At 49.4% G+C, this 246,333-nt stretch overlaps 17 protein-coding genes and 1 long non-coding RNA gene across 26 annotated transcripts; 3 read left to right on the top strand and 15 right to left on the bottom strand.

Annotated features, from left to right (window-relative positions):
• The first annotated feature begins 575 nt into the window (after positions 1 to 575).
• RARA (retinoic acid receptor alpha) lies at positions 576 to 8,692 on the top strand. The gene is given in 9 exon segments (XM_074849631.1): positions 576 to 609; positions 612 to 731; positions 5,232 to 5,380; positions 5,500 to 5,641; positions 6,549 to 6,709; positions 6,795 to 6,971; positions 7,065 to 7,269; positions 7,534 to 7,692; positions 8,027 to 8,692. Coding segments are annotated over 9 exon segments (1,359 nt in total). The 3' UTR covers positions 8,239 to 8,692.
• GJD3 (gap junction protein delta 3) lies at positions 8,569 to 10,771 on the bottom strand. Of its 2 annotated transcripts, none has more exons than XM_074849633.1 (2): positions 10,687 to 10,771; positions 8,569 to 10,301 (listed from the first exon to the last, which is right to left on the bottom strand). In XM_074849633.1, exon 2 carries the CDS (start codon positions 10,287 to 10,289, stop codon positions 9,615 to 9,617), a length of 675 nt encoding a protein of 224 aa, XP_074705734.1. In that variant the 5' UTR covers positions 10,290 to 10,301; positions 10,687 to 10,771; the 3' UTR covers positions 8,569 to 9,614. The 2 variants fall into 2 exon arrangements, with proteins under 2 accessions (XP_074705734.1, XP_074705733.1); XM_074849632.1 differs by having other exon boundaries at positions 8,569 to 10,353; positions 10,687 to 10,767.
• A 1,769-nt stretch (positions 10,772 to 12,540) lies between these two features.
• TOP2A (DNA topoisomerase II alpha) lies at positions 12,541 to 32,827 on the bottom strand. The gene is made up of 35 exons (XM_074849611.1): positions 32,751 to 32,827; positions 32,255 to 32,395; positions 32,009 to 32,099; positions 31,464 to 31,527; positions 30,839 to 30,984; positions 30,362 to 30,459; positions 29,831 to 30,043; positions 29,456 to 29,629; positions 29,147 to 29,248; positions 28,518 to 28,655; positions 28,208 to 28,346; positions 27,794 to 27,951; positions 27,255 to 27,380; positions 26,676 to 26,786; positions 26,477 to 26,582; positions 25,705 to 25,814; positions 24,864 to 24,956; positions 24,304 to 24,418; positions 23,863 to 23,984; positions 23,170 to 23,318; positions 22,434 to 22,665; positions 22,170 to 22,304; positions 21,845 to 22,045; positions 21,065 to 21,260; positions 19,670 to 19,761; positions 18,945 to 19,094; positions 18,759 to 18,842; positions 17,939 to 18,136; positions 16,876 to 16,981; positions 16,446 to 16,586; positions 15,884 to 16,034; positions 15,680 to 15,741; positions 15,288 to 15,413; positions 13,992 to 14,227; positions 12,541 to 13,745 (listed from the first exon to the last, which is right to left on the bottom strand). The coding sequence occupies exons 1-35, from the start codon at positions 32,781 to 32,783 to the stop codon at positions 13,596 to 13,598; spliced, it is 4,689 nt and encodes a 1,562-aa protein (XP_074705712.1). The 5' UTR covers positions 32,784 to 32,827; the 3' UTR covers positions 12,541 to 13,595.
• Positions 32,828 to 33,835: 1,008 nt separating this feature from the next.
• Positions 33,836 to 37,905, bottom strand: LOC141934260 (collagen alpha-1(XV) chain-like). Its single transcript, XM_074849609.1, has 16 exons — positions 37,841 to 37,905; positions 37,708 to 37,761; positions 37,481 to 37,507; positions 37,115 to 37,216; positions 36,862 to 36,906; positions 36,639 to 36,710; positions 36,491 to 36,532; positions 36,355 to 36,382; positions 36,094 to 36,143; positions 35,879 to 36,013; positions 35,652 to 35,714; positions 35,474 to 35,542; positions 35,231 to 35,299; positions 34,844 to 35,038; positions 34,506 to 34,618; positions 33,836 to 34,333 (listed from the first exon to the last, which is right to left on the bottom strand). The coding sequence occupies exons 1-16, from the start codon at positions 37,883 to 37,885 to the stop codon at positions 34,123 to 34,125; spliced, it is 1,320 nt and encodes a 439-aa protein (XP_074705710.1). The 5' UTR covers positions 37,886 to 37,905; the 3' UTR covers positions 33,836 to 34,122.
• Positions 37,906 to 43,356: 5,451 nt separating this feature from the next.
• Positions 43,357 to 52,737, top strand: IGFBP4 (insulin like growth factor binding protein 4). The gene is made up of 4 exons (XM_074849610.1): positions 43,357 to 43,720; positions 49,513 to 49,667; positions 49,795 to 49,929; positions 50,201 to 52,737. Exons 1-4 carry the CDS (start codon positions 43,357 to 43,359, stop codon positions 50,327 to 50,329), a joined length of 783 nt encoding a protein of 260 aa, XP_074705711.1. The 3' UTR covers positions 50,330 to 52,737.
• Positions 52,738 to 57,531: 4,794 nt separating this feature from the next.
• Positions 57,532 to 69,009, bottom strand: TNS4 (tensin 4). Its single transcript, XM_074849699.1, has 12 exons — positions 68,499 to 69,009; positions 63,837 to 64,272; positions 63,200 to 63,624; positions 62,240 to 62,326; positions 61,586 to 61,705; positions 61,198 to 61,290; positions 60,748 to 60,825; positions 60,260 to 60,331; positions 58,924 to 59,092; positions 58,445 to 58,513; positions 58,241 to 58,267; positions 57,532 to 57,677 (listed from the first exon to the last, which is right to left on the bottom strand). Exons 1-12 carry the CDS (start codon positions 69,007 to 69,009, stop codon positions 57,548 to 57,550), a joined length of 2,217 nt encoding a protein of 738 aa, XP_074705800.1. The 3' UTR covers positions 57,532 to 57,547.
• Positions 69,010 to 87,385: 18,376 nt separating this feature from the next.
• LOC141934340 (uncharacterized) lies at positions 87,386 to 105,788 on the top strand. The gene is made up of 3 exons (XR_012626303.1): positions 87,386 to 87,431; positions 88,553 to 88,646; positions 104,714 to 105,788. It is a non-coding gene; the product is annotated as an uncharacterized LOC141934340 (long non-coding RNA).
• Positions 99,778 to 110,521, bottom strand: CCR7 (C-C motif chemokine receptor 7). The gene is made up of 4 exons (XM_074849705.1): positions 110,303 to 110,521; positions 109,900 to 110,045; positions 103,576 to 103,625; positions 99,778 to 101,936 (listed from the first exon to the last, which is right to left on the bottom strand). Exons 2-4 carry the CDS (start codon positions 109,907 to 109,909, stop codon positions 100,872 to 100,874), a joined length of 1,125 nt encoding a protein of 374 aa, XP_074705806.1. The 5' UTR covers positions 109,910 to 110,045; positions 110,303 to 110,521; the 3' UTR covers positions 99,778 to 100,871.
• Positions 110,522 to 122,520: 11,999 nt separating this feature from the next.
• On the bottom strand, positions 122,521 to 138,364 carry SMARCE1 (SWI/SNF related BAF chromatin remodeling complex subunit E1). 6 transcript variants are annotated; one of them, XM_074849330.1, is made up of 12 exons: positions 138,164 to 138,361; positions 137,125 to 137,175; positions 136,568 to 136,611; positions 134,997 to 135,085; positions 133,343 to 133,510; positions 131,045 to 131,125; positions 129,787 to 129,918; positions 128,058 to 128,229; positions 125,376 to 125,548; positions 124,294 to 124,395; positions 123,575 to 123,785; positions 122,521 to 122,748 (listed from the first exon to the last, which is right to left on the bottom strand). In XM_074849330.1, the coding sequence occupies exons 4-12, from the start codon at positions 134,997 to 134,999 to the stop codon at positions 122,537 to 122,539; spliced, it is 1,254 nt and encodes a 417-aa protein (XP_074705431.1). In that variant the 5' UTR covers positions 135,000 to 135,085; positions 136,568 to 136,611; positions 137,125 to 137,175; positions 138,164 to 138,361; the 3' UTR covers positions 122,521 to 122,536. The 6 variants fall into 6 exon arrangements, with proteins under 6 accessions (XP_074705431.1, XP_074705433.1, XP_074705429.1 ...); XM_074849332.1 differs by having other exon boundaries at positions 133,406 to 133,510; positions 138,164 to 138,340; XM_074849328.1 differs by lacking the exon at positions 134,997 to 135,085 and having other exon boundaries at positions 138,164 to 138,364.
• Positions 138,365 to 141,423: 3,059 nt separating this feature from the next.
• On the bottom strand, positions 141,424 to 149,335 carry KRT222 (keratin 222). Of its 2 annotated transcripts, none has more exons than XM_074849629.1 (6): positions 149,219 to 149,335; positions 147,015 to 147,143; positions 146,069 to 146,289; positions 144,999 to 145,075; positions 144,710 to 144,815; positions 141,424 to 143,358 (listed from the first exon to the last, which is right to left on the bottom strand). In XM_074849629.1, exons 1-6 carry the CDS (start codon positions 149,312 to 149,314, stop codon positions 143,145 to 143,147), a joined length of 843 nt encoding a protein of 280 aa, XP_074705730.1. In that variant the 5' UTR covers positions 149,315 to 149,335; the 3' UTR covers positions 141,424 to 143,144. The 2 variants fall into 2 exon arrangements, with proteins under 2 accessions (XP_074705730.1, XP_074705731.1); XM_074849630.1 differs by having other exon boundaries at positions 149,139 to 149,334.
• Positions 149,336 to 153,326: 3,991 nt separating this feature from the next.
• On the bottom strand, positions 153,327 to 156,987 carry KRT12 (keratin 12). Its single transcript, XM_074849628.1, has 9 exons — positions 156,591 to 156,987; positions 156,307 to 156,554; positions 155,624 to 155,706; positions 155,238 to 155,394; positions 154,800 to 154,961; positions 154,578 to 154,703; positions 153,989 to 154,206; positions 153,636 to 153,718; positions 153,327 to 153,424 (listed from the first exon to the last, which is right to left on the bottom strand). The coding sequence occupies exons 1-9, from the start codon at positions 156,985 to 156,987 to the stop codon at positions 153,327 to 153,329; spliced, it is 1,572 nt and encodes a 523-aa protein (XP_074705729.1).
• Positions 156,988 to 158,424: 1,437 nt separating this feature from the next.
• On the bottom strand, positions 158,425 to 164,824 carry LOC141934038 (keratin, type I cytoskeletal 20-like). Its single transcript, XM_074849192.1, has 8 exons — positions 164,402 to 164,824; positions 163,572 to 163,654; positions 163,200 to 163,356; positions 161,907 to 162,068; positions 161,696 to 161,821; positions 161,322 to 161,542; positions 160,330 to 160,370; positions 158,425 to 159,510 (listed from the first exon to the last, which is right to left on the bottom strand). The coding sequence occupies exons 1-8, from the start codon at positions 164,822 to 164,824 to the stop codon at positions 159,413 to 159,415; spliced, it is 1,311 nt and encodes a 436-aa protein (XP_074705293.1). The 3' UTR covers positions 158,425 to 159,412.
• A 10,818-nt stretch (positions 164,825 to 175,642) lies between these two features.
• On the bottom strand, positions 175,643 to 185,917 carry KRT23 (keratin 23). Its single transcript, XM_074849559.1, has 8 exons — positions 185,504 to 185,917; positions 181,896 to 181,978; positions 180,308 to 180,464; positions 178,528 to 178,689; positions 178,315 to 178,440; positions 177,363 to 177,583; positions 176,407 to 176,438; positions 175,643 to 175,746 (listed from the first exon to the last, which is right to left on the bottom strand). Exons 1-8 carry the CDS (start codon positions 185,915 to 185,917, stop codon positions 175,643 to 175,645), a joined length of 1,299 nt encoding a protein of 432 aa, XP_074705660.1.
• A 3,656-nt stretch (positions 185,918 to 189,573) lies between these two features.
• On the bottom strand, positions 189,574 to 195,005 carry LOC141934220 (keratin, type I cytoskeletal 19-like). Its single transcript, XM_074849558.1, has 8 exons — positions 194,466 to 195,005; positions 193,698 to 193,780; positions 192,589 to 192,745; positions 191,946 to 192,107; positions 191,668 to 191,793; positions 191,307 to 191,527; positions 190,443 to 190,468; positions 189,574 to 189,941 (listed from the first exon to the last, which is right to left on the bottom strand). The coding sequence occupies exons 1-8, from the start codon at positions 195,003 to 195,005 to the stop codon at positions 189,856 to 189,858; spliced, it is 1,401 nt and encodes a 466-aa protein (XP_074705659.1). The 3' UTR covers positions 189,574 to 189,855.
• A 4,474-nt stretch (positions 195,006 to 199,479) lies between these two features.
• LOC141933945 (keratin, type I cytoskeletal 19) lies at positions 199,480 to 204,965 on the bottom strand. The gene is made up of 8 exons (XM_074849090.1): positions 204,442 to 204,965; positions 202,630 to 202,712; positions 202,147 to 202,303; positions 201,729 to 201,890; positions 201,451 to 201,576; positions 201,104 to 201,324; positions 200,297 to 200,325; positions 199,480 to 199,777 (listed from the first exon to the last, which is right to left on the bottom strand). Exons 1-8 carry the CDS (start codon positions 204,889 to 204,891, stop codon positions 199,746 to 199,748), a joined length of 1,260 nt encoding a protein of 419 aa, XP_074705191.1. The 5' UTR covers positions 204,892 to 204,965; the 3' UTR covers positions 199,480 to 199,745.
• Positions 204,966 to 214,710: 9,745 nt separating this feature from the next.
• LOC141934003 (keratin, type I cytoskeletal 19-like) lies at positions 214,711 to 218,591 on the bottom strand. The gene is made up of 8 exons (XM_074849149.1): positions 218,097 to 218,591; positions 217,208 to 217,290; positions 216,900 to 217,056; positions 216,545 to 216,706; positions 216,053 to 216,178; positions 215,734 to 215,960; positions 215,080 to 215,171; positions 214,711 to 214,753 (listed from the first exon to the last, which is right to left on the bottom strand). Exons 1-8 carry the CDS (start codon positions 218,589 to 218,591, stop codon positions 214,734 to 214,736), a joined length of 1,362 nt encoding a protein of 453 aa, XP_074705250.1. The 3' UTR covers positions 214,711 to 214,733.
• A 5,403-nt stretch (positions 218,592 to 223,994) lies between these two features.
• LOC141933996 (keratin, type I cytoskeletal 19-like) lies at positions 223,995 to 227,300 on the bottom strand. The gene is made up of 8 exons (XM_074849144.1): positions 226,806 to 227,300; positions 226,171 to 226,253; positions 225,823 to 225,979; positions 225,468 to 225,629; positions 224,976 to 225,101; positions 224,657 to 224,883; positions 224,410 to 224,498; positions 223,995 to 224,014 (listed from the first exon to the last, which is right to left on the bottom strand). The coding sequence occupies exons 1-8, from the start codon at positions 227,298 to 227,300 to the stop codon at positions 223,995 to 223,997; spliced, it is 1,359 nt and encodes a 452-aa protein (XP_074705245.1).
• Positions 227,301 to 232,633: 5,333 nt separating this feature from the next.
• LOC141934032 (uncharacterized) lies at positions 232,634 to 238,487 on the bottom strand. 2 transcript variants are annotated; one of them, XM_074849187.1, is made up of 9 exons: positions 237,747 to 238,487; positions 236,895 to 236,977; positions 236,282 to 236,438; positions 235,476 to 235,637; positions 234,990 to 235,115; positions 234,533 to 234,759; positions 233,732 to 233,745; positions 233,345 to 233,695; positions 232,634 to 232,911 (listed from the first exon to the last, which is right to left on the bottom strand). In XM_074849187.1, the coding sequence occupies exons 1-9, from the start codon at positions 238,485 to 238,487 to the stop codon at positions 232,886 to 232,888; spliced, it is 1,887 nt and encodes a 628-aa protein (XP_074705288.1). In that variant the 3' UTR covers positions 232,634 to 232,885. The 2 variants fall into 2 exon arrangements, with proteins under 2 accessions (XP_074705288.1, XP_074705287.1); XM_074849186.1 differs by having other exon boundaries at positions 233,345 to 233,745.
• Between the last annotated feature and the right edge of the window lie 7,846 nt (positions 238,488 to 246,333).

Raw genomic sequence — 246,333 nt, forward strand, 5'->3', positions numbered from 1 at the left:
GGGGGTCAGGCCGAGGTGAGCCCTTCCCGCCGGGTTCACCCGCAGTTCACCCGCATCCCATTAGGCAAATGAGCCCCCCCCCCCCCAATCACCCTGAGACCCCCCCCCTCAGCCCGCTCTCGCGTGGGGGTGTCCGCCCCCGTCCGCCCCGCGCGTCCGTGACCGGGGAGGGGATGGGGGGGTCCGGAGGCGGCCCCGCGGCGCGGAGCGGGTTAAGGCTGCGGGGAGGCGGCTGGTGTCGGGAGGGACCGGGGCTGCGGAGCCGGCGGGGCTGCGCCTTCCTCCCCTCCCCCTCCCCCCTCTCCTCCTCCCTCTCCTCCTCCTCCTCCCTCTCCTCCTCCTCCTCCTCCTCCTCCTCCTCCCGCCTGCCCGGGCGCGGAGCGGAGCGGCGGGGCCCCGCTCCCCCGGCTGAGCCGCGGCGGGGCCATGGCAGCGCGGCGCGGGCGCCCCGGGGGCCCGGTTGCCGCGGGGGGGGGCTACTGACCGCCCGGGGCCGCCCCCACCGCCGGAGCGGGGTTTGACGGGGGGGTGGGGGGGTGGGGGGGCGGGGAGCCGCCCCCCCGCGGCCCCGGGCCATGTACGAGGGCGCGGCGGTGGCGGGGCTGCCCCCCGCCCCTTCCTCCGGATGGATTTCTACGGGCCGGGCCGGGGCTGTTTGCTGCCGGAGCGCGGCCCCCCCGCGCCCCGCGGGGGCCCCCCGCCGCCCCCGCCCTGGAGCAGCTCCGGCCGCTGTAGGTACCTGCGCCCCGGGGGCGGCCGGGCCCTCACCCCGCCTCGGGCCGGGAGGGGCGGCCTCGGAACGAGGGGGGGGGGCTGCGGGGAGGGGTGCGGAGAGATTGGGGGGGGGGGGGGGGGGGGCGCGCCTGAGCTGGGGGATGGGTGCTGGGTGCTGCTGCCGGGGGGGTGCTGGGGACTGCTCGGCCGTAAACAACCCCCGTCCTATTTCGGCGAGAGATTGGGGGGGGGGTGTCGGGGCTCGGCGGGGGGCCCCTCGCACCCCCTTCCCGCGGGTGGGGGCCGCAGCAGCGCCAGCTCCGCCGGGAATTTCGCTCCCTCCTGATAAGGGCTCCGAGAAAATCCAATTAACTCCGGAGCCGCGGCTGCTGCTCGGGCGGAGGGGGAGCGCCAGCGTGTGCCCCCCCCCCCCCGAAAACGGCCGTGTCCCCCTGCGCCGGGGGGCTGGGGGCTGAGGTGGGGCCCGGCCAGACCCGCTGGCCGCATCCTGCCTTGTGTCCCTGGGGGGTCACAGCCCGGGGTCCCCCGCGGGTCCCCCCGCCGTCCTTGGGGACGGGCAGGCCCCGTGCTCTGTGCAGGGGGGGTGCGGGCAGCGCACCCCGAGCCACCGGCCGGCCGGGGGGCTGCCACCCCCCAGACGAGGGGGTCTGGGTAGGCTGGAGGGGATCCCATGCCCCCCCCTCGCCTTGCAGTGGGCAACCGGCCGGCCTGGCCCTGTGCCCAGGGGCCACGGGCGACGGTAACGGCCCAGGGAAAGTCCTGCCCGGCTCTGCCGGACTTTCACCCCCCCCCCGATAACGGCTGCGGGGCCCTCCCGTGGGGTGCAGCGAGGCTGGGGGGGGGGGGCACCTCATCCCCGGGGGGCTGGCGAGCCCCTCTCCCTGCCGTCCGTTCGCCCTTCCCGTGGTGATGCCCGGTGCTGCGGGGGGAGGGGGGGGGGTCCGGCCGTGGCCCCCACGGTCTCGCTCCCCCCCATTGTCTTGGGGCTGCTCGACCTTTCCGCCGGCACCGAGCGCGGCGCGAGGGGCCTTTGTCTGCAGCTGGGGACGGTGCGGGGCTGCCACGGGGGCTCCCCCCGCCGTTGCGGGGTGGGGGGTGCTGCTTTTGGAGCCCCGGAGCAGGGGGGGGTTTGCTGCCTTTGAGGCCCCAGCGCAGGCAGGGTGCAGGCAGGGCCTGGCAGGAGCTGTGTGTCCCAGGCTCCAGTGCCACCCCCTTAGCGCAGCCCCCCCCCCCCCCCCAATCCCACTGGGGCTGTGCTGTCCTGAGTGGGGTAGCTGGGGGCCATTGTCCCCCCCAAGTCCTGCGGGAGAGGGGTCCTGCTGGCCAGAGCCCCCTCCCCATGGGCTGCAGCCAGGCGGGCAGCTCTGAGGGGGGGGGGGCCCAGGCAGGGCCAGGGCACCTCCAGCCTCTGGTCACGGTGACCGTGACCTGGCGGGTGTGTAGGCGGCGGGTGCTGCCGGGACTCCCTGGCTGGGTGCCCCGTTCCCTACGTCACGCCGAGGTGCCGTGTCTCCCTGGCCCGGGGGGGGGCCAGCCCGCGGCACGGCTCGGGGGTGGCTGTGCTGTGCCTCAGTTTCCCCAGAGACAGCTGGGGCTGGGCTGTGCCCGGCGGGGCTGGCCACGAGCTGCTGGCTGCTGGCCCGGCACTGCCCGGCCCGGCGGGACGCCGACTCGCTGGCGCAGGGGCAAGAGCCGCTTCTCGGGGTGCAGGGGGGGGCCTGGGCACGTTGCTGTGCGGCGGTTGGGGAAACTGAGGCACCAGGTGGTTCCTGAGGGTGGCCGAGGGGCTTGCAGGAGCCCACCGAGGCATCCTGTGCCAGTGCGGGGCCATGCGCTGCAGGGGGGTTTGTGGGGGTCTCGGGGAGGGGGTGTGTGGGGTTGGGGTGCGCGCGGGCACCCCCCCACTGGGCACAGGGTGGCCCCGCCATTGTCTCGCATGAGCCGCGCTCCGTCCCCCCCTGCCCGCCAGCGGCGCGTGGCAGATGGGTGAGTCGGGGTGGGGGGGGACCCTCACGGTGCTGGTGGGGGGCAGGACCCCGGGGTCTGCTGGGCAGGATGCCCTGTGGGGACCAGGAGGGGGGGTGGCAGTGCCCGGCGACATGTGGACAGGACCGGGCACCCCATGGTGGGGTCACCTCATGGTTTGGGGCTCCCGGGACCCCCCTTCCCCTCCTCCTTGTGGCGGGTACCAGGGGGGGCCCTGCTGCGGCCCCCGGCTGGGCTTTGCTCCTCGTCCCCCCACTCCACCAGCCCCCGGGGGTTGGTGACAGCCTGGACTCCTGGGTGTCCCCCCTCATCCCCCCCCGGGTCCTGGCCTGCAGCGTGGCCCCGTGGGTGCTTTCCCACGCCGGGGTGGGGGTGACGGGTGTCGGGGTGCCCTGGGGTCCCTGGTGTGGGCAGGAAGCGGCCGGCGGGGCCGCAGGCGGGGGCGGCGCGTTCACCCGGGGATGCTGGCGGGGCCGCAGCATCTGGTCTGCAGCTGGGCTCCGCTTCCTGCGAACGGTGCGGGGGGGCAGGACGCCTGCGCCCCTCCTGCTCCAGGGGGGAGATGGGGCTGGAGGTGGGGAGGGAGCCTGGATGCCGGGGGGGTGGTGTCCCCCATGGTCCAGCCGGCCCTTCCTGCACCCAGCCCCGCGGGAGCAGGGGAGGTTTGCACCCATCCTGCCCGCTCAGCACCTCTGGATGCTGCTTTGTGCCCTCCCCCTGCCCCACAGGGGTGTGAGGGGCACCCCCAGGCCTGATGCCACCACAAGGGGCTCATGGGGAGCTGGCCAGGCTGGTGGCTGTACCCTTGGCCCTCTCCGGCCCCCCCCCACGGGTGGCACGGGGGTCCCTTGGCTGGTGGCTGTGGTGACGGGGTTCCCGTGTGCTGGCACAGTCGTGTCTGCCCGGGGACGGACGCTGGCGGGGGGGGGAGCCGGGTCCCCTTCCCCCTCCGCACCCAGCACATCAAAACCTTGTCAGATCTGCATTTGGTGAGTGCAGCTCTCCACGAGGAAGTTCTTAAATTATATAAAAGAGGCGATAAATTATAGACGACGTTCGCTCAGTCACTTTAATGGCTCCGCTCCCTCGAGTGGCAGCCGTGATTTATGCAGTGCCGCCCGGGAAGCGCTGCCCGGCTCGCTCGCCTCCGCGCCCCGCACGCTCCATCCCACCCGCACGCTCCATCCCACCCGCACGCTCCATCCCACCCTCTCACTCCATCCCATCCCGCCCCGCACGCTCCATCCCACCCTCACACTCGCCTCCGTGCCCGCACACTCGCCCGTCCCCGTTGCCCAAGCGTCGTGGGTGGCTTCGTCCCCGTTGTCCCCCCTCCCAGGCCCCATCTGCACCCACCACCCTCAGTGAGTGGCTGGTGGCACAGTCCAGCTGGGGACCCCCCCCACCCCTCATCCATCACCCCCCAGACCCCCCCCACCCGCAGTGGGACCCCTCCTCAGCTCAGCTCAGCTCTAGGGTGGGTGCCCCTGGCCAGGGCCTCTCCCTGCTTCCCCAGGGCCCATTTCAGGGGCCTTTTTTGGGGCGCAGGGGCCGGTGGGGCAGGGGGGGGGCCGGGCCGGGCCTTTAATATCCTGTTTGACTGGTTCGCTTGGCTCAGCTGCAGAAAAACATTCGCAAACATCCCGGAGGAGCTGGGGAGCGCTTAACCCCTGCCTGGCTGCACCCCGCGCTGGGGGCTGCACCCCAGCTGCACTGCACCCCCCCCGCCCCATGGCTGGGGCTGCGCCAGGGCAGGGGGTCGGGGCTTGTCCTGGGGGGCTCAGGCACTTCCCGGGTGCTCCTGGGGGGTGAGACGGAGCTGGCATGTGCCATGGGATTTTGGGGTGCAGGAGGGGAGGGGGTCAGACATGTCCCATGAGGTTTTGGGGGGCAGGAGGGGGGCAGGCACGTCCCCCGAGGTTTCGGGGTGCAGGGGGCACCGGCTGCGTCCCCCGGGCTGGCGGGGCCGTGGTGGCCGGGTGCTGCTTGTCGTGGGCCCGCCGGGGGCCCATGGGGTGCAGGCTGGGTGCCCCCGTCCCCTCCCAGGGGGGCCGTGCTGTCACCTCTGGGGCGATGGGGGCAGCGGGCGGCCCCCCGGGATATGCACACGTGTGTGTGCCCGCGCGTGTGAGCACCGGCCCCGCAGCCGCCATCGGTGCTGCCCGCGCGGGGGGGCGCTCCTGGGATCCCAGTTATTTTTCTGTTCTCTTTTTATTATTATTTTTTTAAATTTTTTTTTTCTGTCTGTCTGCCTGAATTCCACATCGTCTCTGTGGCCTGGAAATGTCAAGTTGCATCTTCCCAGCTCGCGTCCTCTCCCCGCCGGCCCCGCACGACCCGGGCAGGGCTGGGGTGGGCAGCGCAGGGTGGGCGGGGGGGGGGGGACTGGCAGGACCACCAGACCCGGGGCCAACCCTGGCGCTGTCAGGGGGTGCGGGGTTGTGTATGGGGGGTTCAGCCCTGCCTGGAGGGGGTTCTCCATTCCCTGAGTGCTGTCACCTTCCCCGCAGCCGTCGAGACGCAGAGCACCAGCTCGGAGGAGATCGTGCCCAGCCCCCCCTCGCCCCCACCCCTGCCCCGCATCTACAAGCCCTGTTTCGTCTGCCAGGACAAGTCCTCGGGGTACCACTACGGGGTGAGCGCCTGCGAGGGCTGCAAGGTGAGAGAGCTGCCGGGCCACCGTGGCCAACTCTGTGTCCCTGTGGCCACCTTTCCCCTTGGCCACCCTCCCCGGGGTCCCCGCGCCCGGGCGCTGACCGGGGCTTGCGGCGTCCCCAGGGCTTCTTCCGCCGCAGCATCCAGAAGAACATGGTGTACACGTGTCACCGGGACAAGAACTGCATCATCAACAAGGTGACGCGCAACCGGTGCCAGTACTGCCGCCTCCAGAAGTGCTTCGAAGTCGGCATGTCCAAGGAGTGTGAGTGCGGACGGGGACGGACGGGATGGGGACGGGATGGGGACACCCTGCCCGGGTGCAGCTGGGGGTCCAGGCGCCGTCACCCATCCCGGCAGCCCCCACCATGTGCCCAGCGAGGCCCTTGGGGGGGGGGGGGAGAAGTTTGGGGGGCCCCCCCTGGGTTTGTGCCACAGCCCGGCCGTTGCCCAGGCAACGCGTGATTGATGATGTCAGAGATAAATGATGCTGACGAGGCTGCCTGGCGCCTGCGTGCCAGTTGTCATGGTGCCCGGCTGTGCCCTCCCCCTCTCTACCCCGTGCGCAGCATCGCTGGGGGTGGGGGACGGGGGGGCGATGGCTGCTGGGGTGCAGCTGCCTCCCCTCTCTGTGGGGCCCCTGATCCCCGGAGGGGCTGGTGGATGCTGGGGGGGTTGGGGTCAGGCACTGCCGGGGGTGTTCAGCATCCCAAGGGCTGCAGCTCACCCTGCACCAAAGGGGGGGGGTCCAGGCCCCCGCCCCCGGCCCGCAGAGGGATCTGGGCCCCCCCCCAAGTTGCCACCTCGAGGGCACGTTCCCCCCGCACACCCCCGTGGTGAGCGCGGTGGCTCAGCTGCCATTTTCTCTCCCTGGTGGTTTTCTCCACTCTATCGACTTTGCTGAGCGCTGTCCCCATGGCCAGAGGTGTCCTGTGTCCCCCCCTCCGGGTGCGGTGTCACCCCTAATTACCTCCTAATGACTTGGGGGGGGTATTTCAAGGAAAACTGTGCGGCACTGGTGGCTCGTCTGTCACCGCGGTTGATCCCGGCGCTGGCGGTGGGGTTCTCCTGCTGCCGGGGGGGGCAGAGCGTGGTGGGGCCGATCCCCCCCAGCCCGGGCAGGGGCTGGGTGGCCGCAGGGCCGGGTGACGCTGACCCTGCCGTCCCCGCAGCCGTCCGTAACGACCGGAACAAGAAGAAGAAGGACGTGCCCAAGCCGGAGTGCTCGGAGAGCTACATCATCACGCCCGAGGTGGAGGAGCTCATCGAGAAGGTGCGCAAAGCTCACCAGGAGACCTTCCCTGCCCTCTGCCAGCTCGGCAAATACACTACGGTGAGTGTCGGGGGGTCCGGGGGGGCTGGGGAGGGGTCCCTGGCCTCTCACCTCCCCACCCTCCTTCCCCGGCTTCCCGCTGCAGAACAACAGCTCGGAGCAGCGGGTGTCCCTGGACATCGACCTGTGGGACAAGTTCAGCGAGTTGTCCACCAAGTGCATCATCAAGACGGTGGAGTTTGCCAAGCAGCTCCCCGGCTTCACCACGCTCACCATCGCCGACCAGATCACCCTCCTCAAAGCCGCCTGCCTCGACATCCTGGTGAGAGCGGGGACGGGGATGGGGATGGGGACAGGGGAGGGGGCACCAGGCTGAGCCCCCCCTTCCCCGTCCCGGCCTCGCCGCCCCCCCCAGATCCTGCGGATCTGCACGCGCTACACGCCGGAGCAGGACACCATGACCTTCTCGGACGGGCTGACGCTGAACCGCACGCAGATGCACAACGCCGGCTTCGGGCCCCTCACCGACCTGGTTTTCGCCTTCGCCAACCAGCTGCTGCCGCTGGAGATGGACGATGCCGAGACGGGGCTGCTCAGCGCCATTTGCCTCATCTGCGGAGGTGGGCGCCCAACGGGGCGGGGGGTGCAGGGGTGGACACCCTGCCCGGTGCCCCGGCAGACCCCCGGTGTCAGCCCGGCTGGTCTCCCCAAAGGGCTGACCAAGAAGACCCCAAATGGGGCCCTTGGCCATGGCACGGCCACCCCGGTGACCCCCGCGGGGCCCGGGACAGGGAGCTGGGCCATACCCCCTCCCCCCAGGGGGGCAAAGGAGGAACGACAGGATGTGTGCTGCCCCCCCGTAACCACTGCTCCCCCCTCCCCAGACCGCCAGGACCTGGAGCAGCCTGATAAAGTGGACAAACTGCAGGAGCCGCTGCTGGAGGCGCTGAAGATCTACGTGAGGAAGAGGAGGCCCAACAAGCCCCACATGTTCCCCAAGATGCTGATGAAGATCACGGATCTCCGCAGCATCAGCGCCAAGGGTGAGCGCTGGGGAGGGGGTGGCCGCCCTCCTGCCGCTCGGTGTCTGGGGGAACATCCCGGGGGAGCGTCCCTTGGGCTCGGTGTCGTCCCAGGGGGGTGTGTGTGAGTGGGGGGGGGTCCAGGCCCCTCACCCTTCCCCGGGGCACCACACCCGCCCGAGGGGATGAGGGAGGGGGGTACCCACAGCACCGCATCCTCCAGGGACACTGATACGGGGCCGTGTCCCTTGTCCTCGGCACCCAGGGAGGAGCAGAGCTGGGGGTGCCGGTTTGGGGGTGCCAGTTTGGGGGTTCTGGCAGTGCCCTGCCCCGCTGACCCCCACCCTTCCCGCAGGCGCCGAGCGGGTGATCACGCTGAAGATGGAGATCCCGGGGTCGATGCCGCCCCTCATCCAGGAGATGCTGGAGAACTCGGAGGGCATGGACACGCTGGGGGGGCAACCGGGTGGCCCCCGCGCGGGCAGCCTGGGGCCCCCCCCGGGCAGCTGCAGCCCCAGCCTTTCGCCCAGCTCCAACCGCAGCAGCCCGGCCACGCACTCGCCATGACCCGCGCCCGGCGCGCACCAGGACAGAGCCCGGCACACGCCGGGGGGGGGGGAGCCTGAGCCTCGGGCCTGGCTGCAGCCCCCCACCCTGGGGCGGACTCCTCGGCAGCCCCCCACCCCCCCCAGCCTCCACGCCGGACGCCTCCGCCGGAGCGGACCCCGCGGGGAGCCCCAAAGCCCCCGGCCCCCCCCCACCTCCCACAAGCCCCGGGCGAAGCGCGTTGGTTGAGTCACATTTCAGGGGCGCGGGGGCCCCCTCGGCCGCGTCCCCGGGGACGCCCCGGCCCCACCAGCACCAGCACAGACGGGATCGCGCCCACCGAGACACCCCCCGCCCCGGCCGTCCGGCGGGGAGGACCCGGCCAGACCCCGCCCGCTGAGGAAGCAGAGTCATTTAAAAGAGAAAAGAAAGCAAAGTATATATATATAAATATCTATAAATATCTATAAATACGTTTTAAAACCTTTGTAAAAGTTTGGAGGGGTTTTTAGGCCTGTGCAGGTGGAGGGGGCACGGTGGGTGCTGCTGGGGCGGGGGGTGGGGGGGGGCACACGATTTATTATTATTAAATTTTTTTTTTTTGTTGTTGTTGAGATTTTAGTGGTTTTAGAGTCGGGGGGCGCCGGGCGGGCCCTGCCCCGGCCCCCCCAGGCGGGGTGGGGGCTGTGGGGGTGCGCGGCGGTGCCAGCCCCGACCTTGTGGGGAGCGGGGCCCGGCCCTGCCGGCACGGGGAGGACGGGAGGGGGGGAACGGGGATGGGAGGGGGGGGCTGGCTCCAGAATAAAGTTTATTTATTCTAGTGCCCGGCTCGTTCTTGCTGTGGGGGCACCCGGAGGGGAGGGAGGTGCCCAGGGAGTGGGGGGGCGCACGGTCAGGGCTGCAGCACCCTGAGTCCTGGGGGGGTCTTTGCTGCAGGGTCTGGCTGTCCCCAAAGGCTGAGCTGGGGAGAACCCTTTGGGGCCCCCCCGCACCCCCAAAGCTCTGCCCTTCCCAGCCCTGATGCTGCGGTTGTGTCCCCCTACACCAGGGGCCAGTCCCGGCCCGCAGAGCCCCAACACGTTCGTGACATCCCCAGCACAGGGTGTGGGGGCAGCCCTGGCCCTCCCCATGCCAGGCTGGGGGGGCAGTGGGAGGGGTCAGGGGTGTCCCTGCCGCTGCGCAGGGATGGGCCCTGTTTGTTTTCCTTTTGTCCATATTTTTTTTCCAGCAGCTGCCGGGTGAGGCCCATCCGCTGCCCACAACAGGAACCGAGGGCACCGGGGCACGGCCCAAACCGCTTCCCCGGCACAGCGAGGGCTGGGGCGGGGAGACCCGCAGCCGCCTGCTGGGCACCAACCAGGCTGAGAACGGCCACAGCTCATGCCAGCAATGGCAACCTACACGGTCAGGTCCCCCCGCGGCGGTGAGGAGGCATTGGGGTGACACAGCTCTGCCACGGCCCCCGCCGGCTGCCCGGGGGCCGGTCCCCGCTCCTGTGGCCGGTGGCAGCAGCCGGGCCGGGGCGGGGGGCCCTTGCGCAGGAGGTGGGCGAGCTCGGCCAGGCTGAGCAGCGCCGAGACCAGCCCCACCACGAAGTAGAAGTGGATGAAGACGGTTTTCTCGGTGGGGCGGGAGACGAAGCAGTCGACGCGGTGCGGGCAGGGCCGCCGGCGGCAGACGAAGAGCGGCTGCACCCTGAAGCCGTAGAGCAGCGCCTGCCCCAGCAGGAAGCCCAGCTCGGCCGCGATGCGTGCCACCACGCTGCCCACGTAGAAGGGCTGGAGGCGGCGGCCGCGCTGGCCGGGGGCCCCCCCGCGCCCCGGCTTGGCCGCCTGGTGCACGGCGAAGATGACGAAGAGGGCGGCGGGAGCTGAGAGCACGACGACGTGGAAGACGAGGAAGCGGTAGTGGGAGATGGGGAAGGCGGCGTCGTAGCACACGGGTTTGCAGCCCGGCTGCTGCGTGTTGCAGACGAACTCCTCCTGCTCGTCCTCGAAGACGTCGCTGCCCACGGTGGCCAGGACCAGGATGCGGAAGAGGAGCATCACCACCAGCCAGAACCGCCCCACCATGGGCGAGTGCTCCTGCACCGCGTCCAGCAGCGAGCTCAGGAAGCCCCACTCGCCCATGGCCGCGCTGCGGGAGCGGGGTCAGCGCTGGGGGGGGGACACGCTGCGGCCGCCAGGATGGAGCCCAGCGGGCAGCACGGCCCCTCTGGCTCCTCGCCCTCCACACCCCTCCCAACCCATCGCTCCAGCCCCACTCCCAGGAGGGTGCCTGGGCAGTGCCAGCCCAGCTCACCCCTGTCACGAGTGTCCCCAGGCGTCTGCTCTGCCCCGGGACTCGCTCCCCCAGAGATGGGTCCAAGGACACCAGCTGGGGCAGGACAGGCAGGTTCCCCAGCCCTTGTTCCCCCCCTCAGACCCCTCGAGCCCCCCCAGCCCAGCCCGGCGGGGTGTCCCCTGGTACCTGCGGAGGCTGCGGTCACGGTGTGCCAGCGCGGCTGGCGCCGGCTGTCCTGGGCTGTGCGGGACTGTCCGGTCCCTTGTCCGGCTGGGATGGGATGACGGTCCCGCAGCCACGCCTGGAGTCCTTTTAAAGAGACAGAGCAGCCGCAGGGGCGCCTGGAGGGGAGGGGAGGGCTCAGCTCTGCCGGGGGGGGGCTCAAGGGCGAACACAGCCCTGGGGCCAGCAACTGCCCGGGCCACAGGTTGGTGCTGGGGGCTGTGACCGCCCCATGCAGAAACACCCCCGTGCCTCGGCCTCCCCAAACCCCTCAGGGTCCCAGGCCACAGCACTCAGCCCCCAAAAGGCCCCCCCAGCACTGGTGTCACCTCCCTGGCCCCAGCACATCGGCCGCATTCGACTGTGCCACGACAGCTCCTGCCCTGCAGGACCGGGGTGCTGTGCCCGGGGGATGCTCAGGGCAGGCCCCAGCCCTCCCTGCTCCGTGCCGGGGCTGTGGGGGCCACGGGGGCTCCCGCTGACCATCCCGGGCTGCCCCCAGCCCTGGCAGGTGCTGGCAGATGGAGCCGCGGTGGCCGGCAAGTGGCTGTGCTGTCCGGCTGCCGCTTCCCAACGCACCGCGGGGCTCGGAGGGAAATCCTCAGCGGCACGGCCAAGGCTGCCCCCAGCCCCTGCCCGTGGCCTTTGCTGGTGCCTGAGTCACTTTGTGGTGACGAGAGCAGAGTCTTGGCCACCATGGGCCACCCTCAGGCCCTCCTCGCCCCTCGGGGGACGCGCGATGCCCACGCTGGGTCAGTGCCCTGCACCCCCCCAGCCCTCGGCTTCCCCAAGGCCCCGCTCAGGGACATTTTGTGATGGAGAAAATCCCAGCGTGCCGCCCTCTGCGTGCGCAGTGCGGCTCTGGAGACGCGTTTGGGGGTTACAACGCAGCAGCGCGGCCGCGGCCTCGCCCTTCGCCGTGCGAGTCGTGACAAGGGATTCCGCGGGCGCGCTCGCGGCGAGGAGCCGTAAATAGCGGGGCCCCTCGGCAGGGCCGTGCTGGAGACGCTCTCCAGAGCCCGGCAGTGGAAAATCTGACAGCGCTTTCCACACTTGACCGGGTTCCAGCAAAGCACCTCGGTGGCACCGATAGCGCCAGGGGACAGGGAGGGGGGGCCCCGGGGTTTGCCCGTCGTTCCTGCGGCTCCCCGGGTGCGGGGGGCACCAGGCTGGGACATGGGACAGGGGAGCTCTGTCCCGGGAGCTTTGTTAGGGACCCCAATCCCTTGTGCTGTGGGGACCCAACACCCTGAACCCCCATTTCTGCCCGCAGCAGAGGCGGTCACGTGCTCCCCCGCAGCCAGGCAGCCCCCCAGGGCTGCGACTTAGGCCCAGCTCAGCACAAACCCAGCACTGGGAGAAAAAAACTCTCTGGGCTGATTGAAACTTCAGGCCCTGCTCACCTGCGGCTGCAGAAGCAGAAGTTGGGGCTGGGGGGGGACGGGTGCAGGCGCCGGGGCCTTCACAGGAATTGGGAAAGCTGGGCTGAGGGCACGGGTCCAGGCAGGGGCTTTGCAAAGCCCCGCTGAGGGCAAGGAACATCCGGGCAGCACCTGAGCCGGCGCCTCGGGCAGCTCCACCAGCCCCACGGTGAGCAGGGCCTGAGCCAGTTTCCATAACAAACCCCAAATTGGCTAAATCTGCGCTGGAAACCACCTCAGAAGTGGGAGAGGAGCCCTCGGGCCCAGTCTGGCTGCGCAGGGTGGGAGCAGAGGCCTCTCGCCCCTGGGAAAGTCGGAGTTTCAGGTACTTACCATGAAGAGAGAGAGACACCCCCCTCCAGAGAGCTGGCGCAAGGGAAAAGCGAGGGCACAGGCAGCTGAGAATTCCTTTTTATTGACAAAAACTTGAGTAAAACCACTTTTTGTTATTATTATATAAATATTAAAAAGGACAGAAACTCAGGACAACAAGAAAAACACAAAAACATGTTGACAGACAGTGAAGAAATAGTGGTAGAGAAAGAGCTCTAGGAAAAGCAGAGCACAACCAGATAAACTCTGCAGGGAAGGGATGGGGACGCGGCCCTGCTGCTGCCCGGGGGCTGCCCACCCCCCCCCACCCGGCAGGGGACAGCACCGGGCACGGGGGAACCGGCCGCCCGCCCAAATCACCGGCAGATCAGGGAGCTCTGGCCAGCAAAGGTCTGTCCTGGCCACCAGCTGCCGGGTGCTGCCGGCCACCTCTCACCTGGAGGTGACCTCGGGGCTGACCCAGCCCAGCACGGGGTTTCTTGGCAGCCAGACAGAAGATAAAACTGCCAACGCCGAGCACAGAGAGGAGACAAGTCTGCGCAAACCTCCGTCGCTAAATCTGGCTTTTAAAAAACCCGACAGGGTAAAACTCAACATGGCGGAGGCTGAAGAGGGGCCTGCACGGGTGTAAAGGGCTGCAAAAGAGAAAGAAAAACACGAGCGTGGAGTTCTGAACACCAACGCCTCACGCTATTTCCCCAGGGTTGTGGAGTTCAAAGCTTACCTATTTTATTATTTTTTTAAGATATCTAAGGAGGAAGGTGTCTATGTGAGAGGGTATGTTAAAGGATTTGATATGTTCTAAAGTCTACTCTATGATGTTAAAATGACCAAAGGGTGGAAAGATTCCATCTAGCTAATGGTAAGAGGGAAGTGCATCAGCACTGGCTGGGCACATGGCTCCAGTGTTCACAAGAAAGGAGGGGGGTTCTGTTTAAACAAATTTAAGTTATTTAAAACCAAGAAAAATAGAACTGTAGTCAGTTCTAACAAACATTTCTGGACTAGCTTAAATTCAGTAAAAAGATTTCCCAGTCTGAGATGTTCTTTGGCGAGAGCACTGCGGAAGGTCAGTTTGTAGATGGGTTTGGATCAGCAGTTTAAAATCTTCATAAAAATTCAAAACAGATCGTCCTCGTCGGACTCCTCCAAGTACCGGACGGGTTTTTTGAGACGTCCAGGCCTGGCGTGGGGCACGGCTGCTACGGGGCTGTCGGCACGAGCGGTTGAGTCAACGGTGAAGGCATCGTCGTCTTCCAGCTTGGATTTCTGGAGGGGAAGCAGAGTCGGGAGGCAAATCGTGAATCCGAGCGTAAGCTGGGAACACTCAACTCGCAGCAAACGCCCCACGGTGTCACGGGGGAGGTGGCTGCTGGGCCCGACCCCCCTTCCCCACACCCAGCGACGCAGCAGACGGGTGTCGCAGGGGAGGTGCTGCCTCCGCCGCGCCGCTTCTGCCAGCACCACCGACACCACGCTCTGTGGCACCCCCTCGGCTCTTCGCAGAGTACAAACCTTTGCTGCAACCGATTTGGAAGGTTTCGAGCCAAAATCCGAATCTGAATCTGAATCCGAAACGAAAGCCCTCGGCTGCTTTCGGGTAACTTTCCGCCCCTTGGTCTGGCCGGGCTTCTTGTCCCCCGCGGCTCCTCCAGCCTTGGCGTCCAGGGATCCCTCCTTCCCCGCCGTCTTGCTGGATTTAGGCGCAGCCTTTTTCTTGGCCAGAAGATCCATGATGGACGGCTGGTTATCTGAAACAGAGCTCTGCGTTTAGTTGAAGCCCTTGTTTTGCTGCTCCCTTCTCATTCGCCGTTTGCTGACAACTTCCAACACAAACAGGGCCCTGCGCTGTGCCGCGGGGTCGGGCCGTCCCGTTTGGAATCACGCGTCTCTAGAAAGATTGCTCGTTACCAAGATGAGGAGGAACGAGGTTGTTTATCGGCTTAGTTCCACGACGTTTAGAGGATCAAATTAAAACGTACCCGAAGCAATTTACAGACTATTTCAGATGGAAAAGTCCTGAACTCTCAAGGCTGTGTGACCATCTTATACCTTCCAGACTCTTGCACAGGGAAGGAATGAATTTACCACCTAAAGGGTTACTTGTGGAGTTCGTTCTTACCTATATTTTGGCATCTTTTTTAACAGCATCTTGAAGCGTGTCTCCAAGTTAAGCTGAAATGAGCAGGCCATTTCTGAATGATAATAGGCTTTCTCAATTTAGAAGTGGAAGAAACAGCTATTTTGCTGTGAAGTAACACTATTTTACTGCTGGGATCAAAACCAGCTAGTGATGGAATATGCAAAACAGCTTTCAAAGTTTGACAAAGACTCTGGGCGGTTAAGTTTAAAAAAACCTGAGTCAAATGCCGTAGATTTACGAGGTCGAGCTAGCACTAAGTAAGATCAAGCTACCCCAAAGCAGCTTTTCTTCTTCCTGGGAAGCAAGCTACCAAGTAGCTTTCTTCCCAAAAAGACACGAAGTAGAACATTGACTGCAAGACACAAATTCCACTCGGATTATTTCTGCCAAGTATTACATAGCACTGTAGGAAGCATTCACTTTTCCTGTTCCCAAACTAAAATTCACTCCCTTCAAGCATGTCTGAGATGAACTAGAACATGATATGTTTGGAAACAAGACTGCTTTAAAAATGACAACTAGGCAACCTTTGCCACAAACCTCAGATCTTTTCTGAAACAAAAACCCAAGTTATTCAGACCTCTGCCTAGAAAAATCACTCAGACTTGTTTCCCACAGGAATAATAATAATAATTATCTAAAAATGATTTTACTAGACTTTGCCTTACCTGTAGTGGCACTGGCCTTCTTAGCTGCAGCAGTTTTTTTAGGTGCGGCCTTAGTGTGAGGCACAAAGGCAGAAGGAGCTGCAGGAGCTTGACTCACATTTCCATTAGCAACATCTTGGTCTTGAACTGAATAAAGAAAGCAGAAATAGTCAAATTATCTACTCTGGCTATAAACATTAGAGCAGAAGGAAGTAATTTTGATCCACTTTATAAAAAGAACAACTATTAAAACTGGATTAAATCACAAATTCAAGTTAGAAACAGACAAAAAAAGTCTGGTGCACTGAAACCAGCTGGTATCCCCAGCATCAGAGTTTCTTTGCAAGATCTTGTGATGAACGTGTCAGAATGCCCAGCGTGCTCTCGGGAGGTCAAGAAGGTCTCGTACTCACCAGGGGCAGCACTTTGCACTGGCTTTTGCTTGGGAGCTTTAGCTGCTTTTTCAGTGGTTTCCCTAGAATACAAAACCCCAAGTATTTTTTCAACTTACGACGCACTGAAGAGGTACACTGAAGAAAAAGAGCTATTAGCTTCTATACAGCATCAACACCAGAAGCACAACTGATTTCCAGTGACTTATGTGGAGAAATACTCACTTTGGAGCAGCTTTGGGCTTGGAAGATGGTTTTTTAGCGGGGGGTGTATCTGATTCATTGTTGCCTTCACTGTTGACCTGAAATTCAGACTCCTCATCCGAGCTGGAGAGATTTGCATCCGAGTCCGAACTGATGATGGTCTTGGCTTTGGCTGATGACATGACACAGATGCATTATTTTACACATTTGACAATATGCAGCTCAGTTTCTCTTTCAATATTTTAGCTGCAGTTATTAAAAAATAAAGATCTGACTAAACCCAAGCAGATATTGAGACTGCCAGTGAGAAGGCTCCACATCACAGCCGTGTTCTGCACTCACTTCCCAACAATGCATTTGGTTTGCCAAGACAGTTGTGCAAATAAAGCCAATAACCTTATTTCTCTAGTTCCCCATTTCTGCTTTTCCTTGAAAAGCATTGTGAAGATCTGCTCAAATGGCAGAAATATTTAGTTACATACAGTAAAACAAGAATTATTTCTGACTGAGATCTCAGACTAAGTGGCCTGTTCCGTTTTCTCCTCCACAGACCGTCCCTCTTCCGCATTGTGTCCTCACCCACCTGCTGCTTGGCGAACCACTCTCTCTCTTCGAAGAGGCGCCTCAAAATCAGACTCTGAACCGGACCCCGAGTCTGACCAAGGGTTTCGTTTCTTCATTTTCTTTAATGGCTTAAAAGGTAGAGTGGCCTGTCTCTTACCACCTGCAAAATATGGGGAGACAGGATGAACCAGCAAACTTCCATCTGTACTTCGGGCTCAGCAGTCCAAGCTCAACTTGGAAATACATCACTAAATTCAGACGATTCTGACTTAAACATCAAAGAGAAATAGTAATCTATCCTGCTTAACTGTTACTCAGAATCGCTTTCCCTCACCTAGTTTTTCCAAAGGTACTGATCCTCGATGTTACTTCAGGAAAAGGTCAGATAACCAAATTTACAGCCCTTCCCCTCACTTTCCACTGGTGGAATAACACATAAAAGCATTTACCTCGCTCAGCATTTGTCTTCAGTGTTAATCTCTGCTTAAGATCTGAAGACTCTTTGTCTCCTGATGTATTTTCTTCTTGATTCTCATCAAACTCATTTTTTTCAGTCTGAAGATACAAGCAGATATCAAATAGATAGCGAGTCAGCTCACACAATTAGAAGTGGCACACAGAGTAATGCAGAAGGGAGCTGCTTATTTTAGACGTATGAAAGTCAGTGATACAAGAAATCTGAGTCTGTGAAACAAACTGTGTGTAAAATTGATTACAGCCAAGTAAATCAGACATGATCTGTCCCCAGATCAGGTGACTTAAAACACAAAATCCAACATTAACAAAAACAGGAACTTTGTCTCCACTCCTGAGAGCGCTTTGGTGCCGCCTTTGTGTGCTGATGGGATGGCTCCAGGGTGTGTTGAGGATGCACAACTGAACTGGGTGGGTTAAAAACAACAGTGCAAGTTATTTGGAAAAACTGTTAGATGGAACCATCTGTAGGAAAGGAGCAACGTCTGGCTTACAGGTCAAAACAGGTGAGGGGATATTTTAATCATCTATGTTGCAAATGGCTGAATGGCCTGATTTCAGCTAGCCCTATCAAAAAAAAAGAGTTAAATCTTCTTTCTCTCCTTGATATCGAGAACAATAACGGCATTGAGGGGCTGAAAGCGTTACTGGAAATGCGAAGGCTGTTCTAGAGAAGTGAATTCACCAGCTGTACTTCCTGCCTGCTAGAGGATTTATAAAATCCCCAAGACACCTAGAACAACCTTACTTGCATCTGTCTTTTCATTGCTAAGCTACCAAACCATCTCTGACACTGTGATATATGCTCTTGCCAAAAGATTTCCCTCCAAGCCAACTCCTGATACATTAGTGAATCTGTTCTCCCTCAGACTGAGCAGTGTGAACATTTCCAGTGTTTCCCAGACCCTCAGACTCCGTCCTTCTCCCTGCGTAGCTGCTTCATTGGGACAAGTTCAGCTGGCAAGAACTTGCATTTCTTTAGGACCTTATTGAAGAGGACGTAAAGAAAGATTGAGCATTCCGAGTGCTTCTTTTTACCTTTATTTTCCTTTTAGTTCTCTTCTCTGCCTCTGCCTTCATCTCTGCAGTTATCCGAGGAACGACCCTTACGCCATGAGGTGATGGTAATACTTCTGACAGTTGCTCCTTCTTCACCTTCGTTTTCCCTCCTTTCATCTTTAGAGGTTTACCACCACACCCTGCCTTCTCATCCTCAATTTGCTTGGCTTCCACTGCCTGTAGAGGTGAGCATAAGAAAATACAACCATGAGAATACAAAAGAGAGTGGACTGCTGAAAAAACCCCACCATCACAGCCCTTTGCGGTAAAGCACTCTATACTTGCTGATAGATTTCCTACCATCAGGTTAAATGAAGCTTCCCACTCTCCTACACATTTGCACATGTTCAAGCAATGATCTAAGCCAGAGCTGTAGTTTGGTTACGTGGGGAGTAAGAAGAGACACGGGCAGGGACCAGGTGTGACGGTGCAGACACCTGCCCACAGTCTGGGCTCTGTTTGGTAAAGTACAGCTCCTCCCTCACCTTTTCAGTGTCCAAAAAGTCCTTTGATCTACAACTCCTCAGACTACATCCTAGTACTAGTTTTCTCTCAAGCCCTCCTAAAACCCCACTACTCAGACTGGTAGTTGACCACCTTCCAAGAGCCACCCTGTTTGGACTCCCTGGCCCAAAGCAGCACTACTCCTGTGCAAGCTGGGAAGGTGAAGGAAGCTTTCGTTCTCCTTGAGGAGTGGCAGACATAGGAGCTATCATTTTTAGTTTCCTTGTTATGACAAAAAAGAGCTGGTGGATAAGATTGCAAGGGAGTCAGTCATCTGCACTGAACTCTGACATACATCAAGTTCTTCAACAAAGACAGCAAGGTCTTCCTTCCACAGATCAGAGGCACTCTTGCACTTAAGGTCTTCCAGCTCCTTTTCCTAAAGGGAATCACAGTTGATAATTATCAGTCACATATTTTAATCCACCATCAAAAAAATATATTATAAACAATGCTTTTATAAGAAAAGGAAGGAACATACTTTGTTATCTCTCTGCTTACAGAGCTCATCTTTCTTCTCTTTAGTCAGATACCAAAGGGGCATGTTCAGCAGATAGTTGAAGTCAGGTCCGGTATCTGCAGCTGCGTCTCTGTCACCCTCCTCCTCCTCCTCCTTCTCCTCCTCCTCTTCCTGAATGTAAATTTAAAACAAACATTGTCAACAAATACATTGACATACAAGGGTAGGGGTGTTGATCAAATTTGGACGCTTCGCAGGCACTCCATGTGCTTATGGTGTCCTAGACTCTTCGAGAACGATTCGGAACTGGATAAAGTGACGCTTCGTAAAGCCTCAGCTGCTATCGCACAGAGGAATCCCTCTGCAAAAACAATTCTCCAGATCTCTTCTGCTCTCTCTATTTAGCCTCTCTGTCTCAATACTCCAGATTCTCTCCTCAGGCTACTTAAAACTGTCGCCTTCCTCACAGCCCTTCCACAACTGCGTCCCATGGGCGGAAGGAAACCCTTAAGGAAGGGCAGGAATTGGTGTGGCAGGAGGACTCAAACCCGTATGAGCAGGTCTCGGTGCCTTCTGAACACGAGACTGAATTTCTGCTTGCCTGCTCCCTACCACAGACATACCAGACACGCAAGATCTTGAATCCTACAAACTGAAAAGCAACTTGGGCTTCTTCATACGAATTATGAAGCTTCAGAGATAGGGGCGGATTTGGATCTCTTTGGAGAGGATGACTGAAGCATTACCTTGTTTTGCGATTCCTTCCAAGCCTTCACTGGGTCAGATTCATACCCTCTCTTGATAAGAACTTGAATCAGCTCTTTCTTGGGTTTGTTTTCTGTAAACAGACATTTCAGGATTGTCAGTTAGCAACCACTACCAATCACTGTTGGGAAAGTCAGATGAGCTTTAAATTTTGGATCCCATAGTTCTAGCAGCTCAGCATCCTTTTGGGCTCTAAAACAGCCTTTCCTCATCAGAGGTGGGACACGTGGAAGAGCCTGAAATAACACCTAAAAAGTTCCCTCTTAGCAGGCGATTTGTCGGGTCAGCATTGCTCCTACGCTGCCAGGAGTCCCTGCCAGAGCACTGTAAATATTTTTTTTTCTTCATTTCCATATATGCGTTTCCCCACCCAAAGTAGTTTTTGAACTTTGAAAAAAAAAAGACCTGATGGTATCAAAAGGGTTTCACAATAATAGGCAGGTGGACTGAAAAAACTCCTGATAGCGCTTAGACTTTGGTAGAGCTCGCACCTCATTAGACGTCACCTGGGAAATTTATGCTATTAACTGCCCCGACCAATGGAAATGCTTCAGCTGGAATTTGTTCCTTTTTAAGATATCAGAAGCAATCAACCGTGAGACAAATACAAATGAAACCAGCTCTGTCAGCCTTGGAACTACTTATTACAAAAACCCAAGAAAATGTGTTTCAAGGGAATTATTTCTCTTCCCAAGTCAAGTCAAACACGGAGGCTGTTGGGATTATGGGGCTGCCTCCAGACACAGACCACAAAGCATCTTATGACACTTTGTCTAGCTGCATCCTCCAGGAGTGGAAGTGAAAGACAGACTGCCTTTGAGTCCGAGGTGGAAAAGTTGAGTGAAAAATTGGAATGCTGGGAACAAAGACCTGTTTCTTTTTCCAGCTCATGATTCTCAGATGCTGTTAACTCGAGTATCTTCTAAGTTTGAAACCCCAATCCACTGAGAAGATGATTTGGAATATTTCTGCAGAGGTTCACAAAGATAATGGGGAGATACAGGTTTATGCGTTTGAACAGAAAACACTACCCCTTTCTAACCCCACCAGCACTTAACTCCTATTCCTACCAAGTCAAAAATAGATAGGAACGATTGCTAAACTATTAAAAAGAAATTTTTACTCTCAAAATAGTGTCAGACACACAGTAGGAAAGCTGTATGAGTATCCTGTTTTAATTAATACGTGCATAATGCTCTGTAGACCAAGGATACTCGGGGAAGCGTTTTCCTCTTGTGTGTTACTGGAACAGAAAGATAAGCTCTGGTGTAGTTCGTTAAGAGCCAGCCGGGGCTGAGGGGGTGCTGACAGAACTCCAGGGAGCACCTAGTTCTGCTCCCAGTTTTATAAACCAAGTACCCAAGAACAACGCATACCGATCACAATTTTGCCATCTATTTTCTCCAGGATGAAACGAGCCTGGTTGCTCAGTTTTGCAGACTCGGCACCCAGCATTCCAATGAGCCATTCTTTTCGCAAATTGTAATAGCGGAGCCTGAGTTCAAAGAACTCTTTAAGAATATCCTGGGGAGAGTCGTACTTCTTGAGAAAGCCGACATGGTCAAAAAGAACCTAGATGAAAGAACACAGGCGTTATGATGATAAAACTCATTTCCAAAACCACTGAAAATTACCTATAACACAGGTGTGGTAGTACAATGGAATTATTAGGCCAACAAATTATAAAACCTTAGTGCTGTTTTTAGAATTTTAGAATTTTAGAAATTACTTCAGTTTGCAAGCACAGCAGCAGAGACACTTTCAGAATTTCAAAGTTCTTGAAAACACATAGTGGGGTTAAGGTTACTTGAATCTTAAAGCTATCTGTAGGATAAACATCTTGCATCAAGCCTGCACACAGTCAGACTCCGAGGTTCTATGGCAGTGCTGTTGCACAACAAAGGTCTCTGTAAACTGTGTGATTTCAGATCACTTTGACTCCTCCAGGCACAGCCATAGCCCTCCAGGCCCATTCCCAAGCCAGTCTCCTGACCTTTTGAAGCATATTTCAAAAGCTGATTTAAAACCAGTAACAGCAGAAAAATCAAAGCGAATAGGTTACTGCAAGAGTATTTTTGTTACACGCAGCAGCTGCAGCTGTCCACACAGTCTTTGAGTGAAAGCAAGAACTTTCTTCAGTAAAATCTATTACATACCATGGAGTTGCATGTTAAACTCGTTTGGAGTTTGAAGACTTTATGCAGCCCCACTGCTTGAGCTTCAGCTAGTTTTTCTTCAGTCATCTTCACTATAAACTTCACTGTCGTGTCTGTGTGATATTCTTTGTAGTCTGTGATCAGTGGGGGTGTCTTCTCAGTCCCATTTAACATTGGCTCCAGAACTTGCTCTTTATAAGGCTGAGGAAAGAATCAAAGTCAGACCCATGTTTGCCATGGAGCTGAGAAGCTCCAAAATCCACCTGTCACTTTTTGCTTTACAGGGCAAACTATACATTCCTGGGGCAAATTCACCGTTTGTTACCTGTGTCCATGTTCTGACAGGCAGCTCGGTGATCTCGATGGTTGTAGAATCGAGAATAGACACTTCACCACTTATCACATACTGGTTAGGTCCCAGCTCATGTATTGTGCCTTTGAAATTCTTGTAACTAGGAAGCTAAGCAGAAGAGAACACTGCGTTCAGCTTTGTGTGGATGCTTCTGTTTTTAAGCCCTTGCATGAAATGCTCCAATATGTGCTGAATAAACTAACAAGGGAGACATTGTTTTTTAAATACATTCCTTACCATTGGCAAGGGCTCTTCTCCATCCATCAGACGACGGATATTATTCACGACTTCCCTGGTATCAAAGTTGGGGATCTTACAGGACCAGCCGGTGCCGATCCCTTCTGCCCCGTTTATCAGCACCATCGGGATGATAGGCATGTACCACTCCGGCTCCACACGCTGGTTGTCGTCGTAGAGGAACTTCAGGATATTGTCATCCATTGGTGGGAACAGCAGCCGTGCTAGTGGGCTAGAACAGGAAAGAAAATTTAAGCCCAAATTCTTGTTACAGAAGAGTGACCACCAAGCACGTGCTTTAAGTACATATATATCAGATGTTTAATGTCTGGGAAGGCTCCAGCTCTCGATGTACCTCGCTTTGGTACAACCATGCACGTGCTCAAGTAACCCATTTGATCAAGTTCAACCTGAGCGGCCGCTGGACTTTCAGATACTAGAACTTCATTCTCCCCACTCAAGTTCATTTTTTCTTATCCTACCCAAATTTTTCCCTTTGTTTTCGCTCCCATTTCCATATTCTGTGCTATGCCTTTCTGTTCTCTGGGATGATAACCAAGTTTACATATCTGAATCTCAGATCCAAATCACACTTCATTTGTTGCTATGCTGAGTATGCAAGTAGTCCAAAGTTTTAAAGGGAAAAAGTAAATTCATTTTCATTTTAAACGCTGTCAAATTGAGCCCTGTAACACGCTAAGAATATTTAAGACAGTAAGAAAACTTTAATGCTGACCTGAGCATTGTAAAGATGTATCGAGGGCTGGCAGAGTCCTTCCCACCATGCAGCCTTGTGCCGAACTGACCAATAGGCTGCAGCAAGTTGAGGTTGTTACTGCCCACAAAGTTCTGAGCTAAGTTAATAATAGTCATCATCAGCGATGCCTGCAAGAAAGGAACGTTTAAAGCTAAAAAGGCGGAATTCTTCACTGAATGGACAAAGTTAAAGGCAAAATTCACACCAAGAACATAACTGATAGAGGATAAACTAATAAAATACCGGAGGAAACTCTCACTCGTGGATGACTAGACATATTCCAGTGACCCACCAGATATTGCTAACAACCTGTTCTTGAAACCTCCAGTGAAAGACTCTATCAGTCTCCCAAGAGAAGCTTGTTTTAGTGCTTAACTTCTCCTTACCAAGGTAGAAAGACTATTAACATCTGCCTGAATCTATCACAAATAAAGTGGGTTTTTCCCCATTCTACTTTTTGAAGGAAATATATTCCCATAAAGTCTAGGTAGGACAGGCAGACTGACCATTAAATAAATACTGAAGGATTAACAGCAGATATACAGCCACTTTGTTTGGCTTTTATACTCAAACATCTGATCCTGCTTTAGAGGCATCTTAACTGTCGAGTCAACAGAAGAGCTTTTTGTCTTTCATTTAAAAAGCATTTTGTACAACAGGCCAGGTTCTTACTTCACCATGATGGTATGAGGACATCTCAGCTACAGAACCAGCCAGCTGAGCAACCTTCACCTCCCGCTTATCGTTTCGTTTGAAACATGTGAACAGAACTTTTCTTTGACCTGGCTTCAAACCTGTATAAAAAAGAAAAGACCGTGTGATTAGAACACACAACATGTTTCACTTTGCTTCTGCTCTCTACAGACTAAGAACCACTTACACACCTGAAGATTCTACACCGGGAGAGTAAGGTAATGCCATAATATACTACAAAATGGACGAGACGTTTAAACCAAAGATTAAAAAACTTGGACATCAGAAAACAGCCTTCAGAACACTGACCCTGAAAACTCAGCAGGTTCCCCGATTCTGATGATGCTGTGACATACAAACACCCAGTTATGAAGTTCTGGGGAATGCACTATGTGGAATCACTACCTCGAAATAACTTACCATCAACCAGGGACGGGATTGATCTTTCATTATCTGAGTTTGAGAACAGCACTAACTCCTTGTTGATGAAGTCGTTGTATGTCAGGTAATGAGTGTTTTTCCCATATAGGTATTCCTAAGAAAAACAGGTACAAGACTGCCTTAGTTTTAACAAGGTCTAAGCTGTTTCTTAGCTCGTACTTGGCTAGTTTCAGGAAAATGGAAGCTCCCTGTAAGACTAGCTAAACCCAGCGCAAGTGCTGGCGTTCTTAGCATGGCAAAGTGCTAAGCCCATTTTTTGAGAAATAAAGTCTTCATACAGTCCTGCTCGAGTTATCATTTCCCTGTTGATAAAGTAATTTGAAAGATAAGAGTTGAAAATTAAATGAACTGTTGGACAATTGACAATGATGTTACACTGACGAGAGAAGCTGCTCTGCAGAATCCTGAAACATTTTTAACATCCCGTAACCCGGTGACGGCCTGACTGAGCTGCGGGCAGCTCCAGTGTGCCAGACTGAAGCTGAGAGCAGACCAGGGAGACAGGAAACCAGTTTCCTTCACATACATAAAGCTTTTACCTCTGGCAGACCATGCAGCTTCCGTTGTCTTCTATCCTCCATGAAATTAGTCAGCCACTCCTTTCGCTCTTCTACCTTCTTCTTGCTAAAGGCCTGTATATTACAAAACAAAAAGTAACTCAATTCTAGGACATTTTGTGGTGCGCCTTATTGGATCCCTTGAGAAAAAGAAAGCATACCCAAAGAGTTTACCCGGGAGAATAACGTGCTAAACAGGCTGACTTAATAGCCCAAGAAGTGCAATTTTATTGGAGCTAAACATCTTAAGAGCATAATTTCCACCAGTCTTTAGGAGACATGGCAGTTAGATTTAAATGTATGAATTTTTAACACAACAACAGAAAACTAAAGCAGATTTGATGGGAAATTAATGTTTTGGGAAAAAAATTGGGTTTTTGGCATGGCCTAATAGCGCAGAATACTTAAGAGTCAATGGCTACTGGAGGTGATGAAGTTCACAGAAACAAGGACTGTTTTAATCCACTGCTGAACCATTTTGCAAGAAAGTCTGGGGGAGAAAGGGAAGGTCTGACTTGGAGAAAACTGCAGCAGAACATGCAGAAAAACGTTAAAGGAATGTTTACTGTTGTGTCTGAAAATGTCAATTGCTTTGTAGTGATTAGTTTGTTCTGAGCTATATTTAAAAGCCATCATTAAAAGGGTACTCTTGGCCTGAGGTCTGTGGCCAGATTTGCTTCTGCTGGTTGGACTAAAGCCGTAGCCTTGGTAACAAAGAGATTGTCTCAGGCCCAAAGACCTCTAAGAGCATTTTAAGAGAAAATACACAGCACCAAGCAGTGGAATACCAAAGGTAGTAAGTCAGCAATTAAATGTTAGTTACCAGGGTGATCGCAGCATCATCTTCAGGACCAGAATATTTGAAGCCAATTCGATGCTTTGCCATATCTGCAAAGTATTCTTTAGCCTCCTTCGATGTGCTGGTACCCAAACCTGCAGAGACAGTCCTAGTTAATCCTAATAACTTCCTGCTTAAATTAAGTTGCAGTTCAAGGAAGTGTTTTGCTATGTCTAGTTTCTGTGATGCATGCTATAAATGCACAGCATGAAGACGACTTACTAAATATTTAGGTTACTTTACAATGAGATGTGAGGTATCCCAAAAATCCCAAGGACTACAGATAAGTGAGCAGTTGCATGTTGTACTTTTGGATTTTGTCTGTAACTTCTGTAGATATCTGACATGATTAACTGCAAATTGGAAATGATTCCCCAGCATCCAGCCATTGTTCTGCAGTTGGCAACTTTCTTATTGGTATTAAGCAATCCTGGAATAAGTACTTAGCTTACAGCGCTGACAGTACACGAGGACTGTACTATGGAAAACAGCACATAAAACCGAGCATAACTGCCTAAGAGGGCACATATCGTAGTTCAATTTTGAGAGATTTTATTATTTTATCTAGTTAGAGGTTATTGTTTCCTTACTCTTCTATTTTATGTCGCATGTATTTGCAATCAGAATATCTTAGGAGGGAAGAGACTTGGAGGACACTCGTCCCAAAGCCCTTCTGCAAAAGCAGGGCTAACTGAATTTAATCACGAATGCTCTTACTTGGATCATTTACCTTCACCATATTAAGTTTCCTACAAACCTTTATAGTACTTGATTTTCCATGAATTGTAGTTCTGTGTACTGTTTTTCCATTCTTCAAATTCAGGAATGCTGTAGAATGCAATTTCTTCTTTCTTTTTAGAGACCTACGACGAACAAATATTTGAACTGTGAAATGAGAGGCAGATCTGGACCAATGGATCCTTACTCATTCACCTCACCAGCCTCCCAACCCTTGCCTTTATGATGGGAGTAATAAATTCCTCCAGAAAGTTGTGCCTTAGAAGAGATGGCCAGTTGTGATGGATGAAGTTAATCAGCAAACCTTTGATATGCGAGCCATCTTGATCCTGGTTTAAAAAGAAAAAAAAAAAGCCACATGTTTAATCAGGGACATGATGGAATTGGCAATTGCTCAATAGCAAATGATTCTGTAATTCCAACTAACTGACACTATTAACCATCACCTCTAAAAGGTGACCATGCATTGTTTAGCTACTGAAAATTAAGAGAAACGGAAAAGGCACATTCTTGGTGAAAAAAATGTATCAAGGACTGGTCCAAGGACCTTGAACCAGCAGATGGGAAAGATGGTATTGAGCTATTTTGGTGATGCTACTCCCCCCTCTACTTTATCTGTTTTGTTCTGTGGCTGACAAGACATAATGACCCACTAAAACATAGAATGATAGAAAGAAACAAATACAGAGAATTAGGTACAAAAATGGCAGTGGGAGAAGAGTAGTGTTTTCTTCTTTCCTCTGTATTCAAGTGTTGGTTTTCTTCCTCTCCCAGTTTTCAGTTTTAGTGAACCTAACCTGATCTGTCATAATCATAATCTTTCCATAGCGAAGACTCTTTAAAGATTCTTGATCTTCATAGTTCTTTTTATACTGTAAGCCCACAATCTTGATGATGTTGTTGATTTCAGCATTTTCCATAATCTGGAAGAGATCACACAGAATAAAAACTTGTCTCTCGGACTTAAAATGTATCTCAAAATAGTCTAAAACTATCCATAAGTATACCATTGACTGAGCTTTGTCTTTCTCAGTGGTTTTTTGCTGTTTAGAAATTTATCATTTCTAAACTGAAGTCTAATGCTTAAATTATTCTAGATCATTCCGAACGTTTTCTAGTCCACAACACAAACACCATCCCTTCAGCACTGACTATCCCAACAGGACTTAAGGAACATTCCCACTTAACCAGCAAGGCGGGCTGACAAGGACACCAGCCTCGGGTGTTTAAGACACTACTCCTGTGAGGTGGGTCCAGGTGCAGCTGTACTGACTCAGTTAAAACACACGGCATCACCCGAAGCACACACGTAGCCTGTAACGAGTTTCCCACTAACCTGCTTATGAGAAGCTTCTCTGACGTTGAGCATTTTCCCACGAAGGGGAAATACTCCATATTTGTCTCTACCAACCACTCCTAGACCAGAGACAGCCAGTGTTTTGGCTGAATCTCCCTCAGTCAGGATAAGTGTACAATCTAAAGAATGCTTGCTGCCTAAAAAGGAAAAAAAAAAGTTAATTTTCTAATTAAGAAGTGAAATCAAAGCCTGCATACTCACAAATGGAATAACTATCTTCTAACACATGCAGGCTTTGTTGCACTGTGCATAGTAAATGGGACTGTAAAATGGGGATAAACTATAAATACAGGTTTTCTTGTTTTTCCTTAGGAGACAATTCTTCCATTTGTCTAATGAACAAGTTTTAACTGTTTTTGAATGAATTGGTTACAAAGGATGTAAAACACTTACCAGCATCATTGGCATCATCCAGCTTAGGAACACCCTTAATCTTCGTGTGCTTCACAGCCGAACATTTCTTATTCAGCTGGCTCTGAGCTTTAAATTTCACCCAGTTTAGGACACTTTCAACAATACCACAGGTAAGTGCCTGCAATACAAAAAATAACCCCAAATAACTGTGAGAAAAGCCTTACCAATGACAGAATTTTAAGTTACATACTTTAGTTCATGACACTACTTCAAAAGTATACATTTTCCACGTTAAACGTAAGATGCAGTTTTACAGACATCTTGATTATCTGCGTATATCAATACTTACGCCCTTAATAAATTTTTCACTCAGTTTACAGGTTGAGCCAAAGCTCTTTGCCTGCAGAGTCATGTTCTCCTTGGTCTGAGAGTCAAAGGTTGGATTTTCAATTAAGGAATTCACGAAAATCCACATGTGGTTCTTCACCTGTAGTTAAAGACAAGAAGCATCACACATTACACAGGCTCCTCTCGGCAACAGCAGCGTGTTCTGACGTTCACCCGTCAGATTCGCAGTGAGGAAAAACTCAGTTATCACTATATGGTTTTGAGTTTTCCTAGATGACTTGGAAGAATTTAGGACAGCTAATGAACATGCATGAACAATGTTCTATGATTTGGGATGTCAAGGATCAGCAGCTCTCAGCCTAAATAGGTATTATCTAACAGATACTGAGTTTTAGTTCATCTTCACTGACTTACAGTGCTCTGACTGCAAAGTACATCAGCCAGACAAAGAGAAGATTGTTAGTTGGCTTAAAGTGGAAAATACAAGACTTCTATAATTAGCAATTTTATGTGTAGTCTGTATAATGGACATAGGTATTATTAATTAATGTAGTAATGCATTAAGCTGTAGTTACAGTTTGCGATAATGCTAGAGTTGTGTTTCCCACTAGGGGAATTCTGACATTGTACCTGAAAAGGCTTCACTCCAACTCCATTTTTGTTCTTCTTTTTCACAACATCAATGAGTTTAGTCACAAGCTGGTCAGCTACGTAGTCAACGTGCCTGCCACCCTAAGGGAAAACAGGACCAAAGACCTGGTGGTGATTCCATTTAAAAAAAAAAAAAATATTATGTGTATCTATTGCAAAACTTTAAGCACAGTCTTTGCCACATTAAGCAATCAAGTATTTTTCCCTAACGCACGTACATTTGAAAATAGCTAAGAATATTAATGATGAAGACTATGGCATTAGCTTGACTAAATAAAGAAGTGTTACCTTTGTAGTGGCAATGCTGTTGACAAAGCTAACTTGCTGGAAGCCCTTTTCGCTCAAAGTCAGACACACTTCCCACCGAGAGTTTACTTCCTCATGCACCACCTTAAGCGCGTTACCAGTTTCATCTACTTTGTCCTTCAGGTAGAGGTCCACGTAACTGCGGAATCCCTTCACCTGCATACAGATGAAAGCAGACAACTCGTCTATGACAGCTCCTATAAATACTTAATTCATGTCCTGCTGAAAAGCGGGTAGAAAAATCACTCAGGCAAATTTTCCCTTTACTACATGTAATGACATAAATTGTTTCAACAAAATCTGTTTAAATGGCATGAGAAATACAGGTATTGCTGTTTCTTTTAAATGTTCACTTACAGGCAGCCTCTGTCCATTTAGGAAAACTTTGACATCCTTTGTGGATCCAGCAATATCATATGCTCTTCGAGACATTAGTGCTACAATGTCTTTATCGAGAATTGTCATCTTGAATTTTGACAGATCAGGTTGGAAAGTAACACACGTGTAATCTTCTCCATCAAAATATTTCAGCTGCATTTCACCGGCCTTTCCCATGTTGTCAGTCCAGGTCTAAGAAAAGGAGGTTTTGTGAGCTGCCAGTCTAATGCACACAAGCAGCTAGCTTAGTTTTTAAAAGCAGTAAGCTGATCTACGAGTTTGAAATACTTTCAGATTAAAAAACCCATCTGGTTAAAAACTAGATTCTGATTGTGTCTGCTCACTTCATTATTCATTTGAATTATATTTTGCGGTACAATAACTGTGAGCCAAATTTATTGTAATCATGGTGCACTGAATGCAAGTTACACCTAGACCTTTGGATCAAAACCTGAGGGTCTTAGTTGAAAATCTCAGGTATAACCTTACTGAAATGAGAAGTGTTCATACCTGCTTGAATAATTTCTTGTATTCACGACATGCAGTTTCCACAGTAAATTTTGTGCTAAATATGTTGCACAGTTTGGCTCCATAACCATTTCGCCCACCTGGAATTAGAAGGAAAGCAGAGCTGTGCTACTACGTTTGTTCAAAACCATCTAAAAGAATTCCAGACTAACAGGAGCTGTTGAGCCACTTCAGCACAATCAAAGTACAACTGTCAATAAGCAACAATATCCTACAAACTCCGTACGTGACTATAAACCCACATTTAATTGGGATTAGTGTTCAAAGAGAGTTTTTCCTGTTCTCCATGTTTGTACCGTGATTACTGTAAAACAGAGCACGGAGACCTCTCTGATGGCCTCAGAACGCCGTTTTCATGTCGTGTTGAGGACTTCCTTCCTCCCATTTTGGTTCCGTTCACACGTTTAAACAGGTCAGGCTGCTCAGCAATATCAGTGTGTATTTGAAAGTCTTCCCTACCTGTGACTTTCTTTTCATTGTCATCGTAGTTGCTGGACGTTAGTAGCTGCCCAAAGATAAGAGCAGGCACAAAGACCTTCTCCACCTTGTGTTCAACAACTGGAATACCTTTCCCATTGTTCCATATGCTGATTGTGTTATTCTCTCTAGGGGGAAAACATACATGTGTTTTTAAGGCTGCAAATGACTGAGTTATGAAACAAGTATTATGCAAAAGCTCTGGGGAAAGGCGACCATTTCATAAAGAGCAAATCTGTGTTCAGCAAGTGCAGAAACAGCCAGCAGAGGGAGGACAAGTCAACAACAAAATTCTCAAATCTGCAGCTCTCCTCTATGAAATGGACAACCACACATAAAAACCCTCTATCTGTGCTCAATGACAGAATGAAGAAGTTGAGAGGAGGAAGAGGAAAACAGCCAGAATGGAGAACACCAACAGAGCAGTCATTTCACAAGTCAGCACTCCCTAAGAGACCCAGGGACTAAGCAAAGCAAAAGGCTTTCACAACTGGGGAATTACCCTCGGTCTAACTCGGATCGGCCGCCTGGCAGAGCCCTCCAGCACTACACCAGCCCCACGCACTTGAGTTGGGAAGGCAAGGAACAGAAATTAAATAAAACTTACACGTCAATTGTAATTTTAATGCATGACATGTTTTTATCCCTCTGCTTGTTGTCTGCAGCGTTGACTAGAATGGAAAGATTATTGTTATTAATATTACATTCTCAACCAAGACCAAACTATTAAAGTGTCTTCAGTGGAACGAATGCAAAAATTCAACACACTGTTACTAGTAACCATCTTGGTGTGCAAATATTTTGCAAGTTACAAAGACGAGTACAAGTTAACACAAAAGGGAGAATTCTGGGCTGAATGAGATTGGTTCTGTAATGGAGTCCTCTGCCATCCCATGAATGGCTTACTATTAAACAGCACTAACAGAAGGACATTCGTATCCAGTATTTCCAAGCACAATCAACAATGAACGTTCACTGCCAACACCATCCATCAAATTACGCACTAGACCACTTGGTCGACAATGTGACTAGATAAAAATACTTTTACCTTTATCTTTTATTTGTTAACTTCTTACATTTAGTTCCAGTTTTTCAGACATTCAGCACCCGTTAATAACTCATCAATCACTGACTCAACACACATCACCTTACCCAGAATCTCATCAAAGATTTTGTATAAGCCAGGCACAAAGGTCACTTCTCTGCAGTTAAGGCCCAGGTCCTCATCAAAAACCCACATTTGCTGAAAAGAAGGCAAGAAATATGTTAAGTGCCCAGGTATACCTCCTCTTCTGCACCATCAGTCTGTAAAGCAGATGTTTGGCGCTTTATAAACAGATGTGAATGAGCTCCCGCCTGCACCGACCACCCTCCCTTGGCCCGGGCCTCCCCCCGCACCTGGGTGACCAGCTCCACGGAGCCGATGTAGGTGTCGGGCCGGAGCAGGATGTGCTCCAGCTGCGTCTTCTTCTGGTAGATGTGCTCCACCGAGAGCAGCTTCTTGGCGTCATCGCCCTTGGGCACGCGGGGGTTCGCGGGCTGCTCGGGGGAGAGACGGCGGCAGTGAGGGGCAGCGGGGTGAGGGCGGCGAACTGGGGGGGCCCGGAGGGGGTCAGGTCGGGGGAAGGGGGGAGTCGGAGCGGGCCCGGGCGGCGGGGGACCCCGACACGGTACCAGGGGAGAGGATGCCGCGGGGGGTCCCGAGGAGAACGTGGATGGGGGAAATCTCGGAGGAACGGGGGATCGGAGGAGACCGGGAGGAGGAGGAGGCCGCGAGAGGGGCCCGGGGAGGCCCCGAAGGGGCCCGGCGGGAGCTGAGGGGGGCCCGGGACGCCGAGGGGACCCGGGGGCGCGGGGCGTGGGACGGGAGAGGGTGGCGGGGTGCCGCACGCACGCGGAGAGGCGACGGGGACTCCAGGAGCTCCATGGCGGCGGCGGATGCTGGTGAGCGGCGGCGATGGCGGCACCAACGGCCCGGGGCCTTTCAAACCTCCGCTCAGCCCGCCGAAACCGTCCGCCAATCCCCGCCCGCGGGCCCCAGCGCGCCGCCAATCGCAGAGGGAGGGCGGGGACACGGGTCGCGGCCCTCCTCTCCTTCTGACCAATCAGAGGGCCCTCTGCGCATTCAAACTAGCCACTCAGAAGGGACAGTTGCGTGACGGGCGGCGAAATCGACCAATAGAAGAGTGGAGGCGTTGTGAGGCGGGGTTATACGGCTGCCTGGTTGCCGTTGGGGGTGTGATGTACTGGGACGCGCTGGGCAGGCACTGGGGACACACTGGGGACACTGGGGCACAGTGCTGCCTCTTCAACAGACACCGGGCCCTGGAGCGTGCCCCTGTGCGCCTACCCCAGAGCTACCAGCCCGGGGGGCTGCCGCCATGGGCAGGCAGAGACCTCAACCCCGCTGCTGCTGCCCCAACCCGCTGCTGCTGCTGCCCCAACCCGCTGCTGCTGCTGCCCCAACCCGCTGCTGCTGCTGCCCCAACCCGCTGCTGCTGCTGCCCCAACCCGCTGCTGCTGCTGCCCCAACCCGCTGCTGCTGCCCCAACCCGCTGCTGCTGCCCCAGCCCCGCGCCCCAGCTCTGCCCGCACACCTCTGCCTGCCTGCTCCTGTGCGGAGAGGGGGACGATGCCTGCTTCTTGAGGATTTTGCCCCTGCCTGCTGCTGGCGCTTTGGGAGGGGCAAACTCCGCTGCCTGCACCTCGAGAGAGTCACACTCTGGTTCCCGAGGGCCGGGAGAGGTGAAGCCCCGCTGCCCACAGTGCAGCAGCAGCTCAGTCTCTGCCCAAACGCCAGGTCAGGCCAAGCCTGGTGCTGCCTGTGCCCTGGCAGAGGCTGCTTGGTTGACGCAGCCCCTCCATGGCTCCAGACCCCCTCCCCAGCTCCCAGGCTGGCTGCAGCGTGCCCCCCCACGCCCCTCGCTGTGGCAGGCCATGGCCTGGTTAGGGGCCCCCGTAACAGAGCGCTGCGTGTCATCCAAAACACCAACTTTTTGTATCTTTATTTCTGGGGCAGTGACAGCATTTGCTTCACTGGAGGTGCAGGGAGGCAGCTGGGCACAGTCTGGCACCACCCAGCCACCCCCCGGCCTGGGGAGCTGCGGGGTCGGTGTCCCCTCGGTGCCCTCGCACAGCTCTGGCGCTGCCATTCTCCCCCTGCGCTGCCCACGGGGGTCCCGGGGCTGTTTCCTCGGCCCCGCAGGACGGTGGAGGGGGCTGCCTGGGGCATGTGGCTGGGGGTCCCTGGTGCCGCAGTGCCGGGGTCACCACATGTGCCGGTAGGGAAAAGCCACCTCCACGCAGAGCACAACCAGCGCCGCCGAGCAGTTGTGCCGCTGCCCCGCCAGCAGCCTGCCCTCGCCCAGGGGGGCGGCCAGGCCCTCCCCGGGGCCGGAGCTGCGCCAGCCCTGGCAATCCCGCCTGCGGGCTTGGCCACCGCGTGGCGTGGATCCGTGCCACGCCAGCCGTCGGGGCCTGCGGATGGGGATGAGGGTGAGAGGGGCTGGGTGACACCCCCCAGGGCACCGCTGGCCCTTTGCACCAGCTTCTGCAGGGATAAGGCGGGGGGGACCCACTGCAGACCCCCCAGCCTGGTTCCTGGTGCGGGTGCGTTTGTTCAGGGATGCTCTGCTGGTGCTGGACTCACCAGAGGGGATCCGTCAGGACGTTGCGCCCGTTGAAGGAGTAGATGGGGCCCCGCGGGGCGGCACCGGCCTGGCCCTCGAAGAGGGAGCTCCAGGATTTGGCCAGCAGCTGGCCCTGTGGGCACAAGCAGTGGTGCTGAGCCGGGGGCTGGGGCGATGCCCTTGTCCTGACCATGTGTGGGCAATAACTTGCTCTGGGTCCCCCTCAGCTCCCCAAAACACAAGTGCCGAGCACGGCTGGGAGCGCGGCAGCCCCAGTGCGGGACTGGGCCAGCCGAGGCTCACTGGGGGCTGCGGGGCTTTGCTGCCAGCAGCCCCCACAGGGGACGGGGGTACCTGCCTTCAGGTTGACAACAGGGAGGGTCCTGTCTGTCCTCTTGACGATGGAGACCAGATCCTGGGTGGGGGCCGACAGGAACGCCCGGAAAGTGCCGTAGAGCTGAGCCTCCTGGGACTGCCGGTAGCACTGCAGGTCGGCGCCCCGGATCCCGCTCATGTCACCGGCGAGGGGCACGTTCAGGGCAGCCAGGCGGAGCTGTGGGGGGGAGGCAGGGCAACGGGGGGGCTTGGGCATGGCCAGGCGTCGAGGGCCCTGCTCCCTCCTGCCTGGGAGGCTGTGAGCCTCCGGCGGTGCTGGCCAGGCACGGAGGGGTCCCCCAGGCACCTCTCCCCCCTCTCCCATGGTTGGGCCACTTGACTCCCACCCCCGGGGCCGGGCACTGCTCACTGATGGGATCCGTGGGGCCATGGTGGTTGGCAGGATCTGGGGCAGCTCTTGTCCTTCCTCCTTCTGGACCTGGAATCATGGCTCAGGTCAGCCCAGGGACACCCATCCCTGTGCCATGGGTGCCATGGGTGCAGCACCCTCCCTGTCCCAACGTGACCCCCAGCTCTGCGTGTGCCAGGCTGGTGCTGCCCTGTCCCCACGGCACGTCCCTCCTGGCGTGGCTGGACCTGCGGTGGGGCTCACCAGCGAGTCCGTCGGGGCCAGCGTGGGCGGCCCCGTGACAGGACCTCTCGTCTTCACCCGCTTCGCCTCCTGGATGGAAAGGAAAGGACGGTCCCACAGGGGCTTGTCCCCCCGCAAAGGAGGGCTCTGTCCCCTTCCTGGGACATGAGCGGACCCGGCGGCTGCCCACACCCCTCACCTGGTACCGTGGGGTGGAGGCGGAGGGGTCGTCCCCAGCGAAGAGCGACTCCGAATCCTCCAGCTGCTCAATGCAACGAGCAGAGCGATGGGTGAGGGGGGAACCGGCTCCTTCCCCGGGCTCTGCTGCTCCAGCGCCAAATCCAGCCCAGTGCCGGCTGCCAGGGCTGGAGCCCGGACCCCCCCACCCTGTGAGGGTCCCCGAGGGGTGTCCTCGGTGCACGGTACCAGGAGACGGCTCCAGCCGGTGGGGGTCCGGAGGAAGGCGCTGCTCCCTTCCCGCACGTAGACCAGGCTCCCCTCGGGCACGGCGCTGCCCGACTTCAGCATCAGCTCCTTGGACCTGAAGACCCAGGTCTGGCGCTGGGGGGGGGATGGAGAGGTTCAGGGCCCGGCTGTGGGGCAGCCTGGGGGACTTGCCCACAGTCGCAGCCACAACGCACCCGGAGATCGGTGTGGGAGTCCGGCAGCTCCGTCCGAGGGATGTCGGCATCTGGAGAGCCCAGAGAGGGTGAGGGGGTCACAAGGCGCCCCCCGGCACAGGGCCAAATGCTCCCGCGGGAGCCGGGTGGGAGAAGCCAGCTGCGGTGCTGGGGACCTGTGCAGGGTGTCACGGCCCCGGTGCCCGGGGAGGGAGGCAAGACTTCACAAAAAGCATTTCCAAGGAGGCTGGAGCCCCCAAAACACCTGAGAAATGTCCTTACCTGCTGCCCAGCCTGCGTCGGTGGCTGCCTGCGAAGGCAAGCGGGGCCCATTACTGCTGCTGGGCACAGGGACGCGTTTCGCGGGGCATGGGGAGGGGACAGGGTCTCTCTCGGGGACAGCGAGACCGCGGCTTACCGGCTGCTTGCAGGGCGGCTGGGCACGGACGGGGTAAACTCTCTGGAAGCAAAGACAGGCGGGTTTGCGGGGAGCCCCTGGCGCTGGGCACGCTCACACGTGTGTGTGCTCTGGCACAGGCGCCTGCACAGCCCGTGCTGGGCCTTACGTTGAGGTAGAGGAGACCTGGTGCTCCGGGGGGGCCAGGGGGCCCGGGGGGGCCAGGGGGACCTCGAAGACCCTGCAGTAGAGCAGTGTGGAGATTGGACCAGGCTAGTTTGGTGCTGCCTTTTGAGGGGACAGCTATAGAACACCCCATCGCTCTCCCTCAGCCTCCCCACTCTGTTCCCCTCCCCAGACTGAGCTCCCCGCGCCGGGGCAGCGCCTCTCACGTGGGGGATGATCGCTCCGTAAACCTCCGGCTCCTCTTTGCCACCCTGCAGAGAAAGAGAGAGAAGATGGTGATCTCCATCCTCTCCCTCTCCATCCTCCATCGAAGCGGGGGCTGTGAGCCCTGTGGGGCTGCCGGTGGGGTGAGCTGCAGCGTGGGGCACCCCGAGCTCTGGCAGCAGGGTCCCCAAGGCCAGGCTGGGGTCCCCGGGCACGCCTCACTGTGATGGGGCCCCACGAGCCCTGAGGACTCACCGTTTGGTACCCGCTGATGGGCACCCAGGCTCCGGGCTGGCTGCCGGTGCTGGGGAAGGGGAAGTGGCCTGGTTTGCACCCGTGTTCCCCGTAGCAGCACCCCTGGGTGAGCCGAGAGAGAGGCACGATTAGAGCCTGGGCTGGGGGTGTGTGCGTTGTGTGTGTGCACGTGTGTGTGCACCTGCCCAGGGGATGGTGTGACTCGCTGTGTCCCCCCCAGCCGTGTCCCAGCCCGTTTGGGGACTCTGGCTGTGCCACCAGGGCGAGGCGGAGGCTGGCACGGAGGGCTCAGGGGTTCACGCTCAGGGTGTGGGTATGGGACCCCCCCAGCCAGCTCCCCCCACGCTGGTGCCCACGGCTACAAACCCGCTCTCCGGGGTCGCCCTTTTCTCCCTGGAAGGAAAGCAGCAAGGTCCTGTCAGTGCCCCAGTGCGGGGGGTCCCTGGGCACTCCCGGGCCCCCCAGCACAGCCACGTGCGTCGCTCCACGGGGTGACACCCGCCACGGAGCTCTTTGGTCTTGGCACCGGCACCGGGGAGTGGCCGCAGTCGGTGCCATCCCCGTGCCCTTGCTGCCTGCTCCCCCCGGCTCACCTTGGGGCCCGGCGGCCCGGCCGATCCGCGGTGCCCTGCGTGGCGTGGGTCACACTGGAAAGAGAGGATGTGTTGGGGTGAGCCGGGGCTGCCCCCACCCCTGAACACCCCCAACCCCAGCCCCACGACTCACCCTGTAGTCCCCTGGCGGCCCTGGTGGCCCCATGGGACCGGGCATGCCCGGGGAGCCCGTGTCCCCTGTCCGGCCAGGGCTCCCTGGCATGCCCGGCAGTCCGCGGTCGCCCTTCTCACCCTGCCAGCACACGGTGCGTGGGGGCTCAGCACCCTGCATCCCCCCCGGGCCCCGCAGCGACAGGGCTGGGGCAGCCCAGAGCTGTCGGTGCTGGGGGCTGCTCCCCACTGGGGCAGAGCGAGGGGCTGGTGAGCCCGGCTGCTCTGTCCCCACCCCGCCAGCTCTGCTCTGGCCCTACAGGTGGGCTGGGCTGGGCCCCCCTCACCTTCAGTCCGGGGAATCCCGGCTCCCCGCGGAGCCCTGGTTTGCCAGGGAGCGACGCAGGTCCTGCGGGACCGGGGGGTCCTTCGTGCCCAGGCACCCCGGAGGGACCCTGTGGCCCTGGGAGCCCTGGTGCCCCCGGGGGTCCCTCTGGCCCAGCTGAGCCTGGAGACCCTGGAGGTCCTTCAGCCCCGGGGAAGCCAGGTGTTCCCACAGCTCCGGGCGGGCCGGGGGGTCCCGGCTGCCCCTCCCGCCCAGGGACCCCCGGGGGGCCTTCGTGGCCTGGGTAGCCTGGAGGTCCAGGCAGGCCGGGCAGCCCGGGGGGGCCCGGGGGTCCTGGGTTTCCCGCAGGGCTGGATGCTCCCACCTGCTTGTTGGGTTGGAGGGAGGGAGGAAAGAGAGAGCAGAGTGGGTAAGCGGCCGCGTCCCATCCCCTGGTCACCCTCCCTTGGGTCACCCACTCCCACAACCACGCACCCCCACCCTCCCCATCCCTGCTGGTCCAGCCGGGGACAGACACTGCACCGGCATCGCCTGCCCGTGCCCCCACCCCAGCGCTCACCTCATTCTCTGATCCCTTGGGCAGGGTGGCGGGTGCGGGGGGGCTCCTGGCTCCCCATGTGCCTGGTGGTCCCGGGGGCCCCGGTGGTCCTGGAGGACCTGGGGGGCCCCGGGGACCCTGGTGACCTGGCTGCCCCGGGCTGCCGGATTTCCCTCTCTCCCCAGAGAATCCGGGCTGGCCTTTCTCTCCTGGGGACCCCCGGTCACCTTTCTCTCCCTGTCAGGGAAAGACAGAGCCTGGCTCCTGGCGCTTTCCTCCGCTGATGCCCACCACAGGGACCTGCTGCCCCCCTGCCGGGGTCACCTGAGTCGCCCCCAAAACCAGACCCCGAAGCGAGAGTCCAAATCCTGAGCAGAAAAGGTTTTGCACGGCCAAAAGAGCTGCGGGATTTCTCCCAGTAGGTCTCTGTGGGTCCCCAAGCCCCCCCTGCTCCTCCCTGGGGACGACCACCGCACCTTTGGGCCGGGAGGGCCGGGAGGGCCAGGGTGCACGGGGCAGACACAGTCGGAGCCGTTGTGCATCTGGAGAGGGAGAGAGCGGTGAGCTGCAGGCCAGGAGCCCCGACCGCAGGGTCCAGCACGGGTGCCCTGCGCCCACCTCTCACCTGGAGGGCAGGGTCCGTCTCTGGGGCTGGGGGCACTGGCCGGGGCAGCCCCTTCGCCGTTGACTGTGCGGAGGAGAGGAGGGGCTGAGTGCGAGACCCCCGAGCACCATCCCTGTCCCCTGAGCACTGTCCCCATCCCACCCTACCAGCCCATGTCCCCGGGTGCCCACCCCAGGCTGCCCCTTGCACCCCCCCGGGCACCAGGACCCCTCCACCACCTTGATCTGCAGGAACTCCTCTTCCTCCGCGCTCCCCTCGAAGATCTCCGGGGCGGCCGTGGGTCGGTGCTGCTAGGATGGACGGGGAGAGCTCAGTGTGGGGCTCGGGGGGATCCTGGGGGGCAGCTCAGAGTGGGAGCCTGGGATGGGGGGCTGAGCTGTGCGGGGGGACGCCGGGAGCTGCCTCGGCTCCTTCCCACGTGGGCAGAGGTTGAGCCGTGGCTCAGGGCCAGAGCGGGACACGCTGCCCTGCCCCGGGGCAGATAAGGGGAAGGACGCAGTGAGGGGCCCGGCAGCGCTGGGGAGTTTTGGGAGGGCTGGGGGAGCTGGGGAGGGGGACGCTGCCCAGGGAAAGGCACCTGGCCTCGTGTGCGTGGCGGGGCATGGCCCGGACCCTTCGCTGCCCCCCTGGCGAGGGGCTCCCGGCGTCTGGGGGCCGTGGCCAGTGGGGGTTTGCTCAGCAGCACCTTCCGCGGGGGCTCCACGCTGCCGGCTTCTGCGTCTGTGGGAGCAAAGGAGTGATGGGGGGGAGGTGGCAGGGCTGGCGGCGGGGGGGCCAGGGTGGCACAGTACTCCCAGCCCGGACCCCAGCACCCCACACCTCCTCCTCCAGCCGTAAGGTGCCCCCTCCTTGCTGGGGCGCAGGAGCTGGGGGTGCTGGGGATGCCGTGCCCCACCCCACCTTGCCTACCTTCCTCCCTGTCCAGGGTGGGCGCCGTGGGGGCCGTGGGGCTGGTGCCTGGATCTGCCGTGGTGTCCTCCGAGCCCAGGGGGTAAAACCACTGGGCTGTGGTGGGGGGCAGGCGCCCGGCCAGCACCGAGAGGATGCAGAGCGTGCGGAGGAGGCACGGGGGGCCGCTGGACCCCATGCTGCTGCCTCGGGGTGAGGGTGCCCAGGCTGGGGGGGCTTGGCTCATCCTGCTCACCCTCGCCGTCTGCTCCCGTGGCCCCGGCACGGCTCCCGCTGTTATCACGGCGGCCCCCGCGCTGCCCGACACGCCCCTCGCCTCCCCCGACACCCTCACCCCACGGGCCGCATCCGGCGGGGGCTGAGCACCCAGGTCACCCTCTGCCCCACCAGCCGACCAGGGGCGTGGAGGGCAGCCAGGAACCGCGGGGAAGGGAGCCAGGGCCAGGAGCTGCTGGAACCAAGGCGAGGGAGGGCTGGGGGGCGAGATGCTGCCTCGAAATGGGGAGTAAAACCAGCGAGGAGGGGAGTGGAGGATGGGGCATTGACCCTGGGTGCTCTGCGGGGTCTGCCCGGCCACTGGTGCCTGGTGCTGGGAGGGGACGGGGACCAGCTCAGGGGTCAGCAGGGCTGAGTTCTGGGGAAGGGGCTGCAAGAGCCCGGGGGGGCGTGGGGGTGCTGCAGTGGGCACGATCCCGTGCCCTGCAGTGTGCGCAGCCACCGTGTCTCACAGCAAAGGGTCCTGCGTCTCCCCAGCTGTCAGGGCCACCCTTGGCTGGGGGTCTCCATCCCCCACTGACCCCCAGCCCCTCTTCTGTCCCTGCTCTGCGCTGCCCTGCAGCCCCTCCCCAGGGCTGGGGTCTCTCTAAACCCTGCTTGGGGGAGTTGCGGGGAAACAGCCTGACCCCCCCCCCCTAGCCTCGGGAACCCCAAATTGCTGCCGAGGTTGAGAAAGACGTTCTGGGAGGGGCTGGGGGCACGGGACTGCCCTGTCCCAGGCGGGGGAGCTGGGCTGCACCCAGCAGCGCGCCCCGAGCCCCCTCCTTGGCAGCAGGGCCGTGGTTGGGGTGGGGGGCGGCGTGGCAGGGGGGTGCACTGGCCCAGCCCCTCAGCATCTCGCAGGATGGTGCTGGGACGGATGGGGACCCCGAGGAGCTGTGCCTGGCCAGAGGGGGGGGATGGCCCCCGGGGCTGTGCTGCCTCTGCCCGCAGACACAACAGTCTCCCCCGCCGGCGCTCGGCGCTGCCAAGGCCTGATAAGGTGCCACGTCCTGAGCGGGGGTGGGCACCTGTTTGGGTTTGGCCCCCCCTTGGACACCGTGTCAAGGCTGGCGCCTCTGCCCCGAGTCACGGCCACGGCGCAGCCGTGCCAGGCAGGGCAGGGGCTCTGGAGCAGCCCTGGCAGGGCCCCTGCGCCAGCCGGGAGGGGAAAAGGGGGGGGACAGGGGAGTGTGGGGGACACAGACCCTGCCTGCCCCCCTCTACACCCCCCCTGCCTGCCCGTGCCCTGCCTGCACACTTGGCGCTGCCCGACCCACCTGCACAGGAGAGAGAAGATGGTCCTGGGAGCCCCCGTGGCCAGTGCCACCAGTGCCGGCACTCCGGCCGCAAAACGCCGGTTTGAGCACTACCTGTACTCACCTATGAGATGAGTTTGGGGTTCTCAGCCCAGCTCTGCATTACTGGCTGGCTCTGCTCCTCTCGTCCCACCTGCTACACCCAGCCCCACAGCAGGCCCCCGCAGCGAGGCCCAATGTCCGGGTGTTTAATGACCGTTAATTGCCGTGAGTGTGGTGGGGGGCGCAGTCACAAACCCTGCGCGATGTGGCTGTTCCCTGCACATTGTGCTCGCCCCACGGTGCCACACCGGGCCGAGCCGGCTCCCCATGTCCCGCGGGGTGACTGTCACCCTCCTGACGGGCTGCACCGTCTCTCCGTTGGTGGTTTTGCCAGCGTTGGTCAGGGCCAGCGTGGTGATGCGGCCAGCACCCAGGTGCTGCTGTGCCCCTGTGTCCCTGGGCACGCGGGACCAAGCTCCCCACAGCGCCCAGCGGCTCCTCGACCCATGGCACGAGTTCAGCAGGTCTCTCTGCCTTACCCCTGGCCACCGGGGACGGGGACAGGGGCTCTCTGCGCCCTTGCCACCCCCCGCAGCGAGCCGGGAGCGTGGGGGACAGCTCGTATGAGGCCACTCCAGGCGCCGCAGCATCTCCCGCAGGGCAGGGGCAGCTTGTGCCCGAGCTCACCCCACCCCGGGCTGTGCCCAAGACCCCCCTGCCAAGTCCAGGAGGGTCCCCCCCGCCTGCCCCGAGCCCGGCGCTGGCCGAGAGGCCCCTGGGCGCAGCTCACGGGTCACCAGGCCCCCGGGTGATGCTGGGTGGGGGGGACGGGGGCTGGTCCCTGCCGCCTCCCGGGGCCTCCGCCCTCCCCCGGGGACTGCGGGGCCTGGCGGGGCCGGAGCGGGGGGATGCTCGGCCCCCCCGCCTGCCCGTTTTCCGAAATAGCCACTAGATGCCGGCACCTTTCAACTTATCCCGGGCCGGTGCGGGGCCGGGGGGGCGCGGGGACCCGGCGGGGCCGCCCCAGGGCGTCCCTGGCAGACCGGGGCTGAGCTGCCCGTGATACCGGTGTTACCGGCAGCGCTTCTGCTCCCGCCGGAGACCCCCGCGCCCGGGGCCCGGAGCCCACCCCGGGCTGCCCCACGCTGGGGTGTCTCAGCCCCAACCCCCGCGATGCAGCCCCGGATGCTTCCCACCCTCTCCCAGTACACCCCAGTTGCTCTCCGGACCGGGCGGGCAGGGTGTCGGGGCGGCTGCCGGGGGCTGCGAGGGGACGGCGGGTGGGGTCCGGTGGGTTGGGGGGGGGGGGGCGGGCGCGCAGGGCCGGGGGTCTCCGCGCTACCGGGCGCCGGAGCTGCCCCGCCGGTGGCCCCGGTGCTGGAGCCGCCGGTGGCCCCGTCGGCGGGGAGCGGTGGCTTCCCGGGGGCGGCGGGGGCGGCCCCGCCGGTGGCCCCGGTGCCGGCGGCGGGAGGTGTGGCCAGGGGCCCGCATAAAGCCGCCGCCGCCGCCGCCAGCCCAGCGCCGCCAGCCGCGGAGGGGGCGCGGAGGGGGGCGCGGAGCCGCCATGCGCGGGGCGACCGGGCGAGCGCTGCCGCTGGCCCTTCTGCTGCTGCTGGCGGCGGCGGCGGGGCCGGGGGGCGGCGAGGAGGCGATCCAGTGCCCGCCGTGCTCGGAGGAGCGGCTGGCGCGCTGCAAGGCCCCGCAGGGCTGCGCGGAGCTGGTGCGGGAACCGGGCTGCGGCTGCTGCGCAACCTGCGCGCTCGGCCGCGGGACCGCCTGCGGCGTCTACACCGCCCGCTGCGGCGCCGGGCTGCGGTGCTACCCCCCCCGCGGCGTGCCGCGGCCCCTCCACACCCTCATGCACGGCCAGGGCATCTGCACCGACCTGGCCGACGTCGAGGCCATCCAGGAGAGCCTCCAGCCCCCAGGTAAGGGCGGCCCCGGAGCGGCGGAGGGGCGAGGGGGGGGTTGCCCGGGGGGGGGGCCCTCGCCCCTCGCCAGGTTGGTGACGTGACCCCCCCCGTTTGCGCCCGCCGCTGGCTTGGCACCAGTTGAGGCTGGAGGGACCCAGCAGTGGGACGGGACGGGGCACCCCGGGGATGGGCACGCACGGAGCGGAGCTGTGTGAGCGCCCGCCACTGGGTACCAGCGGGTCACTTTGGTGCCACCCTTAGCCACGGCGGTGCCACGGCTGGTGTCACCGCGGGGTGCTCCGCAGGGGCTCGGTGGCCTGGATGGCACCCACGGCCCCTGGGGACAGGTCCCAGCTGCCAGGGACGCTCCCGTCGCATGGTGACCCCTGCGCTGCCCCTTGCCCGGGATGCTGCCGGCAGCTCTGCCTGCACCGCCGGGAGGAAACAAGAAAGAGGCCTCGGGGCACCTGCTTCCCTCGCAGGCAGGTCGGGCTGGGCTCTGGGCTGGGGCTCTGCCGGGAGCTGTGTCCTTCCCGCAGCCGGACGGGGCAGGGGGGTGCAGGCAGGGCCAGGCCGGAGAAGCCGGCTGCCTGTAGGCTCTGCCTACCTGTGTCTGCCCCAGGACCCTCTCGCAGGTGTTGATGGTGGCCCCTTGCCACCCCCCTGGTGCTTGGGGAGGGTCTGGGGGCCGGGAGCGGAGCTGGAGCCCAGCCCAGAGCTGCACAGGTCGCACCGTGGCTTTGACAGTGGGAACGGAGCCGCTCCCGGGGGCAGTGCCTGGAGACCCGGCCCGTGGGGCTGGATGCTGCGCTCCCCCGTCCCCGCCCTGTGGGCTGCGATGGGGACCACGGCCCCTGGGGCTGGGGAGCAGCGTCCTGCCATGGGACAGTCCGTGAGCAGCCCTGGCCCTGTGTCCCCACCGGGGTCACCTGAAGCTCCCCATGGGGCAGAAGGGGCCGGATCCCAGCTCTGTTCCCGCCTCGCACAGCTGCTCCGTGGCAGCTCCACCGGTGTCCCGGTGGTGAGGAGTGCCTGTCACGTCTGGGCCCCCCCGGCTGCCCCTCTCCGGGGCCGGGAGTTTGCTGCGAGTGCTTGGCACGGGGTCCGCTGTGGAGACCCCCTGCCCTGCCTGTCTGTCCTCAGCCCACATCCTGCAGGAGCTGTCTGGGCTCCTTGGCCCGGGGCTGCGTCGGGCTGCCAAGGCCTGTTGGTTTTGGCTGTGCCCTGTGTAACGCAGCATTTTTTCCCAGAGCCTTTAGGAAACAGACTTGCAGTTTTTTCCCTTCCTTCCCGCAGTGTTTTGGCCTTGCTGGGGACGAGTGGGTGGCCGTGGGAGCTGGGCTTGCCCGCCGGGCACTGCGCCTGCCTGCCGCGGCGCAGGTGGCAGGACAGGGGAGCGGGCAGCGGGAAGCCCCTTCGCCCCGGACACCCCGCAGCACTTTGCTCGGTGCAGCCCCGGCGGGAAGGTCCCGGTGGAACGTCCGAGCTGTGGGTCCCTGTCCCGCTCCGGCAGCCCAGAGCCGGTGGGAGCGTGGGGGCTGCAGCCTCCATCGCTCCCACAACAGCCCTGCCCGGCACAGCGCGGGCACCCGACACGGCTGGTGCATCCGACGGGTCCCCTCCGAGGAAGCAGAAGGGAATTAAATACCAATTTAAGGGCAGGGGCGTACGGAGCAGGTGCCCCCCGGCTGTGCCCGTGTTCCCTGGGTGCCGGGCGAGCGGAGGCTGCGGCGGGCGGGCGGCTGGGAAGCGGTTAACTCGTACAGTAAACACTTTGTCTGGGGGCTCGGCCCGGGGGGCTCCGCATTCCAGGGAAGAGGCTGGGATGGCGGGGGGGCTGGGCTGAGGCTGGGCTTGCCGAGGGGTTGGCCGATGGCTCCTGGCTCCATCGCTGGGAAAGAGCCTCTCTGCTCGCCCAGGCCTTGGGGCACCCGCGGGATGGGACTTTCTAAGAAGCGAGGGTGCAGGCGGCCGCTCTCCTGACCCAGGACCCTCTCCCATGGCTGTGGGTCTGTGCAGGACCCTGGTCCGTGTCCCACTCCCAGCCCTGCCAGCTCTGGGCTGGCTCCCGGGACACCCCACTGCTTGGCCAGAGCCCGGCGACGGGGCTGGCCCCGGGAGCTTCCAGCCACGGGTTTTGGGCACAGCCTGCGGGTGCCTGGGGGAGGCGGTGGCTGAGCCCGTGTGTGGCAGCCGGGAAGAGGTGAGGACGTTTTTCCCCAGCACACATGATGAGTGATTTCACACCGGGTAAATAATTACGTCTGGGAAAAACTGACCCCATGGGAGTTGCATTCATCCCGCGTGGTTGCTGTAGCAGCGGCTGGGATGGATCCTGTTCCCTTCCCATGTCAGGGACCAGGAGGGATGGTGGTTGTGCCGCACACGGGCAGTGAGGACGGGCTGGGTTCAGCCCCCACCCCACGTGCATCCATCACTGCCCCTTTCCACCCGCTCCGGGGACCAGGCGAGGCTGTTGTCGTGTCCCATCTGTCCCCAGGATGGGGTCTGGCCTTTGCCCATGCTTGGGTGTCTCCGGGCTGGGTGCTGCTCCCAGCGAGGCTCAGGTCCCTACGGGGAATCAGCTGCACCCCTCGCTCCCTCTCCTGCAGCCTGACCTCTCCTCCGTCGGGCTCACGCCGGGCGCTGAGCCGGGAGGTGCAGATGTGCTGGAGCACGGTGAGGCTCAGCAGCGTGTCCCCACAGGATGGGGACGCGCCAGGCTTGCCATTCCTGGCCAAGGGGCAGTAGGTACCTGTGCCCCATCCACCCCCGCTCCCTGCACTGCACTGGAGCCAGCGCTCGGTGGGACGAGCACAGACTTCCCCGCGCCGGTGCCAGCCATGTCGAGAGCCCCGGCAGCCCAGAGAGCCGGTGCTGGGCTGCGGCCCTGCCAGGACCACCCGCAGGCCACACCAGGGCTGCCAGACGGGGCAGCGGAGCGTGCTGGGACTCACCGCGGCTCATGTGCTGTGTCAGCCCTGGACACATGGACGTGTCCCCTCTGGCTGTGGCGCACGTGGGGTCCTTCACACCTGGGCTGGTGGAGTGGGGGGGAGCGGGGCTGGAGCTGGGGGAGCCCCTGACACTTGTCCCTCTTCCACGGACACACACACGGTCCCGGGGCTTCACTCGCTGCCCCGGGGCTTCCTCCCACGGGAGCCGGGAGCCGCGCGGTGGAGCCCGGAGCCCTTCGCTGCTTCCTCAGGCTCGGCGCCGTGAATCACAAGTTCGGCATGTGACCACCCTCATTTGCAGCTCCCGTTAATTGAAGGTGACGCTGAATGACTCGTTTGTCTCCTGTCTGCGGGCCAAGCAGAAGGCCGGGCAGAAACCCTGCTCCTGCCGGGACGGGGCGGCTGGTCTGCGTGGTGGGCGAGGGCAGCACCCGCTCCCATCCCAAACCGAGCAGAGGGGCTTCTCCCCGCTCCGCTCTGCCCCTCGGAGACCGACCTCTTGCTGGCACAGCCCCAACCGCAACCGGCAGCACGGGGCGGGTGGTGGCCGGTTCTTGGGCTGCCCAAGGCTTCCAGGCAGAGTGGGGCTGGGGGAGAGGTGAGGGGGGGCTTGGGGGCACCCTGCTGGTGCTGCCGGGCTGGCATCCAGGTTGTGCTTCCCAAGGGGTTGGGACACCGTGGGCTGCACCGGGAGTGGTGCAGGGGGCTGGTGGGTCCCCCCAGGCTGCTCTTTCCATGTCTCTGTGTGTGAGTGCGAGGAGTTTCTTCGTCCTGGAGTTTTGCTGAGGGAGGCGGGAGGCTCCTCCAGCTGCCGCACGTCGCTCAGCGGGTGGGAAAATCACCCAAGGGCTGCAGCGATCCCCGTCGTGGGGAGGGAGCCCGGAGCTGGCGTGTGAGTCGGGGGACCCCGGTTCCAGAGCCCTGTCCCCAGAGCCGAGCGCCGGCAAGAGCCGCCTCACTGCCCGGAGGCACCGATGTTTCATGTGACCTTATGAAAATGTTATTGGCATCTGGTTTTATTTAAGCCGAGATTTGACGCTCTGAAGGCAGCTGGCGGGGGGAGGAGGGGTGTTTGTCCATGCCGGGGCTGGGTGAGGGCTTCCCCTGGGCAGAGCAGGCAGCGGCCGGTGCCCCCCGGTCCTGCCTTTCCATGGTGCGGGAGCAGCACGTGGAGGTGCTGGGACTTCGGTGTGGTGGTCCCTGTGGTGCCACATCTCCTGCCGGGCTCTTCCTGCCGTTTCACCCCGATGAGGTGCAGGGCGGAGGCAGGGGAGGGAGGGAGCATCCCTGCCCGAGCCCCCTGAGCCCCCGCCTGGGCTCTGCTGCCAGTGCCCGCCTCGTGCCAGGGCCCCGTGGTTGGTGCTGCCGGGGCTGGCATCGCTCTGTGCGGGGTCCTGGAGACTTTGGGTTTGTGTGTTTCAAATTTCAAGGGCATGAGCCATTTCCTGGAAAAAAACTGACAGATTAAACAAAAAGCAAATAACACGAATGAAGGAGAAGGCTTTGATCGGGGCTTCGCTGTGAACTTTAACCGGGCTGCTGGGAGCTGGTCCAGGAGCCCTTCGCTGCAGGGGAGCTGCCGCGTGAGGAGCCGATGGGAGACCGGGGCCGGGATCCCGTGGGGATGCGGCGGGCAGGAGCCTCCGGCTCCGCTCCTGCTGCCTGCGGCCTGCCTGCTGCCTGCCTGCTGCCTGCCTGCTGCCCGCTGCCTGCCTGCTGCCTGCCTGCGGGAAGGGCCAGTGCCGGGCATCACCCCGGCAGCCTCCGTCCCTGGTGCTGTGAGCCCCTGGGTGCTTCCAGCCACGCTGCGCCGTCCCCGCCCCTCGCCTGCTTTGGGAAGGTTCTTCCCGTTGCCGGCTGCGATATCAGTTAGTCTAAGCCCAACTGCAGGATAAGCCGGGCAGGGAGCCCTGGCAGCTTTCCTCACCCAGCCCAGGCGCGTTGGGAGTCAAAACTCTGCTCGGGGCTGTGCCTGATGCGAGCGCGGGCGGGACCCCGGCTCCCCGGGGCGTCGCCCCTCTGCAGGGTGTTAACGGGCCCCAAACTGGAGGGACTGGCAGCTTTTTCAAAACTAAAGTTGCACCGAGAGCTCAGGTCTCATGATGCTCCGTCCAGCTGCCAACATCTGGGATCGCAGTTTGGCTGCGCTCCTGGCGCAGGCGAGGATGCCAAGCGCCGCCTTTCGGGATTGGCCCCGCGGGAGATTAACTTTCTTATTCCAGGAATTTCTTCTTTCATGTCTTCGCGGGGGCTGTACCCCACAGCAGAGCACGGCTCCACTCCTGGCGGCGGCGCCCGGTGCTGCCCCGGGCCTGGCGGGTGCTCAGCACCACCCCGCTGCAGCCCCGCTGCCCCCGTTCCCGCTGCAGCTCCTCAGAGGCAGCTTTTTGGGGGCACCGGGGTCTTCCTGGGGCTCCCTGGCTCTGTGTCCGGGGGTCACCTTCCAGCCCCGTGGGCGAGCACCCGGTGCCTGGTGGCACGTGGCTGCCCGGGGCACAGCCAGACCCTCGTGCCGCACAGCACACTGGAGCAACTGCCCGGCGCTCTCGCAGCGTGCGTTTGCAACCCTACAATAACAGACGTGTGGCAACAAGCCCGTGAATCGTGGCTAATGAGTTGTTAAAACTCCAAGGAGCCTCTCCCGGTGCTGCGGGGGGAGCTCAGCCCAGCGTGGTGACAGGGGGGGACCTGGGGGCTGGGGGGTGACGCCTGTGGGGATTGGGGAGCGGGGTGTGGGGATCCAGCAGCACCGGCTGCACGTTGTGCTTGGGGGTGCGAGTCGCTCCGGCGCACCGCGGGGGCCCCGCTGTCCCCAGGGCGCTGAGTCCCCTCCGGCCTGTGTCCTTGCAGAGAAGGAGGAGATCGAGCACCCCAACAACAGCTTCAACCCCTGCAGCATCCACGACCGCAAGTGCCTGCAGAAGCAGCAGGCGAAGCGGGTCAACAACGGCAACAAGATGCGCAACAGCGGGAGCCCGTATCACCGCGAGGAGACGCGGCCCATAGTGAGCAACCGCGGGGCTGGGGAGGGCAGGGTGGGTGCTGAGCACCCCGGAGCCGTGCTCCAGGGTGGGGGTCCTGGGGTGCTGGGGGTGGCGGCTGCTGGCTCAGCCCCCTCCTCCATTCCCGCAGGCACAGGGCTCGTGCCAGAGCGAGCTGCACCGGGCGCTGGAGCGGCTGGCCGCCTCGCAGACCCGCACGCACGAGGACCTGTACGTCATCCCCATCCCCAACTGCGACCGCAATGGCAACTTCCACCCCAAGCAGGTAGGACGGGCTCTCGCCCAGCACGGGGGGCCGGGGGGGGGGCTGCGGGGAGAGGGCGGCGGGCAGACGGGCTGGTGCCGGGGCATGGCAGAGCTCCTGCCTCCGGTGGGAATCACCCTTCGGGTGCTCTGGGGCCCTTTGCAAAAGCCCCGGGGTGGGATGGGGGTGGCAAAAGCCCCCGTGAGAGCTCCTGGTCGCCCCAACTGGGCAGCCCGTGGGGATGGGGCCGTGGGGGCCAGGCTGGGCCCCACTCACCAACCTGTCCCCTCAGTGTCACCCGGCGCTGGACGGGCAGCGAGGCAAGTGCTGGTGCGTGGACCGCAAGACGGGGGTGAAGCTGCCGGGCTTCCTGGAGCTGAAAGGGGACTTGGACTGTCACCAGCTGGCGGACAGCATGTGAGCGCGACTGTGGCGGCCCCGCGCCGTGCCGCGGCCAGGACACCCGCCGGGGCCGCGTAGGAGAGGAGGAGGGGGGACACGACTGCCGAACAGCTCCCCGGTGCCGGGGGACCCTGGCACGTGCCCCGGATCGCCGCTGTGCTCCGCGCCACGGGCTGCCCACGGGGCACGGCACCGCGCCCTGTGCCATGACCACTAGCCGCCACCGCCGAACGGTCCCCGGCACTCGCCAGCGGCTCCTCCATCCTGCCCGGACACTTGCTGGGACAGATGTGGGGCTGGTGCCAGGCTGCCGGGGTGGAGAGCACCCACGATGCTGCCGCCCCTCGGTGCTGCCGCCCACCTGCCCCGTGGTGCCCCCCCAGCTTTCGCCCTGGTCCCTCCGTGCTGCGGCATGACCAGGGGACCTGGAGCCTGGTGGCTGTGGCAGGGGCTCGGCTGCTCCCTGGCCCAGCCTGGCCCCGCAGGCAGACACGGACACGCCGGCACCTCGTGGGGTGCTGTGGCGGCACCCCTGCCCGCAGTGCCTTGCCGTCCATGCCGGACCTCTGTGTGCGGCAGCAGAAGTGCCTCATCCCACGGGAGGCTGCCCAACCAAGGACTGGGGGTGCCCGGAGAGACCCCCCCACTACTACCCTGGGGCCTGGGACCCTACCTGCCACCATCTCACCCAAAGCGTGTGTGTGCGATGGGCATCGCAGCCGCACGGAGCAATAAGAGACCTTCCCCCTCCCCACTGCGACCCCCCAGCCCCACGGCCCAGCCCCGTCCCGCTCCCTGTGCAGGGACGAAGCGTTTTCCTCCCACCCATCCTGTCTCCCCCTGCCCCATCCCTGGGGCTCGGGGCTCAGGCACCCCCAGGCGTGCAGGGCTGCATCCCCGCGGGCACTGGCTCCAAGGGGAGGGTCGGGGGATGAGGGAGGCCCAGGAAATGCCTCCCAGCAGGAAGGGCTTCTTTTGTTTGTTTTTATTTTTCTTCCCCAAAGATTTTTAATATTTAAAAAATGTCGTTGGTGGGATCTTAAAATTGACTGTGTGGCCCCTGAGGCTGAAATCCTCCATCTCAATGGAGCGGGGCACTGCCGGCGATGGTTTCTGTCTTCTCTTCTTCCAACTTGGCCAACATAACAAAACCGGGACGAATTTCTGGAACGTCTCAGTGACGGGATCTGCAGATTTCGCCAGCACAAAGTTCTTAACTGAGAAATTGTCACTATTTTTGTAGGGTGGTTTTTTTCTTTCTCTTTTTTTTTTTGAATCTCTTCTGTGGGAGCCAGCTGGATTGGAAATTTTTCACCTAAATGTCTTTTAGGTGAGAAATGGCCATACTGGGTGCCGTGGCAAGCATGCCAAAGACAGAGGGGATTTTGCCAATCACCGCCCGCCCCGCCCCACCCTCTGGCTCCGTGGCCACAGTGGGAGGTTTTGGTTTTCCGCGTGGATTTGCCCTGACCATGCCGGTGGGTGCCGAGGCCCCCGATGGGAACAAAATGTTTCAGTTTTAGTGAAACACTCTTCTGCCCCCCTGGACCCCAGCAGCTCCCCAGCATGGTGCCGGTGCGGATGTCCCTGCGTGTCTCGGTGAGGGCAGGGGTGGGGATGGGGATTGGCGAGTGCCGCCATCCTGCCAGCCAGGGCTGGTGAGGGCAGAGCGAGCCGGGATGTGTCCCCTGTCACATCCCCTGTCCCCAGGTGCGCGTGTCCCAGCGCGGCCGCAGCACCTTCCATCATGTGTCCCGTGGGGCTGCGCCCCTGCCCCTGCCCCGCTGCCGACCGCCAGCCCTGGCGGGGTCCTGTGGAGCTGCCGAGCCGCTGGCTGCATCCCCGCTCACTGCCTCCTGCCAGACCCCCTGCCTGCCCTGGACACGGACCCCTGCCTGCGCTTGTGCCCTGCCTGCCCTGCTGCCCGCCCGGCTGCACGTGGCCCCGCTCCGAGGAGGCTGCGCCCAACTTCTAAACCGAGTCAGTTTGCCAGGCTGGGGGTCAGCGAGGATGGGGGTCCTCATCCTGCCGGAGCCCCCGGTCCCCCACTACAAGGATGGGTTTCCCGGGGCGGGGCACCCTCCCTGCACACAGCCCGGGCAGCGCCGGCAGATCCAGCGGAGCCTCTCCCGGTTTTGGGGTGGCTGGGGGGTGACTGGGGACACCCGCGCATTTGTGTCTGGCTCAGAGGGCTCCAGCATTTTATATCGTCTCTCCTGTAGTTTAAGGCCGTATTTACACACGATCATATACCAGCATAAGGGTCCCCAACCCCAGCGGTGTTTTTTCACGCCAGTGTGATTCTTGTCAGTCCCTCCTGGGCCAAGCCCACCCCTTCGGAATCCTGTGTAGCACCGACCCTCTTTTACAGTAAACTTGAACCTTTGTATCGTCAAAAAGAAAAAAAAAAGGTAATTACTGTATTTAATTTTCCCTGTTATTTAATGTGTTTCTATCGAGTGCATTTTATCTTCGCATTGCTTTGAAGAAAAGGGGTGGGGGGGAAGCAAAGCAGAGGAGTGAGGGGTCCAGGGGGAGCCCACGTGGCTGGACACTGGTTCCTGCGGTGCCGGGGTGTGCTGTGTGGAAACACTCCCCTTCCAAATGAGCTGAATTAAACCAGAAACCACCGGTGACCGCAGCACCCTCCCGCCGCTGTCTCGAGCCCTGGCAGAGGGTGCAGGAGCAGCACTCGCAGCCCCGACCCCGGCAAACCGCATCCCTGGGGATCACCAGCGGGTCCAGCCTTGGCCCCAAGAAGTGCCGGTGCCGGCGGTGGGGGCAGAACATGCCCAGGACGAGGGGGTCAGGGCGTGCGCCCACGAAAGCCTGGCCAGGGACTTTGCTGTAGCTACGGGGGCTGGTGGCCGAGCGGCTGTGGGTGGCTCTGGCTCCGATCCCCCAGCAAAAATATTTGATTTTTTTTTTCCTCCCGCTGCTGGCGACAGGCACAGGGGAGAGCAGCGTGGCTGCACCGGCTGCCGGCGGGACGAGCTGGGAGGGATCCTCGGTGGCAGCGAGGGACATCGCCCAGGAGTGCTGGGTGGTCCCTGCTCCCCAGGAGCCCCCCTGCTCCCCTCCCCGAGCTCCCCCGGGTGCAGCTCAGTGCAGGCTGGGCCCTGGGCGGCTCCTCACACCCCGCCGGGCAGGGACCTGCTTTGGGCACCTCCGTAGGCACCTGCCAGGGGCTGCGGGGCTGGGTAAGGGAGGCTGGGGGGAGCTGGGGAGGGTGGGGGGCTGGATTTGTGGTGGCTTGGAAGGGGAAAATATCCCTGAGCTGAGAGTGTTTGGTTTGTAGATCCCGGGACTGGGCTGCGGGAGCGTGGCCAGCGCGGGGCTGGGGACTGGCGCTGGGCGTCCCACCGGTGCGGGGACAGGCTCAGCTGCGCTGTCCCTGCCTGGGCACCTGGTCCCCCCCCTCCTGGGGGATACTGCGCCTGGTTCGGGGTTCAGCAGCCCCAAAAGTCCAGACACCCACAAAGCCTCAGGAAGAGCTACACCGAGCAGGGATGGGGCGGGAAGCAGATGATTTCGTGCCTCCTCGTGAGTCCCAGCTCAGCCTCCGCTCGGTGCCGTGGTGAGGACAGTGAGGGTCGTCACCGCTGGCCCTGCACCGCGGCACGGAGCAGCGCCGGAGCCTGGAGAAGGTGCCAGGCTGGGACGAGACGCTGGATGGGCTTCAAAGTTCAGGGGAGGACAGGGACAGGCACCGGCTGGTGCCAGGGCGACGTGCTGGTGGCCAGGCAGTGCCAGCGGCCTCGCAGAGCCGCAGCCCACGGCACACGTACGCGTGCGCGCCGGTGCCATACGCACCGAGCATCGCTGGCTCCGCTCCGTGGTTTGGAAGGGTGTCCCGGGACGCAGCTGGGAGATGCCCAGGTGTGGGAATGCCGGCGGCCACACGCCTCCTGGCTGCCCGGTGCTCCCGGCCACGGCTCGGCTTTCTCACGGTGTTTGCGGCAAATGGTGGCTGGGAGGTGGCGTTGCCAGCGGTCACACCACAAGAGGACAGTTCGGTCCCCGGGGTCGCAGCTCCCTGGGGCTGGAGGTGTCGCCTGGGGCCAGCGCCAGCGGCCGGCGGTGCTTGGGGTTGTGCAAACACGCCGGCGGAGCTGGGCCGAAGGCAGCCGCCTGCAGCCAATGTAGACAAGAGCTGTAATTTGCTGGCGCAGCAGCTCAGCAGCCGGACCAGGGAAGACGCCAGCTCTCCTGGAGCCCGGCCCAGCACCCTGGCCCCGCACCGACGGCTGCCCAGGGCTGGGGCTCCCCGGGCTCTCCTTTGGGGTCCCCGCTTTGGCTGCCCCCAGTCCTGGCAGCTGCAGGGGCACCGGGCTGGGCTTCGGAACCGATTTGGCTGGAGAAACGTGCGTGTGTGCATTTGGCAGAGCCGCTGCCAGGCTGCCGGGAACGTGGGGGCTGGTGCCGCGGGACCAGGGGGGCCGATGCCCCTTCCATGACACTTGCAAACTGGGGGCACCCGCCTCCCCCCAGCTCCCTTGCTGGTGAAGGGAGGGTTGTGGCCCTTTCCCTCTTCTGGAGGTCACCATGAAGCTGGTGACAGGAGGAAACCGACCCCCCCACACACCCTCTGTGTGTCCGGAGGCGCTGGCTGGGACCCCCGGGCAGGGCTGTGCGGGACAGCGGTGATGGGACCCCGCTGTGTTGGGCTGACCCCCCCCCCCCGGCACTGTCTGGCAGCAGCTCTGAGTCCCAGGTGAGCTGGTCCACGTCTCTCCGGGGAGCGAAGCTCTGCACGCTCTCCACCGCGACACCTGCGCAGGGTGAGGACGTTTCTGTGCAGAAACCCCTGTGGCCACCACGCTGCCACCCGCCCTGCGGCTGCCATGGCTCGGCCCATCACCCACACAAGGGCACACGTGTCTGTGCACCCACACGTGCAGTGGGTGCTCAGTGGGGTGATCCGTGTCCCCCTCACCAGGGACAGCTCGGCCACACGCTGCAGCGTTGGTGGCTTTTGGGGTCTTGTGGTGTTTGGGGACATGGGGCATCACCCGCCGGCGGCAGAGGCTGCTGGGAGCGGACCCATGAACCCGGCCAGGACAGGGGCTGGGTTTGTTACAAAAGGGCTGGAACCGGACCCAGGAACCAAAACCAAGAGCCGCACTTCCAGGAAGCCTGGGACAAACTTTGGAAGCCACGAGGAGCTCAGAGAATTGTTTGTTTTTTCCTGAATCCAGGTGGTTTTGGCTGAACTGTCCCTGCGGCGTCTGGGCCCGTGCTCCAGCTACACTGCGCTGGAGAAGGGTTTTCAGTGAACTAAAAATTCCACGTGCGGAAGACGGCGCTTGGCGATGGGCCTGCGCCCCGTCCCAGAGTGGTCCCTCAGCGGGGGAAAGCAGCCATGGCCCCGCTGCCCAGAGGATGAACCCTCCCAGTTGCGCCTGGAGTTCTGCAAAAAGGAGCTGGATTTGACGGCGCAGGGGAGCAGCGTGCGGGGGCCCGGGCTCGGGGGCGGCAGCGCGATCCCCCCCAAAGCACCGTTTGGAGCCGAAGCCTTTGAATGTTCATGTTCCCCCTGCGCTCATTGCTGCTGCCTCAACAGCATCGTGGGCTGAGCATCCCGTGGGGTCCCCGGGCCGGGGTCCCGCCGCTGGCGCAGCGCTAACGAAGGGTTGGTTAATGGAATCAGCTCTGCGCGCACCAGCGGCTCTGCCCTTCTTTACAGCTGCCCGCAGGCAGGGTGCAGGCAGGGTGCAGGCAGGGCCGGGCAGTGTGCTGGGGCCCCTTGCTGCCTGCAGGTCGCATCCTGCACCCCCCGCAGGGGGCTTTGGGGGTCCCTGTGGGGCCGAGGCTGCACAAGGCCGGGGCGTTGGGGCTGAGCCGCGTCCCCCCGCGCTGCCCATGACCCTGGGGCGCCGCGACCCCCCGGGGCTTCGCAGCACGGCCCAGGCTGGGTGTGGGGTTTCGGCTGAGCAGAGCTTCGGGCAGACTGGGGGGGCACAAAGCCGTTAGTTTCTCCTCCTGGAGCCGGGTGCTCCCCCCCCACCCCTGCAGCAACTCCAGTATCTGTTTTTATCGTTGCCGGGCTGTCGCTGGCTGCCGCTCCACAGCCTGGCTGCAGCACAGCGGCTTTTTCTTCATGTGCAACGCACGCGCTTGGCGGGCCGGGAGAGCAGAGCGACGTGTTTCAGTCGCTAACGACTCTGCAGCGTTCGTGGCGAGAGAAACGATCCTCAGCTTTATTGGAAATACACCTAAGCAGGGTTTGTTAGCACAGGGTCCAAACTTAAAACAACGCAGAGGCACGAGGTAAGCGAGCGCTAAGGGAGGCGACTGTGCGGACTCGGAGCCGCTCTACTCCGAGATTACGGCAAGAGCTGAATCTTCAGCTGGTGTAAATCAGGGCAGCGCTGACTTCCACGAGGCTGCGCCAATTGACGTCATCTGAGGATCTGGCCCAAATTCATGCAAGTCATTTCCAAAAACCCAACATTTTACTGTCATGAAAATGTCAACATTTATTTCTCAGCTTGCCGCGGTGCCTGGAGGTTGAGCTAGCCTGTAACCCCGCTTTGCAAAAACGGGCAGGAGAATTTACCAGCACCAGGCAAAAATACGCTGCTCTGCCATTTCTGCCTTTGGATGTGTCCTGCCCTTTGAGGGAAGCAGGATTTTTCAGCAGGGCCTGGTCATTTTATACGCTTTGATTTGCAAAACTGCCTCCTGATGCCGGTCAGGGAGGTGAGTCCCCCCCTGCCCTCACCAGACCTCCCCTCGCGTGGCGCTGAGGGGGGGGTTAGGACCGAGTCCCTGAAGGCGGGAGCTGAGCTCCACCGAACGCGCCTCAGCTTGGGCGCCCCGAGCGCCGGCATCATCCCCCGCTGCCGGCAGAAACCTCAGGCAGAGTTTCTCGGTCCTGCAGAGCAAAGGGAAGGGTGCTGGCGAGGCGAGGGGGGCAGCAGCTCCGTACAGTGAGCGCAGCTCCCGGCTGCAGCTCCGCTCCGGGCCTGGCACAACTGCTCGGGGACAGCTGGCCCGTGCCGGCCACCGCGGCGAGCGCTGCCCTGTGATGCCCCGCGGAGGGTCTCAGAGAAATGTCTCATCCCACCACAGCATGAAATCTTTAACTGAGACTCTTGACGTGACGGTACGTAACAAAAAAATATAAATATGAGCTGTTGCCAAAATGCAACCCAGAAGCAGGAAAGGGTGAGCAGTAAAAGCTCGCAGCGGGTGGGCAGCTGCCAGCCCTGAGCTGTCCCGGGGTTTCTGTCCTCTACGGGCCTGGCAGGAGCTTGCAGAGAAGGTCGATGACAGGCGACGCTGACTGCACGGTGTCGTATTCTGCAAACAGGTGACAGAGGTTCTCCGAATCTGTCTGGCTTTTGGCCACGAACCCAAAGATTCTTTGAAAAAGGAGAGAGACTTATTCAGTTTGCATCCAGGAAGCCAAAGGATCCAAAGGATACGCTGAAACTAGCCCCAGCCACAAAGCAAAATCCCGGTTCCAGCAATTCCACCTTGGCCCGCTCCCCAATCACGTTTACTTGGAAGCGAAGCAGCCGGGAGGAGTGTTTCTGGCAAGGCCTCCCAGCTGTGAAAAGCTTCTTGAACGCAAGGTAGAGCCAGATAGAAACTCGTCTCCTGAGCCCAGAGCAGGCGAGTCCCTGGGAAGGCTGATGGATTTGGGTGGGGGCTTCCCACCGGAGGGGATGCGGGGAACGGGCCTTAGCCGAGCCTCTCATCAAACCCACAGAGCAAAACCCCCCGTAAAGCTTCACCCATCTGTCCCACATCTCATCCTGCCACCACGTTAACTTTTCTTGCATCCCCTCTTTATTTTTAGGCTTCAATTCTTTGCGGCTCTGCAAAGCTTTGCAGGGCACCCGCTGCAGAGGCGAGTCTGGGCCAAAGCAGCATCTCCCCGCTCCGCAGCTTGGGCTGCGGGAGCTCCCCGCGCGGGTCTTACCTCGAAGACTTGCAGTACTTCTGCCACCTGAGGGAAGAACAGAATTGGATTTGCTCAAAGACTGGTATTTACCTCATTCTATCAGCTGCAAAGCCAAGGTTTATATTTAGCTAAACCCCAGCACATTAAGCCTGGGGTAGGGGCTGCACAGCTGGGGTTTGGGATTTGAAGTGGTGGGGAAGCAGGAGCCCGCCCATAACTCACTTTCTGTTCTGAGGGTCCGTCCCGCAAAACCTGATGGCAGCCAAGGGGTAGTGTCGCCTGAAAAACACCCTGGGGAGGGAGGAGGAGAGTGTGGCGTTAGAGGAGGGACGTTCCCGGGCAGAGCTGGTGGCAGAAACAGGCGTTTGCAAATTCAAGCCCCACTCGAACTGTTGTGGCTGCTGGGGATGGGGGGGTCCCGCTCCCCGGGGCTGCCCCCGCACCGGCAGCTCTTGGGTTCAGCTCCCGTCTCCCCCCCTTGAGATGCTGCCACTGGCTTCAGCAGCGTCGTGCCCTGCGCTGTACCAGGAGGGGTCAAGCCCATCCCTGGATTACGACACGATCCGTCCCAGCAGGCCGGTTTTCCCTGACGCGCTGCAGATCAGCAGCGTTTCCCTGAGCTCTGCCCTGCTCCTCACACCGGCCCGTGGCCGCGGCACCAGCCCAGCAGCCCCGTCCTGACCCTCCCGGGTGGCTCTTACTTTCTCTGGACGTCCGTCAGCGTGACGCCCTGCTCGGTCACTCTGAAGTGCACGAGGGTGGGAGTGGGCAGTGTCTCCAGCTCGAAGGTGGAGGAGATGGCTTTCTGGATGGCCGGGGCTCCCGTGAGCGTCTCCATGTTCACCGAGTTGAGGTACAAGACGTTGCACACTGCAGGGACAGCACAGAGCCCGGCTCAGCGCGGGCCGCGGCACGCCGGCGTCTCGTGGCGCGGAGCACGTGCAGCGCCGAGCGCGGCGGGGCTGGGCCCGGGGCCGGGTCCCAGGCACCACCCTGCAGAACCGGACGCATGTACGTGGGTCAGATTTGTTTTGATGAAAATTAAAGATTGGGTGACTCAGAAACTCTTCACAAATTTATTTTGGTTTATTTTAATTCTCTGCACTAATTGTTTTAAAAGTCAAAGGATTTAATTTCCGGTTTCTAAATGTCACATTTGGAATTTTTTCTGTTTATTACATATTTCCTTTAATGAAAAGCAGAAATACCCCAAGCCGACTAACAGCTGAAGGCCAACCTAAAACATGACATTTCAGGCTGATCGAGCTGTTTAAAGGGCTGTTCTGGGTCAAACGAAACTTTTCAGCTTGCCAACTTATTTTTCAGAATTTCCACCAAAACAAAGCGGTTCCTGACTCCCCTGACTGCGCCGTGTGGTCTCCTGCCCATCGCTCTCTGCTCTCACCTGGAGCCCACCCACCACATCACCCAGGCTGGGGGCACCCGGGTGTGGGGGGGAAGCAAAGACCCTTCCCCGTCCTGCCGGGCAGTTTCCTTGTGTCTCCCGTAAGGTCCCTCAGCAATTTAAGGTCCCTCTCCTAGAAACTCCAGGTGTTCGTTACCCATCAGTTCAATATCGATCGAAGCCGCTCGGGAGAGAGGCTCAAAACCCAGGGGCTATTTAAGACTTTGGGTCTTTTGGGTCTTTTATCACCCTTGTGACCTCAAGAACTGTCTTTTCAAGCTTTCCTTCACCATCATGAGGACCAAAAGTCTCATTTCTTTAAAAATATCAGGTTCCCTTGCAGGTCCGTGATCTGAGGATGGGAAGAAAACCTGCGGGTACCTCCAGGCTGGGCTAAAGCCAGGAGGGGGCCGTTGCAGCGGCGCCGCAGCGGGGTGACCTGCTGCTGTGCACAGGGACAGCGCTGGCACCTCAGCTTCTGCTGCCAGCGCTGTCAGAACGGGAGGTGTGAGAAATAGAGCCTGGTCTTTGATAGGGAAGGACTAAAACTCAAAGCACGGGTCCGTGCCCAGAGCTGGAGCTGCTGCCAGCTCGGCGGTCCCCCCGCGGGAGCAGCCTGCTCCTCTCCTCACCAGCAGTTCTCCTCAGCGGGGACAGCGCGGCTTCGGGGGCGCAGTCAGGGCTGTCTTCTCCGTCAGCAAGATCTGCACAAACGACAAGCAGCAGCACCGCCGCCGCAGGTCAGGCTGCGCTGGGTCACCACTTTGCCTTGGGTGGTGATTCCTTATCTCACACGAGGCCCAAAGACCCGGGACTTAAACGGCAGAGGTTTAGAGCAGCAATTAATTTAAGTGTCCTCCACCTCCCTCTCCTGGCTCTGCTCACCTCTGATCTCCCCACTCCTCCTTTCCCTGCCCACCCCAGCTCACCGCTGCTCTGCTGACCACCCTCCCTCCCCGGCAGAACCTCGGCACCACTGTCCTGCTCTCAAGTCAGCTCTGGCGGGTCCCTGCTCCGCGTCGGCCCCGCTGCAGCGGCCCCCGGGCAGCGCAGCCCCCTCCCCGCTGCAGGACCACCCCCACCTCCCCGCTCGGAGCGTCCCTCCTGCCCCGGCACCTACCCCGGGTGGGGATGCTCAGCTTGCAGGGCAGTGCCAGCGCGGTGATGGAGTGCTGATACACGAAGGCAGAGAGGCTCCCTGCAACACAGAACGGCGGGTCGGGGGGGGCCTGGTGCCTCAAACCTCCCACCCCCACACCTTTGGCCCCGCAACAGCGTCCCGGGGAGCTCAGGAGGAGGAAAGGGGGAGGCTAAGATGGGCTATTTGGGGCCTCACGGTGACAAACGGGGGTTTTCCAGCCTCCACCCCATGTTCCTGTTTTGGAGACTACAACCACAGCCCCCCTGGCAGAGCAGCGCGGGCAGGGCGGGGGGCGGGAGGGGCCCGTGCCAGCGGGTGTGCAGCACGGTCACTGCAGAGCAGCCCCGGTCCCGGCTGCAGCTTCGAGGGGCTTCTGGAACCAGCTCCTGGGGCTGCCAGGGCTGCTGCGGGCGATGGCACCGTCCTTACCGAAATACAGCTCCTCGCTGGCTCCTTTCAAGTGCACCCCTTTGGCAGACGACTCGATGAGGAAGTGCCGGACGAGGTCACTGGTCTCGTCACCTGCAAGCGGGACTGAAACAGCGTCAGCACCGGCACGAGCACCGTTATCTCACCCCTGCCCACCCCTGCCCGTCCCTGCCCGCCCCGGGGCCCCATCCCAGGGCACCCACCAGAGCTTCTGCTCTGTGTGGCGAGCGTGGTGCCAGCCCCCATGCTGGGGTGGGATGGGCACACACAGACCCCGCTGCCAGCATCCCTCACAAGCAGAGTCTGCGGCTCCTCGGCTTGTTTTAGTTTGCCTGGTTTCAGTTAAACCCTTGAAGCAAACCCCACCTTTCCGAGTGAGCCCCTGTACCTGTCTGGCTGCTGGATGGAGAGACGGGAACCTTCATTGCCAGCCCAAAAGACCCCCGGTACGACGTGCTGTCCCGCACAACGAACGTGCCTGGCTCCTTGTCCTTCAGCAGCTGGATTGCTGTCAAAGCACAGGCAGAGGCTCAGCCAAGCAAAACAGGTGGAACCTCCCCACACTGCGTTTCGTGTCCGGCTGATGCTCTCGCGGGGAGTTGTTCCTTGGCAGCAGCGAGAAAAACGCAGGAGCGTTTGCTAAGGACACGCACGTCCCTCGTGCGGGTACCGGCTGCGGTGGCCCTGCAGACTGAGGGGCCCGTGGGTCCCTGCGGTCCCCAGGACAGAGCCAGCCCTGCCCGGGCCGTGCTGAGCAGCCGCACAGTCAGAGGCAGGAGGAGCTTTGCTGGACTTGAGCGGGGGACAGAGGGGCTGTGGCACAGCCTGTGGTTCTGAGCCTTCCCCCTAGACCTGTGAGGGGCTCTCTGCGCCTGGCAGCCCCCAGTATGCTAGTATGCTTTGAATTGCCATCATCGAGTCCCCCCAGGACCTCAGCACGGGCAAGAGCTGGACTGAGGTGCTGCGAGGAAGCAAACTCCAGCCTGGAAACAAGTCTGAGCAGCAGATGGGGTTACCCCAGCAGAGACAGTCCCTGCCTTACCTTGGTCCCGGGTTATGCTCGGCTTGAACCAGTACTTCGATGTGTCCATCACAAACTTCATGGTGGGCTGCCCAGCCCTGAGGGGACCTGCAAGAGACCTTATGGCGTCAAGGCCGGCAGGGGACCTGGAAGACCTTCACAGCAGACATCACTGAGCAGGCCACAGTCCTAGCAAAGAGATTTCTCTTTCAGGCTGGCCAGGGTTTTTTTTTCAGTCCTTTTGAACAGAGCTTCCTCCCTGCTCCTCAGAATAATTCATTCTCCATGTAATTATCTCTCTTGGCAGGCTGCGGTGGAGCGCAGAGGCAGCACGTGGAATCCCCCGGCAGTGCCAGTCTGCCCAACCCTGCACAAGTCCACCAGACCATGGGGATTTACACCAGCTGAGGATCTGACCCACAAAGCCCTCCTGCTATTCCCATAAGAATCCCAATTAAAACCCTCTGCCCCGAGAGCTGCCTCTGCTAATCTCCTCCAGAGAACAACAGCCCCATTGTTTACCCTTGAATGAGGGACCTTATAAACTCTGGTACCTTTAGACGTCCTCCGGAGCAAACTGGAACCCTGACCCCTCCTCCCCACCCGTTCTGTGTCCACAAACAAGCATGAAACGACAGAACGATGGTTCTTGTTCTCAGGTACTCTAAATACGTGTATCTGCATCTCCCTGAGGGGCCCGGAGCGTTTCTGCCTGCTGAGCAGGTGTCCCAGGACCCCGGTGGGCGAAACGCCGTGGCCAGAGCAGGGCCATCGGCAACGGGCTGGAGCCCACCGCGAGCCCCGCAACCCTGAGGGGATACAGCGAGGATTTCTGGCTCCAGCAAGGACCTCCTGTCCCTCACGCCTGTAACCCGCAGATAAACCAGAGTAAAGGGCTGTTTGCTCTCCCCTTCCGGGCAGCTGTTGGGGTCTACAGCTCCTTCCCCCCAAGCCCGGCCCTGCAGCAGGGAGGTGACTTACTGTCCGAGAGGCAGGAGAGCGCCGGTGCCGACAGCGCGTTGTTCAGGCCACCGAGCCTCGAGGCCGGGCTGCAGCTGGGAAGGGGGGTCTGTGTGACAGAGGTGGGGGGCACTTTGGCCAGCCCGGAAGACACATCTCCTTGTTCCAGGCACCCGTTGACCAGCAGCACAGGGATGTCGGCTGCGGAGTTGAGGATGGAGGGGGGGCAGCTGCTGGCCTGGCCCTTCTGGGATGGTGAGGTGTTGGCTTTGGCGGGGCAGCCTGCCCTGGGCTGGGGGGGACTCAGCCCAAAAGCTTCTCCAGAGTGAGACCTCGGGGAAGGTGGGCAGGGGCTGCCCAGGGGGCTGGCAGGGGATGGGCAGTCAGCAGAGCAGCAGGCAGCCGCGTGAGCATCCGCGTCGTCGGTGTGAAGCGAGTGGGTGCTGCTGCAAGAGGGAGACAGAGAGCAGGAGGGGATCAGGGGGGTTGTTTACCCGGGAGGTGAAGCACAGCCCACCCCAGAGACTGTGCCAGCCCCGCGGGGCATCGACTGCCAGCCTGGGGAAGGAGCTCTTGGACAGCGGGACTTGGGGTAACCGCCCTGTGCCCCTTCCATCCCCAGCATCAGCCCGAGATGGGGACCCAAGGTGACATTTACCTTCCAAGGATGTAACTGGTGTCCGAGCCGGGGCTCGTGGAGAGCAGGGAGACCCAGCTGCTCCTCTGCTGGGCCCTCACCATGTGCATGGGCTTCAGTAAATTGTCGAAGCCCGGGGAGGTGCCGAGGGCGCTGGGGCCGTAGGAGATGCTGTCTGCCCGGCACTGCGGGGGCACAGCGATGCACTCCGAGGCTTTGCTGCAGGGCGGGGAGGCAGCGCAGCTCAGGGCGCCTGGGCGGGGGCTCGGGGGTCCAGGAGGGCTCGAGAAAACCACGCTGCCACTGGTGCTGTAGTTGCCTCTGAGAAGCCCTTTTTGGGGCAGGAAGCCATTGCCCTGGGGTGACCTTGAGAACGGCGTGGCCGAAGGGCTGGGGGAGCCCTGCAGCAGCTCTGGACACGGGGCTCTGCCCGGCGTCATCTCTATGTATTTAATGTCTGCAGGAGGAAAGAGCAGGACGTTACCGATGGAGCGTTCGAGGCGGGTTCGATAGCTAAGCTCTGCGGGGCACACGTGTCTCTGTTCTTTTGCTATCAATTTTGGCTCTGGTTTGGATGCCCTGCAGGGCTGCTGGGCCCAGGAGAGGACCCCCGGCTCTGCAGGGAGATCCCATGGCCCAACGCTGCCCTTCGTTAGACTCAATAAGGGCTGATTGCTCCACAGCCACCAAGCCAGTGACCCACGGCAGTGCTGGCGGGCTCCCAGGGAAGAGGAGTTACTCGCGGTCACGTCTGAGTGCACAGACCCCCCCGCCGGCATCGCAGCGCCGGTGCTTGCCGAGACCTGCGGCGAGCGGCGAGTGTTTCCTCCAGCAGCCGCTCTGTTTGTACCTGACTCAAGAGAAAAACATCTGGCTGCTCCCCCCGGGGATGACATCAGGCTCCGAGGGTGCCCACAGCCGCGTGGCCCTGCACACTCCCTGAGCTGGCTGGGGGGGCAGCACGGGGGACGGCACCCAGCCCCCAGGCACGGCCGGACATCCGCACCTCCGGCAACGCTCACACCACCTGCAACACCTGCAACACCCGCTCTGTGGCTGCGGGCGGGAGGCAGAGGGAAGCCACGGGGGACACGGGCAGTTGCAAGGCCCCAGGTCAGCCACAGGACTGGCCACGCCAGCCACAAGCGCATGGCCCAGGGCAGGGACTGGCTGCTCTCCCTTCCCCTCTCCCACCCTGCACAAGCCTCTTTAGAGAAATAATTTCCAAGGCAGTTTCTGTGTCCGTGCCCTGCTCAGGGTTTCTCCCTGCTCTCCCTTTCACGCTTGGGGCAGGCAAGGCATCTCCTAACCCCTGTGCTTGACATTATTTATATGGTAACACATCACTTGTTCCAAGACCTTCAGTGATCAAGGACAAGGGGGTGCCCGGCTCCCCAGGTGCCTGCTGCACGTCAGTCACTGCGTTCCTTGAACAAGGCCATAAATTCTGGCTGAGCTAGAAGATGCCTTTTAACAAGAGACACTCAGACTTGATTTAAGGGCTCGCAGCAATGGCGAATCCATCACCTCCCCAGAGAAGCTGTTCCCGTGGTTAATCACCTCTGCTGGTAGGAGCCTGGGCTTCCTTTCTAGTCTGAACGTGCCCAGCTTTGTTTGCAGCTCCTGGTTCTCGCCCTGCCATGGAGTTCAGGAAAGTTCCCCTTCTGAAAGGTGTTTCTTGGAGAGAGAAAAACCTTTTTGCTGCAGCAATGAACAACTGCTCCTAACAGCCCTGGCTCCCCGGCTGTTGATGTGATGTGGCTCGGTCCTGCCCCGGGTCCTGCCGGTGAGGGCAGTCGGCCGGGGCAGAGCCGCTGGCTCCAGACTTGCCAAGCGCTGCAGACCCTGTTTACTGCAAAGAACAACCAGACCTCTGGGGCATAGAGCCTGACGAGCAGGAAAAGCACAAGTCTGTACAAAAGTTACTCTCTGAGCCCCTTCTCTGTGCCGATCCCAGCGCGGGACGGGATCGGCACGGCCAGCGGAGAGCCGCCGAGGAGGCGCCGGGTAAGCCAGAAGGGCTGGTCCCCAGCGGGGCCGCAGCTGGACCACGCACGGGAGGGAGCCAGAACCGCAGCCTTCCCCCTCCACACCCCGGCTGCCGCGGGCAGCCAGCGGCAGCTCCGCCAAAGCCTGTCCTCGGGAAGGCTCTGGGGCCACGTGGTGCTGGTATCAGCGTGCAAACCCTTACAGCAAGCTCTGGGCCAGATGCTTTTTGTCAATGTCTCTCTCAAAAGGGGAGAAGAAATGGGGATTTTAATTGCCCTTTAAAGAAAAAATAACCAAAAAGCATCTGCACACTGAGCTAACGAGGCCTTTTGCCTCTCTGCCTTTGCTCCTGCTTATCAGGTGCGGTTAAACCTCAAATATTTGCTTAAGACCTTGGCAAGTTTTTCAGCATCAAGGAGCGGCAAAAGTGCCTCAAACACAGAGCCCAGCTGTCATACACGCTGAGACCCTCTCCTCTCCTCTCCTCTCCTCTCCTCTCCTCTCCTCTCCTCTCCTCTCCTCTCCTCTCCTCTCCTCTCCTCTCCTCTCCTCTCCTCTCCTCTCCTCTCCTCTCCTCTCCTCTCCTCTCCTCTCCTCTCCTCTCCTCTCCTCTCCTCTCCTCTCCTCTCCTCTCCTCTCCTCTCCTCTCCTCTCCTCTCCTCTCCTCTCCTCTCCTCTCCTCTCCTCTCCTCTCCTCTCCTCTCCTCTCCCATCAATGTGTCCCCTATTGCTGCAGCATCTGTCACATTAAATCCCCCCACGTGGTTTCCACCAGACACGAACGAGCCCCTCACACAGACTCTGGGCACATCAGTCTCCTGCCAGCCCTCACATCAGGTGACCAGCTCGCAGGGAGCTTACACCTCGGGCAAAAAGGAGGGGCATGGAAATTATCCAGAAAGCACAGCGAGGCCCTGTGCAGCCCTGCTCAGCGTGGCTGGGGAGGGAAGGGAGGCAGGAGCCCAACGGCAGCGGTGCCACGGGGCCGGCTGGTCGCACGGCTGGAGCAGGGGGAGGTGGGTGAGCAGGGATGCTGTGAGCAGTAGGAAGTTTGTGTGAAAAAGAAGAGCTGCTGAAAGAAAATGAAAGCTGAAGTGAGGCTTTTCCCACTGAATTCAGGGCCAGATTTCCAGATGTTCAGTTCCACACTTGGAGCCAGATTTTCAAAACCACCAGCACGAGCTACCTGCTGAGCTGCTCGGGACTCCAGCCCTCGAGCGATGCCTGAAGAGGCGGCATCTGAGCACTAGTCTGGGGAGCCAAGAGCTGAACTTGCACTTTGTCACGGTACTTTATCTGCAAGGCCACCCACCTCCATCCTAGCGGCTGCAGGGGCGCCGTCTGCTCCAGAACCGCCCGAGCCCTGCGTGCGCTCGCTCCGCTCCTGACTCGGGCTCAGCTGCTCCCCGGCTCGTGCGCCGGGACCCCCCAACCTGCCGGGCTGCAGCTCAGAGCACTCGCAGACACGTGCCTTGTCCTCCTCCAACCCCACGGTCCTCAGGGGAACGTTTGCACGAGGGCTCAGGGAGAACAGAATTTTTGTCATGCTTTAACATCCTCTTGTTTGACCTTCCTCTGGAAAGAGGCCTAGGGACAGATTTTCAAGGTATTTCTGTGTCTGAAGACACAGATAGGCAACAAGGCTCTTCAGAAGCAGTGGGGCTGTACCTTCAGGCACCTAAACACGTCACAGATCTGTCCCCCAGCGCACCAGAATGCTTGTGGCAGCGTGCAACGCGCTGCCTGCTTGTGTTGCCCTTGCACAGTGTGTCGGGCGGCAAACACACTGCAGAGGAGCCACAGGCAAGAGTGTTTGGCTCAGAAGCAGCACACGCAGCAGAGCCCGGATCACAGGGATGACAGAGGAGTGTTGCAAAAGGGTTCACGTAAGGCACCCAGGCATGAGAGCAGAAAGAGGGGGTTGGTATGTGCCGCTGATGTTCTGCCTTGTGTATGCCAGGTATGCTGCCGGAGGAGTGCACAAGCCCTGGAAGAAGAATTTCCCTGGCAAAATGATTGGGAACATTTAAATGGGATGGTTGTGTAACAATCGGTACCTTAGCCCAGGGCTTTGGAAATCTGGCTACAAATCCTTGTGCTTCCACAGGTCAAGTATGACCCTGGGAAAGGCTCCACTGCCCTGTGGTAGAGCGGGGCTCTGCTGTGGGGGTGAGCACGCTCCAGCCATCGCAGCCAGAGGTCAGCGCCTGTCCTGAGTCCTTGACGGTAATAACTTGGATCAGGCATTTTCTGAGAGCTACAAGCCCCATTTCTAACGAGAAATGTTTTCTCCAAACACAGGGAAACAAACATCAGGTTGAATTAAGGCTGTTCTCCCTGTTTTCTTTTGGCTCCTGTTGAGCTAGCTGGACACGAGATGTTTCAAAAGTGGTCAGACTGGGGCCACTTCAGCACGTGAGTTAGGTAGAGCCTGGATACACCGTTTGTTCTGCTGCTTTACGTGAAGCCCCAGTGTCAGCAGACACACCCCACACTGGTCCCACTGGGAACGCTGGGGGATGTCACCGATGCCCCTCTCCAGCCCTCCCCAGGCACACAGGACCCCATCCTGCCCACTGGGGCTGGAGTGTGGCCGGCGGCTCTGCCCCGCACCTCCCTCTGCCTCTTGCAAAGGGTTTTCACCAGGGCTGAGCTGCGCTGGCTCCACCGCACCACCAGCACCTTTTGCCTCACCTATTGCCTCTGGACCTTGTTTCTTGGTGGCGGCAGCATCGCCCTGGGAAAGAGGTTGAACCACATCCTTCACCGGCTTGCACGTGAGCGGCTGAAAGGTCGGATCGATTTCTAGGATCAGCTGGTTGAGACTCTCTATTGATATGTCCAAGGTAGGAGACACCACGTGAACCTCGGGGTCCGTGCCGGTGTCCTCCTCCTCCTTCAGCTGATACGGGGCAGCGGGTCTCTCTGATGAGGGGTCCTGCTGCCCCTTCCCCTGCGCATGAGCAGCCACACGCTCGAGCACGGGGTGGGGCCCGTACAGCCCTGCGCCGGGAAGCAGGCGTGCGTTGGTGTGCACCACCGCGGACGGGGCAGCCCAGCCCTCCGTCGAGTAGTAGGCGTACTTCATCGGCAGCGTGGAGCAGCCCGGGTACCCCGCCGGGTGCAAGCTCTTGCTTTCCTCCTGCGAGGAAACACACACAGTCTGTCCAACACGCAACACATGGTTTTGTATGACCTGTGACATGGTTTGGTTTTCTGGTTTGACGGCTTAGAGTCCAAGGGAAACCTCCTCCTCCTCCTCCTCCTCGCCTCCCTTTCTCCACCAGGGACCTCAGACCCCTTCTTCGATCCAGCGGCTCAAGCGGGAGAAGAATCTAAGGAATGCAGAGAGAGGAGCGGTTACACAGGCATGCCCCGGGCAGGAGCAGACTTCAGCGGAAAAGTCTATAAAAACGGGGATTTGGAGTGCAAAGCTGGAATTCAGCTCATAAGAAAACAAATCATCCCGTATTGCTTTTCCACCCCACTCCAGCCCCGGCTCCTGGTGCCACAGTGCATCTGGGCAAGTGCAGGGACGATTAGTCTGCAACAGCTTTTCAGGATTCAAAGGCCTAAAAATGACATTCTGCTTTATTTGCATAGTGCTTATTTTCTTCGTTAGGAATGAAACGAAGTATCACTCCAACAACGTTCACACGGGACCCTGACCCTCGGAAGGCACCCGGAGAGGCAAGCGAGCCCGGAGCCACGCAGGGCAGACCTGCAGTGGGCCAGCGCGAGGGAGCTGCCTGCCAGAGCAATGTTCTGCGAGCGGGTGTACATTTAATCTGAGGCTTTATTTCGCTGGTACGATGTGAGCTGAGCCCTGGAAGCCTGGGTATGCAGCTGCTTTCTCAGTCAAGGCGCTGCTCTAGGAATCTGAGTGCTATTAAATTCTGAATACTCTCTGGCTTTGCTTTAGATAGAAAGTATTTTTTAGTTCACCATTAAAAAATGCACGGCAGAAGGTCGGCTTCCCTTGAGAGGCTCTAGGCACAAGGTCCCACGGCACTGTTTGGAGGTGGGGAACTTGTCCAACTCCATCAGCAAACAAGTGGGGTCCCCCTTGGCTGCTGCTCTCCCTCAGGTTGTCTGCACAGAGCTGCAGCTCAGAGAAACTCACTGCCACCACACGGACCGGGGGAACCGCGCTCATTTGTTTCCGGATGAGGAAAATCAGCCCGTCCCTCTCTGTACCCACCGGCGCAGCCAAAACCCAACGCAGGGGACATCAAAGCCAAGCACCTTCCCCACGCCCGTTCTGCGCTGGCTGCATGGGAGCATGCCCGTCCTCTCCGGTCCTGGGGGAGGGCAGCACCGGCGGGGACCACGGGCTGGGGACCATGGGATGTCCCGGGAGTCAGAGCCGAAGGCTACAGCTCCCTCCTCCATATCCTGCGTGGATCTGGTGTGTAATACATGCAAACAGTGGGCTACACTTATTAAAACATTTGTCCTTTCCTGCATCAGTCTTGAATGACTGACTTATTTACTTGCCTATCTCAGATTGATTAACTATGGAGTCACAGGATGAAGAAAGAGCCACGTTGCCCTGGGGCAGCCGGTCCACAGCCCGCCGTGGGCGAGGGCAGGGGTGCTGGGCTGGCGCGGTACGTCATGTCTGGTGAGCGGTGACTAATTGCCGTGCTGGGTGTTGAGAGCCGTTACAGAGGTGGCTCAGAACAGGCCAGCTTTGCCCTCGGTGAATTATATAACCCTGGAGAAACCTCCTCTTGCTGGAGAGACACCCAGAATAGCACAGACTCATGAAGATTAGTGAATTAGAAGCAAAACATTGCTGCTGCCTGCTGCTGCTCAGAGCGTAGGGCACTCGGCGTGGCTGCGGAGCATGAGTCACACCGTTAACGCTCTCGAAAGAGCTCGGTGAGGTTTTTAAGGGCTGCAGAAGTGAATGAATACTTCAAACCCATTCAGCTTCCTCCCAGCCCTGACCCCACCGTGTCTCCTGAGCCTCTGATAGATTTTATTTACAGGACCGGCAGGCTGGTCCCTAAGGAAGGCTCAGGAGCAAGGACATGTCCTGCACCAAGACCTGCGCTGCGGAAAGGAAAGCGCCTCTGGGAGGCAGCTGCTGTGCCTTTAGCTGCAAATTAGAGACACGCAGCATCTCCGAATTGTAACAAACTGATTAATACACAAACTGATTAAGACACGCAGCCTCCAGGCCTTGGGGCCCATGCTCTGCCCCAGCCCTGCCGGGAGAGGGACAGAGTCGGGAGCAGGTTGTCCCTGCGGAGGGCTGGCTGAGAGGGGATCTATCAGAAAACGGGAAAAAGGGAAGAGCTGGAGCTGCGGGTGGCTGCTGCCCAGGCTCGGGGGCGGGCAGGAGAGAGGCACAGGCTGCTGTGGTGGGGTCCCTGCTGCGCTGCTCTGCCTTGGCACTTCTGGACCCAAACCCCAAGGTGCAGAGGGTGCAGAAGCAGGCTGGGGCCCAAATTCCCCTTCCCCCGGGCCAGCCGGGCTGGCCGTGCCGGGGCTCTGCCCACCTCTGGGCTCCTGCCTTGGAGCACGACTGGGCCGTGACGCCGCAGGCACCGCCGCGAGAAGCTCAGCGCAGTACAAGGCTTGGAGGGAGCGTTTGTTAAATATAAAAAGAAGAGTCATTCCAGGTCAAAGACACAAGCTAGATGGAGTGAAAATTGGATTCTCCCCTGGGGAGAAGAACTGCCTGGCTCCAGTCAGCGTCCACAAGACAAGGCTGGTTTTAATTTAAGTAGGTACAGAAATAACGTGCAGTATGCATGAACCAGGACTGTCAGGGGGTTCCAGGAGCATGCACGCAACAGCTTCCCTCCTCTCTTGTACTCCTGCCCTGAGTTTTTGATCTTTCTCATGCCTGATGCTGCCAGAATTAGCCTCCAAACCTCATTTCTCCTCCCTTCCCTTCTCTGGGTTAAAGTGAGAGGTCTCCCAGACTCCTCACAAGAATTTTGAGCCTCAGCTGCAGGCTCTTCTGCTCAGAGGAAGGAAGGAGGAGAAGGGCTCGGGTGAAGGAGGTTAATCACAAGGTGGCCTTTAGCACTAGCACGGTGCAGCCATGAGAAAGACAAACGCTGCCCACAGACACTGGGACTTTCCAAGAGCAACCAGAAATAGCAGCACCGTCGAGCGCAGCCCCGGCGAAGGCTGGGCAGTGTCCAGCTGTGCCCCCCGCGCAGGGAAAGGGGCTGGGCTGGCACGACAGGATGGCGAGTGCTGGCAGGGAGCCTGTGTCGCACGGCGAAGCCGACGGCACCTCCGTGCTGTGCCATGAGGCGCGATGCCCTTCGTGCCAGCGGCAGCAGCAGCGCGAGCTCTGCGACAGAAGCGTCGCAGCCCTGGCAGAGGTGACCCCGGCGCTGCAGACGGGCCGCACAGGGCTTGGCTGGGCGGCTGCACCGGGGCTGGGAGGGTTTGCTGGCTGTGCAGAAACACTGGGGGAAGGAGCACTGTTGTTTGAGCTAAGACAAGGCTAGCACAAGAAGAAATGGAAATAAGCTGGCCACAAACACAACTAAACTGGAAATTACAGATTTTCTGCTTCTGGAAACAGACTGTGGAACTGAATTCCCCCTAAAACAAAGGACCCCAGTCCTCCCCTCCGCCTCCAGCCCAGCTTGGCAGGCAGCCCCCTGACATGAAAAGGAGCTGGGCTCGGGGGTCGGAGCTAGAGCACTCGTGTGGGGCTGTGGAGTGCCGAGGCGGGAGGTGGGGTGCTGGGTTTGGAGGGCTGCAGGGTGCCTCCTGGGCGGCGGCGGGAGAAGCAGGGTGCCCTTGGGCCAGGGCTGCACCAGACACACCCCGGCGGTTAGATAACCGCCTGCACACCCTCCCCAGAGCCGCCAGGCACAGCCCAGCCAGGCTGGAACAGCCACATGGACCGGGCCCCGCTGATCCCGCGTGGAGCAAAGTCCCTCTGGGCAGGGCCCTGTCCCGGCTTTGTCCGCTGGGGCCCGGCGAGCTCAGCGCAGACCCCCAGCTCCCCCTCCGCCGTGCTGGCTCTCCCCCAGGCTTCGGCAGATCAGGCAAGGCGGCGGCGATGCCGAAAGCTGCTGCTGGGTTTTGCCTGGCAGCTGCACACGTGGAGCCCTGGGCGTCCCAGTGCGGTTATTTGGAGCAAAGACATACGAGCCGGGACACAGGCTCGTTCCCCGTCTGCACAGAGACCCCAGAACAGCAGAGCCAGCTGCCAAGTCTGGGTTGTTTTTCCCTGCAACGTGAGCCCTGGGAGCCTCCCCATGACGAGTTGGTTACACATCCCCTCACCAGGAAGAGCAGATGGAACTGCTGGGACACCCAAGATTTCCAGAGCTCACTACACCCAGTTTAATCACTGCAAGGGCTGCGGGGTGACTCGCCTAGATTAGCAGGGCGTGCTGATGAGGTTGAGGAAGAAAGTTCCCATGGTTATGGTGTGTTTTGCCTGCTGAGCGGGGAGCGCAGCGCTATCACACAGCTAATGTTAATATACCCCCAGCTGAGGGGGGGGCCAGCACCTGGAGCATGAGGCAGCTGGTGCCTGAGGAGGGGCAGCCCTCCCAGCGGCCGGGGGGAGAGGGGGGACTGACAAAGCTGCCTCCCTCCTTGCTCAAACAAGAATAATTAGTTCAGCAGCAAAAAGAAGCCTTTATGACACCCCAGGCAGCACTGCTAACTCTGGGTATTTGACCAGCCCCAGGAGCCCCGTGGCAGGGCAGTGGCCGTGTGACGGCTGCCGAAGGACGACTGCTGGGGCGGCAAGAAGCTCTCCAACGCCAGCCAGCAGCAGAAGCTGTCGTCCCGCAGCGATCCCCCTGCCAACAGCCCCAGTGCTTTGCCTTTTGAGCAATGTTTCAGGCTTCTGAAAGGGTCTCCTGGGGTTTTGGATGAGGAGGGTTATTAGTAATGTCGAAATTGCTACTCAGATAACTCCCCCTCCCAGTGCCATGCTCCCTTTTCTCTCCCAGGACGTCTCTCTCCCCTTTGGCAAGAGCTTCTCTGGGTACAAGATGAGCAGCAGAGCCCGGTGCCCCGTTCCAGGAGAGGTCCTGGCGTGGCCAGGAGGGTTTTCCCTCCAGCTCTGTGCAAGGGTGAGCAGTGGACACAGGAAGCTCAGGGAGGGGGCAGCAAGCAGAGCACCTTTAGAAAAGGGTGTCTGTCCAAAACCAGACTAAATGAGCTAATCCTGAGAATGTTTCAGATGAGCTGCAGGAATGTCAGACTTTCTAGACACACTAAGAAGCTCCTCAGAGCACCAGCCTAGACGTTTCCCTTCTGAGACCACAGGCACGTCCCACCTCCAGCCCCTTGGGGGCCTGCACTGGGCAGTGTTATTATGATGAAGATGCAGCACAAGAGGCCGTTTCCCTGCGTTTCAGAGGTGCCAAGGGGAGGGAGAGGATGGGAGCTGCTGCACAGAGGGTTCTGCAGACCTTTAGGCATTCCAGAGGGACACTGTACACCTGCACTCTCCCGTGCGTGTTCCCTTGAGCGTACAGCACCGCATCCCAGGGCTTGAAGCCTTCTGAAGCAGCAGATGGTGCTCCATGCTCTTCTCTTGGGTCCAAGGGACAAACAGCACAAGGTGGGACTAGATACTCTTCCTCCCCTCATCAGACCTCCATCTTCCTGCCATGCATCTGCCCATGCAGGCAGTGTATCTGCAGGGCTCTGTGGAGCTTCCACGCTCTCATCCCAATGCTCTGCTCTGCTCTTACACAAGGACAGACCCTCAGGACCCTGGTTTTGGTTTCGCAGCATCTCTTGATGCTGACCTGAGTCACGATGCTTCGACCTTGCTGACTGTCAGTGGCTTAAGAAAGTACCATGGTACCACAGAACCTCGACTAACGTGCAGCCAGCCGATCGTCCTCCCGAGCCCTCCGCAAAGCACTGCCTCCACCTAGTCACACTTCTTGCTACCACGTGGCGTTTTTATTGCCTTGAACTCTCATCGCTTCGCCCCAGCGAGCCTCCCACTGAAAAGCAGGGTGCACACACGCAGACACACCGTCACCGCCTCATTTCTACCGGCTGAATTCACTCCAGGCAGAGTGAACGGAGCATCTCGCACCACTTGTACGGATGCACAGTCAACAAACATCACTGGAAATCTTAAATAGGCTTCAAACTCTGGGTGAATAAGAAAGGTAATTGCTAATAAAATAAACCCCACAGACTACTGAGAAAAGTCCAAACCCTTAGCCTGAGCAATAAGAATAATCCCATGCCGTTTCTCACAGAACATCCAGCAGCCTTCCCCACCCAGGATAAACACCCCTGGGTCTCTGCCAGCCAGCAGCATTGTTCAGGCAGGAACAACCATGTCTTGGCTTATTTGAGATCTCTGCAGCAGATTTCTCCCAAGGCACAAGAATAATCACCAGGTAAATGCAAAGCAGCAGCAGAAGACAGAGAAGCGATGGGAGAGAGGAACTGACACAAACTGCAAATAACATTAACATGGAGGGTTGAAGGAAAAAAAGGACTTGAAAGACACAGAAAAGGCAGCGATGGCCCTTGAAATCAGCACTCAGCAGGTACCTGAGCTGCAGCGGCTCGTCCCCTCTCCTGCACACCGCTCTTGCTGCAACACCTCCAACGGCACCTTGAGCTCCTAAAATCAGCACAAGGGTGAGTCTGTGCAAGGACTCAGTCCTCTGGGAGCCTTGGATTTAACGGGAGCCCAGTCCCTCCCACCTGGGCTGAGCTCTGCTCGCCGCCCCTCCGTGCGCAGGGTGCAGCCCTGCTCAGGCCAGGTGTGATGCAAGAGGGAAGGCCCAGACGCCGGGATACAACCCGGAGCAGCGCGGTGCTGGCAAGAGGCCCGGCTGCCTCCAAAACACGCTGGCACAGGAGGGCTGAGGGCAGGGAGCTGCTCACGGAGCAGCTCGGGAGGATGACTTTCAGCTGGTGCGGAGCAAGGTAACGTTGCTGGGAGCAGCTGAGGATTTGATGCTCCAGCCGCTGAGGGCCAGGGCTGCGCTCTGCCCCTGCAACCCCCCGCGGGTCAGCAGGAGCCCAAACCCAGCACTCAGCCTCGGCACGGGCCCCCGCACAGCTCGGGGAGGGAGAACGGACGGGGACCGTGCTTCAGCCTCGTCGGCTGTAGGCTGGGAAAATAAATGAAGAGGGAACAAAAAGCACAGGGCTCCCTCCTCTCCAGCTGGGGTGACAGACTCGTGGTTTCTCTCTGCTCTTCTCCAGAGGTATCTGTGGCTCCCTGGCACAGAGGGCACCGACAGACCCGGGGTGGGGAGGAGCCCTTACGAGGTCACAGCCTGGCCCGCTGGCACTGCCTCGGTGGCAAAGGTGCTGCCTTAACGCATGAGATTGGCCCAATTCAGTGCAAAGGGAAAGAACTGATCTCCCACGTGTCTGGCTGAAGGGTGGCTGTAGAGTGCCGAGGCTGCTCTGGCCTGAGCTAAAAAAAGATGCAGTCTGCCCACACCCTCAGCACAATTACCTGACTGGTGTATGACATGGAGCAGATTAAAAAATATATCTAAAGGCAACCGTGCCTCTAACTTGTGTTTGCAGAGTGTCCAGCCTGGAGCAGCCAGGCCTGACTGCTGTGTTTAGCTTTGGGAATGGATGATAATAAATAATCCCCCAACGTCTTTTTGGATTGCTGTACATTTTGGCTCAAGGGTTTCTTCCAGTTTCAGTGGGCACGGAGCCACGTAGCAACCTCTAAAATCATATATCTGAAATGCCCTTTTTCAAAGGAACAGCCTATTCTGCTGCCCATAAATGCTTCTGGCTTACCGCAACATTGCCACACCGCTAAGGGACGCTTTGAAATATCCGATTTTGTCAGGAAATACACCAGATAAACTCCTTTCCTTTAAATTCCTTGATCTCACTTTACAATCTTTCCAACGTTTTATTTATTATCAGCGGCTGTTTTTTCCTTTCCTTACATCCCTGGGTAAACAGTGTTTCACACTGCCAGCCCAGCCCCTGTCCTGTAACGGCCGTGAGATTGCAGTGGGGGGTGAATTCCCAGCAGCTTCCCTTTTCCCTGGCTGGTACAATTCACCCCTGATGTGGTGCTCGAGAGGGAGCCCTGAGAACCCGGAGGACGTTCAGTATCGCGGTTACTGCACACCCATCACCAGCGTGAGACACGAGCTGGAGGGAGGAGATGGGGAGTAACGCTGGGGAACCACGAGCTGCGTTCGGTCCCTCGTGCTGAGCATCTTCTCTCTGGCAGGATGCTCGGGCAGTTACAGAGGGCTGCGGCGTTCGCAGCAGCGACAGGCAGCGTGGGAAGGAAAACGTGGGGGCTGAGGGGGAGAGGAAGGGTTTTGGTGGTAGAACAAGGTGCCTCTACGCTCTGGTCCCGTCGTTTGCAGCCTGCGCTCAGAGCACACCCGGCTTTGACGATGTTGTTCTGCGGGGTTTGCAGCCCAGTAAGCTCAACCCTGCGTCAGCGGGATAAAATGTGTTGTTCAGGGCTAAGCACCTCCTTTGGAACAACGGCACATGGGGTGCACGTCCAGAGCGACTGGCTGGACCCCCCAGTCCCGCTGCCCCGGCTCCGGCCAGCAGCTGGGTCATGTCTCGTTTGAAGGAAGGTGGTGACCAGCCCGGACCTGGCCGCCGTGCTGGGCTGGCGTCCACAGAAGAAGGCGCTTCCATCGCGCTGACACCTTTCACTAACATTAACTTGCTCAGCAGAACATAAATAAATGCAAAGCTGTTTGCTGTGTTTTAACACCCATCCAGTTTTCCCCAGGCCCGAAGAGGCCTCCCTGTCCCAGAGTGATGCGGTTCTTTTTCAGTGGGTATTGGATTGTTGCTGCTATTGGCACTTATAAAGCCAAATTGAAATCCTGTGTTGCTTTTTAAATGTTGCTTTAAATCTGCAGCACAGACATTCACGTCTCAGTGCTTTTCCATTTGCATTGTGTAAGGCGCTGGGAGATGCCCTGGAGGGGCCAGTTGCTATAGAAAAAGGCTTGTTTTGCAGCACTGTCAAACTCCTCCCCAAACGCTGAAGCAAACAGGAGTGTGGAGATATTGCAGGACCCCTCAGAAAAAAACCAACCATTTTCCTTTGGCTTTGACTTTGCTGGTTTTGCAGTGAAGCCAAGATGTTCAGTGGCTCCTTCGCCAAGCCATTACATCTTCTTTGCGCTCTCCGTATGCATGGAAGATTAACGGGAAAAAATTAATGAGGTGCACAGAGGGCTTGTCAACACAGCAGGGTATTTTGCCCTGCCCCAGTGGATCACTAACCACCTCCTGCGTTGCACAGGTGTAGAAGTCTGATTGCATTAGGGCTCTGTTCTCCCAATTACAGGCCGGGTTAAGCTGAATTTACTGAGGATGTTTTGTATTTAAGCAGCAGTGCCTGCGAGAACCACACGCCCGTCAGCTGTGCGGGTGTACTTACACTGAAGTGAAAAATCCCACCGCGAACAAGCCTCTGCGTCATCCTGGATTTTCCCACCCTGAAGGCTCCAAACATTATTAGCAAACAACACACCTCTGTACTCCAGCAAACAACGTATCCCCAGACTCTGTCAATAGTTGTTAAGTTGTGCAGGTGGGTAGGACCATGGTAATGCGACTCCTCCAAGGTGGAATGGGGTAAGTGGTTACCTGCCAGTAAATGCCACTTTTTTATCCCCGGATTGCAGAGGGAAATTGGGAGGAGTGGGAGACTGGCTGGGGGAAGGCACTCTGGGCACAGCTGGAGATAGCCAAGGACAACCCCAGCGGCGCAGGGCTGGCTGGAGGAGAGCCTTCCTCCCGGGGCCCCGTCTCTGCGTGGCTGCTGGCTCGGGGCAGGATCACTGGCCAGTAACAGCAAGGTGTGCGGGGGCTGCCTGCACAGCAGATTGGCCTTCCCAGCACAAGCAGGCTGCAGAAATAAAGAATGAAAATTTATTTCAAGAACAAGAGAGGCAGATAGCCACAGAGCCAGGATCATGTAGGTTTTGTAAATGCACGATACTTGTTTCTGGAATTTGAGCAAAATAAACACATGGATACCAATGAGCTGACCCAACATCAAAGAGCGTTTTCAGAGGAACAAATATTGGTTATGAATAAGACTTGGGAGTGCTTCCCTGGAATGCACCTGTGCAAATGAGGAGAAAAGGTTAAAAAATCTATTTGTCACCTCTGCTTGGAACCAAAGAGTTGTTTCCTGCATAACTGGAGCAAACTGCTCTGCAGCTCTGAGGGCCACAGGCCAGGGCAGGGGGCAGGGGGGAGGCCTTGGGCTGAAGTGTTGAGGCCATGCAGAAGGGCTGGGACAAGGGATGGTCCTCCAGGTCCCTCTTCACCCTGGGGACAGCCCTCGGCAGCACCAGTGGCAGAATCCGCTGTTACCACCTCTGCTGGGAGCTGCTCTGACTCTTCTTTTCTTAACTAAAATGGACCTGTCTGCGCAGAGCAGATTTCTCTGAGCATGGCCCTACCCAGGATGTGCTCATAAAAGACAAAGTATTAATCTGACAGCTCAAAAAGAGCAAATAAAATCTGTGAGCTGGCCCAAGCAGCTGCTCTGCCCAGTTGTTCTTGGGGGGTGCTCTGCCCTGTGTCCTGCATTATGCACTGAGACCACCTCCCTCACCCACCAGCTCCAGAAAACCTTCCAGAAATCCGACACACGAGAAGAGAAGTGGCACCATGTGAAACACATCAGAAGTGACATGGGAAGTCAACCGAGCAGTGAAGCTGGGCAGGAAGTGGACTGCTGCTATCTTCCTCCCTCCTCCTCTTCACCTTTCCGGTCTTCCTCCCTCCTCTGCGGCCTCCAAAAATGAAGAAAACATGGTAAGCACTGAAACAGCTACCTGAAAAAGCCACAGAGGGCTGTGACCTCCCTGGGATTGATGGCACAACGGTTACAAACAGAGCAAGCCCAGGCAGCTCCCAGGGAAACCTCTGAGGGATGCCTGACCTGCTTTGTACTTGACTGGACCTTGACCAGGCTGCCAAGCAGCGCGGGGCAGGGGGGAGACCACGAGCACCCACCGAGGTCTGGAGCTGCGTCCTGCTGTCACCTCCGGACACCCCCTGAGACACCCCGAGCCGAGCCAGCCCCTTCTTTTGGCGTGGGAGCACGCAGGCCCAGCGTCTAGCACTGAGCCCGAAGCGTTCAGCGACATTCGTGGTGGTGTGGGCTGCCTGGGGAGGGGACGCGAGGCCGGGCTGATGCTGGGACAGGCTGGGGCAGGAGGCAGCCCCTCGCACCCCCGCTGAACCCCGCTACCGCGGGGCTGCTGTTAACAGCCACGTGCCTGCTGCAGACACCTCCCCGCTTCCGAAGCCTCCACCAGGTGAGTCACCGTTTTTCCTGGAACAGCAAAACTCATTTACTCAGAACAGTGATGAGGCCCTCTGGTTCCCCCGAGGGAACGTTAATCAGTCTCGTCTTACTGAAAAAGGACCTTTTGTTTTCTAGACCTTACAGTTAAGGTTTTCGTAGACTGAAAGCGCAAGCGGCTGTGGAAGCCACGCCGTGCCCGGGAGCGTCCGTGAGAGTCAGAGGCCACGAGCGGGGCGAGGGAAGGGACCAGCTCCCTCCGTCCTGCCCACGCGGCCGCACGCTCCGCGGTGGGGGCTGGCCGGGCTGCCCCGAGCCGACAGATGTGTCTGTGCAGGAGGGAATTGAAAAGCAACCGCTATGGCCCCGAGCGTGCCAGAGGCGCGGGCTGGGCTGCAGCAGAGCTCCACACGCCTGTCTGCACACGCCGGGTGGTGTGAGGGCTTCGGCAGCCAGCGAGGGGAAAACCACTGACGTCAACGGAATAGGATGAGGTCCTGCTGTTGCCCTGCACGGGCAAAGCCGAGGTGGCAGCACCCGGTGGTTCCTACAGCCTCCCTCAAGGAATCACCTTGCTGTGCAGGTGGAGCACTGAGAAAAAGCCTTTTCTGGCCAGTGTTGTGTGACACTGGCAGTTTACTATGTGCAAACAGGCTACAGAGAAGCCCAAAAGAAGACTGGCATCTAGAGACTCCCTGCCCCAAAGGGCACTGGGGATGTTGTACAGACGTTGTCAGCACATAACACCATCTCCCGAGCCGCTGCCACCCAGGATGCACATCTTGGATTTCTCTGGGGTGTTTTCTCAGAGATCGGGGACATTAAAGCCAGCAAAAGAGCAGAGAACAGCTCTCTGCAGCACGCATCTGCAGCTTGCATTTTGCTTTCAAAATTGCAAAGAGTTAGAGACTGGCTTCTTCTTTTCCTGAGGCAACGGATCATTTCCAGTGAGGAAACCTCGTGTGGGGAATAAATGCCTCCATGCTGCTGCGGTGTGTGATGCTGCAGGAGGGCGGCAGCAGGCAGCACCCGCTGTGCCACGTGGTAGCACCCATCTGTCAGAAGCTGAGACCTCAGGGTCCAAAACTTTGCTTAGAAAGATGCTTCTAGGACCCGCCCCGGATACAGCCGTGAACAATCCCACATTGATGTAAGACACCGAATGAATCATGGAGCCACCTGGCTCCATGTATCCAGACGTATTTTAGCCTGTGCCAAGTAACACCATCGCCCTGCAGCTAGTCATCACAGGCTTGTGGTGGCCCTGGAGGCCATCTCTGCCAGCAGAGCCTTTGGGGACCCTCAGCTGGGTTGTTCAAGGGGTTCTGCTCACTGGGGTTCTTGGGTGCCACAGGATCTTTCCAGTGCCTGCGCCAGACACCTCCCAATCAAGGACAGCCTGGCGCAAAGGCACGTGACCACGGGCTAAGAGAAGACCTTCCAGTCAGGGTGTGGAACCATAACTTGGTGTTTCCAAGGAGCAGCGATGCTCCCTCCTCTCTTGCTGCTGCAGCCGGGTCTCTGGGAGTCAGGCGGCGGCTGGGCCTACGGCACGGGTGCGCTGTGCACAAAGCCTGCAGACAGTGCGCGGAGCCGAGATGGAGGCATCCCACCTCCGGACGTGCAGGCTTGTTTGTGCTCCAGTGACCTCCCGGCAGAAGCATTTCTGCACACGCTGGTGGCACTGCAAGAGGAGAGACATTAACCTCTGAGCTCCAGCTGCTGACAGCTTTCAACTAAATAACCATGGAAAAGTTTTCTCCTCCAGGGTAAGCCTGAGGTTTCATGGTGGGTGGAAGAAGAAAAGGAAATTAAACCCAGCTCTTCCTGCTCTGCCTGACCAGTGGACTATCCTTCCCACCTCAGAACTGCATTTTAAACTAATACCACCAGTTTCCCCTTTTCCAGGAATGTGACTCCTGCAACCCCAGGGCACGGAACCATGAAACGGCTTTTTGTCTTGGAGCTGGCGTCTTTGTTATCAAGGTGAAGCCAACGAGAACAATTGCTTTCCACACTTGCTTTTCCTCTTCATAATCAGCATTGTTTGCTCATGCTGCAGTGCCCCACGCCAGCAACTGATAGGGATTGGCCGTTCAGGTGAATTGCACCCATATTTGTTCAACGGAAAAACCTGTAAACCCTACTGCAACCAGGGTAGGGAGAGGATTCTGGGCACAGCCAGAAGTGTTAATTACTGCTCTTATTGCTAATAGCACGGGTGAGTGGGAATGAAAGAAGGGACAGCACAGGAAGGGGAAAGGTAGAGCCAAAGTGTATGGAGGGCCTCCGGATGGGTGCAGCAGCAAAGGGCTAGAGAAGAATAGGCTGATTATTGTGGGTTTACTGGGATAAAGTGGGCAAGGATGGTGAGACAGGTGAGAATCATTGGGTGCTGGAGGGCTGCCAGGGGCTGTGAGCGGGACTGGGCAGTGCTGAGGGTGCGCAGCTACCTCCCTGCAGCTGTGCATGGACAGACAGCGCGCGTTTCTGTCTTAGGGTGGCTGAAATCCCCCGACATCTGTAGCAGCCTTTGGGGGACTGAGGATCAGGCACTGTCTCAGCAGCTGCTCCCAGACCTCCCCTGGCAGAAGAGTCAGGATGTGCTCCTGGGATCCGTTTTCCACGTGGAGCCACACACTGGCCACGCACAAAGTGCTCAGAGAGTGGCACCTTCCCCTCGGATCCTTGTAGCCTGGGCACACATTGGGACTCCACAAGGTGCTCACTTTGCCTTTGTCTGCAGCCCAGGGAAGCAGCCGGACTGTGGGGTGGGCTTCTGCGCAGCTCCCGTTCCCGGGGACCCAGAGACAATGACACCACGGTTCGTCTGACGGGCGGCATTGCGAAGGGCTGACTCACAGCTGCTGACACTTGTCACGCCGAAAGCATTCTGATATTTATGGAGGGCTGTTCACATCCGCAGCGTGGGGTATCGCAGGGCCAAATGCTCCGCGTGCCTTCTCCATGCCTCAGGCCTGGCCTGCAGTGCCCTTGCCTGACCGCTGCCGAGGCCGCGGGGCTCCCGGGCGGGAAAGGCACCTGCCCTGCTCTGCCCACGCTCCCCCCATGGGGCCGGGCCTTTTCTCGGTGGAAGAGGCATCTCTTTGTCCTGGCCACAGGCCTGTCCATTCCTGTCCCACGCGGTCCTGCAATACTTTCATTTCAGGCTTTGCCCTTGACTCAGGGATGCCAAGGGGTCTCCGACAGGGATGGCCAGGCCATGGTGGGAACAACCCACTAGCACAGAGCTCACAGCAAAGCATTAGCAGCCCTGAAGCCCCCTCCACAAGGCAAATGCCCATCACACACCACTTTATTAAAAAACTCTTGGTTTTGATGTGGGGAAACCCATCGCTCCTTCTCTTTCAAGTCCTTGCCCCTGCTATTGTCCAAGCCTGCAGGAAAAGGAAGGAGAAGAGGCCGTCGCGGTTCCTTCCTGCACAGACACGGCTGCCTGCGGGCAGGGAGGCTCGGTGGGGCTGCTCCGTGCGCGCCTGGCTCCTCTCCACGCCGGAGCCGAGCTGTGAGCGGGCTCCAGCCTCTGGGACTGCCACGCCAACACCTTTCACCAGGGCAAAATTCACTTCAAGGCTAAAGGAAAGGAAGCTGCTAATGGACTCTAATGGAGTTGTGGTGACTCTCCTGGGAGGCAGACAAGCTGTCCTGAAGAGAGAAAAAGCAGCAAACAGATCAGTAGCGCTTCCATGGTTGTTCTGGCTGTCACTCGCAGACATCCCTTGGGGTCGCAGCTTCAACAAATTATAATGGGGGAAGATTTGCAGCTCCGGGTGTGACCACCGAGGCAGGCAGGATGGGAAATCCGGGTGTCGGTGCCACCACTTTGGAGGACTTTGGGTACCTCATGTTCTGTCTCACCAGCATCCCGATTCTGCCAGATAACACCGGCATCCTCCCCTGGAGAGGAGCTCTTTGGTCAGCTGTCCTGCTGGAGATGGAGCCTGACCCATGCCTCAGGCATGACGTGCTGGCCTCTTTAAGTTTTATTTTGCCACTAGGAATTTTCAGCGCTTTTCTTATGACACTGACGAAAATGTGCCACGGGAAAACAGAACAAACCAAGAAGAGATGCTCAGCGTTTACAAGAACAAGATGGTTTGCCTCTGGTTTTGTTTCCCTGCATGTTTGTGAATTAGCGCTTGCCCGTGGCCCCCCCCTCCCTCCCTTATCCCCGAGCTGTGGATAACCCCTGATGCTACAGCTCCCCGCCCGCAGCACAAGGAAAGGATCAGCTCCTAGACCTTGGCCAAGAAACAAACGGCTCCAAACTACAGAGCCCTTTGAGAGCACTGCATGCAGGTCACGGTTTATTTATTGATTCGTTTGAACAGCAGAAGTGCTGCATTACTGCTTCCTCCCCTCTTAAGTGCCGCGGTTCTGTGCTGCAGCTCTGGGCCAGCAAAACCGGCACGAGAATGAGCTCATGACACTGGAAGCGCACGCTCAGCTCCAGGCTCGGCTCACACGTCCAAGCGTCACCTCGGAGCTCCTTCTCTCCCTCGGTAACACGCCCTTGGAGCTTGGTGCTTGTTTCCAGAGGCCCCGGGATCCTCCCGAGGTACCAGCACAGCGCAAAGCGTGGCTCTCCCACCTTGTCTCCTTGCTGGGCTTTCCCACCGCCGTGTTCACGGTTTGCAGAAGTGGGAATCGTGCCTCAGTGGCCACTGACAGGCCACAGGGAGCCAGGATTTCTATGGTGCAAGTTTGTGTTTCAAAGGGAAGACGCCAACCGCTCCCAAGAATGTGCTGTTTCTGGATTTCTTGGGCATTCTCTGACCCCCAGCAGCAGCAGCGAGAGGGGAGGTTGGAAAAGCACCCGCCTGTGAGGCGTGAGGACATTCAAGCATCAAACTGAGCTTTTAGCCCCTTTAAAAAATTAATAAAGGGCACCATGCTGTTCCACTTAAACCAGAATAACATGACGCACAGCTCGGAGGAAGATTTAGAAACTTTTTTTGGGAAATAACACAGGGAAGAAAACCCATAAAAGCCTAATTAGGGCTTGATCTGTCGGCACGCTGCAGCTCCCTCATCTTCCCGCAGGACTCGGCTTCCCAGCAGAGCTCTTCTGCAACACGGACCGATTTCATCCGCTCTTTGTGCTCGTTTTAGTTCTGCCGCAGGTTCGGGGGTGCGAGAAATCCGGTGGTCTGCTGTTGCCCTCCAGTGGCAGCGGCTCACGGCGCTTCCCTCCTGCCCGGCCCGCAGCAGCCGCTCGTTTCCCCCTGGTGTTTAATAGGCGGCTAATGAGCATGTGGCTAATGAGCAGGCGGCCAACCCACCCCAAGCGAGTGCAGATGCTGATGCACTAGAGGCAAAGCGGAGGGAAGCGTTCCCGCCCTGCTCCGCCGGCCTTTCCCAGGACGGGAGGAGGCTGAAGCCGTGTCGATGCCGCCCGACTCCGCGCCCTCGCACCCGCAGCACCCGCAGCACCCGCCTGTTCCTGCAGCTCCGCGGAAACCGCTCCGGGACGCGCCCATCGCCCGTTCCAACTGTGAAATGGGAATGGCCTGATTTTTAAACCTTTTTCTTCTATTTCTCTTTCAGATTCTTTCTAGGCTGGGCCGGGAGACCAGTCCACAGCAGTTCCAGGACAGCGACGTTTTTCCCCGTTTAGCAGAGCTTTGCGTTTGTGCTGCCTCCCTCGGAACGCCCCTTGCTCCGAGGGGTGATGGCAGCACAAATAACCAGGTGCAATTCTTCCAGCTGACGCTTCCCTCAGCACTGACGAAGCCCAGTTTAGGGCTTCCCTTTAACACACCAGGTCACACCACTTTATTTTCTGTTTTTCTGACTAAGTCTCTCCTGTGTTTTCTCAGAGATGATAAAGACCTCCTAGATTAAATCTTCCTTGGCAGCCCTGCTTTCTAAAGCATTGATCCCTGTGACCTGATACACAGATAATCACATTACTACAAATCCAATACTGCGTTATCCAGCCCATCACAGGAGATAAGCTCAGAGCACAGCTCTCACCACTTGGGTCTGGTCATGCGGCAGGTGCCCTCCGTGACCTCCCCAGCATCGCTGCAGGCAGCACGTTCTCATCGCCAACCCCATTTTCCTTCACAATGCTCCTTTTGAAGCATTTTTGTAGTTCCCTCCCCCTGTGACCATGCTGCTTACAGGGCTGTGCACCACTTCACAACCCAAGTTGTGAGGGAGGGCAGCGCTGTTTGTCACCCGTGTGTCCGCCGGGCGCCCAGCACCCTCCGTGCGGAAGGGCAGCCCCCAGGCTGGGCGGCAGCAGCACTGGCAGCCCCGAGGCCCTGAGCAGGGACAGGCCCCCACGACCTCGATGAGTGGGTTCAGTTTTGGGCCCCTCACTCCAAAAAGGCCATTGAATGACTCGAGCGTGTCCAGAGAAGGGCAACGGAGCTGGTGCAGGGTCTGGAGCACAGGTCTGATGGGGAGCGGCTGAGGGAACTGGGGGGGTTTAGTCTGGAGAAGAGGAGGCTGAGGGGAGACCTCCTGGCCCTCTGCAACTCCCTGAAAGGAGGGTGCAGAGAGGGGGGATGAGTCTCTTGAGCCAAGGAACCAGCACCAGGCCAAGAGGGAATGGCCTCAAGCTGCGCCAGGGCAGGGTCAGACTGGCTCTTAGGAAGGATTTCTTTGCAGAAGGGGCTGTTGGGCGTTGGAATGGGCTGCCCAGGGCAGGGGGGAGTCCCCATCCCTGGAGGGGTTGAAGAGTCGGGTTGACCCAGCGCTGAGGGATCTGGTGGAGTTGGGAATGGTCAGGGTGAGGTTCGTGGTTGGGCTGGAGGAGCTTCAAGGGCTTTTCCAACCGAGATGATTCTGTGACCCCCAAAGGCCCCACCACAGCCACTGTGCTGCACCCATGGGCAGCCATGGCGGGGGCCGGCCGGGCCCCTCAGGCAGCGCGGGGGGCAGCGGACATGCCTCCTCAGCAAGGCGGGCCAGGCCCCGCACCCCGCTGCCCTCATCCCCCTTCCCGCCATTTCCCCTCAGCCCCCGGGCCCGCCCCGCCTCCCCGGGCCGCTCCAAGGCGCGGGGGGGCCGCAGCCCCTCGGCCCGCTCCGACCGCGGCCGGATGGCGCCGCCTCCCCCCGGCCCCCCCCCGCCCGGGAATGGGCCGCGCTGGTCACGTGGCCCGGCGGAGCCGCCTGCCCGCCCGGGGCCGCCAGGGGGCGCTGCGGCGGGTGCGTGTGGGGCTGTGGGGAGCGTCAGCGGGGGCCGTCCCCTTCCCCTTCCCCTTCCCCTTCCCCTTCCCTCTGTTCCCCTTCCCCTTCCCCTCCTCTCCCCATGTTTTGGCTACCCCGGCCTTCACGTGGGGACCCGACGCCAAGCTCGGCTGGGCCACGTTGCACCACGGCCCTCCCCGGGTGGGTTCAGCGATCCCTCGAGGTGTTCATCGGCGTCGCGGGGTGGTGTCTTTGCTGGGCCCCCGACGCTCTGCCCCGGGCACACGCGCTCGTCCCTCGTGGTCAGGCTCTGCCGCGCTGTGGCAAAGCCACCTCCTGCGGACTCGGTGGCAGGGAATGGTTCGGTGTGTTTTTGTGGCTCAAAAAGGGGGTGAAATCCCGCAGCCGCCTCTCGCGGCAGGAGCGATGCGGCCTCGCTGGGCCGGGCTCCCCTCAGCTCGGCTCCCGTGGCAATGGGGGTGCCGTGACAGCAAAGCTTCGTGTGCCCGTCGCCTGAGGTGCTGCGGGGAGGGTGCAGGGAGGGGACGGTGCTGCTCCGGCGTTAATGGGATCGTGTCCTGCCCGCTGGTATTCGATGTGGTGGCCCGGCCTGGGGGTTTGCGAGCCCTTCCCAGAAAAGCAGTGAGAAACCTTGCACCACGGAGCTCAGCGGCCTCCTCGCTGCCTGGAGGGTGTTTATTTTTGTCATTAAAAGGCAAGCATGTGTTTCTCTTCTCTCCTGCTACGTCTACAACTGCCTGCTGGGGATTTTAAATTATTTTTATTATTTTATATTTCATTTATGTCTGGAGGCTCTTTCATGATAGAGTCTGTACAAACACAGAGTCTTTCCTACTGAGTTTACAATCTAGGCAGACAATGGATGGGAGAAATTAAGTGTTAATGGCCCAGTTTTATAGCTTGGGAATTGAGACCTGCTGTTCCTCAGTGCCTGGTCTCAGATCATGTGGAGAATGTGTAGGCAAGCTGGGAAGGGAACCAGATCCCAAGCTTCCCTTTGCGCTGAGGCGTTCAGGCTGCTGTTTCTTCAGAGCCTGAGATGAAGAAGTGAGCAGGACTCACTGAAACGGGGAGGAACTGGTTCACAAAGCCACCCCACGCCAAGCGCTCTGCTCAGGAAAGCAAGTCCCGAGGGTGGAGGCAGAGCACGGGGTAGGAAAGTTCAGGAAAGCACCAAAGTGCCTGGAAAGCTGGTGCCAGGTCAGGGGTGGTTGACAGAAGCCCTGGTACAGTTTGGCTTCGCGCTGCTGTCCAGAGCCTGCCAAACCTGGAACCAACGCTTTTAAATGTTTATTTTGCAGGGAAAGCTGGTGGATGCGCTTTGTCCAGAAGCGCTGCAGCAGCCGAGAGTGCTTCACCTAGGAGAGGAGACTCCAGAGGACGGGAGTGTGGCAGGTAAGAGACGGGATGACCTTCTGCTCAAGTCCTTCAGCATTTGCTGACGCTGTCAGGAATCGCTGAAGGATTACCTTCACTGAAACAAAGCTGCAGGAGCAGGTCAGGGTCTCTCTGCAGCTGGAGGAAGAGCAGAGCAGAGACAAACAGGGTCACGCCACTCCCTGCTGCCGACCCACTCCAGTCCTGTTGTCTCAACAGCTTACCCACACCTGGGTGCTTGACTGATGGCAGTGAGAAAATCCACATTTTCTGAGCAGCGGTAGGACTCAGGCTCAAAGCGTGACCTTGGCTACTCTCCGGGCAGACCTAGTGTAACCCTTAAAGGATGCCGCTGGTCCATCCTACCGTAGCAGAGCCTGGTGCACAAACAAGCTATCGTTCTATTTATCATTGTATCACTAATTTTTTTGGTGTCTGCTTGGACAGTTTTCAGAAAATTGCAGGAATTCCTTGCTGCTTGCACGTATCCTAGTTTTTAATGGTCTCGGAAAACGTCTAGCAAAACATCTTTAAGGCCAAAAAGGCATGTCTGATTCCTTATCTGTTGCACACATTCTGGTTTGCGGGGGAGAAGCGGGTTGGCAGCATCTCAGAGAACAAAATATTGAAGTGTTTTTGTAGGGGGGTGTGGGGAAACTTTCCTTGATAACAGATTTTATGTCACTGTATGTTTATTTCTTTAAGGTTTGGGTGGGTGGGGTGTGGGCTGTGGGCTGTATCCCTTTCAGGTAAAAGCCATGTGCATAGGTGGAGCAATCTTTGTTGTTTTTGTTCATTTAACTTCTGCAGAAAGCCACAAAGAAAGGACTTCTTTTCTATGCAAACAGGGGAAAGAGGCATTGCCGGAGCCAACCCACATGGAGCCAGGGAGGTTTCAGTTTGCAATAAGTGTGTTTGAAGGTGAAATGGAGGCAGTGACTTCTGCTCCCAATTACGTTTCGTAGCCCTGCGTTGCACCCTCCTGGCTGTTTGGCTGGGGGAGCCCCCACAGATGAGGAGGATGGTGTGTCGCAGGGCCTCTGCTGGGAGCGAGCACTGGCAGCGTGTCAGGAGTTTTGAAGAACATGTTGAGAGCAGCAATTGCCCCCGCGTCAGCCTCCGTTAAGAAAAAAGCGTGCAACGTTAAATTACACCTCACGCATTTTAGAGGGCACAGAAGTGTCGGCTTCGCAGGAAGAGCATCTAAGGGGTTTGGCAACCCCCCCTGAAATTACTGGCTGAAATAATCCTGTTTCTCCACTATGTGAGAAATAATCTAATTCTGTAAGTTTTCACGTGCCATGTTGCGGACAAATATAGGAATTGCTCCGTAACATAACACCAGCAAGTTTTTAATATGCTGGGTTTTAGGGAAATAGAAACACTCTAGCAGTAAGCACAGATACCGTCTGCTGTGGCAATTTCTGTTCTAACTTCTGCCAGCTGTGGCTTTCCTACTGTGCAAAATTTACACCTTTGCTAAGTTTGTTCTCACCTGCATAGCAGTGACTAATGAGTCATCAAGCCAGGCCTTGGCTGAAATGACAGGGTTTTTGCTTGGTTCATCTACAAAAGCTTGGAAGCTAAAGCTGTCCACTATTTTGTAGTGACCAGGGAGCAGCACAGGGCTTGAGCAATTTGGCTCGTTGTGGGATCTGGTAGAAGTTGTGGTTGTGCTCAAGCAACTGGTTTTCACAGGGCTGCTGCCGAAGTGCAGGTTCCGGCGCTGCACGTGACAGCAGAAATTGAGCTCTCCACAGATCGGGGAGTGATTAAAAATCAGAATGAGGCCTCGTGGGGAAAAATGCACGTTTGTGAAATTCACTTTAAAAGAGCTTCTTTCTTCAGCTGCCTGAAAAATCGCAGCTCCTCTCTCGGGAAGGGGCTGCTCTCTGCTCACGCCGCGGCTCATGCCGCTGAACTCTTCAGCAGCTGCAGCGGAGTTTTCCGCAGGGTCGTGAGTGGTAGGAGGGGACTGGAAAAGGCCATTTATGGTTTTCAGAGTTGTCTAGGAAATTTGAGTATGAAGCTGGTGGAAGGTGATACATAGAAGGTGTCATTTTTGTGGGAAGATGCGAGAAACATTATGAAGTTTAGCATTCAAAATAGAGTATTGAAATCACATGGAAAAGGCACGGGCAGTCTGATTCAGAGGTGAAAATAAAGTGAATCAAAGCCATTTTAACATTGCTTCCAGTATATTTAAATTAAACCAAACTAAAATTTAGACTACTTTCCAGCCTGCTTGCCCACAGGGGACTTTAATATGATCCAAGGAATACTGTTTGAATCCACACCTTTATTTCAGGGGTGCGTTTTCCTGGGTTTTTGCCGGAGTGCCGGCTCGGTGTGCGCAGCGTGGAGTGTCTGCGGTGGAGCATTTCTCAGCCTTTCCCGCATGGTGTCAGCAGCTCTCAACGAGAGGGCTGCGGTTGGTCCTGTTTGCTGCGGATCTGCAGGGGCTGTAACCACAGATGAGTTCGGTTGGGAGCCTTCTCCCCCGAAGAGTGTCCTCTTCACCTCCTGGTGACTGAAGGCAAGAAGAGAGGAGAGCAGGTGGGAGGGAGCAGCTGCTCTCTTAAGAAATCACAGCTTTCTGTCTCAGCTCTCCGCTGGTCACCGGTGCTGTGTGATGACCGTGGCCAAAAGGGGACTGTGACCGTGGATTTGGTTTAGATGTGCTGTGGGTCACTTGGAGCCTGGCTGGGCTGTTGTGTCTTCCCAGAGGTCATCACCTGGGGCCTGGGGAGGTTGCCAGGGCGTTGTGAGAGTGCCTTTTGTTACCTGTCTTTGCATATAATCTGTAGTTTTTGTCCAGATAGCTTCCCCTTGCAGGAAGGAGAAGGAAGTGTTTTCATTTTGGTTACTAGTCACTGAAGCTTCATTTCGTAGTGTATTTCAGGCCATGTGCTGTGACCGACAAACTCGATGCGTGTGCAGGAGGAAATGCCTTGTGAGGAAGGACTCTCTGTATTGCTGATTATAAAGGGAATTCATTTCTGAGCTGAAGATCACTGTCACTGCTTGGCAAGGAGACACCTCCCTCCTTCCCAGAGCGCCGTATGGGATCTGTAAGGCATGGCCAGTTGTTGGAGCCGGGAGGTGTCTCGGACACATCCAGGCTCCCCTCTTCCCACCGCACGTGTTCTGCGTGGCCGGAGGGAAGGTTTGGTGTTACTCATGTGCAACACATCTGAGACACAGCTGGGCTTTCACTGCTCCTGACAGGCTGGCTCGACCGTGATTCTGTGGAGAGCGACTAAACCTCCCCAGGGAGACCACGGTGTTGGTCAGTGGGCCGTGGGGCAGGGAGCTGCTTGCTCAGGGTGAGCTGGCGCACACCAGGTTGTGATGCCCTCAGGAGCAGCTCTCTGGGGTGGGCATGTACCAGAAGTCCCCTGAGAGGAGCAGCTCTGGTCTTTCACTAGTGCATCATCTTCGTGCCCTCTCGTGCAGGAGCGGCCGCAGAGCTGCGCGGCATGGCCGCGGTGCTGCGGGACGGGGCTCCACCATCTCCCCGGGCACAGGGCGAGCCGGCGTGGCAGCTGCGTGTCCAACGGCTGCAGCCCATGGCACGCCCCAGACGGGATGCCTGGCTGAAGAGGCAGGCTCTGGCAGCCTTTCTTGTGATGGTGCGGAGACCTTTTCTGTTGTTTATCTGCAGCACGCTTCAAAACAGTCTCTGCGTCTCCGCTGCATGCCTCTCGGCTGTTTGTTGGGTTGTGCAGGCAGCGCTGGCACGTGAGAAGTTGCTCGTTTGTAGGTGGGTGTGGAGGGCGGCCAGAAGCTGCTGGCAATAAAGACATTTTGGTGTGTTGTAAGGATCAGGTTACTTGCCAGGTCTGCTGCAATCCCACCTAAGGCCTGGTGGAAGGCGCGTCTGTTGGGGTACAGCTCGGTGACGTTCAGTGACCTTCACCCTCTGCATGTGGTCGGGTCATGAAGTTGGAGCAGAAGCATTGTAGCTACCTGTGACCCTCTGGCAAAGCAGATGAGAACTGACTGCGAACGTGTTAACCTCTTCAAAGGAGCTTTGTGCAACTCCCGGTTGAAGACCGGGGCTGAGCTGCAGAGTGGCAATTGCTGCTGGCTGTGTTAGTCATCCAGAAAGAGACTTGTTTTTCCTTCTCCCCCTCCCCGCCCTGGCACAGGGGTAAAGATTCTTTCTCACTGTTTGGTGTGGCCAAAACTTAGAAGAAGAAACGTGTTATCTCCGAGAGAATCGGTCAACTCTGCCCTAAAAACATGAACTTCTATTTGTGCAGCTCCGGCGGTGAGATTTTGCTCTGGTGGTGTTGAATTTTGCTGTGATAGCCCCCAGAGTCTGAAACCAGTTCTGCTGGGAGACGTATGCAAACGTGAACGTGTGTGTGGGTTCACACCTCCTTCCACGTTAACGTTCGCATGTAGACGGGTGATTCCCTGATAATAAGATGCAAAGCAGTGGGTATACTATAGACCTGAGAGGTTGTGCTAGTTACGACAATAAACTGGAGAGAGCGGAGGCCTTTGTACCCACGAGTCACCATCTGCGGTGGGGTAGTGTGCTGCTGCAGAGGGGAATATTTACTTTACTTTTCTTGTAATTAAAATTGGTAAACCAGAATGCCTAGATTTCTACACCACAGGCAGGCCCGCGGGATCAGGATCTGAGGAAGTCACTAGTGATACCTTGGTGAGACAAAGGTTTTTTGGATGTCCGACTCAGCACCTTCATTTTCAGACAGTTGGGTGGGAAATAGGTTGCCTTTGTTGGGTGTGTGAAATGTAAAAGCTCTGGTGTCTCTTGGAAATTAAGGCTTGAAGGAGTCTTTGGAAAAGGCACTTTGACTTGTGAGTCACTTCTCTTGCAAAGATTTTACTTTTTACTACCTGGTTAGTTAAGAGCATTTTAAGAGCACCTTTTTCTTTCTCTGGAGCATTCAGCCACTTGGAGTTTGGTCGTTATATGAGTATAAACCAGGACATCGTCCCAGAGGAGTGCAGCTTTGAGTTGTGCGCTGGTGCGTGGCCTCCGGAGCTGGGGACTGAAAAGTAGCTGTGTTTGCCACTGTCCTGTCACTGCACGGGGCTTCTGCAGCAGGTCTGGGGTTCTTCAAGCCTTAAGAGACACCTACATGAAATCCATCTGCTCTTGTTGCAAATCCAGTAAAACTCTCAGTGCCTGGGGGAGAACGTACTAAGTGGTTTCTCTTTCCTGTGTTTTTTCCAAGTACACGTGGTTGCATGTGTGTAACCATTCGGATTTTACCTCCTCTCCTCTCTCAAGTTGCATAACATGAAAAATTGATACCTGCTCCCCAGGAAGCTTTTCATGAAAAGTCCTGTTGCTTTCAGGGGATTTTAGACCATGCTCCTAGTTAAAGAAGAAAGAACTAGAATCGATGGGAGAAGTTCTGATTTTGGTACAGTGTGTGCAGACTCTGAACTCTGGAAGGCCTTTGGACTACTTATGGCACCGGATACTATTTGGTCTTTTCCTCTCCTGCAGGGTGGTTCTAGGCATTACAATTGTCCTTCAGTCACAGAAATTTCCCAATAAAGCACATAAGCATTCAAGAATTAAGGTTTTGTGCAACAGTGCTCATCAGCAGAGAAAGGAAAGTAAATATCTGCTTGCTATCTTATTTTAGACAATTGAATTAAAAAACCAAAGCAGCGGGAAGGGAAGTTAGAGTTTCGGTTCCTGCAAGCTGAAGATTTGCATGGGTTCAGCAATGACAAATACATGAGATCATGCCTAGATTGGCTCTGCATCTGCCATGCATGTGGTAAAGGTGAACTGAAAGTCTCTCTACTTGTTAAGACCTGAATAAGATTTTTGCAGCGAGCTGTGGCAGTGACAGGTGTTTGTTTAATCAAGAAGATTTGACTCCATGCTCAGGTAATACTCTTAGCTCTGCGAAGAACTGGGGTCTTATTGAAAGATGAAAGTGAAAAACAACTTTCAATGCAGCTTGAAGACAGATTAGCCTGCAGCCAGAGCTGTGCGTGTGCATACTTGAAGACTTGCAATTTCTGCAAAATCTGAACACGAAGACCTCTTCTTTGTTTCAGGGTGAGGGCTCCCATCTGTGGGACTAGTAACAGAGCTAGGGTACTCCTGTTACTACTGCTGCAAAGTGGCATTTTATCTCTGTTGTAGTGCTTGGGGAAGAAGTGCAGGATTGACTCACGACACCGAGGAGCAGAACTAGGGATATGACCCATATTTTCTAAGTTGTGCCCAAAGTTTTATCCATTGGATCAGACCGAGCTTCCTTTCCCCTTGCAGTATCACTACTGGAAACGTGCAAACGTTGAAGCTACCTTGGCCATGTATCCCTCAGGTGGAACTGTGCAGTTCCAGTGTGAGGTTCCTGCCAGCACAACGGGGCAGTCAAGAAGGAAAGGCCTGGTAGAGAGCAAATATTGCTAAGAAATCTTTTTTTCTCTAGTGAGTCACCTTCTTTTTTCAGCTTCTTCCATCTTTCTCATTCTTACCTTTTTGTACTGTGCATTCAGCTGTTAATACAGATCACCACAAGGAATAAACTGCCCAATTTGGGAAGCGTGTCTAAGAAGAACTCAGCAAAACCCTGTTGAGATCCCATCCCTTTGTGTATCTTCTGTGTTTATGAGCAGCCACATGTGGGGCTGGAGAGTTATTCATTATGTTACATGCCCATTCTCTTTCCCAGTCCCCCGAGGCATACTCCCACCACACTAGGGGCCGTCAGGTGGGTAAGGTGCTCTAGCAGTGGGTTATTCTGCTGTCATTAAATATGGCATGATGCTGTTTATCTGGTTATTTTTCCATATATTCCAGCTGCATGTTCTTGTTGTGTCCTTTGTGCCAGCAGTGCTCAGACCAGCTCTGAGCTGGTCCTGCCTTCTAATCCCTCAAAAGTCTCTGCTTTCCAGTCTGGTCAGGCCCTTTGATCTACTTGCTTTGAGGTTGCGAAGCTGCCTGTGATGATACAAACAAGGGGCAGCTGAAGTCTCAGCTGACTTAAGTTTCCCCAGATCCACCTTTGGGTGGTTCAGGTAGGAGGGGAGAAATTCCCTGGGGTGGGGAGAAAACCCACCACTGGCCACTTTGGGGGAGGTGGCCCCCAGGCGAGGCAGCTGTGCCAGCAAGCTGGGGGGGAGGTAGTTGACCGTGCAAGTTCTCCCCCGAGATCTGACACCTCCACCCCCAAGACAGGAGTTTGGGTTATTTTTCCATATGAAAGAAGATGTGGGGAGAGGAAACCATAGCTCGCTCTGAGCTATTCTGATTGTTGCAGCATGCCACCACCCTTCCTCATCACCCACGTGCATTATTTTTAGGGTTTGTTTGCCTCACTTAACTCCAGTTTATTCTTTCTTGGGGTGACAAGGACTTCCCTCCCACAGCTGCCCCGGTGGCACATCAGAGACCACAGCCGTGCCTGGAGAAGCTTCCTCTTCACATTAACCAGCTCATTCAGCAAGAGGTGGGCAGCAGTGCCTGGGACAGCACGAGAAGGGAGAGGACAAACCAGCACCTGCTCCGAGATGAATGGGAGCAACTGCAATTAGTGAGGCCTCATTCCAGTCTCACTCCCCCTAATTCCAGTTTACCTCCCACCCAGCCCAGATCTGTTTGGCACTGAGGGCTTTTAAGCCATAACTTAAAAATACACACTAGCACATGTGCATAGATAAAGAACTGGTAGGGAAGGAGAAATAATTAGCAGTGATACTTCATTTGGAGCAGTGAGGAGTCCAGGGCTTCTGAGCCACAATGGCTTGGAGAAGGGATTGCAGGAACACCTGGAGTCCAGGTGACTCTGACTAGGTGGTGGATGTCTCTCCTGCTTTTGAAGTAGTTTATTGCAGAACAGTGACCTCTTTCTGTAACGAGGGCCAGGCTTTTTTAATTTACTTTTTAAAGATTTAAAACTGAGATTGGTCCCAGTCCCCCAGTGAACTGTAAAAGGAAACTTCTTTCTCTGTCTTGCTGGTGAAAGGTACTAAAATGTGTTAAATCCAACCTGGAAATACACCTTTTTTTCTGTACTGGGTTCTGTGTGATTTGGCTGGGATATTTGTAGCCTAAGGTGTGACCTTGGATGGTTGCTTGGTGGGCTGAATTTTACTGATTTAAATTAGGGTTGTAGGTTGGAGTCTCTGTTTTCTTAACACCTGGGAACTTTCCTGTTTAAAAGCCTGGTTTACAGTCACCTCTGAGAAGCAGCAGGAATTGTTAAAAGCCCGGTGGCTTTCTGCAGATCCCCAGTTCTGTGTCACGCTTTACGTGCTCTAGTTCAGCGCTCCTGGTTCAGCGGGCTGTGCCTCTTGCACGGGTGAGCTCCTTGGACTCAGGGCAGTTGAGACTTCTGACCTAGTTGTGGTAAGCGAGACCTAATGTTTATTTAAGGAACCTCGGGTTTAGGCTGTTACTGTCTAGAGTTGTATTGTGGTGCCATGGTCTCGAGACGCTCCTTATTACTGCGTGAACCTCTGGGCCGGATGCTGAAACTCGCCTAATACTTTCTCTCTAGGGAGAAACCATGAGAGACCTGAATGGTTTAGTGAAAGCAGAAATGCTCCTTAGTTTTGGCGCTCAAATGTCAATTTTGTCTTCTGGTTTTCTTTGAGATTTCTTCCTCTTTGATTCCATGGTTGCAATTATAAGATGCTGTTTATAAAGGATATTGATCATCCCTGTGTGCCTTGAGGCAGCAATTAACTGGGAAGGTCAGGAAGAAGTGTTCTGTGCACATTAATTGTGCCACACTGGCCTGTTTGAGTTGCAGAGCTGGATTAGATGGACAGCTCATCGCGACTAGCGTGGCAGTTACTGCTCTTACCTTGCACGTAGGTGTTCTAGCCACCAGCGCTGTGGTCACTGCCTCCCACTGCGAGCAATTTGCACAGCATTACAGGATTTCTTTACTGACTTTAATTTAAAAGTGAACAATAAAATGTTACAACATAAAGGCTTTTCACATAAGCATTGATAAGTAGCCATCAGGTATATCCAGTAGTGGAGCGGTGTTAAGGCAGTTGGGTTAATGGTTAAAATAAAAACTACTACTTAATCTGTTGGCGACTTGTTTACTGTGTAATTCATCAATGGATGAAGTAAACCTACTTTTTTCTACTTCGTTTATTTTACGCACTTGTTTTCCTGCAGGGCAGCGCTGATATGAAGGTAGGTTGATCAACAAACAGCTCTTGACAGGACCAGAAGGGTATGATATGGACTGTTATGATACATACAAGGTACATCCTGTGCAGGAAATACAATGGAAAAACAAAGGTTTTTTTCTTTTAAACTGTTATAATTTATTTTCCACAAATAGCAAAATACAGTCAGTTTTCAGATCTCAGTGGGGAATCTCAAGTTTGGATCTTAGGCCAATGTTAACATGATTCATCTAAATAAGTGGCAAATTTGTTCTATCTGTTAAATGAAAAAAGAAAAAGCACCATGCACTCTGAAGTCACTGCTGTCTTGTTGAGGAGGCACCAGATGCAGCTGTCCCAGATGATGCTTTTAGTATCTCATTTGTATAGAAGCAGCTGCATGTTTTCCTATTTAGAATGCATCTAGTTGATACAGCCCTGAAAACTTCTCCGTTTGTGGAAGGGGAGTGGTTTTATCAAACAGGAGACAAGTACAATTGCATGTTTTGGTGGAGCAGTTCTCCTTGCTAGAATAAGTTAGGTGAATGTATTTTGCATAAAGAGTTTTAGTTAAAGCAGTGTATCTTCAGGGTACAATCATGTACATATTTAACTTTTTCTATGTAAAGCAGCTTTACATATATGAATATACATAAGAATATATTGTTACCGATGAAGAAAACTAAAAAGACCCTGTATTATGGGTATTCCTTGCTCTGACACAGTTCTTGTTAGCTGAGTGTCTTGCCCGAGTAAGGACTAGAGGAGCAAGTGACTATTCAGTGTCAGTCGTAACCCCCCATTTCATCAGACAGAGAAGCAGCACTTCTGTACATGTCATGTGGGCATCATAAAAGAAACTGTGTTAATGGTTGGCTGGGATTGTGCTTCAGCATAGACAGGTCGTGCGGAGCAGAAGGTGCTTTCTTCCTGAATCCCAGCGCTTGGCAAAATCCCATCCCCCAGAGCCAAATGGTTTATGAAGAAGAATTTATTTAATTCTGATGGCAGCCAGCTATATCACTGTCCCAAAACCAGCTAACTGAATTATTTCCTTGGAAGGTTGATTTTAGTTCTTGTGTCTCTAAAGCATGTTTTTTGACCTGTGGTCCAGAGAGTTCCCTGTATCACTCCTGATGGATCTACATGTGTATTGAAAACAGTATAAATGGCTCTTTAGGTGTGTTTTGCTCTGTATGTCCACGGGAACATGCCTGACCCTTTCCACAGACCGGCCCAGCCGCTGCTCGGGAGGGTGAGGCTGTTCACTGCCGCCAGTTACCCTGCTCCAGCCTGGCACAGGAGGGGTTCCTGGCCAGGGCCTTTCGCCCCCGGCGCCTGGCTCTGGGCTGAGCCCTGCGCTGGGGGTTGGAGCCTGCCAGGCAGTAACAGATGCACAAACAATTGCAGCAACTCCTCCCCAGTTGACATTCAGGCGTCCCACGACAGCAGTTCCCAGGGTGTTCATCTGTCGTCAGGCATCTTCGCTCTTCCAGTAAATGCACCAACTGGCATTACATTCTGGGCTGCTTCTCAGGGTCTTATTTTACATGACAATAATTTGTTGCTCAGCTGCCATGTTTTTTTCAAGTACGTGACCCTGGCAGTAATCTTCAACGCGTGACTGTCCTCTGCATTTAACTCAAACCACAGTGAATGGCATCTTTATTAGCACTGGCAGTATGAATGCAAAACACGTTTTCAATAGCTTATAAGTGAAATACATATCTGACTCAAAAGCCAGCTGCTGAAGTCCTAGAAAGACACGTTGATTGGGAAGGGAGAAGAAAACCCACATTCTTCTTTATCTGTTGAGGTCAGCAAGCAATAGCACAGGAGGCCCCCACGCGTATGTGAAAATCAGCAGACTGTGTCCGCAGCAGCTGATAAAGCGAGGTACAAGCGAGCTTCGGATACTGGCGGGCTGAAGTGGTTGGGCCAAGGGCACAACTATATCCTGAATTTGGGCGTTTTGCCTTAAGAAATGCACGTGGATTTGCCCTGGGCTTGAATCTTTAAAATGATGAGCATTCTGGCACCAGTCCACTAAAGCACATGCTTTATATCAAACGAGTGAGTAAACAGTCCCTCAGCTCCTCAGGAGTAAGGATGGCATTGGGCAGGCTGGATGGCTGGGTGATAAAAGTGTGTGTCAGCACCTGGCTGAATTGGTGCAGAAGTATCTGTTTCTTAGTGCGAGTTTGTGTGTTTGGTGATTGGAAAGACCTTGGTTATTTGGAGCTTGTAACTAGTTTGTGCAAAAAGTTTGAATCTAAACCGTGCTAGCTACCCCTGCGTCAGCCTTGTGCAGGCAGCTGCCCTTTCAGAAGCTAAAGGAGAGATGCAATAACTTGTGCTCCTTAGGATGCACCTTCTTCGTAGGTGAAACACCAGGTACAGGCAGAAGTGGAATTTGTACTTTTCCTGACGAACGTGTGAGTTGACACAGTAATATATGAAGTTATTGAAATGATGTATATAATATGTATGGATTTACTATTAGTTATGGAAATTTCTCACTTTTCATGGGGGAAGGCAGAGCAGAGAGTTGCGTGCTGGGATACTTCACAGCTTATATTGTGTTCTGGATTAAGCTTGGAGCATCAGGCTGCTGGTGGTGTTTTGTCTTGAAGACCAAATCAGTGCAACAGGCATCATTTTTGTAGGCTTGGAAGAGCAATAGGTAGTCTTGTTAAAAGCAACAGTCAAGGCAAGAATGGTGCTTCTGGAAGTTCAGCCCTAAAAGAAGCAATTCTGTTGCAAAAATGTCTGTTTCTCTTGGTATTTGTCGCTTTTAGGGAAAATGTTCTATTTTGAGAATTTCTCATTTTGACTAGGAAAGACTAAAATAAAGGTGAAACAACATGATAAACTCTAGACTCATCGATCTCCCTCTCCCTTGCTTTGCTATTAGTCACAGCTTTACTAAATCTCTCCATGGGAGTATTGGCTAGCAGTGCTTGTTGCCTGAAATATGGGGAGGCTCCTGGGTTTCCTCTTACAGCTGCCTTTGCTACAGCAGTGGCAGGTCCCGCTCTACCAGTAATTCAGAATAGAGGAAGTGTAGGAAACTCCTCCACCTTGCTCAAAGGCTGGCTGGAGCTGAGCTCATGGGGAGAAGGTGGTGGTTGTCTCTGTCTCCATGGCAAAGGAAAACCTCTTGCTCTCGCGGCATGTGGACAGCTGCCAGAGGCGCTCCTGGCTCAGGCAGCCCAGCTCCTTCAGAAGCTTGAAGAGGTCGTTGCGGAATTTGACACCAATGAAGGCGTAGAGGAAGGGATTGAGGCAGCATCGGAAGCAGGCCAGAGTGTAGGTCACGTCATCTGCCACGTCGAGCTTCTTGCTCTCCTCACACGAGCTGGTTTGGTTGAAGGCTGAGATGGTCTTGGCCAGCATGACACCATTGTAGGGCAGCTGGAAGACAACGAAGACAATTACCACGGCGATGATGACCTTGATGGCTTTATTCTTCTCAAAGTTGCGGGCCTGGAGTAATGTTTTGATGATGATGAGGTAGCAGACAGACATGACTAGGAGGGGAAATAAGAAACCAAAAACCATTTGGGACACTTTGATGCCAGTGTTGAAGGTCTGCAAGTCATTAGCGATGATGGAACAACGGGGATGGCTGTCTGAGTTATTTACACCACTGTGAACCAGCTCAGGGATTGAGAGGATGAAAGCCAGGAGCCAAATGAGGATACACGTGACCTTGCTAATGAATATCATCCGGGGACGGAAGCGGTGGGCTGAGGCAGCCTGAACGATGGCGAAGTACCTGTCGATGCTGATGGACAGGAGGAGCAGCATCCCGCTGAAGAAACTCATTTTGCAGATGCAATAGACGGCTTTGCAGGCGAACTCCCCAAAAAGCCAGTGCATGGCTGCACTGGTGGCCCAGAAGGGGAGGGTCAGCAGGAAGAGGATGTCTGCCAGAGCCAGATTCAGCAAATAGATGTCCGTCATGGTCTTGAGCCTCTTGAAGTAGATGTAGGTGAGCATCACCAGCCCGTTGCCCAGCAGCCCCGTGAAGCAGATGAGGGAGTACATGGCTGGGAGGAAGGCAGCGCGGAAGTTACGGACTTCCTCCTTCTCGCACAGGATCTCGAACATGGTGTAGTCAATGGTGGTGTTGGAGTCATAGTCATCAGTGACGTTGTTCCCGGCACAGAACTAGAACAGGGAAGAAAAGAGGAGTGTATTGGGGCAGATTCTGTGGCCGTGCCAGGAAGGGAGCGTGGTGCTGGCCTGGGAAGCAGGTGGGAGAATCTGGACGCAGAGAAGTCCCAGGGAGTTCCCAAGCATTGGCTCATGCCAACATCACAAACAGAGTTGACAAGGTCTCGTGGCTGAAAACGTTTCCCATAAGTATGTGGGGTTTGGGGTTTTTGGGGGCTCAGAGTGGGAATTCCACAAGAAATGTTTAGTGCTCAGCCAAAATAACACCTGCAAACTCTCAAATGCGTGGCTGCCTTCCAGAATGTTTCAGGGCCCCCATACAGCTGTGTGTACATAGTCAGCTGTCGGATAAAATGGGAAAAATAATACATCCTTCAGTGTTCTCCTTCTCTCAGCAGGGATAACATTTCCTTTTGACTGACTCTACTCCTCAGGCTTTTTCAAACTTCAGTATTCCCTCCCTCCTCCCATCTGAGATACTCCTGTCGCTCACGTCCCCTTCTCACTTGTGCCCGTGCTGGAAGGGGGCTGCAGGGGCTGTCCCGAGCCCACGGAGCCGCGCTGTGAGCAAAGGGCTCCACGGAGACAAAGCCGGAGCCTCCCTGGGCTGTTTTCTCTGCTCAATTAACAAAGGTGTCAATGAGACCGGGAGGAAACGCAGTGTGTGAAGCAGGAAACTGTTACCGTGCTGGTGCGGACACGTTGCTGGTGTCTCATTCAGGCCCCTGCCCCTGATTTAAGTTCTGATTATTCTTATTTCATCCTCCTACACTGCCGTAACCTACAGGGCAGAGTGAGCCTGTGGTATCTGTGCCCTGCTTTTTTGTGACTTATTAGTCTCCAGTACCTTCCCTCCGTTGCACAGAGATGAAAGGTTTCCCCTGGATACCTCTGCCTGTTATCACTGAGTATCTTAGCGCGCTCTCCATCTCAGGCAGGCTTGGCTTTCACCACATCCTGCCTGCTATCTGGAGGCATGCCACCAGAAGTGAAAGGGAAAAGAAACAGCCTGCAAAACTCTCCCTGCTCTGCTGAGCCTCTCGGAGAGCCTGAGCTGGGGGCCATGGTGTGGCTGAGGCTGCTCCTGTGGTTGTGGGAGTGCGAGCGCCGGGGCCAGGAGCAGGTCACAGCACAGCTTGGCACTTCGCGTTCTCCTTCCTGCTTCAGGTTTACTCTGAGCAGGAATAGGCAGAGGAGGGTGCTGAACTCTTCCTGCTTGGGCATGTCAGCTCTTCAACACTGGCCTCAGTGAAAGCCCAGCCCTCTGACCAGGTATTTGCAGAGAGCAACGAGCTGGCTCTTCACGAGTGCTCAGCGTAGGATGCTCTGGTCTTTCCTGTTAGACTCGGTTCTAACAGTCTGGGCCCTCTTAAAATCACAGTGTATGTCACTGTTTCTGTTCTCTCTTTGTTTTCGTTCCTCTTGTTTGTTTTTCCTCTGGCTTCTAGCACTGCTCTGCTGTCTCACCACCCACCTCCATACGGGCTGGATCCTTCGTGTGAGCAGCCGTGTCCCCACACAGCTCTGCAGGGCTGTGGGTGGCTGTTTTCTGCCTGTCAGAGTTTTCAAGGTTTCTCTTTACCCACAACACAAATGCAGCGGGATTTCAACAATGTTGTTTTTAACGTCTTACCTGAAAAATTAGAGGAAGGCTGAAAACAAGGGCGACCTTTAACTGCTTGCCTACAGAAAAAGGAGACAGTGTTAGTGTTGGCAGTTAAGTGGGGGTTTCCATATGATGCTCACTTTGACAAAGCAGTGGTGGTGGTGTACTTGACCATGGCATTCTCAACCCTGCAAAGCTGCCCATGGCTGGGTAAGCTAAAACCCAAAGATGCTAACAGGACAACCCAAGGTCATATAACAAGTTACTGTCAGAGCACAGATTAAGTCTCAGGAGTCTGGCCCCTCCAGTTTCATCTGTAAAGGCCGATAGCTAGGGACAGTTAACTCATGCACAGCATACCCATTTCTATTTTATACATTTTTTTTTTTTCCTACAGCCAGTCAGCATCCTGTCTCCTGTGCCTTGTTCTGGCCTGTGAGGGTGTAGCATACTCAACCCATGTAAAAACATACAGCTGTGAGTGCAATAAATCTGGCCCAGCTGTTCCCTGACAGTGTGGTGATGGGCCGGCAGAACAGGAAAGCTCTGCTCCCTGCAGGATATACGTGACTAAAGCTGGCTGAAATTTATTGCTTGTCTCTAAATGTCAGAGTTGGCTTCTGCTGCCTTTGGATGTGGAGATACAGGATGCTGACAGCTGGGAGGAAAACTTAACTTCAGAGCCAGATGTGATAATGGTGAGAGCAATCTCAGACAAACAGCTCTTCCTGCTGTGGTTAGCAGAGGCACAGAGGCCAGTGAAAGCTTTCTCTGCGCTCTATTTAAAGCATGTGCCAGCTTCTACCTGAAAGTTGCTCAAGCTAGAAGGTGACCTGGCAACTGTGAGAAAGCCCTGGCCTCTGCTCTGGCATGAGCAGATGATGTGTCCTTGCTTGAGGGAGAGTTGGCATCAGCTGTTCTGAGCATCACGCTGCTCATCCTAGGATGTCTCTCTAGGCACTGGCTAGTTTCCCGTGCCGCCCTGCCGATTAGCTGGTCCAGGATCACTGGGGCAGAGGCAGGAGATGCCTTTGGCTTTCAGCTGCCTGTGTCTTCTAGGGCGTATGGCTTTCTCCTCCTGGCCTGTTCATAAATTTGACTGATTCCTTTGCCCTCCTTGTGCTCGGCAGTCTGTTGTACACAGCTCTGTTCTGTTTCTTTGCAGAGCTCCTTTGCACCCTTCCCTGCTCTGCCGGTCTCCTGCTCGGGTATTGCACTGGACCAGGACAATGAACTCCCAGTACTCCAGGTAACTGCAGCCGTTGTGCCAGTATCCCCTTTGTCACGTGAATAGCATCGTTAATAGCAGAAATAGTTACTTTGGTATCTGTGATTGGAGATGCTTGTCTCTATGTGAGCGGTGATGTGTGGGTGAGAGATCCTCAGCCACATGTGAGAACACTCATACTTCTCTCCCCCAGAGCCTGATGGCAGCTTCCCACTGCATCCCGCAGAAGTTTGTGCCTCACCTTCTCCCCTTGTTTTCATCTTTTATGTTTATGCAGCTGGGTGCTTGGTTTGGTTCACACACCCCTGACCTTCTCTGAATCCTCCTGGGGGAGTCTGAAGGGTGTAATAGTGCCTTGTTAGTGCGGTTCATGGTCAGGAGAGGCGTATGCCAAGGCTGGGCTTGAGGGGTAAGGGGGGAGGCTTGGCTAAATGCTTCTCTCTCTATTTTCTGTGTGTCCGCTGGCTTTCACTCTGACCAGTCCCAGACTGCAGGAAGAGGTTTGGTGAGCATCTGGTGTAGTTGTCTCTCCCCTCAGGCTGCTGATATGACTTTTGCATATTACACACAGGAAATACACTGAAAACCCAAACCACTTAAACCTGCCGGGTGAGTTTAAGCAAGCCTAGACTGTAATTGCCCTCCCTGCCTGGGACACAGGTGTGGGGTCCTTGACCTCTGCAAAAACCCCCAGCCAGCCATTGCAGTCTCTAGTCTTCTGTTCCACCTTAGCAGCCTGGTTTCCAGGGGACTCCTGGCGTTGGTGCTTATGCCTGCAGATGGGCCAACAGGTCATTCTCCATCTCAAGCACCCTGGGCAGGGGCTGAGGCCTCGAAGGCAGCTAACTGCCTAGAAGCTGTATGAAAAGGGGGCAGAGGAGAAGAGCCACTCCCAGTGCACTGAGGAAAGGCACCCACCTAAACCTGACTCCAGCAGTTCACTGCTCTCGGCATCGCTGGGTTTGCGTTTGCCAGTCGTCCCACGCAAAGGACACGCTGCTGCCTAGTGCTGGGCTGACGTGCGGCCACCAGGGTGGCCACCAGCACAGCCACCACAATTGCCCCCTAAGCACTGTGCCATCTTCCTCAGCTTTTTTTTCCATCTCCCTTTCAAGCCTCAGGACCAGCCCTTAATCTGAAGAGTCACAAGTGCATGGCCCTGGTGAGTTGCTGGTCCTTTTTTTTTTTTTTTTTTTCTTAACACACTGCAAGTGTCTAACGAAATAGGGCTGATAAGGTGACTCAATTAACGATCCTTAAACAGTTCAGCTAAGTATCATTCCTTTGAAGATCTTCACACTTTTTTTTTCCCTCTCAGTTACTGCTTCAACTGTTTTTAAATGTCAAATGATTTAGGATAATAAAAGCTTGCCCTGTTTCTTCCCCTCTTTCTGTCCCCCCACCTCAGCTTATGCATTTGCAAAGGCACAACCAGAGAGGGGATGCAGCCTTGTGCTCCTCCCGCATGAGTCCGTTGAGTGAGTCCCTGTGTCACCGCTTTCAGGCAGACTAGATGGGACTCGCTTCTCCCTGCAGTGCTCTGAGGGGTCCAGGGCAGCGGTGGGGAGGGAGCAGGAAAGAGATGAGTTGCAGAGAGAAAATGAGACCTGCTCTGGAGTTTAATAGGCAATTTTAAGTAGCTTTCTTTACTTTTTCTTTCTTTTTTTTTTTTTTCCCCTCCGGCAGTTCTCTGCTGTGGGTATTTTCCTAAAGTTTTGTTCCTCAAAATATTAAGAAAAAACCCCCTCAAAAGTCCCCGTGAACAGTTGAACTAGAAACCTCATTTATAAAAAGACAGCGAAAACCCATCACAGCAAATGAGTCAGACATGTCATAAAGCCCCGTGTCACCCCCCCGTGGCCCTCAGCTGGCCACATGCTGCTTCACTGCACTTTGCTCCTGTCCTGCAGGACCTGGGAAAAGCCGCAGAGGAGAATTACTCATGCGAGTGGAGGAGGGAAGGGGTCTGCTCCTGGTGGCAGGGCAGGGAGGGGCAGTGACCCATCAGGTTTGAAAATCTTCCTCTGTAGAGTAAGCACGAGGGGTGGAATTGATCCCACTGGACTCTAGCCCTTGACATCTGGCTGGTTGTTTAGGCTCCCCTGATAGCAATGGGAAAGAAACGGGTGTTTTTAAGGCCTGGTTCAGCTGCCATGGGGTAGGCATCTGGGGTGCACTTCAGGCCGTGCTATGGCAGAAGGGTTGGTGGGTTTGGACAGATGAATCTCATCCAGTTTATCTCAATCTCCTTCAGCAGCAGCAGTGAATCCCCCCAGGTAAGCCCAGAAAATCTTCCGACAGTAAGAAATACGTGGTAGCAGAAAGTGTCCCCAGAGGAGGAAGGAGCAGAAACACAACCACGTAGGATGGTTAAAAGGGACTGGACAAGCAGAAGGAAGCACTACCCGGGCAGGTCAGGCTCTAAGCAGGGTGGGCACGGAGGACACTGCTCAACTCCGCTGGTGCTGAGGAACGCACAAAGCAAAAGGCAAGAGTTGGGGATGCTTTAGGGAGTATTGGCAAAGCCAAGCAAACCTGCTCTGGCTAAACCCTCGTGCTGAAAGTGTATTTTTCTGTTGGCAGAACTGCAAAGCAGAAGTTTCAGTTTCAAGCACCTTGGCACATGTGTAGGCAGTGAGTAACTTACTGTTTATATCTTTAAACATGTCTCGGTTTCTAAGTGCCTCTTCACTATCAGTGTAGTAGGCTTTTGGGGAAAGAACCAGATACTTCTGAGAAAAAATTAATCATACTTAAATGATATAATGACTATTGGCAGTTAACAGCTCTGTGCCTGTTCTCCCTCAACATCTCACAACCGCCAGAGGAAAGATACATTTCAGGAGTGAACAGACCCAATGAAACCAAGTCATACTTTTATTTCATGTGTTCATAGATCTGTTACAGAAGAAAGTTAATAATTGACTGTCTAAGGGTGGCACTTTTAGGAAATGGTGAATCAAAAGACAAGATAAGGAGAGATAAGCAAGTTAAGAATGAATTTTTAAAGTGAGCCAATCATGTTTCCTACATAACTGGGTTTTTTAGCAATAAGGCCGTGCATCTTCCAGTGCTGTGAAATACTTATTTTGGAATATTCCTCTGAAATGCAACAGTAGGACAAAAAACCCAAAGCAGGAAAACTGTCACTCTTCTTGTCAGGTTCTCACTAATTCTTTCTTTTTCCTGTCATAATTAACCTTTACCAATTAGCTACAGTCAGAGTAACAGAATACTGAATATATTCAGAGTACATGATGTTGCAGATGCCAAAAGTTTGAATGAGAGAAGAGTGATGTGCAGTGAACTGGTCCAGCTGGTTACCATGGGTTGCTCTGGAGTCAGGGATTCCAAAATTCTGCAATAGCCTAAGCTGTTGATTGCCAGAAGCTGCGAGGAGGCATCCCTGAGAAAATTCCCTCTGCCCTTTCCCTGCTTCTGCCTGCTGGGGCCCGAGGGACCCAGTACCCCCAGTGTGCACCAGTGGAGCATTCTGCATCCCCGCTGCTTTTCCCCAGTGTCACTGCAGAGACTGGGAGAGCCTGAGCTCCCCCCTCCTGACTCAGCGCAGGGTTCAGCACCGCTGCGCTGAACACGGCTTCACGTTCAGGTGCTGCACGTGGAACCCCCTGCTGCTTAATCCAGAAATCCCTGCCTGGAAAATGAGGACTAGTCTGGGGGCTGAAACAGTGGTTATTTTCCCAGCTGTACTAGACTAGCTCTCTGTGTGATTTTACATGAGTCACTTTAAGTTTTTGCATCTTAATTTTTTCAGAAAAGGAGAGGGCAATAGTCCCTGTTCTTGTGCTGCAGTCTAGGGCACCCGTAGGGAACCGGGTGCTCAATTCTCGGTGTGGTCCCAGACTGTCTCTAGCCCTGTCTGCAGCACTTCACACAGGACACTGCACCTCCCTGCTGCAGTGCTGGGAGGCACAGGGACCTCTCTCACATCCCAGTTAACTTAAAGCTCTGATTTGAAAATGCCACAGAGAAAAGGCAGTGACACCTCCCTTTTCATCCTGTTATAAAGCTGAATTCACTACACTCTCAACAGGGCTTTCCTGGGATGAACCCCCCGGTCCTGTCCCAGCCCTCTCGCCATCGTTACCACAGCTCTGACCATGTTCTCTGGCACACAGGGGGAGTGGTTGTATTATAACTAGTGGTAATAACCCAGTTATAAACCCTGGTTATAACCAAACTTACACACCTGAGCTATTGCATTGGTCCCTCTTCCCTGCATTCCCTCAGTCACACTGGAATTAGTGTTTGCAAATATTTGAGCAATTAAAAAATGAAAACAAGTAAAACAGGAATAAATCATAGAGTCTTAGAAGAAAGAAGAGCCTGCATCTTATCTGCCACATCTCCAACCCCCGGTGCTGTTCCCCTCCTGCAGCCACCCAGCTACTCAAGCTCCTGGAAGTTGGTGCCTGCAGAGCACTGGGTGTGAAAGAACAGGAACAAATGGCAAAAGAAAGTTTGAAACTTTCATCAGGAAAGAGAAACAAACTGTCATGTGCCTCCTGAGCTAACGGGATGTCCTGTCTGAAGGGCAGAGGCTGCTCTCGCTCTTCTCTGCGTGCTCCGCCATGGGGGATCCGTGGCAACACGGGCCCATCCACGTGCACCGACTCTGGGCTGTTGTTGCAGCAGTGAAGATGCTCATTAATAGAAACAATTTGCAAAAGACTGGACAGACTGAGCCAACAGTAAACTCGGATATGCTTTGCTCCTAATTCCTTGATTTATTCACTGAATTAAAATGTTGCCGAAGAGACAGTATTCTCTTTTTAATTTTTTATTAAGAACATAGAAGAAAAGGTACAAATTCTGTGAGAAGAGCTCATTTGTTTTGGGACAAAACAGCCCCTTGAAATTGCCTCCAAGCCTATTTTTTGTGTGTGTTTGTTTCTGAAGTAATTGATTTGAGTTTTTTGAGCTTGTAAGAGAGACTTTGCCTTTTTTTTTTTTTTTTAATAGTAAATATGAGGAAGATGAAAGTCTTTTATATTGTTTAAATACTCTGTTAAAAGTGCCTCATCCCTGTGCCATAGGGCATGAATTTGGGCATTATTAGTAAAGCTGCAGGCAAAGCCAGAGGCTGCAGAACAGGTACTCACCACCATCCATGCTCTCGTTTGGAGATGAATCACAAGGTTTGCAAGAGCATCGTATGTTCCAGCACAGCCTCGACGCGCCGCAGCTCCTGCCAGAGACCCTCTTTGGGAAATGCCGTCCTTTATACTTCCTGCACCTCTGCAAGAAGCTGATGACACACCCCAGTGTCACTGACATTTAGTAGACCCTCCTTCTCCTCGTGCTGTCACCAGTACAGGAAAGCCGTGCTGTGAGCCACGCTGCCTTCAGACGCTCGGGGCGTTCAGGCGCTTCCTCGGCGCGTGCAGCCAAGGGCTTCACACACACTTTTTACTGAGACTCCACAAAATGAAGTGGGTTCTGCTTTTACACGGACACATGAGAAACTGTACGTGGTGAAGGGACAAGAGGAAAGAGTCTCCTTACCTGTTACCTCTCCTCTCCACAGCAGATCCTGCTTCACCTGCCAGAGCACCCACCAGAACCCAGTGCTGTAGGAAACTGGGAGGATCCCACCTCCCCCGCCAGACCCTTTCTGGGGAAGGTGTTCAACCACCACATGAAAAACCTCCGTGTGCAGGAGTGCCAGTGGCCAGCATCCTGCACCCCTTTGCCTCCTCCCACATGCTTGCAGGATCCTTTCTAGATTATCAGCAGCTCAAGCGAGTAAGTGGACTTCCCCCCCACCCCTTTCTGCTTTTGGGTGTTTTTTTGTTACCATCTGCTGAGTATCAGCACGCATCTTCCTCAAAAGGTTTTGCGCTTTTGTGGTCACACGCCTTCCCCACCATCACGTTACTGCAGAAGTCTCAGACCTCATGATGTATCCCTGGGAGGACCTGCAGTGCTGTCAGCTCTGGTCCCCACCTTGACAGGGCATCACTTCATCCAATCCTGCTCCTAAATGGAGCAGGTTCCATACAGATCCGTGGCTTTTGTTTCATAGCTGTCCAAGGTGCACCCCTGCTCTTGGAACAGGCTCCTCTAACAGGTAGAAACATCACCAGCTCCTCATGGACTCACTTTCCTTCCAAGGTGACAAGTATTTGCTTTAGCATCTTGTCCTCTGCATCATCTTCTTACAATATGGTGATGCTGTTACTGCAGCCAGGACCGATGGAAAAATAAAGCATCCCAGGACGGCTCCCAGAGTTCACAACCCCTGACAGGTTCCAAAGCACCCGGCACCGTGGGGCTCATCCTGGAGCTCCGCACGCAGGTCACCTGCTCGCTGCCGGGGGAAGGTGAAGCAGCTCAGGATGGACCCAAACGAGCCACTTCACTGAGCAGGGACCTTCCAGAACCAGCCAGAGAGACCAGTCTGGGAGAGAGAACGTGAGGGGCAGGGAGACACCTGAAAAGGCACCATGATGCTTCAGCAAATTGAAGCAAATGAAAACCGATGTGATCTATACAGCATTTAGGCTAATTTAGAGGTAGTACATTTACTCTGCATCAGACAAATAACTGTAGTTAAATAGTTATTACAAAAGGCATCTGTGGCAGGCAGCCACTGTCTGGCTGTCATGAATCACTGTCCTTTCCAGGGTAATCTGATCAGTGTCTTACTCAATTATCTGGCCATTATACGGGATACATGTTACAAGGAGCACATAAGTTGTTAAATGAGTTGATGAGTCACATCAACACCAGCACCTCAGTCCTGCTGCTCATATCACCCTCAGAGGGGTGATCCAGCTCGCTACAGGTCCCTTCAGCCAGCATCCCAGCAGAAATCATTTTGTGAACGATGCCTTTTCTGAACGTTAAAACACTACAACCGGTGGATGTTCAGTAGTCCGTGGCTCTTGGAAAAAGCAAACACTTTTCAGTGCTGGGGAAAGCTGATTTATTTCCCTCTAGCATAGTTTAGCACTGGAAGGTCTAAAGATTCTGTGTTGTTAAAAAAACCCAACGTTACAGTGGGATGTTGCTGTTTAATTTATTTTAAGATAACATAATAGCTAACTGCAGCCAAAATAGGTCTTCAGTAGAATTTGAGTACATATAAGAGTCTGATCCTAAAACTCCTGATCACTTGCTGCCTTGCCTTTAACACCAACTACTTCAACCTGAAGCCAAAAGTTTCACTCCCTAGCTCTCTCAAACCCAAATTAAATCTCTCTGGAGTCAAGGATCCTGTGGATGGTCTCAGATCCTGTGTAAACACCCAGCCACAGTTTCAGACCCTCCTTAGACATTGTGCCACTGAAAAACCTTCTCAGTGTTTCCCTCTCAGCAGGCCAGTGCCACTGTGGTTCCGATCCCATTCTGGGGTACTTAACGTGCAGGAAGCCGGGGCTCGAAGTCCATCGATGTTTCTATCTGGCGTCGCAGAAGGTGACCCACACTTAGCACACAGCACTGGCTTTTCAGCACAATCACTTTGGACTTATCCCAGCAGGCAGGTGCAGTTTCACATCTCTGCAACTATTTATTGCTCTACTTTCCTTTCGCTCATCGATTATCCAAGCAGGCACGCTGCCTTTGAGAGTTTTATCTTTTAACCACTTCCGCCAAGAAGAAGTAGAGATGAAAGACTTCTCTCAGGTACAGGCAGAATACTTAGAAATGGTGGGTGTAAAGCCTTTAAAGGTAGTGACGGGGCTGCCTGGGGGAGTGATGGGTTCGCAGAGCATGGCGTGAGCGCCCAGCTTTGCTCTGTACTCGCAGTGCTACCGGAGAGGCAGCGCCTGGGTGACTCCATCCCCAGCTCCACGGTGGCTGAAGCCCAAGACAACGAGAGAAAGGAGGCAGGCACATGCTTTGCAGTTTCTTTTCTGCACGTACTCCCAAGCTTTAATGTCACAGTTTTGGTACATGCCAAGTTATGTGTTGTCAGGGCCAATTAAAGCAAATTGTTTTCCTTTAAAATGAATGGGAATATTTTAAAATAAACAATTTACTATGTCTTTATGACACAGAATCTTCTTGTCAGTCCTGTATTATACCTAGGGAGTTCTCAAAACATTTATTAAAGCTTTGCTTAATTTGACTGTGTATATTTGCAGTCTATTTCATGCCTTAGTGATTCTGTCTCTTTGACATATTCTTTTTAACACATGTGCTAATCTTTTACAAAAATGTGATCCTGCATGAACAAACACACCGCTCTCCTCAGAGCCAGGCCTGATCTATGCCCAGGAAAGCCACACTGTGCTGTTTGCTCACTAGAATGCATTTGTTACCCTAAAGCTAAATTAGCTGTATGTAAAAAAAAAAAAAAATAAAAATCACCCAACCAACAAACCAACAAGTTACCAAGTATTTTCAGTCTTATGTTAGAACCTAGGTTACTCTTTTCATCTCCACTGCAAGAAGAGCGGAAATCAGTGATTAAAATTTGTTTTCCAGGTCACAGTACTAGAGCTAGATGGCAGTTGTTCATCAATACAGCTTCTCAAAAGTAAATGCAGTTCCTAATAAATTCCACAGGAAGTTAGGTCAGAAGGAAAGATTTCAGTTCAGGTTGGTTCCACTTGAACTGAAACATTGAATTTACTGAAGTGAATTGAAACATGTCATCTTGAACTGAACTGACGTTAAATTGCCGCTCATTCAGCAATGAAATCTCTCATGGGAATTTTGTTCCTGTATTTCTGATCTAGGTCCTGTGTGTAGAACTGGACTCCTTGCAGTCTGTCCTTCCACTCAGTCTCACGGACATCCCAAGGCAGAGAGGATCCCCGGGCCTGGCCAGCACGCACAGGCTGTGTGACCTTAGAAAGCAGAACTCATGAGGCTCTACTGCACTTCAAGGCGTAATTCATCCTGAGGAAAGCACAACACAAGGTGTTTTTACATCCTGAATTCAAAGCCTTTGTGTATTTTCCACTAATCTTGCTTTAAGTGAATTGAGATGAAAACAGACTTTGAAACGCCGCTTTCCCAGCAGGCGGAGAGTCCGTGCAGCTGCAGGCAGCTCTGCCCGTGGCCGCACAGGAACCCACCGCACCGCTGCGGGGATCTCAGGGGGCACCGGGCCAGTGGCACGAGCAGTTTCAGGTGGACAAACTGGTCTTACTGTAGTCCAGCTTCAGGCTGAGCACTGAGGAAGGTTTTGCACACAAATAAAAGCATCGCAGTTCAAACCCAGGTATCGTAGGTCCCTTGCAACCTGCTGACCCGTCCTCCTCTTTCCCTGCCCCAGGACAAGCCAGCACGGAGCTGCGAAGGGAGCCCCAGCCACATCCCCCTGCTCGAGCTCTGCTCTTCTGCTCCTTCGCGACCCAAAGCGCCAGGAAGGGCTTCTCCCTGCGCTGCGGGAAGCCAGAGCCACGCAGCAGCAGCACTGGTGAGTTAAAGGCGAACCTCACTCAACTGTCCACTTCCCAGGAACGTCCCTCCTCTCACGTCAGGGAGGGACTCTGACGTCTCCTCTGCTGTTTTGCTTTGCCCGGCAATGCCGAACCAAGAACTTTGGGATTTCCCGCCTCCAGTTTTGCCTCCTGCCCAAACACCCATCTCAGCTCTGGAGCTCCCGAGCTGGCGTCGGAAGGGCCTGCAGGGAAAGTTCGTGTGCTGAAGTCAGTAGGTTTACTCGAGGAAGGGGTGAGGGGGCTTTGGCACAGTCCTTCCTCAAGCAAACGAAATAGCAGAAGTGAAATTGTGAGTAAATTCCTGACATTAAGAGCATTACTGAGCTGGGACTCCTCACCAAGAGGAGTTCTTAGAGTGGTTGTAGGGGATGCCCTGAAAAAAATATCTCATGATTGTGATCTCACCATGAGGTTATTAAAAGATCCTTATCCTGCCGGCAGAGGAAGCAATCTGTGCAGCAGGCAGGCTCCTATCAGGGGGTGCAGTTGCCCACGGTGCCTGCTGGTCAGCCACAGGAGGGAAGGGCCACGCTTGGCGTCGCTGGGAATTCACCTCCCTCATGCCTGCATTGTGTCACAGGTGACGGACCTTCTCTTGAGTTCTTTTTTGGAGAAGAAAAAGCAGTTTTAGCAGACTGGCATCTGCTCTGCACTAAAGCAATTTCCTCAACCTGCAGTGCAGGAATTGAACTGTGACGAGGGAAACATACCCAGAGATGCTGGTGGGGAGAGCTCAGGCTGGCAGAGACACAGACTCTCTGCTTGCCAGCACCGAGGGGCAGAGGATGAGCTGGGTAATTGGCCACTGGCCACAGGAGCTGCTGCTCCTCTGTCCCCTCAGCCCCCCACCAGGGCTGACGGCTTCCCCCCAGATCTGCTGCCTTTTGTGGCCCACACTACCAGGGCTGTTTGTATTTGGAGGGGCCTGTGATGAACAAACGGATCCTTTTTGGCCTGAGCTAACACATAAGAGACAGTGGACACTCCACTGACAGGTAGGGAAAGGAAAGCCGATAAAAAAATAGGAAGAAAACCTCCTGGGATGTTAGAGAAACTGTGCTGGGGAGGAGGCATGAGCACTGGTTACGGCTAGAGAGGGTTTTGGAGTCTTCCCTGGGCTTCATTCCCACACAGGTGGGGAAACTGCTGGGAAGTTCCCACAGGATATCAACCAGCAGTGAACAATGAGCTGTTCAGGGAGATAGAGAGCGAGCATTATGGCTCCTAGACAGAACTGAGGGTTGAAGTGTCTGCTGGCCCCATGGCAAGCATCCTCCCTGCCAGTCTGTTACCGCGTTCAAAAGGTATAAAAGACACCGCAGGAGATTGGTGTTGTATTTGAAACAAAACTGGATATAGAAACAGCGAATAATCCCCTCAGTGATTTCTCCAGAAGAGCTCATCCAGTCCTCTCTATCACAGATTTGGCATTCTTCATGCCTGGGCTTAAAAGATAATAATAATAAAAAAAAAAATCATACTGTGATTTTTCACGCTGTTTCCATTGTTACTGTCACTCTTTCTGGTTTGGCTTTCCACACCGCCCACTGCCCCCAAATTGGTGTCAGGATTAAAAGGGCTTTTTCTTGCCTTTTTAATAGAATTAGTGAAAAAAAAGCAAATTGAAGCTAGCTGTTTACAGAAATTATAGACTTTTATAAGTCACAAGTGAAACTGTACGTGATAAATTTACAACAAAATAAGACATCAGCCTGATAACTGCAAAACCACTTCAAAAAGCCCCTTGAAGACCGTGAAAAAAAGCGTCAAAGTGAAAGAAGGGAACTGAGAACAAAAACAGTGAGACAGACCTAAACCCGAGCAGGATCCGTGCTTTCAAGCCTGTGGTCTAGTAGCTGATCTCCACTTGGCTGTTGGTACAAGTCCCACCAGGGAGAGAATTGCAATGGTCACTGTCAGCAAGACTCTGCGTACACAGGGGAGACTTCAAACCAGGGATCAAAGCACTTGGTTAAGCCTTCAAAACCGTGCTCAAGTGTCACAGGCTCCTTCGAGGCACCAACAGTTGTGCAAGAACTGAAGGAAAGGTGTGGGGCCTTAAACCCAGTTCAGTGGAGAAGCCACCGCGAGGCAAAACACTATTTCTGCTCAAGGTGAGATCCAGAACCGTAACAAACCCACGTTCGGGCTCACAGCGAGGTCACCCGTGAGCACAAAACCTGCAGTGGACTGAGAGCAATTTGCAGTTCGTGCTTCCAGGGCGACAGGTTACCAGGGGGGACCCCGAAGCCGGCAGGAAGCTTTGCTGCTCACGAGGGGCTGCAGGTCACTCGCACCCGGCTGCTCTCACGGTAAAATCCTAGAAGGGCCCCGCTCTGTAGTTTCTAACACACTACAGGTAAGAGGTAACAAAACTTTGTGCTAACTATTGCACCTGCACTGCTCGAGCCAAAACACTGGTGCGTCCTCGTTACTCTACTGAGATCCTGCCCTTCCTCAGCACCGACAGTTCGTGGTACAAAGCATTGATAGTAAGTGAAAGTTATTTAACACACTCAAAAATCCCAGAAACCATTACTAACAAACTTTGTCCTCTGGATTAATTTTTTTTTTTCATTACCTGAACAAGGATATACTGATAAATTAACATACATGGACTGAAGTGGATTGGTTAAACTGCATTAAACCCACACAAAGACACTCTTATTCAGAATTAACATGATCTTAATTCAATTTCTCTTAAGTCACATTGAAAGTTAAATTAAGGCAACTATAAATTACCCTTATTGACTAATTGAATCAACTGCGGCAGGTTTACTGAGCAGGGTTGTATCAAGTTACCCGAGGGCAAAGCAGCAGTGACGCGGGTTTCCCTGGGAGAGGAGTGACCCGCGGGGGAGCCCCAGCGTTTCCCGCCCCGAGCCAGGGGGAGGGAATTCTGTGTGGAGCTTTTCCTGGGATCAGCCCATACACACCTGGGCTGCTGCAAGAGCGGTTTTACACTCTTCAATTTGGTCACATTTATCCGAGAGCAACTTAAAGATAAAACTTAGGGCTAATATTTGAATTTCTGCCGTTTGTGCAGGGACGTGGCTTCAGCTTGGTTCCGTCCTTGGGTACAAGACATGGAGAGACTCAAGCCACCACCCAGCAGCGCTTTCACGAAGCCAGTGCTGGAAGCCAGAGCCTCCCCCTTGGCATACACCACCTAAAGCCTCACCTACACTCCAGTAAAGCACTTCTCTCCCCTTCCTCACGAGGTATCTTGTCTGGGAACAGCCTTTCTCCTTGCCCTACGCACAGGATTCTTCCAAAGGATCCCTTTGGCACAGATGAAGCATTTCCCACTACAGCTCACGCTTGTTAGAAAGTTGGGAAAGGGAGAAGATAAATTCCAAGTGTTTGAATGCTTTTAATTCCTATTTGCCATAATCTCTGTGAAGCTGGAAGCCCCTAACTGCCGCTCACAGGCCCGAGCGGAGGCGCACAAGCCCCTCATTCACACGTGTCGCACGATGCGCTGGGAGAACCCGCAGCCTCCCGCGGTGGGGAGTTACAGTCACAGCCTGGATGATTGTGTAGTTCGAAGCCCTGATCGCAGCCATGACAACATAAACCTGTGCTACAGCAAATACTGCGGCTGCTCACCAACACCCCCTCTCCTCTCCGCAGCTCCCTCACTCCCCCTGTGTGTGTCTCCAGGTTAACCCCCCCCCCAGGCTCTGGAGCTGCTCCCCCCGACCCCCCCAGGCGAAGGGGGAAACAGATGGATCTCCCCCCCTCCCCGCTCCAAGGTGCTGCGTGTCGCTGCTCTATGAGCTTTGAGGGGCAGCAACTATCTCCTTACGTGCAGCAAGCAGCCCTGGCCTCCCATCCGTGCCAGCCTTTGGTTTTACTTTGATATTTGATCCCTCTAAAGCTCTATTAATCTGTTTTATTTCTTTCCATCATAGGAATAATCCTTTATGTAAGCACAGCTTCTACAGTTGAAGTCCTCATTTTGCTTGAAGCAGATCAGCTTTGCAAGACTATCCCATGTGATGCACAGGTGAGGGTTTTTTTTTTTTTAAATCCTTGTTTGATTTCTCTAGATGATTTTTTTTTTTCCTGAAGTTTAGCTGCTGCACAAACAACAGGAGACTTTTGCCTTTCACAGGAAGCTGACCTCAATCACCTATGTAAGTTAGTGCTTTGAAAGGGCATTTAGGTGCATAAAGCTCTTAAGAGGCCAAATCCTCTGGGTTTCACTAGGAGTGAAGCGTTTTGCCCCTTGAATTGCTTCTGAACAATCTAAATACATTTCAATATTTATCCTTTGGGGCCTGGTCCATGCTATGTACCTGCTATTATATTTCAGTTTTGTAGGTCAGAAGGTTTTCGGGGTGATAAAATCTAATAATCACATCAATGCAAAAAAAAAATCCAAAAACTTTAAGAGCAGTTTTTTTTAACCTGAGCTTCTTCAGAACTTCTCCTAAGTATATTTTTGTGGTGAGATAAAAGCATATTTTTGAGAACTACCCAATACAGAAGAGAACCTTTGCCTGCTTGATTTTACCTGCAGAACAAACCCAACACAGAGCTGTGGTGATGTCAGAGGTCACAAAGCATGAGTCAGACTCTCAAAAAAAGCCTGTTTTTTCTTGAAGAGAAAAACAACCAAAGAAAACAACTCCCTCACCATGATACAGTGTTTTGGATTTGCCTCTTCATTTCCTTGTCAGCCCCCGTGGGTGTGAAAGGCTCACCAGCTCTCAGGGACCCTGCAGGAGACCACTCAGCCCCCCCCGAGGGGACCCCAGCAGCACAGGGGCCCTCAGGGGTCCCCACACCACCCCCCTTCACCAGCCTGCACCCACATCTACCCCCCCAAGGAGCTGGGGACACTCACCACGGCTGGAGGAGCCCCAGGAGCCTGCACCCACTTACCAAACAACACCCAGAGGAAGCAGAGAGCTGACTCCAGCAGCAAAGGCACAGCAAGCTGGGGGCTTTATCTGCTGCATCTTCCCCGTGGGAGGGTTTCGGGTCCTGCTGAGAACCCCCAGGTGGGCGCAGGGACGCGCCAGCAGCTCCCACCAGCTGCTCCCCATCAGCGGCTGGAGGCCTCGAGTGGGCTCTGGGCTCCTGGCCCCAGCGGCAGCGGAAGGAGCCGGGGGCTGAGCAGGGCCTGGGGCAGGAACACGGCAAAGGGGCTGCGTTTCTGGCGAGGCTGGTCCCTCGAGGAGGTTCCTTTCCTGGTCCCTGGTGCTCGTGTTCCCTGTGGGCACCACGGGGTTGGGCAGTGTTCAAGCACTACCCACTGGGCGTTTGTTCCAGAGGTTTCCATGTGCTCGGAGAAGTTATTTTACCCTTGAAGATGACACCCACTCCTCCGGGTACACACCCCGAGCTGCAACACACCCGTCTTTGCCAATAATTACTGTTATTTACATATACCTTGAGAATATGTAGCAGATGAAAAGCACAAAGGGCCTTCAAAACCCACAGCTGATGCACAGATAAAAGCTGTTGCACAACAGGAGTTTGCAGCACCTGAGGTGTGAAGTCTCCTCCTGCTCCCGCACCAACCGATTGCACCTGAGCCCCTGGTCCAGGCAGCAGCTGGTATCATTTAAGAAATCAAAGCTTTATGTTGGCAGCAACAATCATTCAAGAAAATTATTTTTTAGAAGAGCAAAATGCAGTAAATAAATCTTCAGAGGTGTAGCTTAAGATGTAAAGCAATCTCTATAAAATGCTTCATTAAAGGGAGCTCAGCTGGTGGGAACAACCCACGCATGATCTGGAGCACCAACAGTCCAGGATGGAATTAAGGGAACAGAACAGACAGGAATGAGTGACCCCATTTGTTCTTTGAAATCTGAATTACCTTTCTGAACATGCCACATGATAAACAGAACTTCAGCTTTAAACATAAGGGCAGCAGCCTTGTCTTTGGATGGACTTCTGTGGTTAGAATAACGTGATTTTAACACAGAACTCACAATTTCAACACGAGGGCTCCTGGTTTCTCAGTTATAGAGTCACACCACGGCCTCTGCAAACAAGTTGTTTGAACAAACAGGCTGAAATTAAAGTAAAATAAATCCCTTCAGTCCTGACTGGGGTTATTGCACGGATGTGAAGAGGCCAGGCCGCGGTCGAGATCAGTGAGCGCAGAGTTTTTAGGCATAAGCATCTGTGCTCGAGTAGGAGAAACCAGAAGGGCAGAAGCTCGTCGGGCATCCACGATGCTGGTGGTTCTGCAGCGTGGGGGGAGGTTTTAGGACAAGTGGTAACTGGGATCTTTCCGGGAAGGAGAGGCTGGGCAAGCTGTCCTACGCTTTGCCTTCAGTCTGGAAAATCTGAAAGCGTTAATTATTGGCGAGAGCTGCCTTGTTCCATGAAGCAAGTGTGTATCTGATGTCTGCTTAATGGGTTTATTTTTTACCCAAAGCAAGAGAGTATCTAGCTGAAGGTACATGTATATTGGAATTTTCGCACATTTCAACCAGCGTCATTTTTTTGTGATGAAGTTTCCTCATATTAATGAGTTAAATAACCCTCCTCTCGGAATTACCACCTTTTGGCACAGTTAGTTATGAAATGTAAAACCAAAATGGGTCACGAGGTAACTCCCCCCTTCTTGTAAGTGCCTCAAGGTGCATTTTTCTAAAAGCAATCCTTTTAATTGCTGGAAACAGAAACTCCTCAAATGCATTTTAACTAGTACAGCTGCAAGTGCTTAAAAATAACAGCAGAAATAATCAGCAGGAAAAAAATAGCATCAGGTATAAGTATTTGGACCCCAATTGCATCTTCCTCATTGTGTCTTTTTGTGAATTCATACCTCAGCCCTTTAGGTAGGAAATTGTACTTGGTTTAAACAGGAAAATTATTTCTGATAGTGGTTAAAAGCTTACAGGCAGAGACTACAAGTTCACTAATACTTGTATCATTTCCTCTACAAATTCCCTTCATTGGCTTTTAAAGTCAAGAGCCGCCATGCGAGACCCCTCTAGACACAGCCAGCGTCTGTACCACAGCCTGGAGCAACTCGGGAATTTTTACTTTGTTTGTCAAAGTGCTTTTGCAGGAAAACCTTCTGTACGTAGTGTTTCAGTAATGAATTCTGTGGTTTTATTCTCCTCTGGGTTTAAGATGGAGAACAGCTGACGAAAGCCCTAAATCAAATACAGGCATTACCTTAGAAGACAAGAACCAGACCACTCTTAAGTTTAAAAAAAACCAAACAGGTTGGACTTTATTATTTTTAGACCATTAAAAAAAAAAGACCAAAAGGGTTTAAAAAACATTGCCATCTGATATACCCACTATTCCATACAAACATCCTAGTTCTGAAGGTGTCATGTGTTCTCTCATGGAGCGGCTTCTACCTGTTGTTGCAATTAAGTGTATTTTTTTTTTTTCTTCAGTACGGCTTCTGCTTATACAGGGCAAAATGTGGCATTTTCAGTACAGTCGTAGAGTTCCCAGAGGTTCTGAAGGCTCACGGCAAGCGAAGCTGTTTGACCCTTTGTGCCGTGTTAGTGACCATCTGCCCAGAGAACCAGCACGTCCAAACCCCTCCTGCTCCGGCCTCTGCCACGGCTCCGGCCGAGGCCACAGCGGGAGGGCGCAGCAGCCAATAAAGCGGTTGCACAGAAAAGCCAAGACTGGGCTGGAAAGAATCCGGCATCACAGAAAAAAACCAACCCTAAGGTAGATCATTTACTTCAACTATCCTCGGCCCTTGGGAAGTGGCTCTCCCGCGGCGCTGCGTGGAGCAGGAGCTGTGGGGCAGCTGCCCTGAGACAGCCACAGTTACACCAGAGCCCGCGACGCTGCCCGGATGGGGCTTTGGCAGAGCGTGTGCGGGGCAGCGGCGGCCGCGGCGCTGCTGGGGGGTTCCTGGTTGTTACCAGCTGCCGGCTCCCGGGCGCCCGCTGGCCGCTCTGGGACACGAGCGCCGTCAAGGCCGTTTCTCAGCCGCGCTGCTCCCTCGGCCTCCGTGACCACGGCGGCTGTCACCGCGGCCACCCATGGCCACAGGCCCCTGGGGACAGATGGCAGCTTCCCCGGGGTCACGGCGCCGGGAGGAGGGGAGTGCCCTGATCTCTGCTGTGAGCCCCAAAGCCAGAACTACCTTTGAGGGAAGAAATCACCTCTCCTCGTTGTTACAGCTGCGTTCAGACACTCAGAGTTTGCTTTTCTGTCTGCGAGACACCCCCGGCCTCTCAGAGCCCCTTTAAGCCGCTACTGCCGATACCTGACGATACTAAAGCCAGTATCCTCTGGAGAGGAGAGATACAGGCAGGGAAGATACAAAAGCCGCGTAGCACATTTTGAAATCAAAACAGTACTTCATTAAAAAGAGACATATGAAACGAGTCAATATTTATTCTTTCTTCTCACTATCTTCAGCGATGGGGTCTGCGGGAGGCTCCTCGACCGTCGCGCTGTTGCTCTCTGACCCCGTGTTGCTGTCGCTGGTTCCCTCCTCGGCAGTGCTGTCGACCCCTTCTTGGCCGCTCTCCTTATCATCCAGGGTGGACGTTCCTTCTTCACCATTCTGCTGGTTTTCTGTGCTCTCCTCTGGGTGAGGCTCTTCTGTAAGGAGATATTTCCCAGTGTCATTTACATGCCAATACATTTACTTGGGTTGTACAATTACAATTTAGGAAGAAACAGAATCTGTGTAAGATCCGAGTACTCCAGAGCAGTTATTTCTGTCACTCCGAACGTGCAGCAAGAGGCTCTGACAGGCCTCTGGGTGCTCTGGATGTGCCTGGTCCTGCTGCGCAGGGACCCGAGTCCCCGGGCGCTGCCTGCCCTCTGCAGTCCAGCCACAAGAAATCAATGTGCCTTCTCAAACCCAAATTCACTCCAATTCTAACACCTCGGTCCCCTTTCCCTTACACTCGGGCTGTCACGGTAATGCCTCACGGAGGTATTAGCCCCTGATACTCTGAGATACAACAGTATTTTCTAACACTAAGGCAGAAACACCTGCACATCAGCTCCTAAGAGCAGCACTGAGAAGTGCTGCTCTCTCGTCCTTGCTCAACGCTGACACCAGCCCAAGGGGACGCTCTCAGCTGCTCCCCTCTGACCGATGCCTAAAGGGGAGTTCGCTTTAGAAGGCATTTTTTTCCCTTGGGTACATTTCAGACAAAGCAGTACATGGGGCTTTGTGGTATCTCACCCTTCTCCCCTTTTAAAAAGGAGTAATTTAAGGAGAAGAAAGCAAACACCTGCATTCAGGATGAAGTTAACTATTCTGAGTGTTTTTCTTCTGAAGCCTTTGTGCCAACTAACAGCACAACTGCAGGGCACCGCTGGCTCAGCCGAGCCCTATGGAGACACTTCGGACCCTCAGAGACCCTTCAGTGCTGATCCTTTGAGGATTCTGCAGCTGGTCGTCAAACGCAGTTACCTGTCTCCATTGGAGCACTCTCCTCTTCTTTCTTCTCCTCTATCTTGTTGGCTGCCTGTTCCTCCTCAGCTGCCATGTTATTCTGACTGCGCTCGGCTTGCTCAGCTGCTTCTTTTTCCCTCTCCTCCTGCCTCTTGCGAGCCTGTTCCTCAGCTTGAGCAATTTCAGCTGCAATTTTTTCCATATCCACTTCCACCTTCAAACTGCATAACTAGCATTTAAAAAAAAAAAAAGGAAAGCTCTTTTACTACCTCAGTTACACATTGAAAACCAAAACATCAGTAAAACCCAATTATGAGTTCAGTATTTCTACATGCTGCATAATTCTTCTGATTTGACAAAGCTTAGATTAAAAGCTTCAGGAACTAGGGAGGGAGATAGAGGCATATTACACACACACAAAACGGGGATAAACAAACAACTAAACCTCATTAGAACGCAGCCAAGGACAGAGCAGGATGTTCTCGAGTGGCTTTAGGCCGCCTGCGAGCTGCTCCCCAGCCAGCCCAGCCTGCGGGCGCGTCCAACCTGCACTGGCTGAACGGCACCACTGAAGGTCACTGACGGAGCATGAAACGCCCCAAACACGGCGCTCGCTCCCCCCCAGGACCCCGCCGTGTGTCTGCAGGATCCAACACAGAACTGAGTGGGCAGAGCACTCGCACAAGTGGGTAACTAGCAGATTCCTCACAGTCAGAGGAGAAAAGGGAGAGCTGTACCCTTTTAAGTTCGTTGTTAAAGGATTCTGTGCTTTCCAAAAACTTCCTCTTCTTTTCCTGGTGACGCTCTTCAATCTGCAGAAGCTCAGCTTCCAGTTTACGCTGCAAATGAAATAGATGGGAAGAACCTTACTGTGTAGTCACCTGAAGAACTGGGCAAAGTTTACAGCTACGTACAAAAATATTTAGACTAGTATTTTAGAATATACCCATATAACACCCTTATGCCTTCCTTGATCTAATACCCAATAGCTAAGAAGTTCATATGGAAAAGTATGTACAGTAACTGGGTCTCTGCAGTAATTCAGGGTTGGCCAGGCATATTATAAATGAAAAACAGTATGTACTTGAGGTGACTTCCAGCATAAAATGTACGTGTTTTCTTTCATATTATGCACCCCACAGGTGTATACACACCCCCCCAGTTACATCTGCTAATGCAGAAAGACCACAGTTCCAAGGAAAGCAGGGTAGCACCCTCCTCCCCCCTCCAAATCCTCTTTTGTTCATTAAAAAAAGGCAACAAATCCCTATCTAATTCTGGTCTCTGTTTTCTTCACCGACACTGACTATACTGACAGGGTTCTTTTGTTAACACACATTTGAAAAATACAGGCGTGCGTCCAGTCAGAGCCAGGTGACACGGGCAAGTGTGACCTCACTAGATTGCCTTGTGTGCATTGAACTTCCAACAAAAAATGGTACAATAGGGAGGATTTACTGTAATAAAATATCGTTACAAACAAGATTATGAGTCATAAGCTACCCAGAAGTCACAATTCTACCAGTACCTATTAAACAGAAGACTTACACTACATGCAGAAGGGTTATGTATAAAGATGAAGAGCGATGGAATTAATACTTAAGTTATCCTAAAGAACACACAGTGCTCAGCGTGATTCTCCACACAAGACAGCACAGAAGGTGAAGCCTCCCATCCTGCAGCTCCCAAGCCGGAGATCAGCTGTTCGAGCACCCCGACACCCAGCAAGAATTGTCATGCAGACCATCAAATGATCCGAGACCTGGAGTGCAGCCCAACACCATTATGTTTTAGCTGCCTTCACATCATTTTTCTTTACCTGATGAACCATCAAAGACTGAACCTGGCGTTTAAGAACTTGCATTCTAGCTGTAGTGACAACAGAGCGGACATCAGGCACCACACTTTCACTCAGAATCTCACTGATGAGACGATGGTTTCTCTGGAAACGAGCTGTGGCTGTGTGCTTCATAGAAAATCCATCGTCGTAATCTGAAACAAGAGTTTTTGGTGTAACTGCTTTAATTCCACAAAATGAGTACCAATCTAATGACACTGTACCCACATTATCACAAAACCAAAAAAACCCCAAACGCTGGCTGCTGTCATGTCAAAGTTCATACTAACAAATATAGAACACCAGGTAATCAGAAAAAAGACAGCATGAGGACAGAACTCTACCCTGGCACAGCTCTAACAGCGATGAGATGAGTCTCCACACATTTCCCACATGTCTGAAATTTGTATTGACTCAGTTATTTACTGTGTTGCTTTCCACGTTTCCAGAGTAAGAGGGACTATTAATACACCAAATAAAAAACCCCATTCCTGATTAATCATGTTACCAGAACAACACCCAGTGCAAAATACCAGCAGGAGAGTGACTCCTCTATAAATAACCTTTGCAGCACAGATTGAAAAGACTTATTCTTTTGAAACACTGAGGAATGAAATAATGAAGCAGTGCTACATGTTTACTCATCAGTGAAAACTCTTAGTGCTGTATTAAGAGTATTCAATTATTTATGTTAGTAAATGCCGTTCTCTAAAGAACAGTTACCCAAAAAAAACACACTTCAGGAGAAAGAGTACCGAAGCACACAGGTCAAGTGCTGGCTTCCTTATAAGCTTCTTGCAGAGAAAAATTAAAGGAAGCCCAACAGGAACTAAACTGTCTTGTCTGACACGCGTCTAGAGGATTAACTACAAAGATCTAACAATATTTCAGGTCAAGGGTCTTTTTTTCTCTCTAATCAAATTAAAAGAGCTTCCAATTTATGGCAAGATACTGAACTTTGACACTTACGATCTAGTCACTGAATTTAACATGAACTACAGAATTGTGGTTTGTACTAGGCACTCAAAAGTAAAATTCAGTTTGATGCTACAAAGCAGAACGAATCCATGTGTTTTCCTGTATCTAGCAGCACTCAAAAGCTTCCAGCCCACAGAATTCTTCCTATTTTTTCTATATTTCTTCAAGGAAAGCAGACAAAGCCTCTCAACACAATAAAAATCAAAACGCAATCTGCAGTTTTGGTATTAAGAACCTACCTACAGAACAGACAAAAAAATTCAAATCAAACTGATTAGAAATTAAAGCACAGTAATTAAATAGCATTAAGTATTGGTGAGAAAATAAACTTAGAAGAAACTTCTGAGTATAATTCATATTTGGCTATTAAAATCAGTGAAGCAACAAGTATGAATTATCTTCCAGAATAATGTCATGTAGGAAAGTCCTGAAGTTGAGTTTATTTTACATCAAGTTTTCCTTATGGAGATTACTCTCCAACTATTCACATCGATCTTGAGAATCCTAACATACCATACCAGCAAGTATTACCAAAGATAACTAGTTTAACGAACGTTTCCATCTCCTTTATTTCAAAGTGTTATGTTCAATTTCTGATTGAGGTATCTGATTAAATGAAGCAAAAAGAAAAATAGTGGGAAGACAACAGATTTGCAAGAGACAAATAAGTATTAAGCAAATTGGTCTCCTTGAAGTTGTGCCTTTGTCCTCTTAATAAGATTCCTTTTATGCTAAAAGTTCTTGACCCTAGTGACACTCAGGATGGGACAGAAGTAACACTTCTGTCACAGAAAATAACTTGCTGCTCTGTCCCAGATGTAAACAGATGGAACTCGGGGCCTCGTGCAGCTGGTTCTGGTCGAGTTCACTTGGCCCCAATAGCACAGAGCAGAACTGAAGTCCCCAAATGCCAACTACAGGAGTACTAAATCTCTTTACATACGTTTTGCAGTTACCTCACACTGGGGAAGGTGCTGTTTGCCATGAGCTTTATCTCAAGGGTGTGCTTTTACAAGGGGGAATGGCAAAAAAAAAAAAAAGGGTGTAACTGACTGAGTACATTTTTCACCCTCAGGTTTCAACAAGTATTTGGTCATGAAAAGTAGACATGAGGTGTATGAGGGAGTTTTCCCACTGGGTGGGGTGCATTTCCTTGCAGTCAAATAAACTTTCAGAATCTTCTCACCAACTTGTCAACAGCAAGGGTAACTTATTTGCTAAACAATCTCAAATGACAGTTGTTGAACACAGTCAAAGTTCAGGTGCTCTTAATCAGACCAGAACTCTGCCTGTCAGAATTATTTGCTTCTGGTAATAAAGCACAAAATTCTACTCAAGCTGGATTAAATCAGGCATCTAAGCCTTTTATAACGCATGTGTTAAAGCCATTACAGAGCTCTAAGCAGACTTATTTGATTGGAACTGTAAGCAATACTTCACACATAATTAAGGGTTGGAATAACTTTCGCCACTGGCTTGCCACCTTAGTTTTTGGAAACAAGACAAAGTCAGCTGTTCACTGTATGAAATAAAACGTGATAATGAAAATCAGTACTGAAGGTACCAAAACAGAAAGGAAGTGAAAGTTGTACACGGGAGTTTTCTGTATCGGCATCTACTTCTCTACACTGTCGGTCTGCAACGAGACCGTCTCCCTGGACGGGCACACAAACCCTTTCTGCTTACCATCGGGGTCTTCTGCTGGCTGAATGCTCATGTAGGGTTCACCCTTCTCCATGCGTGACTGCCTCTGCCGGCTCTCTTCTTCCAGCGCAGCCTCAGCACGACTCTTTGCGTTGATGTAGGCGAGGTACGCAGGGGAGTTGTGGTAGGCCTTCATGGACTCGTTGTACTCTATCTGAAACGTGACCAATAGTGTTTGATTGCACCAGCGGACGATTTCAGACTTGACATAACTGTAGTCTGTAACTCAAACTGTAGTTACACACACAAAGCTATTCTGAATCATCTGGCTGATACACAAATGACCATATTCTCTCAGTCTTCTGACAAATTAGAACTTCTTCCATAGTCATTCATGTTTTAAAAACACTAGCTGGGCTTTTAGGTACATTTCAGTTTTATTACCTGAGAAGTCTCACAATAGCTTTGGTTTTTGAGATTTAAAAATCAAACGCCTCAGAACAAGGCATTTACCATCAGACACACACTGGTAAGATTTAAAAAATGAATTAACCTAAGATAGTCTCAATAATTCTCTGACGTTCTAACTAGATCTTTGATTCTGATTTCTTCTCTTTCCTTATTCCAGTATGTCATGAACCAGTTTTCAAAGTACCTGATGATTTTCCCGTTCTTTGATCCATCCCTGCACTGGGATGATACAGAATGCTGCAGCCAGACTACTGCCTCCTCCTGGTAGCAGGACTGCATCACTATTTTCACCTTCTTTGAAGTATTTTTCTCTTTGAATTGCTTTGACTTTTAAAATTTGCCAAGTCTAGATTTCATACAGTGATTTGAGATATTTCCAATGAAAAATGAGATATAATCTACAATACTGTTAAAAGTACCTAAACATCTTGGGTTTTTTATGATCAGGACTGAAATCCTTCTACCTAGGCACTGTAAAAATATAAACAAGTTGGCCCCTGCCCCAAGGAGCTTACAATCTAAACATCATTATGAAGTTAAAAAAATAGAATTCCTTGATTTTTTTTTTTTTTAAAAACTAGAAGCATCCAGCTTTGAAGGACTTCTCTACTGACCTGGAATAAAACCAGCTTAGATTTGACCAGGTTACACACAGCCTCAGATGCCTACCAGATTTAAGTACAACACAGCAGCTGGACAAGTTTCCCTTTGTACCTTAGGAGCACAGTAACAGTCTTGTAAAGGTCCTCAACACTTACCAACCTAGACACGAGGTAGCTGGCATCTTTTGTCATTAAGATCAATAAAACCAAAACAAAACCACAAGAAAATCCTAAAAGTGGTACCATTGGTCTATTAAGAAACAAACCACTACACAGCATGGAGTTACACCAGATTACACCATGAAAACCAAGCCCTACGTGACTGGAAGTCTTTTACGAACACGTTCATGGCAATAGCAGTAGTTGCAGAGCACCAGTTTTGAAAGAGGATTTTGGTGTTGAGACAATCTTTTCAATACTGATGTTGTACAATCAAATCCATTCATTAAACAGTTAAAATCGACACTCAATTATAAATACTTCATTTTGAATTAGGTCTAAAAACTGACCAGTCACAGTTGATGTACAGTTATTTAAAAAAATCTAAAAGACGTGTCAGGACATACTTCCATTTAAGTTACATACAGGGGTCTCGTGAACGCCTCATACACCACTGCATGGGTAAGATGAATTTTTCTTCTCAGACCAGTTCCTAGAAGAATCAGCTGTAATAAACATCCCAGATTTCTTCCATTTACCTTTTCAGCTTCATATTCATTCAAATACTCTTGCTTCTCTTCATCAGTGAGATCTCGCCACATTCCTCCAATAATCTTGCCAATTTCCCATAACTTCAAATCAGGATTGGACGCCTTCACTTGGTCCCAGACCTTAACAGAAACAGCTGGAGCTTTACTAATGATATCTAAATACTTCCAAATTAAACATTTTATATTGTCATCTCAGTGTTCTTTCTGGAATCACCATGAAAAACAGGATTAAGTTAGGAATGAGTCTGGCTAAACTATCTCGATTATTTTCTGGGGCAGGAAGTCAGTAGGAAGCCATCTACTGAAACAGGCAATTGCTGAAATGGCTTTGGTTTCATGGGAATATTGCCTTTAACCCTCTTAATTCTCTTCTTAAATGCACATCGCTGCATCTCTGGGAAAAAAAAAATGCTACTGAGTAAACACATCCAGCAGTAGATTATGATAAAGAGCACTGAGCTTTTCAGATCAGAATGTAACATTTCAAAATATTTTTCAGTCTTGCTGATCAATTTGAGTTCCAACAAGTTCTGACTCCACCAAAAAAGTTTCTAACTTTATAGGGAAAAAAAAAAAAAAAAGAGGAGAGAGCTGCCAGTGTTATTTCTTGCTGCGCCACTTGACTTTTTTTATTTTTTGTTGATGGTTTTTTGCCTAAGACAGACATGCTGGTAAAGATACTTTACCAGAAGTGGAAGAAATTCCTTCTGGCTCACCCGCTTCAGACAGGCTGACATGCCCTCCCCATGCCCCATCAGATTTCAGACTCCACAAGAGTCTCTCTCCTACTTTCAAACAGTTCATAGAACAGCGAAGTAAGCGTTGCCACAGGCTAGGTTGGTGAAGGAGAACATGCAAAGTCCACTCATTGCTACTCTTCAGTCCAGCTACAGCACTGTACCAAGCCCAGTATACCGCAAGGAATACTTCCTTTATATAAAAAAGTTCTGTCAGTAAGTCACAGGAACTTCTGAATGTGGCAGGGTGGATCCTTGTCAGCAGAGACAGTGGTAGTAATTAGCATTTTAGAGAAAACCTTTCCCCCCAGAAATTGGCAACTGTCTGAACAGACTACTGCTGCCTTTATTCTGAAGGGCAACGCATCTGTACTTTACAATTCCCTTAAAAGAATGTGCAGGCTGTTAGAAGTAAAAGTTTAGAAGCTGAAACTAAGATAATAGCAATTAATTGTTAGCACATATGAACACTAGTTTTTATTATGACTTGTTTGACACTGTATACCCACCTTCCGGCTGTACCTCATGTAGGGCATCAGGGGCTTGTCTGGGGGTTTGGGGGGCTTTGGAATGGTAATACCAGAGGAAGCCTATAAAAGAACCGAACAAATCCATTCGTTAACGTGAACACTGAACAGTTTCTATACACACCACTGTTGGAAAACACCCGTTCTTGTGCAGTTAACACAAACAAACCGCACACCCCCCACCAAGAGAAGCAAGGAACAGCACCAAAAAAAGGACCCAAACTGAACAGGTACTAACTAGAGCTGGTCCTCACAGTAAGAGTTTTCCCATTTAAATTTGCCCTTTTATCTGTAACTTTACATAGTAACTAGACAAATGTTCAGAAGGGCTCCATCTTCTTAAAACTGAAATACAGAGCTTAGAAAAGTACATGGAAACATCAATCCCAGCAGGTTGTTTTTCTCACTTCTAATGAGCAATTTATTTTACCTGTTTCGACAAATCTAATGTGGCTACTGTACAGGTGAAAAAACTAAGGAGAAAGTTTCTGATCATGAAGTTAGAGATGTATTTTATTTTTCAAATCATTTTAGCAATATATTTGTCTGCAAAATTTGTCAGTGGTAATTTGGAGCCAGTTCAACTACCCAATGTAAAAACAAAAACCCCTACGCAACTGAGCTGTCAACACGTGCATTATCTGTACCCAGCTGTACTTAACTGTCCAGACCAGCCTGCACTAGCCTGTGCTCTCACCTTCCTCGAGGTGCGCACGCTGTCAGGCACATTGCTCGCGCTGAACAAAAGGACACTGAGCACTGACTGCTGCTGCTGAGAAGCTGCTCATCCCCTCCTGTCCCCCCGACCTACAGAACACCTGACAGGGCCTTCTCCTGAAGTAGTGCAGGAACGTTACAGTCCCCATCGACTGCAGGTTCTGAAAACCTCCACGCTTCAAGCACTTACACATGCAAGTTCTGTTAAGTTGCAGCATTTTCATAAAAATATAAAGCAGTTCCAAGATTTTTCAGGACTACAGCTATAGATAAGCAAATACTTGTATTTGGCCAAGAAGGCTCATGTTCAGTATTCAGCCTTCAAATTTTTTCCTCTTGGTATTTTTTGTTTTGCTGAATTTATGGAGCTCTATGAAACAATGCATACAGAACCGTGTATAAATAATGTACATGAGGCATATGCATTACCAAAATGTATACATATATACACATACAGATGGATTTGAAAAACATTAACGGAACTTGTTTAATGCTTTTAAATTAACAGGGATTTAAAGACACCATACATATATTGGTATATGCATGGCAGAGGAGGCTGTATATGCTTATGACATACAGAAACAATGGAAGTTCTCAGACAAAACCTAACTTATTCTTGTACAAGGAAAAAGTACATGTTCCGACAGTACGCTCAGTCAAGTTCCAGCTTGTTTGGGGAAGGTCTTTTCTGTAAACGTTTTAATAAACCAGATGAACTTCATATATGAAGTCTGAAAGATGGTTTATAGGAGAGGCATAACAAGAGTACACTTCATTAAAAGCACCATATATTTGTTCCTTGAGAAACTGTGATATCATGTTCCAAACTAATCAGATGTTTTGGGGTAGAAAGTTTTACATGAAAAACCTTAAAGTTATGAGAATTACAGAAACTTTTTTTAAAAAAATCAGGTATTTATTCTATTTCTGTTGTGTTAGTTATGAAAATGTTACATTTCCACAGTCTATTCGTTTCCTAACTGCATCCAATGCTCAGGACTTTATCTGTATTTGAAAGAAGCTGTCACCTCCCTCATCACTTGACTCCATGGAAAATGAACATAACATCCATTTTCCACACACTGACAGAGTACATGAGATCTGATTCCATTTTATTATAATCACACTTTGGTTGAAAAAATAATTTGTAAACTTGGGACTCTGCAGTTATCACCAGACTAAGACTGGAAAGAAAAATAAAGGCTTGCATCTCTTGCATGGCTCAACAGTATGATGCAATTACTATCAATGATCTCCAGTTTGCACACTGTTCTTATTTTTGTGCCAATAAACCTCAATAAATGAGCAGTTCCCTCCCTCCAACAATTTGTACCCACACTACAGATCACTCCAGTGGTCAGTGAAGACCACAAAGTCTGTCTTTTTGGAGTTCTGCATCATACACAATTACCACATTTTTTTCTCTGCTGAGTAGAAGTCCATTTTCCTGCAAAAGGTTTCAGCGTGAAAGGGAAGGGGGGGTAGAGGTGGGGAATAAGAATCAGAAGTAATTTTTTGTTTTTATAAAGAAGTGGCAGCAGCCAAGACTCAGAAGGACCTAACTCTAAAGCCATTTCTGGTCAATTCCTGTTGTTTGCCGGATGATGTAATAGTTGATTCTCCTACCGTGACCCGGCTGTTGGTGCCCGGGTTCCCTCCCAGCCTGTAGTTGTTGTAGGCCAGATGGCTGTATGGATTGTATCCCACAAACCCTGGTGTGCTGGGCATTTGCTGATGGAAACAAATGAGACAAAAACACGAATGAGAAATGAGCTCAAACGAGGAAAACACAGAAATGAAAGTGAACTGCAATATGGCATGCAAAAGCAACCAGATTTAAACAAGCAAATGAGGTGTAGCAGTTGGTATCTTCTCAACACAAAACTTACTCCAGTATAAACCTATTAAGGAAACAGGATTTTAAAGCAAATGAGTCACTACAAACTTCTGTCTGAAGTTGGTGATTTTATTTCTATTAAGTGTGTAACTCATTTAAACAAGTATTCTATAAATCCAGCTCATGCCTAATAAAATTTTTCAACATAAGCCACCAAGTAATTCAGAAATACTCTTATATCCAAAGGGTCAAGCTTACAAGGCAACACAGCACAGTCATCGGGCAGAAATCCCCAGTATCAACATTTACTACACCAATGAAAATCCCTGCTTTTCTTCCCATTATTCTGCCTTTCTGACAAACATTATACTGTCAGTAAACAGGGGTAAAAAAAAAAAAAATCTCTCAAAGCACCATCTGTGCACCACTACCCGTATCTGAAGACTTTCCTGGTGGTTTGCAAAATTTAAGTATTTTGGGGAACTGGGATTAGAAAGCTGGGAGAGAAGACAATTCAGAGAGATATCCTTCTGTAATGAGTAGGCTGCAGACTGACAGAGTTGAGGAACCACTGCAGTAAGATCTACAGGTCAGAAATACAAACTAGTCTTAACAGATCACTGAATCCAAGTCAATCAATACATCTTCATTCATTCTTGAAGTGGATCAATTTGTTCTCACCTTGGTAACAGAGAGAAAAATCTAATTTCTTTACAACCCCTTCTTACCTGTCATTTACATACAATCAAGTAGCAGAAGGTTCACTGTATTCCCCTCTTCACAAAAATCACTCTGCTGACTTTTTCCATTATCCCCCACTTCCCAATCAAATTTTGTTGGAAAAAAATAGATCAACTATTTATAACAGTAACTGTGATCAGGTCCTGACTGTGGTGGTCCTATCACTCCATGAGGATTCTCAATGCCCTGTAGTGTTTCTAGATATTAAATGTCATCCACAGTGTCCCACTCTTCAGTAGCACTTGGGCCCTAATAAGAAACACAGATTCCAACAGTCTTTTAAAGTGATTTGCTGACTGGACCCATTCTAGATTACAGTTACAAAAATTCTACAAATAGGTTCAGGACTCCAAGAACCAAGGTGTGACAAATACAAACACTGAACAAAAACAACCTGTAATGAGCTAAACTACATTATCTTGAGAAGTTTGAGTATACGTAGACACACTGTAATTAGTTTATTTCTAAACATACAAATACAGAGTAAAATTACCCTTTAACAGTCAGCCTTCAAATACTTTATTGCCAAACTTTAACTCAGTCACAGCAGTTGACATTTACTCAATTTGTATGCCTGTGATCATGACATACACATTCACTATTTATAAGACGCCATTTTACTATAGTTTTCTGTATTACCATAATAACAGGTTTTGAGTATGTTGAACTACACCTCTTCAATAAAATCAGATGACAATTGTAATCTCCGTCTGCTTAATTCTTTATTTCTGCAAGACAGGATTTAAACGTTACAAGGGAACTACCTCGCATTACATGGAGAATTTTTACTTCAGCTATAATACTGTAGTTATGAGAACTACTGATATTTTGTTGACTGTAGTAACTGGAACTGGCTGTGGAAGAATAAACAAGGTTATTTGTCTACTTTTATGACTTTCATTAACAGAACACAGACTATCATCTCAAGGACTGTCTAAAATATATAACAGAAGATGCTTGTAAGACAGGTAATGCATGTCACTAGTTGCAGTTTGTTTCTGAAGACTTCTAACTTGACTAAAGAACGCACCACGTCAGTGTACAGGGTTTCACAACGTCTGTACCCCGGCTGGTCCCAGCGGAACCACGCGTGTACACGCACAGCTCCCGACGCAGGAGCCCAGCGGCAAGAGCTGGTGCCATCGTGTTCCTTCTGATACTGGCACAAACCTGCCCAGTTGTGTGCAAACGAAAACTCTGAACCAACTACATAAGTGAAGTTTTATTTATGTAAATTTATAAGAACGTAACTTGTATTTATGCATTATGTAATTTTCAAGCTTCTTTAGATGTAAGGTAGAGCACAATAAATGTGAAGGATCCCATTTCATCTAAATCCCACCCTGCAGTTTTCATCCCAGATGCAGAGATCAGGGACACTCTATTGGATAACAGTTTTCAAGAAATTTTCTTTGGTAAAAAAAAAATTTCACTATAGCATCTTCGCTCATTCTTCTGTGCAAGAGATTTTACTTTCTCATGTAAGTTACTCCTAAAACACACACTGTTTAGAAACACGGACACTACAGAAGAGCTGCATTTGCTTTCGAACGCTTTCCTGAGCGCCGCGTGCTGGTGCTTCAGAGCCTCTTTACAGATGCGTGAATGCAACTGGACATAATTCAAAACTACTGTTCAGGTTTGCCTCAGTGCCATTCCACACCATTTGAGTAGAAAGTAAAATATTTCTCATGCCATAGACTCCAAAATATCAGTGATTTCAGGAAATTCAAACAAGACTGGCATCATGGGTGTTTTATTACTCTGACCCAACATAACAGAATTTCACAATCCTGCATGCCACTGAAAATCAGTCTAGGTACAGCATGAAAGAAATGCACAATTTGCCCATGATTTGGGCACAAGTTGAGTGGGAAGTTTTAGAATTAAATAGATCAGTTTCTTCTTAAATGTTCCAGTATACTGTTGCAACCTCTGTGAATAATTTTAAGCCAACTGACTGCTTACATAAAATTAACTATCTGCAGAATCTAGCCTTAAAAGTGAAACAATTTTATTCAGCTTCTCTTTCACAAACTGCTTTAAAAAGTGAGATTAATTTAAACAATGCATAGCATATTAATAATGGAATACAACTAGTCTGTGTTTCCAATACAGAAAGGTGATGCAACTCCATAATTATTGCTCTGGTAAGTTATTAAAGGCTGTATTACCAGCTCTGTGTTAATGAGAAAAATCACTATACTTACGGTTGCAGGAGCTGGGGTAGGAGGTGGGGCATAAGATGGCCTTTCTGTTAAGATATAAATGTAAGCAAATGTTTTTTCTTGAGAATTTGAATTAATTCTTTGTAAGGCATCTGCTGCGACAAACATTTTAAAGCAATTTACAAAAGCAAGACAGAAATCCTACTCTCAAAGATTCTGTATTTTGCCAGTGAAGAGCGTAAAGCACACAGGGGAAAGAAAAAATTTAAGATCACACCACTGCTATATTGCTAGCCTTTTATTTAGGTGTAAGACTGAAGAATATGAAATCCATTTATATGCACATCAGTTAAAAAGAGTGTAAGCAAAAATGCTGTGAAACAAGATTTAGGAGGAGCTATGATATCTGGATTTCCTATGAACACAATATGCCAGAAATCAGCCACAGCAAGATTTAAGGCCAAGAGTTTGGTCAGAAATGACTACACTTCATATCGTTCCTTTTAATGCAAGGAATAATAGGTTTATCTCACAAACAGGTTCTGCTGAACCAGATCTTTAATTCATCAAGTTAAAGGAAGAAAAATCTGGAAACTTACTTGACATTTTGATAAGCAAATTTTCAGCCACCTGACATTATATTTGTACTTCTGAAAGACAAAAGAATATCATGCTATTAAGTATTATGCCTTTGCTTCCCCAAATCTTTGAAACTTCAATTATTATAGTTACCATTGACTAGCAAAAAGTTTGCCAATTTTGAAATAAAGACAAAAGGGTTTCTAAAAACTAAGCTGTTACCTCTTTGAAAAATGAATGTACTTTCCAAGGAATCTGGCCTTAAATAGCTGTGAAACAACACTCAGGTTTACGTCAGCTTCATATTAAAAGGTTTTAAGTACAGATATTTTTTCCCCCTTAAGAAATAGAAAGAATATATCTAATTATTTTACACTGTTTCAGAAAACTGGGTATTAATGGAAAAAGGACCAAACTAAATAGTATCTCCTTTACACGGTACAAAAAAAAAGTCATCACCGATGGCCAGCAGCAGCCCGCAGGATGGGAGCGCACTTAACCCTTCCGCCACGAGCCCACCCGTGTGCGTGGAAAAAGCGCCATAACAGCGCACTGTGTTTTTCGGCCTTTCTCTTCCCACAACTCCACCGGAGTCGCACCAGAAGCCGAACCTCCTCCCGAAATTCCCGGCTCATAACGTGCTCAGCTCGGGACTCGCACAAACTCCGACAGGGGATCGCTCCTGAAGCGGGGCCGGGGGGGCCGCAGCGAGGGCACCTCCAGCACCGCGCTCCCCCCTCGCGGCCTTCGCCAGGAAAACGCTGCGTGCTGCGGGGGGAGGCCCAGCCCCACCGGGCCCCCTGCCCGTGCTGCACGGCCGGGCCCGAGCCCACCCCGCTCCGCCGTGACCGGCTGTGGGGGGCGCAGCCCCCCGCCACCCCGGCGGCCGATAACGGGAAGGAGGCCGGAGCCTGGGCCTGCCCCATCCTCCCACTCCGGCCAGGCTGCGGCCCCGCGCCCGCCCCCCCGCAGCCGCCAGGCCAGGCCAGGCTGGGCCGGGCCGGGCCGGGCCGGGCCGGGCCAAGGGACGCTCGGTCCGGCCGGGCCGCCCCCACTCACCCGCTCCTCCGCCGGCCGCGCTCCCTTTGTTCCCACCAGGCCGGGGCGGCGGCGAGAACGGCGCCTGCGCGCTCTGCCCCGCACTTTCGACACGCCGCCCCCGCCCTCCCGCCAGCGGCTGGTCGGGCTGCTAAGGGGGGGGGGCTTTTTGCCCCCCCGGTTCTCCCCGGAGCCCCCGCCGGGCCGAGGCCTTTCCCACACCCCTCGGGGACGGTGGAGGCCGGGAGGGGTTGTGGCGAATCTGCGGGACGCAGAGGGCAAAGGCTATAGGGGCGCGGCCCGCCGCTACCGGGAAGGAGGCGCCGCCTCCCCCGCGGCCGGGGGGTGTTACCGGTGCTCCCGAAGCATCGTGCGGGCCCGGCTGCCTCCACCCGGCCTCGCTGTCTCCGGCACCGGGCTCGTCCCCTCCGCCCCGCGGCAGCGAGGGGATTATGCGGGCGGGAAACCGCCCGCCTTCACGTCCCTCTCAGCACTTTCCACGGGGAGACTAACCCGCCTCCCGCCCAGCCGGCTCCCCACCGGGCAGCCCCGGTCGTTGTTCCCCTGCCCGTCGCGGCCCGGTCGGGGGGAGCGGCCGCGGTGTCTCCCGGTGGCGAATCTGCGGCGGGGAACAAGCAGGCGGGGGGAGGCCGCTGGCGCCTCGCGCCCGCCGCCGTTTGGCGCCTTTTTCCCTCAGAGGGAGCGCGCGGCGGCGCCGCCCTTGCTCCCGCGGAAACGCTGCGGTGGAGCGTCCGCGCCCGAATAAGTCCCGTAAAGGCGGGCGGTAGAGTCAGGGGAACAGTCCTGGCAGGGCTGGGGAACCCTTCCCGTCGAGTGTGCAGGGCGGTGCTGAAATGGCGGCTGGGGAAGGGCAACGCCTCCAAAAGAGGTTGAGCGGGAGCAAGATGCGGCCTTCGGTCTGGTCGTGCCTGAGGAAAGGCGGGAAGGTGTGAGGAGGAGCGGGCGCCATCAGAGGTGGGTCAGCCCCTGGGGGAAGGAAGGCTGGTCAGACGGGCTACGGGGGAGACCCGAGGTTATAAGTCTGTGTAGATGGTAATTTTGAATTAAATCAGACTGACCAACTCAAACACCACAGAGAATTATAAATTAAAGAGTACACTGGGAGCAGTGGAATCGGCTAGAACAATTTCTTGCAGAAATTTGTGAAGGTGTCACGGAGGTAAAAAGCTTGCAAATGTAAAACACTCTGTGGCTCTGAGTGTGTGAGGAAGATGAAGAATTTCAGACCTCAGCATTCAGTGTAGGTGTCTATAGTTCTTTATACAGTGAAAATTGTTCAAGTGACTGAATTAAAAATGAAAACGTAAAGCTTGGCATCGAAATGCTGTCATGTGGCTAATAAGATAAATTTCTAGACATCCATAAAGGAGGATTTTGGTGGATCTGGTGACTGGCAGCTGAAGGAAAGCCAAACAGTGAATGTCCATGACAAGGTGGTGGAAATACCTGATTTTTTGAACAGAAAAGGATGGATGATACCTACCTAACCCAAAAGGACAGCAGAAGGGGAAACGAAGAAAAACTGACTGAATATGATACCAGCTTGCTGCAAGTTAGACCCATTTATTCTTGATGCCTACAGTTTGTCTAGCCCAGTTTGCTTTTGTTCTTAAACGAGCGCATTTTTACAAAGATGAGACCTCTGCCTTCATCTGCCCGCAGTGGCACTGTTTTAATTAGCAACAGTTTCCTAAGGTTTGTAATGAGGACGTATATTCATTGGAAAGTAGGTTGCAACAGTGAAACCCATTTTTACCTCAGATGTTTGCAGGTATTAGATGGCAGTAGCTCAGCTGATCTGAATTTAATTAGTAGCACAGAAGTGAAGAATGCTTTGCCATATTATCAAACTTCAGTGTTATGTTTTTTAATTCAGCTTTAAAGTGACCTAAAATCAGGGTGAGATATTCTTGTGAATACTTCTTTTTCCTGTGCTGATGTGGAGTTCACACTGACACTAGTGGAAGTTCGAGTAGTTTATGAACGAAAGAGTAAGCTCATTACATTTGAAGAGATGGAATTTGTGAATAATGCAAAAGATACATATGTACTGTAAGGGGAGAAAATGTAGTTAAAACCAGGATGCACACTTGAACCAGGTCTAGATTAGCAGCAATTATTCATGCAGCTATTGAAGTCAGTGTCGGGGAGCCCCACATGAAGAAAATAGCCTTGAACAGGAGGAGTAGGCTGTCTGCAGAATGTCACGTGTTAACAAAAACAGCTATTAAACTGCAGTGTCTTTTTTTTTTTTGCCTTAGAGCATCAAGTTTTGTGATCATAAAACAGTATAACTGGGTTTGTGCCAGTTGTTTCAAACTTCAGACGGGAGCTGAGCGGTTGAGTCTGGTGTCAAACAATGGCAACTTCTGTAGGAGGAATAAATTTCTCATCGCAGGACAGCGCAGGATGAACTTGTGCTGTCACTGGGGTCAGGGCGATGGCTTCAGAAACCGTCGGGTCAGGCCATTATACGGATGAAATAACGTATGAGTAAGGTCAGCATTTTTTTCTAGTTACTCAATATCCCAGACAATGTTTACTATAGATACATGGTAATTTTTCTCTCCTAAAATAATATGGAGGTTGTATTGCAAGGCGAAGTCAGGTATGTGTTCTGTACCATGCTGGATGAGGTTTCTATCATTAGGGAAGAAAAAATGTAGAGTTACGCTAGAGAAGATAATACCCCGAGAAGTACCATAGGTTGGAGAATAAGCCAAACACCCTGTGGTTAAAGAAAAAAATGTGCCCGTGAGTAAGATTATTCCATTATTGTTTACTGTAGAGATGGCAGCACCTTCCATGCAGTTGTGTAGTAATTTTCATAAGCCTATACAAGCTCCTCCTGCATGAGAAAGTCTGCCTAAGCAGTTTTAAGGGTATATGTATTAAGCTAAGTTTGTTACATATTTGCTATTTATCTTTGCCTGTCAGCTTCTCTTTTAGATTGTAAACTTGTGGCAGATGCAGTCTTCTGTTCTTTCTTGTGTGCTACTCAGAACAAAGGACTTTAGATCTAGTCAGCGTTGCTGGATTTACCAGAAAAAGAGTAATTTTTTAGCAGGAGGACACTCAAATGTTATGATAGAGATTCTTAGTGAGTTTGTGTCTTTCTTATTGTAGAGGAGATCTTAGAAAACACTTGGTTGCAGTGCTACAGATTTTCTCTTATCTACAACTTCTCTTTTGTATTTCTCTGTTACGTCTTTCTTTTTAAGGTAAACACATTAAAACTCACAAAATATGCATGGGCAAACTCAATTTTCATACTTTTTTATTGTAGTACTATCATTTACTTTGGTAAATTCGTATCCCTGTTTAAAGTGCCTTAAAGCAATTAAAACTTAGTTTAATTCAAGTATTGTAAAATGTACAGAGTATAAGCACAAAAAAAGCTGCATAGTGAAAATACTAGAGCAGGCTAATACATTCAGGATGCCAAATACTCAAGTATTAACAACACCAGATCAGTATTAAGGTTAATGATAGTTAGCCGGCTTCATACAGTAGATACAGAACTGTGGGCACTATAAATGCATTGTTCTCACCATTGACAAAAGATAGAAGCGTAACTTAAACACGGAAAGAATTTGTAGTATCAGTTTTTGTAACACATGCCGTAAGTAATAAGGCAAATACTGACTCTTAAATTAATCTTTACATGCTGCTGTGAATCCAGGAAATACGGTACGTGGTTTTTCTAGATTCTGAGCTCCTGCAATCCCAGTGATTTTGGCGAGAGTTCGTGACATCCACACCTCTTAAAAATCCTCATAAACGATCATTCTTATATTAATACAATTTTGTTTGAATTTTTGTTTGAAATTTGTCTCATGTTATAAAGAAGTTTGTCTGAATTTGTATTTCTTTTTTTTCTGTGTACTGATGCAAGATCATCTATTGTACTTTGTATTTGCCCGTAGCTACTCTGAGTAGCACTGGGGGATACTTAATGGGTATGGTAGAATTTTACTTTGAATATGTAGCCCTTATTTTGTCCATTTAATTTGAAGGAATAATAGTTGTACCCTGGTATAATAGTGACTTCTTATGTGCACTAGATCAAGAGCATAACTTACTTATAATATTTGTCAGACAAGGAATTTGTTGAAGATATTTTAATTCACATTGTTATAATAAACAAAATTCATTAAATACCAGCACTAAAATGGTTGGTTGACACCTTACATTTGAACAATTGAAGCGTATAATTTTTCTTGCTATGGCTAAGAAAGTTGTAGTACATGTGGACACATAAGAGAATGATTGATTTTCAGTGGAAATTCCTGCTTCAAAATCAGTGGAACAATATGGCTAAAGTATTCTTTGTTCGTAACAACACTTTTAAAAAATGTGTGTATAATTATGTAAGGGAAAGACATCTTTGCTCAGCTGTTGCCTAAAAAAATTAATTTAAAAATACCAGCCACTTTTAAAAGAAGATTCTTTGTTAATAGTTTATGTATTTTAAGAGCATCTTTGTATGCAATTTTTGCTGTTAGAAAGTGTTATTTTAAAATATATTTCAAGAATTATGACAGTTGTGATATAAATTATTACAAGGATTCATCAGTCATTTCATATATGCAATATTGGATAATTAAGAGAATGAAATATGCGTTTCTCATTTCCAGAAGGAGAAAAAAAATTCTCTTCTACAAAAGCAGAATATGTCAAAGTATAAAGTTACAGTTTAATTTTTGTCGTATTTGGTGAAATTCTACAAAACAACAACAACAATAATGACAAAATTAAAGGGCTGCACCCAGAGTATAAAACTAGTAGAAGTTAGGTTTCTTGGAATCTTACCTCCCTTGCTCTTCTCCCTTTCTTTTAAAAGACCTGTATGTTTTTATTGTATTAATTAAAGTACTTAGTAAGATTTTGTAGTTGTAGCAAGACAGCAGGCCGTGTAAGTCCATCTACAGTATATTTCCAGAGCCTGTTGGAGATGAACTTTGGGTTAATTTGCTGTAGGTTAAGGTTTGATAGAAGGAATACTGCAAGATCTCCTCATTACCAGCCTGACTTCAATGTCAGGAAGAGTTTTCTTTTTAGTGTGCAAACATCCTTCATCCATTGCTGCTAGGTGCAGATCAAAGCGCAATGAAACTGATTTTTTCCTTAAGCGAGGGTTGTCCTTAAAGAAAGAACCTTCCCATTCTTTAATAACTTCATCCACTTTTTCTGTCCTGAAACAATAAAGCAAATGTATTGATGATCCCTTAGGCAGTATGAATTATCTACTTTCAGGACCGCTTTTAAAACGTAGTGAGAAATTGCATGATAAAGAGTCAAGTTATTCTAGATGGGTACTGAGATGCTATAATTTTTCTTTTTTTTCACAGACTCATTCTCCAGAAAGCTAAATAAAGGGTGAGGGTTCATTATATTCTTGTTTTTGTACTTTTAAGTAGACATGGATACAACACCACTGTTCCAAACACATCAGGCAGTTTGTTTCCAAGGAGAAAGTTTGGAATCCAAGCTCAAAAACTTTGCAAGAAACCTCTCTACTAGAATGGGCAGGACAGAATTCCTGCATCTCAAAGCCTTCAAAACAGGGAGCAAAAAATCTAGTTCAGATCCAAACCTCAGAATGTAGATATACACTAAATTAAAAAAGAAAAAAAGGACAGAAGTAAAATATGGAGAATCAAACCAATCAAACCCCCAGCTGATTCAATAATATTTAGGCACCCAAATGCTATCGATTTAATCTTTTATGTGTCAGGATCCAGATCTAAAAGTCTGACTCGGGGGGCCTTACTCAGGCAGAGCAAACTGTACCCAGCGAGTAGCCCCGTGCAAATGTGAGTGACTGTCAGATGAGCAACGCTCGTGTATGAAGATAAGCTTCAAGTATGGCATGTCTGTGGTGGACCATATGATGGCATTCATTTTTAATCCAAATTTTTACATGCTTTCAACAGCTGATTGCAGTTAAGTATTAGCGTACCGTGTCACACACAATTTGTTTTAAATGTAACAAATGCTAGTCTACAAAAGAGCTTAAAGAGCATGAGGCAATCCAATACTATTAAAGTAATTAAGGTGAATAGTATATACTACCAGACTTTCACATGTCCACTCAGGAGCCAAGCTCTCCGTTCCCCATTCGGTAATTGGTGAAACGTAGGAGTTTCCAAATAGCAAGTTAGAGCAGCCAAGCCTGAATTTGTGTGCATAAATATGCCCCAGGGGGACTGTGCAAACATGGTATGGGCTCTTTTGCTTTCAACCTTAACTGCATGAATTATTCATAGTTTCATTCTTAGCAGAAATAGAAATTACAAATCAGAAGCATCATCATGATATTGCTAGCTTAGGAAGTAAATGCTAATAAAAAGAACTTTTAACATTTAATATATTGTTAAAATCTGCCATTCAATATATCTTCAAGAACTATCACTGTTCTGGAGCTTCTTGGCTGTATGGGCATGATATAACAGATACTAAAGAAAGGAAAACTCAAAGCTACTGACATGTAATGGCCACCATTTACTTTCAGCTGTTACTCTGTTAAAATCATGTTTAACTTACTGTACAGTGCCATGAGCTTCAGCGCTTTCCTTCGTAATATTTCCATCGAGGATTGCTTGTTTTGTCATCAGTTCCACCTTCTCAGTTTCATCCTTCTTTACACCATCTGTAAAAGAAAATGCAGCTGTAGTAGGTATGCAGAAGAGTAAGGTCAGGACACAGGACCTGGAGGTATTTTTCCTCCTGCTGCATTGGGTGAAGATCCTTTCATAATATCCAGTAATTTGTCAGTAGTTAGGAACCTCCTTTAGGGCCATAATCCTCTAAGGGGAAGTGTCTAAAAACTCACTTGAAGGCAGCGTAAAGGCAATCTTGCTAGTGGTAGGCTTTTTGTCATCCTTCTGGTCAGGTATAGGGCAACGAAACCTGCAAAAATAAAAACTATTACAGTCATCTAATAATACTAAATTACTTTAATCCAAAACTTACTAGAAGTTCTGTTTGATTGTAGTAACTATTTGTTAGGATTTCTCATTCTGAGTATAGAACTGGAGAAAGTTACTGAAAATATCTGTGCAATGTCATCATTATTTTTGGACAGTTTTTAGTCGGTTTGTGTGTGCTAGGAAGAATTCTTTATTTTTATCAGTACTGAATTGTATGCATTTTCACAGAGTTAGAAGCATTAAGTGTGAAACTGACTCCCCTGTCTAGAATCTTCTTACTCAAGGCCAGAAACTCTACATTTTCCGTAGAGGGCTGAGGGAGGCAACGTTCCACTGAAAGACTTCAGAATCGCGTGCCTGGTTTGGCGACCGCACCAGTGCTGAGTGCAAGATGTGGTGTTTTGCCTTTTCCTTACCCTCCTTGTTGACATTTGTATAGCTGCCTCTCTCATGTCTGCATCTCAAAATACGGGGGGTTTGTGTGCCAGGGAAAGGGCAGACATGAAGAGTTACAGCCAAGGCAAATGTCACTGGAAGCACGTTCTTAAACAGCACCCTCGTGTGCCGTACTGCACTTCGAACGGCGCGGAGCAGCGTGAGCTCCCCGTGCAAACGGCCGTCTGTCATGGGGGGAACGTGAGCTCCTCTCTCACAGCTTCACACGTGTGGATTTGCTTCATCAATGGTCTGAGACAAACCGAACCCACGCTGGGCACTAACGGGATACAGCGTCTACACCCACATGCCGTGCCCGAGTGAGGATGTGGTAAGCTGTGTTAGCTGCCGTGCATCGTGGAGGTACCCTGAGCTCCAGAAAGTGTGGAATCGGTGAAGTTACAATGAAACCATTTCTAAGGATTTTATACTGAAAGTTTTTAATGATTGGTTCGTGTATTTACAGTTCTGATGATTATTTCAAAGAGTTCTGAAACGGAAGATAAATTTGAATGCTTTTTCTCTAAACAACAAGTACCTGTTCTCTTCTTGCTCAAGCAGACTGCGGTATGTGGCTATCTCCTCCTCCAGTTTCATCCTGGTGTTCAGGAGAATTTCATGCTCTCGAAGCTGCTTCCCAATCCCTCTTCTCACTTCCAGTAGCTCTTTCTCTAAGCATTCAATCTCAGCTTCTAAATTTTGGAGCTGCATGTGGTACTGCTGCTCTGTGGCACGCAATGAACGTTCCAAACCCTTTTCCTGTGAAATTTAACTCATATTTTAAGATTTGGAAAGTATGTGTAAAGATGTTAGACATACTTCTCATTAACAATCAGTCTATTTTTACATCAGTTCTTTTAAGAATATTCTTTAGGAACAGGAGTAAAGCTTTCAAGATAATACTTTTGCTGAGAAATTTTCCAGTAAAATCTGTAATAATTTAAGATAGGATAAAAAAATGCAGCCTTCTGTTGTACCAGCAATCCACTACCATCGATTTTACAGATCTCTGATTTTACCTGTATGGTTAAAATGACATCCAGCTCAGTGCTGTATGAAAACTGAGTGGTCTGTGTGCTCTTGTAGCTTGTCTATATTACTGAGTTCAGTAAATTGCTGACATATTTTATCATGAATGAATTGATAAATTTGGTCCACACGTTCAAAAAAAGTTATAAACCTGATGTGAATTGGTTAGGCAGAATGACCAGGAACTTGATGAGGGGGTATCATGCAAATATGTGTTTGGCAGGCATGAAAACATAAAAACGTGTATGTTGAATGGCAGATCCTGAATCAAAACATGCGATACTCTCGAATGTCAGCAAATGGCTGGTTCGTGCTTGTTGGCCAGTGCTCTGTGTGATGAGCTGGAAGTCCACTGTGCACTTCTCTGTGTGTTGTATTTCTGCTGTATCGTGGCAGATTCAAGAAGAAGATTTATTTTTTCCAGGAGATTTCAAGTTTCATTTTATGATGCTTACCACAGCATGGAGAGATTCAATTTCGATCTGCATATGGTGCCACTGCCGTCTTGCTTCACAGAGTTCTGCTCTGGCCGCCTTTAGTGCTTCTGCATCTTTGTCCATTCTTTTAATTGTAGCTTCTTCTAGCTACAGGGGATATAAACAAGATACCAATATTTAAAAAACATTCAAATGATGAAGATAAAATGGATACATTAAAAATATCTAGTTGGAATTTTTTGAGAGTCATATAAATTTGTTAAAGCTAATGGTGATGAGTTAATATTTTATGTACCGTGTAGACGGGAAGCCCTTATCCTGCTGATGGGAAGTAGTTGGCTGCATCTTTATCCCTAACGTACTTGCAGAGGAATCCCCATATAAGTTAACGAGTTTTATTGAGACCTTACTCACCTCTAAAGTAAATTGTCTTAACTTCATGGAAATTAGAGGAATTGCAGTCAGTTCAAGCTTCCAGGTTTGAATAAGGTTCTTTGGTTTTAATGTATTTTTGATTTCTGAGAACAGCTTTATAGAGAGGGAGCCCTTCTGAGAGGCTGCGTGAATATATCACAATTAACAATTACTGTAATTATGGTTTTGCCTCATCTAGTCATTGACTAGGTTTCAGATTGTCATTTGAGAGCAAGTACCTCCATTCATTTAAATATGAATAGCATCTTTATTCACATCTAGAACTTTTCCTTGTCCTCTAAGGACAGGTTATTTAAGATTTACCTATTATAGGAACAAAAAAGTCGGATGTTCTCTGAGTATATGCTGTCACCCGTGTTAAATGTGACAACTCAGTAGTGACATGCCTGTTCTAAGCTTAATCCTGATCTAAAATATTACCTAAATTATTATTTGACATAATTTGCTACCCTGAAGCTTATTCTTAGAAAAAAAATAGTCAAACACTGTATTATGTTTGCAAGAAAATGTGGGTGTTTGCTTTTTTTAATCCTATTAAGAGAAGTTTTCTTTTAAGCCAATCCTGAGAGTGTGGGAGGTCATTTGAGATTTGGGCTCATCTTTGATTCAGATATGTTCATGCATTTAACTTCCAGAATGATTGTCTTGCTTATGAAAGTTATTTCTCCTTTTTTGTTCTGAGTTTTACTGCAAGTGGCCATAAGCCAAGATGCCATAAGCACTTGAAACCATACGTGCCCTTTTGCATATTTTACTGCTTTATGTAGCTTCTTATGACACCATCACTCTAAGAAAACTAACTCTTCAGGTCTTATGAAGCAAGTAAAATAAGTTTCTTTTTTCCCCCCATAACATACTGACCTGTGGGAATTTTACCATGCCATCCACAAGTGAACACTCAATATTCTTTGCTAACCCTTTTTTGCCTGGGTACTGCAGAATTTATGTGACAAGATTATGTCCATATCCACTGGCTGCTTTGTGCCAAACACAAATATAAACTTGGCTTAACTATCTAGTTCATAGCTGCTGTGTGTCACCGAATTACTGTGTAGATCAGCCAGATTGCAGCAGTAGTCTGGCCTGTGATTAAAATAAACCTCCAAAATTTCTGCAATACATAAGAAGTACAAGGTGATAGAATACCTAATTTTCATCCTGAATTTCTTGACATTTGATGGCCAAAGATTGTTTTGCCATTTTGTTTCAAAGTTCAGTTGGGTTTAGAGATGTTTTGTATGTAAATCTATGATAGTAGCATTGGGTGTTGATAACGTTTAATCAATCTGTATGAAAGAACAAATTCTATTTGCTGAAGCGTATAACGTAGTTTTACTGTGAACAACATAAAATAGCTCCTGAAAAGGTACAGTTTTCTTTAATACAGGTGCTAAAAATGGTAAAGCTTTCTGTATCTAAATGGATTCTTTCCATTGCCTTTGATTTTCAAGATTCTCTTTTCCTCTGGGAGAACTGAATGGTGCTAGAGGTTACCATGTTACAGCATATGTCATCATTTTTTAAATCACAACAATATCACTGTTGCAGGAACAGAAAAACATCCAGATGAATTACACAGCATTCGTTTAGTGTGAATTTCATACCCTGAACAAAATCTATTTCCGTATCCTCTAGTTCTCATCTTACTGCAGTAAAATCAAAATCCCTTCCCCAGTAATATGCTGCATTGAAAAGGAAATACTGTACCTCACAGAGGCTGAGGGAGGAACTGTATAGACAGGGATTGTCGCCTTATCGGGAAGGTGTGCGCTCTGTGAAGCCATTACCTGGGTCCTCGCCGAGATGATGCTCTTTATCTGATCGCTGGTGAGGAGCGTCTCGCACGCTGCCCTGATCTCCCGGAGGAGCCGGGGCACGTCCATTCTCCTCCCATCCTCGCCCGGGCCGGCCGCGCAGTGCCGGAGCGGAGCGGGGGGCCGCGGGCAGCGCCTCTGCCGCGGGGAGAGCGGGGGCAGCCGGGCGGCTGTTAAAGCTGCAGCGCTCCATTTCGGGGGGGCGCTGGAAGGTCAGAGGCTTGCCATCGCTCCGAACGCAGGGCTAATAAAGCAACGTCTGGCGCTTTCACAGCGATTCGAATGTTGATTCCGAAATTATGTGCTGAAACTATACACAACGCCTTTACGTTTTTGTGGCAGTGTCGCCGGGTGTTTTTAGAACCTCAAAAACGTGAGGTTGAGAGAGAAAAGGACAAAATTGCAGCTGCCCAGCTTGCGAGTGGAAGGGCAGAGGGGGGGGGAGCAGCTTCCCGCAGTCCCCCAGTGCCGGCGGCAGGGCTGCTGCAACGCGCTGCACCGGGCAGGGGCGCAGCGTGGGGCAGGTTCCTCAGGGAGCAGGAACTGGCTCCTTGAAGGTTGCTGGGACTCGGCGGGGCGAAGCCTCAGGTGCCTGACGTGATCTAGTGCTCAGGACAGGCCCCTTTTGAAAAAGAGCTGGGCTCCTGGACATCCTCTCACCCAGCAACATTTCGGTGTTTTTATGGGCAGGAGCACAGAAGGCAGGAGAGGAACCAGCACTAGGGGTGAGGAATGCTTGTGCACCTCGTGCCAGGGGCCTGGCTCCTCTCCTGCACAGTGCAAAGTCCTGGTGAGTTAACGCTTCAAGCGTGGCTAGCTGCTGCCAGAAAAGTGTCTGCTTTGTCTCTGAAGGGGTTTACAGTACCTCTGCCACGTGTCGGTGTGTTCAGTTCACAGAATATGCAGATTATATCAGATTCTGACACCTTTCCTGACAGCTGCCAGGGAGGTAGAAAGTACAGATTGTCTGCTGTGCTGTATTTTGTGCAAACAGTTCTTCAGTTCCTGGCTCACTGTAGCTGCTGTATGATCCCAGTGATCTTGTCTGCTAAGGACAGCTCTTACCCATCTTCCAAAGTGTTTTCAGTAACGCACAATACCACACATTTAGTAAAGAAGTTTGTGAGGTAGAATGCATTTTCACACTCCAAATAAGAATATACATCAATAAAATGAGAAAAGAAGGCGGTAAACTTTTGTAAGACACTCATCTTTTTAGAAGTCAGAGTATTATACCACTTAAAAGTTTCCTTGTGTGCATAAGGCTTCCTTGTTCTTGGCTCTGCCCGCTGGCACATGTAAAAGGATCCTGTGTTCTGTTTTTATTTTTCTTAGCTGGCTGTTTTTCAGCTGACCTGGACTGAGATGAGAATGTTTTGTTGTACAGCATCTTTTCTACAAGTGTCTTAATTATTCTAGTTTTCTGTATTTCTAAAACCAAAATATTGACAGTGTTTTTCATTGATGTTATGAGAACAGTCACGTAATAAAAGTATTAGGAATCCATCAAACAAGCATAAGATACCTTAGGACATTATAAACAATAGGAAGAGCCTATGTATTTAAGCAAATAAGAACTTGAAATGTAATTTAAAATCTTCCTTTACATTGCAATACCGACTGTTTACAGCTTGCTTTCAGTTCCCTGGCACTCAGGCAGTCAAGGCTGTCTAGTGTCCGGAAATTAATCCAGAAATGTGCAAGTTTGAAATACAATGTCGAGGCCTCCAGCGATATTGGATTTGGTCCCACAGACAAAACTTTATACATCAACCAGCATTTATGGATGAATCTTCACATTTCCAGGAGCTAAACATTTGCCAGTTGATACAATTTTTAAAAGCTTTTAAAAAGAAATTAGCACTAATGCTTTCTTTTTCTGTCTTTTTTTAGACGTGTAGAGGGAACATCTGGCTACGAGATCCCTGAAGACTAAAGGTAGGTAGGTGTAAGAAATTGTATCTTTGGATTTATGTAATTTTGAATTCTAGTTACTTTCAATGTTCATATTTTATTACAGATGTTGGATTTTAGTTAACTTTATAGTTCAGATACTGTGCAACAATTATTTGGATTCTGTGATACAGTATAACGCCATAGTGATTGCGAGCTGCTTTGGTTTGCCACTGTTGCTTTCTCACAAGACAATAGCTAGAGTGGTTTCTAGATCTTACATACATCAAAATTGCACCCTAGGCAGTTCTGAGTCATCTTTTAGATCGTAATATTAAATTCAGGATTAATGTGTATGTAGGTAAACTACATGATTATGCAGTGGAGATCTACATTGAATCATGTAGGGAATAATGATTTCACAGCAATCGCACTTGCAGTCCTTGAGGTATGTACATTATTTCATATATCTTTATATTCAATTATTCTGCAAGTATAAATGTCTTTGGAAGAAGAGGGACATATTTTTCTCAAAATGGAGTTGCTGTCAATGATAGGGAAGATGATATGTTTCAGGTTTTCCACATATGAAAAAAAAATTATGGATTGGAAAGAAAGATGATGAATGCTGTCCTGTCTTAGGAAGAGGAAAAATTTCCTTCAGTCTATAATTTTAAAATTTCTCTATAGTGGTACTCTTGGTAGTCATGCCCAGGTACATAAACAACCTCAATTTGTCTATTTCTGATATAATTAATTTATATTGTAATTATTTTAATTAAAAATAATGTAGTCTGCAACAGTAAAAAATATTACTGAAATACATCGCGTGTAATAAGATTCTTTTATTTATCAGCACTGCTTTTAAAGGGTGAAAATGAGGAGGTACACTTGTGTTCCATGCTTTTAGAAAAGAAATTACTTCTTAAACTGTTGAAGATGGTGCATTTACTCAAGAGGTTCTCGAGTTCTTCCCTCTCTGTACTGGCATATATAGGAGATTCTTCTATTTCCTTTCTGTGCGTTGTTTATCACAGTGCCTTTTCTTTAACTGACTGGATTTTAGATGTTGCAATTCGACTGTGCTGATTTGGTTCTTCGATTATTGTTTTATTTACCCCGGCTTTTATTGCTTTGAAGCAGGAAGCAGAAACAATGCGAGTAGTGGGTTTTACAAAAGGCAGAATGGAAGCACAGCATGGAATCTGTGCTCCCATTAAACTGCGCGTTTGGGTCAAATGTTTAAGGGATGTGATTGAATGTGCAGAACATCTGGATTCTAGAGACACGGTAATACACGTGTAAGAGGTCACTGTAACTTCCTCGTCTTATCTGAGAATTACACAAATATCGCCAACGTTTTGGCTCAAGAACAAAGGCTTAGGTGTAAATTGTAAGGGGATTGTATTTTGTTTCACAGTTTTGTTTTGGATGAGATTCCTTTAAACAGTTCCCTTGAGCTGGTCAGCTGGGTGCCAAATTCCGGATTCGCGCAAGGCATCGCGCTCCCGGGAGGCAGCCCTCCGCGACGTGGGACCGCCGGGGCAGACCCCGTGTGCTCTGCTTGCACAACCTCTCTCTTACATTGGTAGCTTTAAATTACGAGTTAGCAAGTACTCCTTTAATGCCACATTTATTTTTTTAACATGTACGCATTCTAGCATTGGATGAATTCCTTTAAATTAATGGGGAGTACTATACCACCCACATGGTATATGGTAAAGCAAGATACCCAACAAAATGGCAAATACGGATCAGGAGCAGCAGTGCTAAATGAAGAATAAAGAGAGACTAATATCTTAAAGCTTGTTGACTCCTTTTTATTAGTCAAGAAAACTGGAAAATGAGGTTAGAATAGCAAAATTATTTCATCTATTAATTCCTAAAAATGATTAAAAAGCTTATCTAATTAAATGCCTAATGTGTGCACCATATTTCTAGTTATTGAACAAAGAACTGATGATAGATTTAAACAGCACTGCAAAAATAATACAGGTTATACCAATAGACTGAAGCAGAAAATATATTGCATGACTGCTAAGAATGAAAATACAGGCTTTGAGTAAAAGAATCTTAGTAAAAAGCCAATCTATTTTTATCATGTCATACACAAGAACAAAACTATTTATCCATTTTGGCTTTGAAAAAACACGGAGTGAACAGATCCTTTGCAATATCAGGTCGTGCCTTATATCTTCTCTTCAACTTCCTTAACATGGGATGCAACAACTTTTCCATCTACCACTTCTTCAACAATTGTCTTGATCTTTCTAGTTTTGGTAGGATCTAAACATCATAAACAAAACAAATATTTATCAAAGTGTTAAAAATTATAAAACAGAGCAGCACTCGTAAATGAACAGTTACATCCTTTTCCTTTCAAATTGGCTTCTTGTTACAGTGAAGTCTATGATATAGTTAAACAGAATAGCATGTATTATTTTATTTATAAGAATAACTTTATAAACAAAATTTTATTCAGTCAAGTTCTACCTACCCTGAGAAGAATCCAGAGATTGTGTTTGTGATTTGGACCCTGTCAAGGGTGAGCTTTCAAATGTAACTGCCTGTCCTGCGCTCCTAAAAGTGAATCAGAGACACACGATATTGCAAAATGTCTGTCAGGATCAAGAGAAATTCCCTTTTCATGTTGGCATTGATTATTTGAAATACTGAGCAGAATGGTTCATTCTCCTCTGGTAGAGTATATCTGTATTATTTCAGAATCACTGTATGTGCTTTACTGTCTTGTGGTGAATGTACCACTTGTTTCTACCTCTTGTTTCCTGGAGAGGATATTGCTACAGAAAATAAAACGAAGGAGATATTTTATGTAAATTAGTTACTTACACAAACTCGCCATCCAGAAGGCGACGATAGGTTTCAATCTCCATTTCCAGGCGAGTCTTGATGTCTAGAAGTTGTTGATACTCTGCGTTCTGGCGCTCCATGTCAGCCCTGACCTGAAGCAGCTGAGACTCCAGGTTCCCAATCTGAAGCTGCATTTGGGAAAGCTGAGCACAATAACCTCCTTCTGTTTCTGCTAAAGTGTCTTCAAGAGATTTTTTCTGTGTAAGAAGGATATTAAATAATCTCTGATTGAGGAAAACCAAATTATTTACAAAGACAAAACCAACTGAAATAGTTTAATGGGAGTAAGTATAGCCTTATTACTTAGAGATTTTTATTTTTCTCTTGAAATACCAATTTGAAAACTGGCCTTTGCTGCTTCACTGAATGTGAATATCAAAGTTCATCAGCTTTATAACATGCTACTTGCAATCCAATTATAGATATTACTGCTACTTAGGAACTAAAAGAATGCAGGATTTAATAGGAAATAAGTTCAAATCTTAAATCCTATAGAATAGTATAAGATCTAACAGTTTTGAAGTTGGAAAATTTACTCTGACTAGTTAGCAGCTTCCTTAGGACACACCATGGCAAGCTGAGATTGTAGTTCAATTTCCAAGCTCTGGAGAGTCCGTTTTAAATCTGTGATCTCGCTCTTTCCTGACTGAAGCTGCTCAGTGTTGGTGGAGATTTCCCTTTTCAGCTCCCCACTCTGAAATGACAAGGAAGAATAGAGTGTAATTTTACTCTTCCAAATACTTAACTCATTTTTACATGCATTTAGCTGAATTTGCTCTCTGGTTCTTACTTTTTCATTGAACCATGCTTCAGCCTCTTTACGATTTTGCTCAGCAATGACCTCATACTGGCCCCTCATGTCATTCAAAAGCTTGGTCAGGTCAGTTCCTGGAGCAGCATCCATTTCAACGCTGACTTGGCCAATCGTAGTGCTTTGGATGCCCTGAAGCTCCTGGAGAGATTTAAAATAAAGAAAAGTTTCTCTTAATAAAAGGCAAAATAGTTCTACCAAAAATATATGTAAGAAATATATGTGATACAAGTTCTGCTTCAACAAGAAGCCGTAGCTTGGGTGCATATTTCTTTCACTCCTTCACTTAGTAAACTCAAAAAAGAACAGCAAACCAAATAATGAAATCGTGGAACTCTCACTGGCATAAATAAGGGAATAATTTGGTATTTTGCAACTGAGTCTGGCTTGTTATGAATTCACAAAGAAAAAAAATACCTCTTCATGATTCTTCTTGAGATAAGCCAGTTCTTCATTCAGGCTTTCAATCTGCATCTCCAAATCAGCTCTTGTCAAGGTCAGCTCATCAAGAACTCTGCGCAGACCATTGATGTCAGCTTCCACACTCTGGTGAAGAGCCACTTCATTCTCATATCTGTGAATAAAGTAAAGAAATGCGGTTTTTTACGTGGTTAGTGAGGTCAGGTGCAAACTATTACTATGTACTTACTTAGCTTTTAATATGAAATCTTGATACACATCATTATTAGAATATTGTTTATCATTATGTTAAAGTATTCTACAAGGAAAGAGTTTTTTAAATAGAGAACAATTATTTTCTTAAAATATTAGTAAGAGTTTTTGTAATATTAAGATATACTTACTTCAGTCTGAAATCATCAGCAGCCAGTCGGGCATTATCGACCTGCAAAATGATTCTTGCATTTTCGATAGTTGCATTAATGATCTGGAATACAAACCATGATCAGAGAATGATTCTATAGCCCAATGGCTTTGCAGCTCAATATAACTACTTACATAACTGTAATCCTAAATACGATTATAATATTACAAGTTGTTAGACTCCTGTATAATTTACTATGAAAATATATAGCACAGATTTTCAGCCTCTGCAAATCAACGTGCTTCACTTAATGGGAGAGCACAGGTTCGCATGCTGTGACTAGCTAGTTTATAATCTCTGAAGACCTTGCCAGGTAGTCTGTCTACTTCAGGAACTGAATTGGTGATGTAAGAAATATGAAACATTAAAATTTAAATTTTCTAATGTACAAGAGTTTGTAGAACTGGATTCCATCGCTGCCTTCTCCTTTGTTCAAATCAGACGAAGTCACACAGCACTGTGTGGTACGGCTGCAGAACTGCCGTTAGGACGCAGGAAACATTCAACACATGATACCAGTGCAGTGTGACAGAGGTTATTACAAGTGCCAGTACTGTAGAGTCAGTTTGCTCTTGGTTTCTGAAAGGAAATTGTTATTTTTATCCAAAATATTATGAGATGAGTCACAAATATAAAGATATGTTAAATACATTGCTTTGCTACCTTGTTTCGAAGATCTTCAATTATAGGACAGTATTTACTATAGTCATTCCCAGATCCAGGGATACAAGTGCCAGGGCCGTTTTTCTCGTACCACTCACGGATTTTGCACTCCAGCTCAGTGTTGGCGTCCTCCAGAGATCGTACTTTGTCCAGATAAGCAGCCAGACGGTCATTGAGGTTCTGCATAGTTTCTTTTTTTGAGCCAGAAAGAAGGCCACCATCCCCAGGACCAGCAGTGCCAAAGCCACCTCCAAAACCAGCTCCTGAGCTGCTGCCAAAGCCACCTCCAAAACCAGATCCTGAGCCACTACCAAAGCCACCTCCAAAACCAGCTCCTGAGCTGCTGCCAAAACCACTTCCTAACCCTCCACCAAAACCACTGCCTAAGCCACTTCCATAGCTGCCACCTAAACCACTCCCAAAGCCTCCCCCAAAGCCACTACTTAAGCTGCTCCCAAAGCCTCCACCTGAGCTACTCCCCAAACCCCCGCTGAAGCCAGAGCCCGAACCAAGCATAGAAGCAGCACCAAAACCCCCACCAGATCCACCACCAAACCCAAGTCCACTGCCACCAAAGCCCCCTCCACCACCAGAACCAGACATTCTCAGAGATCCCCCGCCAAGTCCGCTCCGAGAAGAGAACTGCCGGGATCCCCCGCTCGTGCGCACGGAGTAGGCCATGGTGCTGGAGCTGCCCTGGTGCAGAGCACACCACAGAGCAAGGCACCTCAGAGAGCACCTCGGCCTTTATATAGGGGAGGCAGCGGGTGTTGCAGTAGTAGTCCCCACCTCCTGGGAAGATCTTTAATTCTTTCTCTCTCATTTGGAGGGAAAGTCAGTTTAACGTGTCCTGACCCAACTAAATGATATTTGCCAATGTAAATTGCCAATGGGAGTGGAAATCTGGTGCCTTCCAGGTATTTGCTGTGTGAGGGGAAATGGGTGGAGTAGAGCTAAGACATCATGATAATGTTTTGCCAAGTGCAATGAAGCACAAAGATTTCTTTTCGCATTTAAATCCTTCCTAAATAATTTTTTTGGCATTACAGATTAATTACTTTCTTGGTTTGGGGCTATTATTATAGAATTATGCTTAAGTCGGTGGAGCGATGCCTTTCGTATCGTCCTTCCCAGTGTGCATGTCAAAAACGTGTTTCTTTTCATAATACTTCTCTGGCATGAACCTCTGCCAGATTAGTGCTCCCTGTATGTTTAATAAGAAGTAAGAAAAGTGATCAACAAAAGTGTATGATGAGGTATATGGACATTCAGTGATCTGCAGGTTGATCATTAATATGAAAACATGAATATCCTTGATTATACAGAATATAATTGTAATTGTGTTTTCTGCCCTAAACCTTTCATCATTGAAATACCTCTGTGTAATACGCATAGCCTGTACCAACAGTTCATACTTTTGAGCTGAAAACGAACCATTGTATCTTCTCAATAGTTTGCTATTATCTCAAAATAAGAAAAATGATTTCTGTATTTTGTGTGTTTTATAATATAAAGATCAGATATAGCTCTTCTGGTTGCTGGTTTAGGCATGGAAGCCTTTTGAAGTTACTTTGGTAAACAAAATTGTTTTTTCTTTGTCTTGGCTTAATTATATCATTGGATTTGTCAATTGAAATATATTCATTTTTAATTTATCTACATCCAGGAGCATGGGTGCTTTTTTGGGCAGAAATGTATTATGAGCAGTAGATCAAAGGTTTAGGTAAAGCATTTATGTAGAGATGAACTGATAGCCTGGTATCAGTGACTCATGGTAGTGAAAGAAAAGGATTACTTTCTTTGGCAGCTGTTTAAGTGCAGTAAATAACACACTGGACAGGTGAGATTTCAAAAGGAAGAGGTTTTTGTGTTTATGTTGTCAAGAGGAAAATGTAGACTCCTTGGACTGAAGCTCTGGGTGTGGCGTAGGAGACTTACACTGTACGGGAAGGGGTGGGTGCAGTTCTTGGTAGAGAAGGGGTTAATAGAGATGGTGGTCTTTTTGTGTCTGAACTGAAAGGCAAAATATATTCTTATTGGTAAAATACCTTTGCTTGCTATAGTCTGATGATATAAACATTCACAGAGAGTGAAAAAGAATAAATAGGCTTCTTCAATTTCTGTATTCATTTTTATTTATTATGAAATGCAAATTGACACTTCTTATTTATTTGAAAATCAGTTTTTGCTGAAGTGAAGCTGCATTACATTTGGATGGAAGTTCAAGTTCAGAAGAGGTGCACTGAATCAACATTTTAATGCGTTTTGAAAAACAAATCTACTCTAAATGTGCTAGTACATAAGAGAAAAAAATGATTGCTAAACTTTGGATTGCAATTAAAGTGGCATATCTGATAGAGAGTGTATCACCTGTATCGGGCAAATTCTGTTTGGTAAAGTTTTGATGAGGTGTCCACCAAGGTTTCAGAAATAGCACCTCTCTTCTAAAATCTTTTCATTTATTAATATGTTGAAAGTCTGAGAAAACTCAAGGCACCAAATGTTGACGTGAGCTGTCTGAAAAAGCAAACAAATTCTGAGTGCTTTCAGAAGAGTCCGTTACTATCGAGAGCTTGTTAAGCACATGAGCAAATTTTGTCCCATGTCTTCATCTAATGACTTTCACCAGCTTACTGCTTTGAAACTTCAACCGTAAACATTGCTTCAGTATTTTTCTAAATTGAATTTAGATTATTTAAAAAGCTATAGTAAATTCATGCTATAAGTCATTTTGACTTTCTAATTTTTACTGAGCAAGTTTTTGAATGTAATTTTAAGACTCTGATGTAAGTAAAATCTAATATTTCAGTTTTTATCTGTCTTGGAAACAATTATACATTTATAACAGGCTGATTTGGGGTTTTTTCATCAAAGTATTTAGTCACCCTAAGTAAGCCCAAAATCTTGTACTTTGTAAGTTACTGTTTTTATTAACACTCTCCCCACACCAAAGAAAAAAAAAAAGGTTGAGAATTGATAGTTTGTAATTTTTCAACCCTTTTGGGTTTTAGGGAGAATTAGACTAGATTCTTTATAAAGTTTAATCTTCTAGTTTTGGCATCAGCTCCGAGAAGCTCAGAGGCCGTCTCCTCTCTGCTGGTGCCATTTACATCTTCTCTTCAATCTCCTTGACCCGAGAGGAGACAACCTTGCCATCAACCACCTCTTCAACAATTGTCTTGATCTTCTTAACTTTACTTGATTCTGGTAATGAAATTAAACAGAGAATTAATTAAATGCAATATATACTGACAAAATAGTATTACTGTAGTACTAGCAGCAATTCCACCAGTGAGAAAATAGATAAAGGCATCATTTCAGTGCACAGTTACTGTGGAGTAAACTTTTGGGGTATACAGGCTACGGTTTCTCTTCCTTTGAACATCCTGTATGTTACACATAATACTAGAGTGGACACTCTGTTGAGTAACTCTCTATCACTCCTGATAGTTTTGCTTCAGTTTAGCACAAACTTGTAGACCTAAAACCTAGGAGTAGTCTTACACTGCAATCGATATTTTGCTATTAAACTAGATACTTTATTTAGGAGCCTCGTGTCCCTTTGTAGTCAGCAGAGAGAAGCAGATGCTTCTGAGGCCCTCCAGGGGTGATTCAGTACTTCTCTGTCGTTCTCTTGGGTCTTTGAGGAGCCTGTGGTTTTACTTTGGGCACCTGAGTTGCATACATAAAACCAGGCTTTGTATAATCCCTATAGGTTATCTGTTCGTACAGTTGATTGCTTTCTTGATGTAAGATTCCACTGGTTGATTATTTGCTCTGAAACCATGTTGTTTCATGTAGAATCACAGAACAGTTTGGGTTGGAAGGGACCTTAAAGACCACCCAGTTCCAACCCATCACCATGGGCAGGGCCACCTTCCACTAGCCCAGGTTGCCCAAAGCCCCGTCCAACCTGGCCTTGAACCCTTCCACAGGGAGGGGGCAGCCACAACACCAGGCTACTCAGTTCTATAACATTTCAACAGGCAGCCACCAAAAAATAAGGAAGTTGGTGTGACGTACCTTTTTCAAGCTCTGCTGTAGATACATCCTCTTGGAAATGTCTGTTTAAAGTATAAGTTAAAAAATATAAATATATGGCACCTAATGTATTGAAGAAACATCTCTGTACATTTCCTGTACGTTTAATCAAGACAGGTTATGTCCTTCCATCAAGAAATGTAACCAGGTGTTTAAATGAGTTTTCTCTGTTAAAGTAAAACTTGCTAAGCATAAGCTATAGGTAAAATGACTCTGCAGACTCCTTTCTGCAGTGCTGTGACTTCAGCTCAGGCAGGTATGCCCAACTTAGCTCCTGAGCCAGAAGAGCTGAACAGGCAGAATCTTGGGGGGAAATACCACTCTCTGCTTGCCCTGCGTTCATAGATGTCTGCTCCTTTCACGACAGAATATGGGATACTGGACTACCTGAACATTTAGTGTCAGCTCACTTGCACCTCTTCGAATTTTTCAGTAGCTTGGCTACTAGTGACACAGGTAGAGCAAAGCATAACCCAGCACAGGCTGCGGAACTTGCCACGGGCAGCACGAGAAGGTCAGTGTGCTCTTGCTGTGGGCCTGCTCTAGTGTGAGTAGGTGCTGTGGTGTCTAAACTAAGTTAAAAAAATCCAGCCCAGGTAAGCCCAGGCCCACAGAAGCTACAGTCACTACAGTTAGGGACAAGTCAATCCAAAAGTGAATTACTGATGCTTAATGGAGTGTGAACATCTCTCCAGCTCCTCAGCTCACAGAGAGTAACAGCATATACCTGTGCAGAGCCTGAGAGAGACAGACTCAGCCGACTTCCACAGCAGCTTCTGAAACGGAGCACGACCTGCAGCCTGCTCTGAATCTGCAGTTGAGAGCTGGGCAACAGGCTTCCTCCCCCCACCCCAAACCACTTGGAAAGTGGCAGATTTTACACTTTCACCTCCCGTGAACACAGACAGTATTTGCAATGTTGTTTGCTGGCTTGGGAAACTAAACCGACAAGCGAAGTGTGTGTATTTCCTCACCCGCTGTCCTCTCCTTCCAGCAGACGGCGGTACGTGGCGATCTCCATTTCCAGGCGAGTCTTGATATCCAGCAGTATACTGTACTCGTTGCTCTGACCCTCCATGTCAGCTCGGAGTTGCCTCAGCTGAGCCTCTAAATTGGCAACTGCTTCCTGTATTTGGGTTAGCTGATATCTGTAACGCGCCTCGGTTTCAGCCAGAGTGTCTTCTAAAGACTTTTTCTACAGCCGATGAAAAGAAGAGGTGTATTATTCAAGAGGATACATTTTTCTGTTAAAGTAACTTTTTGTTTGAAAAGCCTCTCAGTTTCTATATTTATCTGGGTAACTGTCTGCTAAACACAGTCCTTACTTCAAGCACTCTTTATTATTTACCATGTTAAGATTGGACTGTAATTCTAGCTCCAGCTGATGAACGATCTGTCTCTGGTCGGTGATCGCTCTCCTTTGGGCTTGCAGCTCTTCGGTGTTGATTGCTACTTCCTGGTTCAGTTGTTCTGTCTGAAATGCAAAAATGTAGAGGCTGTAAACTGCGACTAGACATGACAGCAGAGGTTCTTGCTGATGTTTAAGTAACTGACTTTACCTGCTTGTCAAATTGTTCTTTGGCTTCTTGACGGTTCTTTTCTGCCATTTCTTCATATTGCCGTCTCATGTTTTCCATAATGGTTGCAAGATCAGTACTTGGAGCAGCATCCACCTCCACATTAACTGAGCTGCCCGCCTGTTTGCGCAGCCTGTCCACGTCCTGCAGCAAGGAGCCTTGTATTAGCATCAGCTACAGGGAACTTCCAATCCTGAGTATTGGAAGCAAATTCAAAATCTACAGACATAAAAGTAATTCTCAAATAGCACCTCAGAGAATTCAATCACCTTGTAAATACTGTTTAGTGCACCTCGTGTTAGGACATTTTACTTATTTTGTAACAATAATGCTATAGCATAGATAAACATATTATAAAAAGATGATTTTCTCATGACCAGATCTATGGAATGATGTAGAAGTCATGGTTCCCATTTGTATAATTCTGTGGGTAGCAACTCCTAAACCACAAATTATTTTTTAAAGAAAACCTTCAGTCCTTAGTTTCTGGAGCTGTTCAGCCTTTGATGCCCAATAGCTTGGATGTCGGTTCGTGCCACACACAGTTATTCTACTTCCAGAAACGATACAAGTGCTTCAGCCCTGCCCAGCGCAGCTCTAAGTGGGTGGCTAGGTGGGCTGTTTTTCTAGGTTGGATCTTTCTAATACAGTGCTTACAGCACATATTTTCTGCAACGTGACACAGAATTTACACTTTTGAAGCTGATAGTATGACACAAAGAGGAAAGCTTGGGCATATGCCATAACTGAGACTTTGTTAACAGTCATTTGAGATTTAGGATTTCAGTTTGTGTCTTTACTTGGAAAGGGGAAATAAACAGCAGGCTTACCTTTGTAGGTCTGTGAAGCGATAAATGTAATGCTAAGGGTGAGGGAGGTTCCGTCTGAGCTGACTCCTAGGAAGTACTGAGTACGTGTATCTGTGTAACTTGTAGGCACCCCTGCACGACCCAGAGCTCCTGTACAACCAGCAGAGACCAGAGGGTGCCCCAGCTGACCAGCCAGTAGGTGTTTGCTCTACGGGGAGCTCTATCACTCTCTAGGCTGGGTCTGTTGTATTGACTGTCTCTCAGCTGATTATAATAGAACCACAGGCACATTCACATAAATAATATGTGAATAGGTAACTAAATTTTGATGTGCTAATCTGGAGCTGAATCCCACCGCAAGTGTAATCTTTCAGATTAACCATGAAGGTTTCATTATTCCTAGTGAGGCTGAGTTTAAGTATGCCACCTAAAAAATCTCTCCCTGACAGTGTTTGGCTGCTCTCACCTCCTCATGGTTCTTCTTAAGAAAAGCTAGTTCTTCATTCACACTTTCAATCTGTGACTCCAAATCAGATTTCGTCAAAGTCAAGTCATCACGAACTCCGAGCAGTCCGTTAATGTCACTCTCGACACTTTGCCTGAGCAGGTGTTCGTTCTCATACCTGTAAGATGAGGCTTGTTTTGTCATCATGAAAATGCAACTGTTTGATGTAAATGTTAGAATTGGTAACTACTACGGGCTTAGTTGTAAAATTTTTCTTTTTATTAAACTTCACATTAGAAAATGCTTACTTCTGGGCTTTGACACTAGTGACTAGAAGCTTTCGTGAATAAGAGGAGCATGAAAGAGAACTTATGAAATGATCATGGAACTTACTTCATTCTAAAATCGTCAGCAGCCAGTTTGGCATTGTCAATCTGCAGGACAAGCCTTGCATTTTCCAACTGCGCAGCACCAATCTAAAAAGGAATGGTTGAAAAGCGATGAATGTCTGCACATAAATGCACGCTTGATCCATTTCTGGAAATTAATTCTGCATGTGGGCTTCATCTCACTTAACTTTAGCTATTAGTCATCTAGATTTAAGCTGAGTTCCCTCTGAAGTGCATAGAAGGAATTAGGGTTCTCCAAAAGGCAAATTATCCTGCCATAAAATAGATATGTAAAATAGTTGGGATGAACTCTCTGGAAGGGATCTGCTTTTAAAGGATGGGAAATAGAACAGGTGAAAAGTAAGAGGGGAAAGATTTAAGGAAGTTCACGGGAATCATGACTTGACAAATCTGTCAGCTGATTGCTGTGGGAATATTTTATTGTTTCAAGTAGCGATCTATTTTTTCTGAGCATTTGGCATTCTTTTCTAAAAAAAATGCTTTGAAACTGCCAAATGCTAAATGATATTTAAATATGTAAATTACCATCAGTACTTTCACTAATTAAAATTACCTAAGGCAAATAGAATAGAATGAATTAATTTTGATTCAAGGATTTTTCATGTATGAGTTTACTTACATCTGCAGACATATATCTAGTATTACAAATTACGTAAAAACTGTCATTAATTTATATCTGATCAAAATAAAGCATTTATTTTTCTTCGCTGAGACAGCTGGAATTTGGAAAAGTAAATTTTCTACAATAGGTTATTATCCATCTCCCTGATAACAGCCATTCATATATTTATAGATGGCTATAAGATATCTTACCTTATTTTGGAGATCTTCAATTGTTTTAAGGTATGAGCTATAGTCTTGCCTTACGTCTGTGGTATTCTTCTCATACCACTCCTTGATCTGCTTTTCAATCAGGGAGTTTGCCTTTTCTAGAGCACGCACCTTCTCCAGATACGAAGCCAAACGGTCATTTAGGTTTTGCATAGTGTATTTTTCACTGCCAGTGAGCAGCGCATCGTTACCGGGGATGTTGAGCTGGAGGTTCCCGCCGCAGCCCTGTCCGTAGCTGGTGCTGGTAGATATGCGGGTGCCGTAGCCGCCAGCTCCCCCGTAGACGCTCGGTGCCTGAACCTTTTGGATGGCCGTTTTCCTGGAGGTTAAACCACTGACACTGGGTGCCGTAGACTGGAAGCGGTTTCTTGTACCCCACTGGAAGCTTCGGTTAGAGAATGCCATTGGTGTTCTTCGCCTTCTAACGGCTAAATCTACACAGGAGAGGGCCGCTGAAGTGAAGAGCAGTGTGTGCTCTGTGAACGTTTATACTGGGTTTGAGAGGAAGCATGGGAGCTGTAAACCCCACCTCTGTTGACACACAGTGTAACTGGTGTCAGCACAAATAGCACACAGCATATTGCCCCCACACGCCACATAATGTAAAGGGTTGAGAAACGCTCCCCAGGTGGTTTGGCTTGCTTTGTTATTATTTTGAATAGAAGATAAAACACAAATAAACTGTTGAATTATTTATAACGGCCATACTCTCTATAGTCCTTCTGAACAAACAAGTAGATTCTTACCCCCATGTGCAGTGTATGAAATGAAAATGAGGGTTGACTATATGTGACAAGAGACTTAAAATATTTATATTTGTGATCAGGTTTCTATTTCTGTTGAGCAAGCAATAGTTTGGGCCTCAGGACAGTGTAGAACAGTGTATAAATTATTAGAAAGGAGGTGTCTGTAGCTAATTCATTTTATAGTAAGCACAAAGCAATATTCATACTGTAACTGGAAAGTGAATGTTGCTGTAATTAGCTTGCATTGAATATGCATTCATTTAGTATTGGAAAACTGTTACAAGTTGAACTCTAGTTTTCAATACAGTTGAAATTAAGCAGAAAGAGTATTGCTTTGTCCATAAGTGAAGTAATAGGAACAAGAATATTGGAAATCTTCATTGCCCGTGTTACTTCACGTATGAGATGCTGAGGACCACAGAGTGCCAGGAGGCGTTGAGATCAGGCTTCCAGCACGACGGGCTTCCAGCCCTCCTGTGTGGCTGAAGTCAAAGCAAACCCAGTGTCCCTCTGCCGCGGCAGCGTCCTGGACAAGGAGACTGCCGGCTACTGAGAGCCGCTGCCGGGCCTTCCCTCACAAACCCCGTGTTCCCTTCGTTAGCAGGAAATCAGCTGCCTTGGTTCAGTGCCTGAGGAAACCCGACCATCCTCCTGCTAATCGCACTGAGGTTCCTAAACTGACCGTGGTGTATACTTTTGATACAGAAAATGCAGAGATAAACTGGAAAGCAGGGGAGGAAGCTGGCTGCCGAGGGGGTTGTTAGCGCTGCAGGTAGCAGGTGTGCACGGGGACAGTACGTAGGTGTAGTTCCTTGGGGCACTGCACTGACAGTACTTCAGTGTATTATTAATGTACAGCTAGTCAGGTAGAACAATTAACACCTATTGCTGCTATTAGTGACAACAGCTGCTGTACAGACTGATCTCCAACCTCGGGGCAAGGAAATTGGTGGGACATTAGTGGGACAATGCTTTGGAGGCGTTGAAGTGTATATTGGAAGCATGTTCAGGTTTCTGAGAACACCTAACCTGGTTATTAGGGAATCAGCACTGCTAAGTTTTTTACGTTACTGTGCTACAGATTCATCTAAATAGTGTTGGATCAAGGCAGAGTTAAGCTGTCATACTGAGCTATTCTGAAAATACGCGTCTTCCAAACCAGAGGGACCAGCATTCAGGGCAGAACTTTTTTGCAGGAGGATGCTGTGAATTGTGTTTGGACTTTGAATGTCTTTGGGTGTAACTGGTAATGAAAAATATTTATGACACTTGAGACCAAAGTACACCAGCCGTATCATTTGGACTGTAACTATAGAAACTCGATGTGGGTTATCTTTTGTTCATTAAAAATATTCAGACTGAGTAAGAATCAATCATGTTAGTAGGGCAGAGCTTTCACCTTTAAAGCTGTAAGAGGAATAGAGCAAGAGATCCTGCTGCAGTAACATCTCTTGGCTATATATTTCACTGCCTGGATCTCTGACAGTATTTTGTGATAGTCTATTTAAGAGTAAACATTCTGCTTTGTCTTCTTAGTATTTATTAAAATTAGTTTCCATGTTACCTTGATGGTATTTTTTTTAAACATCACTTGAAGATTCCATTTTTTCTTTTATTGAGCAAATGACAAAGGTTCTTTGTTAGCTTTCATGTTTGTCCATAAATGCAAAAAATGTCATCAAAGGTCTAGATTGGCTTTTGTGGGGCAAATTCCTAATCTTTGTATTCACAACTATCCCACCTCCCTATGAAGAAGCAGCTACATAGTTTAAATATCAGCAGTTAATTGCATGTGTTGTTAAATTACTGTCAGGTGTTTGAAATTTACAGAAGCTGGATAATATTTAGAAATGTGAGAATAATATAAAAATACATTTCAGATTGATAGAGAAGTAAAATTCACTGATGCATAAAAATTACTAAACTTTTTTCTAACTTCACCTTATACAGTGATCTGGATTAAAGTGGACATGGGGATTGGGTCAGACATCCTGTGTTCTGGCTCTGCTACTTTAGGTCAAGCTGAACCTTCAGCAATTATTTTTCTTCCAGAATTGTCTTGACTATTAAGCAGAAGTATTCCAGGCATATGCAATTGGAAGCACAGAGCAATAGCGTCATGCAGACCTAGTATGAAAAGACATTGGGCTGAATTTTCTTGGTGTTCTTTCTCTTTGCTTCTCCAAATCACCTGCTGACAGTTTCTCTGGTCTTATCATTCTACATATGCTTCTATTAAAAAAAAAGAAACTGGAATATTTGCAAGATTATTTACTAAGATCAGAGGTGGGTTTAGCTCCTATTTTTTGGTTCAATGCAGTTTTTTCTATGGAATGTATCCTGAATGGTTGTCTAAATCACTGGAAACTGCGAGAGTGAGCGCCGCAGACTGTGTCTATACCAGTAAATGAAACAAAGGCAAGGCCCGTAGGCTGGCCAGGGGCAGCGGCTTAGCCAGCGCCACGGCTCACGTCTCCAAGCTGTCCAGCTGTCAGCTGGGAGTGGTCACAGCCACCACTACCTCTTGAACTATGCCCAGGTATTATCTGGAAGAATATGGGCTGCCTTATTTTTAATTTTTTTAATTTTATTGGTTGTAACAGTAGATTATCTAAATAGATGTTGAGCAACCTAAAAATATATTATCTGATACCTGCAGTTTTGATCAGTTAAGGAAGTGCTGTTAACACTTTGTTGATGCTTTAGTTCAGCTGTGCAGTTTCCAACAAGACTCCGTTGTGAATGTGCTGTAGAGGACGGGCTGTGGATCGTGTGTAGTGCTTCCTTTCAGTGACGTGCTTGGTTGGAATGGTTCGTGTGTGGTCATAAAAAACCATTCATAGCAACACTAATAAAATGTTTGATTTCATGAAGAAATCTCGTCTGTGTGACAGAAGTTTAATATATATTAGAGAGATAAGTCAGGCAGGGTTATGATAACGTGCATGCCATTTAGTATTACTCACCTTTACTAACCAGTCATGGGTAACCAGTCTTGACAGTTCAAGGAAAAAAAGACACACCCAGCTGTGGTTCTGCATTTATGCTGCCTTTAGGTGGAACATAGGCTTTTCTTTTGGCTGACTTAAGATTTAAATAAAGAAAAGTCTTTTAGTTCAGTCTTTAGTGGTGATCCATTCTAGGAGTGAAAGCCAGTGCCCCTTTATTAGTCGCTGTAACTATGTTGCTGATCTCAGTTTGGATTTTGTGTCCTAAAAGTTTGAATCTGAAAGATCTCTTAGAATAGAGTCCCAAAAGGACTTCCACTGTACAAGGTGCATTCAAGGAAGAGCAATTCCTTGTTCAGCGTTCCAGCCATATTCCAATATTCAGTATTTCTGTGTCCGAGAAATTCCCCTCCTTCTCTTCTTAACCCACTTGCAAGAAGAAGTGACTTCCTAATTTAAACCACGCAACTGGTTTACAACCAAGGGAACAGTTGTAAAATGAGCTTCCGGGGGAAAATCTGAGTCAATTTTTAACACAGATGTGAGCCAATAGCAGATTTTAAATTAAGATTTTTCTAAATGAGTGAAAAAAAGTACTTAGGACAATTCTCCACCCTGAAAACAACTGTCTTTGCACTATTTGTTAATGCAAATGCTGCACCCTTGAAGATTGCTCTCTCCAAAGAATAAAAAAAGATGTTCTGTGTTTCACTGAAATGTGATCAGACGAGAGAAAGGTCCAGATGGTGTCACTAACTCAACTGGATTCACTTAAGCCCTGCACATATTTGCAGCACAAGATCTTACATTGTTTTCCTCACATATATATTTTTTCTTCCTTTCCCTCTCCTTTTAACTTTTTGTCCAATGAAAATATCTTAATTATCAAATCATTGCACCTTATTTCTTTCCGCTTTGAGCTTTTGACCAGAGAGGTAAATTTAAAACATTACTTTAAATAGTATGATACTTCAGTGTTCTAGATCTTGGAGTGGTGCATAGGACAGCGTGTTGGTTACATCCTGCCCCAACCACAGGTTGAAAATGAAAGTCAGGAGCTGCTTTTCATGTCTCAGCTGCTCTGCTTGAATAGAATCAGATTTCAGTGCCAACAACAACAGCTCCAGGCCATACAAATGAACCTTCTCTTTTTTCTCCCCTAAAAGTATCATTAATATCAGCTCTAATAGAATCTAAAAGACTACCAGGCAGATCTTTTTCCCTTGTAAAAATTATGTGGAACTGAGGTGTCAGTGAAATGAGAAAACCTGGAGAATATTTCAGCTTACTAGTTTTCTCAGTTCCATAATGCTGGAATAGTTTAGTATCCATGATAAAATATTACATAATTATATGATTCAGTAAGTAAATACAATTTTCACGGCCCTCTGCAAATATATGCCCACACTGATAGTACACCGTAAAAGGTACGTACAAACCCCGCGCAGCACGCATTCACATCTGTGTAGATTTTTTTTGCTAGCTTTTAAAAAAAAAAAAATCCTTGTGCTTTCAGGGACCTGACTTCTATAATGCTTGGAACCCCCAAACCAGGAGAAAAACTTATTTTTTTTTTCAAGGGTATAGTTGCACTCCTAACTGTCAGGAGTTGCCTGGGCAGTTGCACAACTGCAGCTTTTTGTTTGGGACCACTCCGGTGGCTCAGCCTTTCTGACGCTCTAGGGGGTACATTCTGGTGGCGGCGTGGCACCCCCTCTCCCAGTATTTGTCTAACCAGTTCCAGGCTGCGGCTTGCTCGCTTGGGAAGGAGAAGGGACCTGAAACACTCTCCAGCTTCAGGATCTGCGTCGGGCAATCAGGGATCAAAAACATTTAAAAAAAAATTAAAAAAACCCACCCAAAACAAAACAGGTCAAAAATATATCTCAGTACTCCCCTGGCGAGATGGACATAGCAATGTCCATGACACAAAAACGTAAATAGAACTTTGCAGTGAAAAGCTGCTCCCAAGCCGCCCGGCGGAGGGCAGGTCCCGGCAGGTTCCCGGGGCGCTGCCGCCGCCGCTCGGGGCCGCCCGGGGCGCACACGCGGGGCTGGCGCTAGAGGCCACCACTTGCCCGTTAAACGAGCCACCTCTGCGGAGCGCCCAGCGTCCGCTCCTGGCCGTGCTTCATGTGAGTCACATATTGCATAACAACAGCTCACGTATTACCCACTTTGCTGGTCCTATATCCAGAAGAAAAATTTTTTGCATAACTCTCGTGGCCAAATGTTTAAAGTAATATTTATCTTCACAGCCACAAGCTGTAATTACAAGAGTTTAGCGCTGCGTATGGCGGTGAGTTTGTAAGCAATGGCAACAAGTATTGTCTATCTTTCTAAATCTTGAAAGCTGGATTTTTGAGGACAGGAATGTTCGTTATCGCTTCGAATTATGCCCCTTTATGACTGATGCTTCAGTATCAATTTTTAGACAGCAGTAAACTCTAGACATTAAAGAAAAAACTTCTTTGGTTTTATTTTTACAGTTTTTGTGCTGCCTAGCAGCAATGTTATTTCCAGTGGAACATGTCCATTCACCAAACGTCTTGGTAGCTGGCTTGAGACTGTTCTGTGATGAGGTTAACTACAAAACAGAGCCTGGGCACTGAAATGGCTTCCAAAAATTGGTAATTTATCTCACTAATAAGGAATGAAAAAAAATTTTTTTCCTGCACTGGTAACTTTAAAATCACAGTTTCTGTCTACTTGCAGCAAGATTACATATCTGCTTCTTTGAAATTAATTGCTCTGGCAGGAGTTGCTTCCAGTGTATTTGTTTTATGCATTTTATGCTTTAATTTCTTGTTTGCATGATTCAGGGCTGTAGACCTGAGCCAAAGTTGGCACTTTCTCTCTAATAGTAGCAGACTATTAATTTCTATTCTAAAGAAGTGCTGTGTAGTCTCTCAGCCTCTTCAGCTTGTTTGTTTCTCCTTCTTTTCCCTGCCTGCTCCGAATAATTATTCCTCTAAATGGAATTACATTTTTTTCTAATTATAGTCCTCATTTTTGTTGCTTTCTATAGAGCCTAATAACAGCCTATCAAATTAACTCCTTTTGACTTGACCTTAGGATGTTGGAAAGCAAAAAAATTTACCCCTGAAGTCTAGATCGTTACTGGAAGTGTCTTTACCACAGCTGGATGTTATAATTTTATGCCTTTAAGCTTCTGATGCATATTCAGAGTTTCAAAAGGCAAATTAGTATGTCCAGAGAAGCAGCCGTGCACCTGTTTCACCATTAGGTCACGTCTAGTGCTATGAGCTTCTATCATAAGGGCAGTCCAAGCTGTAATATATTGATGCTTATGTTTCATGTGGTATTTCTGCAAACAATTCTTTTATGCCAACCCCTAGATGTGGGGCTCAAGTAGGTCATTTCAGTATAGTCACACAATTAAAAATATCTTAAAAATACAACTTGAAAAGAAATAAAAGATTTTACTGAGGAAGGAATTATGAGGAAGCAATACATGGTAAAAACTTACTTGTGATTTCACAAAGCCAAATGTGTAAGTAGAGTCAATAATTAAGATGCCTTTGCTGTATAATTCGGGACGTGGGGAGGAGGGGGGGTGCAGGCCTCTCAAGCATTATTCTTTCTTTGCTTCCCTGTTTATAGATCCTTCCCTTTTCTAAATGATTCATACACAGGAACAGGCATCTCCCAGCAAAACTGCAGAAACCTTTATAGGTCAGGGTGTGGACATTGTGAAATGTTTTACCGGCTCTTCTACCTGTTCTCTCTGCTTCAATAATAGCGTGCAAACAGTGTTTTTAGCAGTGCTACAAGTGCTAGATTTTCTTTTCTTCTCTTTCTGAAATGACTTCTTTAATTTTGCATCTGCATTAACAAGGCAGGCAGAAAGCAAAAATTTTGCATTCTACAGAAATGTCTTGTTCATAAATAAGAAAGAAACCTGCCAATGTGTGGCCACATCACCCAAAAGAATGTGTGATTAATAGCACAAACCATTACTGCATTACCTCATTGCAAACCTCTTCCAGAGGATCAACAATTCACCTACTAAAGCTGCGTATTGTAATATACCTTAATAAGTTTTAACATTTCTACAAGTGAAATGAGCTATGACTCATGCACGTTCTGGAGTGCGTTCAAGTCTGTTATAAATCACGTTGGAGGATTATTTAGTGCAGGACTTCCTTAAATGGCAGGTGAAACTCCCAGAAGTGATTTGTGAATGCTGATGGTTTCAGCCTCCTTTTATAGCCTGAGTTCCTGTGCCTTGTTAGTTTGCAAAAGTTGTTACATCATTCACTTAGACGTAGAATTGACATTCTCTCCTAATGGTATTTTTTTGCTATCCTCTTCCATTTATGGGAAATAGAGTATATTCACTTTGAGTGTGTTATTTTTTATGATACTTCACATTTTTAAAATTGCAGTTTCTTTGGGCCTGGGTCAGTCACTTCCTTCGTGTTGAAACAGCACTTCTGTGTATATTTAATACTGAAGTGGAATGAATACCAGCTAGCAGAGTGCAATCAGTTTTAATACAACGAATTAATAAAATAATTTTTCAAGCAATACAGTGTCACACGCCTGGAGATTTCCCTCCCTTGAAGACACTGGTCTGAGACTGAGAGAAAGAAGCACGTATGCCATCTCTTTTTTGAAGTTTCCCAGATACTACAAACTCACCCAAGACACCCAGGCATAGTGTTCTGTACAGGACTAATTTTAGTAGAGCTATTGGCACATGTAAATCGAAGAACATCATCAAAGTGTGCGCAGGGTCTTGACCGGCAGTACACACTTGGAATGAATCAGTCAGCTTAAGCATCTTCCATGCGATCAGATCCAGGAAGGATTGCTGTAACGAGAGAATGGCTCGTCGCGGAAGTTGTATTATCTAATAGCTGGGGTAAGTAGAAGCTGTGAAGTGATGAATTCTAATTTAGTCGCTATTAGTGACTTTCTTTGCAGCCTTGAGCTAGTTGTGTCATCTCTTTTTCCAATTTCTCAAGCAATAAAATGGGAATGATAACACTACCCCCATTCATTATCTCCCTAACTTCATCTCTCAGCGTGTTGTGACAATATAATGTTAATAGTGCATGCAAGTGGTAAATAATAGTTTCATTATTTATTATTTAAGGTGCAGGCCTACCCTAGATACATTTGGAAATGCACAGCTTATCTACCAGAACACAAATTCAGAAATAGTGAATAGCCACTAGATATAGGGCAACGTACGGCTGGGGACACAGGATCATAAGCTGTTCAACCAAAAGGAAATCTGCAATTATACACAGTGTTCTAAAGCCATGAAAAATTATCCAGAAGTAAGCAATCTTTGCTATAGAACGCTTACTTCCGTTTAGAAAACAGAATGTAGTGTAACTAGTGTTGATATGTTCAAGGACTATTTGGTTCACTTCACTTACTAAAAGGCAGCAACTGGAATGGATGTGTTAGAGCCATCGATGTGTGATGATGTCAGTAAATGGAGAGAACTCTGAGGTGAGTGTCGTGAGCTGGGCTGGACTGACCATTGCAGAACGCAGCGACGCAGTTGTAAGTGAAGGTTAAAATCAGGGAGCAGTGGGCTGGGACCGTTTGGACCACAGCGGAGCGTAACGCAGGAGCGCAGGGAGGGCGTCTCTCGCCTCGGCAGGAGAGGACACTGGGACAGGAGCAAAGCCCGTGCATTGCTCAAGAATGCGAAATAAGGACAGGGTGTTCTAGAAAGCACTTCAGTTATTCATTTTTCCTTCTTCTTTTCTTGTAGTTTAGCACAATCAAAATCTAGCACAAAGCATAGATACTTTCCTTTGATTTAGAAATATGGGGCCACTTAGAAGTTTTTACACTTATTTGTATCACAGCAATGCAGTTATGCTCTGCAAATTTTATAAATGAATATAGCTTTAAATAACACAGAAAACTGGTGGAGTCCAGATGCTACAAACACCAGGTCTGGCTTGTTGGATCTGGTAAGCCGTAAGGAAGGACATTGTTAATTAGCCAAGAGTTACTAATCCTGTATTACAAGTTTTACCCAATTTAAAGAAACCATTAGGTAATCCATTCAATGCTTTTGGGATCTCTTTGAGCAACAAGGGTGGAGAGTTCGGGGGCCAGGGGCGAAGGGGAATCCGGAACTGGTCCTAACATGCCAGTGAGAAAACATTGTATCATAGAGATGGACTTTGTTTATTTTAAATCTGCGTTTTCTTTGAAATGTTGGCTTTCTTTTGTGAGCCTTGTTTACAAAGCAAAGCAAGTAACAGGAATCCTTTATGAAATCCCTTATGAGTAGGTAGGAAAGAGCACAGTGACAATTTTGCTCATGACTACCAGACTGCCCTGAACACAGTGTTTTATATGCAGATGTTGACTTTGGAATGCAGATCTGTACAGACACTCATTATGCTCCATTTTCTCTCTCTTTTTTCTGCTTTACAGTCTTCCTCATCTAAACAGTCCTGATATTTCTCTTTTTCTTGCTCAGTTTTTAGCTCCGCGTATCACTGGAAATTCTCCTATTGCTGTTAGGGTCTCCTGCTGAGGTGGTGACTGGGCGGATGTGAGAAGGGGGACAAAGCTTGGATTTGGCCGAAGAACTTGGGCCTCTCCCCTTACGTTAGTAAGCCTTGGGTATACCAGTCTGTCCGGACTGCAGAACCCATCACCAAACCCAGTGAGCATTTATATGAAAGCAAAGAACTGAAACGGCTTTTTGAATTAAATGGGTCACTGAGAAAGAATGAGAGTATCTGGAAAAGTACTTCTAATCTTTGAAGGAAAGCGTGGAAAGATGGTTAAAAAGCTGAAGAATAAAGAAATGTTTCTAGGGTGACTATTTTAGTAGAGTGTACTTTACAACAGTCCTACTAATAACGCTGTTTTAAATGGTGACATTGGAAAGTTGTGTATCGGGAAGTCTGTCAGCTTTGCTTATGTAAATGTCACCTGTAACTTGTGGCACCGCTTTTCTTCTTGTTTTGTGTCCTTCCAGTTTTATACCTCCTGAAACAATGAGGCTTTTGCAGTCATGACCTGTGTCAGTAACACCCCCACTTTGGGCTGGTGCATATGTAAGAAAAAGCAAAATTGGAAAATCCAACAACCAGAACAAGTAATGGAAAAGAATTTATTGGCTGCAGTGAGGTATATGATGAGAGACATAAGACCAGGAGAACAGTTGAGAGATTATTCACTTTAAATTACAGTTAATTTGCAGAGCAATAAATGAATCACAGATGGAGATTCATGCCCCAGTGAGATGTGCATAATACATATATTACCAGCTCAGCCAGTCATTTTCATCAAATAGCTTTTCTTCAGTGTTTTGATGACTAAAATTTCTTTAAACTAACAATATCAGCTATACCTAGCTCTGTATGGCACTTTTCATTATTAGGCTGCAAATCATTTTAGGAGAGAGTTCACTGTATCCCTATTTTACACACAGGGAGACCAACACACAGCACGTAGTTGCACAGAAGGGTTGGCCGAGCTTAGCCCGCTAGGAAAGCCAGTAGGTAGCAGAACGTTTTCCTTCATGCTTGCTGGTGGATCTCGTTGATGGTGGAGGACACCACCTGCCCATTCACACTGTCATGGACAATTGCTTTGATCTTTCGATTGGTCAGCCCAGCGTGTTCTGAAAGAAAAAGCAAAGTTAATTACACAAGAAGCAATGCTGAGACAAGATGATGCAGGGAAAGCTTCATTTACAGAAATTTACCAGTTGCCTCCTCAACTGATTTACCTTCACATGTTTCCCTTTAAGCCAATACTTATTATTGCTCTTTGTGAAATGTAGTGCCAGAAAGTCACCCTGAGTCTCGTCCAGGTCAGGGCAACTGAATAATAGAGCTCCATCCCAGCCAATGCAAATCTAACTTCAGAGCGGATTATCCTAAATGTCTGTAGGTCATGTTCATGCCAGAGTATGAGTTTCCAGACATGCAGATTTTCTGTTTGTTCTTAAGCCCTAACACTGTTTTAGTCACCAAATGCCTCCTCATATACCATGAAAGCTTTAGTCTTCAGTCTGAGCTTTGGGGAACGTGCTTGACTAACAGAGGTCAGTCTGAAGATAGTCCACGAGTGGGCAGACACAGCAGAACGTGCTCTGAAGCGCAGCCCTTCACAAGCCTGGTGAATCAATGAAATTATTCTCAAATATGGCCTACATGAGAATTAACTGCCATGCAAACCTTTCATAGTTCATTCCAGTAAGATAAAAATCATTCTGAGTAAAATTTGGTTGGAAATGACAATAATTGTCACTGTAGAGAACAAAATAAGGGATTTTTACCTTTAGCTTTTGATTCAGGTTTTCTTGCTATCCTGTAAAGATAATAACACAGAGAAAAAATAATGATTATACTTATTTCAAGAAGTTATTAATCCCCTTCTTCTTACTGATTCTAAGGAGACCTCATACAACTATGAAAAGAGGTAAATTAAAAAAAAAAAGATGCTTTTACACCACGAGAATTTTTCCTCTTCAGTAGTCTTAGGTACAGACAGCCTCATCTGAAACTGTCCTGTGTGCATCCGTCGCTGCTTCTCCTGTGGACAGTGGCATTGCTTCCCCTGTGTTCCGAGTTGCTCGAGTGGATCCCATTTTGGCTTCTGACAAATAGCCCCGCACCTGGTGCCACACTGTCCTGCCTCCCTGAGATGTGCAGTGACAAAGGCCGCTAATCTTTCTTTTTCTGATTTTGTATACGTAAGACATACTTGGTGTGTGAGATGAGAGAGTAAAGAATAGAGGGCCAAAGATTTCTGAACGCAGAGCTTGTGGACAAGGCCGAGATGGGGAAACCAGACAAGCCATCAGCAGAGGGACATCCTGTACAGATTTTGTGTGCTGGCGTTTGGAACTGCACAGGCCTGACCAAAAAAGATCTAAACTTGTCTCCGGGCTTCTTTTTGATCTAGAACTTCTTTTGAAGATAGGAAATGACCATGACTTTTACTGAAATTGGCTTTTTTTCCTATGCTGAGATAGACCTGCTGTGGGAATCTAGATTTTTTTTTTTAATAAAAAGTTATATTAATTTAGGTAATCCAAATTACACGGATACAGGTTTCTCTGCATACTAAGTGGCTCAAGCTTTTTATTATGATCCATCACATTAAAATACCAACCCTTGATGTAGCGTGGAACTCACAAGCTTTGATTAAGCATAAACAAACAAACAAGTAAATAACCCGAATATGAGAACTCTCTTCTCATCTATTCCAGTCAGGGCGGCTTTGCCTTACCCGTCAACATTCCCTTCCAGCAGCAGGCGGTAAGTGGAAATTTCCTTCTCCAGGCGGGTTTTGATCCCAAGAAGAACCTTGTATTGGTTATTTTGCTGCTTAATGTCATGACGAACCTGGCTTAGCTCTTCCTCACATTTGGAGATTATCTGCTGCATGTTTTGAAGCGCAACAGCGTAGTAATTCCGAGTGTCAGCCAAGGTGTCTTCCAGCATGTGTTTCTGACAGAGCAGATAATACCAATACTACGATTATTATTTATGTGGTAGATATAATGCAGAAATGCAGCACATTTGGTCTCTAGCTAGAAGATTGCAAAATTAAGACTGTGGTAATTTAAACACTTATGCATTTGCATGACTATTCATGTGAAGACAGCAGAATCACAAAGCTGTGTCATGTGTGCATAATGAGAGGCAAAACCTGAGTAATTTATCCCTGTCATATTCCTCCTGCTCAAAAGCTGTTGACTCTTTTGTCAGTTCTGCATTTACTGTCCAGAATTGCTCCAAAGTCTCCAAGTCCTGGGTATGTGAGCTTTAACCTGTACAGAGCTGAGTAATATTTTTGAAGATTCCCCAACAACATTTTTCACAGTTCATATATTTCATGCATTATAATAGCGTCTGTAAATACAAAATTTGTATTACTATCTGTCTTCTTGGACATTTTTTCTTTCTAGATCATGGAGTCAGCTGTCTGTCCCATCTCTTCTTTTTCTCATCCCCATTTTTTGTTCTAAGGAGAGACATAAATTGTTCTCTTCTTGGTGATGGTTGCTGAATCTATTTTGCATATTCTGGCAAAAAGTCAAGCAGAGTCCAAATTCCAATTTCACTGATACGTAATAGATCTATGCTAGGCTATGGACTTAAATTAAGAATTGGTCCACAACAGTTTCTGAGAACATATGAAGTAACAGTGACCAGTCAGAGATGTCTGCAATAGATACCTTACTCATCTGTGCCTGCAGCTCTATGTCCAGGGACTGTAAAGTTCGGGTTAGGTCCTTGATCTCGTTCTCATTGCGCTGTATCTGTTCTGGGTTAGGGGCTGCTGCCAGAGACATAGCTGCGCTCTGTGGGGCAGAAGCAAGAGAAAAGCTTACTGATCCAGTCACGTACAGCACCAGGGAGCTTGGAAATGAGCCGAAAAGGGCTGTTACCTGTTCTTTGTACCAACTGTCCAGGCTTTGACGATTCTTTTCAATTATGGCTTCATAATCTTCTCTTATTTCTGCTAGAATCTTGGCTAAGTCTTCAGGAGGTGCTGCATTTACTTTTACATTGACTTTGAAGTCCTGTGATGAGCGATTTGCTTCCATATCCTATTCATATATTAGCGGAGGAAACAAGCAAACTTGTTTGTGAAAATGGAAAGTTTTCATTCCTGTCTTGTCTTCTTCAGTCTCATCCTCTCACAATACCCAAAATATTTTTTTTGCATTATGATAGGTTAATTGTTATATATAGTCAGTTAACACTATTTGGAAAATTTATACATGGATGATACTATGACGTGACTTAAACCAGTGACTTGTATCTGATTCTGTGGCAGAACTGTGCTAGAGAACTCAACAAAAACCAGTGAGAAGGTCTTTTCATATGTTTCTGGAAGATATATACTTAATGAAGAAGCACTGGCGTTTTTTATTTATTATCTATTAGGAACTAAGAAGAAAAAAATTAGCTCTACCCCAGCCGAAACCAGGACACCTTTGATGAAAATCTAACAGTAATTTCATCTTTCTTACCCTGTATGTTAATATTTATGGAACTATAACTAAGTTTACAGGAGAGTAATGTAAAAGTTCTATGTAATTGTTAAAGGAATAATTGGATTAAAGCATATAATTACTGTGTAAACAACATAATTACAGGACAAGTCAGGCAGGTATGGTAACATTCCTTTTGGTGTAGCACAATCGTATGTGCTAGGTACCATTTTCAAAAGCGCCCAGGTAAAGTAGCATTTCAGGGTATGACATCACGGCCTCCGAAATGCAGATCAACTGGACGCACTGAGGTCTCTGTTGGTTGCCCTGCTTCCAAGAACTGTTTTATTGTAGCTGTTCAGTAGTATCCTTGGCTATAAGGGGATCAGCTTCACCTTCTGCTCTGTGACCTTTTGTTTCTGTTCTCCACTTTAATAATCCACAGAAACTGAGTAGGATGTTTGGTTCTGCATTAGGTAATAACTGAAAACAATATCAGATCAAGCAAAATGAAAACAGCATGTTGTCAAGCAGTGGTATTATATATGTGGGAATAACAGAGACCTCTGTGGGATAGTTCTGGAAGAATTCAGAGAAGCATGTTTTTTGACAATTATTAGGTATTATCTAATTATTGCACTTAGGATTTTGCAAGAATAAGTAATTTTACTTGACTTCACCAACAATTCTTTTTAATTTTGATCCTTCAAGAATTCAAGGTCTGTTTAGCTCAGGTCAGCCTGCTCTAGGTGACCCTGCTTGAGCTGGGGAGTGACCTCAGGAGGTCCCTTCCAACCTCAACCACTCCCTGCCTCTGTGATTCTGTGGAATGATATATCCAGAGTTGAGGGAAAAGTCTGTCATGAATAAAACTCAACAGCAAGCAATAATGTTTCCTATTGACTTGAAATCTCTGTGTATTTATATCTGAGTATCTCTGAGAACATTTCTGTTGAATATGTAAGTTATTATTAGCTATGTGTGACAGATGGGTAGATGACTAGAAAAGAATGGGAGAAAATACAGCAATTTGTTATCCTTTCTGAATCCCAACTTAACTGGTAAAGCAGTACACATTTTGTGCCTCATCTGACTCTCGCTGTCTTCTTTAGAAACACGATTATGTTCTGAATCATCAATCCCATTTATAGATTGTGGATCTTACTCAAAGTTAATTACATGGTAGCAAAGATCTGTGTGATAGGATTTTACCAAGTGGAACTTTTTCTACCTCCTCATGGTCTTTCCTCCTGAGGATGTGCTCTTCTCTCAAGCCCTCAATTTCCATTTCCAAATCTGTTGTAACAATGGTCAGGCCGTCGAGCTCCTTACGCAGGTTCTCAACATCAAGCTGCACTCCCTGCCTGCGAGACTTCTCTGCTTCGTACCTTTGTGAGGAAAAAGAAGATAAAGCATGCGTGTTGAGAACAGACTGCTTCTAACCTCTTGTATTAGTAGTATCAAAGAGAAGTAGACTTGCTGAAGTCCTCTAAGTAGGGAACTCGAGAGAACAAAAAACCAAGGAAACAAATTCTGTGTCTAAAATATGTTCTTTGAATATTCTTGAGTAGTCTTAAAAATAAGGTGGGTTTCATTACTGGTTTTCTTTCTTCCTCACAACTCCTCCTATATGGTATGAAATACTTCCTCTTTCTTTCATTTTCCTTTTTGCATTTTAACATTCACCAGGTTGTGAAAGCTTTGAGAATATGATTCTCAAAAATTTGCCAATAAGGATGTGAAAACAGTATCAACAATTAATGCTTTCTGTAGATTTTCCAAAACTATAACTTTTCAGTACTCCAGAAAATAGGAAAAATGTCACGGAAGCCAGTTATTAACATTCCTCTCTACCCTCTTGCAGTTTGCCATCTGTAGTATGCCAGAGTCAGAAAGACGCTGCCCTGTCTTCCCTTGGGCATACCAACCAGTTTTGCTCCTCAGAATCCCTCCTTTTACTTCATTTTTGGGGGCAATATTGATATTTCTACATTCAATCCATCAGACTCATTCTGCGATTCCAGCCTCTCAAAGTAGTTCCACTGTTGCCTTTTTATGACACTACTGAATGATAAAGAGAGGAAGGCGAGGCTAGATGAGGCCTACAGTGTTCAGAGCCTTTAAGTTTGTTACAATATTACCAAAAGCTGAGAGAATTTTTTAACAGCTGATCATCATCTGTTGAAAATAAGACAAATCTTCATGATTTCTAAGAAGTCCATGTTACAGAAATGTAAATTCCTTTCCTTTGCAAAGATCTGCCCGGATCTGTCCAAGCGTTTTGGCTTTCTAGTTGGTCTGAGAACTATCCTTCAGCAATGTACCGAGAAATCAAACTGTGTGCTGGTAGCCAAGGAAGCACTGGCCCATTTACTGTGGCAAAACTTATGAGACTCCGAAGCAGAAGATACGGAAGGACGGGTATTTCCTGCGGAGCTGGTCGGAAGAGGTGATAGGTACAGGAAATAGATTTGGGCTGCACTGGGGAAGCACAGTGCAGAGAAGGGTTAATTTGTATTCCCAGATGACACTTTTAAGTGCCTTTTGTCACATCAAGTGTCTGCTGTAAAACCTGCTCTTCAGGACCTGAACCAAGTATCATAAACAGGGTGACTCAAGATTCCTCAGCAATCATTTGTGGTTTTTACATCCTTTTTATCCTTTCTGTTTTTTTTTTTTTTCTGTTCTACATTGGTTTTATTTATCCAGTATCACCAGAAAACCTCAGTAAAATCAGTTTCATATTGGATTATCAAGAAAAAGCAATATTTTGCTTAATCCTCTTTCAAACGTAATCAGAAAACCAAAGAAGAGCTTACTTGAGCCTGAAGTCTTCAGATGCCATGTTAGCGTTATCAATTTGTAAAAGGATACTGGCATTGGTGATCTTGCCATCCTCAATCTGGAAAACAGAGAATCCAACAGGAGATTCAGTGTTGCCATATGGTGATGGTCAATAACCTGTGCTGGTTTAGACTCCCTGCTGCTTGTAGAAAGCATCTAAAGAGTAGAATTCCCATGTTAAGGAGAGTACATGAAAAAAACCAAGCTTAGTTTCCTGCTTCACTTAGATGTTTCTGCAGTTTTTGACCATAATACTACTTTTCTTTTTGTCTTACTTTTCTGGATATGAAGCAGGAGGAGTCATCTTATTCCTGGCCAGGTAGAGGATATGAATATATTACACAAATTTCATGGTATATTACAGAATAACAATCACTGTCTTCCTCTTTTTTTGTGAACTGATTTTGATTCTGTTTAGCATTGCTGGAAAAGCAGCCTTGGTCATCTCTAGGGCAAATTTCAGTAAGAACTATTAAGCTGTGTCTGAGTACAATCAGAATGCTGGAATTAATCATTGCAGAGGCCTAGCGGTGATGGCAGCAGCAACTCATGAGAGGACCCCTCAATCCACCACGTGCTTCAGGCTGGAGTCGCATGGATTGTCATGTTGAGAATATCACTGGCATCTAGTTGGCATGGTCCCTTCAGCTACTCACCTATAGCTGTACTGAATCGCCCAGCAGCACGGAGTGATTACTTCATGTTTCTGATTTTGCTTTGGGATGTTGAAAATTGCCCTAAAAGGTGCAGGAGAAAGTGCACCACATCATTCATTTAGTGTACTCGGCACGCACTGAAAAGACTTGTAAGTCCCTGTTAACATGAAATAGCTTTGGACTATAGATCTGAATATGAACAGCTCAATATCCCATTCAAAATCTGAAAGAATTCTAGCAGGAACTCATACACAATTAATCAGGACCTAATGACTGTGGGACATCATGTCCTTTCCTAACAAAGAGGAGAGGGAAGCACGGCTGCAGTTCCAACAGCTGCCTTCACTCAACACTCAGACAGTGAAACAAGGTGCGTTATGGCTGCACAGAAATCATTAGCCATTTCCAGAGCTCTCAGCACCTTGAAGGAAATCTTCCCACACCTGAATGAATCACAAGGAGACAAGGAAATGACAAAATTGTCCTGAAGTGTCAGAAGTTTATCTCTCACAATAAAAAGAAGGTACCTGTGGAATGTTTTAACTAATCTGTACATTCTTGAGCAATTAGCAGCACACCTGGGATACTGCCCTGGGACATGATCAAGGCCAGCTGAAGTACAGCAATACCTACAGCCGCTGCCTGGAATTTGTTGTCAAAGAGGCAATTCTTGATTCCATCCTTAGAGAATGGTAAATTTTACTATGGATGGTAATAAGGCAATGAGAAAGCAACATAAGAGTTCTTCAACTTTGTGCCATAATAATTTATGTAACTGCTTTATGACTCTGTGCCATCTGAACAATTGTCAGTGTTTTGCCAACTGCTGTACGATACTGATTGCAGTTAGAGCATTTCAAACGTGGATATTTATCTGTTTATAATTTTACAGAATTCCTCACTGCATCCATCAGGAATATGGGTGCATCACTAATATCGATCTGCAAACCTGGATAACTTAATTAAGAGCTCACACATTATTATATATGAAATACACTCAAATGCCTTCTCAAACCAGATTTTTTTTCAAGCAGCCTTCTTGCACTGACTTCTTCCTCAGCATGTTCCGTGTTCTTTGTCCGACAGCCTTGCTCCTGTCTCCCTGAACGCGCTGTAAATCAGTTTGCTTGTTTAGCAGCACAAGATGTTTGTACGAGACATTTACCTGAAGAACTGGTGCTGTTTTACTTTGTGTCTGGGTTAGAATGGAGTCAGGCTGGAGCAAGGCAACCTGTTGCTCCATCTGGCAGGTTCATCGGAAGTCAGGCATCCAGGGAAGAGTGTGGTCCAAAACGGAGGACCCAGATGATTATATGCCTCCAAGTTTAGACAGCCAGTATATCATAGACTTTCTGGGTTACTGGATATAGGATCCTAAATTTTATCTAAATTTCATTTTAGGTGCTAAATTAGTTTCACCTCTTTCATTTATGGTTAATTAATTTAATTATGGTTAATAATTAGATGCTATATTTTCACTCATTTTACTAACAGTCATGGTGCTAATTGCAATAAATTACAGAGAAAGTAAAAATTCGGGGTTAAATCGCTGAATGTCTCCTGTACATAATCCTTTCATCGCCCTTCCTCCCCAGCGTGAGCACCACGTGCAGTCAGTACTGGCTGAGGTGGCCAGTACTCTAACAGGTGCCTGTAGCCAGCGATGGCTAGTTAAGTGGTGAGTGTTAGAAGTAAGTGTTTTGGGTACAACCTACTCAAAAGTGAGGGCTGTAGCCCAAGCAGCATGTTTTTAGTCTTATTGTCTTCCTAAATCTTTCTGATTTATTAATACCAAGTCAATGTGAACACATTTATATTCTTGATGAACAAGTTTTTATATCTGGATCAGCTGAAAAAAAAAGTGCTCAAGTGACAGGTCTGGAGATGGGTGACCTTTCTGTATCCTTAAAACAGAAATAGGTGCTGACAGTTCTGGCTCTCCTCACACATTGTCTGTGGTCGGAGTGCCTCATCTTCTGCCTGGAGGCAACACATTTAACAGTGAGCAGGGAGTTTGATTAAGTCCCTGGTCTCAGTCAGCAAAGATGCAGGGTAATACCATTTCCAAGCCCTTTTGAAAAAAATTTCTCAGGGTCTTGAGAATGGCAAGTAACTGTATTATAAAAAGTGGAGGGAAAATGACAACATTGCATTTGGAATAGCTTTGGTTTTTGCCTCATATGGCTATGTAAAGTTAATTACAGTGATTAGTCACACAGATGGTTACAGTGCTAAGTATGTTCATTATGAATACAGATTAATATTATGCATAAATTTGAAGACACGTGAGTTTGGGAGATTGAAAGAGTTACTGTTGAACGTTAATATTAACTACTGGCAGGAACCAGAAATTCTCCTTTTAATTATAGTGAAAACATCCACAAGGAATTTGTCACTGCTATTTTCTTAATTACAATGAAGTATTTTTCCATCTGATTACATAAGCTCATTGGACCCAAAACTCCTGCAGTTTCATTGACTGCTACCACAGGAATCAAAGAAATGAAATGCAACAGTCTGTCTGCAGACAGCATGCGCGGAAGAAGGCAGTCTCTGCAGTTTGCCTGCTTTGTAATTTGCTTGAATACCTGTGCAGTCAAAAAGACCAAATTCTGCCAGACCTAGTTACTCAAACCACAGTTTCATGTACAGAAGCGAACACTTGGCAGCGTACAAATCTCTTTGCAGTCTTTGCAGAATCCCCCTTGTCTCCTTCCAGCCTGCCCTTCTTCTACCCCATTCCTTCTACCCCTACCTTGTGAACACAAAGAATGTTTATGCCCAGGTCCTGTAACCACTTTCATTAGTATTCCTAACACTGAAAAGGTTTTATTTAACTTTCTTTAAAGGAAAGCCATCAGCACAGGTGAGCACCCAGCTCCCTAGAAGCGCATACAATGCCATAGTCACTTACGGCTCTGCCTTACCTGTCTTTGCATGTCAGTGACGTTTTGCTCGTATTGGTTGAAGTCGTGCCTCTTTCCATGAGACTTTGTCCTGTGCCACTCTAGGATGCAGCTTTCCAGCTGAGCGTTAGCTGCTTCCAAGGAGCGGACCTTATCCAGGTAGGCAGCCAAACGGTCATTCAGGTTTTGCATAGTCTGTTTCTCATTCCCACCCAGGAAGATGCTTTCCCCATGGTGCTCGCCGAAGCCTCCCCAGGGTGCCCCTCCTCCAGTAGCCAGCCAGAGGGGTCTGGCAGCGGAGAAGGAGGTATGTGTGCTGCTGGCACCATCTGCACTTGAAGGTCTGTAAGAAGTTCCTTGCTGGGCAAAACCACACCCTGAACTACCCCTGAGGGACCCAGAAAAAAACTGAAAAGGGCCTTGGCTGGTACTCATGCTTAGTTCTGTTGTGAATCTAACCCAATGTTTGACTGACTAGCTCTGAGCAGCTTCTTAGCCTTCCCTAAGCAGCTTTATGCCTTTTCCTGTGGGAGTTTCCCTTCGATGAATGACTACAGCAACAAGATTGTGTCATCATGAAATGTGCTTCCTCTTGGTCAATTCTGAAGCATTTATGAGCCTGCAAACACTGTTGTTATTTGGAATCACAGCCACCTACCGGATCGCTTTCCTTTTGGTTGTTTTGGGTTTTTTTTTCTTTTTCTTTTCATATTATAATAGTGAGGTGTGGCTAAAATCAGTAGGTGTGGAACAGGATCAGCTTTGCCTCAGACTTTTTCTAACCCTGTAGTTAATATGTTTTCCTGCTTATGAGGGGAAGAGTATCATCCATTACAGAATAAATGGAGAGCTGGGGCAGGGATGGGTCTCTCAAGATACTTTTTCTGTTGTAATTCTCAGGCTTTAGAATTACAGCAGTCTGTGAATCCTGCAACGCAGCATGTTCTATCGAGCTGTATTAACGTACCGAACAGCTTCAGCCTGGGTGAGACATGAGGCTTTAATGAAGTTATCCAACCTCTGGCATTCGACTAAAACTCCAGTCCAAAGTGAGTAGGGCCCAGCTATTCCCTTCAGCTGCCCGTTTCCAGGTGAAATACCTGAGAATTAGGTACTTAGTATTTTCTACTGTTTTTTTCATTATTTGAGGTGCAGTCATATTTCAGTAGCCTTGTTGAAATAGACAGTAATGCAGGGATTTCTTGCTGTTACTAGTACTAATACTATTAAGATATTTACGTATATTTAGCTATGGAAAATATTTAGATTATGAGCTTGTAACAACACTCGAAAAATTCAAGTGATTATTTAAAGCTAGCAGCCCTAAAAATTGACCTGGCAATCATACAAAAATAGTCTTTCTCAAAAGTTTCAGTAACCTTCTGTCAAACTTCTTCCATCCAATATAGAACGGGCCAGTCTGGCTTCTGCAAAGATTTTCTTATTCCTCATGCTGATAAGTAGGTGGTAAATTGTGACGCGTTCCCGTGACAACGGCTGGGTTATTGAATTTACCTGGTCTCAGAGTAGTTCTAGACCCCGGCCGAGGGGTAGGATAGAGGCAGAAGGTTCGGGAAGCGGTGGAGAGCTGAGTGGACACAGGCTCTCAGAAACGCTGCAGCTGTTTTGCCTTAGAGCAGCTGAAGGCTCAGCTCTTCAACAAGCTCGCTCTTAGCACTGTTACTCGTGCTGAGTCGGGGGGTCGGAGAGGCCGTACAAACCAGAATTACACAGTCCTGGAAGAAACCGGAAGGAATCTTTTTTCCTCTGTTTGTTTCATTTGAAATTTTTCAGTAATAAAGAATTGCTGCACTTCATCCTTTCCTGGGATCCCTCCTAGGCCTCATCTCCTGACTAGGGCAGGTTTTGAGCTCCTCCTTGTGGCTGTGTCGGCTCTGCTCGGCACCTCTGGGTTTTCGTTTCACCAGTGACGTTTCCGTTGAGTCCATATTCCTTCTTACTGCTCGTGCACTTCATTGTGTAGAAGTGCTAACATTTTAAACTGTTTTTGGAAATGAATCACTGAAGATAGGGTTTTCCAGTAAGTACACGGTACGGCTGTCGCAAACTGTTCTGATCACAGCTCCCGTTCGGTGTCAGCCCTGCTGCTTGAGAGGGAGACAAAAACCAAAGGCCTAACTTGCAAAAACCCCAAATTATAATTGAACCAGTAATATCCTGTTGTTCAGTTCATCTCACCAGAGGGTAATTTCAGATGGAATTTTCTAGCCTGGCAGTTCAGCAAGTTAATGTTCTATAAAATATTACATTGAAATATAAATACATACATATGTACATAATATTATGTGAAATAAAATTAATCCTTTGTTTCACAGGATCTCAGGAAATTAACTCTGTGAGATTCACAGCTTGCCTGGCAGTGAGGCTGACAGTCTGTGAGACAGAACAGCCTCTGCCTTACTCCCTGGTAGTTTCACGGAATATCGTGCCATCATGAAAAACAGAATTGTATTTTTTCTGGCAAGTAATACAAAACAAAGGTGATCTGGCACATAGGAAGTGTTTCCTCTGAAGCTCAGCCTTTTCCAGCTGGAAAAGAGGCCACACAGTTTTCATCAACACATGTTGAGCATCCATGGAAAAGACCAAAAAACTTACTGCAAAGCCAGACACGGCTCTCCTTCGGCAGGCTGGCAGCATGGGACTTGTCGTTAGTCAACTGTTTAGTCCACAGAGTACAGACTGAAAGCAACGATCAGAGTAAGAAAATAAAACCTGGTCAGCAGATGGCGCCATGAGATGGTGGTTTCTTTTTGTTTCATACAAGCTGGTCTCTGTAAGCTGAGCAGCTGCCAGGCGGGCCCAAGTTAGCTGGAACCGAGGAGTGCGTGGTCCCGAGTTGCTTTCTTTGGGTATTGTACTTGTTTACTGAGTTGGAATATGGAAAGCAAGTTGAGCTGGACTGACAGGCTGCAGTTTAACCATGGCAGAATATTTTGCCACCTGCATTGTACAGATAAATATGCTGCGACCAGCACTTGTTGATTCAACTCCTCATCCGAAATACAAGGGGGTGCCTGCCTCTGGCTGTAGAATTTCTCTCTTGCTGTCTGAGCGACACATACAGCAGCCATCGATTTCTAGATCAGGAAAAGCTATCATTTGGACTGTTTGGTTTGTCTCTTCTGGTAGATTGTGATGTTGCTTTGCTGAAGTTTGCAAGAACCTCTTCTCAGTCCTTTCCAGTGAGCACACCAGCAGTATGTCCGCTTCTCACTGATCCCGCGCCTCGGTCATGGCTAAGCTGTGGGGCTGGTGCCAGCAGTGTAGGTTGTTTTTTTCAAATGTCAGAGAATTGAAGACAGAAAAATAGTGGCTCTAAGGAGGTTGGAAGGAAATAGTACATAATTCTAGAAACAATATAATTTTTGTAGATACTATTATGTGGACTGAAATACCCAGTGATGAGGCTACCAACAAATTTTCCAAACAGGTTATGTTAGCAAAATACAGCATTTATGTAAATGTTTTGTATGCTTCTGAAGTTGGGATTTACTAGCCTCTTAACTCTTCATCAGCATCTCTTCAATTGCACTGGTGTAGATTTGCTGAGAAGAGGCTGTGGTGCTAATATGACAGGTACAGTAATGACCCAGCCCGTGAGTTTCTTCTGTGTGTGTGAAAACCAAAACAGTCACTTGAACAGTTCATTTCACCTGGACCTTGCCTAGTGCTTCCTCAAGAGCTAAGGGAATTTGCCTTTTTGCTGAAGGAAGTGCAGGGACAGAAATATATAGATGGAAAAATATTTTTTTCAGAGGTGCATTTTATTCGTGCATGAATTGTAGTTGTGTTGTGCAATTTGAATTCAGAACAAAGAGCTTAACGTTTTGTTGCATAATCTTCTCTTTTTTACTGATACTAGCTTCAGATTCCTGGGAGAATCTAATGGCACTTTATATCTGTCTGCTCATCATCATCTTTATTATTATAATTAAAGTTATTAACGTTGCTGTTGTGGTTATTCACTGAGCATCTCTGGGGTTACAGGAAGCACTGTGCCAGGGAGGGTGTATGGTCATGTCTCTGGCAATGCCATACTGACTTCAGAAAAACAACGTTAGGCTGGATGTATTTGCACAAGCAGAACAGAAACTTTATTGTAAGTTCTTTTGTAAGGAAACTATATAGCTACTGACAGAAAATAAGCTTGTCATCTTTGACCCATAGAGCCAAATGGTCATGTAAAAAGGGAGAGCAAATTTAAGGGCAGACATCAAGCTGTTGCACAATCTTGGATTACATTCTTGTGATATGGCAAAAGTAAAAGGATATTTCTCGTAGCATGAGCCAGTGTGTAGGCTGCACTGGTTTTATATGGTGTCGTATGGAAGAGGGGATTCAGTATTTCTTTACTGGAATCTCCTATCACGAGCAGAAACAGGTTTTCCATCATCTTCCATGCTCACACGAAGAGATCTTCCACTGCTCAGAAATGCTGTTGTAGGAGAAAAAAAATCAACTAGGGAAAAAAAATGCACTGCTAACACACTGAAGAGCTGTGGGACGGGGTTTTTTTGTTTGCTTCCTCACAAGATCTTTTTCACATATCAAAGGGGAACTGCCTTTACATCTTACTTCTCTCCCTACTGGTCCTCATCCAGTAAATCTTAAAGAGTGCACATCACAGGTCAGATCTGGGTGTATCTTGTATGTTGTGTGAATCAGCAGAGGAACTTAGGAATCTTTGGGAGATTTTGGTATTTTAGAATCCCGTGAGGAGTTCATGCAATCATATTTACCAGCTACTGGTTTCAAAAGTGCACATAAAATAAGATAAAGTATTATATTTTTGTCTCTAAATGATAAAGAATGTGGTCATTGCGGAGAGGATGTAATCTCTGTTAGTAAGTAGAAATCCTGAGCCAAAAAGATAGGTTTATTTGATCCTACTTTGTGAATTCATTTCAGCCCCACTTTAAATGAAAATTTTTCTTACCATCCTTAGGGTTCACTCCTGACATCCTGTAGAAAAGAAGAAATATTGATTAATGACCATCACTGACCCTGCCCACTGAAACAGATCCATTTAGGAACTGCCTGTGAGCAGCCATGATCTCACACTGCTGCTTTCAGTGGGCTGTTGCTGAGGTGTGCTGTCACTGGGGTTACTGGTAAGGTGCTTTCTGCTTTGGAGGCCACTCCTACGTACTCGATAGAAAAATGAACAGCAGTTAGACCAGTTCTTGGTCCTGCTAAGTCTCTATATACTTCTCCTCTTCTCAAAATATCATCATCTGGAAACAATATAAGGAGCTGATTTCTCCTCAGAAATCAAAAGTAATTCCACGTATAGATCAGATATGAGAAATGGGCACTAAAATGTAGATTTTACTAAAGTAAGCTGTGGTCTGTACCAAATTTTTGTCTAGTTGGGAGTACTGGTGTAGGATGATTAATATTTTCACCTCTGTGCACAAATATAGAAAATCAAGAGCTAAAGAAATACTGAGAACAGGTTTTTATAGGTTATTTCAGGCTGAAGGCTATTATTCTGGTGCAGCAAGAGGATTATATAAGACATACGTACGGTGTCTGGTGCCTTCCGTAATTCATTGCAGTTGAAATGGTTGCATTTATATTTTCAAATCATCAGCACAATTGATCTGGAGATTTAGCCTGAGTTATAGCAACGCCTGGGATTTTGCCAGGCAGCTGTTTTCCCAGTACTCAAAAGGCTGCGTATGCAGGGAGTGTAATTTAGTGATCTGGAGTCAGTTTAGCAACCACAAATTACTGCTTTACAACGTGTCACGTTATTAACTTTATCTAATCATCATAGGATTTGTATATAGTAACGTACTGAGAGTCCTGGCCCTCCAGCAACTGGCGGTACGTGGCGATTTCCTGCTCCAGGCGACTTTTGATGTCCATGAGCATTCTGTACTCCTGGTTCTGACGCTCCATGTCGCATCGAAGCTCACTCAGTTGCTCCTCAACGCTGGTGATAAGGGCCTGAATCTGTGCCAGCTGTGCGCAGTATCGTCCTTCTGTATCTCGCAAGTTGGCTTCTAGTCCAGCTTTCTAAAACGGAGTAACGTCAGGATAAGTTAGCCCGCAGGTTTGTCCCCCAGCGGGGGACACTAAGGAGAGGCAAGATAGAGAGGGAGGAGGGGGAGAGTGTTCTAGCAGTGCCTCGTGATGCGCGTGGCACAGCTCCGTACCATGCTGAGCTGCGACTGGAGCTCAATCTCCAGGCCCTGGACCGTGCGTCTCAGTTCTGTGATCTCCGATTTGCTGGTCTGGATCTGTTGTGTATGGGTGGCTACTTCACGGTTCAGCTCATCAGTCTGAAAGAGAAAAACAACTGTAAAATCACATACATATTGTATTAAAAAAAGTTCAATTATTTTGGGAAAAGGAGGGCCCATCCCACCCCATCTGCTGGGGCAGTAAGTAACGAGGCAACACATCAGTTTGTTGGGTTTTGGCGTAGCTATACCTGAGTGAAGAACCAGGCCTCAGCATCTTTACGGTTCTTCTCAGCCAGAGCTTCATACTGTTCCCTCATCTCAGAGAGAATTCGGGTCAGGTCGATGCCAGGAGCCGCATCCATTTCCACGTTGACTGTTCCACTTAGCTGATTGGAATACTCTTTCATTTCCTGCGTGGGCAGAAGGCAGAGGACACAAAAAAGCTTAGGCTCTCTCCTCTCATATACTTCCTGCCATCAGCAATCCATGTGGTACACAGTACTGCTATTGTCAAGTATCATAGGTGGAACACACATAAAAATGTTCAGCAAATTTTCTCTCTCACTGCACGTGCTTTTCGACTCTGTATGCTCACACACAACACACATGTGTTCACATGTAACGTACGTGTATGTTTCTTTTACTCAGTTTAACTGTCTCAGTGATCTATCATGTGCTTATGGATGCCAAACTCTAAGTAATAGGTCTGAACAGATTGGAATCAGAGAAATGCTTCTCAGGACACACTTGGGATTCTTTTAATATTGCAGTTTTCTTCTTAAGCTGTGGTGTTGTCATTCCAGTTTTTTGTTTGGATTTCCTCCTCCCCACCCGAGAGGCATAAATTCCAAAGGGAAGTAATTTCCTCTCTACACTGTTACGGACTCTCACCTCCTCATGGTTCTTCTTTAGATAAGCCAGCTCCTCCTTCAGTGTTTCAATCTGCATCTCCAGGTCAGCTCTGGACAGAGTCAGCTCATCCAGGACCCTGCGCAGGCCGTTGATGTCGGACTCTACGCTCTGGCGCAGGAACAGCTCATTCTCGTATCTGCCATTTGAAAAAGAAACAAGCACTGGAATATGTACGAGTTTGTATTCAGTAGAGCTATAAAACTATGAAATTTGATATTGAATGTAGAGGAACAGTGATCTATAAATGAAAACATATATATTGAAAAGAAGTGTAAAGGGAGTAAAGATGTTTTTTTCCGACATCCAGCTATGACATATGAAAGTACATGCATTGCCATCTGCTTTTATTCTTGAGGAGTACGTGACATTTCACTTTGCAGAACCTAATAACGGTTATCAGCATCAGTGGAAAAGTTGCCACAGAGGACAGTCCATTTGCAGTGGCCTCTCAAATTTGGGGTGACGGAAAGCACAGACTGCCCAGTTCTGCCCAGGCCACGAGAGGAGAAAATACAAACCTGCAGGTACATCACTGCAAGATAAATCAGTTGCACAAGTATCTTTATCATCTTTTCAGCAGTGTCTGATGTGCTGCTGAGTCCATGAGCTGGATAAGCCCCAAGTTACTCTTTGTCTTTCTTTTCTAAATTCCAGCTTCTTTGAGAGAGAACTACTGCAACCAAACCGGGATTTCTTCATGCCACTCTACTCCTTTTAAGTGAAAAATCCCCATCCTATTCCTATCTTCTTTTCCCCTGTGATTTAGGCCAGTAAAGATAGTTCAGAGCATCACTAAAAAACTAAGACATGAACTATAATTTTTTATGTACACAGCTCAGTGATCTAGATGCCGTGTTCTATCACGTTTATATTCTGAATTGATCCCTCATCACATTGATTCTGTTTGCCAGGGTTTTTTTGGTCAGAGGTTACCAAGGAAAAATACCTATCCATAATTTCGAAACGTGTCCTTCAGTGACTGAAAAACATTATTTTCTAGATAAAATGTAATACTAAACTTCAGAAGACTGTTTTGCGAGAGAGAGAGAGAAGGAGAGAGAAGACGAATGTGCTCCAGGTAAACTTACTTCAGTCTGAAGTCATCTGCAGCCAGCCTGGCATTGTCAATCTCCAGGATGACTCTGGAGTTGTCAATAGTAGCTGCAAGGATCTGGCAAGTAAGAAACACAGCAAAAGGTTCCTGTGAGTAATGGTGAAATATCACGGTCCTGAGCACATAGTAGGTAGTTCTTGAGTCTGCAAACCATCGAAGAAGGTAGAAACAAACGGACCTCTGTTGGGATGTCACTGGTTAAACATACTCTTTGGATTGCAATAGCTGTTTCAATTTTATTATATTGTTCAGCCACACTGTAATTTTTACAGCTTCTGTAGAGAAAACCCAAAAATGCTGAGCTCTTTTCCACATTCCATATGCAAATCAGAGAGCTGAGATACCTTTGTGTAACACAAATTAGAAACATAATTAGACAGTAGGTTTGTACAACACCTGATCTTATCTGTAGCTAGGAGAAGCCTTCTTTCAGCCTTTCAGGCCCACCTGTCACATTCTTTACTATTTGCTCACTGAACAAATATATTGAGAATTCTAAACACATTTTGCCATGTTTTGCTAACTTTCAGTGCCATCATTTTAATTGTAACAAATGTCACATTTTTCAGGATAACATGTTTGGTTTTTAAATTGAGAAAAAGCTACTCTTTCCTGCTGGAATTTGGGGTTGGGGAATTCAATATTTATTTTGTAATTATTTTAGCTTATTTTAAAGAAGTGAAATATGCAGTTCCACAATTCTAATGCATTCTTATAACTCCTTTACCTATGAATGTCATACCTTGTCTCGGAGATCTTCAATTATCTTGTAATAATTACTGTAGTCCCGGGCTGGGCTGGTGGGAGCTTGCCTCTGATACCAGTCTCGGATTTTAACTTCCAAATCTGAGTTTGCCTCTTCCAGGGCTCGTACCTTGTCCAGGTACGAAGCCAGACGGTCATTCAGATTTTGCATAGTTATCTTTTCATTTCCAGAGAGAAGGCCATCACCACCACCAAAGCCCCCACCGACTTCAAAACCTCCACCAAAGCCAGCCCCTCCGCCAAAGCCGTAGGCTGCACCACTGCCGAAGCCACTGTAGCCACCTCCATAGCCACTACCAAGCCCAGAACAGAGGCCGCCACCGTATCCCCCTCCCGCAGAGGAGACGTACCTCGCGGAGGAGATGGAGACACCCCTGCCACCAGATCCTCCGTGGATGCTTGGAGCTCGGCAGGTGCCTCCCATTCGGATGGAGGAAAGGCGAGAGCTGCTGCTTCCACCACCCCCAAAGCCACCACCATAGGTAGAGGAAGAGCTCTGCATGAAGGAAGTAGCCATAGCTGCAGCACAGGAAGGCGCTAAGGTCAGTTATTCAGCTTGGTGAGAAGAGGAAAGTGTGTGCCTTCACTGCCCTGCTGCTTCTTTTATATCCTCAAGACAGGGTGTCAGGAGACAAACCCAACCTGCAGCCCTCCCTCCAAAATTTCTCCTCCCTAGAGGTGAGGCCAATTATGATGACATTCCTCACAAACAGAGCTGGCTGTACATCTCAGGGGCTAGGGCTTGGGTTTTCTTTTTTAATTAAACAAAAGGAATGATTCAGATGAGTGTTTTTTCTTCAGGCTATAGTTCTGAAACTTGGATTTACTTCTGTGACATTTAAGAATGGAAAAACAAAGTGAGTTCAACCACACCCACTTACCCATTGCAGCAATCACCACGGCTATTTTAAGAAAATCAACTTTTTCTAAAAATGAAGTTTAAGTAAAATTCTCCTTTCATTGAAAAATGCACAATCATCAGTTCATCTCACCATTATTTCTTCTTTTCTAGCCATAGTTTTTCCCATTAAAAATTTGGAATTGAATTTGATAGGTTCTTATTCCTGTTCTTTGCTTGGAACTAGTATTTAGACTTTGGAGACTGAATTTTTAGTACAAAGAGCGTATAATCATAGCATTGCACGAGGAACAATTAGCATCCATCAATGTACAAGGAAGAGTGGGCACACTTAATTTACTAATGCTTGTGAAATAGTCAAGAAGGGTAATACAAGATTGAAATAATTCAATTAAAAGAAGAAATGTGAGAGGAATAAGTTCCTGTCACTTTTGAAAAATGTAAACAAATTTGGTTTAAGATAAAACTGTTCAGATAGCAATAAATGTGCTTAATGCCAATATGCACTATGAAATGAAGTAATTCTTGAAAATAAGATTTGAGGAGCACTTGGAAGAGTCATCTTAATCCTTCGTTTAAAGTGGGAGTCTGAAACAGCAGCATAGTTCAGATCTAATAAATTGCTAGGGGACTTCAAAAGGCAGTAATTCAGTAATACAGCTCTGTTCAATACTGTATAATTATGGGAAAACAGATTTGGGAGATTTTAAAGGAAGTATTAACTGCTTATTTATCCTGCCGGGGTGTGTCACCGGGGACAATGTGTGTGTGGAGCGTGGCAATAGTGTGGAGTTTGAAGAAAGAGCCCCCTTCTCTTTGCGCAACAAGGTGACACGCTTCAGGGGAAAGCCACAGGTGGCAGCTGAAGAAGTCGGGGTATGGGAAGACAATAAATTGGTACTGAGGCACATAATGGTTTGAGGAAACGGGGAGTTGAGAGGAGGGAGAAAAGCAGGGACGAAGTGAAGATGGGAGGAACTTTCTCTGGTCCCTAGCTCAGAACCACCAAACTTATTTTAAAATAAAACTTTGACATAAAGAAGACACATGCTATGTTTGCTAACAACACAATGAGGAGAGTGTTGTTTTTAGCGGTTTTTGACAGAACATATCAACAGAAAATGAGTTTAGAATTCAGGATGGGTGATGTCAGCTAAACTGAGGCTCATACCAGTTGCTGGAATAAACCGAGGGGTTTGCTGAGATTTGCAGTTGAGACTCAGTGCAGCCGCGGGGAAACGCGCAGCCTTTTTACCAGGAGCAGGGCGGGAAGGAACCATCAACCATGTAGCTGTGATATGTGCGGACCAGCCTGGGTCTGAAAATGTCTGCTCGCTCTCCAGCTGGTTGGAAAAGAGGGTGTTTCACAGTTGTGGAAACATGTTTCAATCTGAGCCTGGCCCTTTGCCACAGCAGTTCAGTTTTGCTGTGGGGCACATGAATGGTTCTGCGCAGCTTGCCAAATCTCTGTATCTCCAAGAGTTAGTATCTCAGCAACAAGTTTAGACAAACTCTCCTAAAGATAAAAAAAGTTTCTCTAAGACCCCTGTAATGTAAATATCCTGAGGGGTGCACGCTTCTAGAGTCTGTTTAACTCTGAGTGATCCCACAATAAGCAAGATCAAATTCCATTTAAAAAAAAAAAAAGTCTAGCAAAATCACTTCTAGAAAACACCATAAACTTTAACAGGAAACTTTGGGGATTTTTCATTGAGTCTTCTTTCACTCAGTCTGTATAACTTCGTTGGAAGCTTGCTGGTGAAATACGCTTTGCTGCTTTTCAAAGTGCCCTGTGCGTTGCTCTCGATTGTTATCAGATGAACACTTACAAAAACCAGGTAGCAGATATAAAGCTGTTTATTTCCTGTAGAATATTTACCATCGGGAAAAAGAAAAATAAATCAGGCAGCCAATACAGATTATGTCTGTAACATAATTCAGAAAACCATAGTGGTGGGGATTCTGTGGCCTGTTCAGTTTTCTGTAAACCATCAACTCAGATCCTTGGGGTTTGTCTCCCACGATCAAACGCTTGTAAATGCAGGTGCAGCACTTGCAGACCTGATCCCTGCTTCATCATCTTCGCTGTGTGTCCTTTCCTGTTAAACAGCTGCTTCTGAATAGTTCCTAATATGTTACTAGAAATTGTCAATAGTATTTTCAAACCACAGGAGAATCCAAGGAAAGGTGCCTCAAGGAAGCCCCGTGAAGTTTGGAGGTGCTCAGTCAGGGATCATTTATTTGCAGCTCGCTTCAGTTGCTGTGCTTCACACGTATTTTCCTAAAGAGAAAAAACTTTCACTTTTGAGAGCTTACTTAAGAACACTGGCTGTCTGGTGAAAGGGGAATGGTAAATATGTCCGTACCTCTCCACTGAGAGCAGCCTGCTGGCAAATGCTGTGTGTATTCAGCATTCACCCACTCATCCTATTTATTTATCTAGATTTGGTTGGTTTGTTACTGTCTCCAGGTTGAAGACTTCTGTATCAAAACCTACATGCTTTATAGCATTTTATAACAGACTATGTAAGGCAAACCTTGCTTCAGTGAAAAATTAGATACATTTTGGTATTTACATTAATAAAAGTTTAGGAATCAAGTGTTTTGATGAATCTAATTTCATATCTGAATTTGAACAAGTATGTGAAAATCATCTGGTTCTAACTCAGTTCTAGATCTAGGTATAATGCTACATACAGTTATATTCTTCTTTTCAATTAGTATTTCTTCATTTTAGCTATGTTATATCTGTCATTTTTTCAAAAAAAAAATTGGTTACATTTCTCTATAAATTCATGAGGTTTGGAATGCTTCCAGATTCATAAGCTCTTGGGACTTTAAAGGAGCATCTCGAGTCAGTCCCGTCTCTGTACTGTAGAGATCCGAGTTGCTCTGTTCATTCTTCATTTAGCTCTTTTCTGCAGCTGGAACGTGAACTTCAATCTACAAAATTTTCTCCTTATAGTCTATACAAGGAAATTGAAGCCTATTACCTGCTGAAGTAAAAACCCCACTATCTCAAACTCATGCCTTTATTCTGTCCTCACTAGCTTCACTCTGAGATTTCTTATCCAATGTCTTGACACACCGTTTCACCCTTTGCGCAGTACTCGGTGTTGTGCTTGTGGTGCGTAAGCTCCTCAATTTGTCATGTTCCACAGAGCCTTCCTGGAAGACGTCCCCTGACATGCCCGTGCTGGGCAAACTCTTTCATTCCTTCTGTGAGGGGATTAACGGAGTTGACACACTTTCGCCTCTCCTTTCGGGAGGACAGAGAGTTCCATTCAAGAAGCAGCTTGTTTATCATCGGAGTCTTTGCTGATAAAGCCATCACTCAGACATTACATACCTTTAGAAAACAATTTTTTTCTGAACCAAACTCTAAAATTATAGTCTCTGAGTGATTTTATATTAAACATTTCACCAGAAATCCTTCGTTACCCTACAAATATGGAACAAAATCAATAAAATTATAAACTAAAAATTAGGCTATAAAAACAAGAATTCTAGCCTTTTCAAGATTCTTTCAAGTCTCTGAAGCCCCAATTTCTTTAGCAGGGTTTATGAATTCATTCAATTCTTGAGATGGTTGGAAATGAAATTACTGATTTCTGGGGGCCTGAACTAGAAGTTTACGCTTAGAATTTCAGCTAGGATAACATCCTTCCCATGGCATGAGAATGCAGGGGGCTAAAATTGGTGCTAAAGGTTTGTTACCTCTGTAGGAGCTGGGAGAGTGAGTGAAGATGTCTCACAATTGTTTCTCACTCCTGTTTGTTTCTGTAGGGGTTATCTTCAGGCGATTTTAACAGCTTTATATTTTACCCTAAAAAACCATCTCCCAGCTCTTCTTACCAGCATCATGTAACATCTCACTGCTACTGCTCTTGCGAGTGCACAGCCATTGTAGTTACAAACATAAGTCACCCCTGAGTTCCCCACGCTGAGGGGCTGGGGATGCTGCTCCTCCACAGTCAGAGCTCCTGCCAGCCAGAGGAGCTGGGAGAAATGGGAGAGGGAGCTCAAGCCACCACAGCCTCTGGGAGCATTAACCAGTGGGGAGGCTGGCTAGCTCCTTCCTGCCTGATTAAAGCCAAACTTCGGTAGCAATATCACAGTAACTCAAAAGAAGTAAGATTGCAAGAAGAAGATCATCTTTATTAGAGTAGATACAGCAATTCAGTATGTGAAAGAACTAGAAATAATTGAAAAGCTAACCCAGTTTGCCAACTAATCACTACTAAATGGATGAATCTACCTAAGCTTTGTGTGGCCAAGAATTTTCTGTGCTTTAAGACAGCAGTTTCCAGCAGTCTAGAGTGATTCCTTTCCGTTTCAATCCCCGTGTGTTATCCGCTTTTTCTCGTTTTGAAGATGCCATTTGCAGGACGTTCAGTACTATTTTCCATCGACCATCTTGTCTCTTTTGTCTACAGTGATATGGAGGAAAGAACAGCAATTACTGCAGCATTACACACAGGAGACCACTCTGCAGTGGGCACTGAGCTTACTTTATGTCTCGTGTCTCATCCCTTGTCTCCAAAGTTTTCTTCTTCATAGCATTGATTTGAATCATACATCACTTTGACAATACAGCTGACCTTTAAAAGCTCAAGGCAAGTTTTACTTGCATGTTCATACAATTCCCCTGAGCTGGCCAAGCTTAAATTTCTTGTATCCTTTCATCTGGGGGAATGATTAGGCATTTTGTGCTTTACTTAGCCTTTACTGTAGCATAGTCTGAGATTTTTTTCTGATGCCTAACATCTTTTAATGGCTGAAATTTGTTAAATTCTAGCCAGAGTCATCATTTGTGACTTAGTAGATTTTTTTCTGCAGCAGCCCAGTCTCTAGAATGGACACAACTACCACAATGTATGTATATTTTCTTTTAGAAAATAAAACTTCTTTGACTCCTAAAGGTTTCCTGAAAGAGATGGAATTCTTACCGGCAGTTCCAGAAAGGGGGCCAAATATCCTGTAGAACAAAGAGACAACAGTTGAAGGGAGAAGTAACACATCAAATGCTCACGAGATGAGGATGTAAGAAAGCAAATTCTCTATCGATCAGGTACATTTTGTATTCAGTCAGAGAAGAGATGGTCATCAACTTGCTCTCCCTTTCAGCTCAGGAGAGGGAATTGTAGGAAATATGTTTTTAAACAACTGCAATGGGAAGAGACAATTATGGAAAAGATGGAATAGAGGAAATCAAAACCTTTCAACTCCTCCCTATGAGATACTTTCCTCCTTGAGACTCTATGTGAAATGACAGCTGTGCTCCCGTGAGGGAGGCCCACTTCATGGCTGGCTGAAAACAGCTAGCTTCTCTGCCTCCACTCCTCTGCAGGGTATCTGCTTCTGCACTGACTCCTATGAGGCAAGAGCTATTTAACTGGTAACAGGAAGTTTAGGGGACTTCGGTGTTAATCTTTCTATTCTGTAAAACAGTACTGGCTGTGCTCTGTTTCCTGAATGTCAGGCAGCTGATGATTAGTTATCACTTTAGCTGTTAGCTGCATGTGATCTCTTGCACTGCTTATCAGTTCGTCTTTTTGTTTAGAAGCTCTTTGAGGTACTCACTCAATGTAAATGGGAATTGTAACATTTCCAGCTCCGCCATGGTCGAGAAGAATTAATTTGTTAAAAATTTTAGAACCCCAGGAGTATTTGAAGTTGTGTTTACTGTGATGCACCATGGCAGGGTCAAACTTTAGGAGGCAAAGCAAAAAGGTTTTCTGCAGTGAGTTACTTACTGGGACTCCTGGCCTTCCAGGAGTTGTCGGTAAGTAGCGATCTCTTGCTCCAGTCGAGTCTTGATATCCATGAGGATCTTGTATTCGCTGTTCTGGCGCTCCATATCAGCTCGGAGCTCAGCCAGCTGCGCCTCGATGCTGCCGATCAGGCCCTGGATCTGCGCCAGCTGGGCACCGTAACGCCCTTCCGTGTCTGCCAAGGTGCTTTCCAGCGCGGCTTTCTGAGGGCAGGGAGGTTGGAGGGGAAACCACAGAAAGGTTGCTGCCAGATGCAAAGCTCCTCGTGGGGAGGGGAATATGTGCCCATTTTGGTGGGGGGGGTTCATGCAGTGCAAATCTTAACGTACCATGCTGAGCTGGGACTGCAGTTCTATTTCCAGCCCTTGGAGGGTGCGTCTCAGGTCAGTGACTTCGGACTTGCTGCTCTGCAGCTGCTCGGTATTGACAGCTACTTCGTGGTTCAGCTCTTCAGTCTGAAACAGGGAAAGCATTACATGAGAAATATGGGGCCTCTAAGAAGAGGTCATAAGGCTTTCGCAGCAGTTCTCGCTGTGTTTCAATAATGATTTTGTTTCTCTCGTGGATTTTTTTGGTTAGTAGTTGTATAGTATGGAATTTTTTCTACCTTGGTTTGGAACCAGGCCTCAGCATCCTTCCTATTCTTCTCAGCCATGTGCTCATATTGGTCTCTCATATCAGCCAGGATCTTGGACAGGTCCACGCCTGGAGCAGAGTCCAGCTCAACACTGACTTGGCCAGCCACTTGCCCTCCCAGGGCACTCATTTCCTGTGTGGACATGGCAGAGGAAGACAACAGAGGGTACAGTCATAAACTAAAACATTATGAACTCTCCATTCTTTCTTCAAGGACTAAGGTCTGGCTGACTCCCCTTAAATACTTGCAGGGTACATTTAGTTTCCCAGTCTACACAGAAATCTTTTCTGCACTGTTGGAGAGCCCAGGGCAATCCTGAGGGACTCCACGTTTCCACACGCTGTTCCTCTAATGTCATTTTCTAATGTGTTTCTTGGGGTTTTTTTACCTCCTCATGGTTCTTCTTGAGGTAGGCCAGCTCCTCCTTTAAGTTTTCAATCTGCAGCTCCAGGTCCGTTCTGGCCAGGGTCAGCTCATCCAGGACCCTGCGCAGGCCGTTGATGTCGGCCTCCACGCTCATGCGAAGAGCTTGTTCTGTTTCAAACCTTACAAAAGCAAACCAAAATGGTTCAGGTTAGCTGATTAAGCCAGCTCGCCATGAAACACATTATTTGCTATAAATGCATCTGGTTTTGTAGGATTTATGATGTAGCCAGTGTTGTCCAGCATTAAACTTTTCTCCACATGTTTTACACAATATAAAATTTTCCATGGTGCAGATGGTGCTTTCAGCAAATACTTAAAGGGCTGAACTGCAACGACAGGATCAAACTGGTGTTCGTACAGAGATTTTATAGGCATTCCTTTCTTTTTTCACAGCCACTGCCCTTTGCCCGCTCAAGAGCCCTTTTTCCTTTCAGAAATTACTCACTTGGTTTTGAAGTCGTCAGCAGCCAGCCTGGCATTGTCAATCTGCAAGACAATCTTCGAGTTGTCGATAGTGGCATCAAGGATCTACAAACAATCAGAGTTCATTGCTGAGGCTGAAACAACTGTATTACCTTCTTTCCTGGTCTGAAGATAAAAGTTAAGATTCTATTTCATCTGCAGCTACACCAAATAAAAGTGTATTTTGGTCTCAGTAGGGAAGTATCAGTGATCTATAGCAAATACATAGCACAGATTTATCACAGTGCTTGTCGGTTTATCACATGATCGTCGGTTATGGACAGGTCCTCTTACTCCTGGCTGGCGTATGAAGTGGCTTTCAGCTAGAAGTCCCACAGTGAGACAAAACTATGTGCTGGCTTAGAGGGACAGGTTTTGGTAAGCCAGGGGGTAGGTGATGTTTTGGGACTGAAGCAAGAAACCATTTCCTGGAGAGATGCAAAGGAAGCAGACAGAGTCTGCAGACCCCTCCTGGCAGAATTTGTTCTCATTACAGATTTTCTTAACAGTGGGAGTGATTACAAGGTCTGTATGATTTTAAAATAAATGGCGTGTTTGTGTTTTGTAAACAATGTGGGTTTATATCGCATTTGTATAGTCTTTGAACACATTTTTGTTTGCTAGAATATCCAGGATAGTGTTTATAGATTCTTCTAATGCATCCTGAAAGCCTCTACAGGAAATTTTCTTTATTTAGAAGTAATCCCTGTTAATTTTTACCTAGAAAGCATGTCTTCTTTTGCCTGCCACTTTTAAAACTCAAAAAGTCATCCACAAAAACAGCTGGAACAACATTTTCTCTCCCCTAACTAAGGGAAGTAAAAGACAGGAGGGAAAAGAACACTAAAAAGAAAATCCAGTTGCCAGTTCTGCCTTTACTGGAGCTCAGTTTTTCAAATCAATAGAGAATGTGAATGGGTTGAAGCAAGGAGAGAGTGAACTGTGTGGGAGCGGTCATGAACTTCAAGCTGAACTGTGAAAACTAAACCTCAAGTTTTCTTTCATTTATTTACATAGTGTAATCAGCAACTATGTGCACCTTCGGGGGTGTGTATCACCGCAGAGTAATCTGTTATCAGGTACCCATGGGCTGTTGGGGCAAATCCTGCATTTATACAGGGGATTGATTACTTCATGTCTGCTACTGCCTTTTTCCCTAAGCCAAATGTTTCAGCACTCTTATTTCAATTCCAAACTTAAGGAAGTGGAATATGAAGAAAAGTAAATGTGTGGTGATGAAATCCTGAGCAGCTGTCTTCACATTTACAAAATTGTACTTAACCAATTTTCATTTTTACTATTAAAGCAGTGTGTGTGTGCCTCTGAAGTTTTTCAAGCTCTATGGCGGGTAACAGATTACAGAGATGGGCAGGTTGCTGTCATTGTTTGACTCTCTTTATATTTATCAGTATATATATGGTCATATATCTATTAATTGGTCATATATGTGTATATGACCAGCATGTGTGTGTATATATATCTGTGTGTGTGTGTGTGTGTATATATATATGCCTTGTTAAAAGCAAACATTATCAGAGAATTAAGTACTAAGGCATCTCTGTCTGACTGTTTTGTACATTCTCTTAGCTAACATTTGAAAAAGTAGATAGTTCCATGCTGATAATTTTCTTTATCTACCCCGCCCAATCATTGCATATTCATTTCATCTTCCTCTCCTTCTCATAACCTGCAGTGCCTTCTGGGTGTTCTCCTAGGGAAGTTTTTCTCTTTGGGTTTTTATGCTTCCTTCTTAAGCACAAACCTAAGATGATTTTTAATGAATATTAACACCTACCTTGTCCCGAAGGTCTTCAATAATCTTGTAATAATGACTGTAGTCCCGAGCTGGGCCTGGTCCTTGCTTTTGGTACCAGCCTCGGATTTTAGTTTCAAGATCAGAGTTTGCCTCTTCCAGTGCACGCACTTTGTCCAGGTAAGAAGCGAGGCGTTCGTTCAGGCCTTGCATAGTTGCCTTTTCATTTCCTGAGAGGAGGCCATCACCGCTACCCAAACCACCACCAAACCCACCACCAAAGGTCCTGCTGAAACTACTTCCATAGCCACCGCCCAGGCCGCTTCCTGGGCCAGAAGAGACAAATCTAGCGGAAGAGACCGACACCCCCCTGCCACCAGAGCCCCCGTGGATGCTGGGAGCCCGAAAGCAACCTCCACCAGCACGGATCGAGGAGCTGCCGGGTCCCCCTGCCACAGAAGAGGTCATTTGCCTGAAGCTGTAACTGGTCATGGTGGGAAATACCAAGGACCTAAAGCCAAGCTGCAGCTCACGCAGTTTGCGATCCCGAGGCAGCAGTGTGTGCTCCGTTCCCCCACCCCACCTCTTTTATGCCTGTGACAATGGGAGTTGTCTCCAGAATGTGTTATCTGAGACCCGTGGAATTTATCAGCCTTAAGCCTTCTGCCAACATGGCAATTCCTCTTATTGGTCAGTTGTGATGAAGTGGGCTGTTGCTTCCCCAAATACCTTCACGCAAGGGAGCCGATTCCCTCCCCCTGACCGTTGCCTCTTGAAGCAAAAGGTGGGATTCAGCGGAGGCGTTGCCTGGCTGAGGGGAGCATTCATAAATCTACTTACACTTTGCCTACATGGAAACAAAAGGGCTGGGAGTGCCCAGCCCTGCTGCAGCCAGCGCTGCGTCCGTGGCGAAGTCACACAACAGCTTCCTGCAGGTAATCTCAGGAAAGAGTTTTAATACAGAGTGACTAAGTTAGTCATTGGTAGACTGATAACAGAGCTTGAAAGGAGCCCAAATAGTGAACAATATGTGTGGCCTGTGACAAAACTGTTCCCACCCCTCTGTTTTCCTTATTTCCCCTGAGAAAAATACTTTCAGAAGTAACATTTTCACTGCTTCTTTCTTTGCTCTCAGTTCCTTCTGGGCTGTCAGAGATGGTCTGACAGAGAACATGCCTTGTCTGAAAGAGTCTAGTTTTCTACAGAAACAAGAATCCTGTTCAAGGAACCGTAGCTGTATTTGTAGCAGAGTTGGCATTAAACTTCCCTGAGTTCCTGGGGAGTGAGCAGCGACAGAAACAAGTGCCCCATTATACATGTTGTCCTGTCATGCTACTGAAAGAGAGAAGTAAACAGAAGAAACATAATCACTTAGTTTTCCGGTCTTTGAGATCGATGAAAATGTTATTTCTAAAATGTCCAAGTCCTCTGTTATCCAAGATGGATTTTCAAAAGCAATGTTGCTTTTGTTACCGCAGGCTCCTCCATGAGCATCACCACTAACATACGAGTGGATACTCCCATCTTTTATTCGATTCTGTTTCTTTCACTTGCCACCCCTCGCTGCCCCCAGACCTCTGGCACTCCCCAGAGCTGCTCTAAAGAAGGAGGGGCTACGCTGGCCTACCAGCACTTCCAGCTTCCAGCAAGCGACCAGGCCTGGGCAGAAATTCTGCCCCTACAAGTGCTTCTGCTAAACGGAACCTTTGGAGCACAAGATACATGCTGTGATGTTTCAATGAGAGATCCATTTAATGCCAAAATAGAAAATTAAAGGTAAGCCCAATGAAATGCATACTCTGTGCAAGGGCCTGTCTATCTTTCTATACCCGTTAAAAATGCATCAGGTACCTCAGAGCACGCGTTAGTGCTGTACTCTGTACAGAGAGGAGTATCGAACTGCAGGGCAAACACCGGGGGGTAAAAGAACCAATATACAAACTGGAAGCTGGCCAAGGCACCTGTTCCAACAGCCCCATTGGTCTGTATCTAATTATAAGGCTGTATCAGGAAGAGGAATTCTGCGGTGACTCAGGTGCAGAATGTATCACTTGAGATACACCCCATACCTACCACACTTCACCTGGCTGTGATGCTGTAGCCCAGGGACATCACAGCTGAGTTCTCTTTCTGCAGAGACTGCTGCCTTCACACGAGGCTCCAGCTTGCACAGGAAATCTGTACAGCCTTTCCTGAGGGATACGGAGGGCACTTCTGACTGCCAAGGGCACGCTGGTCGTTCCTTCTGTAGATCTGAATGTCCCGTTCAGCCCTGGGTAGGAAAAACCTGCCCAGCAGGTAACTGTTCCAAGTCTGGTGAATAGCTGAAATAATAGTATCAGAAAGTTACAGTCTGCCTGCAGACAGAAAGCAAGCTACAGAAGAACAGTTATTTTATTGTTAAATATTGAAATCCGTGGTTAGAGCATAAAGGACATAAGTCCATGTGCTTTTCTTCACTGAACAGAATGCAAGAAGCTTAAAGCAGATCAGATACCAGGGTATTCAGATTTGTCTCCTGCTACGAGGAGAGAGGAACATCCCTCCAGGTACTCCCTCATCATTTCCTAGCCCCCCATGCCAGGACCTCCGAGCAGTGTATTTTGGGGTTTTGCAAAATAAAACACACATTTATGATTCTGCATAATATTTTATGGTCCAGTTCATGAGAATTGGGGTCTGAAAGGCCTCTGCGTTCTCTCTGAAAGCCCTTGAGTAAAAGCAGCAGTGATCATATATTGTACTGTGAGAATGTCGATAACGGGCTGCAGGCAGGTTACGTTTGCTTCAACATACAGGGAAGAATCTCCCAAAGAGTGAACTGCAATTCTTCATGGAAGTTTGGAAATACATCTGGAAGTGTCAGGAGGGGAAAAGCTGGGGAGACACTGTCACATGGAGAAATTATTTAATCTTATTAATACCACCAAATATATCTTAAGCTTCTAGTATCAAATCAGTCCCTCATGCAGCATTTTTACTGAAATTGCATTCAAAGTTTCCAGAAAGGTTTTGGTTTTCTTTTAACTTTCCATCTCTGTTTTACCTCAATGGCTGCGTGTGTTTGTTTTTATTGAGGCTTCCTTAAGGTGATAACATGTACTCAAATGCTTGGAAAAGCCTTTAGTGTGGCAAAGTATTTGCTCAAGAAAGTGCTTTTATCATTCTGCATAGTGGGTTTTTTTCTCCCACTACAATAAACCTAATTTATTGTAGGGTCAGCTTTTCCCTAGAGGAACTATAAGGAGTGGTCAACAAAGGGAATTTCCTTTATCTGCCGCTTATCTGGGGGTAAGGGAGACACATTCATTAAAGTGGAGTCATCCAGTCGACTGGTGGAAACAGTCCACGCCCAAGCTCCTGGCTGAGACCTGCTTCTGCTTCGCCTTTATCTACTCTACTAGTCACTGCTGCTTTCTAAAACTCTTCATATTTTTTCAGGGTATTTTTATCAATTGTCCTGTAAACCATTTTTGATTGCCCTTGAGTGACACTGGCATATGCTTCACTCTTCTCCCATCCTGCTAAATTTGCTTCCAGGGCTTGCTAATGCAATTACAGTTAAATGAACTCTGTGAACATTTTAACTTACTTTATTGGTGCCTGCAATTCCACGGATGCTTCTATGGGCGAATGAGCAAAGTCAGATTGTTATTATTCTGAATTTTCCTTTTAAATCTTTAAGTGTTTGTCCATTCTGATAATTCTTCCTTTCTACCTCGGCTTCCATCAGTGAAAATGTGCTTCTTGACTCTTTTGTATGCACATTTTCAGTCTTCATCTCTTCTCCTGCTCATCAAAACTTTGGGTGCCCCACCCTCCTGACCATGTCATATGCCCTCTTAAAATCACAACTTTGTATGTTTTTCTCTCCTGTTGAAGATCATAGGTATGAAATGTTTGAGTCTTGTTAATTCAAATGCAAAATTTTCTATTTTTTCTTTAAACTTCCTTGTGGGAAGTACCAATGATAACAAGAACTGATCTGCAGCTGGCACTAAAATAGCTGTGTTGAACGTCTGCCTCAGATACAATTCTTAGCTTTCTTGCTTTTATATCCCATCATTAATCTCTTTTTTTTTAATCCTCACAAACCTTGCATTGCCATATATTCACTGAATGTGCCAGCAGATTCAAAGACAAGAATGTTTATGTGCTGAAAAGGCAGGTCCTAGCACGTGCACACACAGCTGTTAAAAAGAGGGTAGGTAAGAGCAGAGAGCAACACTTTTAACTTTCTCAAAATTACTATTTTTGCAAAGTAGAGGGGATGTGATTTGGTGAAGAGAAATGCACAGGGGTGCCCTGATTTCTGTGTTGAAAGAGATGAGAAATAAGGTCATGTAAGGGTTCAGGTTTAAAAGAAATTATAAGAGTAAGATGCAGGACAATTCATTTTTATCCAGGGGTCTGGTTCTGTCACGGCAGGAGATGAACGGTGAATCAATGATTTGAGCTGAACTTGAAAGCTATGGATTCCTGTTCAGCTACGGGCTTCTGTAGTGGTATTGGGACATAGCATTTAATTTCTCAGTATTTGTCATTTATATAACATTTGAATAGATTGGTATGAGGAAAATACATAAAAGATCATGAAGAACTCAAACACTTAAGTAACTGGGAGCAGTGGAAATACTTGGCAAATACTTGAAACTGGATGTGGTGCGTACTTTTGGAAATACCTCTTCATTCTCTGTTTCCCTAGAAACATAAATAGCTTTAAACCCTTGATTTCGCTATCAGTCCAGAACTGTAATGATAATGCACATCAGGGAGTGAAGCACCTGAGATAGGAAAATAAAGTAGATTTCTTATAGCATGATTAAAAATTGTGTGGGAAGAAAAGATCAGTTAGGACACCAAGCCCTGGCGAGTGAAAGACAAGTCACTGGGTATATTTTTACACTTCCTTTAACCGGTTATCTGGTTGGTAAATCTCAGCAAGGTATGATGGAGCTGGAAACTATTATTAAGAGTCAAACGTCTGACTGATGAGAGGCTGTGTTCCAAAAGTCAGGTTTCTGCAGGCAGCAGCAATAAGCACCTTAGAGGCCGCTGCCAAACCCAGAGAGACTAAACCTGTCCCAGGCCTCGGAGGAACCAGGTACATGTCGAGCGCTTGCTGTGCCAGCCACGGCTCGGCGGTGATTCACGCTGAAGGAGGAGGCCTGCAGCTACTCAGAGGGCATTTTCCCATAGGCCACATGGAAAATTCCTACTCAAAAAAAAAATCCCCCCTGGTAGAACACAGAGTAGATGGGTTTCATAGCACAGAGAGAGATGAGCTTTTTTATTCTGTTCATGTCTGTAAAATACTTGGAGAGCGTATCTGTATTATTTATGTTTATGTGCTCATATATTTGTAGGCATAGATGCATGTATTTTTATTTATATACTTATATATTATCATTTCTCTTGCTAATTTTCTAAAAATATATTCTGCTCATAGTGATAAGCCACGGCTTCCAGTAAGGGAAGAGATTTTACTGTGCAAGCATTAAACACAGGTTCTGGATCAAATTAGAAAACCAGGAGCTCTCTTTGTCCTCTGCTGATAGATCCTGCCAGCTGGGTTTGGGCTTTCCTGATCCTAGGGGCGCTTTCGTGCTGTCTTTTGCTTGATTCTCCAGATCTTTGTTAGGCTCCGTGAGAAAATCAAACTATATTGCTCTACGAGGGCAAGTCCTGTGGCCATGGGTATGAAGAGCTACTGCCAGGGTGGTGTTTTTAAACCAGCTTGTTCTCATAGCAACTGTCAGCTCACGGGAAACGTGTTCTGCAGCCCTGGTTGTGTCTGCCCAGAATGACTGTGCACCTTTAGGGAAAGAAAAGGGTGTTTCAGGGAAAGAAAGGGGTATTTCTGTCTACTCGTTAAGTTTGCTACGTTTTCAAAAAGAAGTAGTTAACAGGCAAATTTCATAGTATTTGTGTGTATCAGGTACCTTCCTGGACAGCCCTGGCCGTTCACTGTGACTGAGAACCATGTTTTTCCACCAGCCTCTGACAGTTGTATTCAGCTTTAAATCTTCTTTTATTTAAACACTGAGGTCTGCGCCAACTATCTAGATACTTTGGGCAGCCCTCCACCACCAAATCAAGCTGACTGAAATGCCTGCTGAGTGCCTTTTCACTCTTTTCTAAGGGATTCAGCTTAATAACTAATAAAACCTGTAAGATTCTGGTGCATGATTTCTAACAGCATTTTCAACAGAGAGAGGTTGTCAACACTCGTTTAAAATCTTTCGTGTGTGTCACTACGAACTTTTTGGTATTGACATAATTTTTGACAGTCTGACACCAAGTTGTGGGAAAGAACTTAAATGAGATTAGAAATGTAAGAAAATGTTGATTAATCAGGCTGTAAGTGCCTTTGATCCAGTTGCACTGCGGCTGCCAGGGCTGGTTGAGTGCAGGAGTGCCTGCCACTGGAAAGGTGTTCCCCGCAGCCAGCCTTCGCCGTGCCTTTCTGAGCGTGGGCTCGTAAACAGGGCGTTATTAGGGGTAATTGCAGTGTGCAGAAACTGCTCTTTAGGCAGTACGACCTCGGTTATGAAAGCCAGCTCCAGTGCACCTGAAATTGCACGTTCACTGGAGCAACCCGGAGAGAGCCTGTGCCCGTAATGGCTGTCACAGGGTGAGGATACCTAGAGCAATGCAGAAGTGTGTTGAGATTAATGGTCCAAAATGTTATGTATTAATGAAACTTAATAGGAATATGTTACTCGGGATACAGAAAGAGTGGATTTTCCTACGAGAATTTTTGTGCTCTTACTGTTCATTTTTATGATAGGCTGGTAATGTGAGAAATACCACAAAAGTAGCTGCCTTTCGTCTGATTTTTTATCAGAGGCACAGTGAATCACTGATTGTCTTTTTTCGTTACTCGAGACAGCGCGGGGCCAAGAGGCTGCCTGGCGTAAGGGCCTGGCGCGGCTGCCGGCTGCCCCGCTGGCACCATCCCTTGGAGCTGAGGGTGCGAGGGGCTGGACAAAGGCGCCGCGCTCAGAAGCCGGGGCTGCGGTACCTGTCCCCACCCCCAGCTGCCTTTGCAAAGGAAAACATTTGCTGTGGGCCAACATCCGCAGCCACGTGCTAGTCCTGAGCCGGCACGAAGCGCCCCAGAGGATCCAGTCCACTAATTTCTGGTTCTTGCTTTGGATTCTTCTCTGTCCAGCTTTTCCCCCTCTTATCTTCATCTGACCTCCTGAAAATGTTTTATTATGCGGGTGGAGATAATTAATTTCCAGAATTAAAAACTCAAACACACCCAAAGATTATAACGCAGGGCACCTTTGGTTGCCTTTGGAAATCGTAACAGTACGAAGTGTCAGCGTCTCCACAGACCCCCCTGCAGGCCTGGTTTTTAAACACAGCACCTTTTAATTCAACCTCATGCTTAATAAAATTCTTCTCTTCACTTGGTAATACCAGGCTCCCTGTCTGTCTGTGGCAGCCACTGCTGCTACTAAATGAGTTGAAAACAGACAAAACTTCAACACTAATTAAACGCACACAAGAACAATCCAGGAGGTTTTGACTTAATCTGAATTTGCTGATTTTATATGGAATTACTTCAAAAGCTTCAGGCAGAATTACGTGAAACAGATACTTCCTCTGTTTCTCTTCCCTGTCCTTCGTAATTAATTAATTTCTAATCTTTTTACTGTCTATTAATTTGCTTTATTAACCCCTCTGGTATCACAGTGTTACCCCTGTGAAAAACTTACCAATTTGATTGTTATTTAAGCTGTTCTTTCCTTGGCCCAACCGTTTCCCAGGTCTGAGGCTTCAATTTAATTTTGAGACTGTATTGAGCAGTTTCTGTCACAAATCCTATTGTATATTTTCGGGATTTGCCACTAGAGGATGCTGTGCAAACCAACACGCTGTGCGCATTGAGCCCTGCAGTGTCAGCTTCAAACCCCTCTGTCCCTCGTACCAAAGCGTAGGAGATATTTCTGCTGAGTGGTTCACCAGAGGAACACACCTGTACTGAACCCCGGAAGGGCAGAGTAGGGTATTCCCTTGTATTGACACTGCAAACGTAGACTGATCTCAGCTCACCCTGTCTTGTTCTGATGGGCTTTGATATTACAATGGGCAGATTATGCTCAAGTTCTGCCTAATAGCTCCATCCAGGGAAGTCAAAGGCAAGCCAGAAGCGGGTATGCTCGGCTCAGCTCGGCTCAGCTCGGCTTGGCTTGGCTCGGCTCAGCTCGGCTCGGCTCAGCTCAGCTCGGCTCAGCTCGGCTTGGCTTGGCTCAGCTCAGCTCGGCTTGGCTCAGCTCGGCTTGGCTTGGCTTGGCTCGGCTCGGCTCAGCTCGGCTCGGCTCAGCTCAGCTCAGCTCGGCTTGGCTCAGCTCGGCTCAGCTCGGCTCGGCTCAGCTCAGCTCAGCTCGGCTTGGCTCAGCTCGGCTCAGCTTGGCTTGGCTCGGCTCGGCTCAGCTCGGCTCGGCTCAGCTCAGCTCTGCGGTGGGCACACCCTGAGCTGCGCAGAGACTGGGGGCAGCAGACCCAGCACGGAGGTTTCTCCCCTTTCTCATTTAAGAGAGACAGCAGAAGGGAAGCAGGAGACTGGGGAATGTTCCTGACAGACAGCCTAGAACACAGCTGGCTCCTTTCTGGGATCAGAAACATTCTTTCTATTTAAACTGTGGTCACATAAGATATTTCATCCCGAAGTCCATTATAGCTGGCTGATGCTGAGCTTTAGACCTTCTTTTCTGAGGTAGCCAGCACTGCCTGGTACGAGAAGTAAAATGGGGCATGAGGCAGAACATGAGTCTGTTAGCTTGTACAGGAGCATGAGAGTCCTGTTGTGACTCAAGGGAGAGGTATTTTTGCTTTGACTTTACAAATCTCCTTTGTTTTCTAGGGAAATAGTTTGTCTGACTCATCTCTCTTTTCTGCTGTGCTGAGAATTTGGCTTTGGATTGTAACATGTAGACAGTTTGATGCCATTTTAAATAATACATTGTTATCCAAAAAGATGATATTTTACCTGACCTGAACCTGTTTGCAAACCAAAGTGCAAGTGCAAAGCTATTTGATGGAATAAAAACTGTTAGTGATTTATGTGCTGGTCAGAGAACAATGAAGGCTTGGGAGACCCACCCTTGTTTGTTACAGGGTGGCACTTGAGTCACTCACCTGATATGTGGCAGACCCTGTTCAGCTGCTTTCTCAGTCCACCGCAAACCAAAGACTAAAATACTGATTTGTAAGTTTTAAATGAGTGAAATATTTCACCGATTTTTCTTCTGCTGTCAAGCCCAAATACTGTGAGTGTGTTACATGAAGTGGAGCCGTTTTAGTAAGAAAGATTGAACCTCGCCGCCACCCTGCCACCCTCCACCCGTCCACCCAGAGCTCTGTACAGCCGGGGAGCCAGGAATAGTCTTATGAAATAAGAGAACACACTTCTTGATTTTGAACCATCAGATAAAAGACCTGAGCCCAGATCTTCCAACATGTCAGGAGAAATAATCCTAACAATTGAACTTCGTGTTATAAGGAGAACTTCTCTGCATACGCATCACTCGTTTCCTCATCTAATCCTTTGCTTTTATTGAACAAGATTAGACAGAGCCCTCATCTAAAAGTTGGGAGAGAGCCTGCCTGAATATGATTGATTCTTGTTCATTGACCCAAAGGAGAATGTTTTTGATTTGACAAAGTTTTCATGAAATTTTGGGGTTAATTAATCCTGATCGTTTTAGTTCAGAGGCTGAACTGTCAAATCAACTACTTGCATATCCCTTGCAATGTACACTAGGAAAAAGGGTTTTACCCATCCTCTTTTCTACCCTGTAGGTGTCACTCTTGAGTTTAATGTGAATGTATTCGTTCATCTCTGATATTTTATCCAGACATCATCTGATTAGGTTAGGATACACAATTTTCTTTGGGGCCATATGACATGATACACACAACCTTAATTTCTCTGTGAAGGTATATCTCATTTGTTCCACCTAAATGTAAAGACAATATTGCTATACCAAATAGAGTGTTGGACACCAGTTCTCTTTGCATTGCAGAAAAATAAAGTTTATTAGAGGCATTGTTATCAGCAGAAAGTAGATCACCAATCACATGGCAGACAAGTGTGTGTAGATGCAGTGATTGCATATGAAGAACAGTATAAAAAGGAAAAAGTAGATAATTTTAGGAGAGTCCCTAGCAATTATTCATCTCGACTTCATGAATAACATTTGTAGAGCAATCTGTGCGTTGGGTAGGCACAGAGCGCTTGTGCTGTGTGTGTCAGCACGCTGCAGGCCGGGCTGCTCACAGGCGGTGGGTAGGTCAGGGAAGACCAGTGCACCGGTGGTATCTTAACACACTCTTGACTGCCCTGTGGAGTGAAAGAAGAAACAAACCATTACTCTGATGGGGAAATCAAGAGTCTCTTGCAGCACTGACACTGCAGATGTACCATTATTTAAACGTCCATCTGTGTTAGCAAACGTGTGAGAAAGGAGCTCAGGCTGTTTCTGTAACTGAAGCTAAAACACCTTGAAATTAAGAGATTTGATTGTGAATGGTTTAATCCCCGTGGCAACTGCAAATGTGGAAGTCACAACACAAGGGATAGTATTAAAGGAAAAGAGATGAAACACAAAATATGAAAGCCATGGGGAATAGGATAAATTAGGATCCTTTTTGGAAGATGCTTCTTACCTGTCTTGTCGCCAGATTGACCATGAGAGTAGGAAGTAGAAGAATAAGAGTGGGAGGATATTCCCCCTCCTTGGAGAGCTCCTTGAGACGTTCTGTGCAAGGAAAGGAATTTTAATGAAGGGAATGATAAATACATTCATAAAGAGACATACTGTGACATAATGTGCAGTGCATGTAACAGCTCAGCTTTTCCTGGACCTTGCAAACAGTCCTTTATATTTTTTTATTTCATTCTCTTCAGGTATATTTTCCTAGGAGGCTCTAGAAGCAGAAATAACAAAAGACTGTGGAAGTATAATTCTTCTGCTCTCACAGTCCAGTTGTGCTTGCCAGTCTGCTGTCAGAAGGCAGTACATTACAGTTTGGTTTTGCGTCGTGACTCCTCTCATGGAACTCACTCTGCACAAACAGGCCAAGAGTTGCTGATTGACTGAACATATGTCAGTAACTATATGCTCGGTGTTTCCCTCTGTGTTTGATGTGCTTATTAAGTTTATGGTATATACATTTCAATGCAGATGGTGTGAAAAAATCTGGTGTATTTAGATTTCAACTACAGACTGGTAAAACATTCTACTCTGTCTCCTGTGAGTCTCAAAAGAGAAAAGATTGTGATAGAATTTATGCCCTTATATTTGCAAACAGAATACGTACACAATGTCTTGCTGTCCCTCCTGCAGCAGTGCCCGGTACTGCGCAATCTCCTGCTCCAGGCGGGTCTTGATGCCCAGGAGCATCTTGTACTCCTGGTTCTGACTCTCCATCTCACAGCGGATGCTGGCCAGCTCCTCCTCTACCGAGTTAATCTGCCCTTGGATTTGTTGCAGCAGGCAGCCATAGCGAGATTCGGTTTCTGCCAGGGAGTTTTCCAGAGAGTTTTTCTGGAGGCGGAAATGCAGGTGTTTAGCAGCAGAGCTCTACCCTCCCTGCCCGTTCCGAGGAGGGCAGGGCCCAGCGATCCTGCCCCACGTACCGTGCTGAGCTGCGCCTGCAGTTCGATCTCCAGGTTCTGCATCTCGCGTCTCAGCTCGGTGAGCTGGTGGCTGCTCGTCTGGATGTCCTGGCTGCTAGAAGTGACCTGCTGGTTGACCTCTTCAATCTGCAGGAGTCGAACCCCAAACACACTTTGTGAGTGAGAAAATCCCCTCAGGGAGCAGCTTTGCTGCCTGGGAACTCAGACAGCCAGGGAGCCTCTCCCTTCCATCTCGTCCTCATCGAGGACAGCCCAGTCATTGCTCTGTGGATCCTGACGTTCCACCCAGCTTGGCCCATCAGACCTGGCCTGCTCCCCCTCTGCCACTGCAGCCTTTCCGCGGTGGCTTTTTCCTTCCCGTTCCCCAGGCGTGCAAGTGAGGTGCAGGTGAGCAGCCTCCTCCTTTTAGCCAAAGGCATTGCATGCCCCGTACTACCGGGGCGTCCGGGTTTTCCCACCCAAGGAGACGCCACGTTGTGTGTTGCTACGTACCTTGACTTCATACCACTGCTCAACCTCTCTGCGGTTCTTCTCGATGAGCTGCTCGTATTCGTTTCTCAGGTCGTTCAGTATCTTTGTCAAGTCTTCGCCAGGGGCAGCATTGACCTCCACGCTCACGTCGCCACCAGTTTGGGACTGGAGCTGTCTCATTTCCTGCAGAGCCCGAAGAGAGACACAAAGAGCACAGGTCATTTCTTGTGCTGGGGCCAGTGGGCAAAGCAGTATCAAGGTCCCAAGGAACGACAATCACACGACGTAAGGCTGAATTGACTTGACACGTAACTTTGGGAACCCCGAAGAATCAAAGGACTATGTCTTGGGCACGCTCTTTATCATTGGGTCGTACCTCCTCATGGTTTCTCTTCAGAGCAATCAGTTCGTCCTTCAGGGACTCCAGCTCGGACTCCAGTGAAGATCGAGTGCGAGTGAGATCATCCAGGAGATTTCTCAAGCCATTAATATCAGCCTCCACAGTCTGGCGGATGACCAGCTCGTTCTCATACCTGTACCAAAGGAAAAAGAAGAGTTACACATTCATTTCATTACAATGCGTAGGCTTGGTCATACCACCTGGGACAGGGTATCATCACCTGCATTCATGAATCTCGTAAAATTCATGAGATGAAACGTGTGAGTTCACAGAGAGGTACTCACTTCATTCGGAAGTCGTCAGCAGTCATCTTGCTGTTATCGATGTCGAGCATCAGCTTGTTATTGTCCACAGTGGCAGAAATGATCTGCAAAAGGGGAAATTGGAGAGGAGTCTTCCTGTGCTCAAGACATCCAGGACAAGAAGCAAGAAGACCCCAAGCTTTGGTAGCGCTTTGTTGCGGGTCTTGGAATTGTTTCCTGCAGTAATGCAGGAAAGTTGTTACAGTGCCATGCCACAGGAACTGCTGTGTGCAAGATTTTGGCTTCCCCAAACATTCTGATGAATGAATATATTGATGGGGGGACAAACAGAAGAACATTGATGCTGGCAGATCACCGACACCTTTGGCTTTCTGCACCCTGGGTGTCTAAGGAAGTGCAGTCTTTGTCCCTGATGCTCTAATTTGTCTCATTATCAAAAAAACTGCCTGTGGGGGAAGGCCTTGGTCCTTCCATCTGCTCTGTGTAGGAGTGTGCAGGACAAAGGGAGTTCAGGTCTTGCCGTGCAGGTGCTTTGGCTTTGCACCCCGTCCAGCTGAACTGGGTGGGACTGGGAGGACTGGAAACCACATGTGCCTGGTTTGGAGCCGCCTGTGCGAGGTGGGATTTCAGTGAGGTGCGCCAGCGTGTTTGGGCGTGGCGGAGCCCTCCTCGATGCCTCAGGCCGTGCCCACAGGGCACATCCCTTTTGCTTGTGGGGTGGTGTGGGGGTCTGTTCACCCCAGAGAAGGGAGGCGCAGCTCAGCAGGTTTCTGCCCGCGGTAGCACCAGCAAGGCCGCCCAGGAGGTCCCTCCCACCCCTCTAGAGCCAGTGCCAGGGGGAAGGAGGACGTCCTTGTGCAGGGGAGCGGCGTGCGGGAGATGGAGGCACCGTTAGCCAGGGCTGTCCTACCTGATTCTGGAGTTGTTCGATGGTCTGGTAGTAGGAGCTGTAGTCCTTTGAGACAGTGGGAGCTTGTTTCCTGTACCACTCCCGGATGTGGTGCTCGAGCTGAGCATTTTCCTCCTCCAGCCTTCGCACTTTGTCCAGGTACGCAGCCAGGCGGTCGTTGAGGTTCTGCATGGTGACCTTCTCATTGCCGCTCAGAAGGATGTCCCCCCCCGCCCCAAAGCCACCGCCAAAGCCACCGCCAAAGCCTCCTGCCAGGCCGCCACCAAAGCCTCCTGCCAAGCCCCCGCCAAAGCCCCCAGCGAGGCTGCCAGCGCTCATGCCCCCTCCGTAGCCAGCGCTGCACGCTCCCCCGCCGTAGCTTCCCCCGCCGATCACAGAGGAGGCGTATCGCCTGCAGGAGACGGAGGAACTCCGGCCTCCGCCGCCACCGCCGGCGCCTCCAGCTCCACCGCTCCTGTAAGAGGTGCTCGATGTTCTCTTGATGCTGCAGCTCATGGTGGAAGCGATCAGCTGTCTGGCCCAAGTGCAAAGCCCTGCACAACTTGAGGGAGAAGATGAGGCTGCAGCCTCCTGTCCCCGCTGATGGCTACTTATACCTTGCCGGGTGGGTGGCTCCCGCCAGGCAGTCCAGCTTCCCATGGCGTTTGCCAGCCTGAGTGCTCACGCCAAAAGTGATGTGCTAAGGGGAATTTCTTTCGGGGCTTGGGACAGCCCTCCCCACAGGTATTGTGTCTGCATGCTGATTCACACGAAGCATGCACTGTAATTTCAGGTGGGTGGCTGTGTGTTAGATTTTGTTTCAGATAGCATGTTGCTGGCTACTTAGTGAGTGAGACTCATTTTAATAGTTCTTCTTTGTTCTTTGTAATCATTTTTTCTACTGAAAACAGGTGGTGAAAGCACCACCTAGTTACCATGTTTTAATTTCAGAGTTGGAGAAATATGAACTCAGGCACCTTCTGTGTGAGTCTGGTTTCATTTTACCTGCAGAACTGCCAGTAACTGACATTTTTGGAAATAAAATCTCTGAGAATTTAGGTTCTTCCCTACAAAGAAAGCTCATTGTGGGTACTGTTTTTCAGAATGTTTAGTGGTAAATCTCAATAGAATAACCTTTGGAGAAGCAGTGATATTTGTGAGTTTTCATGGAAATCTGGTAGTATCACTTCCAGGAAGTAATCCTGTGTGTTGCACAGAACGATGGATGTGCAATAATGTAATTTAAAATCTGTGATTTTTTAAAATGTTGTGCAAATTTCTAGTCACTCAAAGATTACTTCGAACTGAAATAGATGTGTAGAATCTCTAAGGCGTCACTGACTGTCTTGGGAGAGGAGAGCAGAAGGATTCAGCGTTTTGACTTAGCAAAATGGAAGCTAAGATGGTTAGCAGCTGGCTCTCAAGGAAGGAGATACCAGGGCTGTTTAAAATAAAGGACAACCCTGTTGTCCACACAGGAAAGGGCATCATCTGCTTGAGTGTGTTTGGGCTGGAAACTAAGGGGGAGCTTTTTATCTATGGGAGACAAAAGGATCTGGAAGGTGCTTCCATTGTGGGAGGTTTGGATGGAAAAGAGAAACGGTTTTGAGATTGACCTTGATCAGCTGGTGGTAGGGATTTTATCCTCGTGTCGTAGAGACAGCTGTGGTGACCCTTTAGATCCCCCTTGCCTTCTGTCTTTCGTCTCTAATACTGCAGAGGTCTCCAACGCTACTGCACAATTGCAGCGTTTCTGTCAGAAAACAGGATGTGATGAACCCTTCTTTGGAAATGAAAGTTTGACTTTAAATAACTTTCGCAAAACATAAATTTTAAGCCTGAAAGACAGGGGGCCTCTTTACATGAGAGTTAGACTCTGATGGAAATTAATCTCTATTTGGAAGTTGAAAACTACTAGTTCATTTTGTGGTGGTTTCTTCTTTTTCAATCTTACTTATACGCAGCTTGTGGTTGTGGCTGGAGCAACATTTTCTCTCTTAGCTGCAATAATTATGAGACCCATAAAAGTTATAAATGCGTGTTACAGCTGACAGGTATCATGGAAAGCCATTTACCTTCTTTCTTGATACCCCTACACACATTTTCATAGATATGCTGAAGATAATGTAATACTTTGATCTTCCTAGTTATGATTGTTCTTTTATTGGTAGCTCTCTAATTATCTGCACGTCAGAACCAGTTGCTTTGCATATGTTATTGAGACTGAGTCATCATTATTAAAAAATAAAAATTATTTTCTCACAGGGTGTGATTCCTTAGTCATATTTTCCTCATTAGATTGTTGAAATGCACCTTTATTCTTCCCTATGAGAGGTTTATTGCTGATTGGCATTAACGCCAGAGGTGTTGATTTTATATCTCCTTCTCAGCATTGTTGCATCATAACATCTGACCAACAATTTCAAACATTTCCCAATGCTGTAATTTCATACCATCAACAGATGTCTTTTCTCTGTCTCTTTTTTGAACAGCTGATCTAACTTTGCTTACTGCTGTAACTGTATTACAAATACTTAAACTTTGGACTTTCTATTCTGTAACTCGTGGGTATTTCCGTGTCTCCCATACATTTTTGGTCCACCATCCTCTGGACGCAGCTCTCTGCCCTGAGGTGGCTGTTGTGAGGCAATCTGGACATACTGATCTACATCACAAGCCAACAGAGCCAGGTCTCTTAAGGTGCCATTAACAGTCATAATCCTTGTGATGGCAGAACGGGGTCAGACATTTTCTGTTGTAGAGGGTATAGAGGCTCCTCAGCCCTATGAAGAGACTGTTAGAGCTTTGAAATCCTATCTTCCCTCGAAGGCTTTTTGCTTATAATGCACCTTATGAACCTCTCTAAATCAGAAACGTTTGTTTGAAGTAACAGTGCTGCGAAGCCTTTCCAAATGCTGTTTACTCACCGGTGAAATTGGTCGCAGAGGCACAAACAGATACTCCAAAGTGGCAAAAGAACCAGAAGTAGTCAGTGGTTTTCACCGAAGCTGTGACGCCATTACTGGATGAATGTTTAGTCACACAAGAGGGAGAGGACAACCTCAGAAACAATTACTGGTAATTAATTGTTTTACAGAAAATGAGTCAACTGTGGTCTTGGTAAGAAGAGTGCTGCTCCCATGAGTTTCATCAGGAGCTCCATCTGTGCATTCCTCACCCGCCACCCATGGCCTTTCAGCATCCCTCCCCTGTGCGTTTCGTCAGCGTGTTCAGAGGAACGTTTCCATTGCCCCAGATTCTGGTCTTATTTTTCTCTTAAGTGACTCCCTGGGATGGACCCCTATACCCTGCATGTGTGTAGACCTACAGAAAATCCTATTAAATGTGAGCTATTTTCATTCTACAGTCTGTCTAAATTGTTATTCAGTAGTCCTTCCTACCACTGAAAAAGGAAAAGTTTAAAAGTAATTCCCAAGAGAAATTAAGCTCTTCCAGTATAGCAATCCTTTCCTGTTCTCTCTCTCTACCTGCCACAACATGCTGTTATTATCAATGATGTTAACTAATGAATTCTAAATTCCTCCCTGCCAAAGCCCATTTTTCCCCTTCCCTGTAGATCTTTTCAGAACCATAAGCAACTGTATTGCTTTTTCTAAGAACCATGGATGAGGAGAAGTGAGTGCCAGGAGCAGACAGTGATACCAGGATACCTGATCAAACATGTGTTGGGGTTTCTGGAGCATCTGCTGGCCCTGGAGGGGGTGAGGCACGCTGTGCTTTTGGCGTGCCTGTGCCATGACCCGTGCGTTTCCCCCAGGACAGCCCTTGCCCCACACGTCGGTGGAGGTCAGCACCTCACCCACCAGCCGGGGGTGATGTGCGAAAGGCGCTGCCCCTCCACCAGCAATCCAGTCCTGCCGCCGTCACCGTCCCCGGCAGCTTTGCAGTGCGCCCGCTCCTTCCAGTCGGCAGATTGCCCAGCTTTGGTCTGGCAGGTTTAACTTCAGACTCTCCATAGCGCTGCCTATTTCACAGAGACCTCGCACTCTTACAAAGGAGTTCAGCAATGGGGAGAGACCTACTGCAGCTCTGGTGTTCCCTCGAGTTCGCTGGGTGTGGAAGACTATTTCTGATCATTCTAATACTTCTCTGTGCTTCTGGAAGATTAGAAGGAAGCAGAACAACCGTTCAATGCTGATTTATATACACTAACTGTAGTTCAAGTTTCCATAATCCTGTCTCAGAAAAGATGTCTTCTTAAGCTGTTCTGGCTGTGTTAAGTACATCTGCGATGTGAATGAATTCTGGCAGCCTTTGGAGATGAAACTGGTAAAACCTGAAATGAGCCTTTTTTTCTTCAGAGGAGGGCTTTTGTTCATACAAATTCCTGATGCTGGACTGAAAAAGTCAGTCTGGAAACCCAGTTTTTCACCATGACTAGAAAGTATCTCTGTGGATACTTACTGCAAACTGCAATTATAATATTGTGAAGGCAGAGCCAAGCCACATGATTACTGAAAGAAGACCTAACCTAAATAATACTCTTGTAAGTTGTTTAGGATGAAAAAACCTTTCTTTTCATTACCCTAACTGCATACCCTCCGTCAGCAAATAGAGACCAGATTTGGTAGGTGGGGAAGGGAACAACAGGCACGTAGAACTGGATGAAACCTGGCCAATTTTGTGCATCTGATGCACACAGTTATAGATTGAAAAGGGGTTTCACTTCATCTTTGGAAAGACAAATATATATAAAATAGCTGTTCTAATTTAGTATTGCCCTCTCATCTCCAATTTTATTACATATTTTATTTTCTTAAGCAGAAAAAGAAAGTATAGAAAATCATTTCAGTGGATGAAATGTGTCGCTCATTCCTCTTCAGGCATAGTGTCAGCCAGTTGAATGTACTGACAAAAAGTGGGTTCTTGGTATTATATTGGTATTTAAGTTGAAATTTCTATCATAAAACGTAGGAATGTTTTGGTGCATGACACTGAAGGAAACAGGCCCATTGCCTTGCTGGCTGTATTTCCTGGCAGAAGTTAGCAATACGTAATTCTCTGCATAGTCAAAGGTGTAGAAATCCTTGATGTCAGGGAGCCCAAACGTACTGGAACAACCTCTCCCGAGTCACGCCTTCCCACAGGAACTCTAGCTATGGTGAGCTGAGTAAAGCCAAAGATAATGGACTCAGATGAGTCACAGTAGTGACACTGAACAGTTTAGTACATTAGCGGTTAATCCAATATTCTTCAGAGAGTTACCCATCATTGGTATTTTCTTTCTGCTTTCACTCACATCACTCAGAGTGTCCTCAGTAAAAAGCAGCAAGGCAGGGGGACAGAAAGCAATCCTTCAGTGGCCATTAGAAAACAAAACCATCAGTTGTTTGTAATTTGACAGGAAGGAGAAAAATTGTGTCAAGAATGGATTTCTGTTTTCAACCTTATATCTCTTGCTTTTGAGCAGGGAGTTCTGACAGTCTCACCTGACTGACAGTTCCCGCAGGCAGAGCTCGGAGGATGGCACGCTTCCTGCAGCCGTGCTCAGAATTAGCGACATTTCCTTTTACTCAGTGTGTCCATTTTCTCAGTGCTAAATAGATTGTCCCAAGACTGTGGTACAGAGGATGATAGGACAGCCTGTGTTTGACTGCTTAGCTTGATAAATACCTGTTCAAAGTTTTTAAAATTAAATTTCTCAGACACACTGCTTTGATTTGCATTGCAGAAGTAAAGTTTTATTAGAGGCAGAGTTATCAGCAGAATTTAACCCTTAAACAAAGAACCAGTTGAGTAAGAGGAGCATTGCAGAATGGAGGAAGGGTGATGAGGCCGGTGCCCAGGCACTGCTTCCAAACTGTTCCAGATGCGTCGGCTGCGCTGCAGAAGTGCGGGGTTCAGTCTCTGTCCATGTTCAGCGCCGTTTAGCGGGGCTGCCAGTGTCCCTGCCGGGGCTTAGCAGACTCTTGACTGCCCTGGGTAAAGACAGAGCAAATCATTGCCTTGAGGGGAAATCGGATCTTCCCTCTGAACTGAATTCTTTCACCTAACATGCTGGGTTAGCAAGAGAAGCTCAGAGATCCCAAGGCCAACAATACCCTAGGCACTTTCTCAGAACTGTATTTTAAAAAGCATATCCCATCCTGTAAAGTTTATAATCTCTATTTATATTTAGGTAGAGGGAGGGGCAAGACTCACTGGATTTTAACCCCCAATTCCTCCGTGACAGAGTCAAAGAGGTTCTCTCACTCCTGGACCTGGGAATCTTGACCAGCCCAAAATACAAAACTTTTTTCTGACAAAATATATTGTAGTCAATGCGGTGGGTGTAACCCACTAATAAACATTTCCTTACAAAGTGTTGTCTTACCTGTCACATCACCAGACTGGGAATGAGAGTAGGAAGTAGAATATGAATGGGAGGATTTTCCACCTCCTTGGAAAGCTCCTTGGGAGGCACTGTAAAAAGAGAGTAATTAATTCACAAAAAAATCCCTGACTGCTGGATATTCAGTCAAAAAAGATGTTAATGTAGCTCCACGGACAAAATGTGTCTATTAGCAATTAAGTACATAAGGATTTCTATTTATTCCCTTGCTATACTATGGAATACGTACACAATGTCTTGCTGTCCCTCCTGCAGCAGTGCCCGGTACTGCGCAATCTCCTGCTCCAGGCGGGTCTTGATGCCCAGGAGCATCTTGTACTCCTGGTTCTGACTCTCCATCTCACAGCGGATGCTGGCCAGCTCCTCCTCTACCGAGTTAATCTGCCCTTGGATTTGTTGCAGCAGGCAGCCATAGCGAGATTCGGTTTCTGCCAGGGAGTTTTCCAGAGAGTTTTTCTGGAGGCGGAAATGCAGGTGTTTAGCAGCAGAGCTCTACCCTCCCTGCCCGTTCCGAGGAGGGCAGGGCCCAGCGATCCTGCCCCACGTACCGTGCTGAGCTGCGCCTGCAGTTCGATCTCCAGGTTCTGCATCTCGCGTCTCAGCTCGGTGAGCTGGTGGCTGCTCGTCTGGATGTCCTGGCTGCTAGAAGTGACCTGCTGGTTGACCTCTTCAATCTGCAGGAGTCGAACCCCAAACACACTTTGTGAGTGAGAAAATCCCCTCAGGGAGCAGCTTTGCTGCCTGGGAACTCAGACAGCCAGGGAGCCTCTCCCTTCCATCTCGTCCTCATCGAGGACAGCCCAGTCATTGCTCTGTGGATCCTGACGTTCCACCCAGCTTGGCCCATCAGACCTGGCCTGCTCCCCCTCTGCCACTGCAGCCTTTCCGCAGTGGCTTTTTCCTTCCCGTTCCCCAGGCGTGCAAGTGAGGTGCAGGTGAGCAGCCTCCTCCTTTTAGCCAAAGGCATTGCATGCCCCGTACTACCGGGGCGTCCGGGTTTTCCCACCCAAGGAGACGCCACGTTGTGTGTTGCTACGTACCTTGACTTCATACCACTGCTCAACCTCTCTGCGGTTCTTCTCGATGAGCTGCTCGTATTCGTTTCTCAGGTCGTTCAGTATCTTTGTCAAGTCTTCGCCAGGGGCAGCATTGACCTCCACGCTCACGTCGCCACCAGTTTGGGACTGGAGCTGTCTCATTTCCTGCAGAGCCCGAAGAGAGACACAAAGAGCACAGGTCATTTCTTGTGCTGGGGCCAGTGGGCAAAGCAGTATCAAGGTCCCAAGGAACGACAATCACACGACGTAAGGCTGAATTGACTTGACACGTAACTTTGGGAACCCCGAAGAATCAAAGGACTATGTCTTGGGCACGCTCTTTATCATTGGGTCGTACCTCCTCATGGTTTCTCTTCAGAGCAATCAGTTCGTCCTTCAGGGACTCCAGCTCGGACTCCAGTGAAGATCTAACCAGAGTCAGGTCATCCAGGAGATTTCTCAAGCCATTAATATCAGCCTCCACAGTCTGGCGGATGACCAGCTCATTCTCATACCTGTACCACAGACAAGAGAGACAGAGAAGTGGGGAAAGGAGATGATGACAGTCAGTAGCACCCATCTTTCCAAGTCAGTATCCCAGTAAAACATGAAGACTCGGTAACACCACTCGGGGCAGTGCTGCCTTGTCTCCTGAGATTATGAGCAGGATTTGAAAGACAAGTAATGTTCACAGAGAGGTACTCACTTCATTCGGAAGTCGTCAGCAGTCATCTTGCTGTTATCGATGTCCAGAAGCAGCTTGTTATTGTCCACAGTGGCAGAAATGATCTGCAAGAGGGGAAGTTGGAGAGGAGTCTTCCTGTGCTCAAGACATCCAGGACAAGAAGCAAGGAGACCCCAAGCTTTTTTGTAGGGATTGTAAGGAAAGGCCTTGGTCCTTCCATCTGCTCTGTGTAGGAGTGTGCAGGACAAAGGGAGTTCAGGTCTTGCCGTGCAGGTGCTTTGGCTTTGCACCCCGTCCAGCTGAACTGGGTGGGACTGGGAGGACTGGAAACCACATGTGCCTGGTTTGGAGCCGCCTGTGCGAGGTGGGATTTCAGTGAGGTGCGCCAGCGTGTTTGGGCGTGGCGGAGCCCTCCTCGATGCCTCAGGCCGTGCCCACAGGGCACATCCCTTTTGCTTGTGGGGTGGTGTGGGGGTCTGTTCACCCCAGAGAAGGGAGGCGCAGCTCAGCAGGTTTCTGCCCGCAGTAGCACCAGCAAGGCCGCCCAGGAGGTCCCTCCCACCCCTCTAGAGCCAGTGCCAGGGGGAAGGAGGACGTCCTTGTGCAGGGGAGCGGCGTGCGGGAGATGGAGGCACCGTTAGCCAGGGCTGTCCTACCTGATTCTGGAGTTGTTCGATGGTCTGGTAGTAGGAGCTGTAGTCCTTTGAGACAGTGGGAGCTTGTTTCCTGTACCACTCCCGGATGTGGTGCTCGAGCTGAGCATTTTCCTCCTCCAGCCTTCGCACTTTGTCCAGGTATGCAGCCAGGCGGTCGTTGAGGTTCTGCATGGTGACCTTCTCATTGCCGCTCAGAAGGATGTCCCCCCCCGCCCCAAAGCCACCGCCAAAGCCACCGCCAAAGCCTCCTGCCAGGCCGCCACCAAAGCCTCCTGCCAAGCCCCCGCCAAAGCCCCCAGCGAGGCTGCCAGCGCTCATGCCCCCTCCGTAGCCAGCGCTGCACGCTCCCCCGCCGTAGCTTCCCCCGCCGATCACAGAGGAGGCGTATCGCCTGCAGGAGACGGAGGAACTCCGGCCTCCGCCGCCACCGCCGGCGCCTCCAGCTCCACCGCTCCTGTAAGAGGTGCTCGATGTTCTCTTGATGCTGCAGCTCATGGTGGAAGCGATCAGCTGTCTGGCCCAAGTGCAAAGCCCTGCACAGCTCGAGGGAGAGGATGAGGCTGCAGCCTCCTGTCCCCGCTGATGGCTACTTATACCTTGCCGGGTGGGTGGCACCTGCCAGGCAGTCCAGCTTCCCATGGCGTTTGCCAGCCTGAGTGCTCACGCCAAAAGTGATGTGCTAAGGAAATTTTGTCTGAGGTAAGTAAAAGGCATTACCATTCCGTTCAAGTATGTCTGTGTTGATTCATACAAAACACGCACTGCAATTTTATGTGGGTGGCTCTTTGTTGGGTATTTTGTTGGATAATACAATATCTCACAGCTTCTATTAATCTGGCAATATATCACTAGTGATGGGAGTTAATGAAGGCTCCGCCTTGGTTGTCTGTCTCCTTCAGTCTTCTGCGTGGCGAAATGCAGCTTTTGTCTTCCTGCTGTGATCACAATGATTCGTAAGACCAGCAGCCTCCAAGGGACTCTTTATTCATTAATTTATCCAAAATTTACATTAGGTATTTAGAAATCTACTTCAATTTACTGAAAAAAAGTATTAACCTTTAGAACTGCATTCCCCTGTCTGCGCGAGAACTTTACACTGAATTTTTTTCTCTGTTGTCACTGCTTAGAGTGAGGAAGGTCCTTCTGGTATTTAATTTTTTCTGAAAGTGCAGGATGGTGATTGCAGTCATTTTTCCTGTTGAAGAAAACTGGATGACAGCCACGTATTTTGCAAGGGAAAACATATTAAATCTTTTCCTATCAAACAGCCATTAATTTTATTTTAGCTGTTTTAAATGGACTCAGAGGAAATTGAGAGCAGAAATGTTTGATATTTCATATTTTCATAATCGTATTTAAAATACCCATTTCTCAGACTGTCCTTGAAATATATAATGCGGTAAAAAATAAGTTTGATGAAAAGATACAGTGCCAAAGATTAGATCTGAAAAAATATAATCTTTAACTGAACTTGTTGCAGTGGATTGTGTTTGCCAACTGCGAGAGTATATCTTGCAACACAAAACACAGAGTAAGAAACAGTTGTGTATTTTTTTCCACTGTCTAGGCAATATGGGATGTTCAGTGAGTTGCTTTTTCCACCTTTACTAATCCAGCTTCTATGAAACTGAGAAGAGCCTTGAACAGAAAGAAATTCTCAGGTTTCCAGCTGTGCATTAAATAGTGGCCGTGTAACTCCTACACAGGAGTCATTTGGCTAGTACAAGGGAAGCAGAAGGAGCTGGTGGAACCTGCTGTGAGTTACCACCTCAAAATCAGCTCATCCACAGTGAGGGAGGATGAATTCAGCCTAGAAGTATTTTAGGAAGAGATTCCATATTACAGAAGAAGAAATAAACCCATTAAAATTAGCAAAAGAAGAGTGAGAAGGGGTTAAGTCACCTTACACCTGAAGGTAGCCATCAGAGGAGGCAGTGGGGTTTGTGAGGCTGATGACGGTGTGCCTGGGTGTGCCTGGGCTGGCCCTGGCTGGGGGCCACCTGCCCACCACAGGCCCTGTCGCTGCCCTCCTCAGCTGGACGGCGGAGAGAAAATCTAACGAAAGGCTTGTGGGTCAAGATAAGGGCAGGGAGAGATCACTCACCACTTACTGTCACGGGCTAAACGGACTTGACTTGGGCACCTTAATTTGATTTATCACCAGTCAAATCAGAGTAGGATAAGGAGATATAAAGCCAAATCTTAAACCACCTTCCCCCACCCCTCCCTTCTTCCATCACTGATGGGCTTGGCCTTGGCCAGCGGCAGGAGCCGGCTGGCATCAGCTCCATCAGACACAGGGGAAGCTTCTAGCAGCTTCTCACAGAAGCCACCGCTATAGCCTGCCGCTACCAAAACCTTGTCACACAAACCCAATGCAGTGCCTCATGGCTGTAGAAAGAGCTGGGGCTGAAGTCCTGAACAGGGGCAGCGTTTGTGCTTTGCTCTTGGCGTGTCGCTGCTGCCGTTCGGCTTCTCCAACGCCCAGTGGAACAGCTCTGCTACCCGCCTGTCCCTGGGGCAGCACAGGCACCGGAGGGGGCTGGTGACAAACAAGATTCCTGCTCGCACCGTGCCTCTGAAAACCAACAGACATCTACTTGAAATAGTACAGCTTCACCCTGGATGAAGCCATATTCTTCTGGTCTTCTGGGTTTGGTTTTTTTAATAGGTTTATGATTTTACAATAGGCTTTTGTATATCCATGTATCTAATTCTCTTCTTTAATCGTAAGATTTATATAGAAAGGCTTGTCAACAACATATTGTTGAATTGGAAGGGGAGGGTTGTGAACTCTTACCACTAGAATGTTATCTGCTATCTGTAGAAGCGCTTAGTTTTTAGAGGCTTAACATGTGATGAGTTGTAAACTTGAGGTGCTGAATCCCAGAGCTTGAATTCAGCCGCCTAAAGGCACGTCCTTGTAGCTACTCCAGTGACTTCCAGAGAACCTGGAGGTGTCAGCTCTGACTCCAGAGGAAAGGGGCTTCAATAGGTGGGAAATACTCCCTAAGAGAGAAACGAAATTTTGAACTTAAAGTGCAACTGAATCATGAAAAATATTTACAAAATTATGACTTACCAACTTTTTGTCAACTAACTTTAATTAGAAACACCTTCCTGTCAGTTGTGACTTTGTGTTTAGAGAGAATGCTGTCATGTCCTTGGTCACAATTTGCCTCCTTCTGAGGCTGAAACACTCTAGGATACTACTGAGTGCACATGCAGAGGTTTTTTTCTGTATCTTTTGCACCATTCTGAATCTTTTCCAGTTCTATCGTGTTATTTTTGAGACAGGGTTACCAAAGTTACACACTCAAAATACAGCCCAGGGTATCTGTGTGCCCTTAACTGATACGTGGAACTAATGTTGTTCTTCATTTTGATCTTCTGTGTATCAAATGGAGAATCATGTCTGTGGTGGCAGCCTGCAGGGGGACATATCCCCCAATTGCTCAGCTCTCCATGGAAGACCCCAGCTGTATTCCATTCATCCAAACATTCTCACGGTCTAGATCCACAGGGTCTTCCTCAGTCTTTGTTCAAGATGCAGTGAGATTCCTTATTCCCCTCTGAGACTCTTTTTTAATTTCCTTAGCCACAGCAGTGGCTTTCTCCTGAAAATCCTTCATTCCCTCTATCTGGATCTCTTACCAGGTGCTGTCTCCATTCTGCCTATTTTAATCCCTTCTGAACTTCATCATATGATGTGTCACACTTAGTGCCTGTTGGGCCGCAAGGTAATTATGCGACAGGAAGATAAATACTCTTTAAAGGTTAATTTAAAGTGTAGATGGACATCTGTGGAGGGAGCTGTAAGGACGAGGTGTGAGCAGTAACAATACAGTACCCTCTAGAGGGCTCTGGCGTAAGCGCAGCTGATTACTTTGAAATAATCCACGTACCACTTACTATGAACACCGTATCTCTTTCTAGGTGGTGTGTGCAGTCTGTGTATCCGAAAGAAAGGAATAGAAATCAGCATTACTAGAACCTCATTCTTCCTGTTGTGTGTCCCTGGAAATATTTGCGTAGCACAAAGTCTGGTTAGCACGTCTGCAAAGCCTAGTTCATGCAAGCACAGGACAAACACAGATTTTGGGTTAGTGTAAGTCAAGTATTTCTACTTCCCTGAGTGGTTTCCAAGTGTTGAGAAAGTTTGTGTGGCAATGTGACCTGTATTTCTGGAAATTAATTTTGCATCTATACTCTCGATCCACACCTGTGTGCGTTGGCCTGTTTCACCCTCACCCCATTGTGCCAGCCCCTCTTCCACCCCCCCATTTTTTTGACTTTTATTCACCACTAGAGCCACCCCTGAGCACACAGCCCCGCCTCAGCAGCTCAGCCCGGAGTTCACTGCAGGTGAAATACACCCTTCACCGTGCGGCCTCAGGCTCACTCTGGCCCCTCGTTTGCCAAATGACGCTCCGCTGGCCTGCGGAGCCTGGACCGCTGTGTGCGTTTTGTTAAAGCTTGGCTTTGGCACAGACATCCTGTCTTGCCAGGGTTACGACAGAGCCTCCTGCAGACAGCTCTGCCTGCGGGGAGCTGCAGAGCCTGGCGTGCCGGGCGGGCACTAGGATTTCACGTTCCTGTCCAGGTTTTGCACTGCTGGGTGTATGAGGAGCGGCACAGCCTCTGGCTGTGGTGCCTCGGTGGGAGCTGCACAACGGGCTCAGCCTGTCAAGGGGCTCTGAGGAGTTCCGATGCAAACTTCTCATTCAGATGAAGAACGCTGTGGTTTGCCACACGCCATGTCCCCTCCACTCCAACATATCATGCGGAAATTCCTGAGATTCCTCAAGCGAGCACAAGAGACTGCTTTGAAAGGCCTAGGACAATGCATCTCATTTCCTTTGATCTCTGAATTTGTTAGTCTCCAGAAGGCAAAGTTATTTTTGTCAATAAGTCTCTGGAAATGGGTTTAATCCATGGGGGTGGGCTGCAGTGAAACAAGCTACTGTTTATTTTCCTGAACAGAGTTGTTCCAATCACCGGAGAAAGCTATACTGTAATTTCTTTGAAATAATGATGCTAAAAAAGCATATAAAAAAGCAGGACAGAAGCAAATGCAGCTGCCAAAAGCCAGCTAATAACCAGAGGGCTTTCTGATTATTTGCTTGTTGAGTTGCTCCAAGCTCTCACAGCAGCCAAGCAATCAAATTTTTTGCAAACTGTAGTCAGGAAGGTTTTTAAGTAACAGTTGGATGTGGCTGAAAGAGTTGATGTTCATTTTCTTTGCAGTACAGAACTTCCTATATCCAAAAATAAACATTCCAGGTACTCTCACATGTACTTCCTTTGTCACAGGTGGAAGGTGACTGTTGCTGCTAGTATTAATATTTTATGGAGAACTTTGTAAAGATCCTGTAAATTATATTTCCTTTTAACCTCTTTTTCTTACCTGTTCAAAACCAGATCCCCAGTTTGTGCATTTCCAGTTTAAACCGATGAGTGTCAGTCAAGTTTCTGTGAATCACAAATTGAAACATTCCTTTAATTTTACAGTCGTGGTTCTGTAACCATTTGTGGTTCTTTGTGTCCGGCCTGGGTGGGCGCTTATTTAATGCCAACTTTATTCAAACGCATGTAGTGCTGAGATTCTGCAGTCTGTTCTGGGCTGATTATGATCTGCCCTATTGTGCTTTAACTCTAAAGTTCGTTATCAACTACTGTAACGTATCATCAACTCTTCTACCTGGAGGCGTGTGTGGGCATGGCTTTGTATTTTCTTTAAGTGTTTACACCTATGGAATGAAAGAAAACCTCCACACAGGATTCTGGTTGCATCAGACAGAAATGAAGTTTTATTAGCGACGTTTTGATACAGAACAACCCAAGTAACCAACAGGTTGAATCTGTAAAGCAAGTAGCTGGAGTGCTGGTGATTGAAGCACAAAGCATCCGGGCAGAAGCGCGTAGCGTGCATGCGGGCGGCCCAGCCGAGCAGCTCTGACGGGCCTTTCTGGACAGATGTTAAGAGCATCTGACTTTCCTCAGGAGCATGGGGAATGTAGAGGATTTGGGCCAATTTCTGTTTGAAAGGTCTTGCACTGTAGGATCGTCGATGTATATTCTTAGTCAAAAGATTTTCTTCCGTACCCTGTTTAGAAATAAAGCAGGCATTAATTCCTTCAGTACCGGTGCTGAATCTCTGAGGCACCAGTATCTACCAGACAGAAAAGAAGCTTGATTACGCAATAGGTGACCATAAGCATTCCACAGGCGTGGTACAAAAGCAGCGTATTTGTGAGGTTCTGCAAAGAATGAGAGGGATGAAGAAAAACAGCTGGAGTTTTAACCCATGATTAGCTGTTGTCACCCGCAAATTCAATAGACACTGAGTGTGGGTTTCTTAAGCAGAGTTGATCCTCTGCACACAAATAGGGAAGAATTATTAATAAAAGTAAATACAACACTTCCCAGAAATTTCAGTTTATCCTCGGTCTTGTTTACCTCCGGAAGAGTATGTTGATAGAGTATAAATGAGTAAGGATGGGACTGAGAGAACAGTGTGCCTGTACAACAGTTCTCACCTTGGCTTTCACCACCACTCCTGCAGGACTGAGACTGGGAAGATGAAGAGTAGGAGTGGGAACTGCTGACACCCCCTGAGATCCTTCCTCCTCCTCCTCCTCCTCCAATACTACCGCTGCTTCCCCCTCCTATTCCTCCACTTCCTCCTCCCATTCCTCCTCCACCACTTCCTCCTCCCATTCCTCCTCCGCAACTTCCTCCTCCTATTCCTCCTCCCATTCCGCTGCCAGAGGAAATGCCACCACCACCATATCCACCACTCATGCTGCCACCTCCTCCTCCTCCTCTTCCTCCCCCAGAAGAATAGCCACCACCTCCTATTCTACCACCTCCCATGCCTCCTCCCATGCCTCCTCCCATGCCTCCTCCCATGCCTCCTCCCATGCCTCCTGCTGGGATTCTGTAAAGAGAAAGAAAGGAGAAAAAAAAGTTAATCAAATGCATTTTTGACGTCAGAAGGAAATCTATCTACAGATACTGCACGGAAGCTTGCACTCCTCGTGTCTGTCCTTCTCCTTTTAGAACCTAGCACAGATCAGCAAGACCACTGATGTGTGCCAAAAATCAACCTCTCTCAATTTCAGCTTGAATGCAAGAGATTTTGCTTTACCCACATTCTGCTCAGATATTTCTTGCAAGCTTTAGCATTGCTGCTTTATCGGTGTGTGCCGTCACTGCGCTCCAAATTGGAAAGGCAAAAAACGAAGCTTTAGCTCTTCTTTCCGGCGCCACTTACAAGCAGAAGCAGGCTCACTGCATAACAGAAACCCAAATAGCTTGAACTGTCAGAGAACTGCACACTGAGACTTTTACGAAGGTTTGGAAAAACTATGGTCATTTTTCTGCTTGCAGTCTTTTCCAAGGTGACCTCTGTCTGTTCAGCTCCTGACCTTTTCTGGAGCCAGGGCAAAGGTAAGGCTCTGTACGGGGGTTTCCCTGTCCAGCCCCAAATCGGTAGCTCAGAATTTCTGCATTAATTTTTGTTCACATGATTTGTATTCTGAACAGGTTTGCCAAGAAATGTATAGTGCCTCAAACCGAGGAGGCGACTGGTCAAGAGAGCCGAATTAGCCTCATTTCAGTACAAAATCTATTTTGCAAATCTAGACTGTTGATTTCCTGTCTTTGTGACTAAGCTGGCAAGCCTGGCTTTACACGGTGCTGTGTTCCTTTGTCAGGTTACATACACAAGGTCTTGCTGCCCTTCCTCAAGCAGTGCCCGGTACTGCGCAATCTCCTGCTCCAGGCGGGTCTTGATGCCCAGGAGCATCTTGTACTCTTCGTTCTGACTCTCCATCTCACAGCGGATGCTGGCCAGCTCCTCCTCCAAGGGGCCGATCATACCCTGGATCTGCTGCAGCTGCATGTTATAGCGACGTTCCGTGTCTTCCAAGTTGGATTGCAAAGAGTCTACCTGCAAATGGAAAACAAAAAATACTGTTTATGGGAATGTGGCAAGTTTAACTCATTTTTTGTGGAAAAAAATGAGATCTTCACAAGCCAGAAAAAAGTGTATCTTTGAAGATAAGTAATCCAGTATCCCATTCTCTACAGATGGAGCACTTTCTAGGTAGAACCATGCTTTCATTCCCGTGACACATACAGCCTGTCCCAGGTGAAGCAGGAGCAGATGCCTTTACCTACCATGCTGATTTGCGACTGCAGCTCGATTTCCAGGCTTTGATATTCACGTCTCAGCTCAGAGATCTGTTGGTTGCTTGATTGTATCTCCTGGCCACTTGAGTGGACTTGTTGATTAACTTCTTCCATCTAAAAAATTTACATACAAAATTGAGGCATTTTTGATAATAAGAAAACATTGTGGGGTTATCATGAAAGCAATTAATAAGAATGAAGAAAGATGTAATGCAGACTGACTGTGTAGATCTCCCACATGCCACTGCTAACTCACTCTGTGTAACCCACCTTGCTACAGGACCACAGAGATTCTATGTGCTTCACCACGTAACCTTAATACTCCAGCACTGACCTGTTAGAGTAAACTGCTTAAAGTCCTTTAAAGTGAATGTCCCTTAAATAATACATGGTAAATTGCCTTTCCTCTGCTGGATGTAAAGAGGTCCAGTTGTTTGTGAAAGATTTAGTAACTGAAACCCCCCTGTGCTTTACCTTGGTTTCATACCAGCTTTCCACCTCTCTCCGGTTGTTCTCAATAAGCCGTTCATATTCACAACGCATCTCATTTAATTTTTCCATCAAATTAATGCCAGGAGTAGCATTGACCTCCACATTGACATCACCACCAGATTGTGTTTGCAGTCCTTTCATTTCCTGGAAAAAAACCCAACAAACCCCACCAGGTTCTCAAAGGCTGAAAGTAAGGAGAAATGTCATAGTTTCAAATAAAGGAAAAGAAAGGGACACAAATCCTCAGACAGCCGTATCGCTCCTGCAAAGGGAACCTCATCTGCCCTTGTCATCGAAGGGAACAATTCTGCCAGTCTCCAGGCAGACTTTACAGAGAACAGCAGCAGCACATACACCTTGACCCTGGCATTTTCTCCTCAGGGTCATATGGAATTCTATGCAGGGTGCTCTTTGTGAAAATCCTTTTATGTATTTTTGTTCTCAGTGGGAAATATCATTGCAGATAGTATAAATATTTTCTTTTGACTCCTCCATACATTCTATCCAATTTTCTTTCCATGACTTCAGCAACAAAATTGTACTTTGTACTGAAAGCCATTCATCTCCCTGGTCTCATTTTGCCACATGTTGACCTGGGTGTCTTATTACATCGGTTGTGGGCAGCTATGGATGCTGCATACTCCTGAAAATCAAAGCCAGATCATGTCAAGTTGGATGATCAAAGCCAGTGGCCCAAAGCTGGTTACTGCTAGTGGAAGAAATCCACAGGAAATTCTCTGAGCGTTGAGCTTTCGTTAGTTATTATTTTAAAGTGTGGAGAAACTTACCTCTTCGTGGTTCTTCCTGAGATAGATCAGTTCCTCTTTTAGGGATTCAAACTGTGTCTCCAAGTCAGATCTGGCCAGAGTCAGCTGATCCAAAAGTGGACGTAATCCATTAATATCACTTGCCACGCTCTGGTGCAGAGTGTATTCAGTTTCATACCTAAACAACAGACAAGAAAAATGGTAACAGTGCTGCCAGACCTCTTTGTTATCTTGATTATCAACAGTTCCCATCAGTACGTCTTTCAACTTTAATCCCATTGCTCAGTTCTTAAAAGAAGGGACCTAATTTAATTCTCTTTCCATCTCCAGTAGGTTTGTTTGATTTCAGTACAATTTCCCTCTCTGAGATTTATATGACGAGGGTTATGCTTATAAATCTACATGCAGGCATGGAGAAACTTCAAATGTAGTCCTTTAAAGGGCACTCTTGAGTAACTTGTCTGGAGAAAAATAACGAAAAACTAAAAAAATCCTTCTCGGAATGCTTTTCCCAACAATTATATTCTGTCATTGGAGCCAAGAGGCTACAGCATCTACAGAGATTAACTGACAATCTGAACTCGTGGGGGTAACGGGAGGCAAGGTGAAATGAGGCAGGAAGGGAAAGACTCACTTCAGTCTGAAGTCATCCACAGTCATTCTGGTGTTGTCAATGTCGAGAAGGATCTTGTTAAGGTCCACATTTGCACCAACAATCTGAGAGGGAGAGGGCAGATGTTATTCAGTCATCATCGTTTCAGACTGACAAACAGATAGAGGGAAGAAATACCTGTGCAGAAACACATTTCAGAGGCTCTTTACGGGAATGTCGAGCCTGACCAGTGCTGCAGAACCATACTGAGAGAGAAGAATTTATTTCTTCCACTTAAAAGAAAGTGCCTTTGCTGTCAGTTTTGGTTTACAAATATCCATTAAAAATACATTGTTGGAAAGAATAACTAAATAAACTCATATTCAAAAAACAGTGGGAAAACATAGCTACCATTGCGTTTGGCAACAACCATATCCATGTAGGAGATATGGGACTAGTGACTGGCTGAGGGCTAGAGTTAGACCAAATGCACATGTTGTCTCGTCCTGTATATTCACAAAAAGATACAATTGATGTGGCCACTAGTAGCACAACATAAGCAAGCAATGATTTTATCTCCCCTTCGAGAGAGGGAGGGACAAACAAGCAGGAGCCCAGCGTTGAAGGGAGCCCTGGGCAGGGCCCGTAATGGGGGCACCCGTGGTGATCTGCCCCTGCACCAAACCACGCTGCCCGCCCCAGAGACAGGTGTGCCAGAGTGCGCGTGCCACCCCCGGCAGAGAAAAGCCGCTAGTCAGGCTTTGGCACCACACCGGGCTGCTCCCTGGCTAAAGCAGAGGAGGGAAGATACTCCCCAAAGAGGGATACTGTGCTGCAGGGGGCAAGTGCCGTTCTAATGAGAATCTGTCCAAAGTTAGTCGAATTACATCCTACCTGGTTCTGCAGTTCTTCAATTGTTCTGTAATATTGGCTGTAGTCCCTGGTAGAAGTGGGACCTTGATTTTTATACCACTCCCGGATCAGGTGTTCAAGTTGAGTATTTTCGTCCTCCAAGCGTCGCACTTTATCCAGGTAGGAAGCCAGGCGATCGTTAAGGTTCTGCATGGTCAACTTCTCATTTGTGGAGAGCAAGCCGGAGTCTTCGCCAAACCCCATTCCACCAAAACCACCTCCACCATAGCCACCACCACCACCACCATAGCCACCACCACCAAAGCCACCACTGCCCCCGAAGCCACTAAATCCACCTCCACTATATCCACCACCACCAAAACTGCCTCCACCAAGGCCAGCTCCATAACCACCCCCCATTCCCCCAAACCCACCCCCACCTGAGCCGTAGCCTCCTCCCATGCTCCCACAGCCCATTCCTCCTCCGTAACTGCCACCACTCATTCTCCCACCATAGCTACTGCGGCTAATCCTTCCACAGCTGCCGCTGCTAAAGCCCCCTCCATAGCTGCTCCTGGAAGCTCCTCCACCAAAGCTTCTCCCGGAAAAGCCTCCACTTCCTCCAGAAGAGGTGTATTTTCTAGAGGACATTGAGGAGTATCCACCAGACTTACGCACTCCACAGCTGCCACCCCCTCCACCCCCTCCGCCACCACCACCGCTACCACCACCTCCACTGCTAATTCTGGTGGTACTGGAGGAAGACTTAGTGCCACAGCTCATGGTGACAGCAGGGAAGCGTCTGACCACAATCCCAAATTTAGGTGCACAGCCTGATAAGACTCAGGACTGCAAATTTTCATCCCCAGCTCTCTCTATTTATACTTTTGACAGTGGGTGTCACCATCAGGGTGTTTCCTTCTCCCGGGGCATTTACCAACCTTGTTGTTTGTGCCAAGAATAATTTGCTGAACAATATTTTTGTGCTGATATCTCAGGCAATCTAGCCCATTGCTGGGTTTATGGTGTTTGTTTAAGACCGAACGTTTCATATCTTTTGGGTGGCATTCTTTTCATTTAGCTTGTTCTGGAATAGGTAATCTTTTGCCTCGTGCAGCCTGGATCTGCTTTACGATGGAAAGGCCACATTCTACAGGATCCTGTTGAAGCTAATGCTGAGAGAATGTGTACCTGATGGAACTCTACAGAGAGAATTTTTGTTCTCAGTTCTTCCCTAAAAGAAAGAAGATTAGGCCCAAATCTCTCTTCTTAGACTATGCATTTATTTGTTCAATTATTAATCTCCTTTCTTTGCTAAGGTTTTTGTAGCTGCTATTGTCAAAGACTGTTGTTCTCTTTTGCTCTTTCATTTTTTGTGCATTTAAGATCTTCTACACTGCTTATATTCTCCTCACTGTACATGATAGTGCCAGAGTTTTACTAATAGCACTGTGTAACTTGTCTGTTTGGATTGTTCAGCCTGTGGATCCCTGTCATCATGTAGAGAACGTGTTTATTTATATGAGAAGCCTATTTCAAGCAGTGCAGTGGGATTCTTATTTGAAAATCAAAATCCTTCCTTTGTGAGGAACAGCACACTAGATAGCTAAGTCCTAGAAATCAACGAGAAAAAAAGTAATGGATTTTTTTCACCAAAGAGCTGTTGATCTAAAGTAGGAAGATTAAGAATACTTTAATTGTATTATGAAGTCAATTGTAGCACAATTAGAAGCTGTATTAATGCAGACAATGACCTATAAACTACTGTGTGGGAAGACCTTTTATGGTTTAATATAAAACTGCTCATTCTCTCTATTGTTACTGTGTCATACATTACAGGTGATAGAGTCATTATATAGACTGCTCTTAATGCAGAGATCCTTGAGACTCTAAATTAGTATCCTGAGAGAAGAGTTGAAAGGCCTTTTACACAAATCAGTTGAAATCAGACTGAGACCACAAAAGAAACTCCACGATATTTCAGTCTTGCCCTGATCCCCAGAAGTTTACCCAAGACGGACTTGTAAATGGTTTTCATGCCCAGCCGTTAGATTTGATGCTAAAGCAGAGTATCTGAGGACAGAATTGCATGTTTCTGAAAAATCGGTGAGAAGGGTCAGAGTTTGGGGAGCAGTGCTGGCTGACGCTCTGATTCCAGATGACTGTCATCTCTAAAACACACTCGTGTTACGATGTTTCATCTTTGTCCTGGGTGAAAGCTGAATATTCTGGTTCAAATGCAGAATCTCATTTCCTCAGCATCCGCTCAGCTCTGTTCTTACACTGCAAGCTTTTACGAGAAACTCACCTCTTGCTTTTTAATACAGTAGAGACCTCGTTCATGCAAACAGCCAGTCCCTACCGCTTAGTCGCAAACAACAGCACAACCATCGGCGTTTGTGGTCCTGCTGGAGCTGGAGCCCAAGCTGTTACAGGTTGCTTGGAAGAAAGTGCACGTTTTTCCAGTGACAGTTTTGTTCTGTGTTACTGAAATGTCTTCCTCACCTTTCTTCCTCTCTGGTTACTCATCCTCTAATGACCATAAGGTATTTATGAAGTGTAGCAATCTTGCCCTAAACCTCAGGTGCAGGGGACGAAGAAGGGCGCACCTGAGGAACTGTCCTTGACGCTGCTCCTCAGCATCCTCCAACAACGTCGTGCAGCCGGCGAGGCAGGGCAGCCCTCGCTTGCCAAGGGCCACCTTGATTTGGAACTTGATTGTACGTTGCTGCTGGTTTTTACGCTCTGCTGTCGGTTTCCATGTGCATGATTCTCTTACAAACTGTACTTCTGCCCCTTAACTTCTGGTCTTTTTTATGTTAAATTAAGGATTATTTAACATTTTCTGACTGAATCCATTGTCCTGTCCTTTGCACTGTGCTTTTGCCAACATTGCTTTATTGCTACTTATGCAATCTCTTTCAAAAGCTCTCTGATTTTATCTTGCTATTTGATATACTCAATGGCTTAAAGATGATGAAAGATTTAAAGTGGCTTGATGATGTGATAATTTCTCCTTGTTTCACAGCTGGAGGATGGTAATGTCACCTCAGCAGCATAAACACCGTTTCTGGGCTTCTGCATGTTCTGTTACTGGTGCTGAAAGATGTAGTTTACTATATCCAAAATGGTTTTTCTTTGTAGTGTTGTTTTGCCTTTGTGTTTGGGTAATGTCGTTTTGGTCAAGGGGGGCCCTTTTTCACAAATTCCGCTACGGTAAGTAAAATGGATTATCATGTTCAAATCTCCATCAATGATTCCGGTGATATTCCCTATAGATGCTTTTCATAGACAAGCTAGAACAATCTGTGGGTTTGTTAAGTGACAGTGAGCAAAAAATTCTCTGGAATTATTAAAACACGAGTTAAAAACATTTGCCAAAAGAGTCTCTTAATCTGAGAACCTGCATTGTTTCCTGTTTTATTTATTGGTTGTCTTTTGCTATATGCACTTGTTCACAGCAGCAACTTTTCCATACTGGAAGGTTCCTCTGACAAGGGCATATCTTATTGTATGCTTGGAAAATATTAAAAAAAGCGATGAAAGAAGAGTCAAGCCATTGAGGCTGGAGAACTTTAGATTACCCCAATATTTCAGTTTAGTTCTATATTATTACCAGTCTGTATACAAAGGAGGACACAAATAAAAGATTTTGCCTTTAGATCTTTGGTAGCTTTTAAGTCACATCCTCATAAAATGTTCCTTTTTGTCTTTAGTGTTGCTATTATTTCATTTTTGTTGCTAGCTCAATCTTAGTGCTTTTTATAGAAATCCTGCTGGCTGTTAGGGTATGCTGTGTTCTTAAGAGCTGAAAATTTTCCTTGTGGTATTTTGTTTCACAGTCACTCTGTTCTCAAAAATGTAGATTGTCTCTTTGGACTGTAATACCCACGTACCTGAAAAATACAGGTGAACTATGAGTATTTCATCCTCTTGTAAAGTTGCACCATTGAATTCCCGCCTGGCATATTTTAATTTATTGATTATTAAATATTTAACTGCACAAATATTTACAAACCAGAGAAGATCCATTCTGTGGACAGGATGAATTTTTCCTTTCTGAGCTCATTCAAAAATTTTTGTTCTCTGATTCTTTCCACCAATGTGTTTATAATTTATGGCATTACCTAAAGGAACTGGCAATTTGAGGACTTTTTTCTCATCTCTTTCCTATATATGATGCACAGTTTAATCATTACTGGTTTTGTGTTGGTGCAGCATCCAGTATGCCATGTAGCATTGCTGGTTCCAAGTCAGACCCCAGTAAGGACGTTTCTCAGCGCAGCCACCAGCGTTACTCAGCCTGCAGAGTATCCCGGTGTTTTGGCACCGGCTCCTGCTCCTTGCTGAGCTCAGCACATGCCACATTTCAAATACAGCTGACATTCTTTCACTCTCTCTCTGTTATTGTTTTCCTTTTAATCAGGCCTCTGTGATATATATCAAAGAAGTGACTGCCTAGCATCAGAATGAGACAAACTCTGCGAGCAGCCCACGCTGCTGTATATTTTAGCAAAACCGGGAGCCTTTTACAACAGGCTGGAGCTGCTGCGTTCAGAACAGACCTGGAGAAAATGTATTCTCACTTTTGTGTGCACTGAAAACCAAAAACATTTCCCCTTAGTTCATTCAGTGTCATTCTGATACCATACCTGAGGCAAGTGCTAGAGTTTATTCTTTTGATCTATTTAATAATCTCTTCCCATCACTCTTACCAGAAATTTTTGTGAAAGGATCTGTTTTCACCTGGGAGTCTGTGCTCACTCTTCATTCCTACTTCATCTCATAATGTCCTAGTGAAATCACACTATTTCCAAAGAAATTTAGACTAGACCCACCAAAGAAAATGAGGACTAGAAGTTTAAAACCTCTAGCACGCTCCTAGCACACACTTCTGTGCAGGATAACTTGGATCTTCCATGCAAGTAGGTTGACAGGAAGGATGCCTGTTGCTCAGATCCTGAAAACGTACACACCATTTTTGTCATTTGGCTGTGACAGCCGGGGGTCAAGGCTTTCGTGCAGTTTACAGGCTGCTAATTACTGCCTGCCAGCTGCCCGTGCTCATTTCTGTCTTTCTGAGCCAGAATCAGAGTTGTCCCTCTGTGATTACCCCCCAGTCTCCTACAGGGTGATGTCAATTTTATTGGAATAATTTCTGTTGTTGGTACCAAAATGGAACAGTGTTTTTCACATTGCCTACAGCAGCTGGAGGGCACGATAAAAGCATCTGCTATCAAGGTCTGCTGCCTCTCTAGAGTTTAGGTGCCTCCGTCCGTTTGGGATAAGCAGCCTCCGATCCCCTCCAGGCTGTGGGCACCTCCAGCCGCTCTGTCACCGTAGTGGCTTTGGTGACTGCAGTATCCTGCGAGGTGGAACATGGGGATTTGAATCCCAGCCTGCAAAGGCACCAATCCGCATATTGTACTTTGTTACTCCAACTAACGTGTTGTATGAAGGAGAGGCTTCCGCTCTTGGAGTGCTTTACAGGGAGGAAGGTCGTGCTGGCCTGCGGGAGGCTGCTGGGCTGAGCTCTGGGAAGGGTTTACACACACTCCAGGGCAACCTGCCTGGTCTCTGCTTGCCAGGGGCAAGTGGGAAGGAGCTGGTACTTGCTCCCCTTATCCTCAGCCTCGCCTGCACAAGTGCAGAAGCAGCCTAGAGGACTTGTTAGTCGAAAAGTAAGATGTAGCGAATGTAATAATTCAAGGTGGTTAAATACTCACTGAGCCAGGATCTGGGAGTCGGAGCTTTGGACTTCAGCCAGTCTAGGGGTAACTAAATCCTGTTTATGCCCACTGCCTCTGGGGATCTGGCCCCTGCTTGATTGTCCATATAGAGAATTATTATCACAAAAAACAAATGACTGCCTAAGCAACCTCCTCATAAGAGCGAAGAAAACGCACCAGGACGTGCCTGTGGAGGTGGGGGGGCTCTCAGCAGATTGCACAGTTTCCTCCCTCCCCGCAGCAGTGCAGTGGAATGGCACACTTCGCTGTGCTCATCCTGTAGCCCATGAATGTAGCCTGTGTAGCATTTGACAATTAATAGGGCTCACAGTTAATGCTAAACAAAAGAGACATCAGCAAAATATACGCATAGGCAATTTTGAAATGACATCTGTGCCTTCAAATGGACAGACGAATTGCTCTGGGAGTACTGAAGCCAAACACAGGAGTGTGTGTGCACGTTTATTTTTGCCTAAGGTTGTCCTGAAGGTCTTGTTCTAACACGTACCACAGTTTTCTTCTCAGAGCACTAATAGGAACACCAGATAAGTATCCGAATTGCAACATTGTGTACTCATAAAATTAAAGCTTGTTATGCTGATTAATGCCTAACAAAATGCATGCAAATAAAAAGTGTGAGGCTCTCCTCACTACCCGTAATATTGCCGGCGTCCCACTTTAAGCGTGCCCTAAGCTTTGACACCTGACACTACAATATCTGTATTTCTTACTCCTGCCTTGCAGTAGGTTTGGTTTTCTAGCTCTGTTCCTCTACATAAGTTTTGTTGCATCGTTGTTATTAATTCAATCCTGTTCTCTCAGTAAGCAAATGCTAGTGATGACCTAGATGCAGATTTTGTATGTACAAAATGGAAAAAGGAAAGAATCCTTCAGCTGGCACTTTCTCCTGGGGTAGTCGTCTTCTTGTCTGAAATGAGCACTAATGCCACAATTAAGTAGGTTTTTTTAAAAGTTTATAGGTGGTTTGTATTTATTTTGCCACACACTGTAACATGTAGCAAATAAACTTTATCATGAAGCGTATTTGCATTACAGCTGAGGCTCACATGCAGGGAACACGGTGGGAACACCTTGGTAAAGACACGGATTTTAGGTAAGGAAGAGCACAGTACGGTCGATGCTGAGTAGTAAAAGTAGGAATAGTAATAGCATATTATTTATCCTAATTGCTCGGAAATTTTTCCTTATTTCTGTGCGTGATTATATCGTATCAATGTCAGCCCTGAAATGGGCAGCAGGATTGCACAGCACGTTACAGCACACGGCGTTCCCGCGTCCGCGTGTTTGCGCGGCGCTGCTGCTCCTCGCAGGGCTGAGCCGCCGGGCGGATTCTCCTTCCCACACTTTAGACTCTTCAAGTTCCCTTCTGCTTTGCTCTCACAAGGACTTGTTTCAGTGGAATTGCTTCTGCAAGGTTAGATGCATAGAAACTAGATAATTAGATAACTGGCAGTAAAAGTACTAAAAGTAAGTTACATTTTTGGAAAGGGACAGGAGCAAGAGGTGTCAGAAGTTCTCAGAGCTGCCACGATGGTGCTGAGCAGCAAGCTCCAGCACAGACAGATCACTCCTCCACCTAAATTGTGTCTGACCTCCTTTAATAGCCTCCCGGGTGTTGCTGTAAGGCCAGAGGTGAGGTGAAGGCCTGTAAATCACTCTGTAAAAGCCAGGTAGCATGCACTCAACAGAAGTGTTTTTGAGATGAACTTGGCAGGCTCTTGGAGGAGGTGTGAGAAGCAGAGCTCCTGGATCAGGAGCGTTCTTTAATTCGGGCTGCTAATAGACAGGTCTGAAAAAGAATTGTAACAGCCTGCAAGAGGTGTTAAGGCTGCCAGAGCAATCAGAGAAAGTAGGTTTAGGGGACAGCTAGTGATATACAGACAAGTATGATTTTATGCTGCAAGGGTTTTAAAAGTTAAGTAGGCGATTTTGCAGTAGGAGGGAGATGGGGGTATCCTTGCAAACGGAATCAGCGCTGCCGCTTCGCAGTCAGGTCAGGGGTGCCAGTGTGTGACTCTATGAAGTGGTCCTTCAGCAAGACTAGCCGGTTCCTCAGGCCCCCGTAGAGACAGCGGTCAGAAAAAAATTTCTTCTAAGATTTTTTTTCTTTTCAAATACTAATCACATTGGCCAAGAGCCTGGCATAAGGCGATGCAGTGAATCACTGGCACAGATCTGCCCAGGGCTCAGGTGTTCAGATTCCCGTTCCCACGGTCTCCCGCTCAGTCTGTGTTTCTCAACCTTCTCCAGTGGGTGATGCCTTCCTCAGAGGGAAAAAACACAACTCATGACTGCAAAGCTGAGAGAGAAAAACTTACACAGTGATACTGCTATCGGGTTCCCTTTGTTTGTGTTTAAGCAGATGAGTCAAGAAATACAAGGGGTGAGGGATGGAGCAGGGAGCAGGGGTCGTGTGAGAAGCCCTCTGAATCTTTTTCAAGTGAAATCCCCCACATAGTTGGTTTCAGCAATTCAGCCCACGGAGGTTGTGCTTACGCAGAGCCCACACTCCGGTGGGAAGTGCTGGAAGGGACAGGGCGTGGGGGAGCGGCAGGGGAACCCTCCGGCCAGTGAGCGCCCACCCAGGGCCTAAAGGAGGGAAACGGGGCTGTATTGAAAACACAAAGCTCAGTCTCTGTCTTTTAGGGCACTTGAACCTTGTCGCTGCGAGCAGTCCCTCTACTGTGTGATCTGTAGGCCACCCTTAAAGGTGGTGTCGGAATCTTTTCTCTTGGATATCTTTTTTTTTTTTTCTCTCAACCTACCACTGGGTTTTTTAAAATCATATACTAAATAATTTGCCAGTCTTCTTTGTAAAGTGTGTTCCTGCCTGTACTTAGATGTGAGAAATGCCCCAAAGTGGAAATACATAGAAGAGG

The sequence above is a fragment of the Strix aluco genome, chromosome 24, assembly GCF_031877795.1.
Source record: "Strix aluco isolate bStrAlu1 chromosome 24, bStrAlu1.hap1, whole genome shotgun sequence".
Lineage (NCBI taxonomy): Eukaryota > Metazoa > Chordata > Aves > Strigiformes > Strigidae > Strix > Strix aluco.

What these genes read in the sequence shown, in the direction of transcription:
- LOC141934003 (XM_074849149.1), bottom strand. Translation starts at nt 218,591, where the DNA reads ATGAGCTGCAGCATCAAGAGAACATCGAGCACCTCTTACAGGAGCGGT. An exon ending in GCTGACGACTTCCGAATGAA is followed by an intron (nt 217,057 to 217,207) that starts GTGAGTACCTCT and finishes CCTTTGGTACAG; the next exon opens with GTATGAGAACGAGCTGGTCA. An exon ending in TGCAGGCGCAGCTCAGCACG is followed by an intron (nt 215,961 to 216,052) that starts GTACGTGGGGCA and finishes TTCCGCCTCCAG; the next exon opens with AAAAACTCTCTGGAAAACTC.
- LOC141934260 (XM_074849609.1), bottom strand. Translation starts at nt 37,885, where the DNA reads ATGCCCGGTCCCATGGGGCCACCAGGGCCGCCAGGGGACTACAGG. An exon ending in CCGGGCCGCCGGGCCCCAAG is followed by an intron (nt 37,508 to 37,707) that starts GTGAGCCGGGGG and finishes CTTTCCTTCCAG; the next exon opens with GGAGAAAAGGGCGACCCCGG. An exon ending in ACTCCCACACCGATCTCCGG is followed by an intron (nt 36,014 to 36,093) that starts GTGCGTTGTGGC and finishes TCCCCCCCCCAG; the next exon opens with CGCCAGACCTGGGTCTTCAG.
- KRT222 (XM_074849629.1), bottom strand. Translation starts at nt 149,314, where the DNA reads ATGGACGTGCCCCGGCTCCTCCGGGAGATCAGGGCAGCGTGCGAGACG. An exon ending in TCATCTCGGCGAGGACCCAG is followed by an intron (nt 147,144 to 149,218) that starts GTAATGGCTTCA and finishes TATCCCCTGTAG; the next exon opens with CTAGAAGAAGCTACAATTAA. An exon ending in GAAGCTCATGGCACTGTACA is followed by an intron (nt 143,359 to 144,709) that starts GTAAGTTAAACA and finishes TTATTGTTTCAG; the next exon opens with GACAGAAAAAGTGGATGAAG.
- CCR7 (XM_074849705.1), bottom strand. An exon ending in GCCTTCCTCTAATTTTTCAG is followed by an intron (nt 101,937 to 103,575) that starts GTAAGACGTTAA and finishes TCCCTGTTCTAG; the next exon opens with TTCTGTGCCGGGAACAACGT.
- TOP2A (XM_074849611.1), bottom strand. Translation starts at nt 32,783, where the DNA reads ATGGAGCTCCTGGAGTCCCCGTCGCCTCTCCGC. An exon ending in GGATGATGCCAATGATGCTG is followed by an intron (nt 27,952 to 28,207) that starts GTAAGTGTTTTA and finishes TTTCCTTTTTAG; the next exon opens with GCAGCAAGCATTCTTTAGAT. An exon ending in AGATGGCAAAATTGTGATCG is followed by an intron (nt 19,762 to 21,064) that starts GTATGCGTTGTT and finishes GTCTGTTTACAG; the next exon opens with AAAACAAACCCAAGAAAGAG.
- IGFBP4 (XM_074849610.1), top strand. Translation starts at nt 43,357, where the DNA reads ATGCGCGGGGCGACCGGGCGAGCGCTGCCGCTGGCCCTTCTGCTGCTG. An exon ending in GGAGAGCCTCCAGCCCCCAG is followed by an intron (nt 43,721 to 49,512) that starts GTAAGGGCGGCC and finishes GTGTCCTTGCAG; the next exon opens with AGAAGGAGGAGATCGAGCAC. An exon ending in GCAACTTCCACCCCAAGCAG is followed by an intron (nt 49,930 to 50,200) that starts GTAGGACGGGCT and finishes CTGTCCCCTCAG; the next exon opens with TGTCACCCGGCGCTGGACGG.
- LOC141934038 (XM_074849192.1), bottom strand. Translation starts at nt 164,824, where the DNA reads ATGGCATTCTCTAACCGAAGCTTCCAGTGGGGTACAAGAAACCGCTTC. An exon ending in CTGGAAGGAGAGGACAGCGG is followed by an intron (nt 160,371 to 161,321) that starts GTGAGGAAATAC and finishes TACTTTAAACAG; the next exon opens with ACATTTCCAAGAGGATGTAT. An exon ending in TACAGCAGAGCTTGAAAAAG is followed by an intron (nt 159,511 to 160,329) that starts GTACGTCACACC and finishes TTTCATTACCAG; the next exon opens with AATCAAGTAAAGTTAAGAAG.
- LOC141933996 (XM_074849144.1), bottom strand. Translation starts at nt 227,300, where the DNA reads ATGAGCTGCAGCATCAAGAGAACATCGAGCACCTCTTACAGGAGCGGT. An exon ending in GCTGACGACTTCCGAATGAA is followed by an intron (nt 225,980 to 226,170) that starts GTGAGTACCTCT and finishes TCTGTGGTACAG; the next exon opens with GTATGAGAATGAGCTGGTCA. An exon ending in GAGGGACAGCAAGACATTGT is followed by an intron (nt 224,499 to 224,656) that starts GTACGTATTCCA and finishes CTCTTTTTACAG; the next exon opens with TGCCTCCCAAGGAGCTTTCC.
- TNS4 (XM_074849699.1), bottom strand. Translation starts at nt 69,009, where the DNA reads ATGTCACAGGTCATACAAAACCATGTGTTGCGTGTTGGACAGACTGTG. An exon ending in CAGCGAGGAGCTGTATTTCG is followed by an intron (nt 60,826 to 61,197) that starts GTAAGGACGGTG and finishes TCTGTGTTGCAG; the next exon opens with GGAGCCTCTCTGCCTTCGTG. An exon ending in CCCGCTGAGGAGAACTGCTG is followed by an intron (nt 59,093 to 60,259) that starts GTGAGGAGAGGA and finishes CTGTCCCTGCAG; the next exon opens with TGTGCAACGTCTTGTACCTC.
- LOC141934220 (XM_074849558.1), bottom strand. Translation starts at nt 195,005, where the DNA reads ATGGCTACTTCCTTCATGCAGAGCTCTTCCTCTACCTATGGTGGTGGC. An exon ending in AGGCCTGGTTCTTCACTCAG is followed by an intron (nt 191,794 to 191,945) that starts GTATAGCTACGC and finishes TTTCTCTTTCAG; the next exon opens with ACTGATGAGCTGAACCGTGA. An exon ending in TCCAGTCGCAGCTCAGCATG is followed by an intron (nt 191,528 to 191,667) that starts GTACGGAGCTGT and finishes ACTCCGTTTTAG; the next exon opens with AAAGCTGGACTAGAAGCCAA.
- KRT23 (XM_074849559.1), bottom strand. Translation starts at nt 185,917, where the DNA reads ATGAGTACCAGCCAAGGCCCTTTTCAGTTTTTTTCTGGGTCCCTCAGG. An exon ending in TGCAGGCACAGATGAGTAAG is followed by an intron (nt 177,584 to 178,314) that starts GTATCTATTGCA and finishes CTGCTCTGTCAG; the next exon opens with AAACACATGCTGGAAGACAC. An exon ending in ACCTGAATCAAAAGCTAAAG is followed by an intron (nt 175,747 to 176,406) that starts GTAAAAATCCCT and finishes TTTTTCTTTCAG; the next exon opens with AACACGCTGGGCTGACCAAT.
- LOC141933945 (XM_074849090.1), bottom strand. Translation starts at nt 204,891, where the DNA reads ATGACCAGTTACAGCTTCAGGCAAATGACCTCTTCTGTGGCAGGGGGA. An exon ending in TCAAGAAGAACCATGAGGAG is followed by an intron (nt 201,891 to 202,146) that starts GTAAAAAAACCC and finishes ATGTCCACACAG; the next exon opens with GAAATGAGTGCCCTGGGAGG. An exon ending in CTGGAAGGCCAGGAGTCCCA is followed by an intron (nt 200,326 to 201,103) that starts GTAAGTAACTCA and finishes TTTGTTCTACAG; the next exon opens with GATATTTGGCCCCCTTTCTG.
- KRT12 (XM_074849628.1), bottom strand. Translation starts at nt 156,987, where the DNA reads ATGGCCTACTCCGTGCGCACGAGCGGGGGATCCCGGCAGTTCTCTTCT. An exon ending in CTCAGGATCTGGTTTTGGAG is followed by an intron (nt 156,555 to 156,590) that starts GTGGCTTTGGCA and finishes CTGGTTTTGGAG; the next exon opens with GTGGCTTTGGCACTGCTGGT. An exon ending in ATCTCTGGATTCTTCTCAGG is followed by an intron (nt 153,425 to 153,635) that starts GTAGGTAGAACT and finishes TATGATGTTTAG; the next exon opens with ATCCTACCAAAACTAGAAAG.
- LOC141934032 (XM_074849186.1), bottom strand. Translation starts at nt 238,487, where the DNA reads ATGAGCTGTGGCACTAAGTCTTCCTCCAGTACCACCAGAATTAGCAGT. An exon ending in TCAGGAAGAACCACGAAGAG is followed by an intron (nt 235,638 to 236,281) that starts GTAAGTTTCTCC and finishes GTTTTTTTCCAG; the next exon opens with GAAATGAAAGGACTGCAAAC. An exon ending in GAAGGGCAGCAAGACCTTGT is followed by an intron (nt 233,746 to 234,532) that starts GTATGTAACCTG and finishes TTCTCTTTACAG; the next exon opens with AATCCCAGCAGGAGGCATGG.
- GJD3 (XM_074849632.1), bottom strand. Translation starts at nt 10,346, where the DNA reads ATGGGCGAGTGGGGCTTCCTGAGCTCGCTGCTGGACGCGGTGCAGGAG.
- SMARCE1 (XM_074849328.1), bottom strand. An exon ending in TGACCAGAAATGGCTTTAGA is followed by an intron (nt 131,126 to 133,342) that starts GTTAGGTCCTTC and finishes GTTCTTTTATAG; the next exon opens with GCTTCCTCTGGTATTACCAT. An exon ending in TTAACAACGAACTTAAAAGG is followed by an intron (nt 123,786 to 124,293) that starts GTACAGCTCTCC and finishes TTTAAATGCTAG; the next exon opens with TTATGCAGTTTGAAGGTGGA.